General features: G+C 43.8%; 3 protein-coding genes across 3 annotated transcripts; 2 read left to right on the top strand and 1 right to left on the bottom strand.

Annotated features, from left to right (window-relative positions):
* The first annotated feature begins 32,261 nt into the window (after nt 1-32,261).
* Nucleotides 32,262-151,086, top strand: LOC140206428 (vitellogenin-like). The gene is made up of 34 exons (XM_072274796.1): nt 32,262-32,301; nt 32,402-32,425; nt 33,132-33,283; nt 35,616-35,867; nt 38,008-38,169; nt 40,567-40,706; nt 41,192-41,339; nt 43,975-44,132; nt 45,872-46,037; nt 47,266-47,391; nt 49,526-49,744; nt 51,974-52,191; nt 53,765-53,862; nt 56,558-56,682; nt 56,772-56,873; nt 56,959-57,078; nt 57,159-57,342; nt 60,457-60,541; nt 60,640-60,825; nt 61,398-61,548; nt 62,296-62,518; nt 63,814-63,980; nt 66,141-66,425; nt 70,812-70,952; nt 138,768-138,980; nt 139,861-140,003; nt 140,096-140,234; nt 140,938-141,067; nt 142,249-142,441; nt 144,937-145,028; nt 149,136-149,230; nt 149,316-149,466; nt 149,562-149,723; nt 150,989-151,086. Exons 1-34 carry the CDS (start codon nt 32,262-32,264, stop codon nt 151,084-151,086), a joined length of 5,088 nt encoding a protein of 1,695 aa, XP_072130897.1.
* Nucleotides 151,087-173,482: 22,396 nt separating this feature from the next.
* On the top strand, nt 173,483-191,170 carry ctbs (chitobiase, di-N-acetyl-). The gene is made up of 7 exons (XM_072273286.1): nt 173,483-173,726; nt 182,336-182,474; nt 186,353-186,561; nt 188,374-188,545; nt 189,143-189,240; nt 189,950-190,111; nt 190,478-191,170. The coding sequence occupies exons 1-7, from the start codon at nt 173,556-173,558 to the stop codon at nt 190,661-190,663; spliced, it is 1,137 nt and encodes a 378-aa protein (XP_072129387.1). The 5' UTR covers nt 173,483-173,555; the 3' UTR covers nt 190,664-191,170.
* Nucleotides 191,171-235,000: 43,830 nt separating this feature from the next.
* LOC140206429 (lysophosphatidic acid receptor 3-like) lies at nt 235,001-272,722 on the bottom strand. The gene is made up of 4 exons (XM_072274797.1): nt 272,645-272,722; nt 261,317-262,066; nt 237,156-237,476; nt 235,001-235,035 (listed from the first exon to the last, which is right to left on the bottom strand). The coding sequence occupies exons 2-4, from the start codon at nt 262,050-262,052 to the stop codon at nt 235,001-235,003; spliced, it is 1,092 nt and encodes a 363-aa protein (XP_072130898.1). The 5' UTR covers nt 262,053-262,066; nt 272,645-272,722.
* Between the last annotated feature and the right edge of the window lie 15,636 nt (nt 272,723-288,358).

The raw sequence follows: 288,358 nt of genomic DNA on the forward strand, positions 1-288,358 counted from the left end.
GGGTAAGAAGAGGGTTTTTCGGAACGGAAAGTTAATATACTTCGATCATGATTACCCCCAGGCGGTCCTACAGAAACGAAAGGAATACTCTGAAGCAAAACGAATATTAAAGTAAGAAAAGATTAAATTCCAAACCCCGTACCCTGCTAAACTGAGGGTATTTTACCAAGAAGGGATACGACTATACCAGACGGTGGAAGAGGCGACTACAGACATGAAGAACAGGGGGCTGCCCGTTAGCGTGGTCAATCCAAGGGAAAGTCTGGCTGAGCAGTTATCCCGAACTGCTTGGGAAATAGTAAGAGAACCGAGAAAACAGAGGATGGGAAGAAGACAAGAGAAGGATATTGGGAAGAGACTATGAGTTCTCCGAGGGCAGCCCTCACCTCCTCCAGAACAGCCATAAGGTTTGGCTAACTTTTAAAGTGCTGATAAACTAAACGGAAGCAAAAGTAGACGGTGATGTACCTATCTCGAGAAATACGTACTATAATGTGGATTTTATATTACTCAATTTTTTAAAATTAATTTATTCGTTCCTTTTTCCTCACCTAAATGAGAATATATACATGGGAGGAATACACAGGGAAATCATTTCTGTGCAATGGACATAGTTTTTGTTTTACTTACTTTTATAGGTACTGCAACAGGGGCCCTCAACCCACAGGTAGGAGGGACTATCCCCCACGGCTAGACTTTCCTTCTAGCTCAACCCAGGGTCATCTAGAGACCCGAGCCTTGGAATCACACCCTTGCTATCCTTTTTTTTTATTATTTGCGTTTCTTGACTCTTATTTGTTCAGGGAGTAGATTGATTAATATGTTCTGCAAATTTCAATGATATACTAACAGATAAACACACGTGGCTAAGGACAAAGTAAACTTCATTTCTTTTAATGTCAATGGGCTGTTGAATCCAGTCAAGCACAGTAAAATTCTATCAAAAATGAAAAAAGAACAAGCCCATGTTGTATATTTACAGGAAACTCACTTAAATCATAATGAGCATAGAAAATTAAAGAGAATGGGCTTCACTAATTTGTTTTTCTCCTCATATAAAGCAGGACATAGAAGAGGAGTTGCTATTCTCATCTCAAGTAAGCTAAATTTTGAAAAAGTATTCGAAATGGGAGATAAGGAGGGCAGATATATTCTGGTAAGGGGGAATATAGAGGGAAATCCAGTTACTTTATTGAATATATACGCACCCCCAGGAAGTGATATTAGTTTCTTCCAGGAAATTACCAATATTATAGTAACGGAAACAGAAAGTCTCTTGATATGTGGGGGAGACTTAAATTTACAATTACAAGCAAAGTTAGACTCTTCCAATAGAAAAACTTATGAAATAAAGTCCTTACATAAGAAAGTTAACACTCTTTTTGAGGATGTTGGTCTAATTGATATATGGAGAGACCTTTTCCCCGACAGAAGGGATTACACTCATTATTCTGCCCCCCATTCCGTATATACAGGAATAGACTAGTTCATAACATTTGGGAAAAGATAGAGACAAAATAATCACCTGTGGAATTGGGACAATAGATGTAAGTGACCATACACCTATATATTTATCTGTTGATTTTGACCTACAACCAAAGTATACTATTTGGAAACTAAATTCAGGTCTACTCAATGTTCCCTATTTTAAGGAACAAATTAAAAAAGAAATTGGTCTTTACTTAGAATACAATGATAATGAAGAGGTTTCACCTCCCATTCTATTGGATACTCTGAAGGCTGTCTTAAGAGGGAAAATTATAGCGATATCTTCATATAAGAAAAAAAAGGAATAAAACATTAGAGGAATTACAAAATAAGCTGGAGGAACTAGAGAAAAACACAAATTGAGTTTGGCACAGGATACACTAGAAGAAATTTAAAAAACTAGGAATGAAATTAATAGTTTGGCTGCACAAGAAGTTAGAAAAAAAATTAATATTTCTGAAATAGAGGCACTATGAAAGTGGATCTAAATCTATGAAAATACTAGCGTGGAAACTGAAAAAAAAGATACAGTAGCAGAAAATACAACTTATAGAATTAGGGATCCAAGAACAAAAGTGATAAAAAAAATAAGCTAAGTGAAATTCAAGAAGCTTTTGAAATGTTTTACAAACTCTATGTTCCAAAGTTCCAGGGGGAAGCATAACCCAAATTGACACCTTCCTGAATTCTTTAGTTACCCACTTTAAGCAAAGAACAAAATAGAACCATGACTGCTGACATAAATGAAGCTGAACTAAAAACTGCAATTAGGAGGCTTAAATTAAGCAAGTCACCAGGAACAGATAGATATAGGGCAGAGTGGTATAAAGAGTTTAGAAGTGAGTTAATCCCTGTTTTACTCCCCACACTGAACTGGGCCCTGAGAAAGGCGTAACTGCCACCCAGCATGAAGGAGGCAATAGTCCCAGCTATACCGAAAGAAGGCAAGGATAAAATGGAATGTGGGTCATTTAGTCCAATATCTGTTCTTAATGTGAATTATAGAATATTTACCTCCATCATGGCCAAAGGATTAGAAGAGTTTCTACCCACACATCACGGGTGCAGAGTCCGGGATGTCTCTGACCAGGTGCATGATATCCTGGTACGAGAGGGAAAGCAACCAGAAGTCATGATACATGTTGGGACCAACGACATAGGCAGCAAGAAGGATGAGGTCCTGAAGTGTGAGTTTCGGGAACTAGGCAGAAGGCTGAAGAACAGGACCTCAAGGGTGACGTTCTCAGGATTGCTGCCAGTGCTACGTGACAGTGATGGTAAGAATGGGAGGAGATGGCAGTTGAATGTATGGCTGAGGAGTTGGTGCAGGGAGCAGGGTTTTAGATTTTTAGATCATTGGGATCTCTTCTGGGGAAGGTGGGACCTGTACAGATTGGATGGGTTGCACCTGAACTCGAGGGGGAGCAATATGCTTGCAAGTAGGTTTGCCAGCGTGGTTCGGGAGGGTTTAAACTAATTTGTGAGGGGGATGGGACCCAGAGCAATAGAGCAGTGAAAGAATTGCATGGAGTAAACCCAGATCTAACATATACAGAGGCTTTGAGGAAAGAGAAGCAGAATAAATGGTGTAAAGACAGTAAGGTAGAAGGGCTAAAGTGCGTGTACTTCATTGCAGGAAACATCAGGAACAAAGGTGATGAACTGAGAGCTTGGATACATACATGGAATTATGATGTAGTGGCCATTACAGAGACTTGGCTGGCACCAGGACAGGAATGGATTCTCAATATTCCTGGATTTCAGTGCTTTAAAAGGGAGAGGGAGGGTGGAAAAAGGGGAGGAGGGGTGGCATTACTGGTCAGGGATAGTATTACAGCTACAGAAAGGGTGGGTAATGTAGCAGGATCCGCTTTTGAGTCAGTATGAGTGGAAGTCAGGAACAGAAAGGGAGTAGTTACTCTATTGAGGGTATTCTATAGGCCCTCTGGTAGCAGCAGAGATACAGAGGAGCAGATTGGGAGGCAGATTTTGGAAAGGTGCAAAAATAACAGTGTTGTTATCATGGGTGACTTTAACTTCCCTAATATTGATTGGCACCTGATTAGTTCCAAGGGTTTAGATGGGGCAGAGTTTGTTAAGTGTGTTCAGGACGGATTCCTGTCACAGTATGTGGACAGGCTGACCAGGGGGAATGCCATACTAGATCTAGTACTAGAGAATGAACTGGGTCAGGTCACAGATCTCTCAGTGGGTGAGCATCTAGGGGACAGTGACCACCGCTCCCTGGCCTTTAGCATTATCATGGAAAAGGATAGAATCAGAGAGCACAGGAAAATTTTTAATTGGGGAAAGGCAAATTATGAGGCTATAAGGCTAGAACTTGCGGGTGTGAATTGGGATGATGTTTTTGCAGGGAAATGTACTATGGACATGTGGTCGATGTTTAGAGATCTCTTGCAGGATGTTAGGGATAAATTTGTCCTGGTGAGGAAAACAAAGAATGGTAGGGTGAAGGAACCATGGGTGACAAGTGAGGTGGAAAATCTAGTCAGGTGGAAGAAGGCAGCATACATGAGGTTTAGGAAGCAAGGATCAGATGGGTCTATTGAGGAATATAGGGAAGCAAGAAAGGAGCTTAAGAAGGGGCTGAGAAGAGCAAGAAGGGGGCATGAGAAGGCCTTGGCAAGTAGGATAAAGGAAAACCCCAAGGCATTCTTCAATTATGTGAAGAAAAAAAGGATGACAGAAGTGAAGGACCGATTAGAGATAAAGGTGGGAAGATGTGCCTGGAGGCTGTGGAAGTGAGTGAGGTCCTCAATGAATACTTCTCTTCGGTATTCACCAATGAGAGGGAACTTGATGATGGTGAGGACAATATGAGTGAGGTTGATGTTCTGGAGCATGCTGATATTAAGGGAGAGGAGGTGTTGGAGTTGTTAAAATACATTAGGACAGATAAGTCCCCGGGGCCTGACGGAATATTCCCCAGGCTGCTCCACGAGGCGAGAGAAGAGATTGCTGAGCCTCTGGCTAGGATCTTTATGTCCTCGTTGTCCACGGGAATGGTACCTGAGGATTGGAGGGAGGCGAATGTTGTCCCCTTGTTCAAAAAAGGTAGTAGGGATAGTCCGGGTAATTATAGACCAGTGAGTCTTACGTCTGTGGTGGGAAAGCTGTTGGAACAGATTCTTAGAGATAGGATCTATGGGCATTTAGAGAATCATGGTCTGATCAGGGACAATCAGTATGGCTTTGTGAAGGGCAGATTGTGTCTAACAAGCCTGATAGAGTTCTTTGAGGAGGTGACCAGGCATATAGATGAGGGTAGTGCAGTGGATGTGAGCTATATGGATTTTAGTAAGGCATTTGACAAGGTTCCACACGGTAGGCTTATTCAGAAAGTTAGAAGGCATGGGATCCAGGGAAGCTTGGCTAGGTGGCTTCAGAATTGGCTTGCCTGCAGAAGGCAGAGGGTCGTGGTGGAGGGAGTACATTCAAATTGGAGGATTGTGACTAGTGGTGTCCCACAAGGATCTGTTCTAGGACCTCTACTTTTCGTGATTTTTATTAATGACCTGGATGTGGGGGTAGAAGGCTGGGTTGGCAAGCTTGCAGATGACACAAAGGTTGATGGTGTTGTAGATAGTGTAGAGGATTGTCAAAGATTGCAGGGAGACATTGATAGGATGCAGAAGTGGGCTGAGAAGTGGCAGATGGAGTTCAACCCGGAGAAGTGTGAGGTGGTACACTTTGGAAGGACAAACTCCAAGGCAGAGTACAAAATAAATGGCAGGATACTTGGTAGTGTGGAGGAGCAGAGGGATCTGGGGGTACATGTCCACAGATCCCTGAAAGTTGCCTCACAGGTGGATAGGGTAGTTAAGAAATCTTATGGGGTGTTAGCTTTCATAAGTCGAGGGATAGAGTTTAAGAGTCACGATGTAATGATGCAGCTCTATAAAACTCTGGTTAGGCCACACTTGGAGTACTGTGTCCAGTTCTGGTCACCTCACTATAGGAAGGATGTGGAAGCATTGGAAAGGGTACAGAGGAGATTTACCAGGGTGCTGCCTGGTTTAGAAAGCATGCATTATGATCAGAGATTAAAGGAGCTAGGGCTTTACTCTTTGGAGAGAAGGAGGATGAGAGGAGACATGATAGAGGTGTACAAGATAATAAGAGGAATAGATAGAGTGGATAGCCAGCGCCTCTTCCCCAGGGCACCACTGCTCAATACAAGAGGACGTGGCTTTAAGGTAAGGGGTGGGAAGTTCAAGGGGGATGTTAGAGGAAGGTTTTTTACTCAGAGAGTGGTTGGTGCGTGGAATGCACTGCCTGAGTCAGTGGTGAAGGCAGATACACTAGTGAAGTTTAAGAGAATACTAGACAGCTATATGGAGGAATTTAAGGTGGGGGCTTATATGGGAGGCAGGGTTTGAGGGTTGGCACAACATTGTGGGCTGAAGGGCCTGCACTGTGCTGTAATATTCTATGTTCTATGTTCACACCGATACATAATGATCAGACAGGTTTTGTAAAACAACGCCAAACGCAATACAATATACGAAGGACACTTCACATTATGGATCATATAATAAAATTGAAATTGAAGCAATAGTGATAAGTGTAGTTGCTGAAAAGGCATTTGACTTGGTTAATTGGAATTTTCTTTACAGAGTTTTACATAGATTTGGTTTACATGACACAATTATTAAAACTATACAGGCACTATACGACAATCCTACTGCCAGGGTTAAAATCAATGGATATTTATCTAATAGTTTTACCCTATAAAGGGGCACGCGACTGGGTTGTGCATGGTCACCGCTACTCTTCGCATTATATCTGGAACCATTAGCTCAATATATCAGACAAAATGAAGATATCAGGGGAATTACTACTAAAGGGACAGAGCATAAATTGGCTTGTTATGTGGATGACATTTTGATCTATCTAGGGCAACCAACAGAGTCCGTCAAATATTTGGGCATCATTACGCCAAAAGGTTTGGCAAAATTATCAGAATGCAATTATCAGCCTATATATAAAAAAGTTAAGGAAGATATAACGAGATGGAACCTAATTCCTTTTCTTGGTCTCAGTCCAAGGATTGAATCTATTAAAATGAATATACTACCCAGACTACTATATCTCTTTCAGACCCTACCAATAGAGATTAACCAAAATCAATTCAATGAATGGAACAGGATGCTATCAAGATATATATGGCATGGTAAAAGGCCTAGGGTTCATCTCAAAACTTTGCAATTAGCCAAGGAAAAGGGGGAATGGGGCCTACCTTCTCTTAGAGATTATTATTTTGCAGCACAGTTGAGAGCCGTGATATGCTGGTACAACCCATCATATGGTGCTCAATGGAAAAACATTGAGGAGAGGATGCTTTCCATCCCCACACAGGCAATTTTGGCTGATAACAACCTACAAAGTTACATAAATAATATTGACAACCCGTGGGTGAAATGGACTCTTAATATATGGAAAACTATTATAAAAGAATATAAACCAGAGAGACATTGAAATTCTTAAATGGTGTGCATATGACTTGGACTTTACACTGAATAAACTGGATGCTAGATTTAAGGACTGGACAGCTAAAGGAATAATAGCTATTTGCAATATAATGAAAGAAGGAACACTGTTCAGTTTTGAAATGCTCAAGGAGAAACACTTATTAGAAAAACAAGACTCTTGCTGGTATTTACAGATGTGACAGTATGTTAACAGGACGGTTAAAAATGTTACCAAGGCAAGTACACGTCTGATAGAGCTATTTAGAAAAGCATATTATTCAGACAACGGTAGTAGAATCATTTCAAGCGTGTATAAGGGTTTGCCAAATCTTAAAACACATTGGACTTCATACATTAAAACAAAATGGGAGAAGGAAGGAGGGTTAATAATATCTGAGGAAGACTGGACAATAATATGGAAGTATCAATGGAAGTGTAACAGTTCACAGAAATGGAGGGAGTTCAAGTGGAAAAACTTGATAAGATATTTTATTACACCATCTCAGAAATCCCATTATGATAGTAACCCGCTGGTTTGCTGGAGAAATTGTGGAAATCAAAATGCAAACCATTACCATATATTTGCCCCGTTATCAAAGACTATTGGAGTGGGATACATGATACCCTGCAAGACATCTTTAAATGTGAAATACCCTTAGAGAGTAAGACCATATACTTTGGGTATATACCTCAAAAATAGTTGATAAGAGATAAATATTTAATGAATGTACTGCCGGTGGCTGGTAAAAAGACTCTTACCAGGAAATGGTTATCTCAGGAGAGCCCAACTTTAATTGTATGGATGGAAATTACAATGGACATTTACTAAATGGAGAAGATAACAGCATCTGTTAGTCATAAGTTGGAACAATTTTATTCCTACTGGAAAAATGGTTTAACTACATAACACCTCATAGGCCTGATTTTATTCTCACAAGTCAATGAATATGTTGTAAAAAAGATCACTCCCTACTCTGTACGTAGTTTTCTTCTTTCGATTGTTCTTACTTTCCTCTCCTTTCTATAAGGGTATACCTCAGATAAATATTATGTGGGGATTTGTGACAAATATAATTATATGATATATATGTACAGTATCTGAAATACATCTTATAGAAATGTTTGTTTGATGATGAAATTCAATAAAAAATAAATTACAAAAAAAAGAATCTCAAGCCACAGAGAAGACCAATCTTTTTTCATATTGACTTTGAAACTAATGGCTTGTGATCTCTGGATCCAAAATGTTCCTCTCCACAAACTTCTGCCGCATGCCCTGACTCATTCCCTAATAACAAATCAAGTATCACATATGCTGTCATTGGGACTTCTACGTACTGATTAAGAAAACTTTCTTGAACACATTTGAGAAACTCTATTCCATCTAGTCCCTTTACAGTATGGGAGTCCCAGTCAATATGTGGAAAGTTAAAATCACCTGCTATAACAATCTTTGTTCCTTGCAACAGTCTGTGATTTCTATACAAATCTGGTCCTCTAAATCCCTTGGACTGTTGGGTGGGCTGTAATATAGCCCCATTAACAAGGTTGTACCTTCCTTATACCTCAATTCCACTCATAATGCCTCAATGTAACAAAAGACATTGATGAAGGTAGAGCAGTGGATGTAGTGTATGTAGATTTCAGTAAGGCATTTGATAAGGTACCCCATGCCAGACTCCTTCAGAAAGTAAGGAGGCATGGGGTTCAAGGAGACCTTACTTTGTGGATCCAGAACTGGCTTGCCCACAGAGGCACTAGGTGGTTGTTGATGGTTCGTATTCCGTATGGAGGTCAGTGCCCAGTGGTGTTCCACAGGGATCTATTCTGGGATCCCTTCCTCTTTGTGATTTTTATAAATGACCTGGATGAAGAAGTAAAAGGGTGAGTTAGTAAGTTTGCAGATGACATAAAGTTTGGAGGTGTTGTGAATAGTCTGGAGGGTTGTCAGAGGTTACAGCGGGACATCATTAGGATGCAGAACTGAGCTGAGAAGTAGCAGATGGACTTCAATCCAGAGAAGTGTGAAGTGGTTCACATTGGTAGGTCCAATTTGAAGACAGAATATAATATAAATGGTAAGACTCTTGGCAGTATGGAGGATCTGAGAAAGCTTGGGGTCCGTGTCGATAGGACACTCAAAGCTGCTGAGCAAGTTGACAGTGTTGTTAAGAAGGCATATGGTGCGTTGGCCTTCATCAACCGTGGGACTGAGTTCAAGAGCCGTGAAGTAACGCTGCAGCTATATAAGATCTTGGTCAGACCCCAACTGGAGTACTGTGCTCACTTCTGGTCACCTCACTACAGGAAGGATGTGATACTGTAGAGAGAGTGCAGAGGAGATTTACAGGGTTGTTGCGAGGGCATACCTTATGAGAATAGGTTGAGTGAACTTGGCCTTTTCTCCTTGGAGCAGCGGAGGATGACAGGTGACCTGATAGAGGTGTATAAAATGATGAGAGGAATTGATTGTGTGGATAGCTATAGGCTTTTTCCCAGGGCTGAAATGGCTAATATGAGGGGGCACCATTTTAAGGAGCTTATAAACAGGTACTAAGGGGTAAGTTTTTCATGCAGAGAGTGGTGGGTGCATGGAATGCACTGCCAGCGAAGGTGGTGGAAGTGGATATAGTAGAATCTTTTAAGAGCCTCTTAGATAGGTAGATGGAGGAAATTCTAGACAGTCTCTAGAGTAGATTACATGGTCAGCACAACATTGTGGGCCGAAGGGCTTGTAATGTGCTGTAAATTTCTATGTTCTAATAGACGAGTTTTCTAGTCTATCCTGAATGAGCACTAACGTGAAATATTCCCTGACTTGTAATGCCACCCCTTCTCCCTAAAAGCCTCCCGCGCTATGGTGTCTAAAACAATGGAACTCTTGAATATTCAGCTGCCAGTCCTGCCCCTCCTGCAACTATTCAGTTTCATCCTGACACAACAGTATTCAAAATTCCACATGGTTATTAGAATGATCTGACGTTTTTCAACGATATCTGCTGGAGATCAGACTTTCTTCAGGTTAATCACCTTGTTTTTTTTACATAATATTTATTGATTCTAAAGCATTACATCAATATTTTTAATACAATATTCACTGATTCTGAGGTATTGCACCAAGAGATAGTTTGTGTTGGCAATTGACTGGCTTCCCAGACTATTTCTCAACCAGTCACTGTGACATCCCATGGTCAGCTGGTTCTCGTTGAAACAAAGACACAAATACACAGCACAATTTCACAATGTGTGTAATTATTAATGGTTATATCGTCTGCCAGTTTCAGGGGTGCAGGGAGATAACACATCTGCAAATCTTCCATTGAGCAGTGAAGTTTGGCAATGGTGGAGCAGTAGCATAATGGTAGGAGTAACGCTTTACAGCGGTAGTGGTTGCAATACCAGGCTTCAATTCCACACCTGCCTGTTAGGAGTTAGTACATTTTTCCTGAGATCACATGGGTTTCCTCCCACCTTCCAAAGACGTGTGATTAGGGTTCGTAAGTTGTAGGCATACTATGTTGGAGCTGGACGCGTGGCAACACTTGTGGGCTGCTCTCAGCTCTCCCTTGTACTGTGTTTGTTGTTTCTATTTCACTGTATGTTTCAATGTACATATGACAAATAAAACCAATCTTTTAATCTTTACCTCACACCCAGGGTTCACTCTTTGGTAAATCGGTTTATCATTGTTACATTTACCAAGGCACAGGGAAAACGTTGTTCAGCGTGGAATCGGCCCTTCAGCTCTTGAGCTACCCCACAACCTGATTAACCCTACCCTCATCATGGGACAGTTTACAAGGACCGATTAATTTACCTGCTATGCGTTTGGACTGTGGAAGGGAACCGGAACATCTGGGGAAAGCCCACACGTTCCACAGGGAGGACGTACAAAGAGACTCCTTACAGAGTAGCGCCAGAGTTGACCTCTGAACTCCAGAGCACCCCTTGCCGCAATAGTGTTGCGCTAACGGCTTTGCCCGTACAGTGAAATAATCTGTACGCACGAGGTGCAATATTGTTCTGCCTACCGTCCGTACTGATCATTTCATCACATCAGTGCACTGAGGTAGTACAAGGGGAAACAATAACGGAAAGCAGATGACAGTGCTCACTAGAGTAAAGGCTGACACAATACTTCACAGTCAGGGTTCAATCAGGGTTCAATTCCTGCTACTGTTTGCAAGGAGTTTGTACGTTCTGCCTGTGACCGCATGGATTTCTTCTAGGTTCTCTAGCTTCCAAAAAAATATAGGTCAGTAAGACCATAAGACAAAGACCACAAGACAAAGGAGCAGAAGTCAGCCATTCAGCCCATCGAGTCTGCTCCGCCATTTTATTATGAGCTGATCCATTCTCCCATTTAGTCCCACTCCCCCGCCTTCTCACCATAACCTTTGATGCCCTGGCAACTCAGATACCTATCAATCTCTGCCTTAAATACACACAATGACTTGGCCTCCACTGCCACCTGTGGCAACAAATTCCATAGATTCATCACCCTCTGACTAAAAAAATTTCTTCGCATTTCTGTTCTGAATGGGCGCCCTTCAATCCTTAAGTCATGCCCTCTCGTACTAGACTCCCCCATCATGGGAGACAACTTTGCCACATCCACTCTGTCCATGCCTTTCAACATTCGAAATGTTTTTTTTATATAATTTTTATTGAGTTTTCAAAAAGAATACATGAAAAGATAATATCTACCCTCCCCCCTCCCCTTAACCCTCCCCACCCCCCGTATAAAGTCCTACCTAAAAAAGAAAAGAAGAAAAAAGGAACCGCCTGGGCATTGGAAGGTTTCCACATGCTCCATGGAATTCAAAATAAATTTAATATACTTATTCGTTACTTTCCCCAAGGGACCAAGATCTTTATCGGAGCACTTAAATGTGCCATCCTATCTTTTGTAAATAAGGGTGCCAAATATTCAAAAATGTTACATATTTATCTCTTAAATTATAAGTAATTTTTTCGAGTGGAACAGAACTAGCCATTTCATTATTCCAACGATTCATACTTAAATACGAATCAGATTTCCAAGTAACTGCTATAGTCTTCTTAGCTGCTGCCAATGCAATTTTTATAAATTCTTTCTGATATTTATTCAATTTAAGTTTCGGCTTTATCCCTTCAATATCACCTAATAGAAATAATATAGGGTTATGTGGAAGTTCAGTTCCAGTAATTTGTTCCAATAAGACTCTTAAATTTATCCAAAAGGGTTGAATTTTAAAACAAGACCAAGTAGAATGTAAAAAAGTACCAATTTCTTGATTACACCGAAAGCATTTATCGGATAGATTTGAATTTAATCTATTTATTTTTTGTGGTGTAATATATAATTGGTGTAAAAAATTATATTGTACTAATCTAAGTCGAACATTTATTGTATTTGTCATACTGTCAAGACACAGTCTTGACCAATTTGTTTCATCAATATTAATATTCAGACCTGTTTCCCATTTTTGTTTTGACTTATGGATTCCTTGTTTAATTGTCTGTTTTTGAATCAAATTATACATACAAGAAATAAATTTTTAAATTTTCCCTTTTTGAATTAAAGTTTCAATTTCATTAGGTTTTGGCAAAAACATTGTTTGACCCAGCTTACCTTTTAAGTAAGCCCTTAATTGAAGGTAACAAAAGAAAGTGTTATTTGATATTTTATATTTATCCTTTAGTTGTTCAAATGACATCAATATACCTCGTTTGTTAACAATCTCCTATAAATTTAATCCCTTTTTGGTACCAATTATATAAAAGTTGATTGTCCATTGTAAAAGGAATAAGTCTGTTTTGGAACAAAGGTCTCCTTGCTAATAAAGATTTCTGTATTTCATTATCAACATTTATCTTATTCCATAGATCAATCAAATGTATTAGTATAGGAGATTCTTTCTTTTCCCGTATCCATTTAGATTCCCATTTATATATAAAATCTTCAGGTCTATTTTCTCCTATCTTGTCTAATTCTATTTTAATCCATGCTGGTTTTCGATCATCGAAGAAAGATGCAATAAATCTAAGTTGATTTGCTTTATAATAATTCTTAAAGTTTGGAAGTTGTAACCTTCCTAACTCAAATTTACATGTCAATTTTTCCAATGATATTCTTGACATTTGACCTTTCCAAAGAAATTTTCTCACACATTTATTTAACTCTTGAAAAAATTTCAGTGGCAATTGTATTGGTAATGTTTGAAACAAATACTGTAATCTAGGAAATATGTTCATTTTTACAACATTGACTCTACCTACTAATGTTATTGGTAGTATCATCCATTTGCCAAAATCTTCTTGAATTTTTTTCAATAGTGGTAAATCATTAAATTTATATAAATTCTTTACATCATTATCAAGTCTTATACCTAAATACTTTATACCATTTACCGGCCATCTAAATTGGGTTGCTAACCGACATTGACTATAGTCTCCCTTAGTAAGAGGTAAAATTTCACTTTTATCCCAATTTATTTTATAACCTGATACTTTCCCATATTCATCCAATCTAGAAGATAATTTATGTAACGAATGTTGTGGGTTTGTTAAGTAAATCAAAACATCATCAGCAAAAAGATTAATTTTATATTCCTCCTGATTAACTCATAATATCTGGATCAATTCTGATTAGTTCTGCTAATGGCTCTATCGCCAGTACAAATAAAGCAGGTGATAATTGACAACCTTGTCTAGTTGACCTTTATAACTGGAATGGTATTGAAATTTGAGAGTTTGTCACTACTTCAGCCTTAGGGTTAGAATTTAAAATTTTAATCCAATTTATAAAAGATGTTCCTAACCCATATTTTTCTAAAACTTTAAATAAAAAATCCCATTCTAATCTATCAAATGCTTTTTCTGCATCCAAGGCTACTACTATACTCTCCTCGTCCCTTTTTTGTGCCAAATGAATTATACTGAGTAGCCGAGTTACATTATCTGCCAATTGTCTATTTTTAATAAATCCTGTTTGATCCATATGTATTAATTTTGGTAAGTATTTAGATAATCTATTCGATAAAATTTTTGCTATTATTTTATAATCAGTATTCAATAAAGAAATAGGCCTGTATGATGTTGGTTTCATAGAGTCTCTGTCTTTTTTTGGCAATACTATTACAATCGCTGTTGAAAAAGATTCTGGGAGTTTATGTATTTTTTCTGCTTGACGTATTAACTCCATAAAGAGAGGAAATAATAAATCTTTAAACTTTTTATAAAATTCAGGTGGAAAACCATCTTCTCCTGGAGATTTATTACTTTGAAGTGATCCTAAAGCTTCTTCAACTTCTTTTAATGTAAAAGGCATATCTAATCCCTTCTGTTCTTCCGAGTTCAATTTTGGAAGAGTTACTTGTGATAAAAACCTTTCTATCTCATTAACATCATTTTGTGATTCTGATTGATATAATTCAGAATAGAAACTTTTAAAGGTTTCATTTATTTCAAGAGGTTTATAAGATATTTTATTTGCACTTGTTCTAATTGCATTTATTGTTTTGGAAGCTTGTTCTGTTTTCAACTGCCAGGCAAGAATTTTATGTGCTCTCTCACCTAACTCATAATACCTTTGCTTAGTTCTCATAATTGCTTTTTCCATTCTATATGTCTGAAGCATATTATATTGTAACTTCTTACTGACAAGTTGCCTTCGTTTTTCTTCCGACATATATCTTCGAGATTCTTTTTCTAATTTTGTAATCTCTTTTTCCAATTGATCTAGTTCTGCCATATATTCTTTCTTAATTTTAGACGTATAGCTTATTATCTGGCCCCTCAGATATGCTTTCATCGCATCCCATAATATAAATTTATCATCCACTGAATGAAAATTTGTATCCAAAAAAAATTGGATCTGCTCTTTCATAAGATCACAAAAATCTTGACGTTTTAATAATTTTGAATTAAATTTCCATCTATAAGCCACTTCTTCCTTATCAGTCATTATTATTGTCATTAATAAAGGAGAACGATCTGACAATATTCTTGCTTTATATTCCATATTTTTCACTCTGTGTTGAATATGCATTGATAATAGAAAAAAATCTATCCTTGAGTAAGTTTAACATTCGAAATGTTTCTATGAGGTCTCCCCTCATTCTTCGAAACTCCAAGGAATACAATCCAAGACCGGACAAATGTTCCTCATATGTTAACCCTCTCATTCCTGGAATCATTCTAGTGAATCTTCTCTGTACCCTCTCCAATGTCAGCACATCCTTTCTTAAATAAGGAGACCAAAACTGTAGTAAGGGACTACCACCACCTGTGGAATCTCTGATATTTATGCATTGTGTTTCTATCGCATTCACATGTTCACATAGTGAGAGTTACATTCCACGGTGGGCATTGGGTTTTAGCAATGTACAATGTGTTTCCAAAACAAGGGCTGGCCATAGAGTCATTGGGAAATGCAGTTCAGATGGAAGCTGATTCCAATCTGACCGAGATCCAAGCAGGTCCAATCTACCCATGTTTGGCCAATATCCCTCTAAACATCATGGTTTGGCCAAGATCCCTTATTGTACCGGTGCTTTGAGGTAGTACAAGGGTAAACAACAGAATACTGAAAAAGTGTCACAGTTACAAAGGTTCAAGATTGTTTAATGCCATTCCTAGCACACAAGTGTAAAAGAGGAGATAATTGTTACTTCAGATTCATGTAGCACAAAGCCAAACAGAATAAGATAAAAAACACAATAAATATAAATACATAAGATAGATTGATCATATGTCCATAGAGAGACGCTAGGCACAGGAGTGTCTGTACATAAGGTGACTGACAGGAAATGATAAGGTCGTGGTGGTTGGGGGTGTGGAGGGATGGGTTAGAGGGTGAGGGTGTTGATCAGCCTCACTGCTTGGGGAAAGTAACTGTTTTTGAGTCTGGTGGTCCTGGCATAGATGCTACGTAGCCTCCTCCCTGATGGGAGTGGGACAAACAGTCCATGAGCAGGGTGGGTGGGATCCTTTCCCAGCATCTTTCTGTATATATCTCCTTGATGGCGGGTAGGCTAGGCAGCTTGACTACCCGATGTCGCGCCTTCCTGGCCACCGCAGTGCAGTTTCCGTACCACGCAGTGATGCAGCTTGTTAGGAGGATCTCTGCTGTGCATCTGTAGAATGGCATGAGTAAGCAAGTGTATTAAGTACTTAAAGATCAACAAAAACCTCAGAGCCTGGAAAATGCATTTAAAACAGAAATTTCTAGAAACAGTGGATCAGATGGCTTCCATTCAAGATGCTTCATCAGAACATAGAATCACGGTGGAATGTAGCTTTGAGACAGGGCCTGCAACCCATTGAGTCTGTGCCGATGATTACACTCAGCCCATTTCATTCTCCCCACCCCCACAGATTCTACCCCTCACTCACACACTGGGGACAATTTGCACTGGCCAATTCACCCACCGATGCACACATCTTTGGGATGCAGGAGGGACCAGAACACCCAGGGGAAATGCACATGGTCACAGGGTGAACGTGCAAACCCCACGTAGATGGCTCCGGAGGTTGGAAACAAACATGGGTCTCCGGATCTGTGAGGCTGTGACCTTACGAGTGGTGTCACTGTGCTGTGTGTCATCCACCTGAACCCTAGTCAGGCAGGATGTACCCTCAGTGTAGGAACACAGAATACGCACATTCCACTGTTGGAATATAATTCCCACACTTCCCATAACGAGGCAGAGCAAGTGGGTGTGACATGGTTAGCGTAATGATATTATTGCACCAGTGTCGCCCGTTCAGTTCCGACGCTGCCTGTAAGGAACACTGAGGGTGGGTTGCCTGATGGTTCATCCTGTCTGTCAGCCTCCAAACCAAGCTGTAATGTAAGCAGTCAGACTGCTGTTCACGGTACTTCTGGAGAAAGTTGGTGACATACTAAATCTCCTAAGGAAGTGAAGTGTTTCTCCTTCCACAGATGCTGCCTGACCTGTTAAATTCCACTGCATTTGTTGTTTTTAATTTCATTTTCATCTCAATGAGTCTGTAGTGTTTTATCTTTTTAACCTTGTATATCTGTGCCAGGAGAGATTAAAGGTCAACGGTACAATTATCACTCTGGCAGATGTTACTGAATGAGGGAGTCTTGTTGATAGTTTATTTATTTTACTTTAGTTAGAGATACAGTGCAGAACAGGCCTTTCCGGGCCTTTCGGCCACATCGCCTAGCAACCACCGACAACTGCCAATTTAAGCCAAACCTAATTACGAGACAATTTACAATGACCAGTTAACCCACCTGGTAGATCACCAGGTCCAACATATAATTCTCCGTAACTTCCGCCACCTCCAATGGGATCCCACATCTTTCCCTCCCCGGCCCTCCCCCCCCCCGCTTTCTGCAGGGATCGCTCCCTACGCGACTCCCTTGTCCATTCGTTCCCACCCCCCCCCATCCCTTCCCACCGATCTCCCTCCCGGCAATTATCCTTGTAAGCGGAACAAGTGCTACACATGCCCTTACACTTCCTCCCTCACCACCATTCAGGGCCCCAGACAGTCCTTCCAGGTGAGGCGACACTTCACGTGTGAGTCGGCTGGGGTGATATACTGTGTCCAGTGCTCCCGATGTGGCCTTCTATATACTGGTGAGACCCGACGCAGACTAGGAGATTGGTCGCTGAACACCTACGCTCTGTCCACCAGAGAAAGCAGGATCTCCCAGTGGCCACACATTTTAATTCCACGTCCCATTCCCACTCTGATATGTCTGTCCACGGTCTCCTCTACTGTAAAGATGAAGCTACACTCAGGTTGGAGGAACAACACCTTATATTCCGTCTGGGTAGCCTCCAACCTGGTGGCATGAACATCGACTTCTCTAACTTCTGCTAATGCCCCACCTCCCCCTTGTACCCCATCTGTTATTTATTTTTATACACACATTCTTTTTCCCTCTCTCCTTTTTCTCCCTCTGTCCCTCTCACTATACCCCTTGCCCATCCTCTGGGTTTTCCCCCCTCCCCCTTTTCCTTCTCCCTGGGCCTCCTGTCCCATGATCCTCTCATATCTCTTTTGCCAATCACCTGTCTAGCTCTTGGCTCCATCCCTCCCTCTCCTGTCTTCTCCTATCATTTTGGATCTCCCCCTCCACCTCCCACTTTCAAATCTCTTACTAGCTCTTCTTTCAGTTAGTCCTGACGAAGGGTCTCGGCCTGAAACATGGATTGTACCTCTTCCTAGAGATGCTGCCTGGCCTGCTGCGTTCACCAGCAACTTTGATGTGTGATCTTTGGACTGTGTGAGGAAACCGAGCCCGGAAAGACCCCACACATTACACGAGGAGGGAATATAGAGACTCCTTAAAGAGGATGCCAGAATTGGACTCTGAAATCCGATGCCCCGAGCTGTAGTAGCATCATACTAATTGCCACACAACCGTGGTGCCATTACAATGAGCAGATTACAATGAATTACAGAGACCCTGATCAGTACGGGAGGCGGGATGAGAGATGGCAAAAGTTTTTTTGACATAGTTAAGTGTGAAGTGTGAGGTGCATTTTGGACATTCACACCAAGGTAGGACATGTATAGTGAATGATGGGGCACTGATAAGTGTTGTAAAAAATAGAAGATAGAACATAGAACACCACATCATAGTACAGACACTTAGGCCCATGACATTGTGCCTCACTTTTAACCTACTCCAAGATCAATCGAAATCTTCCCTTCCGCAGAGCCTATAACCCTCCATTTTCTTATCATCCATCTTCCTGTCTAAGAGATTCTTATACGTTCCTAATGTATTTTTCTCTGGCAGTGTGATCTATGTACCCACCACTCTCTGTGTAAGAAAACCTACCTCTGACCTCCCCCCTATACTTTCATTCAATCACCTTCGATTATTCCCACTCATTACCACCTAAAGTTTCAAAGTTTTGAAAGTTGCAAGGTGCATTTATTATCAAAAAGTGTATAAATTATACAACCTTGAGATTTGTTTATTTAACAGGCAGTTGCTAAGCAAAGAACCCAATTTGAAAAGAAGACCAACCCCCAGTGCTCACCGTGAAAGAGAAAGAATCATAAAACAAGTCATATAACAATAGAATCGAGCAACAACAACAGCATTCTGAACAAATTGAGACTTTAGATCCAAATCCCCAGTGCAGCCCAGAGTAGGCCCCAGGCCTCGGTATTCAGTTCATTATATTAGCAGGCCAAATTGCGGCAAGGTTCACAGATGTAAAGCACAGCAGCCGGGGCAGTCTCACTGCCTTAGCATTGTGCAGAGAGAAGCCCCCAGACTATCTGGGCCAGAATTTAAATTGCCTGAACCTCGCACTAGGACCCGGATCCCGCCACCAGCGAATCACTTCGGGCCTAGATTTTGCTGCCGAAGAAGCTGATCTCAACTTCTTCAGTTTGGCCTGGCACCCAGAGTGATCCAACCTTGTCCGACTCTCGATATCCTGCCTTTCCAGTCTTTATGGGTTGGCATCTAGATTGTCTGAACAGCAGATTGTACCTCGCATTAGGACCCTGCCCACTTGATCTTCTCCTCCTCGAGCTGGAAAAGGCATGTAATAAGGGTAATGACACAATTGTAATGGGGGACGTCAACATGCAAGGGGATTGGCAAAATCAGGATGGGGCCAAAGTGCAGGAGAGGAAATTGTTGAATGCCTACGAGATGGCTTTTTAGAGCAGCTTGTGCTCGAGCCTACTCGGGGAAAGGCTATCTGTCTTATATTGGGTGTTGTTTAATAACCCAGATTTTAATGAGGGAACCCTTAGGAGGCAGTGATCATAATATGATTGAATTCATACTGCAATTTGAGAGGGAGAAGCATAAGTCACATGTTTCAGTTTCGCAATGGAATAAAGGGACTTATAGAGGCATGAGAGAGGAGCTTACCCAGGTGGATTGGAGGATGATACTGGCGGGGATGACGGCAGAGCAGAGATGGCTGAAGTTTCTGGGAATAGTTCACAAGGCGCAGGATAGATATGTTCCACAGAAGTTCTCAAATGGCAGGGGTAGGCAACTGTGGCTGACAAAGGAAGTTAAGGACTGCATAAAAGCTAAGGAAAGGCCATATAAGATAGCAAAAGCGAGTGGGAAGTTGGATAATTGGGAAGCTTTTAAAATCCAACAAAAGGTAACTAAAAAAGCTATAAGAACGGAAAAGTTGAAATATGAGAGCAAACTAGCCAATAGTATAGAGCAGGATACTAAAAAATTTTCAGTTATGTAATTAATAAAAGTGAGGTGAGAATTGATATTGGACCACTGGAAAATGATGCTAGTGAGTAAGTAATGGGGGACAAAGAAATGGCAGATGAACTTAATGGTTACTTTGCATCAGACTTCACTGTGGAAAACACTAGCAGTGTGCATGGTCCATGAATGTCAGGGAGCAGGAGTGAGTGCGCAGCAACCTCAAAGGTCTTAAGGTGGATGTCACCTGGACCAGATGAACTACATCCTAGAGTCTTGAGAGAGGTTGCAGAAGAGATAATGGATGCATTGGTAATGAACTTTCAAGAATCACTTGATTCTGGCATGGTCCCGGAGGACCGGAAGATTGCAAATGTCACTCCATTCTTTTAAGAAGGGAGGAAGGCAAATGGAAGGAAATTATAGGCCAGTTAGCCTAACCTTAGTGATTGGGAAAGTGTCGGAGTCTATTATTAAGGATGAGGTTTCGGGGTACTTGGAGACTAATGATAGATGCAGTCAAAGTCAGCATGGTTTTTGTAAAGGGAAATCTTGCCTGACAAATCAGAGTTAGAGTTCTTTGAGGAAGTAAAAAGCAGGGTGAACAAAGGAGAGGCAGTGAATGTCATTTACTTGGATTTTCAGAAGGCATTTGATAAAGTGCCACACTTGAGGTTACTCAACAAGATAAAATCCTGTGGCGTTACAGGAAAAATACTGGCATGGATAGAGGAATGGCTGACAGGCAGGGGCCAGTGAGTGGGAATAAAAGGGGGCTTTTTGTGGTTGGCTGCCAGTGACTAGTGGTGTTCCTCAGGGACTACTACTTTTCACATTATAAATGATCTGGATAATGAAATTGATGGCTTTGTGCCAAAGTTTACAGATGATACAAAGGTAAGTGGAGGGGTAGGTAGTGCTGAGGAAGCAATGCGTTTGCAGCAGGACTTAGACAAATTGGAAGAATGGGCAAAAAAGTGGCAGATGGAATACCGTGTTGGGAAATGTATGATAATGTAGTTTGGTAAAAGGAATAACAGTGCGAACTATTATCTAAATGAGGAGAAGGTTAAAGCATCAGAGGTGCAGAGGGACTTAGGAGTCCTCGTGCAAGACTCCCAGAAGGTTACTTTACAGATTAAGTCTGTAGTATAGAAGGCAAATGCATATTGGCATTTATTTCAAGAGGAGTAGAATATAAAAGTAATGGAATAATGCTGACTAAGTCAGGCTGCACTTGGAGTATTGTCAACAATTTTGGGCCCCATATCTCAGAAAGGATGTGTTGTCATTGGAGAGAGTCCAGATGAGCTTCACGAGGATGATTCTGGGAATGAAGGGGTTAACATATGAGGAGCGTTTGGCAGCTTTGCCCTGCACTCGCTGGAATTGAGAAGAATGCATTGGGATCTCATTGAAACCTACCGAATGTTAAAAGGACTAGATAAGGTGGATGTGAAGAGGATGCTTCCTATGGTGGGGTATCCAGAACTAGAAGACACAACCTCAATATTGAGGGGCAGCCTTTTAGAACAGAGGTAAGGAGGAATTTTTTTAGCCAGAGAGTAGTGAATCTGTGGAATGCTCTGCCACAGACTGCGGTGGAGGCCAGGTCTGTGGGTATATTTAAAGTGGATGTTTATAGTTTTCTAATTGATCAGGGCATCAAAGGATAGGGTGAGAAGGCAGGAGTATAGGGATAAGTGGAATCTGGGATCAGCCATGATGGAATGGCAGAGCTGGTTCGATGGGCTGAGTGCCCTAATTCTGTTCCTGTGTCTTATGCCTTATGATCTCATGGTCTCTTATTATCTTATATTCCTCTTTCAAATAACCTCTCATCCTCCTTTGCTCTAAAGAGAAAAGCCCGAGCTCACTTAACCTTTCCCCATAAGACATGCTCTCTAACCCAAGCAGCATCCTGGTGAATCTCCTCTGCACCCTTTCTAAAACTTCCACATCCTTCCTATAATGAGGTGACCAGAACTGAACACCAGGTCTAACCAGAGTCTTACAGAGCTTCAACAATATCTCACAACTCTCAAGGTCAATACCTCAACTAATGAAGGCCAACACACCATACACCTTCTTCACCACTCTATCAACTTGCGTGGCAAAGCTGAGGGATCTGTGGACACAGACCCCAAGATTCCAAAGTGTATGACTCCTAGTACAAATGCACAGTTTGTTGAAAGGTGCTGTGCAAGTAGCAGGGTGGGGAAGCAATCGTTCAGCATGTTGGCATTGAGTTTAGAAGCAAGGACAATAGATTGTTGTTAAGCAAATCGCTCGTGAGGCCACACTTCGAGTACTGAGTGCTGTTTTGGTTACCCTGTTTTAGGAAAGATACTGTCAGGCTGAAGAGGGTGCAGGAGAGTTGTACAAAGACACTGCTGGACTAGAGGGCCTGAGCTATAGGGAGAGTTTAGTCATGTTGGGTCTTTATTCCCTGGAGTGCAGGAGAATGAGGGGTGACCTCATAGAAGTTTATAAAATCGCGAGCGTTGCGAATCGGGTAGACAGACATTCCTTGTCTTTTCCCCAGAGTTAAGGAGCCTAAAATGAGAAGGCACGAATAAAAGATAAACGGAGAGAGATTTATAAGAGATGTGAGAGGTTGCTTCTTTACACAGGGGGGAGTGAGCGCCAGAGGAAGTAGTTGAGACGGGTACAATCACAACAATTGAGAAGTGTTTGGGTAGGTACATGGAGAGGAGTGGTTTGGAGGGTAGTGGGCTAATTGCAAACATGTAGAGACTAACTGTGATCAGAATGGGCTGAAGGACCTGTTTTCATGTTGTATTGTGCTATGAGAGACATCCTGGTCCAGGCAGATTTGGACGGTGGAAAATGCCAGCTTGTTGCACGTGGAGTCCAGTGGCAGATCTGTCCCCTTATTGAATAATGTCTTCCTCAACCCAGTTCCAAGAGGCAAATGGAAGATATGTATTATTTTTAAGAAATGGTCATCACCATCATTATGTGCCGGACGCAGATCATGGTTTTCCATCTGTCTTTAATCGGAGAAGTTCTAACAAGCCCTTCAAAGCTTTGGCTTGTCCATCACTTCATGGAACTCATGAATGTCATGTGTTGTTTCACTTTAATAACAATTTCAAGAAATTATTTACCTCAGCCTTAATAAGGTAATTGACACTAGTTTGTTGCCACATATACCAAGCTACAGGGAGCATCTTTGTTTTGCATGCCACCTAGATGATTCAACTATTTATTTTCCATTTTCCTTGCAATTTGTCCTTATTATGCCGCAATTTTTCCAAGAAAATATTTAATGGTTTGGGGATTTCAGATACAGTTTTGTTTTCTTTCTCTGATTAAAGCTTTCGCTTCATTTTCCCTATAGCAGTGTGGCATTTGGTGTTCACCTATCAGGGGACAGATCCAGCTCCCTCCCACTCTCACCTGCAGAGCTTAGAGCATTGTAATATGACCTTGAACTGTTACGTTCTCGGTATTTGCATGGGCACGATGACCCACTGGCATCGCACTTGGCTTTTACTCTGTTTAGAAGGCATTTCTTAATCTACTTCTGATGGTATCAACCTGTCAATCATTCTCACATATTGGCAGCTGGGAGAGAGGTCCGTGAGCCTGATATCAGCGGAAGGAAAGTTACTGGATGCAATCCTCAGTCTCACCACCATTTGAAAATCAGGCTGATAAGGAAAGTTTATTTGGAGGGCTCTCTTGGTCAGGTTTGACATGGATGTTGCATTCTAGTTGTCTAGATACCCTAGCCAGGGCAATACAAAATGGAGAGCAAGCTGGTGCCCATGTAACAAGCTTCCCCTCTCCATGTATCCAATGAACCCAAAGGAACGGCAGAGAGCAGTATAGTTTGGCACCAGCGGCAACCCAGGAGTTGCCATTCAGCATTGAATTCAATATAGGACCGCCTTGGGGCTCCAGCTCCGGGTCTGTCCTCCAGGTCTACTCCCGAAGCCTTCCCCATGAGTGAGTATAGCTGCAAGGCAGCGGAGGTCTGAACATTGACTTCTCTAACTTCCGCTAATGCTCCACCTCCCCCTCGTACCCCATCCGTTATTTATTTTTATACACACATTCTTTCTCTCACTCTCCTTTTTCTCCCTCTGTCCCTCTGAATATACCCCTTGCCCGTCCTCTGGTTCCCTCCCCACTCGTCTTTCTCCCTGGGCCTCCTGTCCCATGATCCTCTCATATCCCCTTTGCCAATCACCTGTCCAGTTCTTGGCTCCATCCCTCCCCCTCCTGTCTTCTCCTATCATTTTGGATCTCCACCTCCCCCTCCCACTTTCAAATCTCTTACTCACTCTTCCTTCAGTTAGTCCTGACGAAGGGTCTCGGCCTGAAACGTCGACTGTACCTCTTCCTAGAGATGCTGCCTGGCCTGCTGCATTCACCAGCAACTTTGATGTGTGTTGCTTGAATTTCCAGCATCTGCCGAATTCCTGTTATTTGTTGGAGGTTTGAGATCAGAGTTTTCCTTCTCCTAGGTGAGCTGCCAACCACAGCTGACGAGCCCCAAATGCCCAATGGCTGGTTTTAATGCACCAGTAACCCGCCTTTGCCCCTTCAGTACAAATGGTTCTGCTGGGCTTCATGCTAAGCTAAACATGAAGACCAGGAGCTGGACTTGGTTGTCAGAGGCTATTTGAGATACATGCCATTGGGAGCATTTAATAGAACATAATCAGTACAGCACAAAAACAGGCCCTTTAGCCCACAATGTGCTCAACCAGCTTAAAAAGTACATTTAAAAACCCTAAAAACGAATCCCTCCCACCGACACAATGTCCATATCCCTCCGTCGACCTCACATTCATGTGTCATCCTAAACGCCTCTACCACCGCAGCAGAGAAGCACATTCTAGGCATCCACCACTCTCCAGTAAAAAAACTTGCAATATTACTACAGCTTAGGGTAAGGTACCCCATGCAAGTCTTATTGAGAAAGTAAGGAGGCATGAGATCCAAGGGGACATTGCTTTGTGGATCCAGAACTGGCTTGCCCACAGAAGGCAAAGAGTGGTTGTAGATGGCTCATATTCTGCATGGAGGCTGGTGACCAGTGGTGTGCCTCAGGGGATCTGTTCTGGGACCCCTTCGCCACGTGAGTTTTATAAATGACCTGGATGAGGAAGTGGAAGGATGGGTTAGTAAATTTGCTGATGACACAGAGGTTGGGGTGTTGTCGATAGTGTGGAGGGCTGTCAGAGGTTACAGTGGGACATTGATAGGATGCAAAACTGGGCTGAGAAGTGGCAGATGGAGTTCAAGCCAGATAAGTCTGAGATGGCTAATTTTGGGAGGTCAAATATGATGGCAGAATATAATGGTAAGATTCTTGACAGTGTGGAGGATCAGAGGGATCTTGGGGTCTGGGTCCATAGGACACTCAAGGCTGCTACGCAGGTTGACTCTGTGGTTAAGAAGGCAAATGGTGTATTGGCTTTCATCAACCATGGGATTGAGTTTAAAAGCCGAGAGGTAATGTTACAGCTATATAGGACTCTGGTCAGACCCCACTTGGAGTACTGTGCTCAGTTCTGGTCACCTCACTACTGGAAGGATGTGGAAACTATAGAAAGGGTGCAGAGGAGATTTACAAGGATGTTGCCTGAATTGGGGAGCATGACTTATGAGAATAGGTTGAGTGAACTCAGCCTTTTTTCCTTGGAGCGACAGAGGATGAGAGGTGACCTGATAGAGGTGTATAAGATGATGAGAGGTATTGATCATGTGGATAGTCAGAGGCTTTTTCCCAGGGCTGAAATGGCTAACAAGAAAGGGCACGGTGTTAAGGCGCTTGGAAGTAGGTACAGAGGAGATGTCAGGGGTAAGTTTTTTACGCAGAGAGTGGTGAGTGCGTGGAATGGGCTGCCGGTGACAGTGGTGGAGGTGGATACAATAGGGTTTTTTAAGAGACTCCTGGAGAAGGACATGGAGCTTAGAAAATTAGAGGGCTATGAAGTTTGTCAGAGTTTTAGATATCATGCTGAATCTTACTATACCCACTCATGGGGAAGGCTTCGGGAGTAGACCTGGAGGACAGATCCAGAGCTGTCCCCAATATACGCAGGGACTTGGCCTCCACCGCAGTCTGTGGCAGAGCATTCCACAGATTCACTACTCTCTGCCGAAAAAAAAACATCCTCCTTAACTCTATTCTAAAGGGTCACCCATGAATTCTGAGGCTGTGCCCTCTCATCCTGGTTGTCCCCACCATAGGAACCATCTCTACAAATCCACCCTACCTGGTCCCTTCAATATTCAGTAAGTTTCAATAAGATCCCCACGCACTCTTCTCAATTCCAGTGAGTACAGGCCCAAAGCTGCCAAACGCACCTCATATGTTAACCCCTTCATTCCCAGAATCATCCTTGTGAACCTCCTCTGGACCCTCTCCAATGACAACACATCCTTTCAGAGATACGGAGCCCAAAACTATTGACAATATTCCATGTGCTGCCTGACTAGTGTCTTACAAAGGCTCAGTATTATCTCCTTGCTTTTATATTCTATTCCCCTTGAAATAAATGCCAACATTACATTTGCCTTCTTTACCACAGACTCAACCTGCAAATTAGCCTTCTGGGAGTCTTGCACAAGGACTCCTAAGTCCATCCGTACCTCTGATGTTTGAATTTTCTCCGTATTTAGATAATAGTCTGCACTATCGTTTCTTTTACCAAAATGCATTACCATGTATTTCCCAACACTGTACAGTATTTCATCTGCCACTTTTTTGCCCATTTTTCCAATTTGTCTAAGTCCTTCTGCATTCGCATTACTTCCTCAGCACTACCTACCCCTCCACCTATGTCCGTATCATCCGCAAACCTTGCCACAAAGCCATCAATTCCATTATCCAACTCACTGACAGACGATGTGAAAAGTAGCAGTCCCAATACTGACCCCTGAGGAACACCACCATTTACTGGCAACCAACCAGAAAAGGCCCCCTTTATTTCCACTTGCTGCCTCCTGCCTGTCAGCCATTTCTCTATCCATGCCAGTATCTTTCCCATAACGCCACAGGATTTTATCTTGTTGAACAGCCTCATGTGTGCCACCTTATCAAACGCCTTCTGGAAATCCTAGTAAATGATATCCTCTGCCTCTCCTTTGTTCACCCTGCTTGTTACTTCCTCAAAGAACTCTAACAGATTTGTCAGGTAAGATTTCCCTACACAGAAACCATGCTGACTTTGACTGATTTTATCATTAGTCTCCAAGTATCCCGAGACCTCATGCTTAATAATAGACTCCCAACACTCTCTCAACCACTGATGTTGTCTAACTGGCCTATAATCTCCTTTCTTCTGCCTTCCTCCCTTCTCAAAGAGTGGAGTGACATTTGCAAGCTTCCAGTCCTCCAGGATCATGCCAGAATCAGGTGATTCTTGAAAGATCATGACCAATGCATCCGTAATCTCTTCAGCAACCTCTCTGGGATGTAGTCCACCTGGCCCTGTGTCACAATGGCGGGGCACTGGGAGCAAGGGTGGGCTCAAATGCAAGACACATCTTGTGAGGTTAATTAAATTCAGTTTATTGTTCGAAACCAGGAGAGCAAGGCAGGAGTAGGAATAGCGGACTGAGGACTATGACTGGGCTGGGACCAAGGGTCTGGGCTAGGTCTCAGAATTGGCTCCCAGAACTAGAGGAGATATGAAGAGACTAGGGTATGGACTCTGAGCCCAAGACTGGGCAAGGACCTAGTACCTGGGTCTTGCCTCGGGCTCGGACCCCAGAACCAGGCATGGACATGACATGGGCTAGGGAGAGGAGGAAGATGGCAAACAGAGCCTCGGTCTCGGGAGAGCAGGTACATGGAACCATGGACACATACACAGAACAGAGAGCCGGGACCCCTCCTTGGTTACAGGACATAGGGCCGGGACTCAGAACAGAGAGCCGGGATCCCTCCTTGGGTACAGGACGTAGGGCCGGGACTCATGACCCCCTGCGGGGCAACGGCAAGACGGCCTGACTTACCTCACGGAGGCGAGGACAAGAAAAGACAAGACAAGACCAACACGAAAGAACACCAGACAGTACCTATCTAGCTCCAGCAATGGAACTAGACTGAAGTGCAGGCGAGGACTGCAGACGAGGGCTATAGGCGAGAGGGGCAGAGAAGGGATTCAGACAGGTAGGTAGGACAGGAATCACAGACCGCCAGGGCCAGGATTTGACTTGGTACTCGGATGCCGCCGGGGCCAGGACTTGGATGCCGCTGGAGCCAGGACGTGGTATTTGGACCCTCCGGGTAGTGGCGAGCTCTAGACTCGGCCCAGGAACAGTAGACAGCGGCTCCTGATTCTCTCTGGCGGGTTAACTGACGGACCCACCTTGATGAGGAAACTTTGCAGGCTCGCTTCGGCGAGGTAACTGGACAGGGTTGCTCCGGTGAGGAAGGGCGAATTACCGGCACTCGCTTCGGCAGAGACTAGGCTTGCTCCGGCCAGATAACATCGGCAGACTGTACCTTTGATGACTTTGCAGACACTCCCGCGCCGAATGGCTGAAAGCCGGAGAGTATAAACTACCGGATCAGCCGAGCGTTAATTGCCTCTAATCACCAAAGCCGAGGGACACGGGAAAACAGGGAATCAACGGTCCGGATCGTAACATAAACAAGCTAAATTTAAAGGGACCCTGATCCGGATCATGACAGTACCCCCCTCCCAATGGGAGCCTCTAGGCGACGAACAGATTTGCCTGTATTATCGATGACCCAGGTGGGTGGAGGGGGATATAGCCGGCGGGCAAAACAGAACAACAGCACATTGACTTTCAGACTGACAAGAGTTTGGAAAAACAGTTTGTGTCTGCTGGGTCCATGTTTGGCGGGGGTGTTCTGTCACAATGGCAGGGCACTGGGAGCAAGGGTGGACTGAAATGCAAGACACATCTTGTGAGGTTAATTAAATTTAGTTTATTTTTCGAAACCAGGAAAACAAGGCAGGAGTAGGAATAGCGGACTGAGTACTACGACTGGGCTGGGACCAAGGGTCTGGGCCAGGACTCGGAATTGGCTCCCAGAACTAGAGGAGACATGAAGAAGCTAGGGTATGGACTCCAAGCCCAAGACTGGGCAAGGACTCAGTACCTGGGTCTTGCCTTGGGCTCGGACCCCAGAACCAGGCATGGACATGACTTGGGCTAGGGAGAGGAGGAACATGGGAAACAGAGCCTCGGTCTCGGGAGAGCAGGTACATGGAACCATGGACACATACACAGAACACAGAGTCGGGACCCCTCCTCGAGTACAGGACGTAGGGCCGGGACTCACACACAGAACAGAGAGCCAGGACCCCTCCTTGGGTACAGGACATAGGGCCGGGACTCACACACAGAACAGATAGCCAGGACCCCTCCTTGGGTACAGGACAGAGGGCCGGGACTCATGACCCCCTGCGGCGCAACGGCAAGACGGCCTGACTTACCCCACGGAGGCGAGGACAAGACAAGACAAGATATGATTCCCCGCGGGGTAACAGCAAGACGGCCTGACTTACCCCACGGAGGCGAGGACAAGACAAGACAAGATATGATTCCCCGCGGGGTAACGGCAAGACGGCCTGACTTACCCCACGGAGGCGAGGACAAGACAAGACAAGATATGATTCCCCGCGGGGTAACGGCAAGACGGCCTGACTTACCCCACGGAGGCGAGGACAAGACAAGACAAGATATGATTCCCCGCGGGGTAACGGCAAGACGGCCTGACTTACCCCACGGAGGCGAGGACAAGACAAGACAAGATATGATTCCCCGCGGCGCAACGGCAAGACGGCCTGACTTACCCCACGGAGGCGAGGACAAGACAAGACAAGATATGATTCCCCGCGGGGTAACGGCAAGACGGCCTGACTTACCCCACGGAGACGAGGACAAGACAAGACAAGATATGATTCCCCGCGGGGTAACGGCAAGACGGCCTGACTTACCCCACGGAGGCGAGGACAAGACAAGACAAGATATGATTCCCCGCGGGGTAACGGCAAGACGGCCTGACTTACCCCACGGAGGCGAGGACAAGACAAGACAAGATATGATTCCCCGCGGGGTAACAGCAAGACGGCCTGACTTACCCCATGGAGGCGAGGACAAGACAAGACAAGACAAGACCAACACGAAAGAACACCAGACAGTACCTAACTAGCTCCGGCAATAGAACTAGACCGAAGTGCAGGTGAGGGATGCAGATGAGGGCTAGAGGCGAGAGGGGCAGAGAAGGGATTCAGATAGCGGGGGTAGGATAGGAATCACAGACCGCCAGGGCCAGGACTTGACTTGGTACTCGGATGCCGCTAGGACGAGGACTCGACATGGTACTTGGACCCTCCGGGTAGTGGCGAGCTCTAGACTCAGCCCAGGAACAGTAGACAGCGGCTCCTGATTCTCTCTGGCGGGTTAACTGACGGACCCACCTTGATGAGGAAACTTTGCAGGCTCGCTTCGGCGAGGTAACTGGACTGGGTTGCTCCGGTGAGGAAGGGCGAATTACCGGCACTCGCTTCGGCAGAGACTAGGCTTGCTCCGGCCAGATGACATCGGCACACCGTACCTTTGATGACTTTGCAGACGCTCCCGCGCCGAACGGCTGAAAGCCGGAGACTATAAACTACCGGTTCAGCTGAGCATTAATTGCCTCTAATCACCAAAGCCGAGGGACACGGGAAAACAGGGAATCAACGGTCTGGATCGTAACATAAACAAGGTAAATTTAAAGGGACCCCGATCTGGACCATGACACCCTGTGACTTTTCCATCTTAAGACCTTTCAGCTTGCGTAGACTTTCCCTTCGCAGATGGAGTTAGAGCTGTACCTGGCCACACAGGGTGCAGGATGCAACCCTGTGGAGCTGCTTTGTTCAGAATCATTGTGGCGAAGCGGTTGCTGTCTATTCTAATTGTGTCTTTCTTTAACTGACAACCTTGAGTTCTAAATCAGAATCTGAATCAGCTTTAACGTGACGGATGTATGTCAGGAAGTTTGTTGTTTTGCAGCAATGGTACAGCACAGTATGTATCAGTAGATCTGTAGAATGTGTAGGACTCTTATCCATGGTGGTGCAGGAGGGAAACCAGCCCAACAATTCCCAGATTAACCCTAATCTAATCACAGCACAATTTATAATCACTAATTAACCTCCTAATGATTACATCTTTGGACTGTGGGAGAAGGCCCAAGCATCAAGAGAAAGCCTATACATTCCACGGAGAGGGCACACAGACTATACAGACTCCTTACGGAGTATGCCGGGGTTGAACTCAGAACTCTGATGCCTCGAGCTGCAATCACAACACGTTCACTGCTAAACCACCATATTTTCCTTCTCAACCCCATTCTCCTACCTTCTCTCTGTAACCTTTGACACCCAAGCTAATGAACAGTCCATCAACCTCCACTTTAAATGTACCCATTGACTTGGCCTCCACAGCTATGTGTGGCAATGAATTCTATAGATTCACCACCCTCTGGTTAAAGAAATTCCTCCTCTTCTCTGTTCTGAAAGGATGCTGCTCTGTTCCGAGGTTGTGCCCTCTCTGGTCCAGGGGCCTGTATTGCTCTGTAATGTTCCATGTTTTATGTGCTTAAGATTGCCCACATTCCTGTTGGATACGAGACTGAGGGGTATTGGCTCCATCTGTTTGTGTTTTCAAAAAGATAATTTCAATCCAATGCAAATCTTAACAAAGTCAATACCGCATGTCACCTTGTCACCAGGCTGATAAGCACCAGATTATCTTGATCTCATTCAGTCACCGTGAACTTTTGGGTCACATGATGTCAAATATCATCCACTAACGGTTAACTTAGTTAAAGTTACTTTCATTAAAAAATTTCATTGCAGAATTATTTCACTAAGCTGAAGTGAGGCTGACAAATTTATCTAGGGAGACTCAATAGTTGGTAGTCCAATTGACCGTTTTCTTCTCTTCAATATTTATTTCAAATAGATCCATTTGTTCCAAAATGCTGGACTTTGATTCTGATAAGATTACTCAGCAGCCCTGGTGATCGCTAGTGATCACCTGACCCAGTGACGGCAGCTATATATTCGGAGGCAAACCTAACAGAACTCAATTTCGACATGAAGTCCATCATCTTCTTGTTGGTTCTTGCCCTAGTGGGTAAGTTAAGGCTTTAAACTACTTTGCAAACTTTTGGATCTAAACTTATGAACATTCATTCATTTCTGATGCTCATCTGTGCTTGTTACTTTCTTTCCAGGGAGTGAACATACAAGCAGATATGGTACGTATCTACTTCCTCTTGTCTAATGTCATAAACTTAAAGTTGTCATGCAGTTTCTTAAGGTTATCATAGTGGGGACAAGTTCCCACTACTTATTAAATGCTCTCAATGGTATGCATATCAAATAACCTCTTTTACAACCAAGTCCAGCTCCTGGCCCTCACGTGTAGCTTCACTACTAAGCCTGGTGAAACCATTTCTATTAGCAGGAGAAGGGGGAAAGATGGGTTACTGGCACCTTAAATCTGTTGCTCTGGGCAGATCTGGCTTGTAAGCCGTGGTTGGCAGCTCATCTCGGAGAAGGGAAACTCTGATCTCCAATCTCCGCTGCCTTGTGGCAATATCCACCCGTAGGGAAGGCTTCAGGGGTAAACTCCGAAGAAAAACCTTGATGAGCTGGAGTCCCTAGGGCAGTCTGACATTGAGTTCAATGTTGACCGGCAACTCTTCCAACATGCTGGTGCCAAACTGTGTCGGTCTCTGCCGTCCCTTTGGATACATCAGCTATGTGGAGAAGGGAAGCTTGCTGCATAAGCAACAGCTTGCTCTTCTTATCGTACTGCCCAGGCTTGCATACTGGCTATAATGGCCAGAATGCAACATCTGCGGTCAACCCCGACCAATGCAGGGCCTCCTCAAAATGCCATAGCCTTTCTGGCAGATTTGATTTAAGCTGATTTGACACTTCCTGTTTCTCCTTGCACAGACCCCACGTTCTCCGAAAACAGCCTGCACACCTACAGGTACGAAGGCGTGATTCTGACTGGGCTGCCTGAAAGAGGATTGACCAAAGCTGGCGTGAGGTTAAGCAGTAAAGTGAAAATCAGGGGCATTGGACAGAGGCAGTACCTTCTGCAGGTAAGTCCAGCTCACTGCAAATCTTGATCCATCAAAATGGATGGGCGAGCTCCATCAAAGACCAAAGCTGAGTTTATTGTCCTATACACAGGTCCATGTATGTACAGGTACAGCATCACAGACAAAGAGCATTAGTGACAGGTTCTGGATATCGTGGATGTGGGGAAGATGTTTCCTATAATATGCAGCACCCTTTTCGTGAAGTGGCTGCCCCTGGTTTCTCTTTCGAATCCCTCACTTCAGGCCTTAAATCTATGTCCTGGTGCGTATGTGAACAAGGGCACTCTGAGTCCCTCCAACAGCTCTCAGTCTCTCAGTACTTACAAGATCATTCACTTTTTCCTTCCCTCTGAATAATGCCACATCTTGTTCTGCCTCCCACTTTTTGCCTCAGCAACCCCCCTTGAAAGATTCCTGCATCTTCCTCACCGCCCACATAGTGCTATCAGCAAACTTAGGTATATGATATTTGATCTTCTCGCTAGCAAAGTCAAGTTTATTGTCATATGCACAGGTGCAATGAAAAACTTACTTGCAGCAGCGTCACGGGCACAGAGTGTCAGACAGGCAGTGTTCACAGGAAAACAGAACTGAAACGGATTATACAAGAAAGATCACAATCAGAACAAAAACTGCCCATTTTCAGTGTAAAGTGTTTGAACTTGTCATGGTGTTGCTACATTGTAGTGGTTAGGGTTGTGCTGGTTGGTTCAGGAACCAAATGGTTGAAGGGAAGCAGCCTTTGTACCTCCTGAATGATGGGAGCTGTGAGACAATGGCACGGCTCAGATGGAGGGGATCTTTAATGATGGATCTTGCCTTCTTGAGGCAGCGCCGACTGTAGATATGTCCAATGGTGGGGAGGGATGTGCCCGTGGTGTATGAAGCAAAGTCCACCACTCTCTGCACTCCCGATGCTCCTGCACATTTTGAATTCCTTTCCAGACCATGAAGCAACCAGTTCTACTTCAACTGTACATCTGTAGAAGTTTGTTGGCCTGTTTTGTGACAAGCCAAACCTCCGTAACCCCCTAAGGAAGTAAAGGTGCTGGTACACCTTCCCTGTGTTTGTATCTGTGTGCCAGACCCAGGGCAGGTCATCTGATGTGTTAATACCCAGGAGTTTAAGGCTGCCGACTGATAATTCCCCAATATAGATTTGTGTATGCTCACCCTCCTTTCCCTTCCTGGGTCAACAATCAGCTCTCTAGTTTTGCTGATATTAAGCAAGAGGCTGTAGTCACAACACCACTCAACCTGGTAGCCTATCTTACTCTGGTAAACGGGGTCATCACCGCTGGTGATGTGTCCATCATTAGTATCCTTGGCGAATTTGAAGTCAGCTTTGAAGGTGTATTTAACCACACAATCACACGTGCATATAGAGAGTGGAGCAGGGAACCAACACGAGCCTGGAGAAGTACCTGTGTCGCTGGTCAACGTTCAGGTGTGGCAACTGATCCTCAATCTCGGAGGTCTGCTGATGACGAAGTTGAGGATCTAGTTGCTGAGGGAGGTACAGAGACCCAGGTCTGGAAGCTTGCCAACAGTAGTGTAGTGGTTAGCATGACACTATTACAGCTTAGGAGTTCCGGGGGTCAGAGTTCAATTCCGGCACCGTCCGTAAGGAGTTTGTACATTCTCCCCATGAACTGTGTGGGAATCCTACAGGAGCTCTGGTTTCCTCCCATGGTCCGAAGACATACGGGTTAGTAGGGAAATTGGTCATTGTAAATTGTCCTATAATTAGGTTAGAGTTAAATAGGTGGGCAGCAGGGCAGTGTGTCTGGGCCCTGGAGGGCCTGTTTTGTGCTGTATCTCTAAATAAAATAAAAATAAATAAATAAATACTACATCATAATGTCTTGGTAAATGAGTTGAGTATAGCAAATGCCTGATAGTGAGCATGGTCTTGATGGGCTGAATGGCCTGTTTCTCTATTGTATGGCTCTATAATGCCAAAGATAACTTAATCAAGTGATGCACTAAAGGGCAGTAGCCAGACCAGGCAAAGTTCAGTGAAGAGGATTTGGAATGGGAAGTGTTATGGAAAATTGGAAGCCCAATTCAAGCTTAACTTCCCACAGCCAAAGTAGCAAATGACAAACTCAAGGGAACTTTGGATAGGTAGTTGATAAAAATGTTATGAAAGCCTTTGGTCTGGGTGCAGGTAGTTGGAACTAGGCCGAAAACAAGTTTGGCATATACTAGATCGGCAGAGGGGCCTGTTTCTTTACTGTAGTGTTCCACGACTCTATGTGTAACAGCTTGACCCTAAAGTGTGGAGTCAAAAGCTTGTTCAGCTTTCACTAAGCGCAACCTGCTTTCTCAGATTGTAGATCCTTGGATTCAAGAGCTCACTGGGATTTGGCCGAAAGATCCATTCACCTCTGCCCGGAAGTTGACTGCACGATGGGCTGTGCAGTTGACCAAGCCCGTGAAGTTCGAGTACAATAGTGGACGGGTGGGAGCCATCTACTCACCAGCTAGCCTGCCTGGCAGCATCCTGAACATTCACAAAGGCATTATCAACCTCTTCCAGATCACCATCAAAAAGTCGCAGAACTTCTATGATTTACAGGAGGTAACCATCTGCTTTCCATCTCTACACTTCTGGTTTTGGGCTGTGTAGAAGGAAAAAGGGTAGATTAAGGACATTTAATAAACTCTTAGACACATGGATGTTAAAAAAATGGAGTCTATGTGAAGGGAAAGGTTAGATTGATCTTAGACTAGGTTAAAAGGTCAGCACAACATGCTGTAAAGTTCTCTCAGATAGGTACATGAATCTGCAGAGGTGGGAGAAATATGGCTAATTCAAGGGGACAATTTGAAGGTAATGGGTGGAAAGTATGGGGGAATGCCAGAGTTAAGTTCTTCGCACAGAGAGTGGTGAGTGTGTGGAATACACTGCCAGGGAGGTGGCAGAGGAAGACACATTAGGGGCATTTCAGAGACTCTGAGATGGGCACATGGATAAATGAAAAATGGTGAGCTATGTGGGAGGGTTAGATTGATCTTGGTTAAGGTTAAAGGGCCAGCACAACATTGTGGGCTGAAGGGCCTGTTATATACATGAAATACACGCTGTCTCGATTAAATGCACATCATTTTTTCACAGCGTTAGGGTCTCTAGATCTAGAGGACACAGGTAATTGGTAATTGCTAATTGGTTTGTCACATGTATTGAGATACAGTGAAAGGTTTTTTTTTCTTTGTGTGTCATACAGAGGGATTGGTCTGGACAGTGACATAATACAACAAAACAGAGTGCAGAGTAAAGCATTCCAGCTCCAGAGAAAGTGTAGTGCAGGCAGACAATAAGGTCCACGATGAGGTAAACGAAGAGATCAAAAGTTCATCTTCATCATATAAGAGTAAGAGTTGATCAGAGTCAGAAGGATTAAAGGAAGAATATGATTAGTGAGGCTTAGAAAAACTTGGAGATGAGGTGAGACTGGTTTAACATCGCTGGCCTATGTCATGAAATTTGTTGATTTGTTGCAGCAGTACATTGCAATACATAATGATAAAAACTGTAAATTACAGTAAATATATATATTTTAGAGGTTAAATTAAATAAGTAGTGCAAAAAGAGAATAAAAGTAGTGAGGTAGTGTTTATGGAATCATTATCCATTCAGAAATCTAATGGCAGAGGGGAAGGAGCTGTTCCTGAATCATTGAGTGTGTATCCTCAGCTTCCTGGACCTCCTCCCTGACAGTAGCAATGAGACTAAGCAATAAGGGGGTCCTCAATGATAGAATCCACATTTTTAAGGCATCGTCTTTTGAAGATCTCCTGCATACTGGGGAGGCTTGTGGCCATGATGGAGCTGGATGAGTTGACAGCTTTCTGCAGCTTTTTCTGATCCTGTGCAGTGGCCCCTCTCCCCAACTATACCAGACTGTGATGCAACCAGTCAGAATACTCTCCATGGAACATCTGTAGGAAATTGTGAATAGGCAGTGGTTATAGACAGAAAGCAAGAGAATGGTGTTGAGAGGCAAAATAAACCAGCCATTATCGAGGCAGAGCAGACTTGATGGGCAGGATGGCCTAATTCTGCTCTTATTTCTTCTGGTTTCAATGGCTGGGACTGTCTTCCCTGGAGTGAAGGAGGCTGAGAGGTGACTTTATAAAATCCAGAAGGGACATAGACAAGAGCTTGTTTTGGCATTGCTGCCTTGTTGCTTGTTGTGTTCTGTGTTGCTCTCCCGAGCACTGTGGTTATGCTATGTGTGGTGATGCTTCTGGGCTGGCCCCAGTAAATCCTTAGGTAGTGTTGGATGTGTAATGTAAACGATGTGTTTCACTGTAGGTCTCAATGTACGTGTGATAAATTAATCAATCTGAATCTGACTGCGGTATCTTTTCCCCAGGATAGGAGAGTATAAAATTATTGGGAATAGTTTGAAGTGATGGAGGAAAGATTTAAAGGTGACCTGAGAGGTAACTTTTTCAGAGGGAGGTACGTCTATGGAACAAGCTGCTAGAGGATGTGGTTGAGGCCAGTACACTAAAGTGTACAAGACATTTGGACAGGTAAATGGACAGGAAATGTTTAGGTAGTTCTGGGCCAAATGTAGGCAAATAGAACCACCATAGGTGGGCACTTTTGACAGAATGGATGTTGGGCCAAATGGCCTGTTTCCATACTATATGACTCCATGATGTGTGAAATTCTCTTCTACAATAACTTACTTTGCCCTTCACCTGTGCAGGATGGAATTGGAGGAACCTGCCATACAAGGTACGTCGTTCAGGAGGACAGGAGAAAAGAACGTCTGACCATAACAAAGTCCAAGAACATGAACAATTGCCAAGAGAGGGCTGAGGAGAACCTTAAAGCCTCCTACTCAGAAACCTGCACTGACTGCCCTCCAGTGAGTTTCTTCATCTTTAGTTCTGTCCAGTCCACTGTGCAGATCAGAGAATCATCGCAGTGTACAGCTTTAGAAGGAACATCCACCCTCACAGTCTCAGTGTCAGCTTTATTCTCACTGAGGTATTATCAAATTTGTTGTTTTGCAGCAAGACTACAGCGTAATACATAATAATAAGCAATCACTATCCATTGCAATAGGAAATACACTATTAACGAAATGTTTGTGGCTTCATTATCCATTCAGAAATCTGACAGCGGAGGAGAAGAAGCTGTTCCTAAAATGCTGAGTGTGAACCTTGAGGCTCCTGTACTCCTCCTTAATGGCAGTGATGAGGAGAGGGTGTGTCCTGGGTGGTGAGAGTCCTTAATGATAAATCTGCCTTCTTGAAACATCCTCTCTTGAAGGTATCTTCAGTGTTGGGGAGGCTAGTGCCCACGATGGAGCTGGCTGAGTTTAAGACCCTCTGCAGCTTTTTCCAGTCCTGTGCATTGGAGGCCCCCATACTGGAGGGTGATGCAACCAGTTCCAATGCTCTCCATGGCGCATTTGTAGCAGTTTTGATGACATTCCAAATCTCCTCAAAGTTCTGATGGAATAAAGCCACCATCATTTCTTGTTCATGATTGCACCAGTACTTTGGGCCCAGGATAGATCCTCAGAGATGTTGTAAGGAGATGTTGGCTCCTTGCAAGCACATTTAGCTTGTTCTGCCTGAATCTGCAAATCATATTTCCCATGTTTTCACATTCTGGTAAGTTGATAAGAGGCATAGATAAGTGGACAGCCTGTGTCTTTTTCCCAGGGCAGACATATTAACGCCAGAGAGAATGCTTTTAAGGTGATTAGAGGAAAGTATAAGAGGAATGGCAAAGACAGTTTTTCTCAGACAGAGTGATGGGTGTGTGGAACACCCTGTCAAGTGGTAGTAGTACAGGCATAGTCATAGTCATACTTCATTGATCCCGGGGGAGATTGGTTTTCGTTACAGTTGCACCATAAATAATAATAAAACCATAAATAGTTAAATAGTAAACAACAGGAATTCCACAGATGCTGGAAATTCAAGCAACACACATCAAAGTTGCTGGTGAACGCAGCAGGCCAGGCAGCATCTCTAGGAAGAGGTGCAGTCGACGTTTCAGGCCGAGACCCTTCGTCAGGACTAACTGAAGGAAGAGCTAGTAAGAGATTTGAAAGTTGGAGGGGGAGGGGGAGATCCAAAATGATAGGAGAAGACAGGAGGGGGAGGGATGGAGCCAAGAGCTGGACAGGTGATTGGCAAAAGGGGGTACGAGAGGATCATGGGACAGGAGGTCCGGGAAGAAAGACGGGGTGGGGGGGGACCCAGAGGATGGGTAAGAGGTATATTCAGAGGGACAGAGGGAGAAAAAGGAGAGTGAGAGAAAGAATGTGTGCATAAAAATAAGTAACAGATGGAGTACGAGGGGGAGGTGGGGCCTAGCGGAAGTTAGAGAAGTCGATGTTCATGCCATCAGGTTGGAGGCTACCCAGACGGAATATAAGGTGTTGTTCCTCCAACCTGAGTGTGGCTTCGTCTTTACAGTAGAGGAGGCCGTGGATAGACATGTCAGAATGGGAATGGGATGTGGAATTAAAATGTGTGGCCACTAGGAGATCCTGCTTTCTCTGGCGGACAGAGCGTAGATGTTCATCAAAGCGGTCTCCCAGTCTGCGTCGGGTCTCGCCAATATATAAAAGGCCACATCGGGAGCACCGGACGCAGTATATCACCCCAGTCGACTCACAGGTAAATAGTTAAATAGTAATATGTAAATTATGCCAGGAAATAAGTCCAGGACCAGCCTATTGGCTCAGGGTGTCTGACCCTCCAAGGGAGGAGTTGTAAAGTTTGATGGCCACAGGCAGGAATGACTTCCTATGACGCTCTGTGCTGCATCTCAGTGGAATGAGTCGCTGGCTGAATGTACTCCTGTGCCCACCCAGTACGTTATGTAGTGGATGGGAGACATTGTCCAAGATGGCATGCAACTTGGACAGCATCCTCTTTTCAGACACCACCAGGCAGATACATTAGGGACATTTAAGAGACTCTTAGATAGGCAGATGGATGAAAGAAAAATGCAAGGTTATGTAGGAATGAAGGGTTAGGTTCATCTTAGAGTAGGTTAAAAGGTTAGCACAACAATGTGGTCCGAAGGGCCTGTACTGTGCTGTTCTATGTTCTTCTACTTTACTTAAGGACAGCTTCATTTGTTAGGGAACTGTGATTTGAGCAGTTCTATATTCTATGAATCGTGGAACCAGTGGGGATGTCACTTCACGTTATCTCTGGGGTAGGGTGAGCTTGTCAGAGACCTGAGCTTGTTGCTTGGCTCTATCAGTGGATTAACCACGATGCTATTTTCCCTGCAGCGACACACCCAGGGCAGCCAAACCGTGACAACCTCCACCCTGATCCTGAAGCCAACAGCTTACGGGGCAATCCTGCAGGAAGCTCGAGTCCACGAGGTGCACCAGTTTACACAGAATGGGGAAGTCCAGGTTGATGCAAGGTAGGCGAGTCAGGCATTGAACTGTCAATTATTGATTTTCTAATGACTCGTACAATTCAATATTCAAAACATCATCAGCACCAACCTACCTACCATCAAGGACTATACATAGCGAGGCGCTGGAAAGGGCCAGTAACATCATGAAGGATCCCACCCTCCCTGATCATGGACTTTGTCCCACTCCCTTCAGGGAGGAAACTCCGTAGCATCCTCACCAGGACCTCTAGACTCAAAAACAGTTACTTTCCTCAAACAGTTACTTACCTTAAACACCTCCATCGACCAACTCACCCCTCCACACCAGCAGCCACCACTACTTTATCATTTCGGGTCAATCACCTTGTTAACAGATACTCCTGTGGGGTGAAGTCCAGTGCAGTACTGCTCTATGTTCTTGGATCTGTAGTCATTCTGGCCGTATATTTGGCCTTCCTTCACTGCCGAACTGGTAATGGCCGGGTTCTGATTAACATTTTCCATTGTAGGCAGAGCCTCATCCTGGAGCATATCACCTCAGAACAGCCACAGACACTACCAGAGCTCCCAACCCGGCATAGCCTGAGGTACCACAGTGACCGCAGCGCCTTCTGGCAACCATTCACCCTGATCCGTGAGCAAAACCTGGTCCTGAAGGTAATTTCTGCCAACATTCTCTTTGCCTCTTTACTCTCTGAGTTAGTCATGGTCATAGTCATACTTTATTGATTCCGGGGGAAATCGGTTTTCGTTACAGTTGCACCATAAATAATAAATAGTAATAGAACCATAAATAGTTAAATAGGAATATGTAAATTATACCAGTAAATTATGAAATAAGTCCAGGACCAGCCTATTGGCTCAGGGTGTCTGACCCCCCCAAGAGAGGAGTTGTACAATTTGATGGCCACAGGCAGGAATGACTTCCTATGACACTCTGTGTTGCATCTCGGTGGAATGAGTCTCTGGCTGAATGTACTCCTGTGCCCAACCAGTACATTACGTAGTGGATGGGAGACATTGACCAAGATGGCATGCAACTTGGACAGCATCCTCTTTTCAGACACCACCGTGAGAGAGTCCAGTTCCATCCCCACAACATCACTGGCCTTACGAATGAGTTTGTTGATTCTGTTGGTGTCTGCTACCCTCAGCTTGCTGCCCCAGCACACAACAGCAAACATGATCGCACTGGCCACCACAGACTCGTAGAACATCCTCAGCATCGTTAGTTGCGTTGTCTCCCAATGCCAGGATGTTGCCGGGCCAAGTGGTTCTGCTGTAGTACTGAATGACTCCATGATTCTATGCTCTGCTTTACACAAGAGGAAACTGCAGTGGTTTACAGATCTAGGCAGAGAAATAGCTGATGGAAGTTAATCTGGCAGAATGTGAAGAGCTGCCTTTTGGGACATCTGACGTAAAGAGACAGTACGCTGTGTCGGCGTGCAGAGGGCTCTTTGAGTCCAAGTCCACAGGCTCCCTGAAAGGAGCTGCAGAGATTGATAGGGTAGTAACGAAGGCATATTGTATTTTTGTGCTTATTGATCAAGGAGCTGAGTTTAAGAGTGAAGAAGGTATGTTGCAGCTCTCTGAAACTCTGGTTAGACTGCATCTGCGGTATTGCATGCAGTTGTGGTCACCCGATTATAGGAAGAATGTTGCGGCTTTGAAGAGGGTGCAGAAGAGGTTTATCAAGATGCTGCCTAGATTACAGGGCAAGTGCTATCAGGGGGCATTGGACAAACTGGGTTTGGCGGAGGACGAAGGGAGGTCTGATGGAGGTTTATAAGGCTATGAGACTATGAGAGGCACAGAGGGAGTAGACATCCAATATCCTTTCCCAGAGTTGAAGCATCTAAGACCAGAGGATAAGCATTTAATGTGGGGGGGGGCAAGTTCAAAGGCGATGTGGGGGGCAGTGTTTCTACACAAAGAATGATGGGTTCCTGGGGTGGCGTTGAAGTAGATCAAAGGTTCATGTGAATCTGCAGAAAGTAGAGGGATATGGAGAATGTGCAGGTAGAAAGGTTTAAAAACACAAACACGAGGAAATCTGCAGATGCTGGAAATTCAAGCAACACACATCAAAGTTGCTGGTGAACGCAGCAGGCCAGGCAGCATCTCTAGGAAGAGGTACAGTCGACGTTTCGGGCCGAGTCCCTTTGTCAGGACTAACTGAAAGAAGAGCTAGTAAGAGATTTGAAAGGGGGAGGGGGAGGGGGAGATCCGATATGATAGGAGAAGACAGGAGGGGGAGGGATGGAGCCAAGAGCTGGACAGGTGATTGGCAAAAGGGATACGAGAGGATCATGGGACAGGAGGCCCAGAGAGAAAGAAAAGGAGGAGGGGGGGAAAAACCCAGAGGATGGGCAAGGGGTATAGTGAGAGGGACAGAGGGAGAAAAAAGGAGAGAGGGAAAAAGAATGTGTGTATAAAAATAAATAACGGATGGGGTACGAGGGGGAGGTGGGGCATTAGCGGAAGTTTGAGAAGTACGGCGAAGAAAGTGTCCCGAAGGTGTGGAAGAGTCTGGGAATGGGACGCCAAATACCTCTTCATGGCAGAGAGGGTCACCTTCAGAGCTTGACGGGAGAAGCGACGAGAGGCAGAGTCAACACATTTTATTGACTCTGCCTCTCGTCGCTTCTCCCGTCAAGCTCTGAAGGTGACCCTCTTCACCATGAAGAGGTATTTGGCGTCCCATTCCCAGACCCTTCCACACCTTCGGGACACTTTCTTCGCCGTACTTCTCAAACTTCCGCTAATGCCCCACCTCCCCCTTGTACCCCATCCCTTATTTATTTATGTACACACATTCTTTCTCTCTCTCTCTCCTTTTTCTCCCTCTGTCCCTCTGACTATACCCCTTGCCCATCCTCTGGGTTTTTCCCCCCTCCCCCTTTTCTTTCTCCCTGGGCCTCCTGTCCCATGATCCTCTCGTATCCCTTTTGCCAATCACCTGTCCAGCTCTTGGTTCCATCCCTCCCCCTCCTGTCTTCTCCTATCATTTTGGATCTCCCCCTCCCCCTCCCCCTTTCAAATCTCTTACTAGCTCTTCTTTCAGTTAGTCCTGACGAAGGGTCTCGGCTCGAAACGTCGACTGCACCTCTTCCTAGAGATGCTGCCTGGCCTGCTGCGTTCACCAGCAACTTTGATGTGTGTTGGTAGAAAGGTTTAGTTAGTTACTTATTTACTAATGTGATTATTTTGGCACAATATTGTGGGAAGAAGGTTCTGTTCTTCTGCTGTAACGTTCAGTGTTCTGTGTTCCGTGTTTTGTGTTCTATAGATAAAAGAAACCTTGAATCACATTGCCAAACACAACACAGAGGAAATCCATCATGATGCCCCATCAAAGTTCCTGGAACTCATACAGCTCCTTCGATCTGTTGAACATACCGCCCTATCAGAAGTTTGGGCACTGGTTAAGAGCCGGACTGAGCTAAGGTAGGCAATCAGTTCAAATTCCAGTTATAATGTGATATAAAAATTCTGTTTGGTGACAGAGATTGGCTGCAAAGGATTTTAAATTGACAACACTGAGCATCCGTACTTTCTTCCCTTTCAAACTGACACTCAGTAGCCACTTTATTAGAGACCTGCTGTATTAGCTATCTTCTTGAGTTATCTCCACTTGATTAGTTAGCTCCTGTACCTAAAATAAAGTGGCCGCAGAGTGTATGCTCTTCTGCTGCTGTAGCCCATCCACTTCAAAGTGCGAAGTGTGCATTCAGAGATGCTCTTCTGCACACCACTGTTGTAACGTGTCGTTATTTGGGTTACTGTCACCTTCCTGTCAGCTTGAACCAGTCTGGCCAATCTCCTCTGACCTCCCTCAATGCCCACAGAACTGCCACTTACTGGATGTTTTCTCTTGTTCTTTCACACCATTCTTTGTAAACTCTAGAGACTGTTGTGTGTGAAAATCCCAGGAGATCAGCAATTTCTGAGATACTCAAACCACCCCATCTGGCACCAAGAATCATTCGACAAACAAAGTCACTTTGATTACATTTCTTCCCCATTCTGATGTTTAGTCTGAACAACAACGGAACCTCTTGACCAGGAACGGCACCAGAAATGAACTTTGAACTCTGAAATGCCCCAAGCTGTAATAGCGTTGCACTAACTGCGACTTTACTGTGCAACCATTTATCCATTCATTCGCTGCCACATGATTGCTTGATTAGATATTTACATATTAATGAGCAGCTGTACAGGCTACAAAATAACACCCAATAAAAAAGCAGAGTTAATTCTTAGAATAACTTCTAATTGGCTAATTCCCTCATTCCATTTTTTCCATGGTCTCTAACTTCCAGTAATATCCCCCAGCCCCTGCCATTGCCTCGACCACTTCTTCCAGCAGCTCCTTTATATATTCCCCACCCTCTGGGTGGAAAAAGTTGCCCCTCGGGTCCCTTTTAAATCTTTCCCCTCTCACCCTAAACCTATGCCTCCTAGTTTTGGTCTCCCCTACCCCGGGGTAAAGACTGTTACCATCCACTGCCTCCAATATTATGCCTCTCATAATATTAAACATTTTTAAAAGATTGTCCCCTCATTCTTCTACATTCAACGGAATAAAGACCTTGCCCGACCTCCCTATGACTCAGTTCTGGCAACATCCTCAGGAATCTTTCCTGCATTCTGTCCACTTTAACCACATCTTTCTCTTAGTAGGGTGACCCATACTGTACAGGATACTCTCCTCAGCCCGGAGCGACGCCTGCTCACTCTCCTCCATAGATCCTGCCCGTTCTGCTGAGTTCCTCCAGCATTTTGGGTGTGTTCCTCTGGATTTCCAGCCTCTGCTGAATCTCCCATGTTTACAATAGCCCAAGTGCAACCTCAGCAACAACTGGTATGGCTGCAACATACCGTTCCAGCTCCTGTGCTCAGTGCCCTAACTGATGAAAGCCAGTCTGTTAAACACCTACTTTCACCACTCTGTCTACTTGCTTTCAATTAACTATACACTTCTAGATACAGGGGTAGATACAGCAGTTCCCAACCTTATTTGGGCCAATAGCACTAGGCAAGGAGTCTGCGGACTCCAGCTGGGAACCCCTGTAGGAATGAAATAATTTTATCAGTGGCAAATTAATTTCTGACGTCAAAGTGACCTACACTTGGGGAATTTGCTATTAATTGGAAGACCTTCTGGTTCTGTATGTTGACTCTAGGCGCTGGTTCATTGAAGCCCTGCCTGCTGTTGGAACATTCGACTCTCTGAAATGGCTCAAGACCAGAATCCAAAATTCTGAGCTCACTCGCTTGGAGGTCCTTCAGACCCTGATTCTCGCCTTGTCTCAAGTTAACCTGGACCGTAAAGTTATCATTTTAGCACTTGTGAGTATTCACTCAAATTATGTTGTGCATGGCTTTTAGAACTCTTATTAACTGGTAATTACCATAGATAAGACCATAAAATATAGGCCATTCAGCCCATTGAGATTACTCCACCAATTGATTTATGAGTCTCTAATGTAAATCTGTCAGGATTTTCTGCACAGTCCTGCTCTCTGTGTATAAAACCTACCTCTGACATCTCCCCTGTACTTTCCTGCCAATTATGCTCCTTTGTATTAGCCATTTCCACCCTGGGGATAGGTCTCTGACTGTCCATGCTATCTATGCCTCTTATCATCTTGTTCACCTCTGTCAAGTCACCTCTTGTTCTCCTTCTCTCCAGACAGAAAAGTTCTAGCTCACTCAGCCTATTCTCATAAAACATGCACTCTAATCCAAGCAGCATCTTAGTAAACTTCCTGTGGCCCTCTTTAAAGCTTCTACATACCTTCCTATAATGAGGTAACTAGAACTGAACACAATATTCCAAGTGCGGTTTAACCAGGGTTTTATGGAGCTACAACATTACCTCACTGCTCTTGAACTCAATCCTCTGACTAACAAAGGTCAAGAGGCCATCCACCTTCTTAAGCACCTTATCAACTTTGAGGACTATGAACATAGATTCCAAGATCCTTCTGTTCCTCCCCACTACTAAGAATTCTGCCTTTAACCCTGTAATCTGCCTTCAAGATCAACCATCCGAAGTGCGTCACTTCACACTTCTCTGGGTTGAACTCCATCTACCACATCTCAACCCAGCTCTGCGTCCCGTCAGTGACCATTGTAACCTACGACAATCTTCTACACCACCCACCTTCATGCCATCTGCAAACTTATTAACCCACCCTTCCACTTCCTCATTCAAGTCATTTATAAAAATCACAAGGAGCAGGAGTCCCAGTACAGATTTCTGCAGAGCACCACTGGTCACTAACCTCCAGGCAGAATATGCTCCACCTACTACTACCCTCTGAACCGATTCTGAATCCATGCAGCCAAGCTTCCACAGGTTCCATGCCTCCTGACATTCTGAATGAACCTACCATGGAAAACCTTGTCCAAAATCCACATTTGCCACATCCCGCACTCTACCTGCATCAATCTGTTTTGTGACTTCCTCAAAAAAATCAAGCCCCATACGCCTCTGTTTTGACTGTGAGTATGCATCGTTGGCGATGTTTTCATTTGCAAGATGTTTCACCTCACCTTTGCTTTGTCTCTGCAGGACATCATCGAGCTGATTGTGATCAAGGAGAACTGGATCCTTCGCAGGTTTACAGTCCTCACCTATGGTTCCTTGGTCTACAGATTCTGTTCTCCACGGACCACCTGCCCAGATGATATACTGAAGGTAAGCCAGCTCTACTTGCCCATTCAGTCAACCCTTTCCTCTCCCCTCTGCCAGGCTCCTTAATGAATCATAACATTTGAAGTTTATTCAAAGTAAATTAGCAAGTTCCAACTATTAATAATTAGTGACACAAGATTTTTATCCTTCAAGTCAGTTTGTCACATGGTGCTGGGGAGAAGATACAAACTTGTTACGGACAACGGGGGGAATTGAACACCAATTGCTGACACTGTAAGACATTTTGTTATCGTGCTCCCCACCTACTCTACTGCTCATAATGGATGACATAAAGCATAGTTGGATGCATCAGCAAGGGAGATGAGGCTGAGTACAGGGCTACGGCAGGAAACTTTGTCACATGGTGTGAGCAGAATTATCTGCTGCTTAATGTGAAAAAGACTAAGCAGCTGGTGGTAGACCTGAGGAGAGCTAAGGTACCGGTGACCCCTGTTTCCATCCAGGGGGTCAGTGTGGACATGGTGGAGGATTACAAATACCTGGGGATCTGGATTGACAATAAACTAACTGGTCAAAGAACACTGAGGCTGTCTACAAGAAGGGTCAGAGCCGTCTCTATTTCCTGAGGAGACTGAGGTCCTTTAACATCTGCCGGATGATGCTGAGGATGTTCTACGAGTCTGTGGTGGCCAGTGCGATCATGTTTGCTGTTGTGTGCTGGGGCAGCAGACTGAGGGTAGCAGACACCAACAGAATCAACAAACTCATTCATAAGGCTAGTGATGTTATGGGGATGGAACTGGACTCTCTGATGGTGGTGTCTGAAAAGTGGATGCTGTCCAAGTTGCATGCCATCTTGGACAATGTCTCCCATCCACTACATAATGTACTGGTTGGGCACAGGAGTACATTCAGCCAGAGACTCATTCCACCGAGATGCAGCACAAAGCGTCATAGGAAGTCATTCCTGCCTGTGGCCATCAAAGTTTACAACTCCTCCCTTGGAGGGTCAGACACCCTGAACCAATAGGCTGGTCCTGGACATTTCCTGGCATAATTTACATATTACTATTTAACTATTTATGGTTTTATTACTATTTATTATTTATGGTGCAACTGTAATGAAAACCATTTTCTCCTGGGATCAATAAAGTATGACTATGACTATAGGGCAGTGTAGTAAGTACAGTCCCTTCAAACCATGATGTTATGCTGACCTTCTAACTTACAGTGACCCTTCCCTCCCACTTTGCCCTCCACTTTTCTATCATCCATGTGCCTACGGGTCTCTTAAATGTCCCTAGTGTATACGTGTCTACCACTACCCTCCCCACCCTCGGCAGGCATTCCACTCTCTGTGTAGAAAACTTACCTCTAACACCCTTCTTATACTTTCCAATCGCCTTCTCATTATGCCGCCACAAATTAGCCATTCTTTAGAATGAATTTAATTAACTGACAAGAATGCACCATGTCACAAAAGTATTTAATGCTTAAGACCGAGCAGCACACACAAAATACTGGAGGAACTCAGCAGGCCAGGCAGCATTTATGGAAAAAAAAGTACAGTCGATGTTTCGGCCTGCTGAGCTCCCCCAGCAGTTTGTGTGTGATGCTTAGATTCCCAGTATCCGCAGGTTTGCTCTTGTTAATGCTTAAGACTGTCTGGCTAAGTTCAGACTGAGAGGAAGGGTTATAGAGACATATAGTAATATAGCAGCCACAGGACTTTTCAGCCCAGCCAGCCTACTCTTACTCAGCTATAAGGATTGAAGCAAAGATAAAGATTGTCCTTATTTGTCACACGTACTGGACATCAAAACATTGAAACTTTGAGTGAAATATGTCTTCTGAGTGAAGTACTAACACAGTCTGAGGATGTGCTGGGGCCAGCCCACATTTGTCGCCAATGTAGCATGCCCACAGCTGATTAACCCAGGCCCATACGCCTTGGGAACGTGAGAGGAAACTGAAGCACCTGGAAAAAAAACCACGGAGCCACAGAAAGGATGACCAAACTTTTTACAGACAGACAGTAATGGGAATTGAACCTGGATCGCTGTCGCTGTAAAGTGATACATTAACCAGTTGCTGGTCCCAATTCCCTTTGTTCCTGTTGCCTTCCCTGTGTGGCTTCTGGCAGTAACCCCTCTAAACTGAATCCCTTCTCTTCCAGCCTTTGCATAACCTCCTCACCGAAGGCGTCAGCCAACGCAACAACGAGAATATCGTCCTGGGCCTCAAAGCCATCGGCAATGCGGGACAGCCAGCAAGCATCAAGAACATTGTGAAGCTATTGCCAGGGTTTGGCACTATGGCCACCAGCCTCCCTCTGAAAGTTCGGGTGGACGCTATCATGGCCCTGACTAACATTGGCAGGAAGGACCCAAAAACTGTACGGTTTACTTATCTATCATGCTATGTATGACTCTATAAATGTAATCCTTGCTTCTTGACTCCCACTCACCTTCCACCTCATCTGTTTGCACTTCTCACCTGCTATGCTGAACTCCTTCCTCTTCCTCCAACTTCTTATTCTGGCTTTCAACCCTTTCCTTTCCAGTCCTGATGAAGCGTCTTGGCCCAAAACATCAACTGTTCATTTGTTCCATTGATGCTGCCTGACTTGTTGAGTTCCTCTAGAATAGCTCAAAACTTTCATTCTTTCTCTTTAAACAAAACAAACCCTTTCTCTTTCTCCCATGGTCCACTCTCCTCTCCTATCAGATTCCTTTTTCTTCAACCCTTTGCCTCTTCCACCTATCACCTCCCAGCTTAAACATAGAACATAGAATAGTACAGCACAGTACAGGCCCCTCGACCCACAATGTTGTGCCGACCCTCAAAGCCTGCCTCCCATATAAGCCCCCACCTTAAATTCCTCCATATACCTGTCTAGTAGTCTCTTAAACTTCACTAGTGTATCTGCCTCCACCACTGACTCAGGCAGTGCATTCCACGCACCAACCACTCTCTGAGTAAAAAACCTTCCCCTAATATCCCCCTTGAACTTCCCACCCCTTACCTTAAAGCCATGTCCTCTTGTATTGAACAGTGGTGCCCTAGGGAAGAGGCACTGGCTATCCTCTCTATCTATTCCTCTTATTATCTTGTACACCTCTATCATGTCTCCTCTCATCCTCCTTCTCTCCAAAGAGTAAAGCCCTAGCTCCCTTAATCTCTGATCATAATGCATACTCTCTAAAAACTTTATCCCCCTTCCTAACCCACCCATCTTCCCCTCACCTGGCTTCACCTATCACCGACTAGCTTGTACTTCCTTCTCTCCACCCACCTCCTTCCTCTGTCTTCCTCCCCCTTCCTTTCCAGTTCTGATGAAGGGTCTCATCCTGAAATGCCGACTCTTTATTCATTTCTATGAATTAGCTTCAGTAGGATTGCCAACATTTGGTATTCCAGTGGTCTGGGGTAGGACCACAATTTTCTCACCATTACCTCTTCATTAACAACCATAACACATCTAGTTAATTATTCTTGGAAGTGACTCACTGTACCCAGGGCAGCAGAGGAGAGCCAGGACTATGTTGGATTCTGATGTTTTTAATATGTTTCTTTCAGAAGTCAGGACAGAGGCACAAAACTTGCTCCTTCACGACCATTTTATTAAGTGTTAATAGAAGAAAGAAAATTGGAAATGGACAGTAATAGGAGCAGAGGTTTGGTAGTGGAAGGGAGAGAAGAAGCAAAGATTGTGCTAGCGCATTGTCCGCTCCTTTTATATCCCATGGATAAGAAACATTCCTTTCAAGTTTGCAAATGAGAGTCAACCAATCAGATATCTCCTTTTCAAGAAACACAATACCAAGAGGAGCTTCAAGAGCTTTCCAGATTGTTAAAAAGAACTAAAGCCACTAGGGGACACACTGAACAACTGCATTTACATACTGTGACCACGAGGGGACACACTGAAAACCTGCATTTACATACTGTGACCGCTAAGGGACACACTGAACAACTGCATATACATACTGTGAGCACTAGGAAACATACTAAAGAGTTACATGTGTATAAGTAATTTTAAAAATACTAGCAGGCATAAATTGTTAAACTGCAAGAAAAATAACAATAAAAACAGTCTACTCCAACAAGTAAGTCACTTCATCCCTTGTGCTTGCTCCACCTTTCAAAGCTGTTAAAATGTAACTTAATCTGCCAAGTGGGAGTGCTGCAGTTTAGGAGGACAAATGGAAGGAGGAAGTATACCATATGTAGTAGGCCCTGTAACAGCATTGAGGTACAGAGGGTTCTGTGGGTATAGGAGCATAGCTTACTGTGCTTAACGTCAAAAAGAAGGCCTTGGTCCAGAGGACATCCGTTTGAGGTGATTGGAGGAAAGTTCGGGTTGGTATGGACCAGTTGGGCCAAAGGGCATGTATCCATGCTGGGTAACTCTATAACCTACCCAAATGAGCACGACCCACCAAGGCATGAAAGGCAATGGGCCATGTGCTGGTCAATGGGAACACCCTTGAAGGGTTGCCATGGATAGAGTGGGACAAGGGGCCTCTTTCCATGTTGTGTGGCTGTCTGATTTCTTCAGCCATGTCTATTTTCATTCTAGAGTCATGTCTAAACTGAGGTTTTTCACTTTGCTTCTTGCTAGGTCCAACGCATTTCCATGCAGCTCTTCCTCAATCGAAAGAACCATCCAGAAGAACGAATGATGGCTTGTGCGGTTCTCTTCCAAACCAAGCCTCCCCTGACTTTGGTGACCATTGTGGCCAACTCAATGCTCACCGAAACCAGTTTACAAGTGGCCAGTTTCACTTACTCCCATATCAGAGCACTGTCCAGATCCACGGTACCTGACTTGTACCAGCTGTAAGTACACACAGCTTCTAGTATCAACCAATACAGCGCAGTAACAAGCCCTTCTGGCCCAGTTAGATCCATGTAAGCAATCCACTTGCACTTCCACTTGTCTTTGGAGTGTGGGAGAAAGCTAGAGCACTCAGAGGAAACCCACGCTGTCACGGTGAGATTGCACAAACTCTACACAGACAGTGGCGGGAATTGAACTCAGGTCACTGGATTGTAATTGTGTCAGGCTAACAGCTACACTGCTGTGCCGCAATTTGCTTCGTCCCCATTTGCCACAACTAAGTGGGTACAGTGGCATCAGTGTTGATTTTTCGAAACATACGGTGAAATTGACATTGGAGTCATGACCAGTCGAGTCCAGCTACATGCCCACAAGTGTTGCTATTCTTCTGGCGCCGACACAGGACACCTCACCCACAACTTGCTCCCCTAACCTTTCCATCTTTGGAGCACCCAGAAGAAACCCCCGTGGCCAGAGGAAGAACGTACAAACTCCTTACAGGGAGTGGCGGGAATTGAACCCGGGTCACTTTCTCTGTGAGCCCACGATCCACGTTTCTCCATTTCTCGTGTACTTGTGTGCCTCTCAAAATCCTCTTAATCACCACTTCTGTATCTGTCTCTCCCATCTGCCCACCTCCCCCGCTCCAACCCGCAGCACATTCTGGACACATGCCACTCTCTGAGTAAGAAATTTGCCCGGCACCTCCCCTTTAAGCTTCCCCCTCTCAGCTTAAACATAGCTCCTCTAGCATTTGACATTTCTACCCTGAGATAAAGACTCTGGCCAATAAAGATTGAAGAGTGATGGCACTTGTGCCATGTTTTGTTCAGATGTCTGTGGAGGAATGCTGCCCACTGTCATATTCCGGGCTGTGGGAGCACGTGCTGAGGGACACAGGGAAACTCAGTGTGGCCTTTGCAAGGGCTTGGTGGGGGAGAACCACAGTGTGGGGCTCTTCTGCTACTGGAGAGGGAGAGGTTGGGTTGGGTGAGGCAGCCCCTCAATTATGGTAGCGATGAACCTCCTCAGGGAGCCACAGTGCGATTGGTGTGTAGGAATGTAACAGGACATTACTGAAAGATTGACTACGAATGCGAGAATGAAAGGCATTGCACGCTTTATTCTTATAAGTATTTTTTTTATTATGAATAAAGTTTATTTTGATAAAAAAAGAATTGTATTGACTAGAAGTGCCGTGTCAGTGGTTATCGCTGCTGTATCATGTGAGGGTCTAGTCCTTCAGATGTGAAAGCACGGTAATGTAATGATTACCGTAATGCTTTACAGTGCCAGTGGCCTGGGTTCAATTCCCGCTGCTGCCTGTTAGTGCCGGAAGTGTGATGACACTCGCAGGCTGCCCCCACTGTATCCTGGGACTGTTTGTCATTGACACAGACTACACATCTCACTGTGTGTTTTAATGCTTATTGGATAAATAAAGCCAATCTCAGAAGAGGTTTAATTTGACGTCATGTTTGGCTCAGACTTTGTGAGCCAAAGGACCTGTTCCTGTGTGTCATACCTTCTAAGCCTAGTGTCTGATAAATGCCAATCCAATTCCCCCTGTAGGTCATCTGCCTGCAAACTGGCCTTGAACCTGCTGAGCCCCAAACTTGAGCAGCTTGGTTTACGATTCAGCAAGGTTTTCCATGAGGACAAATTCCTTTGTAAGTACATTGACCCTCTCTGTAGAGTGCTCACTATTCCAACTAAAGACATTGGCCAGCCCCGGGTCTCTTTCCACCTATCACCTCCCATTTTCTCACTTCGTCCCTCTTCCTCCACCCACCCACCTTGCCCCGCACCTGGTCTCACCTATCACCTTCCAGTTCCTCACTTCATCCCTCTTCTCCTACTCACCCACCTTCCCTCTCACCTGGTTTCACCTGTCACCTGTCAGCTTGTACTCCTTCCCTCCTCCCCACCTTCTTATTCTGGCTTCTTTCCCCTCCCTTCTTAGTCCAGGTGAAGGTCTTGGCCCAAAATGTGAACTGTTTATTCCACTCCATAGATGTTACATGACCTGCCGAAGTCCTCCAGCACTTTGTGTGCGTTACTCTGAAGAAATCAAAAGACCGAGCAGTAAAAGTGTGGCTCCGTGAGATATTGCATCTCAGAGCTTTGCCTTCATTTCCTCCTCAGAACAGGAGAGTGTTAAATTGGTTCATTATTGTCACTTGTACAGACGTTCAGTGAAAAACCTTGTTTTACATGACATCCGTACAGATAGTTTCATTCTAACTGTGCATTGAGGAAACAATAACAGAATGCAGAATAAAGCGTTACGGTTACAGAGAAGGTGGTGTGCAGGTAAACAATAAGCTGCAAGATTATATAGGATTCAGAATTTAAGAGTCCATCTTATTATACAAGGGAACTGCTCAATAGTCTTATAACGGCAAGTAGAAGCTATCCTTGAGCCTGGTTGTATGTGCTTTCTAGTTTTTGTTTCTTCTGCGTAGTGGGAGAGGGGAGAAGAGAGAATGTTTGAGGAGAGAGGGGACTTTATTCTGGCTGCTATACCAAGACAGTGAGAAGTATAAAGAGTCCATGGGTCTAGGGAGGATTCAGAGTCTATGACGTGCTGAGCTGTGTCCACAACTCCCTGCAGTTTGGTGGGGGTTGACGGGGAAGGTGCCAATTTTCTTTAGTCTCCTGAGGAAGGTGAACTTCCTTGGCCGTGATGTCTACGTGGCTGGCCCAGGACAGCCTGTTGGTGGTATTCAGTCTTAAGAACTTGAAGTTCTCAGCCTTCTCAAACTCAAAGCCATTGGTGTAGACAGGAGCATGTGAATCACCCACTCCCCTTCCTGAAGCCCATGACTAGCTCTTTTGGTTTGCTGAGATTGAGGAAAAGGCCATTATTATGAAACCATGTCACTAAGCTCTCTATCTCCTTGCTGTGCTTGGATATATCAGTATTTGAAATATAGCCTACTATGGTGGTGTCATCTGCAAACTTGTAGAAGAGGTTCATTCAGAATTGGTCCACACAGGTGGAGGTAGATTTTATACAAAGTGTACGCTCTCTGCCACAGCGTGCACTGGCAAAATCGGAACCAAAGTGCAAAGGAAAGATATATTCCAATGTAAAGATGGCAACCAGAATTTATTCATAAGACATTCCAAAAGAACATCGGTGGCTTGGCCGAGTGACACCACAAGACATAACATTCTCAAAACTAGGACCCCGCAATTAGTGTTAATCAGGTGTCTGCTTAAATAACACAAGTTACATGGAATCCCTGAGCCAATCAAAATAAATTTAACAAGCTTAAGCAGAAAGCACCAGGAGACTGCACTACAAGGAGCAATGAGTTGACGTTTCAGGCCGGAACCCTTCGTCAGGACTGAAGAAAGAAGGTGGGGGAGGGTTGGAAAGAGAAGGCTGGTAGGTTCAGTTCAAAAACCAGTAATTTGAAAGGCAAAGGGGTAGGGGAGGGGAAGGAGGGACGTCATAGGCAGAAAAACAATGGGTAGTAGGAGAAGGAGGTGGAATCATGAGGGAGGTGATAGGCAGCTGGGGGAGGGGGCAGAGTGACATAGGGATAGGGGAAAGGAGGGGGAGGAAGTTACCGGAAGTTGGAGAATTCTATGTTCATACCAAGGGGCTGGAGACTACCTAGACGGTATATGAGGTGTTGCTCCTTCAACCTGAGTTTAGCCTCATCATGGCAGTAGAGGAGGACATGTATGGACATATCTGAATGGGAATGGGAAGCAGAGTTGAAGTGGGTGGCTACCGGGAGATCCTGTCTGTTGTGGCGGGCGGAGCGGAGGCGCTCGACGAAGCGGTCCCCCAATCTGCGTCGGGTTTCACATCGGTGCCTATCACCTCCCTCACGGTTCCGCCTCCTTCTCCTACTACCCATTGTTTTCCTGCCTATGACGTCCCTGCTTCCCCTCCCCTACCCCTTTGTCTTTCAAATTACTGGTTTTTCAACTGAACCTACCAGCCTTCTCCTTCCCACCCTCCCCCACCTTCTTTCTTCAGTCCTGACGAAGGGTTCCGGCCCGAAACGTCGACTCATCGTTTCCACGGATGCTGCTCGACCTGCTGAGTTCCTCCAGCGTGCTGTGAGTGTTGCTTTGACCCCAGCATCTGCAGATGATTTTGTGCTTGTGACCACAAGGAGCGAGTCGTTCAAGAAAGACACTCAAGGAACTGTAAGTGACTAAGATTCTCATTACCCAACAATTAACTAATTCAGATGCTCTCTGGCGCCCAAAACAGGCCCAAAGAGCTCATTACACCTTCATGGCTCATGAATCCTGTGTCTGTGTTTCATGTATTGCTAGTGGAACACATTCAGCTACGAAACTTCTTTGCTGACATTTCATCACTTTTTTCTTACAACACAGTTCAACTGATGGCAGGACTATCGGGCAGAGCTTTATTAATCAAATCTTCTAGCACCATCATTCCAACAGCCTTGATTGCTAAAATCAGGGGTTACAGACTACAAAGCACATCAGATATTTTAGAGGTAATTAAAGAGATTGTTTGGCTATGTGATTAGACAGAGCTTATTATATTAAAAACAGAAAATATCACAGTAACTTTCAATCTCTAAAGGTCGGTTTACGGGCTGAAGGTCTCCAGGATTTCATCATGAAGTCCCGAGCATCAAACGTCAAGGTCACGGAGAACAGATCTATGAAACGCATCCTGAGCAAGGTGAGATCCACCCCAGGAGTTAACTTACTAACGCTGCAGTCTGAGGAGCACGGTGCATTCTCACCAAGTGCAGTCTTCTCCACAGATTGTAAACTGGAAGGACGTGCCCGAGGAGGAGCTGTTAGCATCAGCCTACACCAAAGTATTCGGACAGGAGCTGCTGTACTCTCATCTCAACAAGGACAGCATTGAAGCGTTTGGAAAGGTACCGGGGGCAGGCTTGTTGCTGAGTCAGTCCCAGGGGTTGTGAAGCACTGACCTTGACTTGTCACTTTAATTTGACAGTATTTGACAGCTCCGCTCAGCAGCCAGTGGAAGAGCTACCTACGGCAACTGAGCAATGGGGTCAGCTTCCAGATGGCCAAGGCGGTCATGATGTCCGAGCTTCGCTACGTTGTTCCCAGCACGGTCGGCTTCCCGTTGGAGATGAGCCTGGTCACACTCAGCCTGAGTGTGGCCAAAGGAACCCGTAAGAGGCTTTCCCAATGTCGATGCAGTCCGTTCCCTGTCAGTAAAAATAAAGATTAGCTTTATTTGTCACACGTGTATCGATAGTCTGATAAAAGTGAGGTTTGAATCTGCCCATGAGCCTGGTGGTATGTGCATTCATAGTCATAGTCATACTTTATTGATCCCGGGGGAAATTGGTTTTCGTGACAGTTGCACCATAAATAATAAATAGTAATAAAACTATAAATAGTTAAATAGTAATATGTAAATTATGCCAGGAAATAAGTCCAGGACCAGCCTATTGGCTCAGGGTGTCTGACCCTCCAGGGGAGGAGTTGTAAAGTTTGATGGCCACAGGCAGGAATGACTTCCTATGACGCTCTGTGCTGCATCTCGGTGGAATGAGTCTCTGGCTGAATGTACTCCTGTGCCCAACCAGTACATTATGTAGTGGATGGGAGACATTGTCCAAGATGGCATGCAACTTAGATAGCATCCTCTTTTCAGACACCACCGTTAGAGAGTCCAGTTCCATCCCCACAACATCACTGGCCTTACGAATGAGTTTGTTGATTCTGTTGCTGTCTGCTACCCTCAGCCTGCTGCCCCATCACACAACAGCAAACATGATAGCACTGGCCATCACAGACTCGTAGAACATCCTCAGCATCGTCTGGCAGATGTTAAAGGACCTCAGTCTCCTCAGGAAATAGAGACGGCTCTGACCCTTCTTGTAGACAGCCTCAGTGTTCTTTGACCAGTCTAGTTTATTGTCAATTCGTATCCCCAGGTATTTGTAATCGTCCACCATGTCCACGCTGACCCCCTGGATGGAAACAGGGGTCACCGGTACCTTAGCTCTCCTCAGGTCTACCACCAGCTCCTTAGCCTTTTTCACATTAAGCTGCAGATAATTCTGCTCACACCATGTGACAAAGTTTCCTACCGTAGCCCTGTACTCAGCCTCATCTCCCTGGCTGATGCATCCAACTATGGCAGAGTCATCCGAAAACTTCTGAAGATGACAAGACTCTGTGCAGTAGCTGAAGTCCGAGGTGCAAATGGTGAAGAGAAAGGGAGACAAGACAGTCCCCTGTAGAGCCCCAGTGTATTGTATCTTCCGCCCGATGGTAGAGGGGAGAAGAGGGAATGCCCGGGGTGGGTGGGAGAGAAAATTTAACGATTGGCTTTATTTGTCACATGTACATCAAAACATCAACACATGCAGTGAAGCGCGTTGTTTGTGTCAACGACCAGTACAGTTTGAGGAGGAGCTGGCGCCAGACCGTAAGTGCTGCCATGCGTCTGGCACCAACGTAACGTGCCCGCAACACACTAACCCTGACCAGTACATCCTTGAGACCGGAGCACCCAGAGGAAATCAACGCTGTCACGCAGAGACCATACAAACTCCTTACAGACCGTGGCAGAAATTGCACCCTGATCACTGGCACTGTAAAGTGCAGTGCTAGCTGTGAAGTGCCATGCTAATTATATCGTCACATGTTATTTTAACTGTAGAAAGAGGCCACTCAGCCCATAGGATTGATACAGCACAGGAAAAGGCCCTTTGCCCCAACTTCAGCTTGTCCTGTTCCCCACTTTTGGCCCAAATCTCTCTGAATATTTCCTATCCATGTACCTCTCCAAATGCATTTGATATAGGGATTGTTTTATTCTTGTCACATGTACCAGGATAAAAATTTGTCTTGCAAATGTCTTTTGAGCATTCTCATTTCTACCATTTCTCGTCAACGTCTTGTACAGCTGCAATGTGACATCCCATTGATAGCAGGTCTTGGAGTAACACCAATAGTCCCATTTTTCCATTCTTCCAGCACTCCCATCAATTCCATCAATTATCTCCTGGCATAATTTACAGATTACTATTTAAGTATTTATGGTTTTATTACTATTTATTATTTATGGTGCAACTGTAATGAAAACCAATTTCCCCTGGAATCCATAAAGTATGACTATGACTATGACTATGACTAATTCCCATCATTCCCAGATCCCACCGCTCACCTACACACTGGGGACAATTTATTGCAGCCAATTCACCCACCGACCCTCACGTCTTTGGGATGTAGGAAGAAACTCCAGGGGGAGATGAGTGGTCATTGGGAGAACATATAAACTCCACACAAACAATGGCAGAGCTCAGAATCGAAACCGGGTCTCAGCAGTTGTGAGGCTGTGGCACTAACTAATTGACCCCTTTGACAAGAATTCAGATTTCACAAGAAAGAACCCAGTTAGAACAATTTTAATGTCTCTTGGCCTGTACTCACTGAGGGCTTAGAAGAATATGGGTGGGAGGGGTCTCACTGAAACCTATTGAATATTCACAGGCCTAGATACACTGGACATGGAGAGGATGTTTCTTATAGTGGGAGAGTCTCAGACCGGAGAGCAAAGCCTCAAAATAGAAACATGCCCATTTCGAACAGAAATGAGGAGGAATTTCCTTAGCTAGTGGGTGGTGAATCAGTGGAATGCATTGCACAGGCAGCTGTGGAGGCCAAGTAATTGGGTATATTTAGGGCAGAGATTGATAGGTTTTTGTATGGGCATCAAAGGTTGTGGGGAGAAGACTGGAGAATGGGGTTAAAAGAGATAATAAATCAGCCACCATGGAATGGTGGAGCAGACTTGATGATGCTGAGTGGCCAAATTCTGCTCCTATGTTTTATTGTCCTATATAGTTTAATAGGTTAATGAGGTGTTGGCGCGTGGTCAAGTGGTTAAGGCATTCGTCTAGTGATCTGAAGGTCGCTAGTTCGAGCCTTGGCTGAGGCAGCGTGTTGTGTCCTTGAGCAAGGCACTTAATCACACATTGCTCTGCGACGACACTGGTGCCAAGCTGTATGGGTCCTAATGCCCTTCCCTTGGACAACATCGGTGTCGTGGAGAGGGGAGACTTGCAGCATGGGCAACTGCTGGTCTTCCATACAACCTTGCCCAGGCCTGCGCCCTGGAAACCTCCCAAGGCACAAATCCATGATCTCACGAGGCTAACGGATGCCTAATAATAATAGTTTAATAGGTTAATGAGAATAGGTTAAAATTAGCAAAACCTGACATCATCATAACTGGCTTTTTCTCTCTCTCTTTCTTTCCTCAAAATCAGTTGAGGCTCGTTCTGATCCTGCGATTACTAAGCTTCCTCAGCTGATGATGTCCCGCATTCAGGTGAAAGCTCGCTGGGCTGCCAGGTACTCCGTTCCAAGTCGTTTTATTTCTGACAGCCCAGTTTCTCTGAATGCTGCAGCACCCATTCCAATGCACTCACCAAGATGCTTTTGCTCCACAGCGTGCATCTTTATTCTAGAGGATATATTGGGATTAACATGCCTGAAATCCAGTCAGGTGTGGAAATAAATGTCCAAGCCTGCTCAACATTACCTGTGGATATAACTGCAAAGATCAACATGAAAGAAGGAAATATGAGAATTGACAGCTCACCAGCTCAGAAGACGACCAGGGTTTTTACCGTGGAGTGAGTAATAGTGCCTTTGTGAGACTCTCCTTTCCTTCTTTATTGCCGACCACAAGCAATTTTTGCGGGAACGCTTGAGCAACACACACAAAATGCCAAAGGAATTCTGCAGGTCAGGCAGCGTCCACGGAGAGGAATAAACAGTTAAGGGCTTTGGGCCGAGACCCCGCATCAGGACTGGAAAAGAAGGGGAAGAAGCCAGAATGGGGAGGGGAGCAGAGTAAGCTGACAGGTGAGACCAGGTGAGGGGGAAGGTGGGTGGGGGGAGAGGGGATGAAGTAAGAAGCTTGAAGGTGTTAGCTGGAGAAGGTAAAGGGCTGAAGGAGGAGGAATCGGATCGGAGAGGGGAGTGGACCATGGGAGAAAGGGAAGGAGGAGGGACACCAGGGGAGGTGAAAAACAGTTGAAGAGAAGAGAAAGGGTAGGAAGAGAACCAACATGGGGAATGGAAAGCGAGAAGGGGGAGAATAAATGAACAGAAGTTAGAGAAATTATACAAGAAAAGAATGCGATTAGAAATAAACAAGAAAGCGAATAGTTTATTACTTGCTGACAAAAACTTCAATGTACAGGTCACAATTCGTTGCTATTTCGAGAAATATTGAGAATCTCCCTGGAGAAAAAATAGTTCCGATATTGCCCATGACATCAACAAGTAGCATTTCAAGCCAGAAATTCAAATCTGCGTCCGTGTCAACAGAAGTCCAAGACGACAGCGTTGTGGTAAGTATCCTCCACAGAGGATGCCCTCCACTACAGTGGTCAATAATCGATAATTCACCGTCGCTGCTGGTGCCAAACCTTAGTGATTTAACTGCTCCTGACACGCTGCGGCCAAGCAAAGTTGTACATTCTTTAAAAGTTCAAAAAAAGATTGAAAGTCAGTTTATTATCAAAGTACATATATCTCACCATATACAACCCTGAGATTCATTTTCTTGTGGGCATTCACAGTAAATACAAGAAACACAATAGAATCAATGAAAGACCGCACCTAACCGGATGGACAAACAATCAATGTGCAAAAGACAACAAATTGCAAATACAAAAAGAAGAATAATAAATAAGCAATAAATGTCAAGAACATGAGGTGAAGTGTCCTTGAAAGTGAGCCTAGAGTTTGTGGGAACAGTTCAGTGATGGGCCGAATAAAGTTGAATGAAGTTATTCTCTTTTGTTTAAGAGGTGGTGGTTGAAGGGTAATAACTGTTGCTGAACCCGACGGTGTGGGTCCTGTGCCTTCTTCCGGATGCAGCAGCAGGAAGAGAGTGTGTCATGACTGGTGGATGTCCCTGATGATGGATGCCGCTTTCCCGTGACAACGCTTTGTGTAGATGTGCTCAATGGTGGGGAAGGTTTTACTTGTGTTATTCTGGGCCATATCCACTACTTTTTGTAGGATTTTCCATTCAAGGACATTGGAGATCCCATATCAGGCCTCACAACTAACTTTTCCCTCTGTCTGTACAGGCACAGGTCACACCAGAAACACTGTCCGATCAGATCCCATGCTCTGCCGAAGATGGTTGGTCGTTTATATCCAATCATGCTCTCTATCGTGCATGTACGGAAGCGCCGATGATCGGTGTTCTGGTTTGTGTGGATGCCAAGAGGTGGAGTGCTCCCTCTGTCGGACATTTACCACTGTACCAGCTAATTGGACATCACCAGCTGAATATCACCACATCACCACGTAAGGGAACACTTGTTTTAACCTCCTATCTCCAAAGTGTTGGATCTGCTGGTAGGGACCTAGAAGCTCTGTGCAAGGCAAGGATGAGGTATAAAATTTGGCCATTTAATTAAGTTTTACAAGAACAAAGAAAAAGAACTGGGTGTAAAGATAACAACGTTCCAGTGATAACAATTAACCTATATTGTTTCCTGTGGTGGGGGAGTCTAAGAGCAGAGGACACAGCCTCAGAATAGAGTGGCATCCTTTCAGAACGGAGATGAGGAGGAATTTATTTAGCCAGACAGTGTTGAATCTGAGGAATTATTGCCCCAGGCAGCTGTGGAGGCCAAGTCTATACATATATTTAAGGCAGAGATTGATAGAGTCTTGATTGGCCAGGGCATGAAGGGAGATGGGGGGAAGGCAGGAGACTGGGGCTGAGAGGAAAATTGGATAAGCCATGGTGAACTGGTGGAGCAGACTCAATGGACCAAATAGCCTAATTCTGCTCCTGTGTCTTATGATCCTATGATCTATAAAAGTCAGATTCAACCTTTGTGACAACTGCTGCAGAAAAGCTGAGAAACTTTAGGAAATACAGAATAAGCTGCAATCCAATTACTAGAAAACATACTGATACTATCAGATAAATACGAGGGGTGATTGATAAGTTCGTGGCCTAAGGTAGAAGGAGTCAATTTTAGAAAACCTAGCACATTTATTTTTCAATATTGTCCCCTCCTACATATACACACTTAGTCCAGCGGTCGTGAAGTATATGGATCCCTTCTTTGTAGAAGTGGTCCACAGCAGGGGTGATGGATAAGTTCGTGGCCTAAGGTAGAAGGGGATGATTTATACAGTTGTGACGAAGGGTCTCGGCCTGAAAAGTCAACTGTACCTCTTCCTAGAGTTGCTGCCTGGCCTGCTGCGTTCACCAGCAACTTTGATGTGTGTTGATTTATACAGTTCTCGCTACAAGCACGTGCAGTTCAACTCTTTGAGTGAAAATGCAGAAAGTTTGAAGTTTCTCCTCATCTCCTTCTACCTTAGGCGACGAACTTACCAATCACCCCTGCTGTGGACCACTTTCTGGAGGTCCAAGACGCCGACTTCTACAAAGATGGGATCCGTATGCTCCACGACCACTGGACTAAGTGTGTAAATGTAGGAAAAATACATGTGCTAGGTTTTCTAAAATTAACTCCTTCTCCCTTAGGGCACGAACTTATCTATCACCCCTCGTCTATCTATCGCCAGTTTCTGTCATCATGAACCCTAACATGCTGTGTACATGATTTCATTGTTTGCAGTTACTTCAGAAGCAGACATTGAGAAGATAGTGCTGGAGATACAGACAGGGTCCAGGTCACTATCCAAGTTGATGAAACTTGACGATAAAGAGGCAAAGATAGACAGAACGACAAGTGAAATGGAGCAAAATAGACTGAGGAGAATTTTGATGAAGACATCAGGAGAGGTACCATCTGATTAATGTACTTGGGGAAACATCAAACATTCAGAATTTTGTAGAAAATGAGGCTGAATAATCAGAGTCAGTCCATATCAAACTGTTATTCTGTCTAGTCCCGTCTGGACTATTGCCCTCAGTGTCCTTCCTATTCATGTATTTACCCAAAATCTTGCAATCAAACCTACATCCACCATTCCACTGTCAACTAGCACCGACCTCTGAGTCAACTTCCCCATCAAGTTCCCCTTAAATATTTCAACTTTCACCCTAAACCTTTGGTTGTCAGGGTAGAGATCTGTCTCTACAAAGGGGGTGTAAGGCACTCCTTCCCTCCGCTGGCCTGCAGTTCATCCTTGGGCAGGGTGTAGCACCTGCTTAGCCTCCCAGTCAGGGTCACGTGTAGCCAGGGGAGCAGGTGGTGGATGGTCGTATGAGCAGCCGGTGCAGATCACAAGTCCAGGTTATGCGACCACTGACGCTGGGCAGACAATCTCTGAAGAGTATTGATAATGGCTGGGGTCACCCGTCTTGTAAAGACACTGCCCAGAAGAAGGCAATGGCAAACCACTTCTGTAGGAAAATTTGCCAAGAACAATCAGAGTCAAGGAAAGACCACGATCGCCCACATCATACGACATGGCACCTAATGAACAAATCCTAAACCTGTGACCTCTAGTTTTTTAGCATCATCCATCTTGAGGAGAAACAGCCTCATAAGTTTGTATACCTCTATCAAATCTCCCCTCATTTTCCTACACTCCAGGGAATAAAGTCCAAACCTACTCAGTCTTTCTCTGCAAGTGAGGTATTCGGGTCCCAGCAACAACCACGTAAGTTTTGCCAGCACTCTTTCAATTTTATTGTGTTTCTTTCCTGTAGGTAAACCCATCAGCCCTTAATGTTCTGCCAAACTAATTAAACTTAACTGAACTTCAGTCAGTAATACAACTAGTATGGGAGCACGTTATGTTCAGACACCTGGAAAAAGGACATGGGGGATGTCAGAGGTATGCTTTTTACACAGAGAGTGGTGGGAATGTGAAATACCCTGCCAGGGCATGAAGGTGGAGGCAGATGTATTCAGGACATTTAAGAAACTCTTAGATAGGACAATGGAGGGTTCTATGGGAAGGAAGGGTTAAGAAGTTGGCACGACACCGTGAGCTGAAGGACCTTCACTTTGCTGTGATGTCTTGTGTTTTCTGTTCTACGCTCCTCTGTGTGATAGTCATAGTCATACTTTATTGATCCCGGGGGAAATTGGTTTTCGTTACAGTTGCACCATAAATAATGAATAGTAATAGAACCATAAATAGTTAAATAGTAATATGTAAATTATGCCAGTAAGTTATGAAATAAGTCCAGGACCAGCCTATCGGCTCAGGGTGTCTGACCCTCCAAAGGAGGAGTTGTAAAGTTTGATGGCCACAGGCAGGAATGACTTCCTATGACGCTCTGTGTTGCATCTCGGTGGAATGAGTCTCTGGCTGAACGTACTCCTGTGCCCACCCAGTACATTATGTAGTGGATGGGAGACATTGTCCAAGATGGCATGCAACTTGGACAGCATCCTCTTTTCAGACACCACCGTCAGAGAGTCCAGTTCCATCTACACAACATCACTGGCCTTACAAATGAGTTTGTTGATTCTGTTGGTGTCTGCTACCCTCAGCCTGCTGCCCCCAGCCTGCTGCCCCAGCACACAACAGCAAACATGATAGCACTGGCCACCACAGACTCGTAGAACATCCTCAGCATCGTCCGGCAGATGTTAAAGGACCTCAGTCTCCTCAGAAAATAGAGACGGCTCTGACCCTTCTTGTAGACAGCCTCAGTGTTCTTAGACCAGTCCAATTTATTGTCAATTCGTATCCCCAGGTATTTGTAATCGTCCACCATGTCCACACTGACCCCCTGGATGGAAACAGGGGTCACCGGTACCTTAGCTCTCCTCAGGTCTACCACCAGCTCCTTAGTCTTTTTCACATTAAGCTGCAGATAATTCTGCTCACACCATGTGACAAAGTTTCCTACCGTAGCCCTGTACTCAGCCTCATCTCCCTTGCTGATGCATCCAACTATGGCAGAGTCACCCGAAAACTTCTGAAGATGACAAGACTCTGTGCAGTAGTTGAAGTGATTCTGAGTTATCTATTTTGTTTACAGGGCACGAGACACAACAGCACCCTGAGCAGGCGCAAACTCGTCAGTTCCAGCTCCAGCAGCTCTAGCCAATGGTCGAGGAGCAGCAGAGTCACTCGCTCCTGGTCGAGCTCCAGGAGGCTGGGGGCAACCGTGGAGCCCCGCACCAGTTGGAGGAAAGCGAGCAGAGTCACGGCCAGCGTCACCAGCAGTAGAAGTAGCAGCAGCAGATTGCAAAGCTGGAGAGCCAGCAGGAAAATGGCCTCCAGTCAACAGTCCAAGTCCTGGCACAGTTCCTCTCGATCATGGGTAATTTCACTGTCAGGCCTTCGCATGGCAACAGCTTACTCACTGCCCAGGTGGTGGTGAGAGCAGAATGGTACGGTTGTGGTTAGCGTAACACTATTACAGCTCAACTGACCCAGATTCAATTACCGCCATCGTCTGCTCCCCCCTTGGGTGAGTGGGTTTCCTCACACATTCCAAAGATGTACGCATTCGTAAGTTTGTTAGTCACATGGGTGTGATTGGGTGGCGTGGGTTCATGGGGCAGTAAGGGCCTGTTTACTCGACTGTAGCTGTGAATTAAATAACAAACTCTGCAAGTCAGGTCGGTCAAGATGCATTGGGGCAGCAGGTTGTAAAATCAGGGTTCAATTCCTGCTGCTGTCAGTAAGGAGCTTGTACATTCTCCCTGTGACGGCGTGGGTTTCCTTCAGGTTCTCCCGGTTCCTCCTACATTCCAAAAAAGTCATAGTGGGTCGGAATAGTAAGTCGTAGACATGCTGTACTGGCACTGGAGGTATGGCATCAGTCGTGGGCCGCCCCCAACACTCGTGTTCGCCGTCGTCGCAAATGACACATTTCACTGTATGCTTCGATGTACAAGTGACCAATAAGGTTAAACGTTAGCTTTAAAATGTAGGATTGAGTGTTACAGGTTACAGAGAAAGTGCAGAGCAGGCGGACAAATAAAGTGCCAGGGACCAAAATGAGTAAGATTGATAGATCAAGATTTCATCCTTAGTGTTTGAGAGGTCTGTTCAAGTGTCTGATCACACATAAAATGTTGCCTAATAGACTAATATGCACAATGGGCCAAAGAACCTATTCCCATGCTAAGAGACTGTAATTGTGTTGGGGATATCAGCTGGTACTGTTACACAGTAGTCATGGTCATACTTTATTGATCCCGGGGGAAATTGGTTTTCGTTACAGTTGCTCCATAAATAATAAATAGTAATAGAACCATAAATAGTTAAATAGTAATATGTAAATTATGCCAGTAAATTATGAAATAAGTCCAGGACCAGCCTATTGGCTCAGGGTGTCTGACCCTCCAAGGGAGGAGTTGTGAAGTTTGATAGCCACAGGCAGGAATGACTTCCTATGACGCTCTGTGTTTGCTCTCGGTGGAATGAGTCTCTGGCTGAATGTACTCCTGTACCCACCCAGTACATTATGTAGTGGATGGGAGACATTGTCCAAGATGGCATGCAACTTAGACAGCATCCCCTTTTCAGACACCACTGTGAGAGAGTCAAGGAGCCGCTGGAGGTGACTGGAAGCGGACTCAGGTGTAGGGCACAGGCACAGAGACGGACTTGGACTTGACTTGGACTCAGGGTCAGTACTTGGGCTGGAGCTAGACCTGGACACGAAGCCTTGACTTGACACGAAGCCTTGACTTGACACGAAACCTTGACTGGACATGAAGCCTTGACTGGACATGAAGCCTTGACTGGACATGAAGCCTTGACTTGGACTGGATTCAGAGCCTTGACTTGGACTGGACACTCGGAGCCTTGGACTGGGACTCGGAGCCAACAAAACAAAACAACAGACCACTCGAATTCCAGCTCGGAGCAGCGGCAAAATGGCCGGACCCACTCAGCTGGACGCAAGATGACAAAAACAAACAACAACAGACAAAGCGTATTTTGACACGGGGAAGTTCATGAAGACGGTTCCTCATTCTTGGCGGCTCGGAAGACGGTCCCTTCATATCGGTAGCTCAGAAGATTCATCGCCGCCCTGGCTACGGTGACTAACCAGCCTCTTGACTCGAAACAGGAACGGCGGATGACAGGCTCTCGACTCGACTCGACTCGACTCGACTCGACTCGACTCATTCTCGGCAGCCCAGAACGAGCATAGCTGCCCTGCTGAGGTGACGAACCAGCAGCGCGTAAACGTAAGCTGGCGCTTTTATGCTGACCCGTTCGAATAAGTATCAGGAGCCCAGTGGAACACGGGGAAAAGGAAATTAACTGAAACGAGGATTCAACGGCTGGACCGTGGCAGGTTCATCCAGTAAGATAACAATATCTACCAGATGTTCAGAGTTTCTAAGTTCAAAAAACTCAAAGTTCAGAGTCAAAGTGAATTTATTATCAAAGAACATGCAGTGTATGTCACCGTATTCCACTGTTTCTTGTGGGCATTCACAGTAACTACAAAAAAAACGCAATAGAAGCGATGAAAAACCACACCGAACAGGACAGACAAACAGCCAGTCAGCAAAAGACAACAAACTGTGGAAATACAAAAAGAAAAAGAAATAAAATAATAATGATAAATAAGTAAGCAATAAATATTGAGAAGATGAGTTGTGGAGTCCTTAGAAGTGAGTCTGTAGGTTGTGGGAACAGTTCAGTGATGGGGTGAGTGAAGCTGAGTGACGTTATCCCCTCTGGTTCAGGAGCCTGATGGTTGAGGGGTAATAGCTGTTCCTGAACCTGGTGCTGTGGGACCTGATGGTTGAGGGGTAACAACTGTTCCTGAACCTGGTGCTGTGGGACCTGATGGTTGAAGGGTAACAACTGTTCCTGAACCTGGTGGTGTGGGACCTGATGGTTGAGGGGTAATAACTGTTCCTGAACCTGGTGCTGTGGGACCTGATGGTTGAGGGGTAATAACTGTTCCTGAACCTGGTGCTGTGGGACCTGATGGTTGAGGGGTAATAACTGTTCCGTAACCTGGTGGTGTGGGACCTGATGGTTGAGGGGTAATAACTGTTCCCGAACCTGGTGGTGTGGGACCTGATGGTTGAGGGGTAACAACTGTTCCTGAACCTGGTGGTGTGGGACCTGATGGTTGAGGGGTAACAACTGTTCCTGAACCTGGTGGTGTGGGACCTGATGGTTGAGGGGTAATAACTGTTCCTGAACCTGGTGCTGTGGGACCTGATAGTTGAGGGGTAATAACTGTTCCTGAACCTGGTGCTGTGGGACCTGATGGTTGAGGGGTAATAACTGTTCCCGAACCTGGTGGTGTGGGACCTGAAGCTCCTGTAGCTTCTGTAGTGTACGTGTGGCAAGCAAAACATCAAATACTCAGTAAATCACACGGATGGAGCAGAATCTAATTTCTTTTTGATTTAAATATTCACAGAGATCAGAACGTCAATTCCTGGAACTTAGGTTTGCATCAGAAGAGACAAGTCGGGTAAGATAATCTTCTATGATAGTTACTGATTCCTGATCAAGATACTAGGGGAACATAAAAACTGACTAAATAGCCCAGCCTGGATTCAGATTTAATCAGTTCCTTTCTGCATATGGGAGTCGGAGGCTAACGACTCCAGAGGCGGCCTACACTGGAGTTGGAGGCCTGTCTGTGTGTGGGAGGGAAGAAAGGTACTTATCTTGCTGCTATTGAGGGAACGTGGCCAAGTGGTTAAGGCATTGGACTAGCTACCTGAAGGTCGTGAGTTCGAGCCCCAGCCAAGGCAACGTGTTGTGTCCTTGAGCAAGGCACTTAATCACACATTGCTCTACGACGACACTGGTGCCAAGCTGTATGGGTCCTAATGCCCTTCCCTTGGACAACATTCGTGTCATGGAGAGGGGAGACTTGCAGCATGGGCAACTGCTGGTCTTCCATACAACCTTGCCCAGGCCTGTGCCCTGGAGAGTGAAGACTTTCCAGGCACAGATCCACGGTCTCGCAAGACTAACGGATGACTTTACTTTACTTTATTGGTGCTGTTGTTGCTTGTGTTGTACTGCCGAGCACCACACCAGCCAGCACACTCTTACTGTGGGTGGGCACGCTATGTGTGGCGACGCTTGCCGGCTGCCCCCAGCACGCCCTTAGGTTGTGTTGGATGTGAACACAAACAACACATTTCACTGTACGCTTCAGTGTACATAACAATCAGGTTGAATATCACTGGCATATGTCGTGAAATAAGTTGTTTTGTGGCAGGAGCTGCAATTCATTTTACATATAAACTTAAACTAAATGAGTAGTGCAAAAGGGAGCAAACATTGAAAATAACGTTAGTGAGGAAGTGTGCGTGGGTCCAATGTCCTTTCAGAAATCTGATGGTGGAGGGGAAGAAGCTGTTCCTGAAACACTGGGTGTGTTTCTTCAGGCTCCTGTATCTCCTTGATGGTAGCAATGTGAAGAGGGCACAGCCTGGGTGACGGGGGTCCTCAATGATGGATGCCAGCTTTTTGAGGGAGTTCCCTTTGAAGACGTTCTCGATGATGGGGAGGCTGGTCCCCAAGATGGAGGTTGACTGATCTCTCAACTTACTGCAGTTTATTCTTCCAAATCTAAATCTGAAATATTGAATTTGGTAATGTCAATGAGTTTCAGGAATTAAAAAAAAATACATTAACATTACCACCAGAAGGGAAGTATTTAACTGTTTGCTTTGAATCCTTAGTGTATTGACTTTTTGTTTAGGCCGCGATCAGAAGGCATCAGGGAGGAATCACTGTCTCCAATTCACAGCGTCCCACTGGATCAAGCCGAATCATCAGGATAGGAGTTACCTCTGGCTTGAAACAAAGCTCCGGCTCATCTCTCCTCCAATCATCTAACCAGGTTGGTCTGCTGCTAGGGACCAGTTAAATTTCTGAATGTGCCACCTTGGGTATGTGACCATAGGTTCACAAACAAATGGGTTTAGCTGATGTGCTGAGAATCTTAGAGCACTGTGAAATTCTGACATGTTTAGCTGATGCACTGAGAATTTTAGAGCACTCTGAAATTCTGACGTGTTTAGATGATGCAGTGAGAATTTTAGCACACTGTGAAATTCTGAAGTGTTTAGCTGATGCACTGAGAATTTTAGAGCACTGTGAAATTCCGACGTGTTTAGCTGATGCACTGAGAATTTAGGCTCACTGTGAAATTCTGACAGGTTTAGCAGATGTGCTGAGAATTTTAGTGCACTGTGAATTCTGATGTGTTTAGCTGATGCGCTGAGAATTTTAGCGCAGTCAAATTCAGACGCGTTTAGCTGATGCACTGAGAATTTTAGAGCACTGTGAAATTCAGGCCTGTTTAGCTGATGCATTGAGAATTTAGGCGCACTGTGAAATTCCAACGTGCTTAGCTGATGCACTGAAAATTTTACAGCACTGTGAAATTCCGACGTGTTTAGCGGATGCATTGAGAATTTAGGTGCACTGTGAAATTCTGATGGGTTTAGCTGATGCACTGAGAACTTTAGAGCACTGTGAAATTCTGACGGGTTTAGTTGATGAGCTGAGAATTATAGCGCACTGTGAAATTCTGATATGTTTAGCTGATGCACTGAGAATTTTAGAGCAGTGTGAATGACAGGTCCTTGCTGATGCGCTGAGAATTATACCACACTGTGAAATTCCGACGTGTTTAGCTGATGAACTGAGAATTTTAGCGCAATGTGAAATTCTCACGTGTTTAGATGATGCACTAAGTTTAGTGCACTGTGAAATTCTGACGTGTTTAGCTGATGCACTGAGAATTTTAATGCACTGTGAAATTCTGACAGATTCCTGCTGATGCACTGAGAATTTTAGTGCACTGTGAAATTCCGACGTGTTTAGCTGATGCACTGAGAATTTTAGCGCACTGTGAAATTCTGATGGGTTTAGCTAATGCACTGAGAATTTTAGTGCACTGTGAAATTCTGATGGGTTTAGCTGATGCACTGAGAATTTTAGAGCACTGTGAAATTCCGACGTGTTTAGCTGATGCACTGAGAATTTAGGCGCATTGTGAAATTCTGATGGGTTTAACTGATGCACTGAGAATTTTAGCGCACTGTGATATTCAGAGGAGTTTAGCTGATGAGCTGAGAATTTTAGCGCACTGTGAAATTCTACTGGATCCTGCTGATGCACTGAGAATTTTAGTGCACTGTGAAATTAAGACGTGTTTAGCTGAGATACTGAGAATTTTAGAGTACTGTGAAATTCTGACAGGTTTAGCTGATGAGCTGAGAATTTTAGCACACTGAAATTCTGACGGGTTTAGCTGATGCAGTGTAAATTTTAGCACACTGTGAAATTCTGAAAGGTTTAGCTGATGAGCTGAGAATGTTAGTGCACTGTGACCTTCAAACAGGTTCTTGCTGATGAACTGAGAATTTTAGCGCACTGTGAAATTCCGACCTGTTTAACTGATGCACTGAGAATTTTAGCGCACTGTGAAATTCTGACGGGTTTAACTGATGCACTGAGAATTTTAGCGCACTGTGAAATTCTGATGGGTTTCACTGATGCGCTGAGAATTTTAGCGCACTGTGAATTTCGGCCCTGTTTAGCTGATGCACTGAGAATTTTAACACACTGTGAAATTCTGACGTGTTTAGCTGATGCACTGAGAATTTTAGAGGACTGTGCAACTCTGACAGGTACAGCTGATGCACTGAGAATTTTAGCGCACTGTGAAATTCTGACAGGTTTAGCTGATGCACTGAGAATTTAGGCGCATTGTGAAATTCTGATGGGTTTAACTGATGCACTGAGAATTTTAGAGGACTGTGCAACTCTGACAGGTACAGCTGATGCACTGAGAATTTTAGCGCACTGTGAAATTCCGACGTGTTTAGCTGATGCACTGAGAATTTAGGCGCATTGTGAAATTCTGATGGGTTTAACTGATGCACTGAGAATTTTAGCGCACTGTGATATTCAGAGGAGTTTAGCTGATGAGCTGAGAATTTTAGCGCACTGTGAAATTCTACTGGATCCTGCTGATGCACTGAGAATTTTAGTGCACTGTGAAATTAAGACGTGTTTAGCTGAGATACTGAGAATTTTAGGGTACTGTGAAATTCTGACAGGTTTAGCTGATGAGCTGAGAATTTTAGCACACTGAAATTCTGACGGGTTTAGCTGATGCAGTGTAAATTTTAGCACACTGTGAAATTCTGAAGGGTTTAGCTGATGAGCTGAGAATTTTAGTGCACTGTGAAATTCTGATGGGTTTAACTGATGCACTGAGAATTTTAGAGCACTGTGAAATTCCGACGTGTTTAGCTGATGCACTGAGAATTTAGGCGCATTGTGAAATTCTGATGGGTTTAACTGATGCACTGAGAATTTTAGCGCACTGTGATATTCAGAGGAGTTTAGCTGATGAGCTGAGAATTTTAGCGCACTGTGAAATTCTACTGGATCCTGCTGATGCACTGAGAATTTTAGTGCACTGTGAAATTAAGACGTGTTTAGCTGAGATACTGAGAACTTTAGAGTACTGTGAAATTCTGACAGGTTTAGCTGATGAGCTGAGAATTTTAGCACACTGAAATTCTGACGGGTTTAGCTGATGCAGTGTAAATTTTAGCACACTGTGAAATTCTGAAGGGTTTAGCTGATGAGCTGAGAATGTTAGTGCACTGTGACCTTCAAACAGGTTCTTGCTGATGAACTGAGAATTTTAGCGCACTGTGAAATTCCGACCTGTTTAACTGATGCACTGAGAATTTTAGCGCACTGTGAAATTCTGACGGGTTTAACTGATGCACTGAGAATTTTAGCGCACTGTGAAATTCTGATGGGTTTCACTGATGCGCTGAGAATTTTAGCGCACTGTGAATTTCGGCCCTGTTTAGCTGATGCACTGAGAATTTTAACACACTGTGAAATTCTGACGTGTTTAGCTGATGCACTGAGAATTTTAGAGGACTGTGCAACTCTGACAGGTACAGCTGATGCACTGAGAATTTTAGCGCACTGTGAAATTCTGACAGGTTTAGCTGATGCACTGAGAATTTAGGCGCATTGTGAAATTCTGATGGGTTTAACTGATGCACTGAGAATTTTAGAGGACTGTGCAACTCTGACAGGTACAGCTGATGCACTGAGAATTTTAGCGCACTGTGAAATTCCGACGTGTTTAGCTGATGCACTGAGAATTTAGGCGCATTGTGAAATTCTGATGGGTTTAACTGATGCACTGAGAATTTTAGCGCACTGTGATATTCAGAGGAGTTTAGCTGATGAGCTGAGAATTTTAGCGCACTGTGAAATTCTACTGGATCCTGCTGATGCACTGAGAATTTTAGTGCACTGTGAAATTAAGACGTGTTTAGCTGAGATACTGAGAATTTTAGGGTACTGTGAAATTCTGACAGGTTTAGCTGATGAGCTGAGAATTTTAGCACACTGAAATTCTGACGGGTTTAGCTGATGCAGTGTAAATTTTAGCACACTGTGAAATTCTGAAGGGTTTAGCTGATGAGCTGAGAATTTTAGTGCACTGTGAAATTCTGATGGGTTTAACTGATGCACTGAGAATTTTAGAGCACTGTGAAATTCCGACGTGTTTAGCTGATGCACTGAGAATTTAGGCGCATTGTGAAATTCTGATGGGTTTAACTGATGCACTGAGAATTTTAGCGCACTGTGATATTCAGAGGAGTTTAGCTGATGAGCTGAGAATTTTAGCGCACTGTGAAATTCTACTGGATCCTGCTGATGCACTGAGAATTTTAGTGCACTGTGAAATTAAGACGTGTTTAGCTGAGATACTGAGAACTTTAGAGTACTGTGAAATTCTGACAGGTTTAGCTGATGAGCTGAGAATTTTAGCACACTGAAATTCTGACGGGTTTAGCTGATGCAGTGTAAATTTTAGCACACTGTGAAATTCTGAAGGGTTTAGCTGATGAGCTGAGAATGTTAGTGCACTGTGACCTTCAAACAGGTTCTTGCTGATGAGCTGAGAATTTTAGCGCACTGTGAAATTCCGACCTGTTTAACTGATGCACTGAAAATTTTAGCGCACTGTGAAATTATGACGGGTTTAACTGATGCACTGAGAATTTTAGCGCACTGTGAAATTCTGATGGGTTTCACTGATGCGCTGAGAATTTTAGCGCACTGTGAATTTCGGCCCTGTTTAGCTGATGCACTGAGAATTTTAACACACTGTGAAATTCTGACGTGTTTAGCTGATGCACTGAGAATTTTAGAGGACTGTGCAACTCTGACAGGTACAGCTGATGCACTGAGAATTTTAGCGCACTGTGAAATTCCGACGTGTTTAGCTGATGCACTGAGAATTTAGGCGCATTGTGAAATTCTGATGGGTTTAACTGATGCACTGAGAATTTTAGCGCACTGTGATATTCAGAGGAGTTTAGCTGATGAGCTGAGAATTTTAGCGCACTGTGAAATTCTACTGGATCCTGCTGATGCACTGAGAATTTTAGTGCACTGTGAAATTAAGACGTGTTTAGCTGAGATACTGAGAATTTTAGGGTACTGTGAAATTCTGACAGGTTTAGCTGATGAGCTGAGAATTTTAGCACACTGAAATTCTGACGGGTTTAGCTGATGCAGTGTAAATTTTAGCACACTGTGAAATTCTGAAGGGTTTAGCTGATGAGCTGAGAATGTTAGTGCACTGTGACCTTCAAACAGGTTCTTGCTGATGAGCTGAGAATTTTAGCGCACTGTGAAATTCCGACCTGTTTAACTGATGCACTGAGAATTTTAGCGCACTGTGAAATTCTGACGGGTTTAACTGATGCACTGAGAATTTTAGCGCACTGTGAAATTCTGATGGGTTTCACTGATGCGCTGAGAATTTTAGCGCACTGTGAATTTCGGCCCTGTTTAGCTGATGCACTGAGAATTTTAACACACTGTGAAATTCTGACGTGCTTAGCTGATGCACTGAGAATTTTAGAGGACTGTGCAACTCTGACAGGTGCAGCTGATGCACTGAGAATTTTAGCGCACTGTGAAATTCTGACAGGTTTAGCTGATGCACTAAGAATTTTAGAGCACTGTGAAATTCAGATGTGTTTAGCTGATGCACTGAGAATTTTAGAGCACTGTGAAATTCTGACAGGTTCTTGCTGATGCACTGAGAATTATAGCGCACTGTGAAATTCCGACGTGTTTAGCTGATGAACTGAGAATTTTAGCGCACTGTGAAATTGTGACAGGTTTAACTGATGCACTGAGAATTTTAGCGCACTGTGAAATTCTGATGGATTTCACTGATGAACTGAGAATTTTAGCGCACTGTGAAATTCCGACGTGTTTAGCTGATGCACTGATAATTTTAGCACACTGTGAAATTCCGACGTGTTTAGGTGATGCACTCAGAATTTAGGCGCACTGTGAAATTCTGACAGGTTTAGCTGATGCACTGAGAATTTAGGCGCACTGTGAAATTCTGATGGATTTCACTGATGAACTGAGAATTTTAGCGCACTGTGAAATTCCGACGTGTTTAGCTGATGCACTGATAATTTTAGCACACTGTGAAATTCCGACGTGTTTAGGTGATGCACTCAGAATTTAGGCGCACTGTGAAATTCTGACAGGTTTAGCTGATGCACTGAGAATTTAGGCGCACTGTGAAATTATGACGGGTTTAACTGATGCATTGAGAATTTTAGCGCTGTGAAATTCTGACGGGTTTAGTTGATGCAGTGAGAATTTTACAGCACTGTGAAATTCTGATGGGTTTTGCTGATGCACTGAGATTTTAGCGCACTCAGTAATTCTGACAGGTTTAGCTGATGTGCTGAGAATTTTAGAGCAATGCGAAGTTCTCAGGTGTTTAGCTGATGCGCTGAGAATTTTAGCACACTGAAATTCTGAAGGGTTTATCTGATGCACTGAAAATTTTAGCGCACTGTGAAATTCTGACAGGTTTAGCTGATGAACTGAGAATTTTAGTGCACTGTGACCTTCTGACAGGTTCTTGCTGATGCGCTGAGAATTTTACCGCACTGGGAAATTCCGACGTGTTTAGCTGATGCACTGAGAATTTAGGCGCACTGTGAAATTATGACAGGTTTAACTGATGCATTGAGAATTTTAGCGCACTGTGAAATTCTGATGGGTTTAGCTGATGCCGTGAGAATTTTAGAGCACTGTGAAATTCTGACGGGTTTAGTTAATGCTCTGAGAATTTTAGAGCACTGTGCAACTCTGACAGGTTTAGCTGATGCGCTGAGAATTTTAGTGCACTGTGAAATTCTGACAGGTTTAGCTGATACACTGAGAATTTTAGTGCAATCTGAAATTCTGACGTGTTTACCTGATGCACTGAGAATTTTAGCACACTGCGAAATTCTGACGGGTGTAGCTGATGCACTGAGAATTTTAAAGCACTGTGAAATTCTGTCAGGTTTTGCTGATGTACTGAGAATTTTAGAGAACTGTGAAATTCCGACGTATTTAGCTGATGCACTGAGAATTGTAGCGCACTGTCAAATTCAGACGCATTTAGCTGATGCACTGAGAATTTTAGCGCACTGTCAAATTCAGACGCGTTTAGCTGATGCACTGAGAATTTTAGAGCACTGTGAAATTAGAAGGGTTTAGCGTATGCACTGAGAATTTTAGCGCACTGTGAAATTGTGACAGGTTTAGCTAATGTGTTGAGAATTTAGGTGCACTGTGAAATTTTGACTGATGCACTGAGAATTTTAGAGCACTCTGAAATTCTGATGGGTTTAGCTGATGCACTGAGAATTTTAGAGCACTGTGAAATTCAGAGAAGTTTAGCTGATGCGCTGAGAATTATACCGCACTGTGAAATTCCGACGTGTTTAGCTGATGAACTGAGAATTTTAGCGCAATGTGAAATTTGGACGTGTTTAGCTGATGTGCTGAGAATATTAGAGCACTGTGAAATTCAGACATGTTTAGCTGATGCACTGAGAATTTTAGAGCACTGTGAAAATCTGACGGGTTTAGTTGATGAGCTGAGAATTATAGCGCACTGTGAAATTCTGATATGTTTAGCTGATGCACTGAGAATTTTAGAGCAGTGTGAATGACAGGTTATTGCTGATGCGCTGAGAATTATACCGCACTGTGAAATTCCGACGTGTTTAGCTGATGAACTGAGAATTTTAGCGCAATGTGAAATTCTCGCGTGTTTAGATGATGCACTAAGTTTAGTACACTGTGAAATTCTGACGTGTTTAGCTGATGCACTGAGAATTTTAGCGCACTGTGATATTCAGAGGAGTTTAGCTGATGCACTGAGAATTTTAGAGCACTGTGAAATTCAGAGAAGTTTAGCTGATGCGCTGAGAATTATACCGCACTGTGAAATTCCGACGTGTTTAGCTGATGAACTGAGAATTTTAGCGCAATGTGAAATTTGGACGTGTTTAGCTGATGTGCTGAGAATATTAGAGCACTGTGAAATTCAGACATGTTTAGCTGATGCACTGAGAATTTTAGAGCACTGTGAAAATCTGACGGGTTTAGTTGATGAGCTGAGAATTATAGCGCACTGTGAAATTCTGATATGTTTAGCTGATGCACTGAGAATTTTAGAGCAGTGTGAATGACAGGTTATTGCTGATGCGCTGAGAATTATACCGCACTGTGAAATTCCGACGTGTTTAGCTGATGAACTGAGAATTTTAGCGCAATGTGAAATTCTCGCGTGTTTAGATGATGCACTAAGTTTAGTACACTGTGAAATTCTGACGTGTTTAGCTGATGCACTGAGAATTTTAGCGCACTGTGATATTCAGAGGAGTTTAGCTGATGCACTGAGAATTTTAATGCTCTGTGAAATTCTGACAGATTCCTGCTGATGCACTGAGAATTTTAGTGCACTGTGAAATTCCGACGTGTTTAGCTGATGCACTGAGAATTTTAGCGCACTGTGAAATTCGGATGGGTTTAGCTAATGCACTGAGAATTTTAGTGCACTGTGAAATTCTGATGGGTTTAGCTGATGCACTGAGAATTTTAGAGCTCTGTGAAATTCCGACGTGTTTAGCTGATGCACTGAGAATTTAGGCGCATAGTGAAATTCTGATGGGTTTAACTGATGCACTGAGAATTTTAGCGCACTGTGATATTCAGAGGAGTTTAGCTGATGAGCTGAGAATTTTAGCGCACTGTGAAATTCTACTGGATCCTGCTGATGCACTGAGAATTTTAGTGCACTGTGAAATTAAGACGTGTTTAGCTGAGATACTGAGAATTTTAGGGTACTGTGAAATTCTGACAGGTTTAGCTGATGAGCTGAGAATTTTAGCACACTGAAATTCTGACGGGTTTAGCTGATGCAGTGTAAATTTTAGCACACTGTGAAATTCTGAAGGGTTTAGCTGATGAGCTGAGAATGTTAGTGCACTGTGACCTTCAAACAGGTTCTTGCTGATGAGCTGAGAATTTTAGCGCACTGTGAAATTCCGACCTGTTTAACTGATGCACTGAGAATTTTAGCGCACTGTGAAATTCTGACGGGTTTAACTGATGCACTGAGAATTTTAGCGCACTGTGAAATTCTGATGGGTTTCACTGATGCGCTGAGAATTTTAGCGCACTGTGAATTTCGGCCCTGTTTAGCTGATGCACTGAGAATTTTAACACACTGTGAAATTCTGACGTGCTTAGCTGATGCACTGAGAATTTTAGAGGACTGTGCAACTCTGACAGGTGCAGCTGATGCACTGAGAATTTTAGCGCACTGTGAAATTCTGACAGGTTTAGCTGATGCACTAAGAATTTTAGAGCACTGTGAAATTCAGATGTGTTTAGCTGATGCACTGAGAATTTTAGAGCACTGTGAAATTCTGACAGGTTCTTGCTGATGCACTGAGAATTATAGCGCACTGTGAAATTCCGACGTGTTTAGCTGATGAACTGAGAATTTTAGCGCACTGTGAAATTGTGACAGGTTTAACTGATGCACTGAGAATTTTAGCGCACTGTGAAATTCTGATGGATTTCACTGATGAACTGAGAATTTTAGCGCACTGTGAAATTCCGACGTGTTTAGCTGATGCACTGATAATTTTAGCACACTGTGAAATTCCGACGTGTTTAGGTGATGCACTCAGAATTTAGGCGCACTGTGAAATTCTGACAGGTTTAGCTGATGCACTGAGAATTTAGGCGCACTGTGAAATTCTGATGGATTTCACTGATGAACTGAGAATTTTAGCGCACTGTGAAATTCCGACGTGTTTAGCTGATGCACTGATAATTTTAGCACACTGTGAAATTCCGACGTGTTTAGGTGATGCACTCAGAATTTAGGCGCACTGTGAAATTCTGACAGGTTTAGCTGATGCACTGAGAATTTAGGCGCACTGTGAAATTATGACGGGTTTAACTGATGCATTGAGAATTTTAGCGCTGTGAAATTCTGACGGGTTTAGTTGATGCAGTGAGAATTTTACAGCACTGTGAAATTCTGATGGGTTTTGCTGATGCACTGAGATTTTAGCGCACTCAGTAATTCTGACAGGTTTAGCTGATGTGCTGAGAATTTTAGAGCAATGCGAAGTTCTCAGGTGTTTAGCTGATGCGCTGAGAATTTTAGCACACTGAAATTCTGAAGGGTTTATCTGATGCACTGAAAATTTTAGCGCACTGTGAAATTCTGACAGGTTTAGCTGATGAACTGAGAATTTTAGTGCACTGTGACCTTCTGACAGGTTCTTGCTGATGCGCTGAGAATTTTACCGCACTGGGAAATTCCGACGTGTTTAGCTGATGCACTGAGAATTTAGGCGCACTGTGAAATTATGACAGGTTTAACTGATGCATTGAGAATTTTAGCGCACTGTGAAATTCTGATGGGTTTAGCTGATGCCGTGAGAATTTTAGAGCACTGTGAAATTCTGACGGGTTTAGTTAATGCTCTGAGAATTTTAGAGCACTGTGCAACTCTGACAGGTTTAGCTGATGCGCTGAGAATTTTAGTGCACTGTGAAATTCTGACAGGTTTAGCTGATACACTGAGAATTTTAGTGCAATCTGAAATTCTGACGTGTTTACCTGATGCACTGAGAATTTTAGCACACTGCGAAATTCTGACGGGTGTAGCTGATGCACTGAGAATTTTAAAGCACTGTGAAATTCTGTCAGGTTTTGCTGATGTACTGAGAATTTTAGAGAACTGTGAAATTCCGACGTATTTAGCTGATGCACTGAGAATTGTAGCGCACTGTCAAATTCAGACGCATTTAGCTGATGCACTGAGAATTTTAGCGCACTGTCAAATTCAGACGCGTTTAGCTGATGCACTGAGAATTTTAGAGCACTGTGAAATTAGAAGGGTTTAGCGTATGCACTGAGAATTTTAGCGCACTGTGAAATTGTGACAGGTTTAGCTAATGTGTTGAGAATTTAGGTGCACTGTGAAATTTTGACTGATGCACTGAGAATTTTAGAGCACTCTGAAATTCTGATGGGTTTAGCTGATGCACTGAGAATTTTAGAGCACTGTGAAATTCAGAGAAGTTTAGCTGATGCGCTGAGAATTATACCGCACTGTGAAATTCCGACGTGTTTAGCTGATGAACTGAGAATTTTAGCGCAATGTGAAATTTGGACGTGTTTAGCTGATGTGCTGAGAATATTAGAGCACTGTGAAATTCAGACATGTTTAGCTGATGCACTGAGAATTTTAGAGCACTGTGAAAATCTGACGGGTTTAGTTGATGAGCTGAGAATTATAGCGCACTGTGAAATTCTGATATGTTTAGCTGATGCACTGAGAATTTTAGAGCAGTGTGAATGACAGGTTATTGCTGATGCGCTGAGAATTATACCGCACTGTGAAATTCCGACGTGTTTAGCTGATGAACTGAGAATTTTAGCGCAATGTGAAATTCTCGCGTGTTTAGATGATGCACTAAGTTTAGTACACTGTGAAATTCTGACGTGTTTAGCTGATGCACTGAGAATTTTAGCGCACTGTGATATTCAGAGGAGTTTAGCTGATGCACTGAGAATTTTAGAGCACTGTGAAATTCAGAGAAGTTTAGCTGATGCGCTGAGAATTATACCGCACTGTGAAATTCCGACGTGTTTAGCTGATGAACTGAGAATTTTAGCGCAATGTGAAATTTGGACGTGTTTAGCTGATGTGCTGAGAATATTAGAGCACTGTGAAATTCAGACATGTTTAGCTGATGCACTGAGAATTTTAGAGCACTGTGAAAATCTGACGGGTTTAGTTGATGAGCTGAGAATTATAGCGCACTGTGAAATTCTGATATGTTTAGCTGATGCACTGAGAATTTTAGAGCAGTGTGAATGACAGGTTATTGCTGATGCGCTGAGAATTATACCGCACTGTGAAATTCCGACGTGTTTAGCTGATGAACTGAGAATTTTAGCGCAATGTGAAATTCTCGCGTGTTTAGATGATGCACTAAGTTTAGTACACTGTGAAATTCTGACGTGTTTAGCTGATGCACTGAGAATTTTAGCGCACTGTGATATTCAGAGGAGTTTAGCTGATGCACTGAGAATTTTAATGCTCTGTGAAATTCTGACAGATTCCTGCTGATGCACTGAGAATTTTAGTGCACTGTGAAATTCCGACGTGTTTAGCTGATGCACTGAGAATTTTAGCGCACTGTGAAATTCGGATGGGTTTAGCTAATGCACTGAGAATTTTAGTGCACTGTGAAATTCTGATGGGTTTAGCTGATGCACTGAGAATTTTAGAGCTCTGTGAAATTCCGACGTGTTTAGCTGATGCACTGAGAATTTAGGCGCATAGTGAAATTCTGATGGGTTTAACTGATGCACTGAGAATTTTAGCGCACTGTGATATTCAGAGGAGTTTAGCTGATGAGCTGAGAATTTTAGCGCACTGTGAAATTCTACTGGATCCTGCTGATGCACTGAGAATTTTAGTGCATTGTGAAATTAAGACGTGTTTAGAGTACTGTGAAATTCTGACAGGTTTAGCTGATGAGCTGAGAATTTTAGCACACTGAAATTCTGACGGGTTTTGCTGATGCAGTGTAAATTTTAGCACACTGTGAAATTCTGAAGGGTTTAGCTGATGAGCTGAGAATGTTAGTGCACTGTGACCTTCAAACAGGCTCTTGCTGATGAGCTGAGAATTTTAGCGCACTGTGAAATTCTGACCTGTTTAGCTGATGCACTGAGAATTTTAGCGCACTGTGAAATTCTGACGGGATTAGCTGATACACTGAGAATTTTAGCGCACTGTGAAATTCAGATGGGTTTAGCTGATGCACTGAGAATTTTAGAGCACTGTGAAATTCTGATAGGTTCCTGCTGATGCACTGGGAATTTTAGCGCACTGTGAAATTCCGACATGCTAATCTGATGCACTGAGAATTTTGGCGCACTGTGAAATTCTGACGGGTTTAACTGATGCACTGAGAATTTTAGCACAATGTGAAATTCTGATGAGTTTAGCTGATGCACTGAGAATTTTAGTGCACTGTGAAATTATGATGGATTTCACTGATGCGCTGAGAATTTTAGCGCACTGTGAAATTCCGACGTGTTTAGCTGATGCACTGATAATTTTAGCACACTGTGATATTCAGACGTGTTTAGCTGATGCACTGAGGATTTTAACGCACTGTGAAATTCTTACGTGTTTAGTTGATGCAGTGAGTATTTTAGCGCACTGTGAAATTCTGACTGGACCCTGCGCATGCGCTGAGAATTTTAGTGCACTGTGAAATTAAGACGTGTTTAGCTGGGGTACTGAGATTTTAGAGTACTGTGAAATTCTGACAGGTTTAGCTGATGAGCTGAGAATTTTAGCACATTGTGAAATCTGAAGGCTTTAGCTGATGCAGTGAAAATTTTAGCACACTGTGAAATTCTGACGGGATTAGCTGATGAGCTGTGAATTTTATCACACTGTGAAATTCAGACGTGTTTAGCTGATGCACTGAGAATTTTAGACCACTGTGAAATTCTGACAGGATCTTGCTGATGCGCTGAGAATTTAAGCGCACTGTGAAATTCCGACCTGTTTAACTGATGAACTGAGAATTTTAGCGCAATGTGAAATTCTCACGTGTTTAGCTGAGGTACTGAGAATTTGAATGCACTGTGAAATTCTGACAGGTTTAGCAAATATGCTCAGAATTTTAGTACACTGTGAATTCTGACGTGTTTAGCTGATGCACTGAGAATTTTAGAGCACTGTGAAATTAGAAGGATTTAGCGTATGCACTAAGATTTTTAGCGCACTGTGAAATTCTGACAGGTTTAGCTGATGCATTGACAGTTTTAGAGCATTGTGAAATTTTGACGTGTTTAGCTGATGCACTGAGAATATTAAAGCAATGTGAATTTCTGACATGTTTAACTGATGCACGGAGAATTTTAGAGCACTGTTAAATTCTGACAGGTACTTGCTGATTCACTGAGAATTATAGCGCACTGTAAAATTCCGACCTGTTTAGCTGATGAACTGAGAATTTTAGCGCAAAGTGAAATTCTTACGTGTTTAGTTGATGCAGTGAGTATTTTAGCACACTGTGAAATTCTGACGTGTTTAGGTGATGCATTGAGAATTTTAGCGCACTGTGATATTCAGAGGAGTTTAGCTGATGAGCTGAGAATTTTAGCGCACTGTGAAATTCTGACTGGACCCTGCGCATGCGCTGAGAATTTTAGTGCACTGTGAAATTCTGACAGGTTTAGTAAATGTGCTCAGAATTCTGGTACACTGTGAATCCTCACGTGTTCAGCTGATGCACTGAGAATTTTAGAGCACTGTGAAATTAGAAGGGTTTAGCGTATGCACTAAGAATTTTAGCGCACTGTGAAATTGTGACAGATTTAACTGATGCACTGAGAATTGTAGGGCACTGTGAAATTCTGACGTATTTAGCTGATGCACTGAGAATTTTAGAGTAGTGTGAAATTCAGACCTGTTTAGCTGATGCACTGAGAATTTTAGGGCCCTGTGAAATTCTGATGGGTTTCACTCATGCGCTGAGAATTTTAGCGCAATGTGAAATTCGGATGTGCTTCGCTGATGCACTGAGAATTTTAGCACACTGTGAAATTCAGATGTGTTTAGCTGATGCACTGAAAATCTTAGAGCACTGTGAAATTCTGACACGTTCTTCCTGATGCGCTGAGAATTATAGTGCACTGTGAAATTCTGGCGTGTTTAGCTGATGAACTGAGAATTTTAGCACACTTTGAAACTCTGACAGGTTTAGCAGATGTGCTCAGAATTTTAGTGCACTGTAAATTCTGACGTGTTTAGCTGATGTACTGAGAATTTTAGCGCACTGTCAAATTCAGACACGTTTAGCTGATGCACTGAGAATTTTAGAGCACTGTGAAATTCTGATGGGTTTGGCTGCTGAGCTGAGAATCTTAGCGCACTGTGAAATTCTGATGGGTTTAGCTGATGAGCTGAGAATCTTAGCGCACTGTGAAATTCTGATGGGTTTAGCTGATGAGCTGAGAATTTTAGCGCACTGTGAAATTCTGACAGGATCCTGCTGATGCACTGAGAATTTTAGCGCACTGTGTAATTCCGAGATGTTTAGCTGATGCACTGAGAATTTTAGCGCACTGTGAAATTCTGATGGGTTTAGCTGATGCACTGAGAATTTTAGCACACTGTGAAATTCAGATGTGTTTAGCTGATGCACTGAAAATCTTAGAGCACTGTGAAATTCTGACACGTTCTTCCTGATGCGCTGAGAATTATAGTGCACTGTGAAATTCTGGCGTGTTTAGCTGATGAACTGAGAATTTTAGCACACTTTGAAACTCTGACAGGTTTAGCAGATGTGCTCAGAATTTTAGTGCACTGTAAATTCTGACGTGTTTAGCTGATGTACTGAGAATTTTAGCGCACTGTCAAATTCAGACACGTTTAGCTGATGCACTGAGAATTTTAGAGCACTGTGAAATTCTGATGGGTTTGGCTGCTGAGCTGAGAATCTTAGCGCACTGTGAAATTCTGATGGGTTTAGCTGATGAGCTGAGAATCTTAGCGCACTGTGAAATTCTGATGGGTTTAGCTGATGAGCTGAGAATTTTAGCGCACTGTGAAATTCTGACAGGATCCTGCTGATGCACTGAGAATTTTAGCGCACTGTGTAATTCCGAGATGTTTAGCTGATGCACTGAGAATTTTAGCGCACTGTGAAATTCTGATGGGTTTAGCTGATGCACTGAGAATTTTAGCACATTGTGAAATTCTGACAGGTTTTGCTGATGCGCTGAGAATTTTAGCGCACTGTGAAATTCTGACGAGTTTAGTTGATGCACTGAGAATTTTAGCACACTGTGAAATTCTGACGAGTTTAGTTGATGCACTGAGAATTTTAGCACACTGTGAAATTCTGACAGGTTTAGCTGATGCACTGAGAATTTTAGCGCACTGTGAAATTCTGACAGGTTGCTGCTGATGTGCTGAGAATTTTAACGCACTGTGAAATTGTGACGGGTTTAGCTGATGCACTGAGAATTTTAGCGCACTGTGAAATTCTGACGGGTTTAGCTGATGTACTGAGAATTTTAGCACATTGTGAAATTGTGACAGGTTTAGCTGTTGCGCTGAGAATTTTAGCGCACTGTGAAATTCTGACGAGTTTAGTTGATGCACTGAGAATTTTAACACACTGTGAAATACTGATGGGTTTAGCTGATGTGCAGAGAACTTTAGAGCAATGTGAAATTCTCACAGGTTTAGCTGATACTCTGAGAATTTTAGCGCACTGTGAAATTCTGACAGGTTGCTGCTGATGTGCTGAGAATTTTAACGCACTGTGAAATTCTGACGGGTTTAGCTGATGCACTGAGAATTTTAGCGCACTGTGAAATTCTGATGGGTTTAGCTGATGCACTGAGAATTTTAGTGCACTGTGAATTCTGACATGTTTAAATGATGCGTTGAGAATTTTAAGGCACTGTGAAATTGAGACATGTTTAGCTGATGCACTGAGCATTTTAGCGCACTGTGAAATTCTGATGGGTTTAGCTGATGAGCTGAGAATTTTAGTGCAGTGTTAAATTCTGACAGGTTCCAGCTGAGGCACTGAGAATTCTAGCGCACTGTGAAATTCCGACATGTTTAGCTGATACACTGAGAATTTTAGCGCACTGTGCAATTCCGACGTGTTTAGCTGATGCACTGAGAATTTTAGTGCAATGTGAATTCTGACGTGTTTAGCTAATGCCCTTGGAATTTTAACGCACTGTGAAATTCTGACAGGTTTAACTGATGCACTGAGAATTTTAGCGCACTGTGAAATTCCGACGTGTTTAGCTGATGCGCGGAGAATTTTAGCGCAGTGTGCAATTCCGACGTATTTAGCTGATGCACTGAGAATTTTAGTGCACTGTCAAATTCCGACTTCTTTAGCTAATGCACTAGGAATTTTAATGCACTGTGAAATTCTGATGGGTTTGGCTGATGAGCTGAGAATCTTAGCGCACTGTGAAATTCTGATGGGTTTAGCTGATGAGCTGAGAATTTTAGCGCACTGTGAAATTCTGACAGGATCCTGCTGATGCACTGAGAATTTTAGCGCACTGTGTAATTCCGAGATGTTTAGCTGATGCACTGAGAATTTTAGCGCACTGTGAAATTCTGATGGGTTTAGCTGATGCACTGAGAATTTTACCACATTGTGAAATTCTGACAGGTTTTGCTGATGCGCTGAGAATTTTAGCGCACTGTGAAATTCTGACGAGTTTAGTTGATGCACTGAGAATTTTAGCACACTGTGAAATTCTGACGAGTTTAGTTGATGCACTGAGAATTTTAGCGCACTGTGAAATTCTGACGAGTTTAGTTGATGCACTGAGAATTTTAGCACACTGTGAAATTCTGACGAGTTTAGTTGATGCACTGAGAATTTTAGCACACTGTGAAATTCTGACGAGTTTAGTTGATGCACTGAGAATTTTAGCACACTGTGAAATTCTGACAGGTTTAGCTGATGTGCAGAGAATTTTAGCGCACTGTGAAATTCTGACAGGTTTAGAGGATGTGCAGAGAATTTTAGAGCACTGTGAAATTTTCATGGGTTTAGCTGATGCAGTGAGAATTTTAGCCCACTGTGAAACTCTGACAGATTCCTGCTGATGCACTGAGAATTTTAGCGCACTGTGCAATTCCCACGTGTTTAGCTGATGCACTGAGAATTTTAGTGCACTGTGAAATTCCGACTTCTTTAGCTAATGCATTAGGAATTTTAATGCACTGTGAAATTCTGACAGGTTTAGCTGATGCGCTGAGAATTTTAGCACACTGTGAAATTCTGATGGGTTTGGCTGATGAGCTGAGAATCTTAGCGCACTGTGAAATTCGGATGGGTTTAGCTGATGCACTGAGAATTTTAGCACATTGTGAAATTCTGACAGGTTTAGCTGATGCGCTGAGAATTTTAGCACATTGTGAAATTCTGACAGGTTTAGCTGATGCGCTGAGAATTTTAGCGCACTGTGTAATTCCGAGATGTTTAGTTGATGCACTGAGAATTTTAGCACACTGTGAAATTCTGACAGGTTTAGAGGATGTGCAGACAATTTTAGAGCACTGTGAAATTTTCACGGGTTTAGCTGATGCAGTGAGAATTTTAGCCCACTGTGAAACTCTGACAGATTCCTGCTGATGCACTGAGAATTTTAGTGCAATGTGAATTCTGACATGTTTAGCTAATGCCCTTGGAATTTTAACGTACTGTGAAATTCTGACAGGTTTAGCTGATGCGCTGAGAATTTTAACGTACTGTGAAATTCTGATGGGTTTAGCTGATGAGCTGAGAATTTTAGCGCACTGTGAAATTCTGACAGGATCCTGCTGATGCGCTGAGAATTGTAGCGCACTGTGTAATTCCGAGATGTTTAGCTGATGAACTGAGAATTTTAGTGCACTGTGAAATTTTGATGGGTTTAGCTGATGCACTGAGAATTTTAGTGCACTGTGAATTCTGACATGTTTAAATGATGCGTTGAGAATTTTAAGGCACTGTGAAATTGAGACATGTTTAGCTGATGCACTGAGCATTTTAGTGCACTGTGAAATTCTGATGGGTTTAAGCTGATGAGCTGAGAATTTTAGCGCACTGTGAAATTCTGACAGGTTCCAGCTGAGGCACTGAGAGTTTTAGCGCACTGTGGAATTCCAACATGTTTAGCTGATGCATTGAGAATTTTAGCGCACTGTGAAATTCTGACGGGTTTAGCTGATGCAATGAGAATTTTAGCACATTGTGAAATTCTGACAGGTTTAGCTGATGCGCTGAGAATTTTAGCGCACTGTGAAATTCTGACGAGTTTAGTTGATGCACTGAGAATTTTAGCACAGTGAAATTCTGACAGGTTGCTGCTGAAGTGCTGAGAATTTTAATGCACTGTGAAATTCTGACGGGTTTAGCTGATGCACTGAGAATTTTAGCGCACTGTGAAATTCTCACAGGTTTAGCTGATGCACTGAGAATTTTAGCGCACTGTGAAATTCTGACAGGTTGCTGCTGATGTGCTGAGAATTTTAACGCACTGTTTAATTCTGACGGGTTTAGCTGATGAACTGAGAATTTTAGTGCACTGTGAATTCTGACATGTTTAAATGATGCGTTGAGAATTTTAAGGCATTGTGAAATTGAGATATGTTTAGCTGATGCAGTGAGAATTTTAGCCCACTGTGAAACTCTGACAGGTTCCTGCTGATGCACTGGGAATTTTAGCGCACTGTGAAATTCAGACGTGCTTACCTGATGCACTGAGAATTTAGGCGCACTGTGAAATTCTGACAGGTTTTGCTGCTGCGCTGAGAATTTTAGCGCACTGTGAAATTCTGACGAGTTTAGTTGATGCACTGAGAATTTTAGCACACTGTGAAATTCTGACGAGTTTAGTTGATGCACCGAGAATTTTAGCGCACTGTGAAATTCTGATGGGTTTAGCTGATGCACTGAGAATTTTACCACATTGTGAAATTCTGACAGGTTTTGCTGATGCGCTGAGAATTTTAGCGCACTGTGAAATTCTGACGAGTTTAGTTGATGCACTGAGAATTTTAGCACACTGTGAAATTCTGACGAGTTTAGTTGATGCACTGAGAATTTTAGCGCACTGTGAAATTCTGACGAGTTTAGTTGATGCACTGAGAATTTTAGCACACTGTGAAATTCTGACGAGTTTAGTTGATGCACTGAGAATTTTAGCACACTGTGAAATTCTGACGAGTTTAGTTGATGCACTGAGAATTTTAGCACACTGTGAAATTCTGACAGGTTTAGCTGATGTGCAGAGAATTTTAGCGCACTGTGAAATTCTGACAGGTTTAGAGGATGTGCAGAGAATTTTAGAGCACTGTGAAATTTTCATGGGTTTAGCTGATGCAGTGAGAATTTTAGCCCACTGTGAAACTCTGACAGATTCCTGCTGATGCACTGAGAATTTTAGCGCACTGTGCAATTCCCACGTGTTTAGCTGATGCACTGAGAATTTTAGTGCACTGTGAAATTCCGACTTCTGTAGCTAATGCATTAGGAATTTTAATGCACTGTGAAATTCTGACAGGTTTAGCTGATGCGCTGAGAATTTTAGCACACTGTGAAATTCTGATGGGTTTGGCTGATGAGCTGAGAATCTTAGCGCACTGTGAAATTCGGATGGGTTTAGCTGATGCACTGAGAATTTTAGCACATTGTGAAATTCTGACAGGTTTAGCTGATGCGCTGAGAATTTTAGCACATTGTGAAATTCTGACAGGTTTAGCTGATGCGCTGAGAATTTTAGCGCACTGTGTAATTCCGAGATGTTTAGTTGATGCACTGAGAATTTTAGCACACTGTGAAATTCTGACAGGTTTAGAGGATGTGCAGACAATTTTAGAGCACTGTGAAATTTTCACGGGTTTAGCTGATGCAGTGAGAATTTTAGCCCACTGTGAAACTCTGACAGATTCCTGCTGATGCACTGAGAATTTTAGTGCAATGTGAATTCTGACATGTTTAGCTAATGCCCTTGGAATTTTAACGTACTGTGAAATTCTGACAGGTTTAGCTGATGCGCTGAGAATTTTAACGTACTGTGAAATTCTGATGGGTTTAGCTGATGAGCTGAGAATTTTAGCGCACTGTGAAATTCTGACAGGATCCTGCTGATGCGCTGAGAATTGTAGCGCACTGTGTAATTCCGAGATGTTTAGCTGATGAACTGAGAATTTTAGTGCACTGTGAAATTTTGATGGGTTTAGCTGATGCACTGAGAATTTTAGTGCACTGTGAATTCTGACATGTTTAAATGATGCGTTGAGAATTTTAAGGCACTGTGAAATTGAGACATGTTTAGCTGATGCACTGAGCATTTTAGTGCACTGTGAAATTCTGATGGGTTTAAGCTGATGAGCTGAGAATTTTAGCGCACTGTGAAATTCTGACAGGTTCCAGCTGAGGCACTGAGAGTTTTAGCGCACTGTGGAATTCCAACATGTTTAGCTGATGCATTGAGAATTTTAGCGCACTGTGAAATTCTGACGGGTTTAGCTGATGCAATGAGAATTTTAGCACATTGTGAAATTCTGACAGGTTTAGCTGATGCGCTGAGAATTTTAGCGCACTGTGAAATTCTGACGAGTTTAGTTGATGCACTGAGAATTTTAGCACAGTGAAATTCTGACAGGTTGCTGCTGAAGTGCTGAGAATTTTAATGCACTGTGAAATTCTGACGGGTTTAGCTGATGCACTGAGAATTTTAGCGCACTGTGAAATTCTCACAGGTTTAGCTGATGCACTGAGAATTTTAGCGCACTGTGAAATTCTGACAGGTTGCTGCTGATGTGCTGAGAATTTTAACGCACTGTTTAATTCTGACGGGTTTAGCTGATGAACTGAGAATTTTAGTGCACTGTGAATTCTGACATGTTTAAATGATGCGTTGAGAATTTTAAGGCATTGTGAAATTGAGATATGTTTAGCTGATGCAGTGAGAATTTTAGCCCACTGTGAAACTCTGACAGGTTCCTGCTGATGCACTGGGAATTTTAGCGCACTGTGAAATTCAGACGTGCTTACCTGATGCACTGAGAATTTAGGCGCACTGTGAAATTCTGACAGGTTTTGCTGCTGCGCTGAGAATTTTAGCGCACTGTGAAATTCTGACGAGTTTAGTTGATGCACTGAGAATTTTAGCACACTGTGAAATTCTGACGAGTTTAGTTGATGCACCGAGAATTTTAGCGCACTGTGAAATTCTGATGGGTTTAGCTGATGCACTGAGAATTTTACCACATTGTGAAATTCTGACAGGTTTTGCTGATGCGCTGAGAATTTTAGCGCACTGTGAAATTCTGACGAGTTTAGTTGATGCACTGAGAATTTTAGCACACTGTGAAATTCTGACGAGTTTAGTTGATGCACTGAGAATTTTAGCGCACTGTGAAATTCTGACGAGTTTAGTTGATGCACTGAGAATTTTAGCACACTGTGAAATTCTGACGAGTTTAGTTGATGCACTGAGAATTTTAGCACACTGTGAAATTCTGACGAGTTTAGTTGATGCACTGAGAATTTTAGCACACTGTGAAATTCTGACAGGTTTAGCTGATGTGCAGAGAATTTTAGCGCACTGTGAAATTCTGACAGGTTTAGAGGATGTGCAGAGAATTTTAGAGCACTGTGAAATTTTCATGGGTTTAGCTGATGCAGTGAGAATTTTAGCCCACTGTGAAACTCTGACAGATTCCTGCTGATGCACTGAGAATTTTAGCGCACTGTGCAATTCCCACGTGTTTAGCTGATGCACTGAGAATTTTAGTGCACTGTGAAATTCCGACTTCTGTAGCTAATGCATTAGGAATTTTAATGCACTGTGAAATTCTGACAGGTTTAGCTGATGCGCTGAGAATTTTAGCACACTGTGAAATTCTGATGGGTTTGGCTGATGAGCTGAGAATCTTAGCGCACTGTGAAATTCGGATGGGTTTAGCTGATGCACTGAGAATTTTAGCACATTGTGAAATTCTGACAGGTTTAGCTGATGCGCTGAGAATTTTAGCACATTGTGAAATTCTGACAGGTTTAGCTGATGCGCTGAGAATTTTAGCGCACTGTGTAATTCCGAGATGTTTAGTTGATGCACTGAGAATTTTAGCACACTGTGAAATTCTGACAGGTTTAGAGGATGTGCAGACAATTTTAGAGCACTGTGAAATTTTCACGGGTTTAGCTGATGCAGTGAGAATTTTAGCCCACTGTGAAACTCTGACAGATTCCTGCTGATGCACTGAGAATTTTAGTGCAATGTGAATTCTGACATGTTTAGCTAATGCCCTTGGAATTTTAACGTACTGTGAAATTCTGACAGGTTTAGCTGATGCGCTGAGAATTTTAACGTACTGTGAAATTCTGATGGGTTTAGCTGATGAGCTGAGAATTTTAGCGCACTGTGAAATTCTGACAGGATCCTGCTGATGCGCTGAGAATTGTAGCGCACTGTGTAATTCCGAGATGTTTAGCTGATGAACTGAGAATTTTAGTGCACTGTGAAATTTTGATGGGTTTAGCTGATGCACTGAGAATTTTAGTGCACTGTGAATTCTGACATGTTTAAATGATGCGTTGAGAATTTTAAGGCACTGTGAAATTGAGACATGTTTAGCTGATGCACTGAGCATTTTAGTGCACTGTGAAATTCTGATGGGTTTAAGCTGATGAGCTGAGAATTTTAGCGCACTGTGAAATTCTGACAGGTTCCAGCTGAGGCACTGAGAGTTTTAGCGCACTGTGGAATTCCAACATGTTTAGCTGATGCATTGAGAATTTTAGCGCACTGTGAAATTCTGACGGGTTTAGCTGATGCAATGAGAATTTTAGCACATTGTGAAATTCTGACAGGTTTAGCTGATGCGCTGAGAATTTTAGCGCACTGTGAAATTCTGACGAGTTTAGTTGATGCACTGAGAATTTTAGCACAGTGAAATTCTGACAGGTTGCTGCTGAAGTGCTGAGAATTTTAATGCACTGTGAAATTCTGACGGGTTTAGCTGATGCACTGAGAATTTTAGCGCACTGTGAAATTCTCACAGGTTTAGCTGATGCACTGAGAATTTTAGCGCACTGTGAAATTCTGACAGGTTGCTGCTGATGTGCTGAGAATTTTAACGCACTGTTTAATTCTGACGGGTTTAGCTGATGAACTGAGAATTTTAGTGCACTGTGAATTCTGACATGTTTAAATGATGCGTTGAGAATTTTAAGGCATTGTGAAATTGAGATATGTTTAGCTGATGCAGTGAGAATTTTAGCCCACTGTGAAACTCTGACAGGTTCCTGCTGATGCACTGGGAATTTTAGCGCACTGTGAAATTCAGACGTGCTTACCTGATGCACTGAGAATTTAGGCGCACTGTGAAATTCTGACAGGTTTTGCTGCTGCGCTGAGAATTTTAGCGCACTGTGAAATTCTGACGAGTTTAGTTGATGCACTGAGAATTTTAGCACACTGTGAAATTCTGACGAGTTTAGTTGATGCACCGAGAATTTTAGCGCACTGTGAAATTCTGATGGGTTTAGCTGATGCACTGAGAATTTTACCACATTGTGAAATTCTGACAGGTTTTGCTGATGCGCTGAGAATTTTAGCGCACTGTGAAATTCTGACGAGTTTAGTTGATGCACTGAGAATTTTAGCACACTGTGAAATTCTGACGAGTTTAGTTGATGCACTGAGAATTTTAGCGCACTGTGAAATTCTGACGAGTTTAGTTGATGCACTGAGAATTTTAACACACTGTGAAATACTGATGGGTTTAGCTGATGTGCAGAGAACTTTAGAGCAATGTGAAATTCTCACAGGTTTAGCTGATACTCTGAGAATTTTAGCGCACTGTGAAATTCTGACAGGTTGCTGCTGATGTGCTGAGAATTTTAACGCACTGTGAAATTCTGACGGGTTTAGCTGATGCACTGAGAATTTTAGCGCACTGTGAAATTCTGATGGGTTTAGCTGATGCACTGAGAATTTTAGTGCACTGTGAATTCTGACATGTTTAAATGATGCGTTGAGAATTTTAAGGCACTGTGAAATTGAGACATGTTTAGCTGATGCACTGAGCATTTTAGCGCACTGTGAAATTCTGATGGGTTTAGCTGATGAGCTGAGAATTTTAGTGCAGTGTTAAATTCTGACAGGTTCCAGCTGAGGCACTGAGAATTCTAGCGCACTGTGAAATTCCGACATGTTTAGCTGATACACTGAGAATTTTAGCGCACTGTGCAATTCCGACGTGTTTAGCTGATGCACTGAGAATTTTAGTGCAATGTGAATTCTGATGTGTTTAGCTAATGCCCTTGGAATTTTAACGCACTGTGAAATTCTGACAGGTTTAACTGATGCACTGAGAATTTTAGCGCACTGTGAAATTCCGACGTGTTTAGCTGATGCGCGGAGAATTTTAGCGCAGTGTGCAATTCCGACGTATTTAGCTGATGCACTGAGAATTTTAGTGCACTGTCAAATTCCGACTTCTTTAGCTAATGCACTAGGAATTTTAATGCACTGTGAAATTCTGATGGGTTTGGCTGATGAGCTGAGAATCTTAGCGCACTGTGAAATTCTGATGGGTTTAGCTGATGAGCTGAGAATTTTAGCGCACTGTGAAATTCTGACAGGATCCTGCTGATGCACTGAGAATTTTAGCGCACTGTGTAATTCCGAGATGTTTAGCTGATGCACTGAGAATTTTAGCGCACTGTGAAATTCTGATGGGTTTAGCTGATGCACTGAGAATTTTACCACATTGTGAAATTCTGACAGGTTTTGCTGATGCGCTGAGAATTTTAGCGCACTGTGAAATTCTGACGAGTTTAGTTGATGCACTGAGAATCTTAGCACACTGTGAAATTCTGACGAGTTTAGTTGATGCACTGAGAATTTTAGCGCACTGTGAAATTCTGACGAGTTTAGTTGATGCACTGAGAATTTTAGCACACTGTGAAATTCTGACGAGTTTAGTTGATGCACTGAGAATTTTAGCACACTGTGAAATTCTGACGAGTTTAGTTGATGCACTGAGAATTTTAGCACACTGTGAAATTCTGACAGGTTTAGCTGATGTGCAGAGAATTTTAGCGCACTGTGAAATTCTGACAGGTTTAGAGGATGTGCAGAGAATTTTAGAGCACTGTGAAATTTTCATGGGTTTAGCTGATTCAGTGAGAATTTTAGCCCACTGTGAAACTCTGACAGATTCCTGCTGATGCACTGAGAATTTTAGCGCACTGTGCAATTCCCACGTGTTTAGCTGATGCACTGAGAATTTTAGTGCACTGTGAAATTCCGACTTCTGTAGCTAATGCATTAGGAATTTTAATGCACTGTGAAATTCTGACAGGTTTAGCTGATGCGCTGAGAATTTTAGCACATTGTGAAATTCTGACAGGTTTAGCTGATGCGCTGAGAATTTTAGCGCACTGTGTAATTCCGAGATGTTTAGTTGATGCACTGAGAATTTTAGCACACTGTGAAATTCTGACAGGTTTAGAGGATGTGCAGACAATTTTAGAGCACTGTGAAATTTTCACGGGTTTAGCTGATGCAGTGAGAATTTTAGCCCACTGTGAAACTCTGACAGATTCCTGCTGATGCACTGAGAATTTTAGTGCAATGTGAATTCTGACATGTTTAGCTAATGCCCTTGGAATTTTAACGTACTGTGAAATTCTGACAGGTTTAGCTGATGCGCTGAGAATTTTAACGTACTGTGAAATTCTGATGGGTTTAGCTGATGAGCTGAGAATTTTAGCGCACTGTGAAATTCTGACAGGATCCTGCTGATGCGCTGAGAATTGTAGCGCACTGTGTAATTCCGAGATGTTTAGCTGATGAACTGAGAATTTTAGTGCACTGTGAAATTTTGATGGGTTTAGCTGATGCACTGAGAATTTTAGTGCACTGTGAATTCTGACATGTTTAAATGATGCGTTGAGAATTTTAAGGCACTGTGAAATTGAGACATGTTTAGCTGATGCACTGAGCATTTTAGTGCACTGTGAAATTCTGATGGGTTTAAGCTGATGAGCTGAGAATTTTAGCGCACTGTGAAATTCTGACAGGTTCCAGCTGAGGCACTGAGAGTTTTAGCGCACTGTGGAATTCCAACATGTTTAGCTGATGCATTGAGAATTTTAGCGCACTGTGAAATTCTGACGGGTTTAGCTGATGCAATGAGAATTTTAGCACATTGTGAAATTCTGACAGGTTTAGCTGATGCGCTGAGAATTTTAGCGCACTGTGTAATTCCGAGATGTTTAGTTGATGCACTGAGAATTTTAGCACACTGTGAAATTCTGACAGGTTTAGAGGATGTGCAGACAATTTTAGAGCACTGTGAAATTTTCACGGGTTTAGCTGATGCAGTGAGAATTTTAGCCCACTGTGAAACTCTGACAGATTCCTGCTGATGCACTGAGAATTTTAGTGCAATGTGAATTCTGACATGTTTAGCTAATGCCCTTGGAATTTTAACGTACTGTGAAATTCTGACAGGTTTAGCTGATGCGCTGAGAATTTTAACGTACTGTGAAATTCTGATGGGTTTAGCTGATGAGCTGAGAATTTTAGCGCACTGTGAAATTCTGACAGGATCCTGCTGATGCGCTGAGAATTGTAGCGCACTGTGTAATTCCGAGATGTTTAGCTGATGAACTGAGAATTTTAGTGCACTGTGAAATTTTGATGGGTTTAGCTGATGCACTGAGAATTTTAGTGCACTGTGAATTCTGACATGTTTAAATGATGCGTTGAGAATTTTAAGGCACTGTGAAATTGAGACATGTTTAGCTGATGCACTGAGCATTTTAGTGCACTGTGAAATTCTGATGGGTTTAAGCTGATGAGCTGAGAATTTTAGCGCACTGTGAAATTCTGACAGGTTCCAGCTGAGGCACTGAGAGTTTTAGCGCACTGTGGAATTCCAACATGTTTAGCTGATGCATTGAGAATTTTAGCGCACTGTGAAATTCTGACGGGTTTAGCTGATGCAATGAGAATTTTAGCACATTGTGAAATTCTGACAGGTTTAGCTGATGCGCTGAGAATTTTAGCGCACTGTGAAATTCTGACGAGTTTAGTTGATGCACTGAGAATTTTAGCACAGTGAAATTCTGACAGGTTGCTGCTGATGTGCTGAGAATTTTAACGCACTGTGAAATTCTGACGGGTTTAGCTGATGCACTGAGAATTTTAGCGCACTGTGAAATTCTGATGGGTTTAGCTGATGCACTGAGAATTTTAGTGCACTGTGAATTCTGACATGTTTAAATGATGCGTTGAGAATTTTAAGGCACTGTGAAATTGAGACATGTTTAGCTGATGCACTGAGCATTTTAGCGCACTGTGAAATTCTGATGGGTTTAGCTGATGAGCTGAGAATTTTAGTGCAGTGTTAAATTCTGACAGGTTCCAGCTGAGGCACTGAGAATTCTAGCGCACTGTGAAATTCCGACATGTTTAGCTGATACACTGAGAATTTTAGCGCACTGTGCAATTCCGACGTGTTTAGCTGATGCACTGAGAATTTTAGTGCAATGTGAATTCTGACGTGTTTAGCTAATGCCCTTGGAATTTTAACGCACTGTGAAATTCAGACAGGTTTAACTGATGCACTGAGAATTTTAGAGCACTGTGAAAATCTGACGGGTTTAGTTGATGAGCTGAGAATTATAGCGCACTGTGAAATTCTGATATGTTTAGCTGATGCACTGAGAATTTTAGAGCAGTGTGAATGACAGGTTATTGCTGATGCGCTGAGAATTATACCGCACTGTGAAATTCCGACGTGTTTAGCTGATGAACTGAGAATTTTAGCGCAATGTGAAATTCTCGCGTGTTTAGATGATGCACTAAGTTTAGTACACTGTGAAATTCTGACGTGTTTAGCTGATGCACTGAGAATTTTAGCGCACTGTGATATTCAGAGGAGTTTAGCTGATGCACTGAGAATTTTAGAGCACTGTGAAATTCAGAGAAGTTTAGCTGATGCGCTGAGAATTATACCGCACTGTGAAATTCCGACGTGTTTAGCTGATGAACTGAGAATTTTAGCGCAATGTGAAATTTGGACGTGTTTAGCTGATGTGCTGAGAATATTAGAGCACTGTGAAATTCAGACATGTTTAGCTGATGCACTGAGAATTTTAGAGCACTGTGAAAATCTGACGGGTTTAGTTGATGAGCTGAGAATTATAGCGCACTGTGAAATTCTGATATGTTTAGCTGATGCACTGAGAATTTTAGAGCAGTGTGAATGACAGGTTATTGCTGATGCGCTGAGAATTATACCGCACTGTGAAATTCCGACGTGTTTAGCTGATGAACTGAGAATTTTAGCGCAATGTGAAATTCTCGCGTGTTTAGATGATGCACTAAGTTTAGTACACTGTGAAATTCTGACGTGTTTAGCTGATGCACTGAGAATTTTAGCGCACTGTGATATTCAGAGGAGTTTAGCTGATGCACTGAGAATTTTAATGCTCTGTGAAATTCTGACAGATTCCTGCTGATGCACTGAGAATTTTAGTGCACTGTGAAATTCCGACGTGTTTAGCTGATGCACTGAGAATTTTAGCGCACTGTGAAATTCGGATGGGTTTAGCTAATGCACTGAGAATTTTAGTGCACTGTGAAATTCTGATGGGTTTAGCTGATGCACTGAGAATTTTAGAGCTCTGTGAAATTCCGACGTGTTTAGCTGATGCACTGAGAATTTAGGCGCATAGTGAAATTCTGATGGGTTTAACTGATGCACTGAGAATTTTAGCGCACTGTGATATTCAGAGGAGTTTAGCTGATGAGCTGAGAATTTTAGCGCACTGTGAAATTCTACTGGATCCTGCTGATGCACTGAGAATTTTAGTGCATTGTGAAATTAAGACGTGTTTAGAGTACTGTGAAATTCTGACAGGTTTAGCTGATGAGCTGAGAATTTTAGCACACTGAAATTCTGACGGGTTTTGCTGATGCAGTGTAAATTTTAGCACACTGTGAAATTCTGAAGGGTTTAGCTGATGAGCTGAGAATGTTAGTGCACTGTGACCTTCAAACAGGCTCTTGCTGATGAGCTGAGAATTTTAGCGCACTGTGAAATTCTGACCTGTTTAGCTGATGCACTGAGAATTTTAGCGCACTGTGAAATTCTGACGGGATTAGCTGATACACTGAGAATTTTAGCGCACTGTGAAATTCAGATGGGTTTAGCTGATGCACTGAGAATTTTAGAGCACTGTGAAATTCTGATAGGTTCCTGCTGATGCACTGGGAATTTTAGCGCACTGTGAAATTCCGACATGCTAATCTGATGCACTGAGAATTTTGGCGCACTGTGAAATTCTGACGGGTTTAACTGATGCACTGAGAATTTTAGCACAATGTGAAATTCTGATGAGTTTAGCTGATGCACTGAGAATTTTAGTGCACTGTGAAATTATGATGGATTTCACTGATGCGCTGAGAATTTTAGCGCACTGTGAAATTCCGACGTGTTTAGCTGATGCACTGATAATTTTAGCACACTGTGATATTCAGACGTGTTTAGCTGATGCACTGAGGATTTTAACGCACTGTGAAATTCTTACGTGTTTAGTTGATGCAGTGAGTATTTTAGCGCACTGTGAAATTCTGACTGGACCCTGCGCATGCGCTGAGAATTTTAGTGCACTGTGAAATTAAGACGTGTTTAGCTGGGGTACTGAGATTTTAGAGTACTGTGAAATTCTGACAGGTTTAGCTGATGAGCTGAGAATTTTAGCACATTGTGAAATCTGAAGGCTTTAGCTGATGCAGTGAAAATTTTAGCACACTGTGAAATTCTGACGGGATTAGCTGATGAGCTGTGAATTTTATCACACTGTGAAATTCAGACGTGTTTAGCTGATGCACTGAGAATTTTAGACCACTGTGAAATTCTGACAGGATCTTGCTGATGCGCTGAGAATTTAAGCGCACTGTGAAATTCCGACCTGTTTAACTGATGAACTGAGAATTTTAGCGCAATGTGAAATTCTCACGTGTTTAGCTGAGGTACTGAGAATTTGAATGCACTGTGAAATTCTGACAGGTTTAGCAAATATGCTCAGAATTTTAGTACACTGTGAATTCTGACGTGTTTAGCTGATGCACTGAGAATTTTAGAGCACTGTGAAATTAGAAGGATTTAGCGTATGCACTAAGATTTTTAGCGCACTGTGAAATTCTGACAGGTTTAGCTGATGCATTGACAGTTTTAGAGCATTGTGAAATTTTGACGTGTTTAGCTGATGCACTGAGAATATTAAAGCAATGTGAATTTCTGACATGTTTAACTGATGCACGGAGAATTTTAGAGCACTGTTAAATTCTGACAGGTACTTGCTGATTCACTGAGAATTATAGCGCACTGTAAAATTCCGACCTGTTTAGCTGATGAACTGAGAATTTTAGCGCAAAGTGAAATTCTTACGTGTTTAGTTGATGCAGTGAGTATTTTAGCACACTGTGAAATTCTGACGTGTTTAGGTGATGCATTGAGAATTTTAGCGCACTGTGATATTCAGAGGAGTTTAGCTGATGAGCTGAGAATTTTAGCGCACTGTGAAATTCTGACTGGACCCTGCGCATGCGCTGAGAATTTTAGTGCACTGTGAAATTCTGACAGGTTTAGTAAATGTGCTCAGAATTCTGGTACACTGTGAATCCTCACGTGTTCAGCTGATGCACTGAGAATTTTAGAGCACTGTGAAATTAGAAGGGTTTAGCGTATGCACTAAGAATTTTAGCGCACTGTGAAATTGTGACAGATTTAACTGATGCACTGAGAATTGTAGGGCACTGTGAAATTCTGACGTATTTAGCTGATGCACTGAGAATTTTAGAGTAGTGTGAAATTCAGACCTGTTTAGCTGATGCACTGAGAATTTTAGGGCCCTGTGAAATTCTGATGGGTTTCACTCATGCGCTGAGAATTTTAGCGCAATGTGAAATTCGGATGTGCTTCGCTGATGCACTGAGAATTTTAGCACACTGTGAAATTCAGATGTGTTTAGCTGATGCACTGAAAATCTTAGAGCACTGTGAAATTCTGACACGTTCTTCCTGATGCGCTGAGAATTATAGTGCACTGTGAAATTCTGGCGTGTTTAGCTGATGAACTGAGAATTTTAGCACACTTTGAAACTCTGACAGGTTTAGCAGATGTGCTCAGAATTTTAGTGCACTGTAAATTCTGACGTGTTTAGCTGATGTACTGAGAATTTTAGCGCACTGTCAAATTCAGACACGTTTAGCTGATGCACTGAGAATTTTAGAGCACTGTGAAATTCTGATGGGTTTGGCTGCTGAGCTGAGAATCTTAGCGCACTGTGAAATTCTGATGGGTTTAGCTGATGAGCTGAGAATTTTAGCGCACTGTGAAATTCTGACAGGATCCTGCTGATGCACTGAGAATTTTAGCGCACTGTGTAATTCCGAGATGTTTAGCTGATGCACTGAGAATTTTAGCGCACTGTGAAATTCTGATGGGTTTAGCTGATGCACTGAGAATTTTAGCACACTGTGAAATTCAGATGTGTTTAGCTGATGCACTGAAAATCTTAGAGCACTGTGAAATTCTGACACGTTCTTCCTGATGCGCTGAGAATTATAGTGCACTGTGAAATTCTGGCGTGTTTAGCTGATGAACTGAGAATTTTAGCACACTTTGAAACTCTGACAGGTTTAGCAGATGTGCTCAGAATTTTAGTGCACTGTAAATTCTGACGTGTTTAGCTGATGTACTGAGAATTTTAGCGCACTGTCAAATTCAGACACGTTTAGCTGATGCACTGAGAATTTTAGAGCACTGTGAAATTCTGATGGGTTTGGCTGCTGAGCTGAGAATCTTAGCGCACTGTGAAATTCTGATGGGTTTAGCTGATGAGCTGAGAATCTTAGCGCACTGTGAAATTCTGATGGGTTTAGCTGATGAGCTGAGAATTTTAGCGCACTGTGAAATTCTGACAGGATCCTGCTGATGCACTGAGAATTTTAGCGCACTGTGTAATTCCGAGATGTTTAGCTGATGCACTGAGAATTTTAGCGCACTGTGAAATTCTGATGGGTTTAGCTGATGCACTGAGAATTTTAGCACATTGTGAAATTCTGACAGGTTTTGCTGATGCGCTGAGAATTTTAGCGCACTGTGAAATTCTGACGAGTTTAGTTGATGCACTGAGAATTTTAGCACACTGTGAAATTCTGACGAGTTTAGTTGATGCACTGAGAATTTTAGCACACTGTGAAATTCTGACAGGTTTAGCTGATGCACTGAGAATTTTAGCGCACTGTGAAATTCTGACAGGTTGCTGCTGATGTGCTGAGAATTTTAACGCACTGTGAAATTCTGACGGGTTTAGCTGATGTACTGAGAATTTTAGCACATTGTGAAATTGTGACAGGTTTAGCTGTTGCGCTGAGAATTTTAGCGCACTGTGAAATTCTGACGAGTTTAGTTGATGCACTGAGAATTTTAACACACTGTGAAATACTGATGGGTTTAGCTGATGTGCAGAGAACTTTAGAGCAATGTGAAATTCTCACAGGTTTAGCTGATACTCTGAGAATTTTAGCGCACTGTGAAATTCTGACAGGTTGCTGCTGATGTGCTGAGAATTTTAACGCACTGTGAAATTCTGACGGGTTTAGCTGATGCACTGAGAATTTTAGCGCACTGTGAAATTCTGATGGGTTTAGCTGATGCACTGAGAATTTTAGTGCACTGTGAATTCTGACATGTTTAAATGATGCGTTGAGAATTTTAAGGCACTGTGAAATTGAGACATGTTTAGCTGATGCACTGAGCATTTTAGCGCACTGTGAAATTCTGATGGGTTTAGCTGATGAGCTGAGAATTTTAGTGCAGTGTTAAATTCTGACAGGTTCCAGCTGAGGCACTGAGAATTCTAGCGCACTGTGAAATTCCGACATGTTTAGCTGATACACTGAGAATTTTAGCGCACTGTGCAATTCCGACGTGTTTAGCTGATGCACTGAGAATTTTAGTGCAATGTGAATTCTGACGTGTTTAGCTAATGCCCTTGGAATTTTAACGCACTGTGAAATTCTGACAGGTTTAACTGATGCACTGAGAATTTTAGCGCACTGTGAAATTCCGACGTGTTTAGCTGATGCGCGGAGAATTTTAGCGCAGTGTGCAATTCCGACGTATTTAGCTGATGCACTGAGAATTTTAGTGCACTGTCAAATTCCGACTTCTTTAGCTAATGCACTAGGAATTTTAATGCACTGTGAAATTCTGATGGGTTTGGCTGATGAGCTGAGAATCTTAGCGCACTGTGAAATTCTGATGGGTTTAGCTGATGAGCTGAGAATTTTAGCGCACTGTGAAATTCTGACAGGATCCTGCTGATGCACTGAGAATTTTAGCGCACTGTGTAATTCCGAGATGTTTAGCTGATGCACTGAGAATTTTAGCGCACTGTGAAATTCTGATGGGTTTAGCTGATGCACTGAGAATTTTACCACATTGTGAAATTCTGACAGGTTTTGCTGATGCGCTGAGAATTTTAGCGCACTGTGAAATTCTGACGAGTTTAGTTGATGCACTGAGAATTTTAGCACACTGTGAAATTCTGACGAGTTTAGTTGATGCACTGAGAATTTTAGCGCACTGTGAAATTCTGACGAGTTTAGTTGATGCACTGAGAATTTTAGCACACTGTGAAATTCTGACGAGTTTAGTTGATGCACTGAGAATTTTAGCACACTGTGAAATTCTGACGAGTTTAGTTGATGCACTGAGAATTTTAGCACACTGTGAAATTCTGACAGGTTTAGCTGATGTGCAGAGAATTTTAGCGCACTGTGAAATTCTGACAGGTTTAGAGGATGTGCAGAGAATTTTAGAGCACTGTGAAATTTTCATGGGTTTAGCTGATGCAGTGAGAATTTTAGCCCACTGTGAAACTCTGACAGATTCCTGCTGATGCACTGAGAATTTTAGCGCACTGTGCAATTCCCACGTGTTTAGCTGATGCACTGAGAATTTTAGTGCACTGTGAAATTCCGACTTCTGTAGCTAATGCATTAGGAATTTTAATGCACTGTGAAATTCTGACAGGTTTAGCTGATGCGCTGAGAATTTTAGCACACTGTGAAATTCTGATGGGTTTGGCTGATGAGCTGAGAATCTTAGCGCACTGTGAAATTCGGATGGGTTTAGCTGATGCACTGAGAATTTTAGCACATTGTGAAATTCTGACAGGTTTAGCTGATGCGCTGAGAATTTTAGCACATTGTGAAATTCTGACAGGTTTAGCTGATGCGCTGAGAATTTTAGCGCACTGTGTAATTCCGAGATGTTTAGTTGATGCACTGAGAATTTTAGCACACTGTGAAATTCTGACAGGTTTAGAGGATGTGCAGACAATTTTAGAGCACTGTGAAATTTTCACGGGTTTAGCTGATGCAGTGAGAATTTTAGCCCACTGTGAAACTCTGACAGATTCCTGCTGATGCACTGAGAATTTTAGTGCAATGTGAATTCTGACATGTTTAGCTAATGCCCTTGGAATTTTAACGTACTGTGAAATTCTGACAGGTTTAGCTGATGCGCTGAGAATTTTAACGTACTGTGAAATTCTGATGGGTTTAGCTGATGAGCTGAGAATTTTAGCGCACTGTGAAATTCTGACAGGATCCTGCTGATGCGCTGAGAATTGTAGCGCACTGTGTAATTCCGAGATGTTTAGCTGATGAACTGAGAATTTTAGTGCACTGTGAAATTTTGATGGGTTTAGCTGATGCACTGAGAATTTTAGTGCACTGTGAATTCTGACATGTTTAAATGATGCGTTGAGAATTTTAAGGCACTGTGAAATTGAGACATGTTTAGCTGATGCACTGAGCATTTTAGTGCACTGTGAAATTCTGATGGGTTTAAGCTGATGAGCTGAGAATTTTAGCGCACTGTGAAATTCTGACAGGTTCCAGCTGAGGCACTGAGAGTTTTAGCGCACTGTGGAATTCCAACATGTTTAGCTGATGCATTGAGAATTTTAGCGCACTGTGAAATTCTGACGGGTTTAGCTGATGCAATGAGAATTTTAGCACATTGTGAAATTCTGACAGGTTTAGCTGATGCGCTGAGAATTTTAGCGCACTGTGAAATTCTGACGAGTTTAGTTGATGCACTGAGAATTTTAGCACAGTGAAATTCTGACAGGTTGCTGCTGAAGTGCTGAGAATTTTAATGCACTGTGAAATTCTGACGGGTTTAGCTGATGCACTGAGAATTTTAGCGCACTGTGAAATTCTCACAGGTTTAGCTGATGCACTGAGAATTTTAGCGCACTGTGAAATTCTGACAGGTTGCTGCTGATGTGCTGAGAATTTTAACGCACTGTTTAATTCTGACGGGTTTAGCTGATGAACTGAGAATTTTAGTGCACTGTGAATTCTGACATGTTTAAATGATGCGTTGAGAATTTTAAGGCATTGTGAAATTGAGATATGTTTAGCTGATGCAGTGAGAATTTTAGCCCACTGTGAAACTCTGACAGGTTCCTGCTGATGCACTGGGAATTTTAGCGCACTGTGAAATTCAGACGTGCTTACCTGATGCACTGAGAATTTAGGCGCACTGTGAAATTCTGACAGGTTTTGCTGCTGCGCTGAGAATTTTAGCGCACTGTGAAATTCTGACGAGTTTAGTTGATGCACTGAGAATTTTAGCACACTGTGAAATTCTGACGAGTTTAGTTGATGCACCGAGAATTTTAGCGCACTGTGAAATTCTGATGGGTTTAGCTGATGCACTGAGAATTTTACCACATTGTGAAATTCTGACAGGTTTTGCTGATGCGCTGAGAATTTTAGCGCACTGTGAAATTCTGACGAGTTTAGTTGATGCACTGAGAATTTTAGCACACTGTGAAATTCTGACGAGTTTAGTTGATGCACTGAGAATTTTAGCGCACTGTGAAATTCTGACGAGTTTAGTTGATGCACTGAGAATTTTAGCACACTGTGAAATTCTGACGAGTTTAGTTGATGCACTGAGAATTTTAGCACACTGTGAAATTCTGACGAGTTTAGTTGATGCACTGAGAATTTTAGCACACTGTGAAATTCTGACAGGTTTAGCTGATGTGCAGAGAATTTTAGCGCACTGTGAAATTCTGACAGGTTTAGAGGATGTGCAGAGAATTTTAGAGCACTGTGAAATTTTCATGGGTTTAGCTGATGCAGTGAGAATTTTAGCCCACTGTGAAACTCTGACAGATTCCTGCTGATGCACTGAGAATTTTAGCGCACTGTGCAATTCCCACGTGTTTAGCTGATGCACTGAGAATTTTAGTGCACTGTGAAATTCCGACTTCTGTAGCTAATGCATTAGGAATTTTAATGCACTGTGAAATTCTGACAGGTTTAGCTGATGCGCTGAGAATTTTAGCACACTGTGAAATTCTGATGGGTTTGGCTGATGAGCTGAGAATCTTAGCGCACTGTGAAATTCGGATGGGTTTAGCTGATGCACTGAGAATTTTAGCACATTGTGAAATTCTGACAGGTTTAGCTGATGCGCTGAGAATTTTAGCACATTGTGAAATTCTGACAGGTTTAGCTGATGCGCTGAGAATTTTAGCGCACTGTGTAATTCCGAGATGTTTAGTTGATGCACTGAGAATTTTAGCACACTGTGAAATTCTGACAGGTTTAGAGGATGTGCAGACAATTTTAGAGCACTGTGAAATTTTCACGGGTTTAGCTGATGCAGTGAGAATTTTAGCCCACCGTGAAACTCTGACAGATTCCTGCTGATGCACTGAGAATTTTAGTGCAATGTGAATTCTGACATGTTTAGCTAATGCCCTTGGAATTTTAACGTACTGTGAAATTCTGACAGGTTTAGCTGATGCGCTGAGAATTTTAACGTACTGTGAAATTCTGATGGGTTTAGCTGATGAGCTGAGAATTTTAGCGCACTGTGAAATTCTGACAGGATCCTGCTGATGCGCTGAGAATTGTAGCGCACTGTGTAATTCCGAGATGTTTAGCTGATGAACTGAGAATTTTAGTGCACTGTGAAATTTTGATGGGTTTAGCTGATGCACTGAGAATTTTAGTGCACTGTGAATTCTGACATGTTTAAATGATGCGTTGAGAATTTTAAGGCACTGTGAAATTGAGACATGTTTAGCTGATGCACTGAGCATTTTAGTGCACTGTGAAATTCTGATGGGTTTAAGCTGATGAGCTGAGAATTTTAGCGCACTGTGAAATTCTGACAGGTTCCAGCTGAGGCACTGAGAGTTTTAGCGCACTGTGGAATTCCAACATGTTTAGCTGATGCATTGAGAATTTTAGCGCACTGTGAAATTCTGACGGGTTTAGCTGATGCAATGAGAATTTTAGCACATTGTGAAATTCTGACAGGTTTAGCTGATGCGCTGAGAATTTTAGCGCACTGTGAAATTCTGACGAGTTTAGTTGATGCACTGAGAATTTTAGCACAGTGAAATTCTGACAGGTTGCTGCTGAAGTGCTGAGAATTTTAATGCACTGTGAAATTCTGACGGGTTTAGCTGATGCACTGAGAATTTTAGCGCACTGTGAAATTCTCACAGGTTTAGCTGATGCACTGAGAATTTTAGCGCACTGTGAAATTCTGACAGGTTGCTGCTGATGTGCTGAGAATTTTAACGCACTGTTTAATTCTGACGGGTTTAGCTGATGAACTGAGAATTTTAGTGCACTGTGAATTCTGACATGTTTAAATGATGCGTTGAGAATTTTAAGGCATTGTGAAATTGAGATATGTTTAGCTGATGCAGTGAGAATTTTAGCCCACTGTGAAACTCTGACAGGTTCCTGCTGATGCACTGGGAATTTTAGCGCACTGTGAAATTCAGACGTGCTTACCTGATGCACTGAGAATTTAGGCGCACTGTGAAATTCTGACAGGTTTTGCTGCTGCGCTGAGAATTTTAGCGCACTGTGAAATTCTGACGAGTTTAGTTGATGCACTGAGAATTTTAGCACACTGTGAAATTCTGACGAGTTTAGTTGATGCACCGAGAATTTTAGCGCACTGTGAAATTCTGATGGGTTTAGCTGATGCACTGAGAATTTTACCACATTGTGAAATTCTGACAGGTTTTGCTGATGCGCTGAGAATTTTAGCGCACTGTGAAATTCTGACGAGTTTAGTTGATGCACTGAGAATTTTAGCACACTGTGAAATTCTGACGAGTTTAGTTGATGCACTGAGAATTTTAGCGCACTGTGAAATTCTGACGAGTTTAGTTGATGCACTGAGAATTTTAGCACACTGTGAAATTCTGACGAGTTTAGTTGATGCACTGAGAATTTTAGCACACTGTGAAATTCTGACGAGTTTAGTTGATGCACTGAGAATTTTAGCACACTGTGAAATTCTGACAGGTTTAGCTGATGTGCAGAGAATTTTAGCGCACTGTGAAATTCTGACAGGTTTAGAGGATGTGCAGAGAATTTTAGAGCACTGTGAAATTTTCATGGGTTTAGCTGATGCAGTGAGAATTTTAGCCCACTGTGAAACTCTGACAGATTCCTGCTGATGCACTGAGAATTTTAGCGCACTGTGCAATTCCCACGTGTTTAGCTGATGCACTGAGAATTTTAGTGCACTGTGAAATTCCGACTTCTGTAGCTAATGCATTAGGAATTTTAATGCACTGTGAAATTCTGACAGGTTTAGCTGATGCGCTGAGAATTTTAGCACACTGTGAAATTCTGATGGGTTTGGCTGATGAGCTGAGAATCTTAGCGCACTGTGAAATTCGGATGGGTTTAGCTGATGCACTGAGAATTTTAGCACATTGTGAAATTCTGACAGGTTTAGCTGATGCGCTGAGAATTTTAGCACATTGTGAAATTCTGACAGGTTTAGCTGATGCGCTGAGAATTTTAGCGCACTGTGTAATTCCGAGATGTTTAGTTGATGCACTGAGAATTTTAGCACACTGTGAAATTCTGACAGGTTTAGAGGATGTGCAGACAATTTTAGAGCACTGTGAAATTTTCACGGGTTTAGCTGATGCAGTGAGAATTTTAGCCCACTGTGAAACTCTGACAGATTCCTGCTGATGCACTGAGAATTTTAGTGCAATGTGAATTCTGACATGTTTAGCTAATGCCCTTGGAATTTTAACGTACTGTGAAATTCTGACAGGTTTAGCTGATGCGCTGAGAATTTTAACGTACTGTGAAATTCTGATGGGTTTAGCTGATGAGCTGAGAATTTTAGCGCACTGTGAAATTCTGACAGGATCCTGCTGATGCGCTGAGAATTGTAGCGCACTGTGTAATTCCGAGATGTTTAGCTGATGAACTGAGAATTTTAGTGCACTGTGAAATTTTGATGGGTTTAGCTGATGCACTGAGAATTTTAGTGCACTGTGAATTCTGACATGTTTAAATGATGCGTTGAGAATTTTAAGGCACTGTGAAATTGAGACATGTTTAGCTGATGCACTGAGCATTTTAGTGCACTGTGAAATTCTGATGGGTTTAAGCTGATGAGCTGAGAATTTTAGCGCACTGTGAAATTCTGACAGGTTCCAGCTGAGGCACTGAGAGTTTTAGCGCACTGTGGAATTCCAACATGTTTAGCTGATGCATTGAGAATTTTAGCGCACTGTGAAATTCTGACGGGTTTAGCTGATGCAATGAGAATTTTAGCACATTGTGAAATTCTGACAGGTTTAGCTGATGCGCTGAGAATTTTAGCGCACTGTGAAATTCTGACGAGTTTAGTTGATGCACTGAGAATTTTAGCACAGTGAAATTCTGACAGGTTGCTGCTGAAGTGCTGAGAATTTTAATGCACTGTGAAATTCTGACGGGTTTAGCTGATGCACTGAGAATTTTAGCGCACTGTGAAATTCTCACAGGTTTAGCTGATGCACTGAGAATTTTAGCGCACTGTGAAATTCTGACAGGTTGCTGCTGATGTGCTGAGAATTTTAACGCACTGTTTAATTCTGACGGGTTTAGCTGATGAACTGAGAATTTTAGTGCACTGTGAATTCTGACATGTTTAAATGATGCGTTGAGAATTTTAAGGCATTGTGAAATTGAGATATGTTTAGCTGATGCAGTGAGAATTTTAGCCCACTGTGAAACTCTGACAGGTTCCTGCTGATGCACTGGGAATTTTAGCGCACTGTGAAATTCAGACGTGCTTACCTGATGCACTGAGAATTTAGGCGCACTGTGAAATTCTGACAGGTTTTGCTGCTGCGCTGAGAATTTTAGCGCACTGTGAAATTCTGACGAGTTTAGTTGATGCACTGAGAATTTTAGCACACTGTGAAATTCTGACGAGTTTAGTTGATGCACCGAGAATTTTAGCGCACTGTGAAATTCTGATGGGTTTAGCTGATGCACTGAGAATTTTACCACATTGTGAAATTCTGACAGGTTTTGCTGATGCGCTGAGAATTTTAGCGCACTGTGAAATTCTGACGAGTTTAGTTGATGCACTGAGAATTTTAGCACACTGTGAAATTCTGACGAGTTTAGTTGATGCACTGAGAATTTTAGCGCACTGTGAAATTCTGACGAGTTTAGTTGATGCACTGAGAATTTTAACACACTGTGAAATACTGATGGGTTTAGCTGATGTGCAGAGAACTTTAGAGCAATGTGAAATTCTCACAGGTTTAGCTGATACTCTGAGAATTTTAGCGCACTGTGAAATTCTGACAGGTTGCTGCTGATGTGCTGAGAATTTTAACGCACTGTGAAATTCTGACGGGTTTAGCTGATGCACTGAGAATTTTAGCGCACTGTGAAATTCTGATGGGTTTAGCTGATGCACTGAGAATTTTAGTGCACTGTGAATTCTGACATGTTTAAATGATGCGTTGAGAATTTTAAGGCACTGTGAAATTGAGACATGTTTAGCTGATGCACTGAGCATTTTAGCGCACTGTGAAATTCTGATGGGTTTAGCTGATGAGCTGAGAATTTTAGTGCAGTGTTAAATTCTGACAGGTTCCAGCTGAGGCACTGAGAATTCTAGCGCACTGTGAAATTCCGACATGTTTAGCTGATACACTGAGAATTTTAGCGCACTGTGCAATTCCGACGTGTTTAGCTGATGCACTGAGAATTTTAGTGCAATGTGAATTCTGATGTGTTTAGCTAATGCCCTTGGAATTTTAACGCACTGTGAAATTCTGACAGGTTTAACTGATGCACTGAGAATTTTAGCGCACTGTGAAATTCCGACGTGTTTAGCTGATGCGCGGAGAATTTTAGCGCAGTGTGCAATTCCGACGTATTTAGCTGATGCACTGAGAATTTTAGTGCACTGTCAAATTCCGACTTCTTTAGCTAATGCACTAGGAATTTTAATGCACTGTGAAATTCTGATGGGTTTGGCTGATGAGCTGAGAATCTTAGCGCACTGTGAAATTCTGATGGGTTTAGCTGATGAGCTGAGAATTTTAGCGCACTGTGAAATTCTGACAGGATCCTGCTGATGCACTGAGAATTTTAGCGCACTGTGTAATTCCGAGATGTTTAGCTGATGCACTGAGAATTTTAGCGCACTGTGAAATTCTGATGGGTTTAGCTGATGCACTGAGAATTTTACCACATTGTGAAATTCTGACAGGTTTTGCTGATGCGCTGAGAATTTTAGCACACTGTGAAATTCTGACGAGTTTAGTTGATGCACTGAGAATTTTAGCGCACTGTGAAATTCTGACGAGTTTAGTTGATGCACTGAGAATTTTAGCACACTGTGAAATTCTGACGAGTTTAGTTGATGCACTGAGAATTTTAGCACACTGTGAAATTCTGACGAGTTTAGTTGATGCACTGAGAATTTTAGCACACTGTGAAATTCTGACAGGTTTAGCTGATGTGCAGAGAATTTTAGCGCACTGTGAAATTCTGACAGGTTTAGAGGATGTGCAGAGAATTTTAGAGCACTGTGAAATTTTCATGGGTTTAGCTGATGCAGTGAGAATTTTAGCCCACTGTGAAACTCTGACAGATTCCTGCTGATGCACTGAGAATTTTAGCGCACTGTGCAATTCCCACGTGTTTAGCTGATGCACTGAGAATTTTAGTGCACTGTGAAATTCCGACTTCTGTAGCTAATGCATTAGGAATTTTAATGCACTGTGAAATTCTGACAGGTTTAGCTGATGCGCTGAGAATTTTAGCACATTGTGAAATTCTGACAGGTTTAGCTGATGCGCTGAGAATTTTAGCGCACTGTGTAATTCCGAGATGTTTAGTTGATGCACTGAGAATTTTAGCACACTGTGAAATTCTGACAGGTTTAGAGGATGTGCAGACAATTTTAGAGCACTGTGAAATTTTCACGGGTTTAGCTGATGCAGTGAGAATTTTAGCCCACTGTGAAACTCTGACAGATTCCTGCTGATGCACTGAGAATTTTAGTGCAATGTGAATTCTGACATGTTTAGCTAATGCCCTTGGAATTTTAACGTACTGTGAAATTCTGACAGGTTTAGCTGATGCGCTGAGAATTTTAACGTACTGTGAAATTCTGATGGGTTTAGCTGATGAGCTGAGAATTTTAGCGCACTGTGAAATTCTGACAGGATCCTGCTGATGCGCTGAGAATTGTAGCGCACTGTGTAATTCCGAGATGTTTAGCTGATGAACTGAGAATTTTAGTGCACTGTGAAATTTTGATGGGTTTAGCTGATGCACTGAGAATTTTAGTGCACTGTGAATTCTGACATGTTTAAATGATGCGTTGAGAATTTTAAGGCACTGTGAAATTGAGACATGTTTAGCTGATGCACTGAGCATTTTAGTGCACTGTGAAATTCTGATGGGTTTAAGCTGATGAGCTGAGAATTTTAGCGCACTGTGAAATTCTGACAGGTTCCAGCTGAGGCACTGAGAGTTTTAGCGCACTGTGGAATTCCAACATGTTTAGCTGATGCATTGAGAATTTTAGCGCACTGTGAAATTCTGACGGGTTTAGCTGATGCAATGAGAATTTTAGCACATTGTGAAATTCTGACAGGTTTAGCTGATGCGCTGAGAATTTTAGCGCACTGTGTAATTCCGAGATGTTTAGTTGATGCACTGAGAATTTTAGCACACTGTGAAATTCTGACAGGTTTAGAGGATGTGCAGACAATTTTAGAGCACTGTGAAATTTTCACGGGTTTAGCTGATGCAGTGAGAATTTTAGCCCACTGTGAAACTCTGACAGATTCCTGCTGATGCACTGAGAATTTTAGTGCAATGTGAATTCTGACATGTTTAGCTAATGCCCTTGGAATTTTAACGTACTGTGAAATTCTGACAGGTTTAGCTGATGCGCTGAGAATTTTAACGTACTGTGAAATTCTGATGGGTTTAGCTGATGAGCTGAGAATTTTAGCGCACTGTGAAATTCTGACAGGATCCTGCTGATGCGCTGAGAATTGTAGCGCACTGTGTAATTCCGAGATGTTTAGCTGATGAACTGAGAATTTTAGTGCACTGTGAAATTTTGATGGGTTTAGCTGATGCACTGAGAATTTTAGTGCACTGTGAATTCTGACATGTTTAAATGATGCGTTGAGAATTTTAAGGCACTGTGAAATTGAGACATGTTTAGCTGATGCACTGAGCATTTTAGTGCACTGTGAAATTCTGATGGGTTTAAGCTGATGAGCTGAGAATTTTAGCGCACTGTGAAATTCTGACAGGTTCCAGCTGAGGCACTGAGAGTTTTAGCGCACTGTGGAATTCCAACATGTTTAGCTGATGCATTGAGAATTTTAGCGCACTGTGAAATTCTGACGGGTTTAGCTGATGCAATGAGAATTTTAGCACATTGTGAAATTCTGACAGGTTTAGCTGATGCGCTGAGAATTTTAGCGCACTGTGAAATTCTGACGAGTTTAGTTGATGCACTGAGAATTTTAGCACAGTGAAATTCTGTCAGGTTGCTGCTGATGTGCTGAGAATTTTAACGCACTGTGAAATTCTGACGGGTTTAGCTGATGCACTGAGAATTTTAGCGCACTGTGAAATTCTGATGGGTTTAGCTGATGCACTGAGAATTTTAGTGCACTGTGAATTCTGACATGTTTAAATGATGCGTTGAGAATTTTAAGGCACTGTGAAATTGAGACATGTTTAGCTGATGCACTGAGCATTTTAGCGCACTGTGAAATTCTGATGGGTTTAGCTGATGAGCTGAGAATTTTAGTGCAGTGTTAAATTCTGACAGGTTCCAGCTGAGGCACTGAGAATTCTAGCGCACTGTGAAATTCCGACATGTTTAGCTGATACACTGAGAATTTTAGCGCACTGTGCAATTCCGACGTGTTTAGCTGATGCACTGAGAATTTTAGTGCAATGTGAATTCTGACGTGTTTAGCTAATGCCCTTGGAATTTTAACGCACTGTGAAATTCTGACAGGTTTAACTGATGCACTGAGAATTTTAGCGCACTGTGAAATTCCGACGTGTTTAGCTGATGCGCGGAGAATTTTAGCGCAGTGTGCAATTCCGACATGTTTAGCTGATGCACTGAGAATTTTAGTGCACTGTCAAATTCCGACTTCTTTAGCTAATGCACTAGGAATTTTAATGCACTGTGAAATTCTGATGGGTTTGGCTGATGAGCTGAGAATCTTAGCGCACTGTGAAATTCTGATGGGTTTAGCTGATGAGCTGAGAATTTTAGCGCACTGTGAAATTCTGACAGGATCCTGCTGATGCACTGAGAATTTTAGCGCACTGTGTAATTCCGAGATGTTTAGCTGATGCACTGAGAATTTTAGCGCACTGTGAAATTCTGATGGGTTTAGCTGATGCACTGAGAATTTTACCACATTGTGAAATTCTGACAGGTTTTGCTGATGCGCTGAGAATTTTAGCGCACTGTGAAATTCTGACGAGTTTAGTTGATGCACTGAGAATTTTAGCACACTGTGAAATTCTGACGAGTTTAGTTGATGCACTGAGAATTTTAGCGCACTGTGAAATTCTGACGAGTTTAGTTGATGCACTGAGAATTTTAGCACACTGTGAAATTCTGACGAGTTTAGTTGATGCACTGAGAATTTTAGCACACTGTGAAATTCTGACGAGTTTAGTTGATGCACTGAGAATTTTAGCACACTGTGAAATTCTGACAGGTTTAGCTGATGTGCAGAGAATTTTAGCGCACTGTGAAATTTTCATGGGTTTAGCTGATGCAGTGAGAATTTTAGCCCACTGTGAAACTCTGACAGATTCCTGCTGATGCACTGAGAATTTTAGCGCACTGTGCAATTCCCACGTGTTTAGCTGATGCACTGAGAATTTTAGTGCACTGTGAAATTCCGACTTCTGTAGCTAATGCATTAGGAATTTTAATGCACTGTGAAATTCTGACAGGTTTAGCTGATGCGCTGAGAATTTTAGCACACTGTGAAATTCTGATGGGTTTGGCTGATGAGCTGAGAATCTTAGCGCACTGTGAAATTCGGATGGGTTTAGCTGATGCACTGAGAATTTTAGCACATTGTGAAATTCTGACAGGTTTAGCTGATGCGCTGAGAATTTTAGCACATTGTGAAATTCTGACAGGTTTAGCTGATGCGCTGAGAATTTTAGCGCACTGTGTAATTCCGAGATGTTTAGTTGATGCACTGAGAATTTTAGCACACTGTGAAATTCTGACAGGTTTAGAGGATGTGCAGACAATTTTAGAGCACTGTGAAATTTTCACGGGTTTAGCTGATGCAGTGAGAATTTTAGCCCACTGTGAAACTCTGACAGATTCCTGCTGATGCACTGAGAATTTTAGTGCAATGTGAATTCTGACATGTTTAGCTAATGCCCTTGGAATTTTAACGTACTGTGAAATTCTGACAGGTTTAGCTGATGCGCTGAGAATTTTAACGTACTGTGAAATTCTGATGGGTTTAGCTGATGAGCTGAGAATTTTAGCGCACTGTGAAATTCTGACAGGATCCTGCTGATGCGCTGAGAATTGTAGCGCACTGTGTAATTCCGAGATGTTTAGCTGATGAACTGAGAATTTTAGTGCACTGTGAAATTTTGATGGGTTTAGCTGATGCACTGAGAATTTTAGTGCACTGTGAATTCTGACATGTTTAAATGATGCGTTGAGAATTTTAAGGCACTGTGAAATTGAGACATGTTTAGCTGATGCACTGAGCATTTTAGTGCACTGTGAAATTCTGATGGGTTTAAGCTGATGAGCTGAGAATTTTAGCGCACTGTGAAATTCTGACAGGTTCCAGCTGAGGCACTGAGAGTTTTAGCGCACTGTGGAATTCCAACATGTTTAGCTGATGCATTGAGAATTTTAGCGCACTGTGAAATTCTGACGGGTTTAGCTGATGCAATGAGAATTTTAGTGCACTGTGAATTCTGACATGTTTAAATGATGCGTTGAGAATTTTAAGGCACTGTGAAATTGAGACATGTTTAGCTGATGCACTGAGCATTTTAGCGCACTGTGAAATTCTGATGGGTTTAGCTGATGAGCTGAGAATTTTAGTGCAGTGTTAAATTCTGACAGGTTCCAGCTGAGGCACTGAGAATTCTAGCGCACTGTGAAATTCCGACATGTTTAGCTGATACACTGAGAATTTTAGCGCACTGTGCAATTCCGACGTGTTTAGCTGATGCACTGAGAATTTTAGTGCAATGTGAATTCTGATGTGTTTAGCTAATGCCCTTGGAATTTTAACGCACTGTGAAATTCTGACAGGTTTAACTGATGCACTGAGAATTTTAGCGCACTGTGAAATTCCGACGTGTTTAGCTGATGCGCGGAGAATTTTAGCGCAGTGTGCAATTCCGACGTATTTAGCTGATGCACTGAGAATTTTAGTGCACTGTCAAATTCCGACTTCTTTAGCTAATGCACTAGGAATTTTAATGCACTGTGAAATTCTGATGGGTTTGGCTGATGAGCTGAGAATCTTAGCGCACTGTGAAATTCTGATGGGTTTAGCTGATGAGCTGAGAATTTTAGCGCACTGTGAAATTCTGACAGGATCCTGCTGATGAACTGAGAATTTTAGCGCACTGTGTAATTCCGAGATGTTTAGCTGATGCACTGAGAATTTTAGCGCACTGTGAAATTCTGATGGGTTTAGCTGATGCACTGAGAATTTTACCACATTGTGAAATTCTGACAGGTTTTGCTGATGCGCTGAGAATTTTAGCGCACTGTGAAATTCTGACGAGTTTAGTTGATGCACTGAGAATTTTAGCACACTGTGAAATTCTGACGAGTTTAGTTGATGCACTGAGAATTTTAGCGCACTGTGAAATTCTGACGAGTTTAGTTGATGCACTGAGAATTTTAGCACACTGTGAAATTCTGACGAGTTTAGTTGATGCACTGAGAATTTTAGCACACTGTGAAATTCTGACGAGTTTAGTTGATGCACTGAGAATTTTAGCACACTGTGAAATTCTGACAGGTTTAGCTGATGTGCAGAGAATTTTAGCGCACTGTGAAATTCTGACAGGTTTAGAGGATGTGCAGAGAATTTTAGAGCACTGTGAAATTTTCATGGGTTTAGCTGATGCAGTGAGAATTTTAGCCCACTGTGAAACTCTGACAGATTCCTGCTGATGCACTGAGAATTTTAGCGCACTGTGCAATTCCCACGTGTTTAGCTGATGCACTGAGAATTTTAGTGCACTGTGAAATTCCGACTTCTGTAGCTAATGCATTAGGAATTTTAATGCACTGTGAAATTCTGACAGGTTTAGCTGATGCGCTGAGAATTTTAGCACATTGTGAAATTCTGACAGGTTTAGCTGATGCGCTGAGAATTTTAGCGCACTGTGTAATTCCGAGATGTTTAGTTGATGCACTGAGAATTTTAGCACACTGTGAAATTCTGACAGGTTTAGAGGATGTGCAGACAATTTTAGAGCACTGTGAAATTTTCACGGGTTTAGCTGATGCAGTGAGAATTTTAGCCCACTGTGAAACTCTGACAGATTCCTGCTGATGCACTGAGAATTTTAGTGCAATGTGAATTCTGACATGTTTAGCTAATGCCCTTGGAATTTTAACGTACTGTGAAATTCTGACAGGTTTAGCTGATGCGCTGAGAATTTTAACGTACTGTGAAATTCTGATGGGTTTAGCTGATGAGCTGAGAATTTTAGCGCACTGTGAAATTCTGACAGGATCCTGCTGATGCGCTGAGAATTGTAGCGCACTGTGTAATTCCGAGATGTTTAGCTGATGAACTGAGAATTTTAGTGCACTGTGAAATTTTGATGGGTTTAGCTGATGCACTGAGAATTTTAGTGCACTGTGAATTCTGACATGTTTAAATGATGCGTTGAGAATTTTAAGGCACTGTGAAATTGAGACATGTTTAGCTGATGCACTGAGCATTTTAGTGCACTGTGAAATTCTGATGGGTTTAAGCTGATGAGCTGAGAATTTTAGCGCACTGTGAAATTCTGACAGGTTCCAGCTGAGGCACTGAGAGTTTTAGCGCACTGTGGAATTCCAACATGTTTAGCTGATGCATTGAGAATTTTAGCGCACTGTGAAATTCTGACGGGTTTAGCTGATGCAATGAGAATTTTAGCACATTGTGAAATTCTGACAGGTTTAGCTGATGCGCTGAGAATTTTAGCGCACTGTGTAATTCCGAGATGTTTAGTTGATGCACTGAGAATTTTAGCACACTGTGAAATTCTGACAGGTTTAGAGGATGTGCAGACAATTTTAGAGCACTGTGAAATTTTCACGGGTTTAGCTGATGCAGTGAGAATTTTAGCCCACTGTGAAACTCTGACAGATTCCTGCTGATGCACTGAGAATTTTAGTGCAATGTGAATTCTGACATGTTTAGCTAATGCCCTTGGAATTTTAACGTACTGTGAAATTCTGACAGGTTTAGCTGATGCGCTGAGAATTTTAACGTACTGTGAAATTCTGATGGGTTTAGCTGATGAGCTGAGAATTTTAGCGCACTGTGAAATTCTGACAGGATCCTGCTGATGCGCTGAGAATTGTAGCGCACTGTGTAATTCCGAGATGTTTAGCTGATGAACTGAGAATTTTAGTGCACTGTGAAATTTTGATGGGTTTAGCTGATGCACTGAGAATTTTAGTGCACTGTGAATTCTGACATGTTTAAATGATGCGTTGAGAATTTTAAGGCACTGTGAAATTGAGACATGTTTAGCTGATGCACTGAGCATTTTAGTGCACTGTGAAATTCTGATGGGTTTAAGCTGATGAGCTGAGAATTTTAGCGCACTGTGAAATTCTGACAGGTTCCAGCTGAGGCACTGAGAGTTTTAGCGCACTGTGGAATTCCAACATGTTTAGCTGATGCATTGAGAATTTTAGCGCACTGTGAAATTCTGACGGGTTTAGCTGATGCAATGAGAATTTTAGCACATTGTGAAATTCTGACAGGTTTAGCTGATGCGCTGAGAATTTTAGCGCACTGTGAAATTCTGACGAGTTTAGTTGATGCACTGAGAATTTTAGCACAGTGAAATTCTGACAGGTTGCTGCTGATGTGCTGAGAATTTTAACGCACTGTGAAATTCTGACGGGTTTAGCTGATGCACTGAGAATTTTAGCGCACTGTGAAATTCTGATGGGTTTAGCTGATGCACTGAGAATTTTAGTGCACTGTGAATTCTGACATGTTTAAATGATGCGTTGAGAATTTTAAGGCACTGTGAAATTGAGACATGTTTAGCTGATGCACTGAGCATTTTAGCGCACTGTGAAATTCTGATGGGTTTAGCTGATGAGCTGAGAATTTTAGTGCAGTGTTAAATTCTGACAGGTTCCAGCTGAGGCACTGAGAATTCTAGCGCACTGTGAAATTCCGACATGTTTAGCTGATACACTGAGAATTTTAGCGCACTGTGCAATTCCGACGTGTTTAGCTGATGCACTGAGAATTTTAGTGCAATGTGAATTCTGACGTGTTTAGCTAATGCCCTTGGAATTTTAACGCACTGTGAAATTCTGACAGGTTTAACTGATGCACTGAGAATTTTAGCGCACTGTGAAATTCCGACGTGTTTAGCTGATGCGCGGAGAATTTTAGCGCAGTGTGCAATTCCGACATGTTTAGCTGATGCACTGAGAATTTTAGTGCACTGTCAAATTCCGACTTCTTTAGCTAATGCACTAGGAATTTTAATGCACTGTGAAATTCTGATGGGTTTGGCTGATGAGCTGAGAATCTTAGCGCACTGTGAAATTCTGATGGGTTTAGCTGATGAGCTGAGAATTTTAGCGCACTGTGAAATTCTGACAGGATCCTGCTGATGCACTGAGAATTTTAGCGCACTGTGTAATTCCGAGATGTTTAGCTGATGCACTGAGAATTTTAGCGCACTGTGAAATTCTGATGGGTTTAGCTGATGCACTGAGAATTTTACCACATTGTGAAATTCTGACAGGTTTTGCTGATGCGCTGAGAATTTTAGCGCACTGTGAAATTCTGACGAGTTTAGTTGATGCACTGAGAATTTTAGCACACTGTGAAATTCTGACGAGTTTAGTTGATGCACTGAGAATTTTAGCGCACTGTGAAATTCTGACGAGTTTAGTTGATGCACTGAGAATTTTAGCACACTGTGAAATTCTGACGAGTTTAGTTGATGCACTGAGAATTTTAGCACACTGTGAAATTCTGACGAGTTTAGTTGATGCACTGAGAATTTTAGCACACTGTGAAATTCTGACAGGTTTAGCTGATGTGCAGAGAATTTTAGCGCACTGTGAAATTTTCATGGGTTTAGCTGATGCAGTGAGAATTTTAGCCCACTGTGAAACTCTGACAGATTCCTGCTGATGCACTGAGAATTTTAGCGCACTGTGCAATTCCCACGTGTTTAGCTGATGCACTGAGAATTTTAGTGCACTGTGAAATTCCGACTTCTGTAGCTAATGCATTAGGAATTTTAATGCACTGTGAAATTCTGACAGGTTTAGCTGATGCGCTGAGAATTTTAGCACACTGTGAAATTCTGATGGGTTTGGCTGATGAGCTGAGAATCTTAGCGCACTGTGAAATTCGGATGGGTTTAGCTGATGCACTGAGAATTTTAGCACATTGTGAAATTCTGACAGGTTTAGCTGATGCGCTGAGAATTTTAGCACATTGTGAAATTCTGACAGGTTTAGCTGATGCGCTGAGAATTTTAGCGCACTGTGTAATTCCGAGATGTTTAGTTGATGCACTGAGAATTTTAGCACACTGTGAAATTCTGACAGGTTTAGAGGATGTGCAGACAATTTTAGAGCACTGTGAAATTTTCACGGGTTTAGCTGATGCAGTGAGAATTTTAGCCCACTGTGAAACTCTGACAGATTCCTGCTGATGCACTGAGAATTTTAGTGCAATGTGAATTCTGACATGTTTAGCTAATGCCCTTGGAATTTTAACGTACTGTGAAATTCTGACAGGTTTAGCTGATGCGCTGAGAATTTTAGCGCACTGTGAAATTCTGACGGGTTTAGCTGATGCAATGAGAATTTTAGCACATTGTGAAATTCTGACAGGTTTAGCTGATGCGCTGAGAATTTTAGCGCACTGTGAAATTCTGACGAGTTTAGTTGATGCACTGAGAATTTTAGCACAGTGAAATTCTGACAGGTTGCTGCTGAAGTGCTGAGAATTTTAATGCACTGTGAAATTCTGATGGGTTTAGCTGATGCACTGAGAATTTTAGCGCACTGTGAAATTCTCACAGGTTTAGCTGATGCACTGAGAATTTTAGCGCACTGTGAAATTCTGACAGGTTGCTGCTGATGTGCTGAGAATTTTAACGCACTGTTTAATTCTGACGGGTTTAGCTGATGAACTGAGAATTTTAGTGCACTGTGAATTCTGACATGTTTAAATGATGCGTTGAGAATTTTAAGGCATTGTGAAATTGAGATATGTTTAGCTGATGCAGTGAGAATTTTAGCCCACTGTGAAACTCTGACAGGTTCCTGCTGATGCACTGGGAATTTTAGCGCACTGTGAAATTCAGACGTGCTTACCTGATGCACTGAGAATTTAGGCGCACTGTGAAATTCTGACAGGTTTTGCTGCTGCGCTGAGAATTTTAGCGCACTGTGAAATTCTGACGAGTTTAGTTGATGCACTGAGAATTTTAGCACACTGTGAAATTCTGACGAGTTTAGTTGATGCACCGAGAATTTTAGCGCACTGTGAAATTCTGATGGGTTTAGCTGATGCACTGAGAATTTTACCACATTGTGAAATTCTGACAGGTTTTGCTGATGCGCTGAGAATTTTAGCGCACTGTGAAATTCTGACGAGTTTAGTTGATGCACTGAGAATTTTAGCACACTGTGAAATTCTGACGAGTTTAGTTGATGCACTGAGAATTTTAGCGCACTGTGAAATTCTGACGAGTTTAGTTGATGCACTGAGAATTTTAGCACACTGTGAAATTCTGACGAGTTTAGTTGATGCACTGAGAATTTTAGCACACTGTGAAATTCTGACGAGTTTAGTTGATGCACTGAGAATTTTAGCACACTGTGAAATTCTGACAGGTTTAGCTGATGTGCAGAGAATTTTAGCGCACTGTGAAATTCTGACAGGTTTAGAGGATGTGCAGAGAATTTTAGAGCACTGTGAAATTTTCATGGGTTTAGCTGATGCAGTGAGAATTTTAGCCCACTGTGAAACTCTGACAGATTCCTGCTGATGCACTGAGAATTTTAGCGCACTGTGCAATTCCCACGTGTTTAGCTGATGCACTGAGAATTTTAGTGCACTGTGAAATTCCGACTTCTGTAGCTAATGCATTAGGAATTTTAATGCACTGTGAAATTCTGACAGGTTTAGCTGATGCGCTGAGAATTTTAGCACACTGTGAAATTCTGATGGGTTTGGCTGATGAGCTGAGAATCTTAGCGCACTGTGAAATTCGGATGGGTTTAGCTGATGCACTGAGAATTTTAGCACATTGTGAAATTCTGACAGGTTTAGCTGATGCGCTGAGAATTTTAGCACATTGTGAAATTCTGACAGGTTTAGCTGATGCGCTGAGAATTTTAGCGCACTGTGTAATTCCGAGATGTTTAGTTGATGCAGTGAGAATTTTAGCCCACTGTGAAACTCTGACAGATTCCTGCTGATGCACTGAGAATTTTAGTGCAATGTGAATTCTGACATGTTTAGCTAATGCCCTTGGAATTTTAACGTACTGTGAAATTCTGACAGGTTTAGCTGATGCGCTGAGAATTTTAACGTACTGTGAAATTCTGATGGGTTTAGCTGATGAGCTGAGAATTTTAGCGCACTGTGAAATTCTGACAGGATCCTGCTGATGCGCTGAGAATTGTAGCGCACTGTGTAATTCCGAGATGTTTAGCTGATGAACTGAGAATTTTAGTGCACTGTGAAATTTTGATGGGTTTAGCTGATGCACTGAGAATTTTAGTGCACTGTGAATTCTGACATGTTTAAATGATGCGTTGAGAATTTTAAGGCACTGTGAAATTGAGACATGTTTAGCTGATGCACTGAGCATTTTAGTGCACTGTGAAATTCTGATGGGTTTAAGCTGATGAGCTGAGAATTTTAGCGCACTGTGAAATTCTGACAGGTTCCAGCTGAGGCACTGAGAGTTTTAGCGCACTGTGGAATTCCAACATGTTTAGCTGATGCATTGAGAATTTTAGCGCACTGTGAAATTCTGACGGGTTTAGCTGATGCAATGAGAATTTTAGCACATTGTGAAATTCTGACAGGTTTAGCTGATGCGCTGAGAATTTTAGCGCACTGTGAAATTCTGACGAGTTTAGTTGATGCACTGAGAATTTTAGCACAGTGAAATTCTGACAGGTTGCTGCTGAAGTGCTGAGAATTTTAATGCACTGTGAAATTCTGACGGGTTTAGCTGATGCACTGAGAATTTTAGCGCACTGTGAAATTCTCACAAGTTTAGCTGATGCACTGAGAATTTTAGCGCACTGTGAAATTCTGACAGGTTGCTGCTGATGTGCTGAGAATTTTAACGCACTGTTTAATTCTGACGGGTTTAGCTGATGAACTGAGAATTTTAGTGCACTGTGAATTCTGACATGTTTAAATGATGCGTTGAGAATTTTAAGGCATTGTGAAATTGAGATATGTTTAGCTGATGCAGTGAGAATTTTAGCCCACTGTGAAACTCTGACAGGTTCCTGCTGATGCACTGGGAATTTTAGCGCACTGTGAAATTCAGACGTGCTTACCTGATGCACTGAGAATTTAGGCGCACTGTGAAATTCTGACAGGTTTTGCTGCTGCGCTGAGAATTTTAGCGCACTGTGAAATTCTGACGAGTTTAGTTGATGCACTGAGAATTTTAGCACACTGTGAAATTCTGACGAGTTTAGTTGATGCACCGAGAATTTTAGCACACTGTGAAATTCTGACAGGTTTAGCTGATGTGCAGAGAAGTTTAGAGCACTGTGAAATTCTCACAGGTTTAGCTGATGCACTGAGAATTTTCGCGCACTGTGAAATTCTGACAGGTTGCTGCTGATGTGCTGAGAATTTTAATGCACTGAAATTCTGACGGGTTTAGCTGATGCACTGAGAATTTTAGCGCACTGTGAAATTCTGACAGGTTGCTGCTGATGTGCTGAGAATTTTAACGCACTGTGAAATTCTGACGGGTTTAGGTGATGCACTGAGAATTTTAACACACTGTGAAATACTGATGGGTTTAGCTGATGTGCAGAGAACATTAGAGCAATGTGAAATTCTCACAGGTTTAGCTGATACACTGAGAATTTTAGCGCACTGTGAAATTCTGACAGGTTGCTGCTGATGTGCAGACAATTTTAGAGCACTGTGAAATTCTGATGGGTTTAGCTGATGCAGTGAGAATTTTAGCCCACTGTGAAACTCTGACAGATTCCTGCTGATGCACTGAGAATTTTAGTGCAATGTGAATTCTGACATGTTTAGCTAATGCCCTTGGAATTTTAACGCACTGTGAAATTCTGACAGGTTTAGCTGATGCGCTGAGAATTTTAGCGTACTATGAAATTCTGATGGGTTTAGCTGATGAGCTGAGAATTTTAGCGCACTGTGAAATTCTGACAGGTTTAGCTGATGCACTGAGAATTTTAGCGCACTGTGAAATACTGACAGGTTTAGAGGATGTGCAGAGAATTTTAGAGCACTGTGAAATTTTCACGGGTTTAGCTGATGCAGTGAGAATTTTAGCCCACTGTGAAACTCTGACAGATTCCTGCTGATGCACTGAGAATCTTAGCGCTCTGTGCAATTCCGACGTGTTTAGCTGATGCACTGAGTATTTTAGTGCACTGTGAAATTCTGACGGGTTTAGCTGATGCACTGAGAATTTTAGCACATTGTGAAATTCTGACAGGTTTAGAGGATGTGCAGACAATTTTAGAGCACTGTGAAATTTTCACGGGTTTAGCTGATGCAGTGAGAATTTTAGCCCACTGTGAAGCTCTGACAGATTCCTGCTGATGCACTGAGAATTTTAGTGCAATGTGAATTCTGACATGTTTAGCTAATGCCCTTGGAATTTTAACGTACTGTGAAATTCTGACAGGTTTAGCTGATGCGCTGAGAATTTTAGTGCAATGTGAATTCTGACATGTTTAGCTAATGCCCTTGGAATTTTAACGTACTGTGAAATTCTGACAGGTTTAGCTGATGCGCTGAGAATTTTAGTGCAATGTGAATTCTGACATGTTTAGCTAATGCCCTTGGAATTTTAACGTACTGTGAAATTCTGACAGGTTTAGCTGATGCGTTGAGAATTTTAGCGTGCTGTGAAATTCTAATGGGTTTAGCTGATGAGCTGAGAATTTTAGCGCACTGTGAAATTCTGACAGGATCCTGCTGATGCGCTGAGAATTTTAGCGCACTGTGTAATTCCGAGATGTTTAGCTGATGAACTGAGAATTTTAGCGCACTGTGAAATTTTGATGGGTTTAGCTGATGCACTGAGAATTTTAGTGCACTGTGAATTCTGACATGTTTAAATGATGCGTTGAGAATTTTAAGGCACCGTGAAATTGAGACATGTTTAGCTGATGCACTGAGCATTTTAGTTTACTGTGAAATTCTGATGGGTTTAAGCTGATGAGCTGAGAATTTTAGCACATTGTGAAATTCTGACAGGTTTAGCTGATGCGCTGAGAATTTTAGCGCACTATGAAATTCTGACGAGTTTAGTTGATGCACTGAGAATTTTAGCACAGTGAAATTCTGACGAGTTTAGTTGATGCACTGAAAATTTTATCACACTGTGAAATTCTGACAGGTTTAGCTGATGTGCAGAGAATTTTAGAGCACTGTGAAATTCTCACAGGTTTAGCTGATGCACTGAGAATTTTAGCGCATTGTGAAATTCTGACTGGTTGCTGCTGAAGTGCTGAGAATTTTAACGCACTGTGAAATTCTGACGGGTTTAGCTGATGCACTGAGAATTTTAGCGCACTGTGAAATTCTCACAGGTTTAGCTGATGCACTGAGAATTTTAGCGCACTGTGAAATTCTGACAGGTTGCTGCTGATGTGCTGAGAATTTTAACGCACTGTTTAATTCTGACGGGTTTAGCTGATGCACTGAGAATTTTAGTGCACTGTGAATTCTGACATGTTTAAATGATGCGTTGAGAATTTTAGCCCACTGTGAAACTCTGACAGATTCCTGCTGATGCACTGAGAATTTTAGCGCACTGTGCAATTCCAACGTGTTTAGCTGATGCACTGAGAATTTTAGTGCAATGTGAATTCTGACATGTATAGCTAATGCCCTTGGAATTTTAACGCACTGTGAAATTCTGACAGGTTTAGCTGATGCGCTGAGAATTTTAGCGCACTCTGAATTTCTGACGGGTTTGGCTGAAGAGCTGAGAATCTTAGCGCACTGTGAAATTCTGATGGGTTTATCTGATGAGCTGAGAATTTTAGTGCACTGAGAAATTCCGACTTCTTTAGCTAATGCACTAGGAATTTTAATGCACTGTGAAATTCTGACAGGTTTAGCTGATGCGCTGAGAATTTTAGCGCACTGTGAAATTCTGATGGGTTTAGCTGATGAGCTGAGAATTTTAGTGCACTGTGAAATTCTGACAGGTTCCTGCTGAGGCACTGAGAATTTTAGCGCACTGTTAAATTCCGACATGTTTAGCTGATGCACTGAGAATTTTAGTGCACTGTGAATTTCTGACGGGTTTAGCTGATGCACTGAGAATTTTAGCACACTGTGAAATTCTGACAGGTTTAGAGGATGTGCAGAGAATTTTAGAGCACTGTGAAATTTTCACGGGTTTAGCTGATGCAGTGAGAATTTTAGCCCACTGTGCAATTCCGACGTGTTTAGCTGATGCACTGAGAATTTTAGTGCACTGAGAAATTCCGACTTCTTTAGCTAATGCACTAGGAATTTTAATGCACTGTGAAATTCTGACAGGTTTAGCTGATGCGCTGAGAATTTTAGCACAGTGAAATTCTGACGAGTTTAGTTGATGCACTGAAAATTTTATCACACTGTGAAATTCTGACAGGTTTAGCTGATGTGCAGAGAATTTTAGAGGACTGAAATTCTCACAGGTTTAGCTGATGCACTGAGAATTTTAGCGCATTGTGAAATTCTGACTGGTTGCTGCTGAAGTGCTGAGAATTTTAACGCACTGTGAAATTCTGACGGGTTTAGCTGATGCACTGAGAATTTTAGCGCACTGTGAAATTCTCACAGGTTTAGCTGATGCACTGAGAATTTTAGCGCACTGTGAAATTCTGACAGGTTGCTGCTGATGTGCTGAGAATTTTAACGCACTGTTTAATTCTGACGGGTTTAGCTGATGCACTGAGAATTTTAGCGCACTGTGAAATTCTCACAGGTTTAGCTGATGCACTGAGAATTTTAGCGCACTGTGAAATTCTGACAGGTTGCTGCTGATGTGCTGAGAATTTTAACGCACTGTTTAATTCTGACGGGTTTAGCTGATGCACTGAGAATTTTAGTGCACTGTGAATTCTGACATGTTTAAATGATGCGTTGAGAATTTTAGCCCACTGTGAAACTCTGACAGATTCCTGCTGATGCACTGAGAATTTTAGCGCACTGTGCAATTCCAACGTGTTTAGCTGATGCACTGAGAATTTTAGTGCAATGTGAATTCTGACATGTATAGCTAATGCCCTTGGAATTTTAACGCACTGTGAAATTCTGACAGGTTTAGCTGATGCGCTGAGAATTTTAGCGCACTGTGAAATTCTGACGGGTTTGGCTGAAGAGCTGAGAATCTTAGCGCACTGTGAAATTCTGATGGGTTTATCTGATGCACTGAGAATTTTAGTGCACTGTGAATTCTGACATGTTTAAATGATGCGTTGAGAATTTTAAGGCACCGTGAAATTGAGACATGTTTAGCTGATGCACTGAGCATTTTAGTGCACTGTGAAATTCTGATGGGTTTAAGCTGATGAGCTGAGAATTTTAGCGCACTGTGAAATTCTGACAGGTTCCAGCTGAGGCACTGAGAGTTTTAGCGCACTGTGGAATTCCGACATGTTTAGCTGATGCACTGGGTATTTAAGCGCACTGTGAAATTCTGACGGGTTTAGCTGATGCAATGAGAATTTTAGCACATTGTGAAATTCTGACAGGTTTAGCTGATGCGCTGAGAATTTTAGCGCACTATGAAATTCTGACGAGTTTAGTTGATGCACTGAAAATTTTATCACACTGTGAAATTCTGACAGGTTTAGCTGATGTGCAGAGAATTTTAGAGCACTGTGAAATTCTCACAGGTTTAGCTGATGCACTGAGAATTTTAGCGCATTGTGAAATTCTGACTGGTTGCTGCTGAAGTGCTGAGAATTTTAACGCACTGTGAAATTCTGACGGGTTTAGCTGATGCACTGAGAATTTTAGCGCACTGTGAAATTCTCACAGGTTTAGCTGATGCACTGAGAATTTTAGCGCGCTGTGAAATTCTGACAGGTTGCTGCTGATGCACTGAGAGTTTTAGCGCACTGTGCAATTCCAACGTGTTTAGCTGATGCACTGAGAATTTTAGTGCAATGTGAATTCTGACATGTATAGCTAATGCCCTTGGAATTTTAACGCACTGTGAAATTCTGACAGGTTTAGCTGATGCGCTGAGAATTTTAGCGCACTCTGAAATTCTGACGGGTTTGGCTGAAGAGCTGAGAATCTTAGCGCACTGTGAAATTCTGATGGGTTTATCTGATGAGCTGAGAATTTTAGCGCACTGTGAAATTCTGACAGGATCCTGCTGATGCGCTGAGAATTTTAGCGCACTGTGTAAATCCGAGATGTTTAGCTGATGCACTGAGAATTTTAGCGCACTGTGAAATTCTGACGGGTTTAGCTGATGAACTGAGAATTTTAGCACACTGTGAAATTCTGACAGGTTTAGAGGATGTGCAGACAATTTTAGAGCACTGTGAAATTTTCACGGGTTTAGCTGATGCAGTGAGAATTTTAGCCCACTGTGAAACTCTGACAGATTCCTGCTGATGCACTGAGAATTTTAGTGCAATGGGAATTCTGACATGTTTAGCTAATGCCCTTGGAATTTTAACGCACTGTGAAATTCTGACAGGTTTAGCTGATGCGCTGAGAATTTTAGCGTACTATGAAATTCTGATGGGTTTAGCTGATGAGCTGAGAATTTTAGCGCACTGTGAAATTCTGACAGGTTTAGCTGATGCACTGAGAATTTTAGCGCACTGTGAAATTCTGACAGGTTTAGAGGATGTGCAGAGAATTTTAGAGCACTGTGAAATTTTCACGGGTTTAGCTGATGCAGTGAGAATTTTAGCCCACTGTGAAACTCTGACAGATTCCTGCTGATGCACTGAGAATCTTAGCGCACTGTGCAATTCCGACGTGTTTAGCTGATGCACTGAGTATTTTAGTGCACTGTGAAATTCCGATTTCTGTAGCTAATGCATTAGGAATTTTAATGCACTATGAAATTCTGACAGGTTTAGCTGATGCGCTGAGAATTTTAGCACACTGTGTAATTCCGAGATGTTTAGCTGATGCACTGAGAATTTTAGCGCACTGTGAAATTCTGACGGGTTTAGCTGATGCACTGAGAATTTTAGCACATTGTGAAATTCTGACAGGTTTAGAGGATGTGCAGACAATTTTAGAGCACTGTGAAATTTTCACGGGTTTAGCTGATGCAGTGAGAATTTTAGCCCACTGTGAAGCTCTGACAGATTCCTGCTGATGCACTGAGAATTTTAGTGCAATGTGAATTCTGACATGTTTAGCTAATGCCCTTGGAATTTTAACGTACTGTGAAATTCTGACAGGTTTAGCTGATGCGTTGAGAATTTTAGCGTGCTGTGAAATTCTAATGGGTTTAGCTGATGAGCTGAGAATTTTAGCGCACTGTGAAATTCTGACAGGATCCTGCTGATGCGCTGAGAATTTTAGCGCACTGTGTAATTCCGAGATGTTTAGCTGATGAACTGAGAATTTTAGCGCACTGTGAAATTTTGATGGGTTTAGCTGATGCACTGAGAATTTTAGTGCACTGTGAATTCTGACATGTTTAAATGATGCGTTGAGAATTTTAAGGCACCGTGAAATTGAGACATGTTTAGCTGATGCACTGAGCATTTTAGTTTACTGTGAAATTCTGATGGGTTTAAGCTGATGAGCTGAGAATTTTAGCACATTGTGAAATTCTGACAGGTTTAGCTGATGCGCTGAGAATTTTAGTGCACTATGAAATTCTGACGAGTTTAGTTGATGCACTGAGAATTTTAGCACAGTGAAATTCTGACGAGTTTAGTTGATGCACTGAAAATTTTATCACACTGTGAAATTCTGACAGGTTTAGCTGATGTGCAGAGAATTTTAGAGGACTGTGAAATTCTCACAGGTTTAGCTGATGCACTGAGAATTTTAGCGCATTGTGAAATTCTGACTGGTTGCTGCTGAAGTGCTGAGAATTTTAACGCACTGTAAAATTCTGACGGGTTTAGCTGATGCACTGAGAATTTTAGCGCACTGTGAAATTCTCACAGGTTTAGCTGATGCACTGAGAATTTTAGCGCACTGTGAATTCTGACATGTTTAAATGATGCGTTGAGAATTTTAGCCCACTGTGAAACTCTGACAGATTCCTGCTGATGCACTGAGAATTTTAGCGCACTGTGCAATTCCAACGTGTTTAGCTGATGCACTGAGAATTTTAGTGCAATGTGAATTCTGACATGTATAGCTAATGCCCTTGGAATTTTAACGCATTGTGAAATTCTGACAGGTTTAGCTGATGCGCTGAGAATTTTAGCGCACTGTGAAATTCTGACCGGTTTGGCTGAAGAGCTGAGAATCTTAGCGCACTGTGAAATTCTGATGGGTTTATCTGATGAGCTGAGAATTTTAGCGCACTGTGAAATTCTGACAGGATCCTGCTGATGCGCTGAGAATTTTAGCGCACTGTGTAATTCCGAGATGTTTAGCTGATGAACTGAGAATTTTAGCGCACTGTGAAATTTTGATGGGTTTAGCTGATGCACTGAGAATTTTAGTGCACTGTGAATTCTGACATGTTTAAATGATGCGTTGAGAATTTTAAGGCACCGTGAAATTGAGACATGTTTAGCTGATACACTGAGCATTTTAGTGCACTGTGAAATTCTGATGGGTTTAAGCTGATGAGCTGAGAATTTTAGCGCACTGTGAAATTCTGACAGGTTCCAGCTGAGGCACTGAGAGTTTTAGCGCACTGTGGAATTCCGACATGTTTAGCTGATGCACTGAGAATTTTAGCGCACTGTGAAATTCTGACGGGTTTAGCTGATGCAATGAGAATTTTAGCACATTGTGAAATTCTGACAGGTTTAGCTGATGCGCTGAGAATTTTAGCGCACTATGAAATTCTGACCAGTTTAGTTGATGCACTGAGAATTTTAGCACAGTGAAATTCTGACAAGTTTAGTTGATGCACTGAAAATTTTATCACACTGTGAAATTCTGACAGGTTTAGCTGATGTGCAGAGAATTTTAGAGCACTGTGAAATTCTCACAGGTTTAGCTGATGCACTGAGAATTTTAGCGCATTGTGAAATTCTGACTGGTTGCTGCTGAAGTGCTGAGAATTTTAACGCACTGTGAAATTCTGACGGGTATAGCTGATGCACTGAGAATTTTAGCGCACTGTGAAATTCTCACAGGTTTAGCTGATGCACTGAGAATTTTAGCGCACTGTGAAATTCTGACAGGTTGCTGCTGATGTGCTGAGAATTTTAACGCACTGTTTAATTCTGACGGGTTTAGCTGATGCACTGAGAATTTTAGTGCACTGTGAATTCTGACATGTTTAAATGATGCGTTGAGAATTTTAGCCCACTGTGAAACTCTGACAGATTCCTGCTGATGCACTGAGAATTTTAGCACACTGTGCAATTCCAACGTGTTTAGCTGATGCACTGAGAATTTTAGTGCAATGTGAATTCTGACATGTATAGCTAATGCCCTTGGAATTTTAACGCACTGTGAAATTCTGACAGGTTTAGCTGATGCGCTGAGAATTTTAGCGCACTGTGAAATTCTGACGGGTTTGGCTGAAGAGCTGAGAATCTTAGCGCACTGTGAAATTCTGATGGGTTTATCTGATGAGCTGAGAATTTTAGCGCACTGTGAAATTCTGACAGGATCCTGCTGATGCGCTGAGAATTTTAGCGCACTGTGTAAATCCGAGATGTTTAGCTGATGCACTGAGAATTTTAGCGCACTGTGAAATTCTGACGGGTTTAGCTGATGAACTGAGAATTTTAGCACACTGTGAAATTCTGACAGGTTTAGAGGATGTGCAGACAATTTTAGAGCACTGTGAAATTTTCACGGGTTTAGCTGATGCAGTGAGAATTTTAGCCCACTGTGAAACTCTGACAGATTCCTGCTGATGCACTGAGAATTTTAGCGCACTGTGCAATTCCGACGTGTTTAGCTTATGCACTGAGAATTTTAGTGCACTGTGAAATTCCGACTTCTTTAGCTAATGCACTAGGAATTTTAATGCACTGTGAAATTCTGATAGGTTTATCTGATGCGCTGAGAATTTTAGCGCACTGTGATATTCTGACAGGATCCTGCTGATGCGCTGAGAATTTTAGCGCACTGTGTAATTCCGAGATGTTTAGCTGATGCACTGAGAATTTTAGCGCACTGTGAAATTCTGACGGGTTTAGCTGATGCACTGAGAATTTTAGTGCACTGTGAATTCTGACATGTTTAAATGATGCGTTGAGAATTTTAAGGCACTGTGAAATTGAGACATGTTTAGCTGATGCACTGAGCATTTTAGTGCACTGTGAAATTCTGATGGGTTTAGCTGATGAGCTGAGAATTTTAGTGCACTGTGAAATTCTGACAGGTTCCTGCTGAGGCACTGAGAATTTTAGCGCACTGTGAAATTCCGACATGTTTAGCTGATGCACTGAGAATTTTAGTGCACTGTGAATTTCTGACGGGTTTAGCTGATGCACTGAGAATTTTAGCACACTGTGAAATTCTGACAGGTTTAGAGGATGTGCAGAGAATTTTAGAGCACTGTGAAATTTTCACGGGTTTAGCTGATGCAGTGAGAATTTTAGCCCACTGTGCAATTCCGACGTGTTTAGCTGATGCACTGAGAATTTTAGTGCACTGAGAAATTCCGACTTCTTTAGCTAATGCACTAGGAATTTTAATGCACTGTGAAATTCTGACAGGTTTAGCTGATGCGCTGAGAATTTTAGCGCACTGTGAAATTCTGATGGGTTTAGCTGATGAGCTGAGAATTTTAGTGCACTGTGAAATTCTGACAGGTTCCTGCTGAGGCACTGAGAATTTTAGCGCACTGTTAAATTCCAACATGTTTAGCTGATGCACTGAGAATTTTAGTGCACTGTGAATTTCTGACGGGTTTAGCTGATGCACTGAGAATTTTAGCACACTGTGAAATTCTGACAGGTTTAGAGGATGTGCAGAGAATTTTAGAGCACTGTGAAATTTTCACGGGTTTAGCTGATGCAGTGAGAATTTTAGCCCACTGTGCAATTCCGACGTGTTTAGCTGATGCACTGAGAATTTTAGTGCACTGAGAAATTCCGACTTCTTTAGCTAATGCACTAGGAATTTTAATGCACTGTGAAATTCTGACAGGTTTAGCTGATGCGCTGAGAATTTTAGCGCACTGTGAAATTCTGACGGGTTTGGCTGATGAGCTGAGAATCTTAGCGCACTGTGAAATTCTGATGGGTTTAGCTGATGAACTGAGAATTTTAGCACACTGTGTAAATCCGAGATGTTTAGCTGATGCACTGAGAATTTTAGCACATTGTGAAATTCTGACAGGTTTAGCTGATGCGCTGAGAATTTTAGCGCACTGTGTAATTCCGAGATGTTTAGCTGATGCACTGGGAATTTTAGCGCACTGTGAAATTCTCACGGGTTTAGCTGATGCACTGAGAATTTTAGCACACTGTGAAATTCTGACAGGGTTTAGAGGATGTGCAGACAATTTTAGAGCACTGTGAAATTTTCACGGGTTTAGCTGATGCAGTGAGAATTTTAGCCCACTGTGAAACTCTGACAGATTCCTACTGATGCACTGAGAATTTTAGCGCACTGTGCAATTCCGACGTGTTTAGCTGATGCACTGAGAATTTTAGTGCAATGTGAATTCTGACATGTTTAGCTAATGCCCTTGGAACTTTAACGCACTGTGAAATTCTGTCAGGTTTAGCTGATGCGCTGAGAATTTTAGTGTACTGTGAAATTCTGATGGGTTTAGCTGATGAGCTGAGATTTTTAGCGCACTGTGTAATTCCGAGTTGTTTAGCTGATGCACTGAGAATTTTAGCGCACCGTGAAATTCTGACGGGTTTAGCTGATGCACTGAGAATTTTAGTACACTGTGAATTCTGACATGTTTAAATGATGCGTTGAGAATTTTAAGGCACTGTGAAATTGAGACATGTTTAGCTGATGCACTGAGCATTTTAGTGCACTGTGAAATTCTGATGGGTTTAGCTGATGAGCTGAGAATTTTAGTGCACTGTGAAATTCTGACAGGTTCCTGCTGAGGCACTGAGAATTTTAGCGCACTGTGAAATTCCCACATGTTTAGCTAATGCACTGAGAATTTTAGCGCACTGTGAAATTCTGACGGGTTTTGCTGATACACTGAGAATTTTAGCACACTGTGAAGTTCTGACAGGTTTAGAGGATGTGCAGAGAATTTTAGAGCACTGTGAAATTTTCACGGGTTTAGCTGATGCAGTGAGAATTTTAGCCCACTGTGAAACTCTGACAGATTCCTGCTGATGCACTGAGAATTTTAGCGCACTGTGCAATTCCGACATGTTTAGCTGATGCACTGAGAATTTTAGTGCACTGTGAAATTCCGACTTCTTTAGCTAATGCACTAGGAATTTTAATGCACTGTGAAATTCTGACAGGTTTAGCTGATGCGCTGAGAATTTTAGCGCACTGTGAAATTCTGACGGGTTTGGCTGATGAGCTGAGAATTTTAGAGCTCTGTGAAATTCCGACTTCTTTAGCTGATGCACTGAGAATTTTAGCGCACTGTGAAATTCTGACAGGTTTAACTGATGCGCTGAGAATTTTAGCGCACTGTGAAATTCTGACGAGATTAGTTGATGCACTGAGAATTTTAGCGCACTGTGAAATTCTGATAGGTTCCTGCTGATGCGCTGAGAATTTTAGCACACTGTGAAATTCTGATAGGTTGCTGCTGATGCGCTGAGAATTTTAACGCACTGTGAAATTCTGACAGGTTCCTGCTGAGGCACTGAGAATTTTAGCGCACTGTGAAATTCCGACATGCTTAGCTGATGTACTGAGAATTTTAGCGCACTGTGAAATTCTGACAGGTTTAGTTGATGTGCAGAGAATTTTAGAGCACTATGAAATATTCACGGGTTTAGCTGATGCAGTGAGAATTTTAGCGCACTGTGAAATTCTGACAGGTTCCTGCTGATGCACTTAGAATTTTAGTGCACTGTGAATTCTGACATGTTTAGCTAATGTCTTGAGTATTTTAACGCACTGTGAAATTCTGACAGGTTTAGCTGATGCACTGAGAATTTTAGCGCACTGTGAAATTCTGACAGGTTTGGCTGATGAGCTGAGAATCTTAACGCACTGTGAAATTCTGATGGTTCTAGCTGATGAGCTGAGAATTTTAGCGCACTGTGAAATTCTGACAGGATCCTGCTGATGTGCTGAGTATTTTAGCGCACTGTGAAATTCTGATGGGTTTAGGTGACGCACTGAGAATTTTAGCAGACTGTGAAATTCTGACAGGATTAGCTGATACACTGAGAATTTTAGCGCACTGTGAAATTCTGACAGGTTTAACTGATGCGCTGAGAATTTTAGCGCACTGTGAAATTCTGACGAGTTTAGCTGATGCACTGAGAATTTTAGAGCACTGTGAAATTCTGACAGGTTTAGCTGCTGCACTGAGAATTTTAGTGCACTGTGAAATTCTGACATGTTCCTGCTGATGGACTGAGAATTTTAAAGCACTGTGAAATTCTGACAGGTTTAGCTGCTGTGCTGAGAATTTTAGAGTACTATGAAATTCTCACGGGTTTAGCTGATGCACTGAGAATTTTAGCGCACTCTGAAATTCTGATGGATTTCACTGATGCGCTGAGACATTTAGCGCTTGTGACATTCTGATGGGTTTAGCTGATGAGCTGAGAATTTTAGCGCACTGTGAAATCCTGACTGGTTCCTGCTGATGCACTGAGAATTTTAGAGCACTGTGAAATTTTGACGTGTTTAGCTGATGCACTGAGAATTTTAGCGCAGTGTGAAATTCTGACAGGTTTGCTGATTCAGTGAGAGTTTTAGTGCACTGTGAAATTCTGACTGGTTTGGCTGATGAGCTGAGAATTTTAGTGCCCTGTGAAATTCTGATGGGTTTAGCTGATGAGCTGAGAATTTTAGCACACTGTGAAATTCTGACAGATTCCTGCTGATGCGCTGAGAAGTTTAGCACACTGTGAAAATCTGATAGGTTTAGCTGATGTGCAGAGAATTTTAGAGCACTGTGAAATTCTCATGGGTTTAGCTGATGCACTGAGAATTTTAGCGCACTGTGAAATTCTGATGGGTTTAGCTGATGAGCTTAGCATTTTAGTGCACTGTGAAATTCTGACAGGTTCCTGCTGATGCGCTGAGAATTTCAGCGCACTGTGAAATTCCGACGTGTTTAGCTGATGCACTGAGAATTTTAGTGCACGGTGACATTCCGACGTGTTTAGCTGATGCACTGAGAATTTTAGTGCAATGTGAGTTCCGACGCGTTTAGCTGATGCACTGAGAATTTTAATGCAATGTGACATTCCGACGTGTTTAGCTGATGCTCTGAGAATTTTAGTGCAATGTGAATTCCAACGTGTTTAGCTGATGCACTGAGAATTTTAGTGCATTGTGAAATTCTGACAGGTTTAACTGATGCGCTGAGAATTTTAGCGCACTGTGAAATTCTGAGGGGTGTTGCTGATGCACTGAGAATTTTAGCGCACTGTGAAATTCTGAAAGGTATGCTAATGAGCTGAAAAATTTCAGAGCACTGTGAAATTCTGACGGGTGCAATGTGTTCACTACCCCAGCGTTACCTGGTCCGTACTGCGGGTTCTCCATTCCTCGTTATCCTTCTCCGGGCCAGAAGAACTGACGGCGTGCAGCAAGGTTACCAGCTCACTGGATATGGCAAGATGTCATCTCGTCTGCCAAGGATACATCTGCGTTTGGTGGAGCTGGACCAAAAGAGCAACTGGATGGTCTGCCTTGATGCATTGGTGCCCAGCTCCCACAAAGTAATGGTAAGAGTTCCCCTTTCCTCGCACAGTCTGACAATATACGGAGAGCGGGAGGCTCCACTTTCCCCTCTGCACAAAGGCAGGATGGGATGTTTGAACAGCGGTGTCTGAGCTGTAGTGGTTGTCGTATTCACCTGACTTGCAAAAGGTCTCCGGTTCAATCCTTTGCGGAAGCACAGGTGTTTAGGACACCACGATAGCAGCGCAGTATGCGCAATGCGATGACAGCCTGGGCCATCGGAGTTCAGAGTTTAATTCCGGCGTCCTTTCTAAGCAAGTTTGTACTTTCCTTTCTGTGTACATGTTTGTTTTTCCCTCTGGGTTCTCCGATCTCCTCCCACAGTCCAAAATCATACCAGTTGGTAGGTCAATTGGCCATTGTAAATTGTCCCGCGATGAGGCTAGGATTAAATCAGGGGATTGTTGGGCGGCGTGGCTCGAAGGGCCAAAAGGGCCTGTTCTGCACTGTACCTCAATCAATCAATCAACCAACCAACAAATAAATAAATCGTGACCACATGGGTTTCCTCCGGATGCCCTGATTCCCTCCCACAACCCAAATATCTGCAGGTCGGTGAACTAATTGGCCTTCGTAAGTTGTCTGGCTGGCCGAGAGAGCTGATGAGAAGATAGGGAGAATGACATAGGCTTGGGTAGGATCAACGTGAGGGTCAGCACAGTGGCACAGCGTGTAGAGCCAGCACCTCATGGTCTAGAGACCCGAGCTGGATCCGATTTCCTGCACTGTTCGTGCACCGTCTGCACATCCTCCGTGACCGAATGAGAATAAACAATCTTGATTCTTGAATAAATCTTCAGGACTCCTCCGCTTTCAGATCAAGAGGCTCCTTTTCTCATTGTTTCATTCCTCCACACTCCTCAGACGCTGGCGAGATGGGGCGACAACTGTGAGAAGTACAAAGTGTCCACCAAGCTGTCCAGTGGTAAGCTTGCCAGTCACCCGGCCATCAGACTCAAAATGCAGTGGAGGAAGATAAGCGAGGAATTGAAACGTGGTGCAAAACTGTAAGTGTTGCATGACACCATCACATTCATCTGCTCTTCATTCTACAAAACACGGAGAAACCACTACAAAACTCTTTTCCCCTTTGCCTCAGGGTTGGAGACTACATACCAGAACTAGCCTATTCACTCGGGTTTTCGCAGACCTACAGACGAAATCCCTCACATCGGATTACAGCATTGGTCGCTCTGACATCCTCACAGACGCTTGATACTATCATCCGATGGCCCAGCGTATGACTACCTTTATTTATTTGTTAAAGTTTAAGATCATCTTCAGGGGGAGAAATCCTGACTGTTTTTTCCAATCTAACCTCTATTAATGAGCAGTCTAGCTAGCCAGGGTTCTCTGGGTTTTTCTCTCTCTCCTCAACATTCCTTATCTAGGATCAACTATCAGTTTTCAGGGGTCTGGGATCAACTTTATTCATCATTTACATTCAGTTTCTTACTGCCCATTACTCAGCTGCTGTTTAGGACAGCAGTGAAGATCCTCCATCAGGGTTTCCTTCTTCATGTCAGTAGCTTCCTCTTCATTTTCACTACTGTCAGTCACGCAAGTCCCAGGTGGAGTCACACCCGTCACACTCAGATGTAGAAGGATTCTTCATTGCTGTTTCCGAAAGTAAGCAATAAATATCAAGAACCTGAGATGAAGAGTCCTTGAAAGTGAGTCCATAGGTTGTGGGGATAGTTCAGTGATGCGGAGAGCAAAGTTGAGTGAAGTTATCCCCTCTACTTCAAGAGCCTGATGGTTGAGCGGTAATATGGTGGTGTGGGTCCTGAGGCTCCTGCACGTCCCTCCCAATGGCAGCATGGCCTGGGTGGTGGTCCCTGAAGATGAATACTTTGATGTGATAAATGAGTCATTATCTGAATCTGCTATAGTTTGTTGTTCTCACTGGGGAAGTCATGTGCCTTTCTGGTCTGATTTCAGATGACAGTCTATTATCAGGGTCTGCAGCTTCCCACCACGGTGCCAGTCCACACAGTTAGCAGGAGGATGCAGGAAAAAGGATTCAGCAGCATCACCGAAATTCCAGAGCTGCTCCTCAAGATGAACGAACGTAATTATTCTTCAACGTGCTTTTCTTCAGTTCTGTCTATGGCAGCGGTTCCCAGCCTGGGGTCCACAGATTCCTCAGTTAATGGTAGGGGTCCATGGCATAAAAGAAAATGATGGGAACCCCTGATCTTCAGCAATTTCCCGAAGCAGCTCTGTGGACTCCAACTGGGGACATCTATAGCAGGGACTTTGTGGGTTATTTTAGATTTGATATGTACACTGAACAGTATCAGAATCAGGTTTAATATCATTGGCATATGTTGTGAAATCTGTTGTCTTGACAGAATAATAACAAGTCCATCAGTGGCATTAAGAAATATCTATTAAAAATTAAATCAAACCAGCAGTGCAAACAGAGAGCAAAAAAAGAGGAGGTGGTATACCTGGGTTCATTATGTTCATTGCTCATTCAGAAATTGGATGGCAGAGAGGGAGAAGCTGTCCCAAAAGATATGTGTGTCTCAGGCTCCTGTACCTTCCTCCTCGACGACAGCAATGAGAAGAGGGCATGGCTAGGGTGACGGGGGTCCTTAATGATGGATGCCACTTTTTCGAGGCATCGTTTTTTGAAGGCATCCTCAGTGCAGGGGAGACTAGAGCTGGTGATGGAAGTGATTGAGTTGACAACTTCCTGCAGCTTTTCCTAAATCCGGTAGAGTAGCCCCTCCACATCAGATTGTGATGGGACCAGTTCGAATGCCCTCCGTGGTACCAAAGAGTAGGATCTGGTTTGGTAGCATTGGGGAGATCAAAAGGCCATTAGATTCTCAGAGACTGAGAGACAGGGCTCGATTTCTGCTGCTGTCCATGGGGAGTCCATACATTCTCTCTGTGACCAGGTGGGTTTCCGCCTGTATTTCAACAACATACAGGTTAGGGTTAGTAAGTAGTGGGCATACTATGTTGGCGCTAGAGGTGTGGGCTGCCCAGAGCAATCTTCCCTGATTCTCCACCCTTTCCACATCCTTCCTGTATCGGGGTGACTGGATCTGGACGCAGTGCTCCTGGTGCAAGCTGGCCAGAGTTTTATAAAGCTGCAGATTGAATTTTATGAAGGGAGTCAATGCATATGCCGGCAAAACAAGAAATTAGCCATAATCTTGTTGAATAGTGGAGCAGATGTGAGAGGTCAGACTGGTACCTTCTACTTAAATTCAAATTAATGCTTTGGTTCTGGTACAGGGGAATGCGCAGTCGAAAATGGAATTGTCAGGACATTTGACGGCAAGGAATTGGATCATCAGCTTTCCAATGATTGTTACTATATCCTGAGTCAAGACTGCTCAGAAAGTCCCAAGTTCATGCTGCTGGTAAAGCGTTCAAAAGTCGATAAGACAAAATGGTCGATCAGACTGATTCTGTCCACGAAAAACACGTAAGTCACAGTATCCTCAATCTTTAACGATGTTAGCAGACGTTTCTCAGTAAAGTTACTGATAAGTCGGTAAATTAGTTTATTATTGTCACAAGTCCTGAGATCCAGTGAAAAACTTGACTTGGATACCGATCATTACTCAGTGCAATCACTTCACCGAGTCAGCCGTAATTCCCACCGCTGTCCTACATTCTCCCCATGACCACATGGCCTTCATCTGGGTGCTCTGGTTTCCTCCCACATTGATTTGGTTATAAATTGTGGGCATGTTATGTTGGTGACACTTGCAGGCTGTTCAGCACAACCCTCACGAAGATGATTTGATGTGAACTGTATGTTTCGATGTACACGTGAAAAATAGAGCTGATCTACCTATATCGAAGTTCAAGGATCAACAATCAAAGTAAATTTAGCGTCAAAGCACACAAATGTCACCATATACTGGCCTGAGATTCGTTTCCTTGTGGGAATTTACAGTAGAAATGCAATACAAAATATAATAGATTCAGTGAAAGACTGGCAAAGAACCAATATGCAAAAGAAAACAAACTGTTCCATTACAAAATAATAACAAATCATAAATAAATAGATACTGAGACTATGAGTTGTAGAGTGCTTGAAATTGAGTTCATAGGTTGTGGAATCAGTTCAGTGTTGAACCCTCAGTGGTTCAGGAGTCTGATGGTTGAAGGATACTAACTGTTCCTGAACCTTGAGGTATGGGACTTGAGGCTCCTGTACTTCCTGCCCAATGGAAGAAGCGAGAAGAGACCATGATCTGGATGGTGGGGGTCTTTAATGATGGATGCTGCTTCCTTCTAGCATCATTCCTTGTAGATGCGCTCAATGGTGGCGAAGGTGTTGACTGTAATGGACAAGATCCCATCACAATCTCTATCCTACCTATCTATATATCTATTTATCGATCTACCTGCCTCTCTATCTATCTGTCTGTCTATCTATCTATCTATCTCTCTATATGTACCTATCTATCTATCTTCTATCTTTCTACCTATCTATCTATATATAAGTGGAATATCTTAGCAAGTGCTTGATGTTTGGAATTTTCCTGGAGTGATTCCAGGAATGAAAGTGTTACAAGGGGGCGCTGGGAGTGGACCCAAATGCAAAACACAGACACTGAAGTACTAGGAGCTGGGACGAAGATTGTCAAGAATGCAAGGGAAGTCAGGAAGAAACGAAGCTGGACATGGACACAAGCCCTGGACTAGACAGGGACACAGGGCCTGGGCTAGGACTTGGACTAGGAACGCGGTACCTGGATGAGGAACTTGAAACTAAGAGCCTGGACTAGAGCTCCGAGCCAGAGACTGGAGAGGGACTCAGAACCTGGGTGTAGGCTAGGACTCAGGACTAGGATCTTGGCTAGGACTCAGGATTTGGATCAGACTTGACACTCGATTGAGACTGGGATAACGAAGCCTTGACTTGGACTGGACTGGACAAAGCTCTTGGGCATGGCTTGCACTGGACAAGGCTCTTGAACAGGATGAGGAAACTCCAGAACAGGACAAGGGAACTCCAGCACAAGACGAAGTAGTCCTGGACTGGATGAGGAACTCCTGGACAGGACGTGGAACTCTAGGGCAGGACTTGGCTCTTGGACTAAGTTAGGCTCGGCTCTTGGACTCGGCTTGGTTAGGCCTTTGGGTACGGAGCCGGGACTCCTTCTTGGAGTGCAGGGCCAGAACCCTCCTAGGATGCAGGGCTGGGATGACTGCCAAGGATACTTGCCGAGGTTAACTGCCGAGGTAACTGTCGGGGATTCGGATGGGGAGGGGAAGGGAACAGTCCAGCAAAAGAAGCTGAATCCCGAAGCTATTTATGTAGCCAGCCCGAAACGAGAATCAGGCGCCTCAATCAAGGTGCCCAACGGAATTGGGGAAAACAGCTAAACCCGGAATAAGGATCGATGGACTGGACCGTGAACCAGAATGCGGACTTCACGGACCGGACCATGACAGAAAGGGCTCATGGATGAGAGTTTGATGAATCTGGGCCTCTAATAGAAATTTAGAAAAATGGTGGGTGGGTGGGTTCTTATTCAAACTTATCAAATATGAAAAGAGCTCGATAGAGTGGGCATGGAGAGGATGTTTCCTGCAGAGAGGCAGTCAAGGACCAGAGAACACAGCCTCAGAATAGAGAGATGTCCATTTAGAACAGAGGTGAGGAGGAATTTCTTTAGCCAGAGGGTGGTGAATCTGTGAATTCATTGTCACAGATGGCTGTGGAGGCCAGTCATTGAGTTGTGCCATGATGGAGTTGACTAGTAAAGATGTCAGACATTATGGTGAAAAGCAGGAGAACGAGGTTGAGAGGGAAATTAGATCAGCCATGATTAAATGGAGCAGCAGACTCAATGGGCAGGATGGCCTAATTTTGCTCCTATGTTTACAGTCTATTTTACATTCATATCTTTCCATTGTTTTTTCTATCACTAACACAATTTCCAATCGTTTGCTTTTAAACAGGACTATTGATCTAACTTATATGCAACAAAGAACAAAAATTGAGGTAAATGGCGTTGAGTATTCCCCGAATGACAAAATCCCATCGCTGGAAGGTGAGACATATTTTTTGTCTTGAGGAGCTTCTAGTAATGGATTGAAAGTTTCAGATGCATCTTCACCCTCATGGGGTGCTGCTAGCTTATCTGAATTACTAATCAGGGAGCAAGCAGATAGAAGTTTCAGATTGTGAGCTCTGTTTTAATATTTTCCTCGCAGAGGTGGGCGAGTATATGGAACGAGCTGCCAGAGGAAGTAGTTGAGGCAGATACAATAGTATCATGTAAGAAGAACTTGGAGGGTTATGAGATAAACACAGGAGATTGGGACGAGCTGGATGGCATTGACTGGTTGGGATGAAGGGCCTCTACCCATGCTGTCTTGTTCTATGACAGGGTCAGTAGAGATATGAGATTGAGCTTTGGTAATTTCTGTTCATGTGTACTTTATGTGTATGGATATACCATAGAGATGTTTAGTCATAGTCATACTTTATTGATCCCGGGGGAAATTGGTTTTCGTTACAGTTGCTCCATAAATAATAAATAGTAATAGAACCATAAGTAGTTGAATAGTAATATGTAAATTATGCCAGTAAATTATGAAATAAATCCAGGACCAGCCTATCGGCTCAGGGTGTCTGACCTTCCAAGGGAGGAGTTGTATAGTTTGATGGCCACAGGCAGGAATGACTTCCTATGACGCTCTGTGCTGCATCTCGGTGGAATGAGTCTCTGGCTGAATGTATTCCTGTGCCCAACCAGTTCATTACGTAGTGGACGGCAGACATTGTCCAAAATGGCATGCAACTTGGGCAGCATCCTCTTTTCAGACACCACCGTGAGAGAGTCCAGTTCCATCCCCACAACATCACTGGCCTTACGAGTGAGTTTGTTGATTCTGTTGGTGTCTGCTACCCTCAGCCTGCTGCCCCAGCACACAACAGCAAACATGACAGCACTGGCCACCACAGACTCGTAGAACATCCTCAGCATCTTCCGGCAGATGTTAAAGGACCTCAGTCTCCTCAGGAAATAGAGACGGCTCTGACCCTTCTTGTAGACAGCCTCAGTGTTCTTTGACCAGTCCAGTTTATTGTCAATTCGTATCCCCAGGTATTTGTAATCCTCCACCATGTCCACACTGACCCCCTGGATGGAAACAGGGGTCACCGGTACCTTAACTCTCCTCAGGTCTACCACCAGCTCCTTAGTCTTTTTCACATTAAGCTGCAGATAATTCTGCTCACACCATGTGACAAAGTTTAAAGTTATGAGAAACATAGATAAGGTGCATGGTAACAACCATACCCCAGGGTAGGGGCGTCCAAAACTAGGGGGCATAGAGGGACGGTTTAGAAGAGACCTGAGGAACAACTTCTTCATGCAGAGGGTGTTGTGAGTATATGGAATGAATTGCCAGAGGGAGGTACTGAGGCAGGTAGAATAGCATTATTTAAGAAGCAGAGGAACTTAGGAATCCTCCTGCAAGACTCCCAGAAGGTTCATTTACAGGTTGCGTCCATGGGAGAGAAGGCAAATGCAATGTTTGCATTTATTTCAATGGGAACAGAATATAAAAGTGAGAAGGTAATGCAAAGGCTTTATAAGACACTAGTCAGGCTGCACTTGGAGTATTGTCAACAGTTTCCGGGCCCATATTTGAGAAAGGATGTATGTCATTGGAGAGAGTCCAGAGGAGGGTCACATGGATGATTCCAGGAATGAAAGGATTAATATACGAGGAGCATTTGGAAGCTTTGGCACATACTCATTGGAATTTGGAAGAATGCAGGGGATCTCATTGAAACCTACCAAATATTGAAAAGACTAGATAGGGTGGATGTGGAGAGAATGTTTCCTATGGTGAGGGTATCTAGAACTGGAGGGCACAGCCTCAAAATTTTAGAGCAGAGGTAAAGAGGATTTTTTTTTTCGCCAGAGAGTAGTGAATCTGTGGAATGCTCTGCCACAGACTGCAGTGGAGGCCAAGTCCATGGGTATATTTAAGGCGGAAGTTGATACTTTCCTGATCGGTCAGAGCACCAAAGGATATGTTGAGAAGGCAGGTGAGGTAATGTTAAAGCTATATAAGATCTTAGTGAGACCCCACTTGGAGTACTGTGCTCAGTTCTGGTCACCTCACTACAAGAAGGATGTGGAAACCACAGAGAGAATGCAGAGGAGATTTACAGGGTTGTTGCCTGGATTGGAGAGCATGCCTTATGAGAATAGGTTGAGTTTTCTCCTTGAAGTGATGGAGGATGAGAGATGACCTGATAGAGGTGTATAAGATGATGAGAGGCATTGATTGTGTGGATAGCCAGAGGCTTTTCCCCTGGGCTGAAATGGCTAACACGAGGGAGCATAGTTTTAAGGTGCTTGAGGTAGGTACAAGGAGGATGTTTTTCACATGGAGAGTGGTGGATGCATGGAATACTCTACCAGCAACGGTGGTGGAGGCGGATTCAATAGGTTCCTTAAGAGACGTTTGGATAGGTACATGGAGCTTAGAATAATAGCGGCTATGTGGTAGGGAAATTCCAGGCAGTTTCTAGTATAGTTTACATAGTCGACACAACATTGTGGGCCAAAGGACCTGTAATGTGTTGTAGATTTCTAAGTTCTATATACGGGGTTGAATGGGATCTGGGAACAGCCATGATGGAATGCCGGAGCAGATTCCTATGTCTTCAGGTCTTATGGCTAAGCATTTGGATAGGTACATGGAGGGTTGGGGGTAGTTGGCATATGGGCTGAAAACAGGAAATTGGGACTAGCTGGTTGGCACTACAGTCAGCATAGACTAGTTGGGCCGAAGGGCTTGTATTGGTGCTGTACTGCCCTAAATCTCACCTTGGCATCATGTTGGAATGGCAAGGTTGCTTTGTCTCAAACCATATTTTCTTACAAAATCAAAATAAAGCAGATACTGAAAACATGAAAAATGTAGTAATTAAGGAATACCCATCAAATCATACATTATCTATGGAGGTTAACTGGATCAACAAATTTGCAGATGACACCGAGATTGGGGGTATAGTGGACAGTGAGGAAGACTACCAATGCTTGCAATAGGACCTAGAAAAATGGGCTGAAAAATTGCAGATGGAATTTAATGCAGACAAGTGCTAGGTTTTGCACTTCAGTAGGACCAACCGGGGTAGGTCTTACACAGTGAACGGTAGGGCACTGAGGAGTATGGTAGAACAAAGGGATCTGGGAATACAGGTACATAATTTGTTGAAAGTGACATCGCAGGTTGATAGGGTTGTTAAGAAAGCTCTTGGCACATTAGCCTTCATAAATCAATGTACTGAGTACAGAAGGTGGAATGTTATGTTGAAGTTGTGTAAGACATTGGTGAGGCTTAATTTAGAGTATTATGTGTAGTTTTTTTCATCTACCTACAGGAAATATATAAATAAGGTTGAAAGAGTGCTGAGAAAATTTATAAAGATGTTGCCAGGTCTGGAAGACCTGAGTTCTAAGGAAAGACTGAATAAGTTAGGACTGTATTCTTTAGAATGTAAAAGATTGAGAGGAGATTTGAGAGAGCTATACAAATTTATGACAGTAAATGCAAGAAGGCTTTTGCTACTGAGATTGAGAAGGATGACAATCAGAGGTCATGGGTTAAGGGCGAAGGGTGAAAAATTTCAGGGGAACATGAGGGAAACTTCTTGTGAGTCTGCCAACACAAGTGGTGCATGTAAGCTGCATTTCGACTTTTATGGAAAGTTTGGATAGGTACGTAGATGGTAGGGGCATGGAGGGCAGGTCAGGTTCCAGTGCAGGTTGATGGGAGCGGGCAGTATAAAGGGTCCTGCATAGACCAGATTGGCCAAATGACCTGTCTCTGTGCAATATTTTCAAACTCTTCAGGCCAATGACTTAACAACATGCCATGAATTGCTGAGTCCTTGAGAGTCCATAGGTGATTAGATCAGCATTGCGGTGACTGAAGTTATCCAAGCAGGTTCAGGAGCCGAATGCTTGAGGGGTAATAACAGCTCCTGGATCTGGTGGCATGGGACCTTTAGCTCCTGAACCTCCTTCCCAATGGCAGCAGCGAGAAGAGAGCATGGTCTGGGTGGTTGGAAGGTTGGAGGTCCTTGATGATGGAACTTTTTGTGGTAGTAAGCTTCCATGTTTGCCTTCTAGACATCCTGAAAATTGAATCAGACATGACAGGAGTTACTGTGAGAATCCCAGTATTCAGCATTGAATGGTTATTCTTTGATGGAAACAAGATCAAGGTATCTTATTGTTTATTAACTGATTAAAAGTTTTCAATGTAAATTTGTAGTTAAAACATTCTAATATCTTGGCCTTTATGTGAAGATGGCCCTCGACCAGATGATGGGGAAGACGTGTGGACTCTGTGGCCTTAACAATGGTGAGAAGAAGTTGATCATGTCCAACCAAGAGGAGGCCAGAGACGTGGATCAACTTTTCGAGTCCTGGTTGTATCCAGGAACCTCCTGCAAAGATGGTGAGTGAGTCCACTCCAGTGTAGATCATGTACATGGAAGCACCATTGGACCTGCGTTGTTCCTGTTACAATAACGTCCCTCCGTTGAATTTCAGACTGCCGAGTCCGACGGGAATTTGTGGCATTGGGAAGGGCCATTGAATTTGAAGGACATGAATCCAAATGCTATTCAGTCGAACCAGTACAGCAGTGCCTTGCACAATGCACGCCATTGGAAACTCGGTCTCGTCATGTCAACTTCCATTGCGTACCCTCCAGTAAGGCTGCACAACCGACGTCAGTTCCCCAACCTATAAGAAAAAAACTTTTACTGTAGAATGTAGAATATTTGCATGTCATGTGAGGATAGATTAAGTGAGCTAGAGCTTTCGCTTTAGAGCAAAGGAAGATTTGAGATTGCTTGATAGAGGTGTACAGCAGCAAGACAGTGCAAAAACACAAAATTACTATAAATCTCAAAATAAATAAATCATTCAGAAACAAAAAGGAATAACAAGGTAGTTGTTCATGGGTCTATGGACTGTTCAAAAATCTGTTGGCAGAGTGGAAGAAGCCTCCATCATTGAATGTGTGTCTTCAGGTTCCTCTACCTCCTCTCCATTGGTAGGAATGAGAAGAGGGCAAGTCACGAATAGTGAGGGTCCTTAATGACAGATGCCACCCTCTTGAGGCAGCACCTCTTGAAGATGGTCTTGGTGGTGGGATGGTGGAGCTGGCTGAGCGTACAGCCCTCTGCAGCTTTTTCTGATCCTGGGTATTGGAGCCTCCATACCAGGCTATGACATAACCATCAGAATCCTCTCCACCGTATATCTATAGAGACTTGTAAGAGATATTATCTCACTACTTACAGGTAGTCATATAACTTCATTTTTAAATATATCGTGTTTTGCATTACCGTATTTAAAAGACTATGTACTCAATAGTTCATTAGCTATGATTGATTTCTACACTTTTCTTGGTTTTTTTATATGTTCATCTATTTTATAGATTAAAGTTATAATTAAAAGACAGCTTCTTAAAATTATATCAGAAACTGGTTGAGTTGTTCTCCGATCCTGGCAATTTATTTGCAAACATTTTACCACCATAAAAGGAGACATCATCATTGCCCTGTTAATTGTGCTTTTCTACAAACAATTCTGTAAACAAACATATAGACCTCGATCCTATTTATGAGCTGATGCGGGCAAAATTCCAGACTGCTACACACAAAGTTCACCATACAACCAACCAGTGGTGAGATTTCCTCCCCTCATCATAACTGTGTTACCATAATGGTGACAATCAGCAGACTGATAAGTATATAAAGGCCGAGCATTCGGAGGACACACCACAATTAACAGTGCACAGATAATGTCTCCTCGTATGGTGACAAAAAGTTTGCAAGTTAATTCACAAGATCGGAAAACAACTCAATGCAACTGTCAATAACCCAAGCTACACATTCTCCGAATTATTTCCAATATCAGAGACTCTTTCCGTGGGCTCTTCTGCTAATGGCTTCCCTTTCTATTGACAGATTACACAGTGACAGACACCTCGCTCTTCAACAAGAAGTCCGTAGACATCACTCATAAAATGGATACACACACTGATTGTCTGTGCAAATGTTTGTAATGAGGAACTTATACAGTGACACTATCTTGAAGGATGATCGCGAGCAGCTTATTCATTTATAATATTATAATAATGTAGAGATGCTGACTAATGTAAAGAAAATAACTGTATAGTAAAATGTAATATTTGGAATTGTTCTTTCAAATAAAAATTTTCTCAGCAATTGAAAAAGAAGTTTGTGAATCATTTTCAGATGTTGAATAAATAGTGACTTGTGCAATTATAGTCATAGAAAACCACTAATCTTCCTAGTCCCATCGACCTACCCCCGGAACCGTAGCCCTCCATACCTCTCCCATCCCTGTACCTATCCAAATTTCTCTTAAATGTTGAAATCAAACTTGCATCCACCTCTTCTGCTGGCAGCTCGTTCCACACTCTCACCACTCTGAGTGAAGTTGTTCTGCTTCACTCTGCCATCCGATTCCTAAATGGACATTGAAGCTTTGGACACTACCTCACTTTTATTTAATATACAGTATTTATGTTTTTGCACAGTTTTTAAAATCTATTCAATGTACGTAATTGATTTACTTGTTTATTTATTATTATGTTTTATTTTATTTATTATTATTATATTTTTTCTCTCTGCTAGATTATGTATTGCATTGAACTGCTGCTGCCAAGTTAACAAATTTCATGTCACGTGACAGTGATAATAAACCTGATTCTGATTCTGATCTTCTCCTTCTACATTTTACCCTTAACCCTTAACCCTTAACCCTTAACCCATGATCTTTAGTTCTAGTCTCACCCAATCACAGTGGGAAAAAGCTGCTCACATCTACTCTGTCTATACCTTCATAATTTTGTATTCATCTGTCAAATCTCTCCTCAATCTTCTATGTTCTAGAGAATAAAGTCCTAACCCTTCCAACCTTTCCCTATAACTCAGGTCCTCAAGTCCCACAATATCCATGTAAATTTTCTCTATATTCTTATTGACATCTTTCCTGTAGGTGGGTGACTAGAACTGCACACAATACCCCAAATTTGGCCTCGTCAACGTCTCATGCAACTTCAGCATAACAGAATTTCTCGGAGCAGCTGCAGAAGATTCTCACCGGGGAGGGTGAGCAGCCAGAAGTCATGGTGCACATTTACACCGATGACATAGGTAGAAAAGGGGAAGAGTCCTGCACAGTGAGCAGAACGAGATGGAATAAAGGCTGAAGAGCAGGACCTCCAAGGTCGTAATCTCTGGATTACTCCAGTACTATGTTCTAGTCAGGGCAGGAATAGGATGATAGTACAGATGAATGAGTCTGAGGAACTGGTGCAGAGGGCAGGGTATCGGATTTCTGGATCACTGCAATCTCTTCTGGGGAAGGTATGACCTGTACAAAAGGACAGGTTACACCTGAACCCGAGGGGAGCTAATATCCTTGAAGACAGATTTGCTGGAGCTGTTGGAGAGGGTTTAAACTAAGTTAGCAGGAGGATAGGAACCCGGGTGATAAGGCTAAGAATGGGCAGTTGGTATACAAGCAGAGGCAGTGTGTAGTGAGACATCAGGAAGGACAGATGGATGATAGGGCAAAATTGCAGTCAGGAGGATGAGTTGAAGTGTAATATAGGGCAAAATTGAAAAGGCTGACAAATACAGGACTGAAGGTGTTATATTTGAATGCATTCAGAATATAGAATCAGGTAGGTGATCTTGTTGCGCTACAAACTGGCAGGTGTGATGTGGGCATCACTGAATCATAGCTGAAAGGTAAAGGAACCCCTAGGAGACTGTGATCATAATACGATAGAATTCTCCCTGCAGGGGTCCGCCCCTGTCTGCAAATGGAGTAGCGGTAATTTTGTGCTGCTCTTAGTTTTCTTTCTCTCCCCCAGTTTAAACTTTGAATTTAAAATTTTTATTTGCTGATTCTTGAGGAGGAACAATATGTCTATGTCTACGAGAAGTGGGAAGAATTTACCTGAACCCAGTGATAAAGGTAATGGGAAAGGAAAAGTGCAAAAGGAAAGATCTGATGAAATGCCATCGTGGGCTGAAGATATCATTCGGACACTGAATTCAATTAAGACCATATGACCATAAGACCATAAGACAAAGGAGCAGAAGTCGGCCATTCGGCCCATCGAGTCTGCTCCACCATTTTATCATGAGCTGATCCATTCTCCTATTTAGTCCCACTCCCCCGCCTTCTTACCATAACCTTTGATGCCCTGGCTACGCAGATACCTATCAATCTCTGCCTTAAATACACCCAATGACCTGGCCTCCACTGCTGCCCGTGGCAACAAATTCCATAGATTCACTACCCTCTGACTAAAAAAATTTCTTCGCATTTCTGTTCCGAAAGGGCGCCCTTCAATCCTTAAGTCATACCCTCTCGTACTAGACTCCCCCATCATGGGAAACAACTTTGCCACATCCACTCTGTCCATGCCTTTTAACATTCGAAATGTTTCTATGAGGTCTCCCCTCATTCTTCTAAACTCCAAGGGATACAGTCCAAGAGCGGACAAACGTTCCTCATATGTTAACCCTCTCATTCCCAGAATCATTCTAGTGAATCTTCTCTGTACCCTCTCCAACGTCAGCACATCCTTTCTTAAATAAGGAGACCAAAACTGCCCACAGTACTCCAAGTGAGGTCTCACCAGCGCCTTATAGAGCCTCAACATCACATCTCTACCCCTATACTCTATTCCTCTAGAAATGAATGCCAACATTGCATTCGCCTTCTTCACTACTGACTCAACCTGGAGGTTAACTTTAAGGATATTCCGTACGAGGACTCCCAAGTCCCGTTGCAGCTCAGAACTTTGAATTCTTTCCCCATTTAAATAATAGTCTGCCCGTTTATTTTTTCTGCCAAAGTGCATAACCATACACTTTCCAACATTTTACTTCATTTGCCACTTCTCTGCCCATTCTCCCAATCTATCCAAGTCTCTCTGCAGACTCTCCATTTCCTCAGCACTACCGGCCTCTCCACCTATCTTCATATCGTCAGCAAACCTAGCCACAAAGCCATCTATTCCATAATCCAAATCATTGATGTACAACGTAAAAAGAAGCGGCCCCAACACGGACCCCTGTGGAACACCACTGGTAACCGGCAGCCAACCAGAATAGGATTCCTTTATTCGCACTCTGGTTCCTGCCAATCAGCCAATGCTCTATCCACGTATGTAACTTTCCCGTAATTCCATGGGCTCTTATCTTGTTAAGTAGCCTCATGTGTGGCACCTTGTCAAAGGCCTTCTGAAAATCCAAATATACAACATCCACTGCATCTCCCTTGTCTAGCCTACTGGTAATTTCCTCAAAAAATTGTAATAGGTTTGTCAGGCAGGAATTTCCTTTAAGAATTAAGGATCAGAATGGATCAATTAAAGACCAACTGGAAAAGAATAGTAATGAAGTGAAATCATTTCTGGGAAAACTTAAAGACTTGGAAACTCAAGTTATTACACATGAAGAGGAATTGAAGATAACTAAGCTAAAGTTGTCTGAAGCTACAACTTGTTTGGAAAGATATCAAAATAAGATTATAGACCTGGAAACTAGGTCTCACCAAAAGAATATACGAATTGTTGGGCCGCAAGAAGGAGCTGAAGATGGAGATTTAACTGTTTACTTTGGTAAGCTTTTCCACACTTTATTTCCAACCATTTTATCACAGCCGCTTGCTATAGAAAGGGCACACAGGGCATTTACTTCGAAATTGAAGGATTCTCGTAAACCAAGATCTGTTCTGGTCTGCTTTCATCACTTTAAAATTAAAGATCAAATAATGCGACAGGCAAGAAAACAGACAGTTTTCAGATTCATGGAGTCTGAGCTCCGTTTTTACGAAGATTACCTGAGAGAGATAATGGAACAAAATCAAAATTTGCCCTGGTAATAAAACAGGCATATGATAAGAAACTGTTTCCCTCTCTGAGGTATCCAACAAGAATTAAAGTTTTTCCTGCTAATTCCTCTCCTCGTACTTTTTTTGATCCAAAAGCTGCACTGGACTTTGTTCAGGCTATACCCGTTGCTGTTACTGACGCCGCTGCTGAATGAACTATCCGAAAGGTTGTTTGGCTAACTGTATATTATTTGCATTTTTGAAAGAAGATTTATGAAGGTCATTTGTATATTTCATTGAGAGACTAATTAAAGAAAACAAGGAGAGTTGTTCATTATTGCATATTGTTGGTTTTCCTTTGGAAAGAAGATTTATGGCTCAAGTATGACTATCTAAATGATCATCTGAACATTTGACTGAGAAAAGAAGATAAGGGGATTTGTTCCTTTAATTTAATGCTTGGTTTGAGTTTTTTTTGTTTCTTTTTTTAATCAGCTAATTGGTAGTTTTTTCCTACTAATAGGGCTTTATATATATATATATATATATATATATATTTGGGAAGGTTTAATTACTTATGATATTATTAATTAGTATTTTTGAAAATTCAGCTGGGTCAAATATACTATTAATTTTTTTCTGTTTTATGATAACATTTTATAATTGAATTTAAAGATTTTTTAGGGAGTTAATGTTAAACTTAAAGATGGCACTGGTTTTTCTCTCTAAGAGATAACATTATCTTGGTTCTTTCTTGTTTATTAGATGATGGAATGTAAATGCTTTTCTTTGCTGAGACTTTATTGTCTTTTTTACAAGGTTGTTCTACTCTTTTTACTAACTGGGGGGAGGGAAAGAAAATACAGACGGAGTGGTCAGTGGCTTTGAACTCTATCATAGATTGCTTGCCTTTTTCTTGGGTTTTCGGGAAGGGGGTGGGATTAGAGTTGGGGGCTTTTTTCCATTGGGTGGTTCTGGAGCATGCGTATTTTCTATCTGGTTGTATTCTTCATCGCCGCTGTTTTTGATCATCTTGCATTGGTATGTGCTCTGCGCATGTATAAAGTAGAATAAAATTATAGTATGGTATTTAAATGGATTAATATAATAAGTTGGAATGTACATGGTTGGAATCATCCTATTAAACGAGAAAAGACTTTTAAAATTATTAACTGATTCCAACCTGATATAATTTTTGCTCAAGAGAAACATATCAGGGCGGGAGATCAAAATAGATTTTTGGGTGGTGGAATGGTTTGCAATTCCACTCTACTTCTCAGAGTAAAACAAAAGGCGTGTCTATTTTTATTAAATCTAATATATTTATTCAAGAGGATATTGAAGCAGGTTCTAATGGTAGATTTTTAATTGTTAAAGGAACATTCTGTAACAGAAAAGTTGTTTTGGTTAATTTGTATGGTCCTAACTTAGATGATCCTTCTTTTTTTAAAAAGGTATTTACTTTACTGCCTGATTTAAATGAATATATGCTGATAATGGGCAGGGATTTTAAATGCTGCTTAAATCCTATGATTGATAAGAGCTCAACTATTCAGCGACTTCCAAATTGTTCTGCATTATTTATTAATTCCTTTTTGATTGAATTTAGGTTGGTTGATTTGTGGAGGTAACTCCATCTCGATAACAGAGAATATACTTTCTTCTAGCAACACACATCAAAGTTGCTGGTGAACGCAGCAGGCCAAGCAGCATCTGTAGGAAGAGGTGCAGTCGACGTTTCAGGCCGAGACCCTTCGTCAGGACTAACTGAAGGAAGAGTGAGTAAGGGATTTGAAAGTTAGAGGGGGAGGGGGAGATCCAAAATGATAGGAGAAGACAGAAGGGGGAGGGATAGAGCCAAGAGCTGGACAGGTGATAGGCAAAAGGGGATACGAGAGGATCATGGGACAGGAGGTCCGGGAAGAAAGACAAGGGGGGGGGGACCCAGAGGATGGGCAAGAGGTATATTCAGAGGTACACATGCCCTTACACTTCCTCCCTTACCACCATTCAGGGCCCCAAACAGTCCTTCCAGGTGAGGCAACACTTCACCTGTGAGTCGACTGGGGTGATATACTGCGTCCAGTGCTCCCGATGTGGCCTTTTATATATTGGCGAGACCCGACGCAGACTGGGAGACCGCTTTGCTGAACATCTACGCTCTGTCCGCCAGAGAAAGCAGGATCTCCCAGTGGCCACACATTTTAATTCCACGTCCCATTCCCATTCTGACATGTCTATCCACGGCCTCTTCTACTGTAAAGATGAAGCCACACTCAGGTTGGAGGAACAACACCTTATATTCCGTCTGGGTAGCCTCCAACCTGATGGCATGAACATCGACTTCTCTAACTTCCGCTAAGGCCCCACCTCCCCCTCGTACCCCATCTGTTACTTATTTTTATGCACACATTCTTTCTCTCACTCTCTTTTTTCTCCCTCTGTCCCTCTGAATATACCTCTTGCCCATCCTCTGGGTCCCCCCCCCCTTGTCTTTCTTCCCGGACCTCCTGTCCCATGATCCTCTCGTATCCCCTTTTGCCTATCACCTGTCCAGCTCTTGGCTCCATCTCTCCCACTCTTGTCTTCTCCTATCATTTTGGATCTCCCCCTCTCCCTCCAACTTTCAAATCCCTTACTCACTCTTCCTTCAGTTAGTCCTGACGAAGGGTCTCGGCCTGAAACGTCGACTGCACCTCTTCCTACAGATGCTGCCTGGCCTGCTGCGTTCACCAGCAACTTTGATGTGTGTTGCTTGAATTTCCAGCATCTGCAGAATTCCTGTTATATACTTTCTTCTCACTTGTTTATAAAAAATATTCGAGGATCGATTATATTATAATCGATCCCCACTTCTTGCCTAATGTTAAAAATTGTGAATATGACGCTATTGCTATATCTGATCATGCACCTCTGAGTTTGTCTTTTGAATTTGATGATGTCATTCCTGCGCACCCCCCATGGCGCATGTCTCAGACATTATTGCAAAACTCTGACTTTGTCAGTTTCATTGAAACCCAGCTAAAAGAATTTTTTTCTTTTTAATGATATAGAGGTATGTCTAAATTAATTATATGGGATACATTTAAAGCATCTTTACACGGTCAGATTATTTCTTATTCAGCTAAACTTAAAAAACAGAATAAAGCAGAATCAGATAGAATTTCAAAACAAGTTAAAGATTTAGATAATATCTATGCAATTTCCCCCAATATTGATTTATTTAAATAAAAGGTGGAGCTTCAATCACAATATAACCTGTTATTAACTCATCCCATTGAAGGATATTTGCTTAAGTTAAAGAGACAATTTTATATGTTTGGAGATAAAAATAATAAACTGCTCGCATCTCAATTAAACTTGGCTGCAGCCAAAAGGCAAATCATGAAAATTCGTAGGAAAGATAGTACCTTGGCTCAGGAATATGAAGAAATTAATAAGATTTTTCAAGATTTTTATGCTGAACTTTATAAACCTCAATGTCCGTTAGATTCCTCTGAAATGAATGCTTTTTTACAAAAGATTGTTTTTCCTAAAATCTCAGCTGAGGATCAAAAAACTCTTGATGCTCAAATCACTGAAGCCGAAATTCATAAAGCTATTTTTTCAATGCAATCTGGTAAGTCCCCGGGACTTGATGGTTATCCTGTAGAATTTCATAAAAAATTTGGAAAGTTGCTTTCTCCGTGTATGTTGGAAATGTTTAAGGATTCTTTTTGAAAGGTGACTTACCCTCTACTTTTTATGAGGCTTCTATTGCTTTAATTCTTAAAAAAGATAAAGGTCCCACTGACTGTGCTTCATATAAACCTATTTCGTTACTGAATGTCGACGCTAAGATTCTGTCAAAGATAATGGCCAATCTGTTGGAGAATATTTTGGGTAAAATTATTTTTAAAGATCAAACAGGCTTTATAAAGGGTCGCTATTCTTTTTCAAATGTTCGGAGACTATTTGATATTATATATTCGTCCTCTTTTAAAATTCCACAATGTGTTGTATCTTTCGATGCTGAAAAAGCATTCGATGGAGTCGAATGGAAATATTTATTTAATGTTTTAGAGAAATTTGACTTTGGTGCTCATTTTAATAATTGGATTAAAATGATATATAAAGCCCCTATTGCTACTGTTGTCACTAACAATTGTAGGTCTCCTTTTTTTCAGCTTTCACGGGGAACAAGGCAAGGCTGTCCATTAAGTCCTTTGTTGTTTAATTTAATATTAGAACCCCTTGCTATTGCTCTTCGTGAGGCTGAAAATATCCATAGGATTTTTGTGAATGAGACCATGCATAAGATCTCTCTTTACGCTGACGATTTATTGGTTTATATATCTAATCCTGATGAATCTCTTCCTGCCTTGCTAAAATTATTTAATGAAATTGGAGATTTTTCAGGATATAAAATAAATTTTAGTAAAAGTGAATTGTTTCCTTGAAATGATTCTGTCTCTATATATGATAATACTCCCTTTAAAGTCACGAATTCTTTTTAGATATTTAGGTATTATAATTACTAAAAAATATAAGGATCTTTATAAAGCCAACTTTGTTCCTTTAGTAGACTCTATGAAGTATTTATTTAGTAGATGGAGTCCACTTACATTTTCACTTGTCGGTCGTATCCATATAGTTAAAATGATGATCTTACCAAAATTCTTATATTTATTTCAGAATATCCCTGTTTTTTTGACTAGGAAGTTTTTGGATTGGATTGATTCTGTTATTTTATCTTTTATTTGGAATAATAAAAGACCAAGAATTACACTTACAAAAATTGAAAAAGGATGGAGATCTTGCTTTACCTAATCTAAGAATGTATTACTGGGCTGTTAATGTGCAATACATGTCTTTTTGGTTATATTGGGTTGATAAGAGTGATCAGCCAAGTTGGGTAGACCTGGAACTGAAAGTTATAAAACAGTTTTATTTAACCTCATTATTGGGAGCTGCTTTACCTATACAATTAGCTAAATTTGTTAATTTAAACCTATATCCTGTGATTATGTATTCTTTACAAATTTGGCTCCAGTTCCGCAATTATTTGGTATCTTAAAAAATTTAAACTTTGTAGTTTAATTTATCGAAATTACTTTTTTAAGTCATCTTTGAGTGATCCAATTTTTTTACTTTGGAAAAACAAAGGTAATAATTCTTTTTTGGATTTATTTAAAGAAGATAGATTGATGTCTTTTGAACAATTAATTGATAAATATTCTCTTTCATACTCACACTTTCTGCAATACCTTCAAGTTAGACATTTTTTACAAAAATATTCAAGTAATTTTCCTTACGTATTGGAGGCTGACCTGTTAGGTACCATTATGAGTATGAATCCTTCGATCAAGGGTTCTATTGGAAGAATTTATAATTTATTATTACAATGGGATAAGCATCCTTTATCTAAGATTAAACAGGATTGGGAAAAGGAACTCAATTTGACTTTTATGACGGAGGATTGGATGCAGATTTTGAAGTTGGTTAAGTCTTCTTCAATTTGTGCAAGCCATTCATTGATTCAATTTAAAATTGTACATCGTTATCATTTGACGAAGGAGAGACTTTCTAAAATCTTTTCTAATGTTGATAGTTATTGTGATAGATGTAAAACTGAGATAGCTACACTGACACATATGTTTTGGTCTTGTTCTATATTGGAACAGTTCTGGAAGTCAGTTTTTTCAACGATTTCTAAAGCGCTTAAAATTAATCTACAACCTAATAAATTAACTGTTTTTTGGAATAATTCCTCAAAATATTCATAGTATTTCTGTATCTGACCAACACGTTATTGCATTTGTTACATTGATAGCTAGGAGGGCCATTTTGTTGAAGTGGAAGGATACATCAGCTCCCACTTTGTCACAATGGTTCTCTCAAGTGATGCTATGTCTTAGTTTGGAGAAAATTTGAAGTCGAACCTTTGAACCCTTATTTGATTTTGAGAAAAGATGGGGCTCACTTGCTCATTATTATCATTTGAGCTAATTGATAGATTTTTTCCACGATCTAATTGTAAATTTTTTGGTATATTTTCTTTTCTTGCGGCGGTTTGATGTTCGTTTTTAGAAGCCTTTTGTATGACGCATGGCTCCGGGGTTGTACACCTAATGGGGTTTTTTTCCTCACTTTTTCTGCTTAATAGGTTTTTTCTTGTTACCACAAATTTTTCAATCTTTAAGATAATGTCTTTTTTGAGACATTGTAAGTGTTATTACTTCAATGTACTCATGTTATTTCTTTTGTATAATATAACAATAAAAAGATTTGAAAGAAGAATTCTCCCTGCAGTCTGAGAGGGAGAAGATAAATTCAAGTGTGTCAATGTAATGCCCTGGTTAAGATTTCCACTGCTATGCTGAGGATTCTATTATTTAGCAGTTTTCTGCAACAGTATATTTTGAAATTTAAAAAAAACAGTATATCCTACTAGTAAGAGTGTTTTGACTTCGGCTAAAGATAAGGAGCCAAGTTGTCCAACTTAGGTATGTTGTGTCAGCCAATCAGGATTGTCTGGGTACATGTTGTAACTCGGGTTTCTGAAGGTCAGTAAGCTGGTTTGGGGTCTTTCGGCGGGAGCTGCCGAGCGGGGCACAGGGAAGATGCAGAATGCCTCTCGAAGGAGAGACCCCGCTGTAAGAAGTGTTTTCTGCAGATGAATGGTTCCAAGGAGGAAGTGCCAATTCTCCTGAGTTAGCCAGTTCATTCAAGATGGCCTTCGAGGGAAGTTCAAACTGTAGCTGGAGTCCTTCACATAGATCATTGGTTCAGTGCATGAGTAGAGCGTTACTCCCAACTATTACAGAAACGAGCTCCAATGATTATGTGCATATTTAGACTGGTTTAACTGTAATGGGCCTTTTATTTTTCTTTTCCTTTCCTGTTAACTGTTAAATAAAGTTGAAAAATTGGTAAATATACTCTCTTTAGAAGTTTATCCACATTTCTTGGCAACTGATCATTGTGCATGGGACAATATTTACACAGCATTCGCTACAATCAATGTTCCTTACCCAGAACATCCTAACTTCCTTGTTTGATTGAATCCCAAATCATACCGACCCTAGATGTACATTGCTTATGTACACTAAGGTGGCCTTCTTACTGCTGAGTCAAGTGGCTGTTAGCAGAGTTAGCTAACGGACCAGGTTTGTATACGAGCCAGTAAGAGGGTTACATTTGTGGGGTGCGCATCCAGACTTGGGTGCTGTGTGAATGCTGTATAAGGATTGATTAAGCAGTTTATTTATATGTTTAAGCCACTGTTTAAACTAGTGTTTGTGGAAAGTAATATGTGTCATAATTAATGCAAACACGAGCAATTCTGCAGATGCTGGAAATTCAAGCAACACACATCAAAGTTGCTGGTGAACGCAGCAGGCCAGGCAGCATCTCTAGAACGAGGTACAGTCGACGTTTCGGATCGAGACCCTTCATCAGGACGAAGGGTCTTGGCCCAAAACGTCAACTACCTCTTCCTAGAGATGCTGCCTGGCCTGCTGCGTTCACCAGCAACTTTGATGTGTGTTGTGTCACAATTAAGGTATGTTATTAAGGATGCCACGGGGATTAAGGTTTGGTGCAATTCGAAGTGGTTATTCACACATAATCCATGTGTTCTGAGCAGGGTGGATATTCAAATCCCTGAGGAACTGCTACTTAGAGTGCAGAGCTTAGTAAAAGAATTGGGGAAAGTTAAGCTGATTAGACGCCATTTTGACCAATCAGCTGGTAAGGATGTTGTATTAGTCCAGACTACCAGTGATGCGACTGAAGTTGCACTGCCTGATAGGATAAGGGCACCTGGAGAGGCGGGGATCTGGGCAGTGCATATTTTTAGGGAAGAGGCCAACGTAGCTGAGGGTGAAGACTTTAAAGACAAGTTATTCTCGTTTCTGCGAAGTGAGAGAAATGAAATGAGTTATCTGATGTGAGAAGTCTAATAAGTCCTACTGCTGTTGATTTAAGTTCTGAGCTGTTTTCGGCTATTACATCACTGGTTGATACATGCCGAAGTGTGGCTGCAGACAGCCAGTTATTGTAGGCTGGGAGTGTTCTCTGGGGTCAAACGCACACCTGATGGGGAAGGCGAATATGAGGTTTGGGCGGAGCAGACATCTCAGTCACTGGATGAATGGCAGAGCTCAGATAACATGAAAAAACAGAGACTGGTGGAGAGATTAAAGGGTCCGGCAGCTGGATAGTGAAGTTCCAAAAGGCAGGAAACACATTAGCTACATCAGCCAATTACTGCAAACTCTGTAAGATGCTTATGGTGCGACTGGACATTCAGCTGATCTAATGATGAAGATTCGACACACATTCCAGGAGGAAGTGGGTAAGCTGTCTCTCGACCTCTTCAGGTTGGAGAAACTGCTACTGTTTGTGCTAGGGGACATTCAACTGTCTGAGAGAAATTGCTTGAGGATGGAGCAAGTTGTGAAGGGCACGATGTCACGTGACGTGATTGCTCTACGTATTCGAATAACCCACAAGATGCACCTTCCTCCATCTTTTACCGAGTTACTCTGAGAAGTTAGAGAGGAGGAGAACATGATTGAGAAGTGGAACATTTTCAAAAGCCAGGTAAGATCTTCAGTGGTAGCCTCAGCTGCTAATGTGACCCCTGCTGCCAGGGAGATAGAGCTTTTGAGGAGTGAGGTGAAAAACCTTCGAGTTGAGCTGAATCGATGGATGTCTGCTAATGCTTCACCTAAATGTGACATGTCTGTTGGGAAACCCAACCCACCTGTAGGAGTTAGGATGCAGAGAAGTGCTGTTGAAAAGGGTCTCTCGAGTAGAGAAAAGACCAGTATTTTCTGTTACCACTGTGGAGAAGATGGGTACTTCAGGTGAAACTGTGAGGGACAGGAAAATCTTTGAAAAGTAAGTCAGCGGTTAATCAAACAGAAAAGAAAAGAAGCAAAACTACTGAAGGACCAAGTAAGGGAACGGACTGGTGTCTTAGAGAGGATATAGAATGGCATGAGAGGGGAACTGGCCAAGGTTGACTGGAAAGGGACACGAGCAGGAAGGACAGCAGAGCAGCAATGGCTGGAGTTTCTGCGAAAAATGAGGGAAGTGCAAGACAGATGTAAAGTAACTTGAGGACGGTGTCAAGTGTAGCTCTAGCATTAATATCTTCAATCCATATGGATACTTCAGAACTTGGTCCCACTAAACCTTCAGGAATACTGTTTTTTTTTACTTTAGTATTTCCCTTAATACACTGAATAGAACATAAGACCATAAGATCACAAGATATAGGAGCAGAAGTAGGCCATTTGGCCCATTGAGTCTGCTCCACCATTCAATCATGGGCTGATCCAATTCTTCCAGATATCCCCATACCTTTTGATGCCCTGGCTAAATATCTGCTTTACATGTACCCAATGACTTGGCCTCCATAGCCACTCTTGGCAACAAATTCCACAGATTTACCACCCTCTGACTAAAGTAATTTCTCCACATCTCTGTTCTAAATGGATGTCCTTCAATCCTGAAGTCGTGTCCTCTTATCCTAAACTCCTCTACCATGGGAAATAACTTTACCATATCTAATCTGTTCAGGCCTTTTAATATTTGGAATGTTTCTATGAGATCCCCTCTCATTCTCCTGAACTCCAGGGAATACAGCCCAAGAGCTGCCAGACGTTCCTCATATTGTAACCCTCTCATTCCTGGAATCATTCTTGTGAATCTTCTCTGAGCCCTCTCCAACATCAGTATATCCTTTCTAAAATAAGGAGCCCAAAACTGCACACAATACTCCAAGTGTGGTCTCACAAGTGCCTTATAGAGCCTCAACATCACATCCCTGCTCCTATACCCCTAGAAATGAATGCCAACATTGCATTTGCCATCTTCACCAGTGACTCAACCTGGAGGTTAAACTTTAGGGTATCCTGAACAAGGACTCCCAATTCTTTTGCATCTCTGCATTCTCTCCCCATCTAAATAATAGTCTGCCTGTTTATTTCTTCCACCAAAGTGCATGACCATACGCTTCCCAAGATTGTATTTCATTTGCCACTTCTTTGTCCATTCCCCTAAACTATCTAAGTCTCTCCACAGGCTCTCTGTTTCCTCAACACTTTTAGCCACGTCCATTAATCCCATAGTCCAGATCATTGATGTATATCGTAAATAGCACCAGTCCCAACACCGACCCCTGTGGAACTCCACAGGTTACTGGCATCCAGCCAGAATAGGATCCCTTTATTCCCACTCTCTGTTTTCTGTTGATCAGCCAATGCTCCATCCATGCTAGTAACTTCCCTGTAATTCCATGGGCTCTTATCTTGCTAAGCAGCCTTATGTGCAGCACCTTGTTAAAGGCCTTCTGAAAATCCAAGTACACCACATCTACTACATCTCCTTTGTCTACCCTGCTTGTAATTTCCTCAAAAGAACTGTAGTAGATTAGTCAGGCAGGATTTTCCTTTCAGGAAACCATGCTGGCTTTGGCCTATCTTTTCATGTGCCTCCAGGTACTTCATAATCTCATCCCTAACAATCGATTCCAACAACTTCCCAACCACTGATGTCAGTCTAACAGGTCTATAGTTTCCATTCTTCTGCCTCCCACCCTTCTTAAATAGTGAAGTAACATTCGTAACTTTCCAGTCATCTGGTACAATGCCAGAATCTATCCATTCTAGAAAGATCATTGTTAGTGCCTCCGCAATCTCTCCAGCTACTTCCTTCAGAACCTGAGGGTGTATTCCATCAGGTCCAGGAGATTTATCCATCCTCAGACCATTAAGCTTCCTGAGCACCTTCTCAGTCGTAATTTTCACCGTACATACTTCACTTCCCTGACACTCTTGAATGTCCTGTGTACTGCTGATGTCTTCCACTGTGAAGACTGATGCAAAATATTCATTCAGTTCCTCTGCCATCTCTGCATCTCTCATTACAATATCTCCAGCGTCATTTTCTATTGGTCCTATACCTACCCTTGACTCTCTTTTACCTTTTGTACACTTAAAAAAGCTTTTACTATCTTCTTTGATATTAGTCGCCAGCTTCCTTTCATAATTCATTTTTTCCTTCCTAATGACCTTCTTAGTTTCCTTCTGCAAGTTTTTAAAAGCTTCCCAATCCTCTATCTTCCCACTAGCTTTGGCTTCCTTGTATGCCCTCTCTTTTGTTATTACTTTGACTCTGACTTCACTTGTCAGCCACGGAAGTATCCTTCTTCCATTCGAAAATTTTTCTTTTTTGGAATATATCTGTCTTGCATTTCCCTTACTTTTCGCAGAAACTCCAGCCATTGCTGCTCTGCTGTCCTTCCTGCTAGTGTCCTTTTCCAGTCAACTTTGGCCAGTTCCCCTCTCATGCTATTGTAATTTCCTTTATTCCACTGAAATACCAACACATTGGAATTTAGTTTCTCCTTCTCAAATTTCAAAGTGAACTCGATCATGTTGTGATCACTGTTCCCTAAGGGTTCCTTAACCTTAAGCTCTCTTATCACCTCCGGATCATTGCACAACACCCAATCCAGCACAGCCAATCCCCTAGTGGGCTCAACAAAAAGCTGCTCTAAAAATCCATACCTTAGACATTCTACAAATTCTCTCCCTTGAAGTCCAGTACTGGCCTGGTTTTCCCAATCCACTTTCATGTTAAAATGTACAATAATTATCATGACATTGCCTTTCTGACATGTCTTTTCCATCTCCTGCTGTAATTTGTAATCCACATCCCGGCTGCTGTTTGGAGGCCTGTATATGACTGCCATTAGGGTCCTTTTACCCTTGCCATTTCTTAACTCAACCCATAGAGACTCTACACCTTCTGATCCTATGTCATCCCTTTCTAATGATTTAATATTATTTCTTATACACAGAGCCACACCATCCCCTCTACTTATTAACCTATCTTTCTGATACACCGTATATCCTTGGGCGTTCAACTCCCAATGGCAGCCATCCTTTAGCCAAGTGTCAGAGATGGCCAAAACGTCATACTTGCCAATCTGTAGCTGAATTTCAAGATCATCCATTTTATTTCTTGTGCTGTGTGCATTCAAATACAACGCTTTCAGTCCAGTATTTGTTGCTTTCTGTTTTAACTGCACCATGCCTCTATTGCCCTGTAACCGTCGTGCCACAGGCTGTAATTAAGCCTCATCTCCTGCCTGTCCTTTCTATCATCTGTTGCACACTATCTTTGATTTATTTCTGTTTTCTCTTTCCTCAGCCCTATCACTCCAGTTCCTATCCCCCTGCCAAATTAGTTTAAACCCTCCCTAACAGCTCTATTAAACCTGCCTGCTAGAATATTGGACCCCTTTGGGTTCAGGTGTAACCCGTCCTTTTTGTACAGGTCGTACCTCCCCCAGAAGAGGCCCCAGTGATCCAGGAATCCGAAGCCCTGTCCCCTACACCAGTCTCTCAGCCATGCATTAACATGCCTGATCATGCTATTCTTGCACTCACTACCACGTGGCACAGGCAGCAATCCTGAGATTACTACCCTGGAGGTCCTGCTTGTCAGCCTCCTACCCAACTCCCTGAATTCCCTCTTCAGGACCTCATCCCTTTTTCTACCTATTTCACTGGAACCAATGTGTACCACAACTTCTGGCTGTTCACCCCCTCCCTTCAGAACACTCTGCACCCGATCCGAGACATCCCATACCCTGGCACCGGGGAGGCAACACACCATGCAGGCTGACAGAACCTCCTGTCTGTTCCCCTCACTATGGAATCCCCTATGACGACTGCATTCCTCATCTTCTTCTCTCCCTTCTGCACCATGGAACCAGGCTTAGTGCCAGAGACCCGATAGCCGTGGTCATCCTCTGTCAGGTCACCCCCCCCGCCCAACAGCATCCAAAACCAGATAACAATTACTGAGGGGGGTGGCTACAGGGATGCTCTCTACTAGCTGAGCTCTTCCCATCTGTTCCCTGACAGTAACCCACTTATCTAACTCCTGCAGCCTTGGGGTGACTAGCTCCTTGTAGACTATTTTCTAAATGGGGAGAAAATTCAAAAATCTACGGAGCAAAGGGTCTTGGGAGTTCTTGTGCAGGGTTCCCTAAAGGTTAACTTGCAGGTTGAGTTGGTGGTGAGGAAGGCAAATGCAATGCCTGCATTCATTTTGAGAGGTCTAGAATATAAGAGAAAGGATGTGTTGCTGAGGCTTTATAAGACATTGGTCTGACCACTTGGAGGATTGTGAGTGGCTTTGGGCCCCTTACTTAAGAGGCCATTAGATATAGGAGCAGAATTGGGCCATTTGGCCCATCAAATCTGCTCTGCCATTTCATCATGGCTGATTTATTTCCCTCTCAAATGCCATGGATTTACCACACGCTGGCTAAAGAAACTCCTCCTCATCTCCATTCTGAATGGATACCCTGTATTCTGATGCTGAGTTCTCTGGCCTTAGACTCCCCCACCATAGGAAATATCTTCACTCAACATTAGAAAGACCAAAGAGGTGACTGCGGACTTCAGGAGGGGTAAGATGAGGGAACACAAACCCATCCTCATAGAAGTGGAGAGTGAGGAATTTCAAATTCCTGGATGTCAAGATCTCTGAGGATCTAACTTGGTCCCAACATATCGATGAAGCTATAAAGAAGGCAAGACAGTGGCTATATTTCATTTGAAGTTTGAGGAGATTTGGTTTGTCACTTAGAACACTTGTAAACTTTTACAGATGTACCATGGAGAGCATTCTGACAAGCTGCGTCACTGTCTGGTAGGGGGTGGGGGGGGGGGAGCTACTGCATGGGATTGAAAGAAGCTACAGAAAGACAAAAGAACACTCCAAGCAACTCCGCGAAAGGTTATTGAAAAGCACAAGTCAGGAGATGGATACAAGAAAATTTCCAAGTTACTGAATATCTCTTCAGTCATCAAGAAATGGAAAAAATATGGCACAGCTGCCTAGAGTAGGCCGTCCTCAAAAACTGAGTGACTGTGCAGGAAGGGGACTAGTGAGGGAGGCCACCAAGAGACCTATGACAACTCTGGAGGAGTTACAAGCTTCAGTGACTGAGGTGGGAAAGACTGCACATACAACAACTGTTGCCCGGGTGCTTCACCAGTCACAGCTTTATGGGAGAGTGTCAAAGTGAAAGCCACTGATGAAAATAAAACTTACTTGAAATCTCAGCTAGAGTTTGCCAGAAGGCATGTGGGAGACTCTGACATCTGCTGGAAGAAGGTTCTATAGTCTGATGAAACCAACATTGAGTTTTTTGGCCATCTGATTAAACACTATGTTTGGCGTAAGCCAAGTAACATACATCATCAAAAACACTCCGTCCCTACCGTGAAGCATGGCGATGGCTGCATCATGCTGTGGGGATGCTTCATTCCTGGAAGGGTTGTGAAGGTAGAGGGTAAAATGAATGCAACAAAATACAGAGAAATCCTAGAGGAAAGCCTCATACAGTCTGCAAGAGAACTACAACTTGGGAGAAGATTTGTTTTCCAGCAAGACTATGACCCCAGACATAAAGCCAAAACTATACAGGAATGGCTTAAAAACAACTAAGTTAATGTCCTGGAGTGGCCAAGTCAGAGTACAGACCTCAAACCAATTGAGAATTTGTGGCTGGACTTGAAAAGGGCTGTTCATTCACAATCCTCAGGCAATCTGACAGAGCTTGAGCAGTTTTGTAAAGAAGAAAGGGGAAAAATTGTAGTGTACAGATGTGCAAAGCTGATAGAGACCTATCCACACAGACTCAAGGCTGTAACTGCTGCCAAAGGTGCATCTACTAAATACTGACTTGAAGGGGAGTGAGCAATTATGCAATCAATTGTGTTGTGTTTTATGTTTGTAATTAATTTAGATCAGTTTGTAGAGATCTGTTTTCACTTTGACAAAAGTCTTTTTCAGCTGGATCAATGTCAAAAAAAAGATTAAATTCGATTCAAAGTGAGTCAACATTGTAAAACAATAAAACATGAAAACTTCCGGGGGGGTGGGGTGGGTGAGTACCTTTTGTAGGCACTGTATATCTGTATATCTTATTGTCTTAACACTAACTAATCACAGGACAATCCCCTGGGGGAAGTTAGTGTGGAAATAGCAGGGGCTCCGACAGAAATATTTCGAATGTCATTAGAAACGGGAATGGTGCTGGAGGATTGGCGTACTGCTCATGTGGTTCCATTGTTTAAAAAAGGTTCTAAGAGTAAACCTAGCAATTATCGGCCTGTAAGTTCGACGTCAGTGGTGGGTAAATTAATGGAAAGTATTCTTAGAGATGGTATATATAATTATCTGGATAGACGGGGTCTGATTAGGAAAAGTCAACATGGATTTGTACGTGGAAGGTCATGTTTGACAAATCTTATTGAATTTTTTGAAGAGGTTACTAGGAAAGTTGGCGAGGGTAAAGCGGTGAATGTTGTCTATATGGACTTCAGTAAGGCCTCTGACAAGGTTCCACACTGAAGGTTAGTTAGGAAGGTTCAGTCGTTAGGTATTAATATTGAAGTAATGGATTCAGCAGTGGCTGGATGGGAGATGCCAGAGAGTAGTGGTGGATAACTGTTTGTCAGATTGGAGGCCGGTGACTAGTGGTGGATAACTGTTTGTCAGATTGGAGGCCGGTGACTAGTGGTGTGCCTCAGGGATCTGTACTGGGTCCAATGTTGTTTGTCATATACAATAATGATCTGGATAATGAGGTGGTAAATTGGATTAGTAAGTATGCAGATGATACTAAGATAGGTGGTGTTGTGGATAATGAAGTAGGTTTTCAAAGCTTGCAGAAAGATTTTGGGCCAGTTAGAAGAGTGGGCTGAACGATGGCAGATGGAGTTTAATGCTGGTAAGTGTGAGGTGCTACATTTTGGTAGGACTAATCAATAGGACATACATGGTAAGTGGTAGGGCATTGAAGAATGCAGTAGAACAGAGGGATCTAGGAATAATGGTGCATAGTTCCCTGAAGGTGGAATCTCATGTGGATAGAGTGGTGAAGAAAGCTTTTGGTATGTTGGGCTTTATAAATCAGAGCATTGAGTATAGGAGTTGGGATGTAATGCTAAAATCGTACAAGGTATTGGTGAGGCCAGATTTGGAGTATTGTGTGCAGTTCTGGTCACCGAATTATAGGAAAGATGTCAACAAAATAGAAAGAGTACAAAGGAGATTTACTAGAATGTTACGTAGTTTTCAGCACCTAAGTTGCAGAGAAAGGTTGAACAAGTTAGGTCTTTATTCTTTGGAGCGTAGAAGATTGAGGGGGGACTTGATAGAGGTATTTAAAATTATAAGGGGGATAGATATATTTGACGTGGATAGGCTTTTTCCATTGAGAGTGGGGGAGATTCAAACAAGAGGACATGAGTTGAGAGTTAGGGGGCAAAAGTTTAGGGGTAACACGAGGGGGAACTTCTTTACTGAGAGCGTGGTAACTGTGTGGAACAAGCTTCCAGTAGAAGTGGTAGAGGCAGGTTCGATGTTGTCGTTTAAAAAAAAATTGGATAGCTATATGGTCAGGAAAGGAATGGAGGGTTATGGGCTGAGTGCAGGTTGATGGGGCTAGGTGAGAGTAACTGTTCGGCACGGACTAGAAGGGCCAAGATGGCCTGTTTCCGTGCTGTAATTGTTATATGGTTATATAATTTACAGTGACCAATTAACCTACTAAGCAGAACTGTTCTTTGGACTACGGGAGAAACCGGAGCATTCGGCTGAATCCCAGCACTCACAAGAAAGGTGTACAAACCTCACAGGCAGCATCGGAAGTGAGCTCTGAATCCCAATGCCCCGAGCTGTAATAGTGTCGCACTAACCACTACACTACTGTGGTGCTCTGCAACAAATTGGTTTAAAATTGTCACAAGGTACTGAAGAATTATCTTGCATACTGTTGGTACTGATCCTTCCATTGCAACGTTGCATTGAGGTAGTACAAGGGAACACAGTAGAGGAATGCAGAAGTGTTACGGTTACAGGGAAAGCACAAGGTCATGATGACATCAAGTTCAGGAGTCCTACTAGGAGACCATTATAACCAGGGAAGAGGCTGTCCTTGAGCCTGGTGGTACTTACTTTCAGGCTCTAGTGTCTTCTGCCTGATGGGAGAGGAGAGAAGAGAGAATGTCCGCGTTGACTGGGTTCTTTCATTATGCTGGCTGTTTTATGCTGACTGTGAGAAGTGTGGACAGATTCCATGAACAGGAGACTGGATTTTGCTGATGTGCTGAGATGTGTCCGCAACTTCCTGCAGTTTCTTGCACTCACATCCAGTCAGAGCCTCAATGAGCTGTGGTGCGTCCAGATAGTATTTCTCCAACTTGATGGTATGATTATCAATTTCTCCTTCTGGTAAAAAAATTTCCAGCCCCCCCCCCTCCCATTCCCCACTCTGAACTTCTACCTTGTCTCACCTATCACCCACCCCCTGTTGCCCTGCCTCCTTCTCTTTCCCCTATGGTCCACTCTCTACTCCTATCAGATTCCTTCATCTCTGGGCCTTGACCTTCTCCACCCACCTGGCTTCACCGGTCACCTTTTAGCTATCCTCCTTCCCCTCCCTCCATCTTTTCATTCTGACGTCCTGCCCCTTCCTTCTCAGTCTCGGCCTGAAATATTGATGGTTTATTCATTTCTGTCAGTGCTGCCTGACCTGCTGAGTTCCTCCAGCATTTCGCGTGTGTTGATTAGGGTTTCTTTAGCCTCCTGAGGAAGTAAAGGTGTTGTTGTGCTCCCTTCGCTGTGGCATCTACGTTGTTGGACCAAGAAAGGCTGCTGGTGATGTTCACACCTGGGAACTTGAAGCTCACAACTCTCTCAATTTCAGACTGTTGAGATAACAATGCTACCCTTCCCTCCCCACCTGCCTGAAGTCAATGACCAACTCTCTTGTTTTGCTGACAAAGCCTATATTGAGCCATTGATTGAGGGTTAAATATTAGCCAGGTAATTGGGAGAATCCCTCTGTTTATCAAAATGATACCACATGAGGTTTTTTTTTGCAGGGAGCTCTCATTAAAGTTCCACCCTCAAGAGAGTACCTTCAGTACTGCACTCTATGCTCATGGCCTGGGATCAGTGCAGCAGGCAAACTGTGGTGATGTCTGTGTTGAGTCTGCATGCTCTCCCTGTTTTAAACTTTATTCATATCAAAAAATAAAAAAGAATTAAGCATGCAATGTCTTTTCATTTCGTATTCATAGTCAATGCTTTCAGTAGTGTGCTGTTACATTCGTACCAACCAATCACACTACTGCCACTCGTGCACTCCCTGAGCTACACTACTACAATGACACTGGACAACAAGGATTCAAGATTCAAAAAACTTTATCATCATTCTAACCGTACCTCAGCTCTGCAGGGCAGAATGAGACAGCCATCAAACTTTACAACTCCTCTCTTGGAGGATCAGACACCTTGAGCCAATAGGCTTGTCCTGGACTTATTTCTTGGCGTAATTTACATATTACTATTTAATTATTTATGGTGCAACTGTAACGAATACCAATTTCCCTCGGGATCAATAAAGTATGACTATGCCTATGGAAGGGAGGCGGGGTCACACACAGGAAGGGGCGGGGTCACCGACAATGGGCGGGACCACACACAGGAAGGGGCGGGGTCGCGGACAAGGGGCGGGGCCACGGGTTCTAGGTGGCGGCCGGCGGGTTATTCCCTCCGCCGAGCGGCGATATGGGCTGCGGAGCGCGGGGCGTCCCCGGCCTCATCTTCCTGTCCCTCCTCGGGCTCTGGGTGGCCTGCGGCTCCGGCAGTGCTCCACCCGTCAGGTCGTCCCCGATTCCCGGCTGCCCGTGCTCCGAGCCCGGCCTTTGCCGCCCGTTGTCGGGAGCCAGCCAGCTGGAGGTGAGCTTAGTGGAGGGGCTGGGGCTGGGGCTGGGGCTGGGGCTGGGGCTGGGCTGGGGCTGGGCTGGAATCCGAGTGGGGCGACCGGGACTTCGGTGAGGGGTGGAGTGGTGTCCGGAAGGGAGCTGGTGGTGGGGTTTTCAGCGAGGGGGTCTCACGATTCCCCGGCGAGCGGTGTGGGGTTGTGTGCCCGAGAAAGGAGTCGGGACTCCCCGGGAGTGGGTTGGGGAGGTGTCCGACGCCCTAGAGGGGTTTGAGGTTGTCGAGGAGGGACCCGAGACCCTCAGCCGGGGTTTGGGTGGGGACCCGCGACCCCTAGCAGGGATTTGGGGTTGTGTCCGGGGAGAGGATGTGGTTGGGTTCAGCGATTCAGATTGTGGTAGCTCAGGTTGTTTACTACATTTCATTGTCTATGTAGTTTCAAGATTCAAAAAACTTTATTGTCATTCTAACCATACATCAGCTCTGCAGGGCAGAATGAGACAGCGTTTCCCAGGAGCAGTGCAATCATAACAAACGCAACACTAAATAATAAACATAACAATAAATAGTAAAACACAACAGCCACATGTCAGTTAAAATCAGTTATAAGTGTCCAAAGCAGAGTCAGGTGGAGCAGCTATTTAGCAGTCTGACTGCCTGTGGGAGGAAGCTGTTTAGTAGCCTTGTGGTTTTAGTTTTGATGCTCCTGTGACGTTTGCCTGATGGCAGAAGAACAAACAGTTCATGGAGAGCGTGTGAGGGGTCTTTTATGATGTACCGTGTCTTCTGGAGGCATCGACTCTGAAAGAGGTCTTGGACAGAAGGTAGGGAGACCCCAATAACCTTCTCTGCTCCGCTAACCACCCTCTGCAAGGCTTTTTTTGTCAACAGAACTGCAGCTGGAGTACCAGGTTGTGATGCAAATGGTCAGCACACTCTCAACCACGCCTCTGTAGAATGTAGTTAAGATGTTAGTGGGGAGTGATGCTTGTTTAAACTTCGTCAGAAAGTGCAATCTCTGCTGGGCCTGTTTCACAATCCCAGTGGTGTTCCTGGACCAGGTGAGATTGTCGGAGATCTGCACCCCAAGAAACTTGATGTTTTCCACTCTCTCCACTGTGGAGCTGCTGATGCTGAGGGGTGTTTGCTCAGGCTGAGACAGTCTGAAATCGACGATCACCTCCTTGGTTTTGGTGACATTAAGCTTCAAGTTGTTATCCCTGCACCAGCTCTATAGGTGTTTGACCTCTTCCCTGTACATTGTTTCATCATTTTTGCTGATGAGCCCCACCACTGTGGTATCATCTGCAAATTTAATGATCAGGTTCTCCTTGAAGTAGCAGAAACTTTGCATAATGTTGAAAAACAGTATTTTAATTATATTCTGCAGGTGATTCATGAGAGGCACACTGAAGGGCAATATTACAGAGGCAGGATGTGTCAATAATATGTTGTTTGGGGTAGGGAAGTGTATAAACCCAGTGTTATACAGCATGAAGAAACAAAGCCTTTTGACCTGTCCGGATCCTGCCAGCCAATTTGTATACTTGTGTTTGTACCATCTACTCCCTTTTCCCTCAACCTTCCTGTCCAATTTTTTAAAATTGTGATTGTACCTACCTCTAAATATACTTGAAGAAATGTTGGGTGGTGTGGAGGTTGTCATAGGTGCAATGGGACGTTGACAGGCTGCAAATCTGGGCTGACAAGTGGCAGATGGGGTTCGGCCCAGAAAAGTGTGACGTGATTGATTCACTTTGGAAGGCTGAATTTGAAGGCAGAGTACAGGGGTTAAAGGCAGGATTCTCAGGTGCAGAGGAACGGGGGTTTGCATACGTAGATTCTCAAAGTTGCCACACGAGCTGATAAGGTGGTTAAGAAGACGTAGGTTGTGTTTGTGGGTGGAGATACATCTCTAACAAAGGAGATGCAAGGTGCTCCTTCCCTCCGCTAGCCTGTAGGTCACCCTGGGGCAAGGTGTAGCACCTGTTCACCCCCTCGATCAGGGTCATGTGAAGCCATGGGAGCAGGTGATGGATGGTTGAACAAGCAGCCGGTGCATATCACAAGTCCTGGTTATGCGACCACTGACAACAGGCAGACAATCTCTGAAGAGTATTGATAATGGCTGGGGTTACCCATCTTGTACAGAAGAAGTTAGTGGCAAAGCACTTCTGTAGAAGAGTTTGCCAAGAACAATCGTGGTCATGGGATTGCGATCGCCCACGTCATACCACACAGCACATGATGGTGTGTTGGCCAAACATTAGCTGGGAAATTGTGTTTGAGCCAAGAGGTAAAGTTGCAGCTCTATAAAACTCTGGAGGGTGGGTTAGAGTGATCTTAAAGTAGGTTAAAAGGTCAGTATAATATTGTGGGCCGAAGGTCCTGTACTGTACTGTAGTGTTCTATGTTCTTTGTCGGCTGGCTGTCAGCTACCGTTAAAGACCAGAGTGAAGAATAGAGCTGAAAAATTACTGCTGGCCTCTCCCAACCTAACAGTCACATATTTACCAAATTGTCATCGGAGAGACACTATTTGTCCATCAACACCAGGGCTACATGTTATCTCTGTAGCTTCTTTCCTGTAGGTATCCAGTTTCTCCACAAAACACTCTCAGGTGTAAAACCCTAACACAACATCTGTTAAGTGGTCTTTCCTGCTCTCCTTGTTGTGATAATTGAGTCTGCTCATATGTTCACATTTAAGTTTGATTATTGATGTTTGTGCATGTGACTGTTCTAATTACTTATTATTCATGGCTGTTTGCACTATTGTCTTGTAAATTGTTGGTTGCTATTGTTGTCTGTTTTGGTATTGTCCTGTGTTTTATGTTTGGCCCTGAACCACAATCAATTCTAGTATGTTTCACATAGTGGCAATAAAGTGATTGATTCTTTCTGCCATCTAATGTGTTGACTGGGAGAATTGGGTGTTGGCTTGGTTGTATTTTGGTTTGAGAATTGATTCACTAGTATGAAATCTGAGGCAAAGCAGGAGACTGCAGGTGCCAGAAACTGCATTAAACAGAACCACAAGCATGAAATCTGCAGATGCTGGAGATCCAAGCAGCATGCATTTTGTATGTTAAACAGAACCAAACAGCTGGAGGATATGGGCAGCTTCTGTGGAGTGGAGGGAGGGATGGTGTTTCTGGTTGTGACCCTGCATCAAGAGGGAGGGTGTTACAAAAAGTCGTGGTCTAATCACAAACGAAAAATCTGTAGCTGCTGGAAATCCAAACAACACACACACACAAAATGCTGGAGGAACTCAGCAGGTCAGGAGTGTCTATGGAAAATAGTACAGTCAGTGTTTCAGGCCGAGACACTTAAGTGTCTTGGCCCGAAACGTCGACTGTACTCTTCCATAGATGCTGCCTGGGCTGCTGAATTCCATCAAAATTTTGTGTAAAGAGTTGTGAGGAGGGCTGAGGCAGGAAGGGGCTGGTAATTGAGGAGGGGGACAATGGGCAGGTGGCTTTCTGTTGGGGGGTTGAAGTTGCTTTATGAACTGAGATACAGTAAAAAGTTTCTCTCTCATACAGATCCTTGAGTATATGAAGGGTAAGGGAGAGTTGAGGGTAGATATAGGACCAATAGAAAATGACGCTGAAGATATTGTAACGAGAAACTTAGAGATGGCAGAGGAACTGAATGCGTATCTTGCATCAGTCTTCACAATGGAAGAGGTCTGCAGTATACTGGACATTCAGGAGTATCGGGGAAGTGAAGTTGGTGCAGTGAAAATTATGACTGAGAAGGTGCTCAGGAAGCTTAATGGTCTGAGGGTAGATAAATCTCCTGGACCTGATGGAATGCACCTTCAGGTTCTGAAGGAAGTAGCTGGAGAGATTGCAGAGGCATTAACGATGATCCTTGAAGAATCAATAGATTCTGGCATTTTATCAGATGACTGGAAAATTGCAAATGTTACTCCACTATTCAAGAAGGGTGGGAGGCAGCAGAAAGGAAACTATAGACCTGTTAGCCTGACATCAGTGTTTGGGAAGTTGTTGGAATCAGTTGTTAGGGATGAGATTACGGAGTACCTGGAGGCACATGACAAGATAGGCCAAAGCCAGCATGGTTTCCTGAAAGGAAAATCCTGCCTGACTAACCTACTGCAATTTTTTGAGGAAATTACAAGCAGGGTAGACGAAGGAGATGCAGAGATGTGGTGTACTTGGATTTTCAGAAGGCCTTTGACACATGAGGCTGCTTGGCAAGGTAAAAGCCCATGGAATTGCAGGGAAGTTACTAGCATGGTTGGAGCATTGGTTGATCAGCAGAAAATAGAGTGGGAATAAGGGGATCCTATTCTGGCTGGCTGCCAGTTACCAGTGGAATTCCGCAGGGATCGGTGTTGGGACCACTGCTTTTTACAATGTATGTCAACGATTTGGACTATGGTACAAGTGGATTTGTGGCTAAATTTTCTAATGATACAAAGATAGGTGGAGGGTAGTATTGAGGAAACAGAGAGCCTGCAGAGAGACTTGGATAGTTTAGGGGTATGGGGTAAATGAAATATAACGTTGGAAAGTGTATGGTCATGCATTTTGATGGAAGAAATAAACGGGCAGACTATTATTTAGATGGGGAGAAAATTCAAAATGCAGAGATGCAAAGGGACTTGGGAGTCCTTCTGCATGATACCCTGAAGGTTAACCTCCAGGTTGAGTCAGTGGTGAAGGAGAATGCAATGTTGGCTTTCATTTCTAAGGGAATAGCATATAAGAGCAAGGCACTCATGAGACCACACTTGGAGTATTGTGTGCAGTTTGGGCTCCTTAGTATATCCTTTATAAAATGACACTGGAGAGGGTTTAGAGAAGATTCATGAGAATGATTCCAGGAATGAATGGGTTACTGAATGAGGAACATCTGGCAGCTCATGGGCTGTATTCCCTGGAGTTCAGGAGAATGGGGGGGGGGGTGGAATCTCATAGAAACATTCCAAGTATTAAAAGGCCTGAACAGATTAGATATGGCAAGGTTATTTCCCATGGTAGGGGAGTCTAGGACAAGAGGGCACGACTTCAGGATGCCAAGTCATTAGGTGCATTTAAGGCAGAGATAGGTTCTTGATTAGCCAGGGCATCAAAGGGTATGGGGGGAAGGCAGGGGAGTGGGGATGACTGGAAGAATTGGATCAACCCATGACTGAATGACAGAGCAGAGTCGATGGGCTGACTGGCCTACTTCTGCTCCTATATCTTATGGTCTTTTGTTACACAGAGCATTGAAGTAGAACAAAATTTAAAAATAACAATGCTGTTTGAAGTGTCATAGCTACAAAGTGCAGTGCAGATAAGTGATAAAGTTCAAATCATAAGATCGATTGAGGGCAAGAGGTCCTCGAACAAGATTATCAACCACGTGGTCTTTTCAAGAGTCTAAGTGGGGCAGAAGCTGTCTTTGGTTCTGGTGATATGTACTCTTGGACTTCATATCTTCTGTCTGATGGGAGAAGGAATGTCCAAGCTGGGAGGAATCTTGGATTTTGCCAGCTGCTTTACTGAGGCAGCAGGAAGTGTTGAGAGTGCATGCAGGGGAGGCTGGTTTATATGATGTGGACACAGCTCTCTGCAGTTTCTGCCAGTCATGGGCAGAACAGTTGCCTACCAAGCTGTTATGCATTCAGAGCTGTTAGAGAAAAGTGCAGTGCATATAGGCAGTAAGGTGTAAAGTCATAATGAGGTACCGGACATTCAGTTCAAGAGTTCATCTTATCGTACTGGTGGGCAATTTAGTCATCTTGTAGCCTGTCTTAACGTGGTCTATTATTGTGTTGGAGGTTTGCTGACTATTGCATTTGTTTTGCAGTAATTATTACCAGGTAGCTGAGGAGCAGCGCTGGATATCGCTTGCAGGCTGGGTACTATCAGTATCTGTTAGTATGTGGGTTAAAAGTTGCCTTAATTGAGCAGTTAATCTGCTGTTTACTGAGGGGAATGTTGCAATGTTATCAGGGCTCCCAGCTAAGCACAATTCTTCTGCTCAGTACATCTGTACTAGCAAGTGATAACGTGTGCTTCACCAGGATAGTATCTCGTCTTCAGTGTGCTTTACTGTCTGTAATATGGTTTGGAATGTCCTAGAAAGGATCACAAGGGTGCCATGTAAAGTTCATTTCAAAGACCAAGGACATGTCAGATTCTGGAAATCCAGAGCAATGCACACAATGTTAGAGGAACTCAGCAGGTCAGGCAGCATCTGTGAGGGTGAATGATGGAAGATGCAGGAGAAGAATTAAGCCAAATGGGCCATCGAGTCTGCTGTGCCATTCAATCATGGCTGATCCTTTTTTTTAATCTCCTCCTCAACCCCAGTTCCCAGCCTTCTCCCCATAACCTTTGCTATGTCCAGTCAAGAACCTATCAATCTCTGCCTTAAATACGCCCAATGACCTGGCCTCCACAGCTGCATGTGGCAACAAATTCCACAAGTTCATCACCTTTTGGCTAAAGAAATTTTTCCGCATCTGTTTTGAAAGGGCACCTCTCTATCCTGAGGCTGTGCCCTCTTGTCCTAGACTCTCTCACCATGGGAAAAATCACATCCCTCCTGTTGTATTCTAGACCTCTTGAAATGAATGCTAACATGGCATTTGCCTTCCTCCACCACCGACTCAACCTGCAAGTTAACCCTCAGGGTGTTCTGCACAAGGACTCCCAAGTCCCTCGGCATCTCAGATTCCTGGATTTTCTCCCCGTTCAGAAAATAGTCTGCACATTTATTTCTATTACCAAAGTACATGACCATGCCTTTTCCAACATTGCCACTTCCATGCCCATTCTCCTAATCTGTCTAAGTCCTCTGCATCCTATCTGTTTCCTCAACACTACCCGCCCCTCCACCAATCTTCGTATCATCTGCAAACTTGGCAAAAAGCCATCTATTCCATCATCTAAATTATTTATATACAGCATGAAAAGAAGTGGTCCCAACACCGACCCCTGCAGAACACCACTAGTCACTGGCAGCCAACCAGAAAAGGATCCTTTCATTCCCACTCGCTGCCTCCCTACCAATCAGCTAATGCTCTAATCATGCTAGTAACTTTCCTGTAATACCATGGACTCTTAACTTGATAAGCAGCCTCACGTGTGGCACCTTGTCAAAGGGGTCCTGAAAGTCCAAATATACAACATCTGTATCCCCTTTGTCTATCCTACTTGTAATCTCAAAGAATTCCAACAGATTTGTCAATCAGGATTTTCCCTGAAGGAAGCTATGCTGACTTCGTATTATCTTGTCTTGTGTCACCAAGTACTCCACCTCATTCTTAACAATTGACGCTGACATCTTCCCAACCCCTGAGGTCAGGCTAACTGGTTTGTAATTTTCTTTCTGCTGCCTTCCTCCTTTCTTAAAGAGTGGAGTGAATTGGCAATTTTCTACTCCTCTGGTACCATGCCAGAGTCCGATGATTTTTGAAAGAGCATTTCTAACGCCACCACAATCTCTAACGCTACCTCTTTCAGAACTCTAGGGTGCAGTTCATCTGGTTCTGGTGATTTTTGTACCCTTAGGTGTTTCAGCTTTTTGAGCACCTTCTCTCTTGTAACAGTAACTGCACCAACTTCTCTTCCTTCACACACTACAACATCAGGCATACTGCTGATGTCTTCCACAGTGAAGACTGACACAAAATACTCATTTAGTTAATCAGCCATCTCCTTGTCCCCTGTTATTATTTCTCCTGCCTCATTTTCTAGTGGTCCTATATCTGTTCTCATTTCTTTTATTTTTAATATACTTGAAAAAACTTTTACTATCCACTTTGATATTATTTGCTAGCTTGCTTTCATTTTTCATCTTTTCCCTTATAATGATTTTTTTAGTTGCTCTCTTAAGGTTTTTAAAAACTTCCTTATTTTCTATCTTCCCACTAATTTTTGCTTTGTTGTATGCCCTTTTGCTTTTACAATAGCTTTGACTTCCCTTGTCTGCCACGGTTGTACTATTTTACTATTTGAGTATTTCTTCATTTTTGGAATACGCATGTCCTGCACCTTCCTCATTTTTCCCAGAAACACACACCATTGCTGCTCTGCTGACATCCCTGCCAGCAGCTCTTTCCAATTTACTTTGGCCAACTCCTCTCTAATACCACTGTAATTTCCCTTACTCCACTGAAATACTGCTACATCAGACTTTACTTTCTCCCTATCAAATTTCAAATTGAACACAATCATATTGTGATCACTGGTTCCTAAGGGTTCTTTTACCTTAAGCACCCTAATCACCTCTGGTTCATTATATAAACACCCAATCAATATAGCTGATCCCCTAGTTGGCTCAACAGCAAATTGCTCTAAAAAGCCATCTCTTAGGCATTCAACAAACTCACTCTTGACATCCATTACCAACCTGATTTTCCCAATCGACCTGCATGTTAAAATCTCCCATGACTACCATGTTAAAGTGTCGTGCAGTTTTCAGGCCGTGTTTTAAAAAAAAATTCCTGCAATGGTTGGTCCACACAGCTGTAAAAATAACTAGAGGGAGCATTGTTCTTGCCTTGTATCCTTGGAAATTTAACTATTTGGGGGACATCCAAATTTGTCAGTCTGTTTTATGGCTTTCATCACAAAAGGTTGTTTTAATTTCTGCTTTAGGTTTTTGCCTTTGACGTTGGAGGACAAGATTGGAAGCATTATGATTGGTCCAAACTAACAACTATCGCAATATTTGGAGCATATGACCCTGAGCTTTTGTGTCACGCACACGCAAATGAGGTTCGAGTTGTTCTGAAAGGTAACTATTCTTGTCAGAGGTTTTCTGCTGGTGTGCAGCTCGAGCTACAATGGAGCTGCACTCGCAAGAACAAACTTCAGGGAGTTGTGGACACAGCTCAGTACATCATGGAATCCAGCCTCCCCTCCATGGACTGTCTGTACTTTCTGCCTTGGAAAAGCAGCCAGGAAAGCTCAAAGTAAATTTATTATCAAAGTACATGCGTGTCATTATGTGCAACCCTGAGATTCATTTTATTGCGAGTTTTCCTGGTAAATACAAGTAATGCAATAGAATCAAAGACCGTGCCCAACTAAACAACGAACCAATGTGCAAAAATAAGCAAACTGTAAATGCAAAAAGAGCGAAAAAGAGAAATTATGATAAGCAATAAATATCAAGAACATAAGATGAAGAGTCCTTGCAAGTGAGTCCATAGGTTATAGGCACAGTTTAGTGATGGGGTGAGTGAGGTTATCCCCTCTGGTTCAGGAGCCTGATGGTTGAGGGGTAATAACTACTCCTGAACCTGGTGGTGTGAGTCCCAAGTCTCCTGCACCAACTTCCTGATGGCAGAATAATCAAAGACCCCGCCCACTGTGGACACTCTCTCTTTTCCTATTCACCGGTAATCAGGGAGAAGATACAGAAGCCTGAAAGCACATACCACCAGGCTCAAGGACAGCTTCTATCTCACTGTTATAAGACTATTCTTGTGAATGCCCACAAGAAAATGAATCTCAGAGCTGCATATAATGACGTGTATGTACTTTGGTAATAAATTTACTTTGAACTTTTCTGGCAAGTACATGGAGGGGAGGCTGGATTCCAGTATGATAAATTGGACTTTTGACCTCACACATCTACCTTGTTCTGATCTCGACTAACACACAAAATTCTGGAGAAACTCAGCTGGTCAGGCAGCACCTATGAAGGGGAATAAAGAGCCAATGAAACTGATGAAGACTGAGTCAGGAAAGGAAAGGGAAAGAAGCCAGAATAAGGTGGGAGCAGGACAAGCTAGCAGGCAGTAGGTTTCCAGAAAGGACACATGGCTGCAGTAGTGATTCTGGGTGATTAGATAGTCGAAGAGTTGGAGATTACAGAAATGGAGCAGTGAGAGAGGGTCCCACTGAATTCCCGTCAAAGAGAAGCTTTAAACTTCAGGGTAGGCATCCCTTGACGTGGTTATGATTTTGCATCTTGTTCCTCATCTGCACTGCAGTTTCTCTGTAGTTGTTACGCTTTGTTCTGCATTGTTAATTGATTTCCCTTGTTCTCTCAATGCACTGTGTAATCAGATCTGTATGAACAGCTTGCAAGACCTGATATTAAGGTCTGATTGTGACGTGACGATAATAAACTAATACCAAACCCACTTTGAGCACATCTACATGAAACATTGTCGCAGGAAAGCAGCATCTTTCATCAAGAACCCCACCACCACCCAGGCCATGCTCTCTTCTCACTGCTGCCATCAGGAACCCACACCACCAGGTTCAGGAACAGTTTTTACCCCTCAAACATCAGACTCCTGAATCAGAGGGGATAACTTCACTACAAAAAAGCTCTGGAAAAGTGCCAATGACATCATGAAGGATCCCATCCACTCAGATACTGTTCCCCCCCACTCCCATCAAGAAGGCTGCACAGCATCAAGATTAGGACAACCTGACTCAAGAGCAGCTACTTTCCCCAAGCAGTGAGGCTGAGCAACACCTCCACCCACTAACCCACCCCTCCACACCCCCAACCACCACTACTTTATCATTTCCTGTCAGTCACTTTATGTACAGACACTCCTGTGCCTAGTGTCACTCTAGGGACATACAATTAATCGATGTATATAAGCTATCTTATGTATTTATAATTATTTTATTGTGTACTTCACCTTATTTATCTTTTTTGTGCTGCATCGGATCCGGAATTACAATTATTGTTCTCCTTTACACTTGTGTACTGGGAATGGCATTAAACAATCTTGAATCTTTAATCTTGTGTTTGGGCACAAATTTGCCAAACTTTTGCCAAGTTAGAAATGGCTAATCCAAGGGCCATAATTTTAAGTGTTTGGAGCAAAGAATTGTGGGGGGGGGGGGTGGGCAGGGAAATGACAGAATTAAGTTTTTTTTTACACAGTGATAAGTGTGTGGAACACACTGCCAGGTGTGGTGAGAGAGAGATATGTTAGTGGGCATTTAAAAGTCTCAGACACGTGTGAAAGGAAGGTGGAGGGCTTTGTGAAAAGGGAAAGGTTAGGTTAAAAGGTCAGCACAACCTTGTGGGCAAATGGCCTGAACTGTGTTGTATTGTTCTGCGGTCTTCAGAATCAGGTTTAATATCACTGGCATATGCCATGAAATATGTTGTTTTATAGCAGAAGTACGTTGCAATAATAGTTAAATTACAATAAAATGTATTTTTAAAAATTAAGTAATGCAATAAGAGCAAGAAAGATTGAGATAATGTACATGGATTCAGTGTCCATTCAGAAATCTGAGGGGAGCAAGCTGTTCCTGAATTGTTGAATTTGTTTTCAAACTCCTGTACCACCACCTTGATGATAGCAATGAGAAGGGGGCACACGTGTGTGATGGGGGTCCTTAACAATGGATTCCACGTTTTTGAGGCATCACCTGTTGAAGGTGCCCTCGATGCTGTAGAGGTTAGTGCCCACGATGGAACTGGCTGAGTGTACAGATCTCTGCAGCTTTTTCTGATCCTGTGCAGTGACTCTCCATTCCAGACGGTGGTGCGACCAGTCTCAGGCTCTAGTTGCATTTGGTTCTCGTTACAAAAGGTATATTAAACGTAAGCTCAATTGTTACTCTGTTAAGGTTCATTTATTATTATCACAGTATAGAACTCTGAAACTCTTCTCCAGATGGCCATAAAACCAAGAAAAGAATAGCAGCACAATTATCGATCCCCCCATCCCTCCTCCCCGCTCAAAAAACAAACAAAAACAAGCACATCGACCCCAAAATCCTCCTCCCCACACACAATTAGAAAGATAGGGCGAAAAACACAATACAAAAAAAAGAACCACAAGACTGAAGAAAAGTCCACATCCAAAATGCAGAAAACTTGGGCAGCATTCTCCCTCTCTGTAGCAAAGTGATTTATTTATTTATTTTTAACCCCCTGTCGCCCCCCCCCCCCCAGAGATTTTAAAAAGGCTGGCAGCCAGCATTTCATTCCATTGTCACTTTAATTGGTGTAATGCAGTCGAGCCTTGGCTCAGCCTTCTCACCACCAAGGTTCCTGCACACTGCCTCTGCCTCCTGGAATCCCCTCAGACTATAGAGCACCGAAACACCCAAACGTTCTCCAAACAGCAAATCACAGGCTCCAACAGTTCCAGAATCACATTCAACATGAACAATAAATGTAAAAGACATCTGTTTTCATCTCTAGGAAGAGGTACAGTCGACGTTTCAGGCCGAGACCCTTCCTCAGGACTAACTGAAGGAAGAGTTAGGAAGAGATTTGAGATGAGGAGGGGGAGATTTTGAATCTTCCCCCTCCCACTTTCAAATCTCTTACTAACTATTCCTTCAATTAGTCCTGAGGAAGGGTCTCGGCCTGAAACGTCGACTGTACCTCTTCCTAGAGATGCTGCCTGGCCTGCTGCGTTCACCAGCAACTTTGATGTGTGTTGCTTGGATTTCCAGCATCTGCAGAATTCCTGTTATCTGTTCTCATGGATGTTTTGCAAAAGAAAAAGCATTTCAGGATGTATATTGTATACATTTCCCTGACATTAAACTTACATTTGAACATATAATTGATCCAGAAGATGTCAACCGAGCGAACGATGTATGCAGGCACCGTCTTGACCGGAAGATGACTGATCTTATGGCTGATGTTGTGCTAATGTGTATCTCCTCCCTCTTCAGGTGACGTAGCAATAAAGGATATTATAGATCAGGTTAACAGAACAGCTTGGATCCATAGCAAAGTGCAGCTGGCAAAAAAACAATTTCTGGATGGAATCAATTTGGATCTGGAAGAAGCTGTTGCATATCAATCTGTGGAATACTTTGCATTAACTCAGCTTGTGAAGGAAACCACAGAAATATTCCACCAGGAAATACCAGGGTCCCAGGTAAAGAAGCCATTTTATAATTGTAATGCAAATGTTGGCAATCTGAAATTAAAACAGAAAATGCTTGGGTGGAAAGACCCAGCAGATTAGACAATGGCCATGGTTTCCAGAGCAACTTGCCCACAATGCTGGAGGAATTCAGCAGGTCGGGTAGCATCTATGGAAATGAATAAACAGTGGATGTTTTGAGCTGAAACCAGAAAGAAGTTGCCAGAATAAGAAGGTAGGGGAAGGAGTATAAGGTAGAATCTGATAAGTGAAACTAAGGGGTGATGAAGTAAGCTGGGTGGTGATAGGTGGAAAAGGTAAGGGGTTGAAGGAGGAATCTGAAAGCAGAGTGGACTATGGGAGAAAGGGAAGGGGGAGGGCACCAGTGACAATGATGGGCAGGTGAGGAGAGAAGAGATAAGAGGGGAGCCAGAGTGGGGAATTAGAGGGAAGGAGGGGGAGGAGTGAATCAGGGTCTGTCCTTGATTCTGCTGGATCTTTCCATATGGCAGAAACTTGTTGAGAAACAGACTGGACAATTTCACACAATAGTTAGCTAACCTGTCTGCCATAATGTGTATCTCTGCCTCTGTGAGATTGAGGTGGGGACATAGTTACTGCCTTGAGTGGACTTGGTTTAGTTTTCTTGTTTGGGGTTGCTCTGAAACTAAAGACCATAGGAAGAACAGTAGGCCATGGTACTTCCTCGTGATACTTAGTCAGTCATTAGATTGACTTGTCCTGATGACTCTTAGCTGCTCTGCACAATGAAAAGATTATTCAATGTTCATCAGTCGACTTAATTCCTGCCAAACATTCCCAGTGAGATGTGTTCCTTTGTCAGACATGGCAATCCCCTTCTAGGACTATAGTCCTTGAGCAGTGTTTTTGCAGTGTGTGTGGCAGTGGCTTTTCTTGCTGAGAATTTGTCCACTATTACTAACACGTCTGAGTATCCTTGACACTCTAGTAAATGAATGTAGTCCACTGGTAAATGTAAAAATGGACCAGGTGGGGCAGGAGCTCTTAATTGTGGTAGCTTTTCCAGTGTTCCAGGATTTGTTTTCTGGCATGTCATGCATCTTTCAAGCATATGAAAAGCTTGCATCCTGAATTGTAGATCCCACCACTATTGGGAGAATCTCTCAATCATCAGTGTGTCCAAAGGAGTGTATCTGCTCTGCCAGGTAAGGAAGCAACATAGTTGGAGCTGTTGTCTATGACTGGTGCTGTATCTCCATGCTAACTAGGGTTTTATAGACCATAAGACATAGGAGCCGAGTTGGGCTATTTAGCCCATCAAGTCTCTGCCATTCCATCCAGGCTGATTATTATCCCTCTTAACCCCGTTATCCTGATTTCTGCCTGTAACCTTTGATACCCTGACTAATCAAGAAGTTATTGACCTCCACTTTAAAAGTACCCAATAACTTGGTTTCCACAGGGGGCTGTGGCAATGAATTTCACAGGTTCACCATCCTCATCTTTATTACAAGGGGATGTCCTATTCTGAAGTGGTGTCCTCTGGTCCTAGATTCTCCCACTATAGGAAATTTACTTTCCACATCCACTCTATCTCAACCTTTCAATATTTGAGAGGTTTCAATGAGATCCCCCTCATTCTTCTGAACTCCAGTGTGAGTACAGGTCCAGAGCCATCAAATGCTTCTCGTCCATTAACCCTTTCATTCCCAGGATAGGACTGCAACAACATTGAAAAGTGGGACTGCTCTGAGAGTCACATTAAGTCAATGGACCTCCCAAGTCGTCGGGAAATATGGAATGAGTGCCGTGAAATGAAATTAACTTGTAACTGTTCCTCAGGTTACGTTTGATGTGGCTTGGTCTCCGGATTGCATTGATGGACGATGCTATGATTACGTGGAAATTGCAAACTCCTGTGACTTTTTGTTCGTCATGTCCTATGATATACAGAGCCAGATATGGGACGATTGTGTTGCAAAGGCGAATGCACCCTATTACCAGACAGAATCAGGTACAAAGACTTCTCACCTTGTTTGTGCCTGGTCTACCTATCGTGTTTCAACATCTGGTTTAGTCATTGATGGAAGGAGTAACATTTGGTGTTTTGCAGCAGCAGTATATTGCTGTTTATTTAGGCTTAAAATTTGGAAGTACTGTGTATATATAAATTCAATTAAATGTGTAAGTGCAAAAATTGGTGTTCCTGGGTGCATTGTCCATTCAGAAATCTGGCAGAGGGGAAAGAAACTGTTCCTAAAACGTTCAGTGTGTCTTCAAGCTTCTGTACTGCCTCCTTGATGGTAGCAGTAAGAAGAGGGCAACTCCTAGGTGATGGGGATCCTTAATAGATGCTGTCTTTTTGGGGTATTAGCGGCACGGCTAATGTAGATGAACTGAACACACTGAGGGAGAGGGAAAAGTGGAGAGTCCATCATTGTGCCCGGCGCCAGCCCCCTAGGCCTGAGTCGACGTAGTAGTAGTTTTGAAGTATTGTTTCTTTGAAGATGTCCTTATTGCTTGGGAGGCTAGTGCCCATGATGGAGCTGGCTGAGTTTACAACTTTCAGTGTTTGACCCAAAATCAAATCAAATTTTCCCTTTCCTTTTAGGTATTAAAGGCTATTTAAAGCTGGGTATTGATCCAAAGAAACTGGTGTTGGGAGTCCCATGGTATGGTTATGATTACCCTTGCATCATTTTGTCTGAGGTAAAATATTTAGTTCTTTGTATAATTATTTCGAATGTCATGTTTTACTGTGCAAGTTGTTCTCTGATAGTTTACATGTCTCAAGGAATGAATTAACTACTCAAAGTTCAAAAGTAAATCTAATATCCAAGGATATATCATTTGTTCATTATGTGCCAGTGGTATGACGTGGCTGTTCGTGGTCTATAAACAGTGTTCCTGGCAAAGTTTTCTACAGAAGTGGTTTGCTATTCTCTTCTGGGCAGTGCCTCTACAAGACAAGTGACCCTATCCATTTAAGGTGGTGTGAAGTTTTCAGTGCTAGTGACCAAGTGGGTTTCCTCCCACATTCCAAAGATGTACAGGTTGGTAGGTTAATTAGTGACATGGGCTGGATGGGCCTGTTACTGTGTGGAATCTCTAAATCAATGTTACTATAATTATTTACTTAATAAGTTGCTTTGAACTCAACGGCTGTGAAGGCGGATGAAGGCTGCAACAAATCCATCAGCTCCAATCATTGTGGCTTCCAGGCCATTGGCATCAGTTGGTTGATTTGTGAAGTATCATGTGCTTCTTGGAGTGCAACATCAAGTACACGTTAAACAAATACATGCACAGGCGTCTTCACTCTGTGGGCCACTTCTTCAGAATGAAGACCATCATCCTCGACCTTGAGGGATAGCCACGATGACGAGTTAATTACCATTCAGCTCTTCTCCTTTTTCAGGCTGGTAGGTGTGATTTGCAAAGTGTTCCTTTTCGCGGAGCCCCATGCAGTGATGCAGCTGGAACACAGATCCCGTACAAGAAGATAATGCAACAAGTTGACAAATCGATTACGGGCAGGTTTTGGGACGATGATCAGAAAGCCCCGTATTACATCTATATGGTAAGAATGATGGTCTAATATGGGTGGGAGGGATATGAAGGGATCCAGGTGCAGGTTGATGTTATTCTGCCCAATCCCAGAGTGGTAGAACACTAAGCCCTTTGGCCCATCTAGTCCATTAGTCTACTAATCCCATCCATGTACTTATCCAAACTTCTCTTCAATGTTGAAATTGAACCCAAACTATACACTAACTCTAGCAGATATTTTCACGCTCTCAGCACCCCCGAGTGAGTTTGTTCCCCTTAAACAATTTACCTTTCACCCTTTAACCATGACCTCTGACTCCATAACCCTATTTCATTTTATAGAGATTTAATCAAGTGAGTGAACTATTCTCCATGTAACACTTGGTTTGTGTGGCAGGTGAATAAGACATACCACGAGGTCTGGTACGATGATCCGCAGAGCATTTCGAAGAAGGCGTTGCTCTTGGTAAAGTTCAATCTCCGGGGTATAGGCATGTGGAATGCAAACCTCCTGGACTACAGCAATACAGCTACAGCCAAGAAGCAGACTGAAGAAATGTGGGCTGCTCTGTACGCTACCTGAAGAATGTCCTGAGCTGGGCCCATCTCACCGTCACCAGAGAGGATAATTTTCCTTTTGCAAGTAATCTTAACAAAGAAGCTAGCTCAAACCTTAAAAATGACTTCGACATATTATCTAATCATCAAACTTCCATTCAGGTACTAATGCAGTTTGCAATAAAGATTTAATAACTTGAATCATTTACAGATGTGGCCAATCTGCATGACCTTAACCTCTCGTCACTCATTCACAATACATTCAGGTGGGAGATATCCTGTTCTGACATGCATGTGTCCTGTCTTCTATGTATATTAATTCTTGCTATCATTATTTTATGATTTTTTGCTTTAAATTATCAATTGTAATTTGGATAATTATCACATCATTGTTTCATGGTCTTCCATTGCCAAGACAACAACTCCTAACTATTGTTACATTTTCCAGTGCTTTCTATAATCAATTTGTTCCCTAACTCTATTTTCTTTTCATTGTCTACAAATTAATGCGAGTTTTTATTTCACAAAATAAAGTTGTTTTCAAAATGTTTTTAGTGTTGCCTTATGAAAAATGGAATTTTTTCCACTTTGTTTTCTTAGAAGCAAGGTCTCTAAGGAGCAAGGGGACACAAGGGACTGTAGATGCTGGAATGCTTGACCCTCCATATTACTGGCCCTTTTCCGACACCTTTCTCTGTACGTGTCCTTGATGGCGTGTAGGCTGGTGCCGGTGATGTATTTGGGCAGTTTTGACTACCTGTTTTAGAGCTTTCCTGCCCATTGCAGTGTAGTTGCTGTACCAAGCAGTTATACAGCTTGTTAGTATGCTGTCTGCTGCGCATCTGTAGAAGTAATGCACCATTTGCCGGAGGCACTGCATCAGTGGGGGTGTGGAACGGGCCAGTGGTGTTGATGATTCGAATACTTGTGGTGGTTGAACATACTGGTGCAATTCTACACTGCCATCACAGAGAGCATCCTCACGTCAGCCATCGCTGTCTGGTCTGGTGCAGCATCCTCTCACAATACACAAGAACTACAGTGAGCTGTCAGGTCAGCAGAGAAGGTCATTGGCAGCAGTCTACTGTTACTGCAGGACTTGTGTGTATTCAGTAAAAAGCAGGCAGAAAAAATCCCATCCTGCAAAATGCCTGTTCCAGAAGTTCCCTTCTGGAGAGCAATATAGGGCCCTTAAAACAAAAACCACGTCATCTTAAAAGTTTCTTCCCCCAGGCAGTTGATCTGATCAACCATTCTAGTTAGCCATCCCACCTCCGTCTATCATCTCAGTCACTGCACTGTAAACATTATTATAATGTCCTTTATATTATAAATGCAGGCTAGTATGTACAGTACTGTGCAAGAGTCTTAGATATTACTTTTACAGTACATTGTAGCATGTGTGTATATGCATACACATGTACTGCATTTATCAATGTGGAGCAGAGAGTGAGTTTGTAAATCTGGCAGGAACAAAGGATGTTGGGAGTGGCCAGGGTGGAGCGCCATGGGGGGTTGCCAGGGGCAGGGGGTGGCATGGGTGCATACACACCCAGCCCTGGGCCTCCAGGCAAGATCATTTGATTCTAAACAATTGGTTTATTGATAATTACAGGATGTCTCTGGTGCTCCCTGCCCCCTTCCCACTCACAGTCCACAATAGAGACCCATATCAGAATTAGGTTTATCATCACTCACATGTTGTGATTTTTTTTTGTGGCAGCAGTACAGTGCAATACAAGATTACAGTACTGCAAAAGTCTTGGGCACATGTAAAAACAAGGGTTTCTCCAGTTATATTAATAGCAAAAGGATAGTGAGGGTTAAAATTGGTCCCTTAGAGAATCAGAGTGGACAGCTATGTGTGGAGCCAAAAGAGATGGGGGAGATTCTGAACAATTTCTTTTCTTCGGTATTCACTAAAGAGAAGGATATTGAATTGTGTAAGATAAGGGCAACAGGTAGGGAAGTTATAGAAACTATGATGATTAAAGAAGAGGATGTACTGGCGCTTTTAAGGAATATAAAAATGGACAAGTCTCTGGGTCCTGACAGGATATTTCCTAGGACCTTGAGGGAAGTTAAGTGTGGAAATAGCAGGGGCTCTGACAGAAATATTTCAAATGTCATTAGAAATGGGGATGGTGCCGGAGGATTGGCGTATTGCTCATGTTGCATTGTTTAAAAAGGGTTCTAAGAGTAAACCTAGCAATTATTGGCCTGTGAGTTTGACGTCAGTGGTGGGTAAATTGATGGAAAGTATTCTTAGAGATGGTATATAATTATCTGGATAGACAGGGTCTGATTAGGAACAGTCAACATGGATTTGTACGTGGAAGGTCATGTTTGACAAATCTTATTGAATTTTTTGAAGAGGTTACTAGGAAAGTTGAGGGTAAAGTGGTGGATGGTGTCTATATGGACTTCAGTAAAGCCTTTGACAAGGTTCCACGTTGGTTAGTTAGGAAGGTTCAATCGTTAGATATTAATATTGAGGTAGTAAAATGGATTCAGCAGTGGCTTGATGGGAAATGCCAGAGAGTGGTGGTGGATAACTGTGTGTCAGATTGGAGGCTGGTGACTGGTGGTGTGCCTCAGGGTTCTGTACTGGGTCCAGTGTTGTTTGTCATATATATATATATATATTAATGATCTGGATGATGGGGTGGTAAATTGGATTAGTAAGTATGCAGATGATACTAAAATAGGTGGAGTTGTGGATAATGAAGCAGGTTTTCAAAGCTTGCAGAGAGATTTAGGCCAGTTAGCAGAGTGGGCTGAAAGATGGCAGATGGAGTTTAATGCGGATAAATGTGAGGTGCTACATTTTGGTAGGACTAATCAAAATAGGACATACATGGTAAATGGTAGGGCATTGAAGAATGCAGTAGAACAGAGGGATCTAGGAATAATGGTGCATAGTTCCCTGAAGGTGGAATCTCATGTGGATAGGGTGGAGAAGAAAGCTTTTGGTAATGCTGGTCTTTATAAATCAGAACATTGAGTATAGGAGTTGGAATGTAATGTTGAAATCGTACAAGGCATTGGTGAGGCCAAATTTGGAGTATTGTGTGCAGTTTTTGGTCACTGAATTATAGGAAAGATGTCAACAAAATAGAGTACAGAGAAGATTACTAGAATGTTACCTGGGTTTCATCACCTAAGTTACAGAGAAAGGTTGAACTAGTTGGATCTTTATTCTTTGGAATGTAGAAGGTAGTGGGGGAACTTGATAGAGGTATTTAAAATTGAGGGGGGATAGATAGTTAACATGGATGGCTTTTTCCATTGAGAGTGGGGGAGATTCAAACAAGAGGACATGAGTTGAGAGTTAAAGGGCAAAAGTTTAGGGGTAACATGAGGGGGAACTTCTTTACTCAGAGAGTGGTAGCTGTGTGGAACAAGCTTCCAGCAGAAGTGGTTGAGGCAGGTTCGATGTTGTCGTTTAAAGTTAAATTGGATAGCTATATGGACAGGAAAGGAATGGAGGGTTATGGGCCAAGTGCAGGTTGGTGGGACTAGGTGAGAGTAAGCATTCAGCACAGACTAGAGGGGCCGAGATGGCCTGTTTCTGTGCTGTAATTGTTATATGGATATATGTAGCTAGGATTTGTTTATGTGCTGTGTCATGCACAGCTCTGGTGCCTAAGACTTTTGCATATACTGCATATGCATGTTATATGTATTAACACTTTAACCTGTTTGTTTTTAAACAATTCTTTACCCATTATTTTTAGTCACCAGCTCACCACAGAAAATTTCGGATACATGACTATGGTGAATAATGAGGATTCTTGACCCTTGAAATCCCAGTATTACAGCTGAGAGGGGATAGTGCCAGGAGAGAGGGGAAGCAGAGTTGAGGCCAGAGGCTGGAGTTGAGGGGTGTTGTGTGATAGGCCGTGGAGGGAAGGAGTGATGTTGGGAGACAGGCAGCTAGGTCATGAGTGAAGTTGGTGTTATAAAGGGGGAGATTGACTGAGGTGGGAGGATGGAGGTGTGAAGATGGAGACAGGCAAAGGAGATGAAAAAAGTTAGTTTTGTCACACGTGCTTTGAAGTACACAGTGAAATGTATCGTTAGCATCAATGGCCAACATAGTCTGAGATGTTCTGGGGGCAGCTTGCAAGTGTCTCCATGCTTACAACATAGATGCCCACAATTTACTAACCCTAACTGTACATCTTCAGAATGTGGGAGGAAACCCATGCAGTCACAGGGAGAACATGCAAACTCCTTCCAGATGGTGATGGGAATTGAACCCTTGTTGGTGATTGCTATAATTGTAAAGCACAACACTTATTGTTGCTCTACCTGCTCTTCTGCTGAGCAGGACCCCAAAGGGGTAGCTATGCTAGACGCCAAGGTGCGAATGGGAACTAATAGGGGAGAGGTGCATGGCAGATGGAAACAACCAGATTTTGGTGGGTGGAGTGGGGGAATGGAACTGGAAGGGAAGCGAAAGGGGGAGGTTGAGGACGGGTGATGGGTTGGAGGGGGAAGGGGAGAGGGGAATAGGAAAACGCACCAAAAGGGAGAGGGTTTCTCAAAACAGGGATGCTCAGTGTTCATGCCATCAGGTTGTGCGGAGATTGAGATAATACTCCTGTGATTTGTGTTGGGCCTCAGCCTGTTAGGCCAAGGGTGGATAGGTCAGTGTGGGAATGGGAGGAGGAATTGAAGTGGCTGGCACTGTTGTTTTAGATGTGATGGAGAAGGAGAGATTAGAGGGAGAGGGGTGGCATTGTTGGTCTGAAAATGTCACAGCAGTGCTCGGTCAGGACAGACTGGAGACCTCATCGAGTGAGGCTTCATGGGTAGAACTGAGCAATAAGAACAGTATGACCAAATTCACAGAACTTTCCACATATACCGAAAAAAGGCTGAACCATGAGGGAGGTGATAGGCAGCTGGGGGAGGGGGCAGAGTGACATAGGGATAGGGGAAGGGAAGGGAAGGGAGGGGAGGGAATTACCAGAAGTTGGAGAATTCTGTGTTCATACCAAGGGGCTGGAGACTACCTAGATGGTATATGAGGTGTTGCTCCTCCAACCTGAGTTTAGCCTCATCATGGCAGTAGAGGAGGCCATGTATGGACATATCTGAATGGGAATGGGAAGCAGAGTTGAAGTGGGTGGCAACCGGGAGATCCTGTCTGTTGTGGTGGACAGAGTGGAAGTGCTCGACAAAGCGGTCCCCCAATCTGCGTCGGGTTTCACCGATGTAGAGGAGGCCGCACCAGGAGCACCGGATGCAATAGATGACCCCAACAGACTCACAAGTGAAGTGTTGCCTCACCTGGAAGGACTGTTTGGGGTCCTGAATGGTGGCAAGAGAGGAGGTGTAGGGACAGGTGTAGCACTTACACTTACAGGGATAAGTGCCGGGTAGGAGATCCATCGGGATGGACGTGCGGATAACGGAGTCGCGGAGGGACTGTTCCCTGCGGAAAGCAGAGAGGGAAATAGGTGCTTAGTGGTGGGGTCCTGTTGAAGGTGGCAGAAGTTGCAGAGGATAATGTGTTGGATCCGGAGGCTAGTGGGGTAGTAGGTGGGGACAAGGGGAACTCTGTCCCTGTTGTGGTGGTGGGAGGATGGGGTGAGGGCCGGTGCAGGAAATGGAGAAGATGTGGGTGAGGGTATCATTGATGACGGCAGAAGGGAAACCACGATCCTTAAAGAAAGAGGACATTTGAGATGTCCTGGAACGGAAAACCTCATCCTCGGAGCAGATGTGGTGGAGACGGAGGAACTGGGAATAGGCAATGGCATTTTTGCATGTGGTGGGGGTGGGAAGAGGTATAGTCGAGGTAGTTATGAGAGTCAGTGGGCTTGTAGAAGATGTCAGTGGACAGTCTGTCTCCAGAGATGGAGACCAAGAGATCGAGAAAGGGGAGGGAAGTGTCCGAGATAGACCAAGTGAATTTGAGGGATGGGTGGAAGTTTGAAGTAAAGTTGATGAAATTGACGAGCTCAGCATGGGTGCAGGAAGCAATGTTGTCATCAATGTACCGAAGGAAAAGTTGGGGAGTAGTACCAGAATAGGTTTAGAGCACAGACTGTTCCACATAACCATCGAAGAGGCAGGCATAGCTGGGGCCCATGCGAGTGCCCATAGCTACACCCTTGGTCTGAAGAAAGTGGGAAGAGCCAAAAGAAAAGTTATTAAGTGTGAGTCCGAGTTCTGCCAACAGGAGGAGGGTAGTGGTCGCGGGGAACTGGTGAGGTCTATTGTCCAGAAAGTAGCGGAGGGCTTTGAGGCCTTCTTGATGAGGAATGGAGGTGTATAAGGATTGGACATCCATAGTGAAAATGAAGCAGTCGGGACCGGGGAACTGGAAGTTATTGCTTTTACTTTGGCTCTGACTTCACTTGTCAGCCACAGTAGTGTCCTTCCTTCCTGTGAAAAATTCTTCTTATTTGGAATATATCTGTCTTGCACTTCTCTCATTTTTCACAGAAGCTCCAGCTATTGCTGCTCTGCTGTCCTTCATGCAAACGTCCCTTTCCAGTCAACTTTGGCCAGTTCCCCTCTCATGCCATTGTAATTTCCTTCATTCCATGGGAATACTGACACACTGGATTTTATTTTTTCCCTCTCAAATTTCAATGTGAACTCAATCATATTGTGATTACTGTTTCCTAAGGTTTCCTTAACCTTAAGCTCTCTTATCACCTCAGGATCATTGCACAACACCCAATCCAGCACTGCCGATCGGCTAGTGAGCTCAACAACAAGCTGTTCTAAAAAGACATCCCTTAGAAATTCTATAAATTCTTTCTCGAGTTCCAGTACAAACCTGGTTTCTCAATCTACTTTCATGTTAAAAGCCATAACGATTATCGTGACATTATCTCAACCCATAGAGACTCGACACCTTCCAATCTTATGTCATCTCTTTCTAATTGTAACGGCCTTTGTCCCAACTGACTCCCGTTGCCTAGAGTGAATAGCCATCAACCGCGCCAAACAGTGCAAATGCTTTGGTGCGGATGCTGTGCGAGGCGCCCAATGATCAGCCACGACAAAAATATCAAATAATATGCCAAGTGCGAGGAAAGAATTATACTTTACAGCAAATCTTGGTGATGGGTTAGTAGCAACATCTAAGAGAAAAGGCGCCACATAAGTAACTAATCAGTCTTGTGCACATGATATTTTAATACGTTGGAGCTCACACCTTTGATTCCGTCCACAACGTCCTTCCGGGACTTTGGCCACCAACCGAACCCCCGAAGTCTGGTGTCTGCCACCCTGGAACGGCTGTCTATTCCTCGCGCGTCCGTCCTCTCCGCTCGCCTCCCGAAAAAGCCCACGCTCCTCAGCTCAGCACACTTATACAAGATAACAGAACATGACTTCCATTGGCTAGCAAATGAATACAATTTCCATTATCACTAAGTATAACCCAAACATTGCTGTTACAGAGAACCCCTTGCTCAGCAGTTAACAGTACGAGAAGCCATTTTGGTAATAAGCGATTAACAGATAACAGTCCAGCGAATGTTACTGAGAACCCTACATTCTCCCCCCACCGAAATAAGTCATGCCCTCATGACACTAAGATAATTCACCATCCCTTCCTGCAGAACACACAGCCCAATCCACAGGCAGAAAGCAGTGATCTGACTCCCCAGAACTGTTGAGATCACACCTTGTTCCCCGGGAGCTACATAGGCCAATCTTTCTGGGGGTTTCTGACTTCTCTGTGACCTACGTACCCCCTCGTCTAACTCTTCCACTTCGGACACTACAGGGGACCCTTTGAAACTACGAGGTGAACTCTCCCCTGAGCGGTCATCCAAGCCCCTCTGCACCTCGGACCCCTCAATCTCTGGTTCAGGCCCTACACCTCTCCTTCAGCGCCCTGCAGTACCACGGACTGCCCCTCACTAGCCCCTCTTACCCCATCTAACCCAGTGAAGGAAAGGCCAGGAGTCTCTTCCTCCATCACGGGAGCATCAGCAAACGGCAGAATGTACCAATCATCCCAGTCATCATCCTCCGAATCAGTGTCCTTCACAGGGGCTGGGCCCGGGCCCGTCTCTCCCGGGTAGGCACGTCCTCCACCCTGTGGGGACGCAGAGTCCTGGTATTGGGTGATTGGATGCAGCCGCCTCATCAGGCTCCTGCTCTACCTGCACATCTTGCCCCAGGGGCAACAGGTGATTCCGATGGAGAATCTTGACAGGCCCCTTTCCATCCTTGGGCTGCACCCGGAAAACCGGTAGGTTTGGCATCTGACTCACCACCACATAGGGCGTGGCTGCCCAGCGATCAGCCAGCTTGTGTATTCCCGGTAATCCCAGATTCCTAATGAGGACTCGGTCTCCCGGTAGGAGCTGAGAGAACTTTACTTTCTGGTCATACCTCCTCTTATTTCCCTGATTCTGCCGGGCAGCTGCCTCCCCAGCCAACTCGTAAGCTCTTTTCAGTTCTTTCCTCATATCAGACACATACTTCAAGTAAGGCTTCGGTGACGCCTCACCCGCATCAGTCCCGAAACAAAGGTCAATGGGCAACCTTGCCTCGCACCCAAACATAAGATAATAGGGCGAGTAGCTTCGATGCGTGTACAGTTGTAACAGTGAACCAGATGCCCAATATGTCGACTCCATCGATTCCTTTTGCTGATTTCCAGAGTCCCGAGCATGTCTAGCAGCGTCCAATTGAACCTTTCCGGTTGGGGATCACCCTGCGGATGATAGGGTGTGGTCTTCAATTTCCTCAACCCCCAGCATGCCCAGCAACTCATAGATGAGTTTACTCTCAAAATCTCGTCCCTGGTCACTGTGTATCCGCTGAGGAAGGCCATAATGCACAAAATACTTCTCCCATAGCACCTTCGCCACTGTAGTCGCCCTCTGATCCTTGATAGGAAAAGCTTGAGCATACCTGATGTAGTGGTCCATGATGACCAAGACATTCACCGTGTTGCTGGCATCGGGTTCTATGGACAGGAAATCCATACACACCAGGTCCAAAGGCCCCGCACTCTGCAAGTGGGACAAAGGGGCAGTCTGCCCAGGCAGCGTCTTCCATCGTATGCAACGAATGCAAGACTTGCAGTACTCTTCAACCTCCGTCCTCATCCGGGGCCAGTAAAACTGATCCTTGAGCAATCCATAGGTCTTTTCCATTCCCAAATGTCCAGAATCATCATGGAGGGACTTCAACACCACCCTCCGATACTTCTCCGGCAGGACCAGCTGCCAACACCGAGGTCGATCCATGAGTGATGTTACCCGCTATAACATTCGGTTCTTCAACCTCAAACAACACCATTCTCTCAGTAACAGGGACACGGGACCGTGCTTAGCCTTCTCTGCCCTTGTCACGTCCCTCTCTGCCACGGCATGCCAGACCGGGCCTATGTCTGGGTCATCTCGCTGCGCAGCGGCCACTTCCCCAGGGCTTAACCCCGGCAGCTGCGTGGTCTTCAGAGCAGTCATGTCACAGTACACTAGGTGCACTGCTCAATCTGGCCTCTCCTTCTCCTCAGCCTGCACGGTGATAGCAAACTGGCACATTGCCTTCACCCCAGATGCAGGAACACTCTCCCACTCCTCGTCCCTCCCCGGCTCCTCATGGCCCCGTTGGGATAGTGCATCCGCATCGACATTCCGGCTCCCTGGCCGGTACTTCAGGCTGAAATCATATGAAGGCAAAGCTGCCAGCCACCGTTGGCCTGTGGCATCCAATTTCACTGAGGTTGGGATGTAGGTGAGCGGGTTGTCTCTCCTCACCTCAAACTTGGCCCCGTAGAGACAGTCACTCACCTTATCCGCCACCGCCCATTTCAACTCCAGGAACTCCAACTTGTGAGTGGGGTAGTTTCTCTCCAAAGGCGACAAACTCCAGCTGACAAACGCTGCAGGCCTCAGGCCAGCACCCTGATCCTGATATAAAACAGCCCCTAACCCCTCATGACTGGTGTCAGTGTGCAGCACATAGGGCAATCGGGGGTCTGCCAAAGCCAGCACCGGCGCCTGAGTCAGCATCTCCTTCAGTGACTGGAAAGCCGCTTCACATTGGTCATCCCATCTCTATCCGAAGGGCTCTGACAGGTTCAAATATTCTCCCACCTCCCGTCCTTTCCTCCCTTTCCCCAGGGGAGGGTAGCCACGCAGAAGCTGGTTCAAGGGATGAATCACCTTGGCGTAGCCCTTCACAAATTTTCGATAGTATCCACAGAACCTCAGGATCGAGTGCAGAGCGCTCAGTCTGGGGCCTCGGCCAGGTGGTCACCGCATCGATCTTAGCCGGGTCTGTAGCTACTCCATACCGTGAAACAATGTGTCCAACATAGCTAACAGATGTCTGGCAGAACTGGCACTTGTCCAGGGAAAGTTTTAACCCTTCCTGCTTCAGCCAGTTGATCACCTTCATTAGTCTCGCTTCGTGTTCTTCCAAAGTGGATCCAAATACTGTGAGGTCATCCAAATATACTAGCACTTGGAGCAGGTTCATATCCTCCACTGTCTTCTCCATGACCCTCTGGAAGGTGGCAGGGGCCCCATCCTTTCGAACTGGTAAAATCCCAAAAGGGCAAATGAAAGCCATCTTCTCCTTATCGGCCTCACTCATCGGGATCTGATAATACCCACTCCTCAAATCCAGCACGCTAAATCACTTCGCCCCAGTCAGACAGGCCAGCGTGCCTTCAACCCGGGGGACCGTGTTGTGATCCGGGACCGTGAGCCTGTTCAGTGTTCTGTAGTCCACACATGTACAAACCTTCCCATTCTTCTTCCGGGCCACTATGATAGAAGACGCACAGGGGCTTCGGGACTCTGTGATGATCCCAGCCTCCTCCAACTTACACAAATGCTGCTGCACGTCTTCCACACCTAGGGGCCAGTCGCTGTGATCGTTCTCTAAACGGAGTATCCTCAGTCACCTGTATGGTGTGGCGAGTGCTCCTGAAACAACCCACATCAAACTCATCAAGGGAAAAAACATCCGTCCTCGTCAACATCTTCTCCTCCAGCCTCCGCCTCCAACCCTCCGGTACAGGTGATGCCCCAAAGTTAAAAGCTTCAGCAGTCAACTCAGGCCTTATTCCCAACAGCTCTCCCCCAAGTGGCCTCAGGGGGGCGCTATGCACCACCGTCACCGGAAACAAATGCGCCAGAGGCATTCCTCGCTTAAAAGTGACCTCCCACACAGTAGTGTTCCTGACGATCACCACTAGCCTGCGTACCTGTACCACTGAGGGCCTCTGCAACTCGGATCTCACCAGCACCCCAGCAGGGAATCTCGACTCCCCCTCGAGATCTTCCGGGGTGTCCACTAAAAGGGCTTCACCGTCAAGCACCCCCGGGAATCTGGGGATCCCCATCACTCTCGCTGTTTCACCCGGCCGCACTGCCCTGGGCTTCGACTGTGCACACCACACACTGCCTCGTTCACACATCGTGTCCAGCCCAGGGCGACCCCACGCTTCCTCAAAGCAGCTCGGAACACTGGGTGCACTGACAGGGTCTCCAAAAAGTCTTCACCTGCCTCCTCCTTACAGGTTCCCAGGAGTCCCCGCACAATAGGGGTGTTGGTCCCCACCCAAAATGACATTCCCCCAGTCTCACCGGGGTCTGGGCACACCAGTACCAGGGCATCATGAGCCTCAGACCCCCCCCCACCTCAGCTTCCAGGAACTCCAGTTTCACAGACAAATCGCCATCGTACGGATAATCACCATTACCATCATACCCCAGATTTCCAGTGCACTGAAAGGTGTCAGGAGTAAATGCGCCAGGTACTGATCTTAGAACGACTGGTACAGTAATGTGACCTGCGACCCAGTGTTGAGTATGGCTTTTGCATCTATCCCCTCGATCCGTATCGGCACGCTGGATCGGGGTCCCACTAATCTTCCCTTCGATGGTCCAGCGGCACATTGTTGGGAACGTATTTTCCCAGAGACTCCAGTCTATTCCCTCACTGATTGTCTTCTAAGTTTCCCGACCCCCCCCCCCCTTCCTGCTGGGACACCCAAGGCTCTCCCTCCGAGGGGCTCCCTGCTGTTCACATTCCCGCCTGAAGTGCCCCTCTTCCCCGCAGTTATAGCACACGCCCCGCCTCGCCGGACCCCAGCCTCCGCCTGGCCTCAGTGCCATCTGTCCCTTCTGGGAGGGGCCTTCTCCGCTAGTCCCCTCCTGCAGAGCCCCTTATGTGTCTCCCGTGTGTAGCTGGCCCCGCTCACTTCACCACAAGGAGTTACTGCCGATGACTGTACCTTATTAACGGAGCCTCCTTCTGCTTCCAATGCGTCCTCCTCCTCCCTGACCTCTCTGAGCAACTTTAACAAAAGATGGCGGGGGGGGGGGGGTGGACGCGCTCTACGGGACTGCCGAAGGCTCGTAGCAATCGCATCATGTATCTGCGCGCCCCTGACTGCCTGGTCGATCCTTATCCGATCCACCTCATCCCCCGAAATGACCCCTGGCGCCTCAAGCAATTTAGCCTACGCTCGGGTCGGAGAGATACTCGGAACGCTTTTCCCCTTTCTCCTGACACAGATTCTGAATCCCCCCTAAAAGTTCCACCATGCTTCCCGTCAGCCCAAACGCCTCCTCTAGGGCTACTAGACACTCCCTCCAAGAAGCCAGGGGCTGGTTAACTGTCACCCCTTTTACCACCTCAGCTGCTGCCCCTCTCAAACTGTCCCCCAATCTTTGCTGCTTCTCCTCCTCAGAACACTGCCACTCACCTAGTAACTGAGAGGTATGTTCTATGCAGGACTCGTAATCATCCTCCCCATCGGGGATGAGGGTCCTCCCTGAGAAAGTTCTTAACTTCTGTCGTGGACCCACTGCCCTGTTCACCAAAGAGTTAATGGCTGAGGCCAACTCAGAGCCCTCCCCCTTCCGTGGGGAATGAGAACTAATTACATTCTCCAAATCCAACCACTCCCTTCCTTCATCCTTCAAAAAAGATTGGACCCTCTCTCTAAAATCTCCACCCCTAGCTTCGGGCAACTCCTCTGGTGTCTCTTCAGACCCTTCCTCTGTGGCAGCGTGCACGCCCCATGGCCCCGTCTCACCTACTTCACCAATACACGGCGGCAGTCCCAATTCCTTGATGTCAGCAACCGTATGTATCAGCACAAAGGCTGAGTCCTCCGTTTTACTAATCTTTCTGCTTACAATCTCAACCTTACTGATACCTCTGACCGTATTCAAACACCGAATTAACACATTGTCTGGAGTACGTATATCCACCCCACTTAATACGTAGGCATGAGTAACCCAGACATCCTCAATCTCACACCAAAGTTCAATCTTATCCGCGTCCATCTCTTCTAATTTAACCTGGGTGACTTACCCCGTGTCCGACAGAATTCAAATCCTGGACGAGCCCCCACAATGTAATGGCCTTTCCCCAACTGACTCCCATTGCCTAGAATGAATAGCCGTTGACCCCATCAAACCGTGGAAATGCTTTGGTGCGGATACGGTGTGAGGCACCCAATGATCAGTCACGACACAGATATCAAACAATATGCCAAGTACGAGTAAAGAATTATACTTTGTAGCAAATTTTGGTGATGGGTTAGTAGCAACAACTAAAAGAAAAGGCGCCACGTAAGTAACCTATTAGTCTTGTCATATAAGATTTTAATACGTTGGAGCTCACGCCTCCGATTCCATCCACAACGTCCTTCCGAGACTCCGGCCACCGTCCGAACCCCCAAGGTCTGGTATCTGCCGCCCTGGAATCGCTGTCCATTCCTCACACGTCCATTCTGTCTGCTCGCCTCCCGAAAAAGCCCACACTCCTCAACTCAGCACACATATACAAGATAACAGAACATGACTTCCATTGGCTAGCAAATGAATACAATTTCCATTTTCACATGGTATAACCCAAACATTGCTGTTACAGAGAACCTCTTGTTCAGCAGTTAACAGTAAGAGAAGCCATTTTGGTAATAAGCAATTAACAGTTAACAGTCCAGCTAATATTACTGAGAACCCTACATATGATAACCCTTCCATTCCCAGAATCATCCTTGTGAACTTCTTCTGAACCCTCTCCAATGCCAGCACATCTTTTCTGAGATGAGCATCCCAAAACAGGTCACAATACTCAAGGTGAGGCCTCACCAGTGCCTTATAAAGCCTCAGCATCACATCCCTGCTCTTGTATTCTGGACTGCTTGAAATGGCATTTGCCTTCCTCACCATCGACTCAACCTGCAAGTTAACCTTTTGGGTGTTTGTGCACAAGGACTCCCAAGTCCCTTTGCATCTCAGAGTTTTGAATTTTCTTCCGGGTTTAGAAAATAGCCTGCATATTTATTTAATCTACCAAAGTGCATGACCATACATTTTCCAACATTGTATTTCATTTGCCACTTTGCTGCCCGTTCTCCTAATCTGTCTGTCCTTTTGAAGCCTTCCTGTTTCCTCAACACTACCCGCCCCTCCACCAAGCTTCGTATCATCTGCAAACTTGGCAACAAAGACATCTATTCCATCATCTTAATTACTGATACATGGCATAAAAAGCAGTGGTCCCAACACTGACCCCTGCAGAACACCACTAGTCACTGGCAGCTAACCTGAAAAGGGTCCTTTTATTCTCACTCATTGCCTCCTACCAATCAGCCAATGCTCCAACCATGTAACCAGTAAAATCAAATTTCATGACATACGTCAGTGATAATAAACCTGAATAAAATATCAGCTGGATTCAAGACTTGATACGTTCACTCCCCAGTTCTCAGCCGATCATTTACTGCCAAACAAACCGGATGATTTGTGCTTTGTTGGGATGTATGGGGTGTCTAGGGAGGGGTAGCACCTCTGGTGGGGGGGCCTGCCGTGCCCTTTTTCAGGGCAGCTCGTCCACCTTTGGTCCCCACCTGGAGCTCAGCTCTCACCTGTGGCTCCGAGTAGCTGTAGCACACGCAGCGGCCACACCCCGGTAAACCGTCTCGGCAGACGGGCCAAACCAGGTGAGGGTAGCCGACGGGTCTTTGACCTTTGGTGAGGTAGGGGATCTGTCTATCCCAGCGTGTGAAGTCTGGCCATGGCAGATTGAGCGCTAGAGACTGATTAATGGTCCAACGGTCAAGAAGGCAGGCCAGCAGGCGTTGGTGGAGCACTGAGAGCACGACAAGTAGCTGGGTGACTGTCAGGAGGAATGGAAATATAAATAAGCAGTTAGAGCAGAGAACTCCTGTGGCCATTTCCCTCAAAAATAAGTACACCGCTTTGCGTACTGTTGTGGGGGGATGACCTCCCGGGTAAATGCCACAGCGACCTGGTTACAGGCACTGAGCGTGGGTCCGTGGTGCAGAAGGGAAAGAGAGAGAAGAAGGGAGCGATAGTGAGAGGGGACTCAATAGTGAGGGGAACAGACAGGACATCCTGTGGACGCGAATGGGACACCTGGATGGTATATTGCCTCCCACGTGCCAGGGTCAGGGACATCTCGGATCGCGGCCACAGCATTTTGGAAGGGGAGGGACAGCAGTCAGATGTCTTGGTACATATTGGTACCAATGACATGGGAAAGAAAAGTAAAGAGGTCCTGAAAAGAGAATTTAGAGAGCTTGGTAGAAAGTTGAGCAGCAGGACCTCCCAGATAGTAATTTCTGGATTGCTGCCTGTGCCAGTGAGGGTAGAAACAGGGTGATTTGGCAGATTAATGCGTGGCTGAGAAACTGGTGCTGGGGGCAGGGCTTCAGGTTCTTGGATCACTGGGATCTCTTCTGGGGGAGGTATGACCTGTTCAAAAGCGACAGGTTGCACCTGAACCCGAGGGGGACTAATAATCTCACGGGCAGGCTTGTTAGAGCTGTTGGGGAGGGTTTAAACTAAATTGGCAGGGGGGTGGGAACCGGAGTGAAGGGACTCAGGATAGGATGGATGGTAAAAAAGTAAAGATAGCATGCAGTCAGATTGTCAAGAAGGGAAGGCAGGTGATGGGACATAGTCACAGTCAACAGGGTGAGTATCAGTGCATTAGGGATACAAAATCAAAAAGGGTAGCAAATACAGTACTCAAGCTGATGTATCTCAATGCTTGGAGTGTAAGAAATAAGGTGGATGACCTTGTTGCACTATTACAGATTGCCAGGTATGATGTTGTGGCCATCACTGAACTGTGGCTGAATGAGATGGTTGTAGTTGGGAGATGAATGTCCAAGGTTACATATTATATTGGAGCGATACGAAGATAGGTAGAGGGGGAGGCATGGCTCTACTGGTATAGAATGACGTCAAATCAATAGAAAGGTGTGACATAGGATCGGAAGATGTTGAATCCTTGTGGGTTGAATTAAGAAACCTCAAGGGTAAAAGGACCCTGACAGCAGTTATATACAGGCCTCCTAACAGCGGCTGGGAGATGGACCACAGATTACAACAGGAAATAGAAAAGGCGTGTCAAAAGGGAAATGTTATGATAGTCATGGGAGATTTTAACATGCAACTCGATCGGGAAAAGTTTGGTAATAGATCTCAGGAGAGTGAGTTTGTTGAATGCCTAATGGCTGATCTATACTTGTGCGTCAAATGGACGCCGTAACCTACGCAAGTGGCCTACGTGCGTTGTGAGCATTTATACTTGTGCATTGGCATGTCTGCGTCGCTCTGCAATTCGGGCACGTCACGCATGCGCACACACCTGCCCGCACAAGTCTTCATAGTCATGGTAGTCTTTCTCGAGGTAAACAAGAAGCGAGTGTCTTTTTTAGTAAAAGCGAAATGTGTCCTCCATAATTTCGGAGGTCTGTAAAGCTTTATGGAAAGCATTGCAGCCTGAGTTCCTTCCCTGCCCTTCAGTCACCCAATGGGAAGCTATTGCAGCGTAGGAGGAAATGCGATGCTACCAAGTGGACCAATCACAGCTGTTGCAGTCTGCGTTGCTGTGACGTGCAGTTACATTTTGGGAGAGGTGCGCGTCAGGCTACGGTGTAGGGATCCACGTAGGGTTCACGGTGACGCCGTACCTACAGCGTTGAGTTGATGCAGAAGCATAAATCAGCCTTAAGAGATGGCTTTTCGGAACAGTTTGTTATTGAGCCTACTAGGGGATCAGCTATACTGGATTGGGTGTTATGTAATGAACTGAAGGCGATTAGGGAATTTAAGGTAAAAGAACCCTTAGGAACCAGTGATCACAATATGATTGAGTTCAACTTGAAATTTGATAGGGAGAAAGTGAAGTCTGACATAGCAGTATTTCAGTGCAGTAAGGAAAATTACAGTGATATGAGAGAGCAGTTGGCCAAAGTAAATTGGAAGAAGCTGTTGGCAAGGATGTCAGTAGAGCAGCAATGGCGTGCGTTTCTGGGAAAAATGAGGAAGGTGCAGGACAGATAGCTCAGCATTTAATATCATCATTCCCACGATCCTGATTGAGAAGTTGCAGAACCTGGGCCTCTGTACCGCCCTCTGCAATTGGATCCTCGACTTCCTAACCAGAAGACCACAGTCTGTGAGGATTGGTGATAACATATCCTCCTCACTGACGATCAACACTGGTGCACCTCAGGGGTGTGTGCTTAGCCCACTGCTCTACTCTCTCTATACATGTGGCTGTGTGGCTAGGCATAGCTCAAATACCATCTGTAAATTTGCTAACGATACAACCATTGTTGGTAGAATCTCAGGTGGTGACGAGAGGGCGTACAGGAGTGAGATATGCCAACTAGTGGAGTGGTGTCGCAGCAACAACCTGGCACTCAACGTCAGTAAGACACAAGAGCTGATTGCAGACTTCAGGAAGGGTAAGACGAAGGAACACATACCAATCCTCCTGGGGTGGGGGGGGGGGTGGCTACTGCACAGGACCGAAAGAAGCTGCAGAAGGTTGTAAATCTAGTCAGCTCCATCTTGGGCACTAGCCTACAAAGTACCCATGACATCTTCAGGTAGCAGTGTCTGAGAAAGGCAGCATTAATCATTAACGACCTCCAGCACCCAGGACATGCCCTTTTCTCACTGTTACCATCAGGTAGGAGGTACAGAAGCCTAAAGACACACACTCAGCGATTCAGGAACAGCTTCTTCCCCTCTGCCATCTGGTTCCTAAATGGACATTGAACCCTTGGACACTACCGTACTTTTTTAATATAAATATTTCTGCTTTTTGCAGGTTTTAAAAATCTATTCAATATACGTATACTGTAATTGATTTACTTAATTATTATTATTATCATTTTTTACTTAATTTATTACTTTTTTCTCTTCAATGCATTGAACTTGCTGCTGCTAAGTTAACAAATTTCACGTCAGTTATTTCCCATGGTAGGGAATTTTAAGACAAGAGGGCACAACTTCAGGATTGAAGGACATCCTTTTAGAACTGATTTAGATGACGGAATAGATGGGTTTGTGGTCAAGTTTGCAGATGATATGAAGATTGGTGGAGGGGCAGGTAGTGTTGAGGAAACAGGGAGAATGCAGAAGGACTTACACAGATTAGGAGAATGGGCAAGGAAGTGGCAAGTGAAACACAATGTTGGAAAATGCATGGTCATGCTCTTTGGTAGTAGATATAAATGTGTGGACTATTTTCTAAACAGGGAGAAAATCCAAAAATCTGAGATGCAAAGGGGCTTGCAAATCCTTGAGCAGAACACCCTAAGGGTTAATTTGCAGGTTGAGTTGGTGGTGAGGAAGGCAAATGTAATGTTAGCATTCATTTCAAGAGGTCAAAAATACAAGAGCAAGGATGTGATGCTGAGGCTTTATAAGGCATTGGTGAGGCCTCACCTGGAGTATTGTGAACAGGTTTGGGCCCCACAACTTAGAAGAGATGTGCTGACATTGGAGAGGAAATTATTTTATTTATTTATTTATTCATTTATTTCTATGTTCCCACGTCTAATGGAATGATTGGATTTACAAGCTCGAAAGATGCAACTATTGATCATAAGACATAGGAGCAGAATTGGGCCATTTGACCCATCGACCCTCTTTCGTCATTCCATCATGGCTGATTTATAGATCTTCTTTAACCAGAGGGTAGTGAATCTGTGGAATTCATTACTACGGACAGCCATGGAGAACAAGTCATTGAGTATATTTATTGCAGAGGTGGATAAGTTCTTGATTAGTCAGGATGTCAAAGGTTACAGGGAGAAGGCAGAAGAATGTTGCCTGGATTGGGAGCATGCCTTATGAGAATAGGTTGAGTGAACTCGACCGTTTTTCCTTGGAGCGACCGAGGATGAGAGGTGACCTGACAGAGGCATTGGTCGTGTGGATAGTCAGAGGCTTTTTTCCAGGGCTGAAATGGCAACACAAGAAGGCACAGTTTTAAGGTGCTTGGAAGTAGGTACAGAGGAGATGTCAGGGGGAAGTTTTTTTACACAGAGAGTGGTGAGTGTGTGGAATGGGCTGCCAGCAGTGGTAGTGGAGGCGGATACAATAGGGTCTTTTAAGAGACTCCTGGGCAGGTAGATGGAGCTTAGAAAAATAGAGGGCTCTGGGTAACCCTAGGTAATTTCTAAGGTAAGGACATGTTCGGCACAGCATTCTGGGCCGAAGGGCCTGTATTGTGCTGTAGGTTTTCTATGTTTCTATATTTCTAATGGGGTTGAGAGAGATAATAATTAGTCTTCATGGAATAATGGAGCAGTCTCAATGGGCTGAATGACCTAATTCTGCTCCTGTATTTTACAGTCTTACAGATAATATCAGCATCTTACCCCAAGAAAGCTCTCGCAGGTGTAGTCATAACCATACCAAGCAACACCCATCACCAGCTTTCTGGAGTCAATGCCCAGTCTGATATAATCCGACATTCCTGAAAAGACAAATTGAATAAATTGGATCTCAAGCAACACACACAAAATGCTGGTGAACGCAGCAGGCCAGGCAGCATCTATTGGAAAAGGTACAGTCGATGTTTCGGGCCGAGACCCTTCGTCAGGACTAACTGAAGGAAGAGATAATAAGAGATTTGAAAGTGCGAGGGGGAGGGGGAGATCCAAAATGATAGGGGAAGGCAGGACGGGGAGGGATGGAGCCAAGAGCTGGACAGTTGATTGGCAAAAGGGATACAGGCTGGAGAAGGGAGAAGATCATGGGACGGGAGGCCAAGGGAGAAAGAAAGGGGGAGAGGAACCCAGAGGAAGATGGAGAGCAGGCAGGGAGTTATTGTGAGAGGGACAGAGAGAGAAAAAAGAGAGAGAGAAAAAAAGGGGGGTAATAAATAAATAAGGGATGGGTTAAGAAGGGGAGGAGGGGCATTAGCAGAAGTTTGAGAAGTCAATGTTCATAGTCATAGTCATAGTTATACTTTATTGATCCCGAGGGAAATTGGGTTTCGTTACAGTTGCACCAACCAAGAATAGAGTATAAAAAAAGCAATATAAAACCATAAATAATTAAATAATAATATGTAAATTATGTCAGGAAATAAGTCCAGGACCAGCCTATTGGCTCAGGGTGTCTGACCCTCCAAGGGAGGAGTTGTAAAGTTTGATGGCCACAGGCAGGAATGACTTCCTATGACGCTCTGTGCTGCATCTCGGTGGAATGAGTCTCTGGCTGAATGTACTCCTGTGCCCAGCCAATACATCATGTAGTGGATGGGAGACATTGTCCAAGATGGCATGCAACTTGGACAGCATCCTCTTTTCAGACACCACCGTGAGAGAGTCCAGTTCCATCCCCACAACATCACTGGCCTTACGGATGAGTTTGTTGATTCTGTTGGTATCTGCTACCCTCAGTCTGCTGCCCCAGCACACAACAGCAAACACGATAGCACTGGCCACCACAGACTCGTAGAACATCCTCAGCATCATCCGGCAGATGTTAAAGGACCTCAGTCTCCTCAGGAAATAGAGACGGCTCTGACCCTTCTTGTAGACAGCCTCAGTGTTCTTTAACCAGTCCAGTTTATTGTCAATTCGTATCCCCAGGTATTTGTAATCCTCCACCATGTCCACACTGACCCCCTGGATGGAAACAGGGGTCACCGGTGCCTTAGCTCTCCTCAGGTCTACCACCAGCTCCTTAGTCTTTTTCACATTAAGCTGCAGATAGTTCTGCTCACACCTTGTGACAATGTTTCCTACCGTAGCCCTGTACTCAGCCTCATCTCCCTTGCTGATGCATCCAACTATGGCAGAGTCTTCCGAAAACTTCTGAAGATGGCAAGACTCTGTGCAGTAGTTGAAGTCCAAGGTGTAAATGGTGAAGAGGAAGGGAGACAAGACAGTCCCCTGTAGAGCCCCAGTGCTGCTGATCACTCTGTCGGACACACAGCGTTGCAAGCACACGTACTGTGGTCTGCCAGTCAGGTAATCAATAATCCATGACACCAGGAAAGCATCCACCTGCATCGCTGTCAGCTTCTCCCCCAGCAGAGCAGGGCGGATGGTGCTGAACGCACTGGAGAAGTCAAAAAACATGACCCTCACAGTGCTCACTGGCTTGTCCAGCTGGGCGTAGATATGGTTCAGCAGGTAGACAATGGCATCTTCAACTCCTAGTCGGGGCTGGTAGGCGAACTGGAGGGGATCTAAGTGTGGCCTGACCATAGGCCAGAGCAGCTCCAGAGCAAGTCTCTCCAGGGTCTTCATGATGTGGGAGGTCAATGCCACCGGTCTGTAGTCATTGAGGCCGCTGGGGCGCGGCGTCTTCGGCACAGGGATGAGGCAGGATGTCTTCCACAGCACAGGAACTCTCTGAGCCTCAGGCTCAGGTTGAATACATGGCGAAGTACTCCACATAGCTGAGGGGCACAGGCTTTGAGCACCCTGGTGCTGACACCATCCGGGCCTGCAGCCTTGCTTGGGTTGAGACATTTCAGCTGTCTTCTCACCTCTTCAGCTGTGAAGCCCACCGTGGTGGTTTCATGTGGGGAAGGGGTATAGTCATGAGAGCAGGGTGGGGGACTGTAAGGAGGGGTAGGAGGGGAGAGTGGAATATGTGTTGGTTGGGGGCCGACAACAGATGAATCACGTGGGGGATGGGCAGGGGCCACAATGTCAAATCTGTTAAAGAACAGGTTAAGTTCATTGGCCCTGTCCACACTGCCCTCAGCTCCTCTGTTGCTAGTTTGCCGGAACCCAGTGATGGTCCTCATCCCCCTCCAGACCTCTCTCACGTTGTTCTGCTGGAGTTTCCACTCAAGCTTCCTCCTGTACCTGTCTTTAGCCTCCCTGATCCTGGCTTTCAGGTCCCTCTGTATTGCCCTCAGCTCCTCTCTATTTCCATCTCTAAACACCCTCTTTTTAGTGTTCAGGATGTCCTTAATGTCCTTTGTCACCCATGGCTTGTTATTTGAATAACAAAGGACAGTTCTTGTCGAAACATTGCAGTCCACACAGAAGTTGATGTAACCAGTGATGCACTCTGTGAGCCCATCAATATCCTCTCCATGTGGCTCACAGAGTGCCTGCCAGTCTGTCACCTCAAAACAACCCTGGAGCGCCTCATAAGCCTCCTTCGCCTCCTCCGACCATTTGTTCATGCCATCAAGTTGGGGGCTACCCAGACGGAATATAAAGTGTTGTTCCTCCAACCTGAGTGTGGCTTCATCTTCGACTGTACCTCTTCCTATAGATGCCACCTGGCCTGCTGTGTTCCACCAGCATTTTGTGTGTGTTGCTTGAATTTCCAGCATCTGCAGATTTCCTCGTGTTTGCGTTTTTAAATTGGATTTCAATCAGCTTTGTGAGATGGTGAGGCTGAGGGTTTCATTGAACCTACCTGACAAATCTCGGTGATAGGGAGCACTTGACCTTGCCACACAGCCATCCCGCAGGTCATTTGGAATGTCATAGGATGCCACAAATAAAATGTCACAGGCTGGTGAAATTGCTAAAAAGTCATAACAACGTTCGTTCTTGCAGTGTGGAGACCAAGGTATGTGAAAGGAGATCTGAGGGCCAAAGAACAACAAGAAATCAGTCTCATCTTATTATTTGCACTGGGAGTCTCCAGTAATTCAGGAGAAGATTAAAGATTCACTTTATTTGACACCTGTAGATTGAAACAAACCATGAAATATATCGTTTTGAGTCAAATCAAATCAGTAATCAGCAAAATGATTATTGACTTCAGGAGGAGAAAACTGAAGATCAATGAGCCTGTCCTCATAGGGGATTAGAGGTGGAGAGAGTCAGCAACTTTAAATTCCTTGGTGTCATAATGTCAGGGGATCTACAGTATTCGGGACCCAGCAACTAAGTCAATACGAAGAAAACATGGCAGTGCCTCTACTTCCTTAGAAGTTTGCAAATATTTGGCATGGCATAAAAAACTACGGGAAAAAAAAACTTCTATTGATGTGTGGTGGAGAGTAAAGACATCCGTTACTCTTGCGAGATCATGGATCTGTGCCTGGAAAGTCTTCACTCTCCAGGGTGCAGGCTTGGGCAAGGTTGTATGGAAGACTAGCAGTTGCCCATGGTGCAAGTCTCCCCTCTCCACGACACCGATGTTGTCCAAGGGAAGGGCATTAGGACCCATACAGCTTGGCACCGGTGTCGTCGCAGAGCAATGTGTGATTAAGTGCCTTGCTCAAGGACACAACAGGTTCCCTCGGCTGGGGCTCGAACTCACAACCTTCAGGTCACTAGTCCAATGCCTTAACCACTTGGCCTCGTGCAGATGTATTATAGATGTGTGATTGATTGTATCATGGCCTAGTATGGAAACACCAATCCTAGTCCATCACGGGTAAAGCCCTCCCACCAATGAGAACATCTGCACGGAGCACCGTGACAGGAAAGCAACATCCATCATCAGGGACTCCCATTTCATCCTCTCTTCTTGCAGCTGCCATCAAGAAGAAGGTACCACCAGGCTCAGTTATTACCCAACCATCAGGGTCTTGAACCAGTGTGGATAACCTCACTGAGGGGTTCCCGCAACCTATAAACTCACTGTCAAGGAATCTCCATCTCATGTTCTCAATATTTATCACTTATTTATTTATTATTTTGTTTTTCTTTTGTATTTGCAGTTTGTTGCCTTTTGCACTCTGGTCGTTTGTCCATCCTGTTGGGTGTGCTCTTTCACTGATTCTATTAAGTTGCTTGGATTTACTGCATATGCCCATAAGAAATTGAATCTCAGGGTTGGACATGGTGACAAATATGTTCTTTGATAATAAATTTAATTTGAACTTTGATGTTTTGTTTCCTCATCTAAGCCATTGATGTATACTGTATGACGAATAGCAGGAGCCCATGGTGATTCACACAAATTGCTGGAGGAACTCAGCAGGTAAGATAGCATCTACAGAGGAGAATAAACTGTCGATGTTTTGGGCCAAAACCCTTTATCATTTACCCTATCCATACCCCTCATAATTTTACTTACTCCACTCATTCTTGGTTCTAAAGCCCTAACCTATTCGACTTTTCCCTATAATGTAGTTTATCAAGCCCTGGAAATATTCTTGTAAATATTCTCTGTACTCTTTCCATAGGTGCAGCGTTCAACCATTCGGCCCATCGAGTCTGCAGTGCTCTTCAGTTTTGGCAGATTTATTATCCCTCTCAACCACATTCTCCAGCCTTCTCCTTGGAGCCTATAAACCTCCACTTTAACTATACCCAATGACTTGGCCTGCACAGCTGTCTGTGGCAATGAATTACATAAATCCATCGCCCTTGTTCTCCTTGTTTGTTCTTCTATTGTTTCATGTGTCTCCAAAATCTTGTTTTTTTTTTCACATACTTTCAGTGGCCACATTATTGAATACCTCCTGTACCCAATGAACTATCTACTGAGTGTATGTTCATAGGCTTCTGCCCATCCACTTCGAGGTTCAATGTGTTGTACGTTCAGAGATGCCGTTTTGCACACAACTGTGGTAAAGCGAGGTTATCTGAGTTACAGTCGCCTTCCTGTTAGCTTGAGCCAGTCTGGCCATTCTCCTCTGACCTCTCTGATTAACAGGATGTCTTCACCCATCGAACTGCCGCTCACTGGATGATTTTTTAAAATGTTTTTTGCTTCATTCTCTGTAAACTCTGGAAATTGTTGTGCATGGAAACCCCAGGAGATCAGCGGATTCTGACATGCTCAAACCACCCCGTCTGGAACCAACAAACACCCCGCAGTCAAAGTCACTTAGGTCACATTTCTTCCCTGTTCTGATGTTTGGTCTGTACAACAATGCATCGAGTTGCTGTCCAATGATTGGTTATTAGATAATTGCATTAAAGAGCAGGTGTACAGGTGTACCTAATAAAGTGTTCTCTAAGTACATGCACAGATTTTCCATCATGCAAAGCTTGAAATTTCAGCCATTTTACCTGAGATCCAGGTTGCTCTTGGTGGATAGGGAGGTAATTTCTTTAACAAACTCAGTTACTTCACGATGCAGAGCAGACCCTTTTGCAAAACTTTCCAGGAGCTCCAAATATATTCCATCCATACTTAGGAATCTTATAAAGCCTGCAGTGAATTCGATCCAATTTCTTCAAAAGGCTCTGTTTTTCAAGAGGAATGTTGATAATCTGCCTGATAAGGGGTAAAACAAAGCACAGTGTAGACAACAGATGTGCAGAACGTTACAAGGCACATTATATAGAAGATCACAAGGCCATAAGACATTGGAGCAGAATTAGGCCATTCAGCCCAATTAGTCTACTCCTCCATTGCATTATGGATAACCTTTAACATCCTTACTAGTCAAGAACCCATCAACCTTTGCATTAAATACACCCAATGACTTGGCCTCCACATCCATTCATGGTAATGTATTGCAGAACATAGAACCTATTATGATTCAATCTTACCCTTCTCTCTTACATAGCCGTCTAATTGTCCTAACCAAGAGTCTCTAAAATGTCTCTAATGTACCTGCCTCTACCACCACCCTTGGCATGCACCCACCACTCTGTGTTTGAAGAATTAAATTCTGACATCACCCCTATACTTTCTTCCAATCGCCTTAAAATTATCCCCCTTTTACAGGGGGTGATTGATAAGTTCATGGCCTAGGGTAGAAGGAGTCAATTTTAGAAAACCTAGCACATTTTTTTTTCCAACATAGTCCCCTCCTACATTTACACACTTAGTCCAGCAGTCGTGGAGCATACGGATCCCTTCTTTGTAGAAGTCGGCGTTTTGGACCTCCAGAAAGTGGTCCACAGCAGGGTTGATTGATAAGTTCGTGGCCTAAGGTAGAAGGAGGCGAGTTATACAGCTCTCACTACATGCACATGCAGTTCAACTCTTTGAATGATTATGCAGAAAGTTTGAAGTTAATAACTTACTTCCTTCTGCCTTAGGCCACAAACTTATCAATCACCCCTCGTATTAGCCATTTCCACCCTGGGAAAAAGTCTCTGTCTGTCCACTCGATCTATACCTTGTATTATCTTGTACACTTTGGCACTGGTGAATCTCATCGACTTCTGGCTGGTGATTAACAAAACAAGCGAAACAACTGTTAATCACTCTTTTTTCTGGCAAGTGATCGTCTGTAAGTTTGCTCTGCATTTGGAGGCAATTCGATTTGGCAGAATCAAGGTGAGGTGAGGCTGCGGGCCATTCCCCATGAACAAGGAAGACCTGAGGTTGGAACAATTTAAACGCCAGGTCAAATTGGAAAGGATGGGTAATGGCTGAATTGAGGCAGTGGGGACCAGGCTCCAGAGCATATCGAGGCAAATGAACCCAATGTTTTGTTCGAATGATTTAAGCACCTGGCCAAATCGGAAGGGTTGGGTACAGGCTGAATCGAAGCAGTGGGTCCAAGGCCCAGAGCATATCAAAGCAGCTGAACCCAATGCTTGGACAATGGTTTAAGCACCAGGCTGAATCAGAAAGGTTGGGTACAGACTGAAGTGACGTGGCAGGGTCCAGGTCCCAGAGCGTATCAAAATGGCTGAACCCAATGATTGGACGACAATTTTCTGCCGGGCCAGATTGAAAAGGTCAGAGTGTCAGGACTGGAGGTATGTGCCGGGCTACCTGTTCTGAATCAGAATTAGAATCAGGTTTAACATTACTGGCATATGTCATAACATTTGTTCACTTTGCAGTATCTTGTGCAATGCAATACATAATAATAGAGAAAAAGACTAAATGATAATAAGTATATATATAGAATAGTTAAATTAAACAAATAGTGCAAAGAATAGAAATAAAAATGTAGTGAGGTAGTGTTCACAGGTTCAATGTCCATTCAGAAATCGGATGGCAGAGGAGACGAGGCTGTTCCTGATTCACTGAGTGTGTGTCTTCATGGTTGCATAATGTATACATACTTTGATAATAAAGGTACTTTGAACTTTATCAAGTCACCTCTCATCTTCCATCATCGCAAAGAGATTACTCGATTGAATCTCATGCGGTATTTCCTCTTGTTCAGGCAGCATTCTGGTAAGTCTCCTCTGCACCCTCTCTAAAGCTTCCACATTTTTCCTGTCCTGAGGTGATTACTGAATGGACAATGAACTCATGTACACAACCTTTCTGTTTTACCTCTTTGCACTACTTATTGAAGTTATTTTGATATATATGTACTGTATTTCTCATTGTAATTTATTATTGCAATGTGCGGCTGCCACACAACAAATTCCATGACATAAAGCCAGTGATATTAAACTGATTCTGATTCTGATTCAGAACTGAACACAATATTCCAAGTGTAGTTTTATAGAGTTGCAACATTACCTCGTGGGTCTTGAACTCTTGAAGACATTGCAGGATGGAACTGTTATCAACTAGGGAAGCAGGATGAAAGATTTGGACTGAATTTGCTTTTCCACACACTCTTTCGCTGCAATATAGGAACCTGCCTTGGCCACTGCACTGCCCACAACAGCGTTGTGCAGACACTGTCCTCTTTGTGAAATTCATCTTAGTTGACATTGAATGGCTGACATATAGTATTTCTGTGTCAGAAAACCCTGTCATTATTCTTTTGTTTACTTGTTTACCTGCTTATTTATTTTATTTAGCAATACAGCACGGAACAAACCGTTCAGACCCAACGAGCCATGTCGCCCAGCTTCCCACTTATTTCTCACCGGCCTAATCACGGGACAATTTACAACGACCAATTAGCCTACTAAGCTTCAGATCTTTGGACTAGTGGAGGAAACTGGATCACCCAGAGGAAACCCGGTCACTCATGGGAAGAATGTACAAACTTCCTTAGAAAGGCATTGAACTGCGAACTCCAACAGCCCGAGATGTAACAGTGTCACGGTAACTGCTACACTCCAGTGGCACCCAGTAATTGACCATTTAGATCTACAGATGGTAGTCACAAACTATTCATTCTCTCGGCTGTTTTAAAAAGAGTTACTGTACCTTTCAAGACAATTTGAGTGTTATTTGCATGAGCAGTACATACAGCCTCCAGTTCAGTGTGTATAGTGACTACAATTGTTGTGATCTTTGACTAGTCGTAATGCTTCCAATTGCTATCGTTAAAGTGAAAGGCAATTACCTTGAATAAAAACAAAACTGCCACCTGAGGTAATGTCTCATACAATAATATAGATTTGCATAGCATACAGGTTCCTAAGCGGGTGGTAGGGGGGATAAGTTCCCATTGCATATAAGGTGCTCCAATGACACGCGTCTCTAACAGCCTCTGACAACCAAGACCAAGTCTTGTCCTTCACATGTGGCTTAGCTGCTAGACCTGGTGGAACTATTTCTACTGACAGGAGAAGGGGCAAAGGCGGACCACTGCACCTCAAAACCATTTGCTTTGGGCAGATGGGGCTCGTTAGCCTTGGACGGCAGCCGGCAGCCCATCTAGGAGAAGGAAAACTCTGATTTTAAACCTCCGCTGCCTTGCGGCCATACCCACCCATGGGAAAGGTTCAGGAGTAAACACCGAGGAAGAAATCTGGAGCCGGGGTTCCTAAGGCAGTTTGATGTTGTTGATGATGGAGGAGGAGAAGAAGATGGCGGCATGACGCAGCTTGTGCGGCCTCTCCGGTGAATGATATCTGTTATCTGTCAAGTAGGGTGCCGTGCACAATTCTGATTTGATGGAGACAGACGTGAGAGAACGGAGGAACATCTGGAGAAACTTCTGAAATGCCTTTTTCGCTGCCGCTGTTACTGTGTGGTCCAGAATCTCCGGAGGGGAAGGCCCCGAATCCTCGGCTTTGCTTGTTGCTCGGCGGCCAGGACGGGGTGAAGGCACTCAGCAGAGATGGTGCTCGGTGCTTGGTGTTGAAGGGCTGGTCGGAGGCTCGAAGTTTTCAGACGGACTCAGAGTCGGCTATGGTCAGGTGCTTCCACTGCATCGACAGTTGTCGGTGCCTGGAGGTTTATGGCAGAGAGAGTTTCTCCCTTCTGCCACCTGCTATCAGGGACTATCAAGAGTCGATCGGAACTTTGAGACTTTTTTTACTGTTCCCATGGTCTGTTCTTTATCAGATTATGGTATTGCTTTGCACTGCTGTAACTATATGTTATAATTATGTGGTCTTGTCAGTGCTAGTCTTTGGTTTGTCCTGTTTTTTCTGTGATATCACTCTGAAGCAACATTGTATCATTTCTTAATGCATGCATGCATTTCTAATTGACAACAGACGAGGACTGAGTGTCCTCATAATCTAATATAACTGCACTCTGGCAACCTCTGTGACGACACTGGTGCCAAACTGTATCGGCGCTTGCCCTTCCCTTGGACTACATCAGTGACATGGAGAGAGGGAACCCGCTGCACGGGTGACAGCCGGTTCTTCAAATCTTCCCGTGCAGGCCTGCACCCTGGAGAAGACACAGTCCACCAGAGGCGCAAACCCATCATCCCCTGGGATCGACGGCTGCCTCCTACTACTACTATAGCATACAACATTACAAAGAAGAATTACAAGAAGGCCTTTACAAAGGAGTCACGGCAACACTGCGCTGTCCGCACCACTCTCTGCAGAGTCCTGTGATTGAGGGAGGTACAGTTCCCATACCAGACAGTGATGCAGCCAGTCAGGATGCTCTCATTTGTGCCCCTGTAGAAAGTTCTTAGGATCTGGGGGGGGCGGGGCATACTAAACTTCTTCAACCGTCTGAGAAAATGTGCCTTTTTCATCACATAGCTGATATGTACGGACCACGTGAGATCCTCGCTGATGTTATGCTGGGGAACATTGTGTGACAGAGGGCAGGAACAGTTATTACCCCTCAATCATCAGGGCTTTGATTCAGAGGGATAACTTCACTGACCCCATAATGGAACTGCTTCCACAACCTGTAGACTCAATTTTCATCTCACGTTCTCGTTATTTATTCCTTATTTATTTATTATGATTATTTTGTATGTTATATCTGTTTCTTTGTATTTACTGTGAATGCCCACAAGAAAATGAATCTCAGAAAACGACGTATATCTAGTTTGATAATAAATGTACTTTGAATGTTTAGAGTAGGTGTGTGGGTGGGATGGGAAAGGAGCAAGTTTTGCTGTTGTTAGGTTTTTTTGTTGTTGTTTGTGTAGTTCTGCCGAGCATTGTGGGTGTGCTATGTTGGTGCTGGAATGTGTGGTGACACTTGTGGGCTGTTCCCAGCACACCCTCCGGTTGTGTTGGTTGTTAACGCAAATGATACATTTCACGGTATGTTTCGATGTACACGTGATGAATATATTTGAATCTGAAGCTGATCTCTGTTCACTGTCTGAACCTGGTTAATATCACCGGCATATGCTGTGAAATTTGTTGTTTTGCAGCTGCAGAACATTGCAATACATAATAGTAATTTTAAAACTAAAAGTTACCATAAAAAGTACATATAAAAAAGAAAATAAAATTTTTTAAAAAGTGCAGAAAGAGAGCAAACTAAAAACTACTGAGTTGGTGTACATGAGTTCACAGTCTGTTCATAAATGTGATGGTGGAGGGGATGAAGCTGTTCCTGAATCACTGAGTGTGTGTCTTCAGGCTTCTGTACCTCCTCCCTGAGGATAGCAATGAGAAAAGGGTAAGTCCTGTGTGATGGGGGTGCTTAATGATAGACGCTGCCTCCTTGAGACTTTGCCTTTTGGAAATATCCATGATGTTGGGAGGAGGTACAGAAGCCTGGAGACACACACTCAGTGATTCAGGACAGCTTCTTCCCTTCTACATCAGATTTCTGAATGGACATTGAACCCATGAACACTACCTCACTACTTTTATTTTCTTCTGTCTTTGCACTACGAATGTAATTTATACATATGTATTCATAATACATTCATAATGTACATTCATGCATACAATGCATGCATATGTACTTCTTACTGTAATTTAGATTTTATTGCTTTGTATTACAATGTAGTCCTGTCACATAACAGCAAATTTCACGACGTATGCCAATGATATTAAATCTGATTCCGATTCTGAATGATGGAACAACATTAACCCTCCTCCAGCCCTTCAGCACTTTGCCAGTGGCTAAGAATGTTATGGGTTTCTATTGACTAATGCTGCCATCTAGAGGCTACCTGTGTTAGTACACGTTCATACATGTAAACATATTAAAGAAATGTTTGCTCCATCCGCAAAAAGTTGGATTTCCCGATAGCCAGCCATTATAATTCCAATCTCCATTCACAATCCAACATGCCAGTCCATGGCCTCATCCACTGCCACAATGAGGTCGGAGGAGCAACACCTTATATTCCATCTGGCTGGCCTCCAACCTGATGGCATGAACTTCTGCTAATCTCTTCTCCCCCTTCTCTTTTCTTCTATGTCTTTCTCTAGCTCCCCTCTCAGCTCTTCTCTTCTCCTCACCTGACCATCACCTCCATCTGGTGTCCCTCCTCCTTCCTTTTCTCTATGGTCTACTCTCCTCTCCTATTAGACTCCTTCTTCTCCTGTTCTTTGTTTCTTCCAGCTTTCCCCTCCCAGCTTCTCATTTTGCCCCCTTTCCCCACCCCACCTTCCCACTCAGCTATCACCTTCTAGCTCATATCCTCCCAATCCTTCCAGCTTCTTATTCTGGCTTCTTCCCCCTTCCTTTCCAGTCCCTGGTGAAGGGTTTTTGCCCGAAACACCAGCTCTTTATTCCTGGTGACCTGCTGAGTTCCCCCAGTTTTTGTGCGTATTCCATTTGTGTTTATTAAAGGAGCCTGACTCCATTCTTTCTCCCTGGGTGGTTGCTATGTTAATCCCCAAAAATCTACTGTCGAGGTAGAATGGGAACCTTCAGTCCTTGATAGTGACAAAGGAGAGAATGCGTTAATGTGTTATTGTAAACCAGTTTAACTGCTGCCATATTGTTTTAACATAGAACAGTACAGCACAGGAACAGGCCCTTCGGCCCACAATGTTGTGCCGGACCAAATAGTTAGTAATCAAACAGGCAACTAAACTAATCACTTGTGCTACATAATGTCATGTCCTTCCATTTTCTTCACATTCGTGTGCCTGTCGAAACGTCATTTAAAAGTCCCCAATGTATCTCTGCCTCTACCACCTTACCCCAGGGAGCACATTCCAGGCACCCACCACACTCGGTGTAAATAAAAACCTGCCCCTCTCATCTCCTTTGAAATTACCTCATCTCACCTTAAATATATGCCCTCTTGTATTAGACATTTCAACCTTTGGAAAAAAAAAATACTGTCCGTCTACCCCATCTATGCTTCTTATGAACCCCTATCAGATCTTCCCTCAGTCTCCGTTGCTCCAGCGAAAACAACCAAGTTTGTCCAGCCTCTCATTATTGTGCATGCTCTCTTATCCAGGCAGCATCCTGGTGAACCTCTTCTGCTCCCGCTCCCTTTGTTTTTAAATTATGAGGACACACTTTTATTGTCATTTAGTAATGCATGCTTTAAGAAATGATACAATGTTTTTCCAGAATGATATCATGAAAACACATGACAAACCCACTTAAAAACTGATAAAAACCACATAATTATAACATATAGTTACAACAGTGCAAAGCAATACTGTAATTTGATAAGAACAGACCATGGCACGGTAAAAAATCTCAAAGTCTCTCGAAAGTCCCATCATCTCACGCAGATGGTGAACCTCCAGCACCGCCAACTTGCCGCTGCGGCATCCTGGAAGCATCTGACCACAGTCCGACTCCGAGTCCGTCCGAAAACTCCGAGCCTCCGACCAGCTCTCCGACACCGAGCACCGAGCACCATCTCTGCCGAGCGCTTCAACCCTGGCCCCGGCAACAAGCAATAGGCAAGGCTGACGATTTGGGGGCTTCCCCTCCGGAGATTCTCGATCGCACAGTAGCAGCGGCAGTGAAGCGGGCATTTCAGAAGTTTCTCCAGATGTTCCTTCGTGCTTCTCATGGCTGTCTCCATCAAATCCGGATTGTGCACGGCCCCCTAATTAACACATACGATATTCATTCAGAACGGCCATGCGCACTACGTCGCGCCGCCATCTTCTGCTCCCTCCTCCCATTCCACCCTTTTGAAGATTAATGATAAAGTTTAGACCATAAGACCATAAAGTTTATGAGCAGAATTTGGCCCTTTGGCCCATCGAGTCTGCTCTGTCATTTCATCATGGCTGATCCAATTTTCCTCTCAGCCTCAATCTCCTGCCTTCTCCCTGTATCCCATTGTGCCCTGACAAATCTAGAATCTATCAACCTCTGCCTTAAATATACACAAATACTTGGCCTCCACAGCTGCCTGTGGCAAAATAGATAAGAATCCTCCTTATCTCTATTCCAAAAGGACTCCTCTCTATTCTGAGGCTGTGTCCTCTGGTCCTACAACCCTCTGTCCAGGTCCCTGCTGAGACAGGAGTTCAGTCTAGGCATGACCAACCTCTCAAAGTATTTCATCACTGTAGATGTGAGTGCTACCAGGGGATAGTCATTAAGCAGCTCACGTTATTCTTCTTAGGCACTGGTATAATTGTTGCCTTTTTGAAGCAAGTGGGACCTTCCACTGTAGCAGTGAGAGATTGAAAATCCTATCTGTGACCCCTTCAGCGTCCTGAATGATCTGGAGTTCATCCATTTCCAGCTCCAACTCCTTAACGCAGTTTGTTAAAAGCTGCAGCTGGATGCACCTCGCAGTTGTAGTCAGGACACAGGAGGTCTCCCTGCCTTCCCACATCCTACAAGAGGAGCTCTGAGCTATCCTGCCTGGCATCTCTACTGTCCTAGCTGAGCAGATACAAAAAAGAGAAAGAAAAACTTGAGCTTTTCCTTTCTTTGCTTTCTCTGACGGAAGCTCCAGGTGCTCTGGTTTCCTCCCATAGTCCAAAGACATATGGGTTAGTAGGTTCGAGAGACGTAGAGTCATAGAGCAATAGGGTACAGTGATATTTAAGCCTTGGAACCTGAAGATTTCAACCACTTCCACCTCAGCTCTGTTAACAGAAGTGTGTACTCCACCCCACATCCGGGGGACAATTCTGTTCTCTTTTGTTCCAGTGACATGAAAGGTTGTTGCCATGACAACATGTCACTGGGCTCTCCATCGCCTTCCTTTCCTCCAATTCATCGTTATTTGAGGTACACTACCATCCACCAACTTGTACACAGAGTTAGAGCAGAATCTGGCCACACAGTGGTGAGTGTACAGGGAGTAGAGTGGGCAGCTGAGTATGAAGCCCCGTGGGGCACCAGTGTTGAGAATAATTGAGGTGGAGATACCCTTACAGATTGCAGTCTGTTAATGAGGAAGCCCCAGGCCAGAAATGGCTAGTGCTTGGGGCATAATTTTAAGTTGTTTGGAGGAATTGTAAGGGGGGAATGTCAGAAGGAAGTTCTCCACACAGAGAGTGGTGAGTGTTGAATGGAACATGCTGCCATGGTGGTAGGGGCAGGTGTATTATCAGTATTTAAGAATGTCTTAAATAGGCACAAAGATGATAGAAAAATGGAACATTATGTTTGAGGGAAGGGTTAGGTTGATCTTGGATTGAGCTAAAAGGTTGGTACGACCTCATGGGCCAAAGGGCTTGTACTGAGCTGCAGTGTTTTATGTCAACTCCTTCGGCCTTGACTTTATCGACATAAATAGAGAACAAAATGATTTCCTTTATTCTTTTAAGCCTCTCTGATTTCATCAGCCTGGGCATTGATTCAAGAAAGCTTGTGCACGGAGTTCCATGGTACAGCAATGATTGCACTTTTGAGCACTTCTTTGACGTAAGTGTTGCCTTTATGCTCCCAATCTATCTTGAATAAAATTTTGCCAAGATTCAAGATTGTTAAATGTCATTTCCAGTGCACAGGTGTAAAGGAGAAGAAAATAATTGTTACTCTGGATATGACGCAGCACAAAAAAACACAGTAAGATAAGGAACGCAATAATAATTTAAAATAAAACAATAAATATAAATACGTTTCATTCATTCAAACATTCCTTATGTGCCATGTCATATGACGTGACCATGATTGTTCTTGGTAAATTTTCTACAGAAGTGGTTTGCCATTGCCTTCTTCTGGGCAGTGTCTTTACGAAATGTGTGACCCCAGCGATTGTCAATATGCTTCAGAGATTGTCTGCCTAGTGTCAGTGGTTGCATAGCAGGACTTGTGATATGCACCAGCTGCTCCTACAACCATCCAACTCCTGTTCCGCTAGTTTCAGGTGACCCTGATCGGTGTGGGGGAGGGGGCTAAACAGATGCTACAACTTTCCTAAGGGCGACCTGCAGCCTAGCGGACGTAAGGAGCTCCTTACACCTCCTTTGGCAGAGATGTATCTCCTCTCTGACACCCGAAATTACAATAAGTATATATATAAAAAAATAAGTACTGCAAAAAGGCAGCAAAAATATATATATTGAAATGGTTTTCATGAATTCATTGTCCATTCAGAAATCTGATGATAGTGGGTAAGAAACTGTAGCACACATTAAAGTTGCTGGTGAACGCAGCAGGCCAGGCAGCATCTCTAGGAAGAGGTGCAGTCGACGTTTCAGGCCGAGACCCTTCGTCAGGACTAACTGAAGGAAGAGTGAGTAAGGGAGTTGAATTCAAGTCCCTTACTCACTCTTCCTTCCTCCCCCTCCCCCTCCAACTTTCAAATCCGTTACTCACTCTTCCTTCCTCCCCCTCCCCTCCAACTTTCAAATCCCTTACTCACTCTTCCTTCCTCCCCTCCCCCTCCAACTTTCAAATCCCTTACTCACTCTTCCTTCCTCCCCCTCCCCCTCCAACTTTCAAATCCCTTACTCACTCTTCCTTCCTCCCCTCCCCCTCCAACTTTCAAATCCCTTACTCACTCTTCCTTCCTCCCCTTCCCCCTCCAACTTTCAAATCCCTTACTCACTCTTCCTTCAGTTAGTCCTGACGAAGGGTCTCGGCCTGAAACGTCGACTGCACCTCTTCCTAGAGATGCTGCCTGGCCTGCTGCGTTCACCAGCAACTTTGATGTGTGTTGCTTGAATTTCCAGCATCTGCAGAATTCCTGTTTGCGGGTAAGAAACTGTTCCTGAATTATTGAGTGTATATCTTCAGGCTTCTGTACCTCCTCCTTGATAGTAGCAAAGGGAAGAGGGCATGTCCTGGGGGTTGTTAATGATTAATGCCCCTTTTTGAGGCATAGCCTTTGAAGGTGTCCTTAACATGTGTTGAAAGGTTCTGCTGAGGATTTACAGTACTACATCCAGAACCACGCATGGACTCAATCCTAACTGTGTGACTCCCTCAGCTTCTCTGACAGGATGGTGCAATACACTGTACCACCAAGTCTAGTATGATGATCCAGAGGACTGGTGGATCTCTGTTTAATTTCTGATCCCTAGGGTACTCCTGGAGTCAAGAATGACAAGCAGTTTTAATTCCAAGATTCCAGATTATTTTCGAGTGCAAACAAACATACAAATACTAAGCAAACTAAACAAAGGGCTGAGAAAAGAGGGGAATTAAAAAAGGGTGTAAGATAAAGGAACAAAAGAAATACAAGAAAAAGAAGATGGCACTTCTGAAAATTCTACAGTTTTTATAGATGAGATGGAGAAAATTCCTTAGATAGTGATGAATTAATAGGTGACATAATTCAAACAATTACATCACATGGGAAATGTGCTAATATTTAGCCGATGAAAAATGAGAAAGGTAATAAATTGTTAGTTTAGCTGCTATGAGTTTGTTAATAAGTACAAATCATATAAAAATACTATTTTTAAAAAGTCATTTCCAACAGAGTATTTCATCGAAGTAAACTTTCCTGAAGAAACTAAAACTCACTCACAACATGCTGGAGGAACTCAGCAGGTTGGGCAGCATCCATGGAAAAGATCAGTCGACATTTTGGGCCGGGACTCTTCGTCAGGACTGTAGAGGGAAGGGGCAGAGGCCCTATAAAGAAGGTGGGGGGAGGGTGGGAAGGAGAAGGCTGGTAGGTTCCAGGTGAAAAACCAGTGAGGGGCAAGATAAAGGGGTGGGGGAGGGGAAGCAGGGAGGTGATAGGCAGGAAAGGTGAAGAAGGAATAGGGGAAAACACAATGGGTAGTAGAAGGAGGCGGAACCATGAGGGAGGTGATAGGCGGCTGGGGGAGGGGGCAGAGTGACATAGGGATAGGGGAAGGGAGGGGGAGGGAATTACCGGAAGTTGGAGAATTCTATGTTCATGCCAAGGGGCTGGAGACTACCTAGACGGTACATGAGGTGTTGCTCCTCCAACCTGAGTTTAGCCTCATCGTGGCAGTAGAGGAGGCCATGTATGGACGTATCTGAATGGGAGTGGGAAGCAGAGTTGAAGTGGGTGGCTACCGGGAGATCCTGTCTGTTTTGGCGGACGGAGCGGAGGTACTTGACGAAGCGGTCCCCCAATCTGCGTTGGGTTTCACCGATGTAGAGGAGGCCGCACCGGGAGCACCGGATGCAATAGATGACCCCAACTAAAACTCAGCGGCATTGGCAAGTGGGCTGCAAACTTCCTTAACTACTGCAGTGAAACTCAGTGTAGACCAAGGAAATGTGGATTTCTCTGTGCCCTCCTGAGGGGAAACACTTCAGCCATTTAACCTTCATATAATCTGACCAGTCATTATTGCCAGTGAGGTACTACCCTACTATATAAACTTAGCCATCAAACATGAATGTGAAAACCGTGGTCTGGATCCGACAGCATCGCAGTTAATGCGATGCTGTTACAGATCAGGGCAGAGTCTGGTCTTCAAATCCAGCATCCTCTGTAAGAAGGTTTGTACATTCTTTCTGTGTGTCCATGGGATTTCTCTGGGCGATTTGGTTTCTTCTTGCAGTCCAAAGACGTATCGGTTAGTAGGTTAATTGTACACTGTAAATTCTCCTGTGATGAGGTTAGGGTTGCTGGACAGCACAGTCTGAAGGGCTGGAATGACCTGTTCCATACTATATCCCTGTATCTCTTGTTCGCTTCACTCTCAATCTAGTATCTGGTGACACTGCTCACTGGAATTCAGAAGAATAGGGGGATGACCTCATTGAAACCTATCGAATGTTGAAGGGTCTCAGCAGAGTGAATATGGAGAGGATGCTTCCTATAGTGGGTGAATCTAAGGCCAGAGGACACAGCCTCAAAATAGAGAGAGGGACATCCTTTTAGAACAGAGACGAGAAGAAATTTCTTAAACCAGAAAATGGTGAATCTGTGGAATTCAGTGCTGCAGGTGGTTTAAGGCCAGGTCTTTGGGTGCGGCTTGGAGGGCCGGAAAGGCCTACTGTATGCTGTATCTCAATAATTAATTAAATATTTCACCTTTCACCCTTAAACTATGACACCTAGCTCTAATCACATCCAGCCTCAATGGAAAAAGCCTGAGACTTATACTGCTGCTTCCAAAATTAAGACAAATGGAATATTGGCATTCATTTCTAGAGGACTGGAATATAAAAGTGAGGATGTAATGTTGAGGGGCTGTGATAGACCTGCTGTTGAGGGGGGTGGCTATAGGGGTACTCTGCACTAGTTCCTTAACCCCTTTCCCCTTCCTGACTGTCACTCAGTCTCCTGTGTCCTGCACCTTGGGTGTAACTACCTTCCTGTATGCCCTATCTGTCACCCCCTTGGCCTCCTGAATGATCCGGAGATCATCCAGTTCCAGCTCCAGCTCCTTAACGTGGTTTGTTAGAAGCTGCAGCTGGATGCACTGCTCGCAGTTGTAATCAGGGACACTGGAGATCTCCCTGCCTTCCCACATCCCACAAGGGGAACATTCCACTATCCTGCCTGGCATCTCTGCTGTCCTAACTGAGCAGAGCAGATAGAAACATAGAAAATAGGTGCAGGAGTAGGCCATTCGGCCCTTCGAGCCTGCACCGCCATTCAGTATGATCATGGCTGATCATCCAACTCAGAACCCTGCACCAGCCTTCTCTCCATACCCACTGATCCCTTTAGCCACAAAGGCCATATCTAACTCCCTCTTAAATATAAGAAAAAAAAGGGAAAAACTTAACCTGGAGCTTTTGTTTTATTTTGTTTTCTATGGCTGAACTCTGGAAGAGCTAAACCCTTGAGATCACTCCCCCAACTCTGCCCACGCAGGTGATGGTGACTGCTGCACTTGATGCTGCCTTCCGTTAACTTGCTCTTGCTAATCAATCTCAAACGTGGATTGCTCACTGGTCAAAGCTCTGTTACTCCGCTGTGACCCTCTTGCTGCTCCCTTTTCTACTCGGGCAATGGGCCTGAGGGAAATCCCCTCCCCTCAAACTTCCGACGTCCGGATTGATTGCTGGTCAAAGCTCGATGTTCTATATTCTATGTTCTAAAAAGGCAACAGGTTTACTGAAAACAAGGATGTATTCAAATGGCATAATGGTGGAAAGAAAACCTTGGTGGAAAGGTATCTCTCAGACCAAATGTTTAGAAAGACAAGATGATCAATACAAAGCAAAATCAGTGACAACCACTAGGTGTACACACACACAGTCACACTCACACACACACACTCACACACACACACTCACACACACACTCACGCACACACAGACACACACACACTCACAGACACACACACTCACACTCACACACACACTCACACACATACTCACGCACACACAGACACACACACACTCACACACACACTCACACACTCACACACACACACACACACCACACACACTCACACACACATACACACACTCACACACACACTCTCACACACACAGACACAGACACACACTCAGACATACACACACATAAACACACACACACACACTCTCACATACACACACACACTCACACACACACATTCACACACTCACACACACAGACACACACACACACTCACACACACACACTCACACATACACATACACTCACACACACGCACACACAGACACAAACACACTCACACACACACACTCACACACACACACATACACACACACTCACACACACCCATACACACACACACACACATACACACACACTCACACACACACACTCACACACACACACATACACACACACTCACACACACAGACACACACACTCACACACACTCACTCACACACACACACAGTCACACACACACACACAGACACGCACACAGACACACTCACACACACATACACACACACACACACAGACACGGACACACACACACACACACACACAGATACACACACACACACGCACACACACACACACACACACACAGACACACAGACATACACACACACACGCACACACACACACACGCACACACAGACACACAGACATACACACACACACAGACACACACACTCACAGACACACACATTCGGAACAGGTTTCCCATGGTCTTTCTATATTACTCACATTACAGTCAGAGCCCTTTGCATATTAGTGTGTAAGCAATGCCCATTGTCACTGGCCTACAGCTCCTCATGGAGAGGATGGAGAGATATCCCATGTACTGTGTATTGTTTTGTTTAAGATTGGGTGAGACTAGAGCTGGGTGTCATAGGTCAAGGCTGAAAGGTGAAACGTCTAAGGGAAGCTGAAGAATGTTCAGAGGACGATTTAAGTGCTGTGACGGGTACAGGCTGAACTGAGGCAACGAGATCTGAGCACCAGAGCGATCGAGGCAATTGAACCCAATGTTCAGCCGTTACTTATCACCAAGCCAGATTGAAAAGGTCAAGGTGTCAGGGCCTGAAGCGAGGGACGGCTGGCTCAGCTTACTAATCCATGACATTCACTCAGCTCAGGACTGAGCTATGAGACTTGGACTCTTCATGGTCTTCAGTTCAGAATGCCATTTGCTTGCAGTTACTGTTTGCATGATTTGAGTTTTTTTTTCTACACATTGGATATTCAACAGTCTTTTTTTAGTGTGTTTCTGTGTTTTGTGGCTGCCTGTTAGGAGACAAATCTCAAGGCTGTATAATGTATACATACTTTGATAATAAATGTACTTTGAACTTTGAAATTTGAGGGCAACTATCTTCACTCGGAGGGCAGTGAGAGTGTGGAACGAGCTACCAGCAGAAGTGGTCCATGCAGGTTTGATTTCAACATTGAAGAGTAGTTTGGATAGGCACATGGATGAGAGGGGTTTGGAGGGCTTTGGTCCAAGAAGGAATTGATCGGACTAGACAGAATAACAGTTTGGTATGCTCTAGATGGGTTAAAGGCCCTGTTTTTGTTGCTATAGTGTTTTATGACTCTGAGCTATATGGTATTAACTTACTTATAGAAATATTTTAGTTAATGTGCTGTATGCGATAAGTGGGTGCACTGTGGTCTGGAGGAACCCTTGTTTCATTTGGTCGTATAGATGTACAGCTAGATGACAATACACTTGAACTTGACAGACACAGACATACTCATACACATTCACCCATACATTAACATACACAAATTCATACATGCACACACTCACACAGATACATACATACACACACGCACACACACACACAAAGACTCATTCATACACATGCTCACACACAGATACATGTCTACACATAATTATACACATATTCATACATATATTCACACACAAACATATACATACACATGTCCATACTGTGACAAGAATACACATAGATTAAGATGTGGCTGTCCTGGGCTGGCACCAGTGGGATCAGTGTTGGTCTGCCACCTGTCTTCAGGAGAGAGAGAGATAAGGAAAACAATGGAGCAGCATTTGGAGATGTTAATGAAGGGACGGGAGAGAGTAACAGAAGGAGAGAGCTGTCAAGATCGGCTCCCCCTTTGAACCCCGAACTGTTTAAAGTGATGGACAGGCGATACCCCAGCAAGGGGATAAAAAGGGACAGGTTCACTAAGTCAAGACACACACGACACCCGAGGTAACGAGACCCTGGAAGCGGTGCGTCTCTCACAGGTGGGTGGGAAGTTTTGGAAGGCCGGTTGCGGGACCAGGCCATAGACCCACAGGGTGGAAAGGCACAATCGGCGGGAACCTGGTGTGTGTCCACCCTTGCCTGGGTGCCGGGTTCACCACAGAGAAACGATCGTATCTGGAAACGGAGAGGTCACGGTCGGTGACCTCAGATGACATCACAAAGGACTCGCCCGAAAGCTGACTGCGAAGGTCTGTGTGGAAGCTGTTTGAATATTCATTCGTTTTGCTCTCTCTCTCCTTCCCCCCACTGTCCATCTCCCACGGCAGTGATTACTGCGAACTGAACTGAACTAAATTGAACTGAACTTTGCGTCACTTTGAAACTGGTCATTTACCCCTAGACAACGATAGAGCTTGATTGATCCTGTTATCCTAATTCTGTGTACATGGGTGTTTATCATTGCTGAACTGTTGCATTTATTATCCTTTTGACTAGAGTACTGTGTTGCTTGTTTCTTTAATAAAACTTTCTTAGTTCTAGTAATCCAGACTCCAACTGAGTGATCCATTTCTGCTGGTTTGGCAACCCAGTTACGGGGTACCTAACAATACACATATTCACACGTGCTTGCACACACACACACACACACACACACACACACACACACACACACACACACACACACACGTTTCTTTGAAGTGCAATGGAATTCCATCGTGTTATAGGGTTAAATACACCATTTAATTGAACATATACAGTAAATGTGCATTATGTACATTTCACTAATATACAGTACAAAAGATAAACAAATACATATTTCCCATCATATATGTACAGGCCATTCAGCCCATCTAATTTCATACCATTTAACATATTACTGATGGAAGGCAGAGCAGGCAGAGAGGACAAAATGTGGCCACACAGCGAGGAAAAGTAAACTGTACGGCCCAGGTCAGCGATGTCGCCAGACACTGGGACTGAGTGTCATCAGCAGTGTCCTCTGGTCCTAAGCTCCCCCATTAGAGGAGACAGCCTCCCGATGTCCATTCTATCTAGGCCTTTGGATACTTGGATAGGTTTCAATAAGGCCGCCTTTCATTCTTTTATATTCCAGTTTTTGTTTTAACCGGACTGATAGCAGTGTCAATAGGACAGCGTGGCACCCTGGGGTGGGGAGGGTGGCATGATAGTGTAGCAGTTAGTACAATCACTTTGTAGCACCAGCAATCACCAATCAGGGCTGGACTTCTCATGCTTTCCATAAGGAGTTTCTACATTCTCCCCGTGACCGTGTGGGTTTCCTCCTGGTGCTCGGGCTTCCTCCCACAGTCCAAAGTTTAACGTTAGTAAGTTGTGGGTGCTGTGGGAGTTGTGGCATCTGCCGACTGCTCCCAGCACGTCCTCAGACTGTGTTGGTCATTAACACAAATAACACTTCTCACTGTATGGTTTGATGTACTTGATAAATAAATCTAATCTCTTTAAGACACTTAATCTCCCTAAGACACTTGGTCAGAACCCTTGGTCAGAACATAATTTATCTCCACCTCTCAATCCAGTCAAATGTCATAGCACTTCCCTTTCTCTCATGGTCTACTCTCCTCTCCTATCAGATTCCTTCTTCTTCAACCCTTTACCTTTTCTACATATCACCTCCCAGCTTCTTACTTCAGCACCCTCTGGCACCAACCCTCTTTCCACCAATCACCTTCTAGCTTGTCCACAACAGTTCCTCTGGTGAAAGTTGTGCTGCTGGGGAAACGGTGATCTAGAATTGAAGCCGAGTGACAAAAGTGCATTAATGTATTTCCAAGTCAGGATGGAGGGCAACCTGTAGGCGGTTGCGGCCTCCCCTGCATCAGGTGTCCATGCCCTTTATGCAGAGCTGTTGGAGATATCCAGGTGATTTAACAGCAATTAATTTGCACAAAATTCAGGCTGTGCCTAGGACCAAACGGCACAGACTCGGAACACAATGACTTCCCTTCAGAGCAGAGATGAGGAGGAATTTCCTTGGCCAAAGGGTGGTGAATCTGTGGAATTCATTTTCACAGATGGTTGTGGAGGCCAAGTCATTGAGTATATTTAAACCAGAGATTGAAAGGTTCTTGATTAATCAGGGAGTCAAAGGTTACAGGGAGAAGGCAGGAGTAAGGGACTGAGGGATAATAAATCAGCCATGATGAATGTGCATCATTTACGGTTGGATGTCGAACCAACAGACTGGCGAGAATGATGGCTGGTGTCCACCCTGGTCATGAGTTGTTGCTGTGTTCCAGGATCGGAGTTCCTGGAACAGGGGGCACAAGTGATAGTGACATCATTCAGTGAGACTGGACTTCAAGGCCTAGTTATCAGGGTTCCGTCATTGGAAAACCTGGCGTTCAAGGCCTAGTGGTCAGGGTCATCAGCAAGTCCTGGGGTCAAAACCAAAGGTCGAAGCCCAAAACCCAAAAGTCAATTGAAAGACCAGAAGTCAATATCAAAGCCTGGGTCTGTGTGTCTACTGAGGAAACTGGATCCCAATGTCTTCAAATCTGTGAACCTGCTGGAGGCTGGAGTCCAGTGATAGTCTGTCCTGGGGTGGGAGGAGAGTGAGTGAGTGTGTGTGTGTGTTAGGAACAGGGTGTGCAATGTGTGTGTTGGGAACAGGGTGTGTGTGTGTGTTTGGAACAGGCTGTGTGTGTGATAGGAACAGGGTGTGCATGTGTGTGTTTAGGGCGGGGTGTGTGTGTTAAGAAGTGTGTGTGTGTGTGTGTGTGTGAGTGTATGTGTTAGTAACAGGGTGTGTTTGGAAGTGTATGTGTTAGTAACAGCATGTGAATGTGTGTGTGTGAGTGTGTGTTAGTAACAGGGCGTGTATGTGTGTGTGTGAGTAACAGGGTGTATGTGTCAGTAACAAGGTGTGTGTGTGTGCGTGTGTGTGTGTGTGTGTGTGAGTGTGTGTGTGTACAGGGTGTGTTTTAGTAACAGGGTGTGTGTATGTGTGTGTGTGTGTGTGTGTGTGTGTGTCAGTAACAGGGTGCGTGTGTCAGTAACAGGGTGTGTGTGTGTTAGGAACAGGGTGTGTATGTGTTACTAACAGGGTGTGTTTGATATTACTGTGTCAGTAACAGGGTGTGTTTGCTGTTATTGTGTCAGTAACAGGGTGTGTTTGCTGTTACTGTGTCAGTAACATGGTGTGTTTGCTGTTACTGCTGCTTGTTGTGTTTTGTGTGTGCTGCTGACATAGTGGACATGCTATGTTGGCATCGAAATATGAAGTGACACTTGCAGGCTGCCCCCAGCACATCCTTAGGTTGTGTTGTTTGTTGACACAAACAACAGATTTCGCGTGGGAGAAATAAAACTGAATCTGAGTTCAAAGGGAAGTCATTGATGAAACAGCTGAAGATAAGTGGGCCAGAGAATCTCAGACAGTGGGCTGGGATAATTGATGCTCTAACAGCCATGGGAATGTTTTCCCCACGGGCTGCACTTGCTCAGGCACTATCTCAAAGAGCAGCCCTGGAGCACAGTTCTTCTGGACTAAGTTTATCCAAAGCACTCCTATACTTCATTAGGAGTTGGAGAAGCCTTGGTACATCACCAAAGACGGTCGCAAGTTTCTACAGACGTATGGTGGAGAACTTTCTAACTGGTTGCATCACTGTCTGGTGTGGAGGGGCTGCTGCACAGGATCGGAAAAGGCTGCAGTAGTCTCAGCCAGCTCCATCATGAGCACCAGCCTCCTCAGCATCAAGGACATCGTCAAAAGGCAATGCTTCAAAAAGGCAGCATCCATCATTAAGAACCCCCATCACCCAGGACATGCCCGCTTCTTATTGCTACCGTCAGGGAGGAGGTACAGGAGCCTAAAGACACACAATCAATGTTTTAGGAACAACTTCTTCCCTTACACCATCAGATTTCTGGATGGACCATGAATCTGTGAATATTACCTTGCTATTTTGCTCTGTTTTATTTTTGTTATATAACTCACCATAATTTTTTATGTATTGCACTGTAGAGCTTCCATAAAACAACAGATTTCATGACATACAGTATGTCAGGGATAATAAATCTATTCTGATTCTGACTTGCAAATCATCCAGTGCCTCTTCACGGTCCGTCTCACCAACGTCAATATCAACCATGTTTTAAACCCTGGTGTGCAGTTTGCATGAGCGATTCTCAACATGAAAATCAAGGCCAAGAAGCCTCTTGTTTAAGGGGAAAACCTGCTCTCTGAGTGGAAGGGAGGCAACAGGAGGCATGAGAAGTTCAGTTCACATACCATGAGCGCACGACCACGGAAAACGTTGCTTCAAAGAGGTCACAGTAAGAACCTTGTAGAACTTCATAAGTTTGTGTTCCATTAGCTCACTGAGAGTTTCGGAAACCTATCCAAGGATTGGTCAGGGGACCTGCCTGCCTCGTCAATGGTAACCTGATGCTGGTAGGTTTTAATCGGTCCACTAATGTCAGATACTGTGCTCTGCCGGTGAAATCCTGAATTCAGGTCCTCTAGCTGCATCCCACCGCTCCGACCACAACCGAGGCAGAACAAACACTTTATACTTTTCCAGATCTCCCGATCCCTGTACGAGTAAATGAGGGGGTTGACCAGAGAGTTCAGCAGGGCCAGGATAAGGAACCATTTCTTTAAGCCCTCCAGGTTACAGCTGGTGCAGTAGAGGCCATCGAGGAGGACCAGGACCAGCCCAGGTGTCCAGCAGATGATGAATGTACCTGAAGCATAAGGACATGGTGAGAGTTAGACCGTAACACCATAAGACTCAGGAGCTGAGTGAGGCCATTCAGCCCATCGAGCCCACTCTGCAAACCTGTCACAGCTGATATATTCCCCCTCTCAACCCATTCTCTATCTTTTCATCATAGACTTTGACACCCTGACTAATCAAGAACCTATCAACCTCTGCTTTAAATACACCCAATGACGGTCTCAGCAGCCGCCTGTGACGGTGAATTCCACAGATTCACCAACCTTTGGCTGAAGAAGTTCTCTCTCATCTCTGTTCTAAAGGGACAAACTTGTATTCTAAGGCTGCGCGCTCTGATCCTAGACTTCCCCACTATAGGAAACATCGTCTCCACATCCACTCTATCCAGGCCTTTCAATTTTTGATAGGTTTCAGTGAAATCCCCCCTCCATTCTTCTGGAACGGATTGCAATTCTTAATCCATCATCTCAACCCAGTGATGGTGGGAGAGGGACAGCGCTCACTTTCAACGTCTCTACAACTCATTATTGTTTTCATATTATTTATTTTTGTTTACCTAATTTGTCTTCTTTGGCATTGTTTGTCGGTCTCTGTTTATGCGGAGCTTTTCATAAATCGATAGGTTTTATTTTATCTTCCTGCATACATATGGTTCCTTAAGGTTGTTACAGCCAGGGGGTGGTAATAGGGACAAGCTCCCACTACCCATTAAATGCTCCCAATGGCGTGTGCCTCTGACAACCAAGTCCAGCTCCTGGCCTTCACGTGTGGCTTAGCCACAAAGCCTGGCAGAACCGTTTCTACTGACAGCAGGAGCAAAGGCAGGTTACTGGCACCTTAAAACCAATTGCCTCAGGCAGATGGGGGTCATTAGCCATGGTTGGCAGCTCGTCCAGGAGAAGGAAAACTCTGATCTCAAGCCTCCACTGCCTTGCAGTTATACCCACTCATGGGAAAGGATTCGGGAGTCAACCCTGTTGGAAAAATCCAGAGCTGAAATCCCTAAGGCAGCCCTGCACTGCGTTCAATATTGACTGGTTACTCCTACGACTTTGCTGGTGTCAAACTGTATCGGTCTCCACTGTTCCTTTGGGTTTATCAGATGCATGGAGAGGAGGAGCAAAACTACATGGGGAACAGCTTGTTGTCCATATTGTACTGCCCCGTCCTAGACAGCTACGATGCATACCCATGGTCAATTCTGACCGATGGAGACCCTCATCTCACCATACATACACCGCATTAAAGTGAATCTCAAGGTAGTATATGGTAATTAACCTCCCCACCATTGATGATATCTTTAAAATGCAGTGCCTCAACAAAGCAGCATCTATCATCAAAGACTGCTACCGCCCAGGCCATGCTCTCTTCTCTCTACTACCATCGGAAAGAAGGTACAGGAGCCTCAGGACCCACACCACCAGGCTCAGGATCAGTTATTACCCCTCAACCAACAGACCCCCAAACCAGAGTAAATAATCTCACTCACCTCAACACTGAACTGATTCCACAACCTACAGACTCACTCTCAAGGACTCTATAACTCATCTTCTCATCTTTTTAAAAATTTACTTACACAATTTGCCTTCATTTGCGCATTAGTCGTTAGTCTTTGTTTTTCATAAATTCTGTTGTATTTCTTCATTTTCTGATAAAGTTAAATCTCAAGATGATATATGGTGACATATACGTAATTTGATAGGTTCCATAAGGTTATTATAGCTGGAGGTGTAATGGGGACAAGCTCCTACCTATTAAAGGCATGCAACTCAAAAAGCCTCTGACCATTAAGTCCAGCTCCTGGCCTTCAAGGGTGACTTAGTTACTAAGCCCTGCGGAACCATTTTTACTGACAGAAGGGGCAAAGGCAGGTCACTGGCGCCTTAAAACCAGTCGCTTTGGGTAGATGGGAGCTCTTCAGCCATCATTGGTAGGTCATCTAGGAGAAGAAATACTCTGATCTTAAACCTCCACTGCTTTGCGGCTATACCCACTTGTGGCGAAGGCCTTGGGCATAAACCCCAAGGGAAACATCTGGAATTGGAGCCCCTAAGACAGTCCTACATTGAGTTCAACGCTGACTGGCAACTCCTGTGATGCTGCTGGGACCAAACTGTATCGGTCTCTGCCGTTCCTTTGGGTTCATCAGACGCATGGAGAAGGGGAGCTTGCTGTATGGGCAACAGCTCGCTCTCCATATTGTACTGCCCTAGCTTACATATCTAGAGAGGTAGGACACAATATCCATCATCAACTCCGACCAACGGAGGCCTCACACGTACTTGGATAATAAATTTGCTTTGACTTTGCAAGATCGGAGTTTCATCAGCTACTTTCCTATGGTGAAGGAAGGAGATCTTATGTCTCTTGTCGGGTCAAATAAGACATTGATGGGACATGCAAATCTCTCCAATATTCCCCAACCCCACCCCTTTTTCAGAATCAGAATCTGGTTTACTGTCACTGACATATATCATGAAATGTGTTGCTCTGTGGCAGCAGTACAGTGCAATACATAATAAAAAATACTGTAAGTTAAAATAAGAAATGGGATTTATGTTCAGTTCTGGTCACCTTATTATAGGAGGGATGTGGAAGCTTTGGCGAAGGAGGATGAGAGATGACTTGACAGAGGTGTGCACGATAAGACCCATAGGCCGAATAGATAGCCAGTCTTTTTCTTAGGGCATCAATGGCTAATGAAAGGGAGCATATTTTTTTAAGGTGATTGGAGGAAAGTATAGAGGGGATGTCAGAAGTAAATCTTTTACTCAGAGTGAGGTGGATGTTTGGGTGGTGGTAGAGGAAGGTACTGTACCTGTCCAGGAGTCTCTTAAAAGACCCTATCGTATCTGCCTTCACCACTGTCGCCGGCAGCCCATTCCACGCACTCACCACTCTCTGCATAAAATACTTACCCCTGACATCTCCTCTGTACCTACTTCCAAGCACCTTAAAACTGTGCCCTTTTGTGCTAGCTATTTCAGCCCTAGAAAAAGCCTCTGACTATCCACACGATCAATGCCTCTCATCATCTTATACACCTCTATCAGGTCACCTCTCATCCTCCGTCGCTCCAAGAAAAAAAGGCCAAATTCACTCAACCCATTCTCATAAGGCATGCTCCCTAATCCAGGTAACATCCTTGTAAATCTCCTCTGCACCCTTTCTATGGTTTCCACATCCTTCCTGTAGTGAGGCGACCAGAACTGAGCACAGTTCTCCAAGTGGGTTCGCCTTCTATGGGCAAGCCTGTTCTGGATCCACAAAGCAATGTCCCTTTGGATCCCATGCCTCCTTACTTTCTCAATAAGCCTTGCATGGGGTACCTTATCAAATGCCTTGCTGAAATCCATATACACTACATCTACTGTTCAATCAGGCTCGTAAGGCACGACCTGCTGACTATTCCTAATCATATTATGCCTCTCCAAATGTTCATAAATCCTGCCCCTCAGGATTTTCTCCATCAACTTATCAACCATTGCAGTAAGACTCACTGGTTTATAATTTCCTGGGCTATCTCTACTTCCTTTCTTGAATAATGGAACAACATCAGCAACCCTCCAATCCTCCAGAACCTCTCTCATCCTCATTGATGATGCAAAGATCATCGCCAGAGGCTCAGCAATCTCCTCTCTCGCTGAGGGTACATCTCGACAATTCACAATGACCAATTAAACTACCAACTAGTAGGTCTTTGGACTGTGGGAGGAAACCGGAGCACCCGGAGGAAACCCACGCAGTCACGGGGAGACCGTACAAGCTCCAACAGGCAGTGGCAGGAATTGAACCTGGGTTGCTGGAACTGTAAGACGCTGTGCTAATCACTACGCTACTGTGCCAACCCAAATTCTGCACCTATGTCTCATGGTCTAACACAGTCTCGATAAAACATGAGCAGACTAAAATCAAATACAATACACAATGACGTTCTAAGTCATACTAAGTGATCGGGGTAGGTCAGATTTTGTATCCCAAGGCTGAGTGTTTATCCAAATATGACTGATTAACTCACAGTCTGGTATGTAAGTTCATCTCCTCCAAATCTATCTCACAACTCAGTAAGTAGAAGTGTAGAACCTATCTTATGTACTTATATTTATTGTGTTTTTATTGTTATTGTGTTCTTTATCTTACTACTTTTTTGTGCTGCCTCGGATCTGGAATTATTTCATTCGCCTTTCCATTTGTCTACTGGAAATAACATTAAAAAATCTTGGACACTGCCTTCTTATTATATTTTATATATTTTGAATTACATCTTTAAAAGGTGATGCCTCAAAGAACAGCAGCTTCCATCAGCCAGGACATGCCTTCTTCCTCATTGCTACCATCAACGAGGAAGTACAGGAGTCTGAAGACACACTCTCAGTATTTCAGGGACAGCTTCTTCACCTCTGTCATCAGATTTCTGAACGGACAATGAACCCAGGAACACTACTTCACTGTTTTTGGTCTCTTTTTACACAACTTGTTTCATGCTTCTCACAGCATGACCCCAACCCACCTTCCCTTCATCTGGTCTCACCTGCCACCTGCCAGGTGTACTCCTCCCCCTCCCTCCACCTTCTTATCCTAGCTTCTGTCCCCTTCTTTTCCAGTCCAGATGAAGGGACTCGGCCCAAAACTTTGGCAGTTTATTCATTTCCATAGCTGCTGCCTGACCTGCTGTGTTCCTCCAGCATTTTGTGTGTGCGTATTACTCTACAGTGAACTTGAACTTCTCTTGCCAGGATTTCACTACTCACTCAACCTGTCCACACATCACCTCAATACCTGGCCCTCCCATTCATTTTATTGCCATCAGCAAATGTGGGCCTTAGCATCATGCTCTCTTCTACAAGTCATTAATCTAGGTAGTTAATAATTATAAGCCAAAAGCAGGTCATAGGGACACTCCCTTAGTTACACCCAAACAGCCTGAAAACTTTTTCCCCACCCCCTAGATTTAATTTCCTGGTAACACACTTTACCAATACTGAGAGCTTTTGAATGATTGCATATTAAATCGTCATGTCATCTAAAACTTTGACAAACTTCTATTAACACACATCAAAGTTGCTGGTGAACGCAGCAGGGCCAGGCAGCATCTCTAGGAAGAGATACAGTCGACGTTTCAGGCCAAGACCCTTCGTCAGGACTAACTGAAGGAAGAGTGAGTAAGAGATTTGAAAGTGGGAGGGGGAGATCCAAAATGATAGGAGAAGATAGGAGGGGGAGGAATGGAGCCAAGAGCTGGACAGTTGTTTGGCAAAAGGGATATGAGAGGATCACGGGACAGGAGGTCCAGGGAGAAAGACAAGGGGGGGGGGACCCAGAGGATGGGCAAGAGGTATATTCAGAGGGACAGAGGGAGAAAAAGGAGAGTGAGAGAAAGAATGTGTGCATAAAAATAAGTAACAGATGGGGTACGAGGGGGAGGTGGGGCATTAGCGGAAGTTTGAGAAGTCGATGTTCATGCCATCATGTTGGAGGCTAACCAGACGGAATATAAGGTGTTGCTCCTCCAACCTGAGTGTGGCTTCACCTTTACAGTAGAAGAGGCCACGGATAGACATGTCAGAATGGGAATGGGATGTGGAATTAAAATGTGTGGCCACTGGGAGATCCTGCTTTCTCTGGCGGACAGAGCGTAAGTGTTCAGCAAAGCGGTCTCCCAGTCTGCGTCGGGTCTCGCCAATATATAAAAGGCCACATCGGGAGCACCGGACGCAGTATATCACCCCAGCCGACTCACAGGTGAAGTGTTGCCTCACCTGGAAGGACTGTTTGGGGCCCTGAATGGTGGTAAGGGAGGAAGTGTAAGGGCATGTGCAGCCCTTGTTCCGCTTACACGGATAAGTGCCAGGAGGGAGATCAGTGGGGAGGGATGGGGGGACGAATGTACAAGGGAGTCGCGTAGGGAGCAATCCCTGCGGAAAGCAGAGAGAGGGGGGAAGGGAAAGATGTGCTTAGTGGTGGGATCCCATTGAAGGTGGCGGAACTTACAGAGAATAATATGTTGGACCCGGAGGCTGGTGGGGTGGTAGGTGAGGACCAGGGGGACCCTATTCCTAGTGGGGTGGCGGGAGGATGGAGTGAGAGCAGATGTACGTGAAATGGGGGAGATGCGTTTGAGAGCAGAGTTGATGGTGGAGGAAGGGAAGCCCCTTTCTTTGAAAAAGGAGGACATCTCCCTTGTCCTGGAATGAAAAGCCTCATCCTGAGAGCAGATGCGACGGAGACGGAGAAATTGCAAGAAGGGGATGGCATTTTTGCAAGAGACAGGGTGAGAAGAGGAATAGTCCAGATAGCTGTGAGAACACCTACGCTCTGTCCGCCAGAGAAAACAGGATCTCCCAGTGGCCACACATTTTAATTCCACATCCCATTCCCATTCTGACGTGTCTATCCACGGCCTCCTGTACTGTAAAGATGAAGCCACACTCAGGTTGGAGGAACAACACCTTATATTCCGTCTGGGTAGCCTCCAACCTGATGGCATGAACATCGACTTGTCTAACTTCTGCTAATGCCCCACTTCCCCCTCGTACCCCATCCGTTATTTATTTTTATACACACATTCTTTCTCTTTCTCTCCTTTTTCTCCCTCTGTCCCTCTGACTATACCCTTGCCCATCCTCTGGGCTTCCCCCCACCTTTGTCTTTCTCCCTGGGCCTCCTGTCCCATGATCCTCTCATATCCCTTTTGCCAATCACCTGTCCAGCTCTTGGCTCCATCCCTCCCCCTCCTGTCTTCTCCTATCATTTTGGATCTCCCCCTTCCCCTCCCACTTTCAAATCTCTTACTAACTCTTCCTTCAGTTAGTCCTGACAAAGGGTCTCGGCCTGAAACGTCGACCGCACCCCTTCCTAGAGATGCTGCCTGGCCTGCTGCGTTCACCAGCAACTTTGATATGTGTTGCTTGAATTTCCAGCATCTGCAGAATTCCTGTTGTTTGCGTTTTTAAAACAAACTTCTATTGATGTGCGGTGGAGAGTAAATTGACTGGCTGTATCACAGCCTGCTATGGAAACACCGATCAGAAGCAGGTTTAATATCACTGGCATGTGTCGTCAGATTTCTTGTCTTTGCGGCAGCAGTACAATGTAATTCATAATAACAGAAAAAAACATCAGAGGGGAGGAAGCTGTTCCTGAATCATTGAGTGTGTGCCTTCGGGCTTCTGTACCTCTTCCCTGATGGTAGCAATGAGAAGAGGGCTTGTCCTGGGTGATGGGGGTCCTTAACGATGGATGCATCCCTCCTTGCAGATGTCCTGGATACTACAGAGGCTAGTTTCCATGATGGAGCTAAGTTTACAACTCAATGCAGCTTATTTCAATCCTGTACGATACCACCCCCACCCCCATACCAGACTGTGATGCAGCCAGTTCGAATGTTCTCCATGATGCATCTGTAGAAATTTGTAAGATATGCCCTTGAAAGAAAAGCCTACTAAAAGTAACGGATATGGCCCAGTCCATCACAGGTAAAGCCCTTCCCACCATTGAGCACATCTACATGGCACGTTGTTCCAGGAAAGCAGCATCCATCATCAGGGACCCCTGCCATCAGGCCATGCTCTCCTCTCACTGCTGCCATCAGGAAGAAGGTACAGGAACCTCAGGACCCACGCCACCAGGTTCAAGAACAGTTATTGCCCCTCAACCATCAGGCTCCTGAACCAGAGGGGATAACTTCACTCAATTTCTCTCACCCCATCATGGAACTGTTCCCACAACCTATGGACTTACTTCCAAAGGCTCTTCATCTCATGTTCTCAATATGTATTACTTATTTATTATTGTTATTTTTTTATTTTTGTGTTTACGTGGTTTGTTTTCTTTTGCACATTGTTTGTCTGTCTTGTATGTAATCTTTCATTGTATTTGTGTTTCTTTGACTGCCCGCAAGAAAAGGTATCTCAGGGTTGTATATGGTGACATAAATGTACTTTGATAGAACATTTACTTCGAATTTTGAACCTTGAACTTTGAAATCCTGCATCATGCCGAGAACTATCGGTGGAAAATAAACAACTATTTTCCAGTCAGGCCTTCAGACCCAGACACCAAATACAAAGGATTCTGCAGATGCTGGAAATATTGAGCAACACACAAAATGCTGGAGGAACTCTGCAGGTCAGGCAGCATCTATGGAGGGGAATAAACAGTCGACATTTGGGGCTGAGACTCTTCATCAGCTCTGGGTCCTTATTACTCAGTCCTTTTGCTAGAGTGCACTGTATAGTTTTGATCAAGGTCTCTTTTGGAGGGCTTTTACTATTGCTTGCGTGCCGGGGGGGGGTGCAAGTGGGGGGAGGAAGAAGGGGAGGGTCGATGTTTCTGGTGCTGCTCGTGTGTGGGAGGGGGGTGCTTTGGGCTTCCGATATTTCTAGCATTCACTCTTTGGGGTTTCTTGTTTCGTGGCTGTCTATGAAGAGTAAGAATTTCAGGTTTTATACTGTATATCTGTTATCGGTCAAGTAGGGGACCGTGCAGAATTCTGATTTGATGGAGACAGACGTGAGAGCACGGAGGAACATCTGGAAAACTTCTGAAATGCCCGCTTCGCCACCGCTGCTACTGTGTGGTAACCGGAATCTCCGGAGCAGAAGGCCCTGAAATCCTCGGCTTTATGTGTTTCAGCGGCCGGGGAGAGGTCGAAGGCGCTCGGCAGAGGATGGCGCTCGGGAGGCTGCTCAGAAGCTCGGAGTTTTCGGAAGGATGGACTCAGGGTCGGCTGTGGTCGGCTGCTTCCAAGGTATCGGCAAGTGGACAGTGCCTGGAGGTTTATGGCAGGGAGTTTCTCCCTTTTGCTGCCTGCTATCAGGGACTCAGGAGTCGATCGACTCGGGGACTTTTGAGACTTTTTTTTTACCGTGCCCATGGCCTGTTCTTCATCAAATTATGGTATTACTTTGCACTGCTGTAACTATATGTTATAATTATGTGGTTCTGTCAGTGTTAGTCTTTGGTCTGTCCTGTTTTCTGTGATATCACTCTGCAGAAACATTGTATCATTTCTTAATGCATGTATGTATTTCTAAATGACAATAAAAGAGGACTGAGTGTTCTCATAATCTAATCTAATAGATATTTTCTGATATTAAATTGAACCATTTACTCCACTTAGAACCATTTGGAATAAACCGTCAGCACTTTGGGCCAGTCCTGTTGATGGCTCTCTGCTGACCATGTGACTGTTTATTTCCCTGCATAAGTGCTGCCTGACCTGCTGAGTTCCTCCACCAATTTGTGCATAATGCTCAAGATCTCCAGTATCTGCAGAACGTCTTGTGTCTATAAGAGGGAAGGAAGCTATTTGGCCCTTTGCCAGCCATCCAGTCACTTATTTTCCCATAACCCTGTGTTTTTTAACTACCAAAACCACAAGTGCATCAGCTTCCACCTTCTTACAGGCAGTGGGTTCCAGATCACAACCAGTCCTTGGGTTAGAATCATGGCTTAATGATCATGAGGTCCTGACGAAGCATCTCAGCCTGAAATGTCGTCTGCTTATCCTCCTTCATAAATGCTGCCTGACCTGCTGAGTTCCTCCAACCCCAGAACAGGCCGTCTTTGGTTATGAGAGAGTTGAAGGTAATTCCTTCATTCTGCGCATTAACCTCGTGATCATAATTACATGAAATTCTGCAGACGCTGGAAATCCAGGGCCAGACACACAAAGCAGGGTACTACTTTCCGGGTGAATGATAGAGCACTGAGGAATGTGGTAGAATTGAGGGACCTGGGAATACAGATCCATAACTCTGCAAACCATAGAACCATAGAACCATAGAAACTACAGCATAGAAACAGACCCTTTGGCCCTTCTTGGCTGTGCCGAACCATTTTCTGCCTAGTCCCACTGACCTGCACACGGACCATATCCCTCCATACACCTCCCATCCATGTATCTGTCCAATTTATTCTTAAATGTTAAAAAAGAACCCGCATTTACCACCTCGTCTGGCAGCTCATTCCATACTCCCACCACTCTCTGTGTGAAGAAGCCCCCCCACTGTTCCCTTTAAACTTTTCCCCCCTCACCCTTAACCCACGTCCTCTGGTTTTTTTCTCCCCTTGCCTCAGTGGAAAAAGCCTGCTTGCATTCACTCTATCTATACCCATCATAATTTTATATACGTCTATCAAATCTCCCCTCATTCTTCTACTCTCCAGGGAATAAAGTCCTAACCTATTCAACCTTTCTCTGTAACTAAGTTTCTCAAGTCCCGGCAACATCCTTGTAAACCTTCTCTGCACTCTTTCAACCTTATTTATATCCTTCCTGTAATTTGGTGACCAAAACTGAACACAATACTCCAGATTCCGCCTCACCAATGCCTTATACAACCTCATCATAACATTCCAGCTCTTATACTCAATACTTCGATTAATAAAGGCCAATGTACCAAAAGCTCTCTTTACGACCCTATCTACCTGTGACGACACTTTTAGGGAATTTTGCATCTGTATTCCCAGATCCCTCTGTTCCACTGCACTCCTCAGTGCCTTACCATTAACCCTGTATGTTCTACGTTGGTTTGTCCTTCCAACGTGCAATACCTCACACTTGTCTGCATTAAACTCCATCTGCCATTTTTCAGCCCATTTTTCCAGCTGGTCCAAGTCCCTCTGCAGGCTCTGAAAACCTTCCTCACTGTCTACTACACCTCCAATCTTTGTATCATCAGCAAATTTGCTGATCCAATTTACCACATTATCATCCAGATCATTGATATAGATGACAAATAACAATGGACCCAGCACTGATCCCTGTGGCACACCACTAGTCACAGGCCTCCACTCTGAGAAGCAACTCTCTGGTTTCTTCCATCGAGCCAATGCCTAATCCAATTTACCACCTCTCCATGTATACCTAGCGACTGAATTTTCCTAACTAACCTCCCATGCGGGACCTTGTCAAAGGCCTTACTGAAGTCCATGTAGACAATATCCACTGCCTTCTCTTCATCCACTTTACTGGTAACCTCCTCGAAAAACTCCAATAGATTGGTCAAACATGACCTACCACGCACAAAGCCATGTTGACTCTCCCTAATAAGCCCCTGTCTATCCAAATGCTTGTAGATTCTGTCTCTTAGTACTCCCTCCAATAACTTACCTACTACTGACGTTAAACTCACCGGCCTATAATTTCCCGGATTACTTTTCGATCCTTTTTTGAACAACGGAACAACATGAGCCACTCTCCAATCCTCCGGCACTTCATCTGTAGACAGCGACATTTTAAATATTTCTGCCAGGGCCCCCTCAATTTCAACACTAGTCTCCTTCAAGGTCCGAGGGAATACCCTGTCAGGTCCCGGGGATTTATCCACTTTAATTTTCCTCAAGACAGCAAGCACCTCCTCCTTTTCAATCTGTACAGTTTCCATGGTCTCACTACTTGATTCCCTCAATTCCATAGATTTCATGCCAGCTTCCTTAGTAAATACAGACGCAAAAAAACTATTTAAGATCTCCCCCATTTCCTTTGGTTCCGCACAAAGCCGACCACTCTGATCTTCAAGAGGACCAATTTTATCCCTTACAATCCTTTTGCTCTTAATATACTTGTAAAAGCTCTTTGGATTATCCTTCACTTTGACTGCCAAGGCAACCTCATGTCTTCTTTTTGCCCTCCTGATATCTTTCTTAAGTATTTTCTTGCACTTCTTATACTCCTCAAGCACTTGATTTACCCCCTGTTTCCTATACATTTCATACAACTCCCTCTTCTTCTTTATCAGAGTTGCAATATCCCTTGAGAACCAAGGTTCCTTATTCCTATTCAATTTGCCTTTAATCCTGACAGGAACATACAAACTCTGCACTCTCAAAATTTCCCCTTTGAAGGCTTCCCACCTACCGATCACATCTTTGCCAGAGAACAACCTGAATGTAGCATCACAGGTCATAGGTTTGATCATTAGCCTTCACAAATAAGGACGTTTAGTACAGAAGACATAGGAGCAGATTTAGGCCATTCAGCCCATCGAGCTGGCCCTGTCATTTGATCATGGCTGATTTATCTCTCTTCTCAGCCCCATTCTCCTGCCTTCTCCTCGTAACCTTTGATGCCCTGACTAATCAAGAACCTGTTAACCACCGCATTAAATATACCCACGTGGCCAAGTGGTTAAGGCATTGGACTAGCGACTTGAAGGTCGTGAGTTCAAGCCCCAGCCAAGGCAGTGTGTTGTGTCTTTGAGCAAGGCACTTAATCACACAGTGCTCTGCGACGATGCTGGTGCCAAGCTGTATGGGTCCTAATGCTCTTCCCTTGGACAACATTGGTGTCGTGGAGAGGGGAGACTTGCAGCATGGGCAACTGCTGGTCTTCCATACAACCTTGCCCAGGCCTGCACCCTGGAGAGTGAAGACTTTCCAGGCGCAGATCCATGGTCTCGCAAGACTAACGGATGCCTTTATTTATTTAAATATACCCAATGCTTTGGCAATGAATTCCACAGATTGAGCAGCTAAAGAAAACCTTCCTTATCTCTGTTCTAAAGGGATGTCCATTCTAAGGCTGTGCCTCCTGGTCCCAGACTTCGCCGCTATAGGAAGTACCCTCTCCACACCCACTCTATCTGGGCCTTTCAATATTCGATAGGTTTTAATGAGATTCCCCTCTCTTTCTTCTAAGATTTTTGAATTCAGCATACAGTCCTGATGTCTGCCATCTGCTGACATGGAAGATGAAATGCCAGGAGGTCGGTCCGGTGGTGTAATGCTTTCCAGTGCCAGCGACTCGGGCTCAATTCCTGCCACAGTCTGTAAGGAGTTTGTTCCGCGTGGATTTCCTCCGGGTGCTCCGATGTCCTCCCACATTCTAAGGCACATGGGCGAGGGCTGGCAAGTTGCAGGCATGCTTCGGTGCCAAAGTGTGGCGACACTTGCAGACGGCCCCAAGAGCTACCCTCACTGACAGAAACAACTCCTTTTACTAAACTGTACGTTTCGATGTACATGTGACAAATACAACTTATCTTTATCTTTGAGAGAAAAGCCCTTGTTCAGAAATATGCCCGCAAGGAAATGGATCTCATATGTACTTAGATAATAAATTTACTTTGAACTTAGAACTTTTTGAACTTTATAGTTTTTAATACAAGTCCTTATTTTAAAAAAATCTCACTGTTATCATCGGTTTGAATTTGAAATGAAGTTGTTTTCTTTTTAACACAAATCAGAGCATTTTCCTGGAATTCATGTACTCCACCCATCTTATGTGATCTCAGGAGATAAATTTCTTTGTAAACATGTTTCATCCTGACTCTGAGGAGTTTTGACTACTGACGACTCCGGACTATGGTCCCTTGTGGTGAACTTCACAGTGTTTTAGTAGTTTCCTCTGAGCCTGTTTCAGCTTGTGCGAGGGAGTGTATCTTGCTGGCGAGGTGTGGGACAGGCTGAGGCCCTGCTTCCTCGGAGAATGGGTTCGAACGGCCGACAGCAGCCAGACACACCTTCGGTGTTTCCCAAACCTGCTGCATTGCTGGCCAGCACGGCAAGTGAGCAAGTCGCAGCAGGATCCTAAAAACGCGCCCACCTTCAACCACGCTGGGCGCCAGTGTGGCCCCGCAAACTTGACAGAGTCTTAGAGAAACACAGCCCAGAAAAAGGCCTTTCAGCTCAACTAGTCCGTGCTGAACCATTTAAACTGCCTCCTCCCACTGGCCTGCACCAAGACCATAGCCCTCCATACCCCTACCATCCGTGTGTCTATCCCAGCTTCCCGTAAACATTGAAATTGAGCTTGCGTGCTCCACTTGTGCTGGCAGCCTCACCACCCTCTGAGTGAAGACGTTCTCATGATCTCCTTAAACCTTTCACCTTTCACTCTTAACCCATGACCTCTAGTCGTAGTCCCAACCAACATCATTGGAGAAAGTCTGCTTGCATTCACCCTACCTATACCCCTCATAATTTTGTATACCTCTATCAAATCTCCCCTCTGTCTTCTACATCCTAAGGAACACAGTCCTGACCTATTCAATCTTTCCTTGTAACTCAGGTCCCTCAGCCCTGGCAATATCCTTGTAACTGTTTGGTGCATAGAAATTTGAACAGCGCAGCACAGGATTAGGTCCTTCAGCCCAAATTTTCTGTGCTGACCACAATGCCAAATTAAACGAATCCTCTGCCTTCATATGATCTGCATCCCTCTATTTCCTACCTGTTCATGTACCTACCTGAACGTCTCTTGCATGCCAATATTTTCACTGTTTCCAGCGCCACCCAGGCACCCACTCTACCTGTGTAAAAAAAAATCTTGCTTCGCACATCTCCTTTAAAATTTCCCCGTCTCACCTTAAAGCTACACCCAGTGGCCACTTTATTAGGTACACTTGTACACCTGCTCGATAATGCAAAAAAAAAACAATCAGCCAATCATGTGGCAGTAATTCAAAGCATAGAAGCATGCAGACAGTTGTTCAGATCAAACATCAGAATGGGGAAGAAATGTGATCTAAGTGACTTTGACTGTAGAATGATTGTTGGTGCCAGACGGGGTGGTTTGAGTATCTCAGAAACTGCTGATCTGGGATTTTCACACACAACAGTCTCTAGGGTTTACAGAGAATGGTGGGAAAAACAAACAAAAAGCACCCAGTGTGTGGCAGTTCTGTGGGGGAAAATGCCTTATTAATGAGAGAGGTCAGAGAATGGCCAGACTGGTTCAAGCTGACAGGAAGGTGACAGTAAATCAAATAACACACGTTACAACAGCAGTGTGCAGAAGAGCATCTCTGAGTGCACAACACATCGAACATTGAAGTGGACTGGCTACAGCAGCAGAAGACCATGAACTTACAGGTCCAGCAAGTTACAGGCAGGTCCAGGATGTACATAATAAAATAGCCACTGAGTCTTCTAACATTTGACATTTTAACCTGGGGAAAGATTCTGACAGTTGTCCCTACCTATACACAGAACACAGAACGTAGAACAGTACAGCACAGTAAGGCCCTTTGGCCCTCAATGTTGTGCCAACCCTTTAATCTAAAATCAGTCTAACCTTCCTTCCCACATATCCCTCCATCTTTTTTCCTATCTGAGGGTTTCTTACATACCCCTAATATGTCAGCCTCAAGCAGTGCATTCCAACTTCTCCTGATAGTTCATGCCCTCTAATTCAGGTGAATCTCGTCTGCAGCCTCTCCAAAGCCCCCATATCTTCTCCATACACACATTGGTCTTCATCAAGGGGCTCCCAGTACAAAGGGTGAGCAGCTTTAAGTTCCTGGGTGTCAAAATCTCTGAAGATCTACCCTGGGTCTAACACATTGATGCAATTACAAAGAAGGCATGGCAGTGGCTATATTTCATTCGGAGTTTGTATACATCACCAAAGACCAGCAAACTTAGATAGATGTTCTGTGGAGAGCATTCCAACTAGTTACAGCACCATCTGACATGGAGGGGCCATGATAGCTAGCAGTTAGCACAATGCTTTACAGTACCAGTGACCCAGGTTCAATTTCCGCCGCTGCCTGTAAGGAGTTTGTACGTTCTCCCCGTGACCGCGTGGGTTTCCCTCGCACCTTGCAGAGACATACCAGTTCGTAGGCTAAGCGATCATTGTAAATTGTCCTGTGATTAGGAGTTTATGGGCGGTGTAGCTCATGGGGCCAGAAGAGTCCACTCTGTGCTGTATCTCAATAAAATAAAATGGAAAAAGTACTGTGTGGCGTACCCTGACTGGTTGCAACACCATCTGGTGTATGGGGGCTCCGAGTCACAGAAACAGCTGTAGAGCAGTGGACGCTCAGCCTGCTCCATCAGGGGCACTGGGCTCCCCATCATCGAAGATAACTTCAATAGGCAATGCCTCAGAAAGGTGGCATCCATAATTGAGGACATGTCCTCTTCTCATTGCTACCATCAGGGAGGAGCCTGACGACACCATATTTTAGGAAAAGCTTTTCCTTTCCAGCATCAGATTTCTGAAGATTCAGCATGACATCGAAAGCTCTGGCAAATTTCTATCGAGGTGTATTTATTGCTTATTTATTTGTTATGATTCTTTCTTTTTGTATTTGCAAAGTTTGTTGTCTGGTTGAACACCCAACTTGGTGCAGTCTTTCATTGATTCTGTTATGGTTATTATTCTATGGATTTATTGAATATGCCCGCAAGAAAATGAATCTCAGGGCTGTATATGGTGACATATATGTACTTTGATAATAAATTTACTTGGAACTTTGAACTTAATACAAAGCAACATAATGGAATCTATGAAAACCCGCACACAACAAAGAAAGACAAAAAGGCAGTGTGCGGAAAACACCAAACCATGCAAATACAAAAAGGAAAAAGTAAACAAAATGATAATAATAAATAAATAAGCAGTAAATATTGAGAACATGTCATCAAGAGTGCTTGAAAGTGAGTCCATAGGTTGTGGAATCAGTTCAATGGTGGGGCGAGTGAAGTTATCCCCTCTGGTTCAGGAGCCTGATGGTTGAGGGGTAATAACTGTTCCTGAACCTGATGGTGTGGGTCCTGAAGCTCCTGTACCTCCTTCCTGATGGCAAAAGTGAGAAGAGAGCGTGGCCTGGTTGCCTCTGTATAGCTGAGTAAGGCCTTGGTTGATCTGATGGTAATTTCAAGTCCACATTCACACCTATCCTAGGTAATCTTTCACTGCCTCAATTATCATGAAACCGTCTCTGCTCCCCGCCAGGCCGCCCCCACCTTTGAGGAAGGGGATTTTCCAGAAATTATTTCTTTCCTTATTTTTCTCTCACAGCTGGTAAACCTTGAGAAATACATGTAACTCACTCCCACTTTTTCTTTCTCAATCTGGGGCCTTCCAAGTTAGTTTCTATGGCCACTGTTGCTATTGGCAACCATGGTAAGAGATTTTAGGGAGGAATTAGTGAAAAGAACGTGGGCCAGATTTTGAAAGTGAGGTGTGGAGGCTGACTTCACTTGGGTGGAATAAATAAGTCAACACGTTCTGGGCTTAACTCCGCCATGGATGGTACCAAGCGTGGCTGTGAAAGGATGAGGGTGGGGCATAGGGCGAGCAGCCGCATGCCATTAAAACCCTGAGCTACAGAAATGACAACAGAAGCTCCAAAGGCTTCATCCCTGGGAAAGCAAGGATCTTCACCTGGAAGACATTACAAGTCATGTGGTAAAGAGGAAATCACAGAGCTGATCAACCTTCGGCCCAGGAGAAAGGACTCTGGTGAGCTGCTGTCAGCGGCCTATGTCCCAGTAAGGGTGATGGGCTTAAGAAACTCCTCGGTTTAAGGAGTAAAATTGGAATTGTCAGGGATATTCACCACAAGAGATAATTCTGCAGATCTGCTGTGGACCAAGGGTCCTGGGCTAACGAGCCTTGGAGGCAGAGCTGTGGCTGGATGGAGATAGGGGTCCCATCACAACAACCATGGCTGGTCATGTGTCATGGTAAGCACAGTGGTTAGCGTGATGCTGTTACATCTGGCACTGTCTGTAAGGAGTTTGTACATCTTCCTCGTCAGCTGCATGGGTTTCCTCCAGGAGCCCTAGACCAAAGACATACCAGTCAGTAGGCTAATTGGTCATTGTAAATTGTCCTCTGACCAGGTTAGTGGGTTGCTGGGTGGTGTGGCTTCCTTCAGTTGGAAGAGTCTGCTCTGTGTGGCATCTCGAAATAAATAAATAAATGTCCTGTTCAATCCCGGTGGTCGTCGCTGGTGGTGAAGTGGGTGGGGAGCAGGGGGAAGGTTAAGTCACATCTTGCCTGACAAATCTGTTTGAATTCTTTGAGGAAATCTCTATTACTAGGGAGAAAGTGCCTGGGCAGTGAAAAGATCTGAGGGTGGATAAGTCACCTGGACCAGATAGACTACACCACAGGGTTCCAAAAGAGGTAGCTAAAAGAGATCGTGGAGGCATTAGTAATGATCGTTCAAGAATCGCTGGATTCTGGAACGTTTCCAGAGGACTGGAAAGCTGTGAAGGTCATTCCAGGCTTTCAGAAGAGAGGGAGGGGAAAAAAAAAAGGAAATTATAGGCCAGTTAGCTGGACTTCAGTGGTTGAGAAGATGCTGGAGTCGATTGTTAAGGACGTGGTTTCAGGGTACTTGGAAGCAAGTGATAAAATTCATCAAAGTCAGTATGGTTTCCTTAAGAGGAAATTTTGACTGACAAACTGATGGAATTCTTTGAGGAAATACCAGGCAGGATAGAGAAAGGAGAGTCAGTGGATGTTGTTTACTTGGATCTCCATAAGGCTATTGAGGCCCTTGACAAGGTGCTGCATATAAGGCTGCTAACCAAGGTAAGGGCCATGGCATTGGAGAAAAGGTGCCAACATGGACAGAAAATTGGCTGTCTGGCAAAAAGCAAACAATGGGAATAAAGGGGCACTTTTCTGGTTGGCTGCCAGTGACTAGTTGTGTCCCGCAAGGATCAGTGTTGGGACCGCTTCCTTTTCACGTTATACGTGAATGACTTGGATGATGGAATTGATAGTTTGTGGCCAAGTTGGCAGATGAGACAAAGATAGGTGGAGGGGCAGGTCGTGTTGGGGAAGCAATGAGTCTGCAGAAGAAGATAGATTGTGATAATGGACAAAAAAGTGGCAGATGGAATACAGTGCAGGGAAGTGTATGATCGTGCACTTTCGATAGAAGGTATAAAAGCGTAGACTATTTTCTAAATGGAGTAAAATCAGAAATCAGAGGTGCAAAGAGACTTGAGAGTCCTAGTGCAGGATTCCCTAAAGGTTAGCTTGCAGATTGAGTTGGTGGTGAGGAAGGCAAATGCAGGGTGGTGAGGACTAGAATACAAAAGCAAGTATGTAATGCTGGAGCATTATAAGACACTGGTGAGGCTTCACTGGTGAGCAGCTATTGAACCCATATCTAAGAATGGATGTGCTGGCTTTGGAGAGGGTCCAGAAACAAGCTCCTCGGCCCAACCAGTCCGTGCCAAATGGTTATTCTACCTAGTCCCATTGACCTGCACCAAAACTCTCCATACCCCTCCCATCCTTGTACCTATCCAAATTTCCTTTAAGTGTTGCACTCAAACACACACCCAGTACTCCTGCTAGTAGCAATTCCATTCCTGAACCACCCTCAGGTCAAGTTCCCCCTTGTTACCCTCAAATATTATGGATTACAGGCGGAACAGAGACAGGGTCTCTGTCAGTGGGTCACCATCAATGGGTCTGCAGTTGAGAGTGTGAGTAGTTTCAAATTCCTCGGTATACACCTCACTGAAGATCTCACCTGGACTGTGTGGCAAAAAAAAGCACAACAGTGTATCTTCTACCTCAGGCAACTGAAGAAGTTCGGCATTAGCCCCCAGGTTCTCAAGATCTTCAACAGGGGCACTGCTGAGAGTAACCTGACTGGCTGTCTCACCGCGTGGTGTGCGAACTGCGCCAACCTTGATCGCTGGGCACTGCAGGGAGTGGTACGGACAGCCCAGCACATCTGTGGACATGACTTCCCTCCATTGAGAACACTTACAGAAGCAGGGTGCAGAACGAAGGCCCAGAGGTTCATCAGGGACACCAATCACACCAGCCGTAAACTGTATCAGCTGCTTTTGTCTGGCAAACAGTACCGCAGCATTAAAGCCAGCAGGCTACGGGACAGCTTCTTTCTACAAGCCATTAGATTTATAAATTCACATGTCTGACTACAGCGACAGAGTCATAATGCAAAGATTTTGACTCCCTCATGTTGTGCGACGGATGTCAGATTTAAATAAATAAATAAATGTTTCACCTTTCACCCTTAACCTATGGCCTCCAGTTCTAATCTCACTCAACCTCAGAGAAAGAAAGCCTGCTTGTATTTACCCTCTCTATACCCCTCATAATTCTGAATGCCTCTATGAAATCTCTCAATCTCCTATGCTTCAGGGTGTGAAGTTCTTATAACTCAGGGCCTCAATTTCTAGCAACATCCTTGTAAATTTTCTCTGAACTCTTCCATTCTTATTAACATCTTTCCCCCATCTAGGTATATCTCCTCCTAGTGAGAGAAAATCTCAACCTCACCTGCATCTCCCCCAATCGGGGCCATGTAGTTGTTGAAGGAAGATGCAGGGGGAGAGGTTTAGCAACCTCTCTGTTTGCAGAGGAACAGTGCCCAGGTCTGGGGAGGGCTGAGGGAATTAGAATCACATTGGAGTAGTTCCCAATGAATGAACGAATTTGGTTTGGAAGGGGGAGATAGCTGGCATAAAGAGGTTGGGTGGGGGTCAGGAAATGAAGAGGGGAAATGCAGGGAGTAAAAGCCAGCGAATGATGGGCGGATCCAGGTCAGGGAGAACGGCAGGCAGATGAGGACTGGGTTGATGCAGAAGCTGAAAGTGGCAGATGGAGTTGACAAGGGGCCGAAGAAGATGGGATGAGAAGGTTTAAAGTTGAAAGTGCATTTATTATCAAAGTTGTTGCTGTTGTTCCTCTCCACTTGCCTCAGAACCTGATGCGGATGCCACTAAACCACCGGCCAGCTCATTTATTGTCAAAATACGTAGACTGCTATCTGACACGGCGGAATGGGGTGGCGGGAGGACTCGTAGAGCAGGGTTGAGTAGTGGGAGACAGTGTGTGTGTGAGGGGCGCAGTGGGGTGAAGAGAAGGGTTGGAAGAGAAAGAAAAGCGGAGGCCAGGTCATTGGGTGTATTTAAGGTGGAGGTTGATAGGTTCTCAATTAGTCAGGGTGTGAAAGGTTACGGAGGGAATGCAAGGAGAATGGGGTTGAAGTGGAAAATGGAACTGCCACAATGAAATGGTGGGGCAGACTCCATGGGCTGAATGGCCTAATTCTTCTCCTGTCTCTTATGCTCTATATACAACATTGAGACACATCTTCCTGCAAACAGCCACAAATCAAAGAAACACAACAGAATCCATGAAAATCCCCCCACACAATGAAGTGTGACAAACATCCAGTAAAAGAACAAATCGTGCAAACAGTAATAAGTACACAAATAATATCAGTAAACAAATAGTACCGTAAACAAATGATTCAGAGAAAGGAGAAGAAGGTGAGAATTGAAAAAGGCAGGGAGGTGGGGAGGGGAGCATTGGGGGGTGTGTGTGGCTGACAGACAGATGTTGAGGGAGAAGGTGGGGAGAGGGGAACGTAGGTGATGGGGGCCAGTTGGATCAGGCTGGAAATCTGAGAGTTCGATGTTCATGCCGGCAGAATGGAGTCTGCCCAGGCAGAATGTGAGGTGATGACCCTATAATTTTCATTTCTCTGTGACCTGGGAGAGGTTTCCCACCTGACTCAGTCCAAGGGCTCACGTGACGGCATTTAGTGCATTGCATGAATCAGAGGCTTCAGTTTGTATTGGTTCCAACACAGTGATACAATCACGAAGAAGGCACACCAGTGACTATACTTCAGTAGGAATTTGAGGAGACTTGGAATGCCACCATATTTCTACAGATGGACCGTGGAGAGGCTGCATTGCCGTACGGAGGGGCCACTGCACAGGATCAGAAAAAGCTGCAGGAAGTTGTTGTAAATAACCACGTCCATCATGAGCACTAGCCTCCCCAGCTTCCAAAGCACCTTCAAGACATGAAACCTTCAGAAAGACAGCACCCATCGTAAGAACTCCATCACCCAGGACATGCCCTCTTCTTATTGCTACCATCAGGACAGACACACGGGATTCTGAAGACACACATTCGACGTTTCAGGAACAGCTTCTTCCCCTCCACCATCAGATTTCTGAATGGACAATGAACCCACAAACACTACCTCACTACTTCTTCTCTCTTTTTATATGTATATTTCTTCAGAATCAGAATCAGGTTTAATATCACTGGCATATGTCGCAAAATTTGTTGTTTTGCCACAGGTGTACATTGTAATATATAATTAAAAAACTATTAATTCTTATATATATGTGTAATAATGTGTGTACTAAGGTAGTGTAAAATGACAGCAGAGCAAAAATACTCTTATTGTAATTTATTATATTTTATATATTGTACTGTACTGCTGTTGCAAAACAACAAATTTCATGTTACATATCAGAGATAATAAACCTCTGATTCTGATTTTTCTTGAATAGCTTCTTTGTAAAACCTCCCAGCTGTTCCCCGCTTGCCCCTGGTGAATTAGTGCACCCTTCTACAGACAGAGATATCATCAGACCTGTTGCTCTGACTCATCACCTCACCGGTGAGGTGTCAGAACGCATTTCAGTTTCTAGGCCGGCACACCCACAGTGGGTACAAGCCTCAGCAAGTCCTCTGAGCTCACAGAACAGATTCCCCATTGTCCTCCTCCTCTAGGCTTCTCAGTCCTGTGTTCAGCGAATCTTCTTTCTCCAACAAAGACCCACAAAACAGGTTTGGCTCCTTTCCTTCAAGACTGTTCCCCATGCTGTCTGACCTGCTGACTTGCTCCATCATTTTGTGTGAGTTGCTCAAGATTTCCAGCATCGCAGATTCTCCTGTTTTTAGATTCAATTGGACTTTCCATTCCCATTCCAGCAAGTCTGTCCATGGCCTACTCTCCTGCCACACTCAGATTGGAGGAGCAACAACTTATATTCCACCTGGGAAGCCTTGAACCTGATGGCATGAACATCGATTTCTCAAATTTCTGGTAATTTCTCACCTCTCCCTTCTCCCTTTTTCCGTTCCCCATTTTGGTTCAGCTGTTACATCTTCTCTTCCCATAGGCCCATCACTTCCCTCTGGTGCTCCCTCTCCTTCCCTTTCTCTTACTAATCTCCAGAGTATATGAGTCCAACCAAAATACCTAATCTTCTTCATCAGACAATCCTTGTGTTCACAAAAATCAGCCAAGTGACCCTCCTCTGAACTGCCTCCGTTTCGGTGGAGACCCAAGAGGCTGCAGGTGCTGGAATTCTGAGAAACAAACATAGAACTTAGAACAGTGCAACACAATCCAGGCCCTTCAGCCCACAATGTTGTCCTGACCTTCTAACCTATTCTAAAATCAATCTAACCCTTAAACCTGCCCCACCAGTCATTGTGATTTATAGTGGTCTAAACTCCCCTTCTCCGCCAGTTTCTTATGGCCTTCAAATCCTCAATCTTTATCTATTTCTTGTTCAATTGTAGAACATAGAACAGCACAGGCCCTCAGGCCCACAATGTTGTACTGTCTTGCTAACCTAATCTAATCTAATCTACTTTATTCTAAAATCAGTCTAACCCCTCCCTCCCACATAACCCTCCATTTTTCTATCATCCAGTGCCTATCTAAGAGGCTCTTAAATGCCTCAGTGGCCACTTTGGTAAGTACCTCCTGCACTTAGCGAAGTGGCCACGGGTGTATGTTTGCGGTCTGCTGCTGCTGTAGCCCATCACTTGAAGGTTCGACGTGCCGTGCATTCAGGGATGCTCTTCTGCACACCACTGTTGTAACGTGTGGTTATTTGCGTTACTGTCAGCTAAAACCAGTCTGGCCATTCTCCTCTGACCTCTCTCATTAACAAGGCGTTAACATCTAAAGAACTGCCGCTCACTGGACGTTTTCTGCATTTCACACCTTTCTCTGTAAACTCCAGAGGCTGTTGTGCATGAAAACACCAACAATCATTCCATGGTCAAAGTCACTTTAGATCACTTTTATTCCCCATTTTGATGTTTGTTCTGAGCAACAACTGAAGCTCCTGACCATATCTAAGTGCTTTTCTAACTGAGTTGCTGCTACGTGACTGGCTGATTAGATATTTGCACTAACAAGCCGGTGTGCAGGTATACCTAATAAAATAGCCACTGAATTATGGCTAAGAGGAGAATGGGGTTGGGAGGAATAATAAATCAGGCATGATGAAATGGCAGAGTAGACTTGATGGGCCGAGTGGCCTAATTCTGCTCCTATGGTGTGGACTTACCAAGCACGGTTATGATGGTCTTCACCAGCTGCATCGGCATTTTCCTGCGTTTGATGGAACCGGTGGTGTGGGACGATATCTTCGAAGTTTTCTTCCTTACGTAAGTGTAGATGCGCAAATACATGACGGTGGTGATGCAGAGCGTGAGGAGATTAAGCAGAGACCAGAAGATTAGGAAGCTGCGGCTGTAGATGGGCACCAGCGCAGAGCAGGTTCTGATGTCGCAGATGCAGTTCCAACCCATGTTGGGAATAGTGGTCATGACGACGGCCATGGCCCAGATGCCCAGGATGAGGCAGAAGACGCGGCGCTTGGACAGCGTGCTGTGCAGTTGCATCTTTATGACCGAGTAGTAGCGCTCGATCGCTATGACCAGCAGGTTGTAGATGGACGCGCTCAAGCTGACATCCAGCAACGCCTGCCGCAAGAAGTACACCTGCACGGACAACATCCGGCCCAGCTTCCCGGTGTGCAGCAAGAGGAAGGTGTAGGCCAGGCTGGCGAAGATGTCAGCTGCCGCCAGGTTGGCGAGCAGGTAGTAGTAGGGGAAGTGGAACTGCTTGTTGAGCAGGATCACAAAGATGATGATCACATTGAACAGGAAAATGAACACGATGCAAATGCCACCGATTCCTAACCCAACGTAATAGGTTGTGTCTGAGTTGTCCTTGAGAGAATCATTCTGATTGAGATCATAGAAGAACTTCATGGATTCGTTATAGTAACAGTTGGACATCCTTCTGTGCAAACCTGTAAAGAAAGATTTGCAAATAGGTTAAAAATCTTTCCACAACTTCTGAAAGATTTTCAGAATCAGAATCAGGTTTAACATCGCTGGCATGTGTTGTGAAATTTAACTTTGCAGCAGCAGTACAACACAATACATGATAATAGAAAAAAACTGTGAATTACATGAAGTCTATATATTAAATAGTTAAATTAACTAAGTAGTGCAAAAATAGAAATTAAAAAATAGTTCCTGGGTTTAATGTCCATTCAGAAATTGAATGGCAGAGAGGAAGAAGCTGTTCCTGAAATGTTGGGAGCATGCCTTCACACTTCAGTACTGCCTTCCAGATGGCAGCAATAAGAAGAGGGCATGAGCTGGGTGATGGGGTGGTCCTTAATCATGGGTGCCGCCTTTTTGAGGCATCGCCTATTGAAAATGTCCTGGATGCTGTGGAGGCTAATGACTATGATGGAGCTGACTAAGTTTACAACTCTCTGCAGCTTCCTTCGATCCTGTGCAGTAGCCATCCCACACCCCCCATGCCAGCCGGTGATGCAGCCAGTAAGAACTTTGTGGGAGAAACTGGACAATGACCTTCCATCGGACGGGGTCAACCACGGGCGCTGCATCCCCGCTGTTTACGTCGAAGTCACGCCAGCCAGGGCAGTGCAATACGGAGAGCAAACGGTTACCCGTGCAGCAGGCTCCCCCTCTCCACCCAAACAATTGGCAGAGACTGATACAGTTTGGCACCGGTGGACCAGTGGCATCACAGGAATTGCCAGTCAACATGGAACGCAACATGAGATTGTCCTAGGCACTCCGGCTCCAGAAGCCTTCCCCGTGAGCGGGTACGGCCACAAGGCAGTGGAGGTTTGAGATCAGAGCTTTCCTTCTCCTAGACGAGCTGCAATCACATCTGACGAGCCCCGTCTACCTGAACTGATTGTCTTTAAGGCGACAGTAACCCGCTTTTTCTCCCTTCTCCTGTCAGTGGAAACAGTTCTGCCAGGCTTAGTAATTAAACCACACGTGAAGGCCAGGAGCTGGACTTGGTTGTCGGAGGCTATTTGAGACACACGCTATTGGGAGCATTTAATAGGTAGTGAGAGCTTATCCCCACTACTTCCCCTCCCCAATACCCCAACCCCCCCACCCTCCCCACTATGACAATCTTAAGGAGCTGGAAGAAACTGGTATAAGGAGCCAATTTCATGCGATTCCCATTACATTAAATTGTTGTACTTACACCACAAAGCATGATTATGCAGGGAATGGAGGAACATAGATCGTGTTTGGTGTAAAGTCCAGATTGACTACTTAATGAGGCTCAAAGTTTCAACAGACAACAGACAATAGGTGCAGGTGTAGGCCATTCAGCCCTTTGAGCCAGCACCGCCATTCACTGTGATCATGGCTGATCATCCACAATCAGTACCCTGTTCCTGCCTTCTCCCCAAATCCCTTGACTCCACTATCTTTAAGAGCTCTATCTAGCTCTTTATTGAAAGCATCCAGAGAAATGGCCTCCACTGCCTTCTGAGGCAGAGCATTCCACAGATCCATAATTCTCTGGGTGAAAAAGTTTTTCCTCAACTCCGTTTTAAGTGGGTTAGGGTTAGGGTTAACCCTCACCCTAGCCCTAAACCTAATGCAAACCCCTTATTCTGAAACTGTGGCCTCTGGTTCTGGACTCCCCCAACATCGGGAACATGTTTCCTGCCTCTAGCATGTCCAATCCCTTAATAATCTTATATGTTTCAATCAGATCCCCTCTCATCCTTCTAAATTCCAGTGTATACAAGCCCAGTCACTCCAATCTTTCAACATATGACATTCCCGCCATCCCGGGAATTAACCTCATGAACCTACGCTGCACCCCCTCAATATCCTTCCTCAAATTTGGAGAACAAAACTGCACACAGTACTCCAGGTGTGGTCTCACCAGGGCCCTGTACAACTGCAGAAGGACCTTTCAAGTTCATAGTCAAGTTTTTATTATCAAAGGCCATATATGTCAACACAGATGACCCTGAGATTCATATTCCAGCAAGAATACTCAATAAATCTATAGAATAGTAACTACAACAAGGTCAATGAAAGATCAACCAGAGTGCAGAAGACAACCAACCGTTCGGGGGGAGGGAGGGAACGTCGACTCAGACCATGAGAGGCCTGCGTCGGGCATTTTCATGCCTTACAAGGCGCAGATTGGAAGTCTGTGTGGGGCGCCACTCCTCACACAGACCAGAGCAATGTGTGATTAAGTGCCTTGCTCAAGGGCACAAACATGCTGCCACAGCTGAGGCTCAAACTAGAGACCCTGAGATAACTAGATGAATGCCTTAACCACTTGGCCACGTGCCCAACACCATTCAAGTGCAAATATAAATAAACAATAAATAACGAAATCATGAAATAACAAGTGAGATCATGGATTGCGGGAACATCTCAATGGCTGCTGTTGAAATTAAATTGGAACTGGTTTATTATTGCACAGGTACTGAGACACAGTGAAATACTTGTCTTGCACACTGATGATACAGGTCAGATCATTACACAGTGCATTGAAGTAAATCAACAACAATGCAGAATAAAGTGTTACAGTTACAGAGAAAGTGCAGTGCAGGGAGACAATGAGGTGCATAGTCACGTAGATTGTGAGGTCAGGCATCCATCTTATCATACTAGGAAACCATTCAATACCCTTATGACAGCAGGGCAGAAGCTGGTGGCGTGTTGCCATGCATACCAACAGACCGTTTATCATAAGTGGGGTATGAAAGCAGCGTCCAGCATTAAGGACCCCCACCACCCAGATCAGGCTCTCTTCTCACTGCTGCTATCAGGAAGGAGATACAGGAGCCTCACCACCAGGTTCAGGAACCATCAACCATCAGGCTCACTCAACTTTACTCATTCCATCACTCAAATGTTCCCACAACCAAAAGATTCATTTTCAAGGACTTGTCATCTCATGTTCTCAATGTTTACTTATTTATTTATTATTATTGTTTCTTCTTTGTGTTTTGGCTCAGTTTGTTGTCTTCTGCACGTTGGCTGAATGCCTGTCTTTCACTGATTCTATTATAGTTAATATTCTATAGAATTGTTGAGTATGTCTGCAAGAAAAATAATCTCAGGGTTGTATATGATGACATATACGTACTTTGATAATAAAATTTAATTTGAAATTTTGAACTTTGAACTTTGACATCGCCTGCAGAGAGGATCTGATAAAGTTCCCCAATACAGTCAACAGGAAATCCTTGACACAGTGGTATTCAACAAGATTACTTAATAGTACTCGTATACAAACTAACTCATGGTGTTACGTGCAGAACAGTCTTGGATGCAATACCCACATTGAACTTATACTATAGAACATCAAAGTACTTCAGAGGTTCAGGCCAGGCCCTTCGTCCCACAATGTCTGTGCTGAGCATGTTGCTAAATTAAAACAAATCAATTCTGTCCTGGGTGGTGGGGGTCCATGATGGTGGAGGCTGTTATCATACCCCACTTATGATAAACAGCCTCCTGGTATGCATGGCAACATGCTACCAGACTCAAAGACAGCTTCTGCCCTGCTGTCATAAGGATATTGAATGGTTTCCTAGTATGATAAGATGCTACTAGGAAAGTACGATAATATTATGTTGGGTTTAATATCACCGGCATATGTCATGAAATGTGTGACTTCGTGGCAACAGTGCAGAACAATGCATAATAGTAGAGAAAAAACTGAGAGTTATAGCAAGTATATATACGTAAATTAAATACTTAAATAAGCATTGTAAAAATAGAAATAAAAAAGTAGTCAGGTAGTGTTGATGTGTTCAATGTCCATTCAGAAATCTAATGGGAAGAAGCCGTTACTGAATTGCTGAGTGTGTGTCTTCAGGCTTCTGTACCTCCTTCCTGATGTTAACAATGAGACAAAGGCACGCCCTGGGTGATGGAGGTCCTTCATGATGGACCCTGCCTATCTGAGGCATCACCCCTTGGAGATTTCCTGGATACTGCAAGGCTAGTGCTCATGATTTATGTCACTTCATTCCCTACGTGTTCATGAGTCTGTGTGCAAGCTCTTAAATGCCATTATCATAGTGGCAGTGAGAATAGGTAATAACATTTCCTCCTTGCTGTCTAGCAACACAGGTACACCTCAAGGTTGTGTGCTTAGACCCCTGCTCTACTCCCTATACAAACACATAGCCAAGCACAGTCACAATGTCATGTAAAAAATTCGTTGATCTCACTACTGTTGCTGGTCACTTCACCAGTGGTGATGCTGCTTACCGGAGTGAGATAGGCTGCCTGGGTGAGCGATGTCGCCACAACAACCTCTTGCTCAATATTAGCAAAACTAAAGAGATGTTTGTAATGATTATTGATTTCAACAAAGGGCAAGGCAGGCGAACTTATGTTGGTCAATGCTGGGGGAAATCGGCGGTGGAAAGGGTCAGCAGCTTTAAACCCCTGGGTGTTAACATACCAGATTACCGGTCCTGGTCTGGCACAGATCCAAGCACAAGGAAGGTGCACCAGCGATTTTACTTCCTTAGGAGGTTATGGAGGTTCAGATTGCCCCCAAGCACACTAACAAACTTCTACAGATGTAACATTGAAAGTATCCTGACTGGTTGCATCGCGATCTGGTGTGACAATTCGAATGTGCGGGAACGACAGAAACTGCAGAGAGTAGTTTCTCTCAATACACCAGCAGCGCATCCATCTCCACTATTGGTAATACAACATCCACAACCTCAAAAAAGTGATGTTTGTCATCAAAGATCCCTACTATCCGGGCTATGCCATCTTCTCACACATCAAAGTTGCTGGTGAACGCAGCAGGCCAGGCAGCATCTCTAGGAAGAGGTACAGTCGACGTTTCGGGCCGAGACCCTTCGTCAGGACTAACTGAAGGAAGAGCTAGTGAACAGCAACTTTGATGTGTGTTGCTTGAATTTCCAGCATCTGCAGAATTCCTCGTGTTTGCCATCTTCTCACAGCTGCCTTCGGGCAGGAGGTACGGAAGCCTGAAGTCCCACACCACCAGGATCAAGAACAGTGACTTCCCTTCAACCATTTGGTTCTTGAACCAACCGCCACAACCCTAATCACTACCGTTTAGCAACACTACGATCAATTTGACCACATTGCACAAAAATGGACATTATTTCTTAGTGTAACACACACAAAATGCTGAAGGAACTCAGCAGGTCAGGCAGCATCAATGGAAAGGAATAAACAGTCAACTTTTTGGGCTGAGACCCTATATCAGGACTAGAAAGGAAGGGGGAGGAAACCAGCATAAGAAGTTGGAGTGAGGGGAAGCACCACCTTTTAAAAATGTCCTGGATGCGAGGGAGGTTTGTGCTTATGGTGAAGCAAGACACTAGTGTCTGGTGTCTATGATGAAGCAAGCTGGGTCTACAATCCTCTGCAGCTTCTTTTGATCCCCTGCATTGGAGCCGCCATACCAGATGTCGATCCAACCAGCTGGAATGCTCTCCATGGTACATTGGTAGAAATTTGTGAGAGTCTTTGGTGACATTCCAATTCTCCTCAAACTCCAAATGAAGCATAGCCTCTGGCATGGCTTCTTTGTGATTGCATAAATGCCAACTGGTTGAAAATTATTACAACACTTCAATGTATAAACAGAGGATTGCCCTATTCAAAAAACCCGTTATTGTGCAAGGACAAGTTTATTTACACAATAGCATTTCATCTATAACGATAAAGCAATTAACTCAGGCTATCCTAACAAACACTCAGTATGAAACAGGTGTACGTCAAAGGTAACAGGGTTCCTGGAATTTATATTTTCCCACCTGAAATGTCGGTCTATTGTAACTGTACTTTCCCACTTGAAGTATACCCCCTGGGACCCAATGAAGTGCTGTTTTCCCATCTATAATTTTAATCAGCTTATGACAACATTGAACATTGAAAAAGTATCAGGCCAGCAGAAGTGGGTAATGGGTTCGGGGGTGATTTGGGGCAGTTCTCCAATTTGCACTGGAGCAGGGGAATGTAACGATCGCTTAGTGAACTCAAGTGCAAGAATCACAGAGACTTTGGCAGTTCAAACAAAACCAAAGATTTGTGACATATATTAACTAAAAAAAAACTAATATGAGCTCAGGCAAACTGTATAGAGTCTTGATGAACAGAAATCACTGACGATACACAGGAGATCACAGTCTAAGAACCACAACGACCCAACAAAGAGAGGTTGGCATGCCCCCCGAAATACAATCTGGAGCACGTAGGAATTCAATGTCAATGTCATTACCATACTCATTAAATTATCCCAGATTGAATAAAATTGATAAGAACAAAGAGTTTAACAATCCCCATGATCCCCAATGAGACACCTACAAAACAAAGTGAAAACCCAGAGCGAGCGCAAAGATGATCAATTAGACATGAAAGGTAAACAATCCAAAGACTATGCAGACTCACGCAGTGACGTTGAGAAAAATACAGTCCACATACTAACTGACAAAAGAACTTTTCCTTAAAAGTGATTCCCTGGTTGCCACAGGGAATGGACAAAGTGCTAGACCAGCGGGGAAGTCCCAGAGTCAAGGACTGATGGTGAAACTTGCGACTGGCGGTCCTAGGGTCAAAATCTAGATGTCAGTGAAGTCCAAAGGGCAAAGCCGAAGATCGGAGTTCCAAAGCTCGTTGAGTTTGGAGAGAGAGGCCTGTGCAAGTCCGAAAGTTGAGGCGCAAGGGTCAAGCCTGTAATCAGCGAGTCCTGGGGTCAGTACCCAGAGGTCAGGAAAGTCCAGTTGGAGGCCTGGTGTTGGTCCGTCCTGGGAGGGGTGTGTGTGTGTGTGTGTGTGTGTGTGTGTGTGTGTGTGTGTGTGTGTGTGTGTGTGTGTGTGTGTGTGTGTGTGTGTGTGTGACCCCATCTCCTTTACTGCCCTTATACAAACATCAGATCCTGGGTGGGAGATTAGAATTCTTCATTCAAAGGGCCGATCAGATTCAGATTCATTTATTGATCACATGCACATTGAAACATAGTGAAATGCATCATTTGCCTTAACACTCAATACAACTCAAGTATGTGCTGGAGGCAGCCCTCACCAACCATCCCATAGCAGGCCCACCGTGTTCAGCAGAACAGCACAAGCATCATCAACGACAGCAAAACAGCCCCTTTCCTTGCCAAGAAATGGAAAAGACTACAGATATGGTGGACACAGTCCAGCCCATCACAGAAAAAGCCCTCCCCACCATTGAGCACCTCTATAAAGTATGCTGCCACGAGCTAGGACTTTATTCCTCAGAATGAGGGCAGATGTGACAGTGGTATTCAGAATTTTGATGGATATAGATAGGGTAAATGCAAGTAGGCTGTTTCCACAGAGGCTGTGTGGGATTTCACTGAGGTCATCGGTTAAGGGTGAAAGGTGAAAGGTTTAAGGGGAACATGAAGGGAAACTTCTTCATTCAGAAGGTGGAACATGCTGCCAGCACAAGTGGTGCATGCAAGCTCAAAATTCAATGTTGTGGGTGCTGGTCTATGGCAGTAGGCTGTTTAAATGGCTCAGCAAGGGACTAGATGGGCTGAAGGGCCTGCTTCTGTGCTGTACTTTTCTATAGCTCCATGACTCTAAGAAAAGCAGCATCCCTCATGACAGAACCCCACCATCCAGACCATGCTCTCTTCTCACTACTGCTATTCCGGCAGGAGGTACAGGAGCCTTAGGTCCCACACAGCCAGGTTCAGGAACAGTTATAACCCCTCAGCCACCAGGCTCCTGAACCAGTGTGGATAACTTCACTCACCCCAACTCTGAGCTACTTCCACAACCTATAAACTCACTCTCGAGAATGCTACAACTCATGTTTCTTATTGCTTTATTTTCGTATTTGCACAATTTGTCTTTGCACATTGACTGTTGGTGTTTATTTACATAGAACATAGAATAGTACAGCGCAGCACAGGCCCTTCAGCCCACAATGTTGTGCCGACCCTCAAACCCTGCCTCCCATAAACCCCCCCACCTTAAATTCCTCCATATACCTGTCTAGTAGTCACTTAAACTTCACCAGTGTATCTGCCTCCACCACTGACTCAGGCAGTGCATTCCACACACCGACCACTCTCTGAGTAAAAATGTATAGTTTATGTATAGTTTTTCATAAATTCTATTGTGGTTTTTAATCTTCCTATAAATGCCTGCAAGAAAATGAATCTCATGGTGATATATATGTACTTTGATAATAAATTTACTTTGACTTTGACTCAGACATCCAACAAAGCCACTTGACCACATTTTGCCCATATCCCTCTAAACCTGTCTTATTTGTTTTCAGGTCATTCCACATAGATACCACACTCTGTGAAAAAGATGTCTCTCAGATCCCCTGTTACCTTCATCCTTGGGGAAAAGCTGTGACCATTCACCTTTCTCCAGCAGCTGCCTTGGCACCAGCAGGGTCACAAGGTGTTGTAAATCATAAACACAAGAGATTCTGCAGACGCTGGAAATCCAGCAGAAGATGCGCAAAATGCTGGAGAAAATCAGCAGGTCAGGAAGCATCTACAGAAATGCATAAACAGTCGACTTTTCATGTCAAGATCCTTCATCAGGTCTGGAAAGGAAGGAGGGAAGTTGCCAGAATAAGAAGATAAGGGGAGAGGGGTGAAGTTAAAAAGCTGGGGGGTGACCGGTGGAAAAAGCAAAATGCTGGAGAAGAAGGAATCTGATAGGAGGGGAGAGTGGACCATGAGAGAAAGAAAGAAGGAGGGGACCCAGGGGGAGACTATAGGCAGGTGAGGAAAAGTGATAAGAGGTCAGGGTGGGGAATGGAAGAAGAGGGAAGAGGAAGGGGGTTGGAGAACTGGAAGCTGGAGAAATTGTTGTTCATGCCATCAGGGCAGAAGCTAAGAAGAAGAAATATTCGGTTTTGATCCTCCACCTGAGAGTGACCCCATTGTGGCAGGAGAGGAAATCTTGTCTTGCCTATTGTTCATACACATAGAGGACTGAGGTAGAACCATGTAAAATAACAACAGAGAGCAGAATAAAGTGTTGGACCTACAGAGAAAGGGCAGTGCAGGAACAAGAAGGTCCAAGAACGTGATAAGGTAGATTGTGAGGCCAGGAGTCCATCTGCTCTGCAGGGAACTATTTAATAACCTTACAGTAGAGGGGCAGTGGCTACTATTGGGCCTTGTTGCATTGTGTGCTTTCAGGTTTTTGTATCTTCTGCCCGGTGGGGGGGTGGGGAAGGGAGACTGTCTGGAGTGGGCGGGATGTCTTTGATTATGCTGGCTGCTTTACCGAGGCAGTGAAAGGTGTAGACAGAGTCCGTGGAGTAGAAGTTGGTTTCCACAATGCACTGAGCTGTGTCCATAACACTCTGTAGTTTCTCGACAGCGACAGAAAGCAATCTGCTGCGAAAACTCTGGTAGCATTCATGGGGGAGGGTCATTGTCCACATTGATTTGAGATTAATCTCTCCCCCACACACACACAAATGCTGCTCGACCCACCGAGTTCCTTCAGCGGATGGTGAGGTGCTCCAGATGCCAGCATCTGCACCCCTGGTGTGAATTGGACGAGCTGAGCTCCTTTCCTCCTGAGGGATATTGGAAGGCAGCACGATAGTGTGCTGGTTAGCGTAGCCCTTTACAGCTCTAATGACCCAGGTTCACTTCCCGCTGCCGTCTGTGAGGAGCCTGTACGTTCTGCCCCTGAATGTGTGGATTTTCTCCAGCTGTTGTAGTCTCCCCACACATTTCAAAGACATACGGGTTAGGGTCAGTAAATTGTGGGCGTGCCATGTGGATGCAGGAAGCAAGGCAACACTTGCAGGCCGCTCCCAGCACATACTCCCACTGTGTTAGTCGTTGACACAAAAGACACATTTCATTGCGTGTTATACCTGACAAGTTAATCTTCAAATACTTCTTAAGATAGCGTGTTCCCAGTACGTTGCCCAAGATAGGCAACGTTGTTCTCCCACACCCCACACCCCACACCCCCCGCCGCTCACCCCCTCTCTGCTTTGACCCGAGATGTCTCTGGGATTGCGCTGTGCATCAATTGCCTGCTATCCTCTCTGCTTCGCCCCAGAATAGGACTCACAGTGACCTCAGCCGGCTCAGCTGTGAAGCTATGGATAATACTATCAGAACACTCCGGATAAATCTCACCTGCCGCGGAGAAACACGATACGATTCCTGTCCAAAGAATCACTACATATCAGGTGATTGTTACAAACTGAAGGTATTCTGCTAATGCCGGAAATCCAGAGCAACGCACTCAAAATGCTGGAAGAACTCAGCAAGTCGGACGGCATCTATGGAAATGAATAAACAGTCGGCGTTCCGGGCCGAGACCCTTCACCAGGACTGGAAAGGATGGTGGGGTGGGGGGGCGGGGGGAGCCAGAATAAGAAAGTGGGGAGAGGACGGAGTACAAGATAGAAGGTTGAAGTTACAGTTGGGACGTTGCAACTTACAAGACTTTGGTTTACTCGCAATTCGCTGAGAGGCGCGGACGCTACGGATCTCGCTGGGCGAAGCAACTGAGGGTCAAAGTGAAGTGAGGGGAACTTCTCACCTGGAGACGGGGCAGTTCCTTCCTTCTGCCGCTCACCTTGGGTCGGGGCGAGGGCTGCGGGAAGCGCGACGGCCGTGCTGCGAGATCTCCGGAGACAAGTGCTCTGGCGCAGTGCCAAGGCGAGACAGGGTGAGTTCTCGCATTTGAGGAAATGTGCGCCGGGAACAGAATTAAAAGGCTCGCCCTCGCGAACTTGCATCAGTGCGGGAAGCCAATGAAGTCAGAATTTGTTCGTCATGAGCACTAAGGATGAGGTGCGGGTGCAGTGAAAAACCGAGTTCTGATACCGGTTAGTTCGATATTGTTTAATGTCATTTCCAGTGCACAAGTGTAAAGGAGAATGAAATCATTGTTACTCAGCATCCGATGCAGCACCACAGAGACACACACTAAGGTAAATAGCGTAATAATAATAAAACACAATAAATATAAATACATATGATAGCGTATATACATAGATTGATAGTAGGTCCATGGAGTGACAGTAGGCACAGGGGTGACTGGCTGATAGTGGTGGTCGGGGGTGTGGAGGGGTGGGTTAGTGGGTGGGGATATTGATGCGCCTTACTGCTTGGGGAAAGTAACTGTTTTTTTTAGTCTGGCGGTCCTGGCGTCAATGCTATGTAGCCTCCTCCCTGTCATCTGTGATCATGGTGTTGCTGAATTTTCTTTGAGCGGAGGCGTGGCGTCTCCATGCCTAAAATGATGTTTCTCCTCGCTTCTCTGTCTTAGTTATAAGTCTGTCTAAATGCCTCTGAGAATGTTGCTGTTATATCTGGCTTCATCACCCCACCTGGCAGCACGGTCCAAGCATCCACCCCTCTCTGTTCAAATCAATGCTCGATAGCGTTCCCTTTTCCCCGCTTTAAAGCTATGCTCTCCAGTATTTGACATATCCGCCCTGGGAAAAGGACTGCCATAACGTTATAAACTTCTCTCAGGTCTCCGCGCAGGTAAAACAACTTTCGTTTGTCCAACCCCCTACATTCTAATCCTGGCTTCTCCCCCTTCCTTTCCAGTCCTGCCGAAGGGTCTTGGCTCGAAATGTTGACCCTTTATTCCTCTTCATGGACGTCTGACTCCTGAGTTCCTCCAGCATTTTGATTGTGTTACTCTGGATTTCCGACTTCTGAACAATCTCTTGTGCTTGTAGTTCATTTCTTCTAATCCAGGCAACATCTTAGTGAATCTCTTCTGCACCCTCTCCAAAGCCTCCACGTCCTTCCAGTAATGGGGGGACCAGAACTGCACACAATATTCCAACTGTGGCCTAACCAAAGTTTTATTCAGTTGTAACATTATTACCTTAGTCTTATACTCAATGGCCCTGAATGGTGAAGACAAGTATGATATGCCTTCTTTACCAGCCTGCTGACTGTCAGCAATAAATTTTCAGACCCAATCTGTCATGAGCCCTGTGGGGCTGTTTGTTAATTGTTATCTTATCCAGCCCTTATGGTTTCTGTTTGATCTTGTCAAGTTTATTTTGACTGGCATGGATTTTCTGTGCACTGTGATTATTTAAAATGGACTCCTGATTAGCACTTATCACGGGGTCTTTGTGCTTTGAGAATGATTCCTCTCACAGTGTTTCTCAGTCAAGCCACTGGAGTTCTGTTTGAATTCCTGTGAATAAACTCGTTTCCATCTCTACATGGGAGATTGTCGTTCCTCCGCACCTGGGATCAGTCGTTGCCAGTGCTCACTGTGACACATTCAGGAGGCTGTGGATATGGAGCCCAAGATCAGAGTCAGAATCAGGTTTAATATCACTGGCATATGGATAAAACATTAAAAATACAATATATTACAACAAGAATATATTAAAAATAAATAAATACAATACCATCCCTGATGGTAGTAATGAGAAGACTCAAGGTTCAAAGTAAAATTATTATCTAAGTACATATATGTTATCATAAACAACCTTGAGATTTGTTTCCTTGCAGGCATTCATAGTAAATACAAGAAACACAGTAGAATCAATGAAAGACCATTTACAAAATGGTGGACAATCTCCAACGTGCAAAAAAAACAAACTTTTCAAATACAAAAAGAAAGAGAAAATAAGAAATAATAATAATAGTAATAAATAAATAAGCAATAAATATTGAGAACATGAGATGAAGAGCCCTTGAGAGTGAGTTCATAGGTGTGGGAGCAGTTCCATGGCTTGACTTTCTGTCTCCTTCACTAATCAACTTCCCAGATCTTTACTTCATCCCTCCCCCTCCTGGTGTTTCTCACCCCCCGCCCCCCCCCCCCCCACACACACCTTTAAAATCTACTCCTCAGCTTTTTGTCTCCAGTCCTGCTGAAGGGTTTTGGCCCAAAATGTAGACTGTACTTTTTCCCAAAGATGCTGCCTGGCCGGCTGAGTTCCTCCATCATTTTGTGTGTGTTATTCGGTGATGGGGCAACTAGAGCTGAGTGACGTTTTCACCTTTGGTTCAAGAGCCTGATGGTTGAGGGGTAATAACTGAGGGCATGTCCTGGGTGATATGGGTCCTTAATGATGGATGTCACCTTCTTGATTCATGGCCCTTTGAAGATATCCTTGATGGCGGGCAGGCAAATGCAGACGATGGAGCTGCCAGCACATTAAATTTGTTCCATCCGTGGAGAGTCGCCACTGACTGTCATTGAGTTGTTAGCAAGGTTTCAACCAAAACATTGTTGGTTCCTTCCCCCATTTCGCCACCACACCTGCTGAGTTCCTCCATCAGACTGTTCGGTCCACAGTTTCTGTTACCCAATGAGATGTTCATGTACCACCATCCCCCATCACTTGGGAATTACAAGGATTTAGCATACTTACAAAAAGAGTGAATTAAACAGAGTGTTACAGACCATAAGACCATAAGATAAAGGAGCAGAAGTAGGCCATTCAGCCCATCGAGTCTGTTCCACCATTCAAACATTGAGCTGATCCAATTCTTCCAGTCATCCCAACTCCCCTGCCTTCACCCCGTACCCTTTGATGCCCTGGCTAATCAAGAACCTATTTAGCTTTGCCTTAAACACACCCAATGTCATGGCCTCCACAGCCACTCGTGGCAACAATTTCCACAGATTTACCATCCTCTGACTGAAGTAATTTCTCTGCATCTCAGTTCTAAAAGGACGTCCTTCAATCCTGAAGTCGTGCCCTCATGTCCTAGGATCCCCTACCATGGGAAATAACTTTGCCATATCTAATCTGTTCAGGCCTTTTAAATAGCAATAACAGAGTCACGTTCAAGTCAAGTTTATATTCACTTGACTATATACATGTACACCAGGGTGTAAAGTACAGTCGAACACCTAACAGACATATAACATGCAATAACTTAGGAAAGTACGAATTAAATCGACAAATGAATTGATAAACAAAGTAAAGTGCATAAATTAAATATTGTATAGTACAGAACAGATTAATCGGTGACACTTTGAATGTGATGTGGGGAGGAGTTCAGATGCCTAATGACCTGAGGGAAGAAACTGTTTCCCCCCTCCTCAGTACATTTGTGTATTTGATAAGTTTGTCTCTTTGTGCATTGCTTGTCGGTCACTCCTTGTTCACGTAAAGTCTTACATACAATCTATTATGTTTCTTTATTTTCATGTAAATACCTGCAGAAAAATGAATCTCAAGGTAGAATAGGCTGTTACGTAACCAGCAACAATGAATATCAATCGTCAGGATATATAAAAACAACCAAACATTTATTAAACACGGATAAACAATAAAAAACAAACGAAAACCTTAACCGGAAGTTAACCGCTATGCGGCCGTTCAACAAGTCGTCACTCGGTACTGGTTCTTAAAGCGATAAATGCGAAAACAGTTCTTAAAGTGGTAAAGTCAAATACAGTTCTTAAAATAGTAAATTCGAAAGTCCAACAGATTTATACGTTCAATTGAGAGAGACTTCCCTGGAGAAGGATTCCTTCATAGACGCGACTTCCCTGCTGGTTCTGTCCAAAGGATTCACGAGGAAAGAAATAAACGGCTTAAAACAACTGATCTTAATTTCTAGAGAGCAAATCCTGCATGAACTACCTTGCTCTTTCGGAAGAAGTTATCTCCGATGCAGGTTGCCACTTCTTCAACGAAGACCCAATAAGGTTTGATCCTTTATTAAACTGCCAAACGATACCAACTTCTCTTAATCCTTCAGGTCCTGTACTTCGATAAGGTCTTCACTTTCCAATACTACTGAAAAGGTACATCAACAAATCTAGCAGAAATTGCCAGTCCAGCACTATTGTACCTTGCAACAGAATGTAACAGTCCGTTTTAAAAATGAAACTGCGTCATAAAACAAATATGCAATGGAACGGAGACACTGACAAACTTTCTAGCTGGAAAACTAACTGCGTCACCAGAGGTCTTCCCTTTTCTACCTGTAGTGAACATGTCATCACGTGACCTCACATCGGTGGGAAAGTTACATCAGGTGACCTCCAAAAGACCATTACACCATTCTCACAAGAAAGTCACAAGATCTCCTTGAGGTATGTAACAAGGGTGATATATATTTATACACTTCGGTAATAAACTCACCTTGAACTTTGGACTTCACCTGGCCTGAGAGACAGAGGGAGGATAGTGAGTGTAGAGAGCATGAGGGTGGGGTAGGAGCTGGCAGGTGATAGGTGGATCCAGGTGCGAAGGTGTTGGCTGGGGGATGGAGTCAGGTGGGGGATAGAGGGGTGGGGTGTAACAAAGGCTGTGAGGTGATAGGTAGAGAATGAAACTAAATGAGAGAGGGATGGTAGGGGATCAATGGGCTGACTGGGTGACAGGTAGGGGAGATGGTAGATGCAACACGTGGGGAAGCTGGGTCAGAATAGTGCAATCACTCAAGTCATGCACGCTGTTCTCCTGAGGGGTTGTCTATTGCTGGGTCTTCAGGTGGCTGGAGAGGCCGATCTGGGATCCACATAACTGGGATGTTAGGGAGGATTCCTTTAATAGAGAATGCTTGTGTGTGACATTGTTTAATGAAAGGAGTCTGATGCATGGGACAGATCAGGGTCAGGGTCCAGTGACATGGAATGGAAGATGACTGGGGACCCTTCACTGTTGCAGCCTTTCTCCCCCTTCACTGCCATTGTGATGTGTCATCATCGTCCACCAGCTTCACTGTTGAGGTCTTGGTTGGATTGTTCTTTGTCTGAAACATTCCCCTAGACCTTGCCACCATGGGTGACCCTACCAGGAGCTAAATTCCAGATAGCTTCACTCTTGGAACTCACAAGCCTCTCCATCATGACAAGGTAATGAATCTCAGAGAACCTGGGTAATGGGGCTGGGGGGAGCGGACTTGGATAGGATGGGTGTGTGTGGGACAATCCGGATAGATCAGAAGGAGAAAGAAAGGAACAGAGGGGGTTTGGCCAACCTGAAATTGGAAAATTGGAAAATAAATGTGAGACGATGCACTGCTGGAAGTCCATAAGGCCATAAGACCATAAAATATAGGAGCAGAATTGGGCTGTTTAGCCCATCGCATTAAACCAGTGTAGGACATATTGTGAATGGTAGGGCTATAGGGAGTGTGATGGAACAGAGGGACTTGGAAGTACAGGTACATAGTTTGTTGGAAGCAGCGTCACAAATAGACAGGATGATGAAAGAGGTGACTAACATGCTGGTCTCCATCAGTGTGAGTACAGGAGAAGGGACGTGATGCAACAGTTGAGATTGCACTTGGAGTACTGCGTACTCTTTTGATTGCCCTGTTATAGGAAAGACCTGGTTAATCTGGAAAGAGCGTAGAAAAGGTTTATGAGGATGTTGTCTGGACTTAAGGTCCTGAGTTATTGGCAGAGGTTGGTTAGTTTAGGCCTTTATTCCTTGGAATGTAGGAAAATGGGGGGCAATTTTATAGAAGTGTCTAATATTATGAGAGGCACAGATAAGGTGGACAATAACGTCTTTTTCCTGGGGTAGGGGAGACCAAAACTTGGGAGTGTTAGATAAGAGGGGTAGATTTTAAAAGGGACATGAGGTGCAACATTTTCATGCACTGGGTGGTGTGAATACAGAGCAAGCTGTCAGAGGAAGTGGCTGAAGCAGGTACGATCATATCATTTAAGAAACACTTGGATAGGTATATGGCTTAGAGCAAGGATTCCCGCACCTGGAATCCACAGGCCCCTCAGTTAATGACAGGGATCCATGGCATAAAAAGGTTGGGAATTCCTGGTTTAGGGAGATATGGGCTGAATTCGGGAAACTGGGTCTAACTGGGTGGGCACTGTGGTCAGTATGGACTGGATGGGCCAAAGGACCTATACCTATGCTGTACTGTTTTATGACTTTGTAATTCAATGTTCACGCTGCTGTGTTGTGGACTGCTCAGGCAGAACATGAGATGAATCTTCCTGCAATGAAAAGCTGACTCTAATGTTTACTGACACTGGGATATCTGAGAGGCAGCACCTTCAGGACCTGTGGGCCATTGTCCACTTTTCTTCTCCAGCACTGAAGAACTGTCATGGAAGGATCAGAGACAAAGTTCTTACCCTCTCCATTTCCTTTGGACTTGTCTGTGATAATTGACTAGGAGGGAGATTGAAAATCGGGTTGAATGATGCCACAACAACAACCTCTCACTCAACGTCAGCAAAAGCAAAGAGCTTGAAGGCAGGAAGAAAAAGCTGGGGGTCCATGAGCCACTCCTCATTAGGGGATTGGAGCTGGACAGGGTCAGTAACCTTAAATTCTTTGGGCGTTATCATATCAGAGGATCTGTCCTGGGGCCAACATGCAAGTGGCACAAAGAAGACATGATAGATTGATTCCCTATGATACATTACCAGATTGATTCCTGGGATGGCAGGACTTTCATATGATGAAAGACTGGATCGACTAGGCTTATACTCGTTGGAATTTGGAAGATTGAGGGGGGATCTTATTGAAACGTATAAAATCCTAAAGGGATTGGACAGGCTAGATGCAGGAAGATTGTTCCCAATGTTGGGGAAGTCCAGAATGAGGGGTCACAGTTTGAGGATAGAGGGGAAGCCTTTTAGGACCGACATTAGGAAAAACTTCTTCACACAGAGAGTGGTGAATCTGTGGAATTCTCTGCCACAGGAAACAGTTGAGGCCAGTTCATTAGCTATATTTAGGAGGGAGTTAGATATGGCCCTTGTGGCTAAAGGGATCAGGGGGTATGAAGGGAAGGCTGGTACAGGGTTCTGAGTTGGATGATCAGCCATGATCATACTGAATAGTGGTGCAGGCTCGAAGGGCCGAATGGCCTACTCCTGCACCTATTTTCTATGTTTCTATGCTTCTATGATAGTGTCTCAACTTCCTTAGAAGTTGTGTAGATTTGACAGGTTATCTAAAACTTTGACAGACTTCTATAGATGCAGAATGGAGAGTGTTCTGATTGTCTGCATCTTGGCCTGCTATGGAAACACAAGCCCAAGAATAGAAAATGTACTGGATGTAGCCCTGTCCATCATGGGTGAAACCCTCCCCATCAAGGGGAGAAGTCAAAAGAAAGCAGCATCGATCATCAAGTATTCCTCCATCCAAGCTATGCTCTGTTCTCACTACTACCATCAGGCAAGAGGTACAGGAACCTTCAGTCCCACACCACCAGGTTCAGGGACAGTTATTACCACTCAGCCGGTGTGGATAACTTCACTCACCTCAACTCTGAACTCATTCCACAGCCCGGACTCACTCTCAGGGTTGGTTTCCATAACTCATGTTCTCTGTAGTATTTACTTTTCTTATTTGCATTTTGTCTTCTTATGCACATTGGTTGTCTGTCTTGGTTTACGTATTGCTCTTCTCATAAATTCTTTCCAATTTCAGGAACAGCTTCTTCCCCTCTGCCATCCGATTCCTAAATGGACATTGAGTCTTTGGACACTACCTCACTTTTTTAAATATACATGTTTTTGCTTTTTTAAATATACATGTTTCTGTTTTTGCACATTTTTTAAATCTATTCAATATACGTAATTGATTTACTTGTTTATTTATTATTATTTTTATTTTATTTGTATTATTGTTATTTTTCCTCCCTCTGCTAGGTTATGTATTGCATTGAACTGCTGCTGCTAAGTTAATAGTTAACGGCTCGAGGGTCGGTGTCACGGCTGGAGACTCGCGTGTCATCGGGGAGGATGGAAAATCTTTTGCTGTGGGACTGAAGACCCGAGATCTTTGTGATCTTTGGACACAGAGCTCAAAAAAAAGTGACAAGACGGACTTTTAACATCATAAACCAGAGGGCTGTTTGTTATGTCTCCCGCTCGCTGTGAAAATTGGGGGACACCTCCCCCTCCCTTGCCAGGGAGAGAGAGAACCTGTGGTTTGTCGAATGTCAGATGAAGTGCGAAGCCTTTGGGGTAACCTTGGTCTGCGTATTTGCTGTCGCTTAGCTCACACTTGTGCTCGATGGCGAGTGCGCTTTTTGTTTTGTTGGAGGGGAGGGGGGATCGTTGCTTGCCGCTGCTTACTTGCGGGAGGGGGAGCTGGGGGAGGGGACTTTGGGGTTCTCAAGTTTAACTGTCATTCATTCTTTGGGGCACTTCTCTGTTTTCATAGTCATAGTCATATTTTATTGATCCCGGGGGAAATTGGTTTTCGTTACAGTTGCACCATAAATAATAAATAGTAATAGAACCATAAATAGTTAAATAGTAATATGTAAATTATGCCAGTAAATTATGAAATAAGTCCAGGACCAGCCTATTGGCTCAGGGTGTCTGACCCTCCAAGGGAGGAGTTGTAAAGTTTGATGGCCACAGGCGGGAATGATGCTCTGTGTTGCATCTCGGTGGAATGAGTCTCTGGCTGAATGTACTCCTGTGCCCGCCCAGTACATTATGTTGTGAATGGGAGACACTGACCAAGATGGCATGCAACTTGGACAGCATTCTATTTTCAGACACCACCGTCAGAGAGTCCAGTTCCTTTTTTTTTAAATTTTATTTTTATTTGGATAAGGAATTCACAAATATCATGTACTTTTTTCACACATATAACCTTTTCCATTTTTTATATGTATAAAACTATAATTATTTATACATTCTTAAGTACACATTGAGATGATATAAAAGGAAATTAGACACTTAAATAGATAATTATGTACTGTGGTAATTCTAATCTATAAGGCTAAGTAATGGTATTAGTTGTTAAGAAAAATAGTAATAGTAGTTTCCATATAACTCTTCTGGACCATTTCCACTGGTCCAGAATGTTGTATGTAAGCCTATGTAACAACCATTGTAGGTGTTTATATCCTGATTTGTTCATGCTTGCTCCTGCCTGCAGACATAATTATCCAATCCCTATGTACTTATTTACTTGATTTTTTCATTTTTTATCCCTTTCCCAAATCTTTCCCTTTACTTGTGTTAATTCTCTGTTTTCCAAAAGAAAACAAAAAAAAAGACATTTAGACTAGGGTGCTTACGTTAGCAATATTACTGTGTTGATGAGAAGAGCAGTATAAATCATTAGGAGAGTCATCTAAAGTCTGCTCGCATTGGGGTTATATATTCAATCCATTTATTCCAGATTTGATAAAATTTTTCTTTTTGAATTCACTCAGAGTGGTACAAGTCCCTGAAGACACAGTTAGCCCCATTACTACTTAACACCTTTAATTGGATCTTGCAGAGAGGAGAAACTCCACCTTCCTGGAGAGAAGCGATTATTTCAGTTATTCTTAAAGAGGGTAAAGATAAACTAGAATGTGGCAATTATCAGCCAATTAGTGTTCTTAATTTAGATTACAAACTATTTACATCTATATTAGCGCGCAGATTGGAAAAGCTTTTACCTGGCCTAATTCATTTAGACCAGACTGGATTTATTCAACAAAGACAAACACAGGACAACATAAGGAGAACTCTGCACATATTAGAACAGGTTAATAAGAACGAGACAGAGACAATGGTAGTAGGATTGGACGCCGAGAAAGCTTTTGATTCGGTTAGTTGGGCATTCCTATACAGAGTGTTAGGAAGAGTCGGCTTTCAAGAAAATTTTATTAAAGTAATTCAGACTCTATATGACAGCCCTACAGCCCGAATTAAGATAAATGGGGACCTCTCTGACTCCTTCATCTTAGAGAGAGGCACTAGACAGGGATGCCCAATTTCTCCTCTCCTTTTTGCGCTATATATTGAACTGCTTGCCCAACTAATAAGACAGCGAAATCGTAAAAGGTATCAAGGTGGCAGGGATTGAACAGAAAGTGGCGTTATTCGCAGAGAGTCCAGTTCCATTCCCACATCACTGGCCTTACAAATGAGTTTGTTGATTCTGTTGGTGTCTGCTACCCTCAGCCTGCTGCCCCAGCACACAACAGCAAACATGATCACACTGGCCACCACAGACTCATAGAACATCCTCAGCATCGTCCGGCAGATGTTAAAGGACCTCAGTCTCCTCAGGAAATAGAGACGGCTCTGACCCTTCTTGTGGACAGCCTCAGTGTTCTTTGACCAGTCTGAAACAAATGACCCTGCCTGGTGTCTCAGGGCTGGGTATGTCTGCAGCCGCACCACACCCCCACCTCCTGCCCCTGGCAGTTCTTCTGCTGGATGCTTGCGAAGAAAAAGCACTTCAAGATGTATATTGTATATTTCTCTGACATTAAATTCGACCTTTGAACCTTTGATGTTTATAAAAGCACAACAAAGCAGAAGAGAGTTAAGCTACAAGAAAAGGATGTGAGGATCCTTGAGGTGTTTCTTCCTCCCATCGGAGATAATTATCAGGAGCACTGCTTACACAGGGTGCTTAGCATTTTCAATGATTCCACCCATCTGTTCAACAGTCTCTTTCACCCCCCACCATCAGGCAGGAGGTACTGTCGCGTTAGAACAAGGACCACTAGGATGAGAAGCAGCTTCTTCTCCCAGGCTGTGAGACTACTGAGCTCCCTGACAACCACTCAGGTCTCACCATGTACAGGTATGAAGCACCAGCAGGGTTATACTGTTTACTTTTTAACTTGTTTCATAAATGCACCTTATTATTTGCTAATTTATTTGTGGTAATATTACTTCCTGTGTTGTATTGGTGAGTTACAGTACAGTGCAAAAGTCTGAGGTACATATATATAGCTAAGGGGCTTAAGACTTTTGCACAGTACTGTAGTAATTTTATGTATTGCACTGTACTGTGTTTCCCCCAGACTTTGTGGTTACAACACTCCGGCCAGGCATGGTCCTGTGGTCCACAACAGCCAAGCTGGCATATGTTGTGGAATTGACAGTACCATGGGAAGATGGTGTCAAAGAAGCTTATGAGAGGAAAAAGACCAAGTACACTGAACTGGCAACTGAAGCTGCCCAGAATGGCTGCAAGACCAAGATTTTCCCTGTAGAAGTGGGATGCAGGGGATTCGTTGCTACATCTACGACCAGTCTATTGAAGAAGATGGGGGTGAGGGGTCACTCCCTCCAACAAGCAATCAAGTCCTTGTCAAATGCAGCAGAAGAAAGCAGCAATTGGATTTGGATTAAAAGGAAAGACAACAACTGGGCTGCAAGATGAAGACAGGAGGGTACGGAACTGAGAGGGGTGTATCTCGGATGCCAGGTAGCATCGTTGAGCCCTCTGGAGACGTCATGGGCTTATCAACGAAACATCAAAGAAGGAGGGTGTCCACCTGATGACCCCAATGACGTACCTACCCTCCCTCCTTGTCATCACTCCAAGCCCGCTGCCAACATTGAGAGTGCCGACTTACCATTGGAATTGAAACATCAAGTCCTAGTAGCTCTACTGCTGCCAGACACAAACAAACTAATTTCATGATATATGTGAGTGATGATAAACCTGATTCTGATCTGGGTCTCTATTGTGCGCTGAGAGTGGGAAGGGGGCAGGGAGAGGGGAATCACAGTTGAGAAAAGGGGAAGGGGGAGTGGAGTGAGTGGGAAGCACCAGAGAGACATCCCGTAATGATCAATAAACCAATTGTTCGGAAACAAATGACCCTGCCTGGTGTCTCAGGGCTGGGTATGTCTGCAGCCGCACCACACCCCCGCTCCCTGCCCCTGGCTCTTCTTCTCTGCCGGCTGTTCCACACTCCTCCTGTGGTATTTCACCCTCAACATTTGCAGCATCCTTTGCTCCTGCCAGATTTACAAACTTGCTCTCCGCTCCTCTTTGACAAATACAGTCCTGTACAAAAGTGTTAGGCGGCCCAGCTATGCGTCTAAGACTTCTGCACAATACTGTATATATACTGTGTTGTGCACCTTGGTCTGGAGGAACGCTGTTTCATTTGGTGGTAAAACGTGTATAGAGCTGAATGACAATAAATTGAACTTGAAAATAACACCTATACACTCCATGCAACAGTATGGTGATAATGATGTTGAACAGCAGGGGGAGCAGAAACACATTTTCCACCTCTCCTCCTGCTCTGCCATTCATTAAGCTCATCGCTGACCTTTAACCCCTGCTCCACGTTCCTTCATTAACCCCATCTCCCTCTATTCCCTCAGAGTCAACAAATCCCCATCTTGATCAGTGACTGAGTCTTCAGAACTCTCTTCAGGAGGGAATTCTAATGACTTTAATGTAGCCGAGACAATTACAAAAGAGTATTATGTTCAGTTCTGGCACTGGAAAGGGTCTAGAGGAGGTTCACCAGAATGATTCCAGGAACGTAAAGGTTAAAATATGAGGAGTGTTTGATGGTTCTAGGCCTGTACTCACTGGCCCTCCATACCCCTACTACCCAGGTACCTATCCAAACTTCTCTTAAACACTGAAGTTAAGCTCATTGCACCACCTGTGATGGCAGCTCGTTCCACACTCTTATGACCCTCTGAGTGAAGAGGTTTCCCCTCATATTCCCCTTCAACTTTTCACCTTTCACCCTTAACACATAACCTCTGGTTGCAGTCCCATCCAACCTCAGTGGAAAAAGCCTGCTTGCATTTACCCTATCTATACCCTCATAATTCTGTATACCTTCATCAAGTCTCCCCTCAATCTTCTATGTTCCAAAGAATACAGTCCTAATCTACTCAATCTTTCCTTAAACTCAGGACCTCTGGACCCAGCAACATCCTTATAAATTTTCCCTGTATTTTTTCAACCTTGTTTACATCTTTCCTTGTAGGTAGATGATCAAAACTTCACACAATACGCCGAATCTCACCAGTGTTCTAGTTACGTATACGCCGAATCTCACCAGTGTTCTAGTTACGTATATGTACTTGAATAATAAATTTACTTTGAACTTTGAACCCACAGAACTAGTGTGGAATCCTTAAATCCCAGGGCCCGCATATTTTTTATAGTTACAGCTACCATAGAAATTAACACTTTGATGCACATTATAGTACTCTTTCATGGTGGTTAAATGATGAAGCCCAACCCAATCTGTAACAAGTACAGATAAATATGACCTATTTCCTTAGCAATATGTGAACTTAGCTAACTGTTCGTGGTCTCCTCTACTGGCAGGAAAAGACCACAGTCTGGTTGGAGGAGCAACATCTGGATAGCCTCCAACCTCAGAAATGCCAACAGAAGTTCTGAGGTGTATATGGTGACACATACAGTACATACTTAGACAATAAATTTACTTTGAACTTTGAATGACAACAAAACTAATTCATCCTTCAAGGAACTACATTGTGGGCATGTTAGTCAATGCAGGAAAATAAACCTAATTTTGCACTCATGAACAACTGAATTTGTTTTACTTTTCCTGTAGTTATTTCTGGGGCAGAATAAGGATGTTGTTCACTTTTGAAACAGCATCTATCATCAGGGATCCCACCACCCAGGACCTGCTCTCTTCTCACTGCTGCCATCAGAAAGGAGATACAGGAGCCTTAGGACCCACATCACAAAGTTCAGGAACCCTCAATCACCAGGCTGTTGAGCAGAGGGATAACTTCACTCAACTTCACTCTCCCCAACACTGAACTGCTCCCACAGCCTATGAACTCACTTTCAAGGCCTCTTCATCTCATGTTCTCTATTAATTAGTTATGTATTTATTATTGTTATTATTTTTGTATTTGCACAGTTCGTTGTCTTTCACACATTGGTTGTTTGTCCATCCTATTGGGTGAGATCGTTCATCAATTCTCTTGTGTTTCTGTGTATTTACTGTGAATGCCCACAAGAAAATGAATCTCAGGATTGTACATGGTGGCATATATGTACAAAGAAAAAAAATAGCAAAACCTACAGCACAATACAGGCCCTTCGGCCCACAAAGCTGTGCCGAACATGTCCCTACCTTAGAACTACCTAGGCTTTACCCATAGCCCTCTATTTTTCTAAGCTCCATGTAGCCATCCAGGAGTCTCTTAAAAGATCCTAACGTTTCTGCTTCGAACACTGCCACTGGCAGCCCATTCCAAGCACTCTCAACTCTCTACGTAAAAAACTTATCCCTGACACCTCCTCTGTACTTACTTCCAATCACCTTAAAACTACGTCCTCTCGTGCTAGCCATTTCAGCCCTGGGAAAAAGCCTCTGACTATCCACACAATCAATGCCTCTCATCATCTTGTACACCTCTAACAGGTCACCTCTCATCCTCCGTCTCTCCAAGGAGAAAAGGCCAAGTTCACTCAACCTGTTCTCATAAGGCATGCTCCCCAATCCAGGCAACATCCTTGTAGATCTCCTCTGCACCCTTTCTATGGTTTCCACGTCCTTCCTGTAGTGAGGCCACCAGAACTGAGCACAGTACTCCAAGTAAGGTCTGACCAGGGTCCTATATAGCTGCAACATTACCTCTCAGCTCCTAAACTCAATCCCACGATTGATGAAGGCCAATGCATCATATGCCTTCCTAACAACAGAGTCAACCTGCGTAGCAGCTTTGAGTGTCCTATGGACCCAGACCCCAAGATCCCTCTGATCCTCCACGCTGCCAAGAGTCTTACCATTAATGCCATATTCTGCCATCATATTTGACTTACTAAAATGAACCACCTCACACTTATCTGAGTTGAACTCCACCTGCCACTTCTCAGCCCAGTTTTGCATTCTATCAATGTGTCATGGTCCGGTCCGTAAAGTCTGCATTCTGGTTCACGGTCCGGTCCGTGGACTCAGGACTCCGGGGCTTCCAGCTGTCCCTTGTTTTGGTTGAGTTAATCATTGGCACCTGATTCCCATCTTGGGGCTTGGAATATAAGTAGTCTTGGGGGTGAGTGTGGGCTGCTGGTTTGTCTTGTCAAGATCCCCTGGGAACAACTTGCTGGTAGAAGGCTAGAGTGGCCACTTGCCATCTTCAGGCTGTGTTGGGGAACCATCCTCTCATGGAGCCTTGCTGTCAGTAGTTGGAACTGTCTGTGTGGTTTGGATTTGGCTGTTTCCCAGGTCAGCTGTGTGGCTGCCAGCCACTCTGAGCTAGGTAGGGATCTGGCTGTTTCTGTAGCCAGCCAAGGTTACTGGCTAAACTGTGACTTGGAGCAACCCTGAAGCAGAGATGGAACTGTCTGTTGTTCTTGATGTTTGTCTCTTCTTGTCCTTGCCTCTGTGGGGTAAGTCAGGCTGTTCTGCTATTGCCCTGTGGGGGGATCTGTCTTGTCTTGTCCTTGCATCTGTGAGGTAAGTCAGGTTGTTCTGCTGTTGCCCTGTGGAGGGATCTGTCTTGTCTTTGCCTCTGTTGGGTAGTCTGGCTGTTCTGCTGTTACCCAACAGGTGTACCTGTCCCACCTTGGTGTGGAGATAAAGATGAGTCCCTGCTTGTTGAAGG

The sequence above is a fragment of the Mobula birostris genome, chromosome 12, assembly GCF_030028105.1.
Source record: "Mobula birostris isolate sMobBir1 chromosome 12, sMobBir1.hap1, whole genome shotgun sequence".
Classification (NCBI taxonomy): Eukaryota; Metazoa; Chordata; class Chondrichthyes; order Myliobatiformes; family Myliobatidae; genus Mobula; species Mobula birostris.

Coding starts and splice junctions, on each gene's coding strand:
- ctbs (XM_072273286.1), top strand. CDS start 173,556: ATGGGCTGCGGAGCGCGGGGCGTCCCCGGCCTCATCTTCCTGTCCCTC. Junction 188,546..189,142: donor CTATTACCAGACAGAATCAG/GTACAAAGACTT, acceptor CTTTCCTTTTAG/GTATTAAAGGCTATTTAAAG. Junction 190,112..190,477: donor CCCCGTATTACATCTATATG/GTAAGAATGATG, acceptor TTTGTGTGGCAG/GTGAATAAGACATACCACGA.
- LOC140206429 (XM_072274797.1), bottom strand. CDS start 262,052: ATGTCCAACTGTTACTATAACGAATCCATGAAGTTCTTCTATGATCTC. Junction 237,477..261,316: donor GACCATCATAACCGTGCTTG/GTAAGTCCACAC, acceptor CTTATGCTTCAG/GTACATTCATCATCTGCTGG. Junction 235,036..237,155: donor GGTTACCATTGACGAGGCAG/GCAGGTCCCCTG, acceptor CCCCTGTTCCAG/GAACTCCGATCCTGGAACAC.
- LOC140206428 (XM_072274796.1), top strand. CDS start 32,262: ATGAAGTCCATCATCTTCTTGTTGGTTCTTGCCCTAGTGG. Junction 35,868..38,007: donor ACTTCTATGATTTACAGGAG/GTAACCATCTGC, acceptor TCACCTGTGCAG/GATGGAATTGGAGGAACCTG. Junction 66,426..70,811: donor ACAGTTCCTCTCGATCATGG/GTAATTTCACTG, acceptor CTTTTTGTTTAG/GCCGCGATCAGAAGGCATCA.